A 288,358-nucleotide genomic window follows, 5' to 3' on the forward strand; every position below is an offset into this window, starting at 1 on the left:
AGCTCTGGGACCCACCCCTCATGCCCTGGAGAAGTTATGCCCTGTAACAGTATCCTAAAGAATTCCAGACTCGAAGGCTCAGGGATAGCGTGCTGTCTCATGAGGGTGAGTCATGCCAGTATGTGGCAGTTCATGTGAGTATGAACAAAAGAATTGTAGGTGTGTCCGTACCCTCCGGAAGATATCTCAAGCCTAGCTAATGAGCAGTCACACAGGTCACCTCATTGCTTGTACCCTCTTGGAAAATCATTGCTGTGTATTCAACGTAAGGGTGTCCTCTAGCTGGTGTTCGAGCACTCGGTTGTCCCCACACCCCTCACGTAGAGCTTGCATCAGCGGAATGCTTGGGACACTGCACTCAGTGAGCACTAATCCAGTTGTCACAGCTTATCTTGTCCAAACGCAAGTGTTAAAAATGTAGCTGTTAACTTAAGAGGCTTTTTTTGAAGCTTTTTGTGGGATGCCTTTAGTTGTTGCAGAGTTGTGTGGTGCTAAAGGGTGGCAATCTCTCTGACAGAGGTTGGTGCATTTTAGTAACTGGTAAGATGGTTGTCTTCTGTAAAGAACTTGAGAAATTTAAATAAGCTGCTTTATCTTTATTGGTTTTCCCAACCTTCTTTTGTTTGAACTGTATTTGAAAACTCTCAAACCTAACTCAAATATTATTGAAATATAGGGAGGGTTAACTAACCATCCTACTATCAAGAGAAGTGCTAAACAAAATCATCACTGGTTCAATTAGCAGCTCTATGATGCTCTTAATTGTTCAATGTGTCATTTTGCAATATCACTGTCGGGTGTGAGAAGTCTAATAATAAAAATCCCATGTAATTTACTGCTTTCTCAAGACTGCCGTACCCAACTTCAGTGAAAAAGATGGAACGGCATTGAAAGATTTGAAAACCTCTTGCAACTGTAATACTGCTAAATTGTTTTCCAATTCTAACTTTGGTTATATCAGAAACGGTTTCGCTGAAGTGAAACTGTCTTGTCTCCTAGCTTGTGTCCTTGTCTTGTGTCCTAGCTGTTCCTGTTACATATACTATTACTTTACTATTCTATTGTGAATAGGTGTACACTTGCTCTTTTATACTGTGTAGTTCTGGGCTTATGCTTGTGTTAAGCAACAGCTCCTGCATTAAAGGATATTAACTTCATGTATTACTTAAAAGAAAAAAGCATGACTGGGTAGGATACACGAATGGTGCTTTAAAAAAACCCAAAAAGCAGCACTGGGATGTGGGTACACAGAAGGATGAATTCCAGTAAGTGCAACGTTTCTGGAATGTTAGGCAATATGCCTTCTAACAGGTATCTCCCCAACAGGAGAAGGAAAACTACCACTATTGGCATTTATTGATGCTTTGAATGGCATCAATTTAAAGCAGCGTCCACTTTTGTTCACATCCACCAGTGAAGGAAAAAAACACTCAGTAATTGCAGTTGACAAAACACTGATACGTAGTCCTTTATTCCCCTCCCCCTGTTTTGATTTGCCCTCAAAAGGCATTTTAGAAGAACACCCTCTTCAGGAACACTAAAAAAAACAATGCCTTAACCGTGCAGCTTTTCAATTACATTAGCCTTTTGGGGTCAATCTTTTCCAGGTGCACTAGAGGCTTCAGTTGCTCAGCAAAGTTCCTCATGTCATCAGAAACAACGTCCTGTCCTGCTGGCGCTACCACGTTGAGCTCCACCAGGTAGGAGAGAGAAAGCGGCTCAATGCTCTCTGTGTTTCCCGGCATTAGGATGCGGAAGATCTTGTACACCACGATTTTCATGATGCCCTTGCGGAACACGTGCCCTTTGGCCACAAACTCGTGGTCCATGCGGAAGCCCATCTCCACCAGAAAGTCTGTCAGGTTGTCCGAAGTAGCGATGTCTACGCAGTTGCGCACCAGCGCGTGGCGGTTCTTATCGCCTATTTCTGGCTGGCCCAGGTAGCGCAAGTGCCAGGGCATCCCGCTTTTGTCCATGGACCGCCGCGCCCGCAGCACGAAGGGGCTGGCCTGCTGCCCCTTCAGGAGGAACACCATCTCGTGGTCCAGAAAGGTCTCCGGCTCCATGTTGTCGCACAGGCCGCGCAGGCGGTGCAGCAGGCTCTCCAGGCTCTGGTCCAAAACGCTTCCTGCGGCGGGCGGAGAGAGCGCTTCGGTTACTCCCTCCCCTCCCCTCCCGGGTGAGCGGGGCTTCCTCCGCAGCGTGGGCGATGGCAGCCCGCCTGTGCCCGGCTCCCTTCCCGAGCCCCCCTCAGACCCAGCTCCCCGGGGGCTGCCCCTCGGCCGAGGCGGCAGCGGCCTGGCGGCGGCAGCGGCCTGGCAGCGGCAGGCAGGCCCGCGGCCCGCCGGGCGCCCTCCTCGGCGGCGGGAGGGAGCTGCCTGCCGGCCGGCCCGCCCGCCGCTTACCTTGGAGCAGGTACTCCATCATGTTGATGGTGCCGCCCGTGACGGGCATCATGGTAACTGGGGGCGCCTCCATGGTGCGGGCCGCGCCGCGCGGACCCGGCCGGCGGGCTGAGGGCAGGCGGCGGAGGGAGCGGCGCGAAGGCGGCGGGGGCGGCAGCGCCACCTCGCGGCCCGGCGGTGCCGCTCGGGCCCGGCGCGCTGAGGCGGGGGGGGGTCACGGCCGGCCCTCCCGCCGGGGGCCGCCCCGGGTGGGCCGGGGGCCGGTGGGCTGCGCGGAGCGGCGGGCGGCGGGCCGCCCTGCGCGGCCCTGGGGGACGCCTCACCTCAGGGCGGGCGGCCTCGGCGGCGGGGCGGAGGGGAGCGGGCGGCCGACGGGCGGGACCGGCCGTGCGGGGTCACCGCTGCTTCAGCCGAGCTGTGGGCAGGGGCCGGTCTGCCGGGGCGGCGGGAGCAGCCCCCGCTTTAGTTGTACCCACAGCGCGGTGCCTCCCCTCCGGTTTCCTACGCAGTGGAAGGCGTACGCGTAAAATTCCCCCAAATAAATTACATCAATATTGGCACAAGCCAAACACCTGCAAATGAGAAATGGCAAATGAGAAATGGCGTAAGCATGCTCTCCCAGCGCAGTAATAATTTGTTTCAGGCCTGAATCATCGGAGCTCGCTTGGAGCACAGCCGTGCAGTTGAACTGGGGTGACTTCAGGGGCACAGTGCAATCCAGGAGGGACCTGGCTGTCGCTGAAGCTGGAACCACACCCCAGGTGGCTGCCACAGTGCGTACGCATTGTACGTACTTCCCCGATCACCGATAAGAGGCCTATGTTGAAATAAAGGAAGAAAATAGTCAACAGAAGGTTTGGGTAGCAGTTTAAAAGCTTCCTTATGCTTCCAAGAGTAAAAAATAGGTTTTCTCTTGTCTACAGGTCAGCTTTAGTTAATGTGCTCATCATACAGTTAGAATGAAAGACTATATACTGAGAAAGATAGCTAGGAAAATAAAAAATGAGTCAAAAATGCACTTCAGTGTTCTGCAAGGGGTAGTTTCTGAGGTTCACTTCCTTGTGTGGTGATATAGATTATCTCTTCTGCCTAGCTGAGGTGCATGGTAACGTTACTACAGATGCCTAAAAAAAACCTAAGAGGATGTCTACCTTTTCTGGTTTGAAATGCAAATTCTTTTAAATTCCCCAGCTGCAGCTGCCTCCCATTGTTCTGCCCTGTAGCCTGAGGAGCTACGCAATAGTGCAATGCAGAAAACAAATGTTACCCCAAACTGTATCCCAGTCCTGTAGGACTGGACAAAATAGGTGAGCAAAAGCGGCTTACACACACACACAGAGAACACCTCCAAATCCCCTCACCAGTCATGTAAAAGACAGCGACAACAGAGTCCTGCAGCTGCTGAGCTGCTTGTCACCTTGGGCTTGGAGGCTCTATAGTGCACCTCCATGCCTTAAAGGTATCTTAGAAAAAGAACCTTTTTCTGCACTTGTTGAAGATAAGACGCAGCAGACACAAAAGACAGTTGGTCAGACAAATGGAGGAGGTGGAGAGAAACAGAGATAGAAACGGAGGCTACACATGTTCTTCCCAGCCACCTACCTAAGTTCTGCTCAACTCCCTTTAAAACCCTTCTTATACACCTGGCTGTGTCAGGGAAACAGGATGCCCGTGCAGGGCCAGGCCTTTATCTCAGCTCTGTGTCACAACACTTCAAGTGCACAGAGCAGAGCCCTCCCTGCAGAGCTCCTGCAGGGAAACATCTGGTGAAACGTGCGACCAGCCATGTTCACACATTGAAATGACACGAACAGTAGGGAGGGTCAGTTAGATATAAACTGGATGTAAGATTTTTTCTTCCTTGTTACTAAAACTTGGATTTTTTTCTCATTTATCTCACAGGCTTTGGGTCCGAATCCCCGTTTTGTCACCTTTATCAATCAAAATTGCTTTTAGACTAAGCGTACAGCACTCTCCATTCACTGGTGGTGAATTAATAGCAAAAAGCCTTCCACCCCACAAATCTATGTGCGAGCTTGTTGAAATTAATTACTCCAGTTATGTAATAGGCATATTATACATATAGGCATTATACAATGAGTTCATTGCATAATTTACATTTTTAAAAGTTGTTGACAGAATTTCAAGGCTAGGATTACTCATTAAGTGATTTTTCTGTCTTAACAGGTAACTCAAGGATGCTGGGTTGTTCTTGGACATTTCACCACAGGTAAAGATGTGTCAATAGCTCAGCGACTATCTTAAATAAAGGGACTACATAAGCTTACAGCACAAAGATAGAGAAGACAACAAACATCAGGTAATTGATGACTTATTACCAGCCTCAGTATAATACACACTATGATTTATTCCTCTCTACCTTGCAAAGCAGGAAAATTTTTCAAGTGAGATAGTTCAATGAGCCGGACGGCCTGGTGGCTTCCAGACTTGGCCCTGTTCCTAAACTTGTGTTATCAAAGCAAGAACTACAGTTGCATGTAGTTTTCTATGCTATGTGACTGGGTCCCCTGGATTTTAAACGACCAGTTTAGGGCGCTTTGTTAAATATTAAAAGAAGCTGCTGTGAGAACATTTCCTTAGTGAGTGTCCAACTCTTCAGACTTACTTACCCAGAAACATTTTTCACATGGGAAAGCCAAGATTATTCCTGAAAAAGTGCAATTCTGTTTAGCCAGAAACTCTGCCAACTGTGGTGTCCCTCCGTGTGCCTGATAGACCTGCCCATTTTTTTCACTAGTGAAGCGTTCTTTTAGAGCCAACGTTCCCAAAAGTTGAACTAATTTTAACTGGTTTAGTGTTGTTAAACCGGGCCAGCTCACACAGAGCTATGCCGGCTCTCACATACAAAAGAAGGGGAATGAGCTGGACTGCCGTACATACTGTTGTTACACTAGTGCTTGGCTTGTTTTGAGTACCTTTTAAAAAAGTTTTACCCTTGGCAGCATGGTTGTACCCGTGACAGTGTATAAAAGCAGGCTTGATTGGGTGTGGGCTAAGGGCGAAACACTGATCGAGCAATCAGTGCTGGGCAAAAGAAGGCAGCAACATTGGCCACTTGTTCTGAGGGTGAAGTAAGGTTTTCAAGGCAACTTTACACAGTGGCTGCCTCCTTAGGAGACCACTTGTCTGAGATTGCGGATGGATGATGATGCAGCCTATGGCATACACGTACTGTAGGATTGCCTTCTGTTTGTTCTTGGAGACCAGTGTTTCGTTACAGGGGAAGTGGGAAGCAATTTGGCAAACCGTGTTGTGGTACCAGGTGGAAAGCTAGAAGCTACAGACTTATGTGACTAGTCTTGCCCTGAGCTTGATAGACTTGCCCAAGTCTGGTCTTTCACCCAGCGGTCCTAGGGGATACTGGTCATTGGCCTAATTTTTATGGCATGGTTATTTCATCCTGGTGTTCTAGCTTATGAAAATGGACTGACCTTGTACAATTCTTCTCCAGAAGAATGAAGTAGGTAAGGACGAAATTCTTCACTATGAGGGTGGTGAGGCACTGGAACAGGTTGCCCAGAGAAGCTGTGGATGCCCCATGATTGGAAGTGTTCTAGGCCAGGTTGGACGGGGCTCTGAGCAACCTGACCTTGTGGAAGGCGTCCCTGCCCATGGCAGGGGGGTTGGACTAGATGACCTTTAAAGGTCCCATCCAACCCAAACCATTCTGTGATTCTAAGAGCTGGTCTTTATTTGGCTGTTGTGGATCTCGGCAGATACCGGTGCCAAGAGCTAGATTTTCTTCTATGTACAGGCTCTGGCTGGGATGGAATTAATTGTTTTCATAGCAGCCTGTATGGGGCCGTGTTTTGGATTTGTGACTAGCGGTGTTGATAACGCACCCGTGTTTTGGCTATTGCTGAGCAGGGTTTTCTTTTTGTGCTTCTTTCTCGCCTGTACTCCCCGCAAGTGAGTCGGCTGGGGGTGGCGAGAGGTTGGGAGGGGACACAGCCGGGACAGCTGACCCCGACTGGCCAAAGGGATGTTCCATACCATATGGCGTTATGCCCACCAATAAAAGCTCAGGGAAAGAATGAGAAAGGGGGAATGTTTGCGGTTATGGCATTTGTCTTCCCAAGTAACCGTTAGTGTGCCGAGGCTCTGCCTGCCAATGGGAAGTAGTGAATAAGTACCTTATTTTGCTTTGCGTGTGCAGCTTCATTTTACCTGTTATAACGGTCTTTTATCTTGATCCGTGAGTTTTCTCACTTTTACCCTACCGATTCTCCTCCCCATCCTGCTGGGGTGGGGGTGAGCGAGCAGCTGTGTCAACCCACCATGTTTTTCTAGATAGCCTGAGTACTAGTGGGAATGCTGCTGGCTTCTGTAATTGGGAAGAACCTATGAAAGCTGGGGCTAAAGCCCCTCGTGTCCCCCTGGGGAGATTAAGAAGCGAACTGAACATAAACCAGTGCTGAAGATGGGACACTAGGTAATTTTGCATTGTGTAATGGACCGCAAAAGCCCTCGAGCGCTGTAGAGATAAGGTTAGCTTCAGAGGCAGGCCTCCTCCCAGAGGCTGGTACACCAAGGTGAGCCTGGGGCCAGCAGTGATCTCTCGGCGGGAAGACAAGGTGCAGAACTGTCAGCGCTAGGAGTTTCACTGGATGCACAGCACCGTAATTGCCTTGCACGTAAGGCAAGATGCCTCTGCCAGGAATACGAGCTTCCCCCGAGGCAAGAGAGAGGATCTGTGGAGCAGGGAAACACTTGCTGAAACGCGGACACCGCCTGGAGCCCAAAGCATCGTCTCCTTCTTTCAGCAGGCGTCATCCTGCAGTGTAAACCTTCCCTAACCAAAGCCGAAGGGGAGAGAGGGGAACCGAAGAAGCCCAAGGGCGGAGAGGGGCACTAAAGAAGCCGAAGGGAGAGAGGGACGAGGACACAACCTCAGAAACGGCAAGCCACGTCCCGAAAGAGGTGGGGGTGGTAACGTCCCTTAAAAGCACTGGGAGTAGCAAGAGCTCTCACTCCACCCCAAAAGGCAGCTGAACGGAGCGGGAGGACGGAGCACCCGCGGGAGGCGGAAGGAGCCGACCTCCCAAACCTGGCGGCACAGCCGGCCGCGCCGGGCAGGGCCGGGCAGGGCCGGGCAGGGCGGGGCAGGGGCGGGCCGGAGGGCGGGGCAGGGGCGGCGGAGGGCGGGCCGCAGGGTGGGCAGTTCCGCGTGCTGGCAGGCCGGGCAGGACGACGCACCGGCTACGGCCAGAGGTCACAGGCAGCGCCTGTGAGGAAGGGGCTCGCGACCACCCCCAGGGTGGCGCCTGCGCAGGAGATCAGGAGTTACGTAACTCCCCGAGGGGCGTGACCGGCGCGGCCGAGAGGCGGGGACTGGGCTGTGAAAGTCAGCGCTGGCAGGGGGCGCGTGCGCGCCCGCCGCCGGAGGGTGGGGCCGTCGGCGTGGCGGGGGCCGAGGGGCGTGAAAGGGCGCGCTCTGTCTCGCTCCCTGCCCCCCGCCTCCCTCCTTGCCTTCCCGTAAATGCCGCAATAGAAGTCACGCCGTCTGCTGTTAGGCTTTCCAGGTTCAAGTTGGTTGTGCCATAAATAAAGCGATAAATAAATAAATTGATCCGCTGGTGTCGCTCCGCCCAAGGGAATCACGAAGCCGCTACGAGCCGGTGAGTCGCCCTGTCTGGGTGGCGACACCATCCGCCGCGGCTTTCCTCAGAGCTGCGTTCGCCCTACGAGCGGGGCTCACGCCGAGGACGACGCTTGTCCGAACAGCGCTGTGCATAGGCGCCCCCGGAGCCCGGAGATACTCGAAGGCTCCCGCGAGGAAGCAAGCGGGCTCTCAGGCGTGCCCTTCCCTGGGAACCGGTCTGCCTGCCCGGCAGCGCCTCTGCTGGGGCCCGTGCTGCACGCCCCCGTCCCATCGCCAAGGCAGCGCCCGCTACCGGCTCCTGGCATCGGAGCTGCGTTTGGCAGGAACGTGGTTTGCATCCCTGCGCCGCGTGAGCAGAAGCGCCTCGTCCCGCCAGGAAGGTTAGGTAAGGCACACTGCACTGGTAACGTCTTACGCTGGCTGAGCGAAACCAAAGCGGGCAGCGGTTGTGTAATGAGGGACAGCTGGAGCTGCAGAGCTTCCAAGCCATACAGCTCTGACACTTCATGTCAGGCAGCAGGAAGGGGACTGGTGGGTAGATTCGGGGCACAGAGAAGAAACCTGGTAATCCAGGTAAAGAGAGAAGCAAACCAGTTAGCAGAGTCAAATACGGCATTTTTACTTTTCCTAGGGTTTTAAAATACTTGGAAAACTCTATCAATTGTAGTAGTACAGCATTTAAGTTGTGGCAGCTTTAGAAACTTGATTACAGACAGCTGGTTTGGTTTTGCCCAGGACTGGAAGAGTACAAGACTGTTTCTTGCACTGAAGCAGTCTTGCTACGCAGAGTTGTCAGCGTGTACGCAGGGAAACAAGAACCCTTCAGTTCCCTAAACGTCCTAACACCGCCTGCTTCTGGTACAAAACCTGCAGTCCTGAGGAGACTGAAGAAGAATGCAGACTGCAGTGTATGGCCGATTATGGACTGACGGGACGTTACCGAGACCAAACACGGGAGCTGGACTGCAACTGAGGAAAAGAGGGGGGGAGGGGGAAATTTTTTGGTACGTTTCCAGGATTTGTAGTGGGGTACTGACTAAAAGCTTAACCACGTTGCTGTTGACACGCACTATGATATTAAAAGCTCTGATAAGAATTTCAAATGGTTCTTGATGTGGTACGGAAGGGTTCTTTTACTCTTCCAGCTTAACCTGTCTTGCAAGAATATACAGTACGATGTATTTTGATAAAATTACATTTTCCTGGTGGAAGCAGTGTTTAAAATTCAGGTAGCGAGTTAACAGATTAAAAAGCACCTTTGAAACTTTGGTTTTGGTGGACGCGTGAGAAACTGCCGCAAGCGTAATTCAGCAGTTTTCTGGGAGATGGGACAAATGCCCAAATAGGCCCCAGGGGAAGGTATCGCTAATGCCGCAGTGAATTGGTTCTCCCACTTGGGCAAACTGTGTAATCCAGCTTCGAGGAGAATAAATGAGTACGGGCTTCTGCGAACGAGGCTGAGAAGCTCTGGTGCCATAGCCCCGCCGTGTTAAGTACTGTACGCCAGTCACGTTTTCCTTAACCCTCTTACTTTATGTTGTCTACTAAGGTATGTCACTGAGTCACGAAGGAAGCTTAAAATATCACCATTAAGCCAATACGTTTTCCATTGTTTTACTGAAACTGAAAAAGTCGTTCTGTACCAAAACGTACACAGTTTAGTAATAATACAAAATGTTAATTCTGCAAGACAGAATGTCAGTTAAATCCACCAAAATGAACACTGAACCACCATTTATTGCCAGAACAGTGTTACTTTAAATAAGATCACTGAATGAACATAGAAACAAAGTAGTTCCAACTTTCCTTAAATAAAATGGTAGATATTAGCAACAGTACTGCAGGAAGATAAACATTCATGGTATGTACATGCTACCATAACATATCTAGCATGTAGTAGGTCTTCATGCTTGCACATTAACTTTATGAGCTCATTACAATGATATTAATGTGTTGATGTACTACAAAACAACCCATCATGATCTGTATCAAATTTGCACATTAGAAGAGCACCCCTGCTAGTCACCCCTTTAGGAATGCCGCTGCATTCCTGCGAGAAACCCAGTCCAATCCACTGATTTCCTCCCAAAAAACAACCAAACAAAAAAAACCCAAACCAAACAAAAAAACACCATCATCAAGCATATTAACAATTTCCTCCTGTGATTAACTAGGCAAGGCAATGCATTTAGCAATAATCCCAAAGGTGAATCAAGCCGGCATACACCTGGGTTTTCTGTATTACATAAGAACACCTGAGACTGCTTCACTGGTCCGAGTACAGTATTTTAATACAAAACCTGCTTGTTGCATTAACAGGTCATTTCACTGGATTCCCTTAATTAGTACTGTTCATTGAAAAAAGGGTAAGATTTCTTCTTAAAATAAATACTCCCCGCTCAAAAAGAAAGTTTAAAAGGAATTAAACCGTAACACAACCCACCCCACCCCCCCCATGTTAAAGAACAGTGTGATTTTCTGGCTTCATTTTCTCTCAGCTTAAGCAGTGGATGCACACCTATTCCTGGGGAATAAGTGTCAAACACTTAAAAAAAAAAAAATTAGGAATATACAAACACACTGTACCTTAAGAGACATCTTTTAAAAGAAGTGTAAACATCTGTTCTTGACTCCTGTTGTTTGAATGCACTCCTATCAAAAGAAGTTTGAGAAACTGCATTTGCTTAAATTACTAACCTGTCTGACACGCAACTGGTTTTGGAGTTACAAGTTTCAAAATCTATTTTTTCTACCTGAACAAAATAACAAAATAGTTGAAGACACTTTTTCCCTACTTCAGTACAGATTATATTTAACAGTTCAGAACTTTATAGGTCACAAGTTTTCTGTAAAGGAATAACCTAAATTGTGGAGTTAAAAACACCAAATGCTGCTTAGCTGAAGCAGCAAGCAAATTAAGTACTATATATAGACAGAGGTTTCTATAAAACTAACATGATTCAATAAAATTGTCTTATATCCTAAGTTTTACATGTGAACAAAAATAAAATTGGGAGTTCATTGAAAGTGATTAGACTTGCCATCACTTTAAAAAACATGCTTGTCTAACCAGAAAATAAAGATGGCAAGGACCAGTGCATTCAAGCCAAGTTTAGACCAACTATTTCTTTTTTTTTTTTTAATGTACAAAGTACATTCTATCACTTTTCAGCTTGGTAGCTACCAGGAGCTTACTAGTCAAAATAATCTCAACCTGTAAAAACATAAGACTGAACCTTTAGAAAATGATGTGTAAGAGTAAAAATTCCAAAGCCGTGTTAAAGACATCTGACAGGACTTCTTTCATGAAGTCGTCTCTAACCACTGAGGAAGGCCAAAGGCGTAAGTAGTCTCACACAAGTCCGTTGATCTCTCAGTTTATCTTGCACAGACATCACTCAGTTGAAGGTGATTTTCATTCTAAACTTCACAGATTTTTTTTTTTTTCCCCCTGTGCACCTGGTCAGTTGCTAGAACAATTCTTCATTTCAAAACCATTTTAGTATTCAAGCCGCCTTCTTAGTGCAGGTTCCTTGAAGATCTTGTAGATTTATTTTTGACCTAATAAAAACAGTAAGATAGCTACATTAGATACTTAAAATGTTACACTGCTATTGTATGTTGCAATTACTCATGTAATTATTATTTAATCTTGTGTACTTGGAAGAAGGGCGAAACAGTGGAGAAAGATAAGAATTTTTCCATTTCTTACCTGTTGTGGATCATGTGGCTTTTGACTAGATGCCCAGCTGCAAGAGCTGCCAGTAGTGATAATTCCCCTGCCATCACTGTAGCACAAACAATTTTAGCAAGCTGACGGGCATTTTCACCAGGGTTATCTTGGCTTGCACCCTGAACCCCTAACATCTGGAGAGAAAAATATGCAATATTATGCTATGAAATCTAAGTAAATTTATGCTAAATTTAGTATTAAAGTAAGTCTTTCCAAATTATATCCAATCAACTAGCTTTAGGTCTCTTTAATATTAAACATCTTAAGCTTTATAAACTAGATACATGAAAATGATTCATTAGATAATTCTAAAATTTCCATGTCAAATCCACCAAGTTTCAAGAGGCCCCATTCCCACAACACTACTTGGACACAATATACACAACATGAAAGCGAGCTTCGATTTAAGGAGCTAAGTTGCTTTAAACTTTCTGATTTATACCTGCAAACAGGCCTGCTGTGGGAGCAAGTTGGTGCCTCCACCAACAGTTCCTATTTCTATAGAAGGCATTGTGCAGCTGATGTACAGGTCTTCGTTGGTGGAACCAGTTCGCTCCATCAAAGTGATGCAATTAGAACTGCCCACGTTCTGCGCAGCATCCTTCTCATCAGGAAGGAGAAACAAAACAAAAACAAAACACTCAACTAAGTGTTTGGTTAAGAATTACTGAACTAAAGAAAATCTGAATTGGTGTAAAACAAACCTACCTGACCACAGGCAATGTAGATAGCTGTCACAATGTTTGCTGCATGTGCATTGTAGCCACCTATGCTACCAGCCATCGCAGAACCCACCAAATTCTTGTTTATATTGACTTCAACTATATCTTCTGTAGTTGTCTTCAATACCTAGACAAAGTGGTACACTTTTACTACACCACTCCTTAGGCAGGAGTAGAAATGCTCTGTTTATGGTTAATAAGCCCTCGCCCCTTGTTTGCTTCCATATGGAATTTGACTCAACCATTGTCCTAGATACCTACTTCTATTTTTGTTCAAAAGGAGCCCTTTCAAATGCAGGCTGCATTGTCCAAGTAACAATGGAAAAGTCAGTGCAAAGGGTTTGGACTTGCACAGGCCTTTAAGAAAAACTCACCAGCTACCTTCTCCGTTTCAAATTCTCATTTATCTTCAGAATGAAACAAACAAGATCAACTTGGCAGAAATATCCCATTAATTCACCTTGACATGATAGCAACATTCCTCCCAAGTTGCTCCAGACACTACACCCTCCCCAGTTTTGCTCTGAGTAAGAATACGGGGCTAAACTGAAGAGTTCAAACACAAACCACTGTGCTACGTTGGTAATAAACACTGTGCACAATAATATCAAATTAAGTGGCACATTTATACTATACCGACTGTATTTTCAAACCTTCAGATAAGAGATTTACATTGAATTTAGTATAAAAATGATGAAAGAGAACCAAAAAAGATAGTGCTTTGTGAGCAACGTTTACGATATTCCAGTGTAGCAGGAATAGCAACTGATGACAGAGATCTGCACGAAGTCTACAACACTGACAAAAATAGAAAGTTTATGTGTTGGGAGTTCAGTGTAAGTAAATGTAGTGATGTACATGGCTGGGAGTTGGGGAAAAACATCCCAAATTTACCTAAAAACTATCCATGCCCGTTACCAAAGGATTGGCTCACCATTACTACTCTGGAATGAAATACTGGGGTTATAGTAGATATTGCCACTGCATCAGCTGTAAAAATGCAAACAATTTGAAATTTAGGAAACTACTAGAAAGCAAACCCAAAAGACATAAATTATGTCAATGTATAAATCCAGCCTGCACACACACTTTGAATATTGTGTCCAACTCTGTACCCACAATTTTAGAAATTGTAGAAGATCTTGAGATACGGATGTTCACAGACATGCTAGAATAGTCTTTTTACTCATTCCTCATAGACAAACTAGTACTTTCCAGTCTGAAAATGAGAATAGCTGGGAAGGTGGAAGGGCTGTGTTAGAGCGATAAAATCTTGAACAGTAGAGTGAAGATAAGTCTTAAGTATCTCTTCCGGTACAAAACTAGGGCATCATCAGATGGAATCAACAACAGAAGGAGGTAGTTCTCACACAAGGTGTAGCTGCACTGTGGAATTCCACCCGGAATACTAGTGCTAAAAATTTACAAAGTTTCACAAAAGGGACTGCACAAATTACTGGGGGAAAACAAACAAACAAAAAAAATCCATCAAATCCAAAAGCACCAATTCAGAAAATCTTGAACAAGTTGATGGAAGACTATGCCGAGTATGGTGTAGTAAACTCCTCCCTGGATGTTGTCTCTCATGGCCAGTGCTGGCAACCAGGTAACGGGCAATGGATTTGGTCTGACACATACAGCCGGTCTTCTGAGCTCAGGCGGAAGAGAATCTAAGATAGCTCTTAAGATGTAGGACAAGTTTGCCAGGGGCTAGGACTGGCACTGGTTATAAAGGTTACCCTTCGTCATGCAAGATGCTAAGGCCGCTTTGGAATTAAGGGAAGCACCTGATAATCTGTTTTCATTGCAGTAGGAGGCATATAAACTTTGAAGAGAATGCCAGGTTTGTGTGGAAGACAACGAATGAGTGAAATAATCATTAAAATCACTGGGTTTAATGACAGGAAAAACCCCATGTGTAAAAATCTGTCAAACTGTGGCATAATTTTTCAAAGGTAAAAAGTGAAAATCCTAATGCCTTCAACTAGATGTGCATCATTAAATACATGCATATTATGTCAGAAGAGACAATGATAGGAAAAAATAACTACTGTCTCAGGAAAACTGGCGTATCCTACAGCACTATCTGAAAATACATGTAGGAATTATACTTACCTGGAAAACAACTTACAGTTAATATTTATGATGTAAGATAGGTATCGGTTTTGTAAAATGTATGCATTTTTCTAAACAAGAAAGCAGACACTTACTTCTCTAACAACCGTGGCTGGAATGACTGCTTCGCAGACAACAGACTTCCCTCTTCCTTCTATCCAGTTTATAGCAGCAGGTTTTTTGTCTGTACAATAGTTACCACTAATAGCTATAACCTGGAGATCAGGAAATTCTTCATTCAATCTTGCCAGTGCTTTTTCAGTACCCTGTTAGAAGACAAACAGATAAAAGGCTAGTATATCATTATGGTTGCAAAACAAGCTACTCAAGGACAGTGGAACAGCAAGATTAAATCAAGTCTAATCAGATGATCAGTTACAGCTGAAGAAAAGAACGTAATTTCAGGAATGAACCTGAAATAGGGAAAAAAAAAAGACAATTATCACTATCTTTTTTTTTCTAACCACTTTGGAAATTATATGGAGAATAACTGGTTCTTCCCCATACATATGGACTCTCTGGATACATTCTAGGTGAATGGGCATATGCTTACCATACTGAAGATAAAACATGAACCAAGTCAAACACTACAGGCATGAAATGAATTCATTCTGATGTAGTGGAAAGAGCTTCTCTACACTAGGAAATCAGACAAAAGGTCTGCTATATTTAGTACCTGTCTATGACCAGACCCATTTATGTAATGGTTCTGATAGACTTAAGTTTTATATAGAATAGGCAATCAGTATTAATCTCAAACAGCAGAAGGCATCCCCCCAGTCTGTGGGTCATGTCTCAGGTTCTTCCACACGTTTGCATAAAAACAAAACCAAACAAAACTAGAGAACACCCCTCTGCTGCCATTCACCAGATTCTTAATCCTTTATTTACAAGTCAGTGATAAACACAGTAACAGATTAATTACTGCTGGATAAAATCTTTGGCCCAAAGCAACAGAGCAACCAGCTTAACTTCCATATTATCAAGAATACTTTCTTTAAATAATAGTAATTGAAAAAAAAATTTACAAAGTTACTTTTTTCTTTCATCATTGTTATCCTATTCTTGTTTACACTTGACAAGGTCAAACACTTTTACTATTTTATAGCACTGCAAACAGCACTATGTCTTATCTTTCTGTCTTCACATGCCACGTAGTCACAGATTGGTAGGCTATAATTTTTTATTTTTAAAAGAAATACACATTTATTAAAAAGACTTAAGGGGACTGGTCCTTACTTTTGAGATCATATTCATTCCCATTGCATCCCCTGTTCCAGACTGAAAACGGATATAAAGGTTACGACCAGCCAAACTGATGAGAAGTTTTTGTAGGCGGGCAAACCTGCAGGAAAATTTAACTGTTACTTACAATCCTAAAGGAAAAGATTAAATTAGTTTTAAGTGGCAAAATAACAGTGTATCATTGCAGATAGCACTGTTAACTACACTGTATTCCTCCTCCCTCAGCGCAGGAAAAAACTGTCAGCTGCCACGCACGTAGTTCTCTTGAGTAAATACTTTAAAAATGTTCACTGTAAAAGTGTTTACTGCCTTTTTATGTTTTCTATCCCTGGACTTCATGAAATAAAATATCCTGAACTGCTAACATAAATTTAATTCATTCGTACTCCTTAAAAGATCTGACAAGCAGGTATAAACTAAAAATGAGGCCTTTGGAAATTCTTACATCAGTTTTCCAGCAAGGCAAAACCCTTGCTATCTTCAACAACAGTGCAAGCTCCACAAGTCAAACAAAAACCGGGAAATACTGCATTTAAAGAGCAGCATGAGTTGATTCTGGCTGAAATACACATACATCCTTGGCTGACACTTGTAAGATTGGTAAGAAACAAAACTCATGAGGAAATCTCTCTCTCAGTTTTCCTAAAGAAAACAGGTAATCATAAGTCCTAGAAAAAAATCTAGGGCTTGAAATAGACTTATTCTTAATACTGTTTTACATTTTTTAGCGTTTCAGTTCTAGCATTAGTTTATCCTGATTCTCTGGAACCTCACAAATTAGTTGTTAACATTAGTAATATCATCTGAAAGGCTAGATTCCGAACTTTGAATTACTTTTTGCATAGTAACTACTAAAAATCCCAAGAAGCTTTTATCTTTATTTTTAAATGCTTAGACAAAATAAATGATGTATTAAGTATTACGCAATGCGAATGTGTTTGTTGTGAAGATACAGTTGTTTACCACTTATCGTTGGAAAATGTTTATTACTAGCCTTGGTACATAGCCAGAGTGACTTTTGTTCTCTTAGATTCACACTACATGGGATAGCCAGAATGAAGATGTAATTTCCTGTATTGCAGTACGCCAAAAAAACCAAACAATTAGGAGCTTTCTAAGTCTTAGGTCAGGAAATAAGGCTGGAATAGCCATTGTGCTAACCTGCTTGTGCTGTCAAAAGCTTCCTTCATTATTTTAAAGCCTTCAGGGCTTTCAAGCCAAACTTTCACTTCTGCAGCCTGGCAAGCAGTGGGCAGCCTTACAACAGGTCCTCGAGTCATCCCATCTGCCAGAATGCGGCTACTTGCTCCTCCACCAAGCTAAAAATCAAAGCAGAAGGGAAACAAATTAAGATTACTGAAAGTGAATTTTAGTTTTTAGGAAGTCAGAAACATGCCTTATATCACCCCAAATATGTTTTATAATATAGAAAGTTTTTCAAGCTAGTCGAACAATACTTACGCATATTGCTCTACATCCCCTGTTTGTGCTTGCTACAAGACATCCTTCTGTTGTTGCCATTGGCACCTGAAACTCTTTGTTATCCAAAAACAGTGGTCCTGCTACGCCTACAGGAATAGGCATATATCCAATCACGTTTTCACAGCAAGCTCCCATAACCTTACAAAAATAATACAGAAGACATCATTAAGGTTACACTACAGTGGTATGGTACAGCATGTTACATACTATGCCTGTGACTACAAGGTATCTAGCAAAAACCCCACAACCCTACCCATTAAGCAACCAATTCCCATCTCAAAAAGTTAACAGCTACAGCTATCAACAGCTAATACTGTTCCAAGTCTAGTATTTGGCAGACATATTGAATCTTTTTAAGTCTTAAGCACTATTAAAAAACCCGTAATACTGTCAAATTAATTTTAAATAAACTTCCATTTTAACTTGAGCTGAAGGCAGTATTATCATTCAGCTGAACTCAGGCTCAGTATTAGTAGAATTCTGCATTTCTGAGATAACGCAGCTGCATACTTCATTAGGAAGTATTTTTTGGGTAAGCTACAAAACTTAACCACCTCCCTAGGTTTAAAAACATCAAGAGCAATAAAAGGTAGTGCCTTATGTTTGCCTTTGTTTTTTCCTTCTACATCAGTTTTGACCAAGCTCGTCGTTAATTCATACACGTCACTTTGAGCATGTATTTCATGTATTTGGAAAATACATGTGTTTACAGCTGGCTTTGCTTGTCTGCCTTTTACTTACCAGAGAATAATTATAATTCCTATAAGGAAGATATTGCAAAGATGAAGGTTCAGGGAGTTTCTTAGATAACATCTGTCTGCGAATGGACACACCTCGCTCCTGAGTTTCCATCAGGGTTTCCAGTTTGTATGCAGGAATATGCTTAGCATTAACTAAGCTGATAACCTCAGCATCAGTGAGGAATTTTGCTCCTTTCTAGAAATGTAAAGGGTGTGGAGAGAAAGTACAGATTTTCTTGGTGAAAATCCTTTTAAATGTTTCCAAATGAAAAAGGGTAACAACTTCACTTTGACATTATCAGAGTACATCTAAAGGAACCAACTGCCAATTTCAGGTTTTATAGTACGCCAGGATATGATCAAAAACTTTTTACTCGGACACCCACTTATACGCATACATGACGGAGCTTCAATGACTTGGTACGTCATGAATGATGAAGCTGCTACCCCCTCCCGCCCACCCCAACTGACTGGAGGAGAAGTGACTTATGAAAGGGTTTTGTTTTAGTCGTGACCCCCCACCCAAGTTATTAAAGCCATATAATTTTCTGAAGAATGACATTACAATCAATAGGATCATTTAAAAGCTGGAAAATGAACTGTAAGAGTTCTTAAATCAGATGTTGCAGTAGAGGTTAAACCCACCCCCCTAAACTCCAGGTTATTTTTCCATACCTCTGCATTTCCAAGTATACGAACACATTCCTCAATAGAACGTGGTTCTTTAGGTAACTCAATTTCTTCCTCTTTTCCATTAAGAAATGAAGAAGTTTCCACAGGGTTGCAACTGCCAACTACAAACGTAGCCTTGGTTGATGTCTCTGCTAATACTGGTTTTATGACTTCGGCTACATAAAGACAATTAAAATAAACTTTGGTTTACAAAATTCTTAAGTTTTGATTCCAAATACAACACACTAACACAGATTACGCTATTTGTTCCAAATATTCAGGAATAGGTTCAGACTTTAAAATGCTAAAAATTACCACTTCCATCTTTGGGATCTAAAGCTTCTTCTACTGTGTTAGATTTCTGATTGTTTTTCGGAAGTCCAGATTGCTTCCTGCAACAATTCTCAGGGACCTTTTTCTGGACCATCACTGGAGATGTTATGGGATTCTTCAGTGAGAGTGTGGATTCAGTCTCTGCTTGCTCAAAGAAAATATATTTGACAGCAAGGAGAAGGGCTAATCCAAGAGTGATTACTTGTTCAATATCCATACTGGCCATTCTAAAACAGACAAATCAAAAAGTAAATACACGGTATATACAATCTGTTGTTTGTAACAGCATTCTGACATCCCTTTGCTTTAGAAAGGGTAACAGTTTCATCATAATTTATACAGCTACAGAAATTCCAGTCAAAAGACATTTTCCACCAGGACATTCACATATGCTAGGTTAGGGTAGAGAAATCATTCTTTGTATTATTAACAACGTTAAGAATTTTCAGATGTCATTAGTTACTAATTCTTAGCTAAAAAGCAGTCCCAGTAAGAGAAATGACTATAAAATACTCACTGTCTAACAGCTACACCAAATTGATTTAACACCTATCTCCCAATGATAAAGTATAAAGTTTCAATTATCATCCTCTACCAATAATGACTACTATGATGCAAGCTGAACTGCTAAGAGGGGGGGGAAAAAAACCCTAAAACAGACAGTTCTGAGTTTTCAGAAGTAATATGGAACCACAGGTGCCACTAACTTCAGTTGAGCTGAAGGAAAAGCAATAGTGACATGGCTTTTGCACTTTTTGCACTTATGTGTGAATGGTCAGAAGCTCTGCATAAATAATTACTCTAGCGCAGTCAGAAAATGTATTTTCCAGTGTGCTCTGAAAGATGTCAGTGCTAGTGGGAAAAGAGAGTGTTTTGATGCATACAGGACAGCTGACTCCTGATCATGTTCTTCATTATTTCAAGGAGATTGGACAAATGGCATAATATTGAAATATTTCTTATGAAATGTCATCTCTGGTTCCAAGAAATCCTCCAGTGGTCAGATCTGCAAGTTTACAAATGTTGAATCCTAGGACCATAGCTTGGCAGCACTGGAGAATACACCCTAATCACTTAACACACTTCTCTCCTGTGAAGTCGCCTACCGAGAAAGGTAGAACTGCCATAATGAAACATTAGGTTCAATTCTCTTCGGTGCATTCTCATCCAGTCCCACTGAATTTTCTACAGTAGTGTTTTGAGCAGCTGGTTCCGCTATCCAACGACTGTGGGCGTGAACAAGAACCAAACCCAGCGACTGTATTAAAAACACAAAACAACAAAAGAAGTATTAATTTTTCAACTGTAACTAGGTATCTAACCTACTAAGATTAAACATCTTTGTTTGGTTGGTTGGTTTTTTGTTTCCCATGCCTCAAAAGTCTAAAGCTAAAGGGTGATTTTCCACACCTTTCATCAACACCCTTTTTGGCCTATTGTAACACTCATAGCTTTGAACCTGTCCCACCACATCCTTCGTCTTGCTCAAGTAATAAGCAAAGGAAGCTGAGGATACTGTAGGGGTAAGAAGGAGGGAATTAGTACACATGCAAAAGCCCTGAGTGTTAGGCACAGAAAGGGCATACACAGGAAGACTTTTGGTGTAGATACAGGGGAAGTTATTAAAAATTGCCATGGTAAACTAGACTAATGGGATGCAGAATACAAGTCTATAGAAAACAAAAGCTTGATTCATTGCACCAGGACACCTTACTGATTGCATAACCACAGGTGAAAGAGAGCCACAAACCATAATCATTTTGACCCTCTGTGTTACAGGATTTGGTTTATTTTCTTCTTCTTCCAGAACACGAGCAAAATGGCTAAGCTGCCATATCGGGCGCCCTTCACGACTCTCTCGAGAAAGCTGCAAAAATAACAAAATTTAAAAATAGGTCCTATTTAGTACATATTAGAAGAACCAACAAGTGAGCTTCAACATTGTATTTTTGTTTGATCATTAAGAAATTACCAACAAAAGAGTTAGCCTACAATCTACTGTTTAGCCTACATTAGACTTTAAATAGTGAAAAATCCTGGACAGCCAATAATTTACAATATAATTCGTTTGCTTTAGATCTATTGAGTGTGACTCATTTCCAGTGGCATTAACAAGTTACGGTTTTCAGCTGAGCCACCGTAACTCTTCTTGCACATTCCCTCTGTTCACTTCGAAAGGAAGACAAACATGCTGGCATATAACTCCGTGAAGAAATGTATAGCCTACAAGAAGCACAGGGTCTGAATACTAAGCTCGATGTTGTCTTGAAGTTGATCTTACCTCTAACACCAAGGACACGCAAGCTGGAAAGAAGGTCATGAAGACAAAGTAGTTGGCAAGAACAGACATACAGCCAAAGCAGCACATAATTTCAAGTTGTCTTACACCTACATAAAAAAAGAAGACATTTTTTATATTTCACTATGCAATGTGCTTTCTATATACTTGAAGTGTTGCAGAAGAAAGAAAGAAACCATTAAACTGACACTGCAGATTATAGAGGGAGCTATCTAGATTAATGAAAAACATGCATGGTAAGCCCTAGTCGTGTATTAGCTTATTCTAAGCACAATACGTATTTCTGGTATGGTATTTACAGAAAACTTTTAAAGTGTAATTCTAAATACATACCAATAATTACAGTTCACCACGATTTTAAAGCTTCACACTGAAAGCTTGAAACTCCTCACTTATCTAAGCAAAGAACAATTAGCCGACATTATGTATTGAAATACCTTCTGAAAGATGGCCAATTAAGTGTTCAGGCAGTAAGAAACAGTATGTACCCCACCTACTCTTTCACAAGCCTGGCATCCAGAAAAAGTCAATTAGCCGTGTTGCACATGCATTACAAAAGTGCCTTAGTAAAGATGAGAGACCTAACAGTATAAATCATTTAAAAAAAACCCAACTGTATCTACGCTGAGGGTTTTTTTTCCTCGATGTAAACAGGAAAACAGCTGTATTAACACAATACCCTGAAAAGGTCCAAAACAATTTGAAAAGCAAGTGCTTTGAGGGATGCCTTTAAGGTATGCAAGATAGTTTAAAAAAACCCCACACATAAAAACCAGCACACAAAAACAAACATGCAAACAAAAACCCACTTTAGACCTAACTATGGAACTTTGATTTATTTTATAAAGAAATTAGTTATTTACACATAAAAATCCTTTGCTCATTACATTTAACTGTTCTCTTTTTAAGGAAGGACAACTGCTACTGCACACAGAACTGACGAAGATCAAAAGATGGGGTAGGGGAAAAAAAACAGTAAAAGATTGGTTATTTTTAATTGAACTAGAGTAGCTTTCTTCACTTGGGAGTAATTTTTAGAAATACTCGGTTTTTTGCAAGAATATGAAATAGGTGTGCATGTACTGAAAGCGTAACTCATTTTTAAGAATGTCCAAGAGAAAAGTTTAGCAGCTACTTTAAGATGTTAACAGAAATTATGGGAATGATAGAAGGTCTTAATTTTATAAAAACAGCTGCACAGAAGTCCATTCCTACTGCACAATGCTCAAGGAAAGCTGTTACCTGTATTTCAAACTTCTCTTCAACACATACATATTATTCGTATCTGCAGGAAACTAGTAATATAGGCTAATTAGGAAGGTAAATAAATAGCTAAATAAATAGATTAAGTCACTCCACTCTCATGAGTAACACCTATAATTTGAAACTCTCAATATCCCAACGCCTTTCAAATACTCTTTTTTTAATTGGAAAGATTTAGACCCTTAGACTGTATTGCTCACCTGACATAGTACCAACACCAATCACAAGACACTCCACAAGTGCATCCAGTGTAAACGTAGGGCCTAAAATTGCCATTCCACGTGAAATATTTTCTCTTACTTCATCCTAAAAATAAAAATTTCTGTACATTAACATAAATACAAAAACCAAATTAAGGGAGTACACATAACATGATTAGTACATGACTAGTAAATTGAGTAGTATTATGGTGATAAGGCCTTATAAAACATATATTGAAAACTAACTATTATGAGAGAATACATTCTTTAAGTGCTTTATTTCCCATAAGTTATTATACTTTGACAGTCTTTATTTACACTAGATTATTTATTTTTGATTAATTTCTCTACCTTTAGCTCATCAGTATTCTAAGCTCCTACAACACTGACAGGCACGGATTTTAATTACAGTACATTCAGAAGAACAGGACTTCTCCGCTTTAAGACATATAATAGAAGCCACTTACGTCATGGCATTTCAAAAGTTCTTGCAACCATGTATCTGTACCCTAACTTTTACTATTTTATTCTTTAACTCTCTAGACTCAGCTGACAGAAAAGAGGACATAAAAGACACTAAAACTTTCCCCTGGGAGAAAAGGGATTTCCTCCAGAAGCCAGGCATGGCAAACTCTAGAGGGTCTGCTGCTGGTTTTTTGGTAGTGGTGGTTTTCGGGGGAGGGGGGGAGAAGCTGTAGGGAAAACCTATTTGTGAAATACTTTCTTGAAAATGAATAAAAAACTCTGTACTCACAATTATTACAAAATAATATACAACACTATAATAATATTGCATATATAGAGAATGCGCAATTTACTCAAATAGACAGTATATTAAAATATAATATACAATATTTTTGTCACAATTAGTATGCTCAACTACCATGTACAGTATTTTGAAGGTATAAATTAATGTCACTAAATATACTTTTATTTCAGAACTTAGAATATTAGGAAAAAAACATTACAATGTATGACAAGCAAGATATCCTGTCAGTCCTTCCTGTTGTGCTGTGTTAATCGCATTAGGGCATGAATGTTTCTGTCTACATATATGCTATGTTTGTTCTGCTAAGATTTTGTCTAGAAATATGCTTTTTCCAGTATCAGCATTGTAACATTAGATGTCTCTTTATATACTGTTCCTGAGCCCTAGAAATTAACTTTTTTCTATTAGTAACTGTTCTAGGGAAGACTTCGGTCTAGGAGCTCTAGCCTCCGTAATAGAGCTATAAGCATTGCTGGTTTAAAGTTCTGAACCTATGAAGTACTCATACGTACAATTAACTTAGCTCACGTGATTATGCACGCTAATTTTACAGTGTTATTATTCACTTGAACACTGATCTGGATTGAAGACAAGAGAACACAGAATCTGGGTAAAATCTGATCCTTTTTATATATCACAGATACAGTATTTAACTGTATGTCTCTCCATCTGGATTAGTCATAGAATCATAGAATGGTTTGGCTTGGAAGGGACCTTAAAGATCACCTAGTTTGAACCCCCCTGCCATGGGATAATGCTTATCTTTGAACATTAAATTCAAAAGCTCCACTGCAAAAAAACCAAACAAACCACAAAAACAAAAAAACAATCAACGAACCAAAAAAACTCAAACCCCCTGACCTGTGAGTTGGAGCTGAGTGCAAATTTGGCTAATGCACTTGCTCTTGACAGATCAATCAGAAGCAGGAAAAAAGGTAAAGCTTCACTGAAAACAAAGAGGCATATGTTAAAATTCAAGGTTTATTATACAGGAAAAAAAATTCAAGCAAGAAATCCAGAATAACAATTCATTACTTACTTTAAACCTGTCAGTTCTTTATCCAAGAAGTGAATTACCACTGTACTAAAAACAAAACTTGAGAAGATTGTGAAGAGGCCAGCAATACCTTTAAAAAAAGGAGAATTGGAAATTTTTGTTCAATATATAGGGAGAAAAAAGAAAAAAAAAAAGGAGAAAAGAAGAACTATACCTTTAGATCAGTCCTGAAGCAAACAAATGACAATTCTCATCTCTCAGAGTGCATTAACAGCAGTTAACAAGCATCACAAAACAAGTGATGCACAGCACAATTGCTCACCACCCGCTGACCGATGCCCAGCCAGTCCCCGAGCAGCGGCCCCCCCGGCCAGCTTTTCCCAGTTTATGTACTGAGCATGACGTCACATGGTATGGAATGTCCCTTTGGCCAGTTTGGCTGTGCCCCCTCCCAGCTTCTTGTGCACCTCCAGCCTCCTCAGTCAGTAGAGCATGGGAAGCTGAAAAGTCCTTGGCTAGTGTAAGCATTACCTAGCAACAACTAAAACACCGGTGTGTTATCAACTTTGTTCTCATCCTAAATCCAAAACACTGTACCAGCTACTAGAAAGGAAATTAACTCTATCCCTGCCGAAACCAGGACACACTGTTATATAATCCTACACAATCTCTCTTAAAAAAAAAAATTGCACTTTGATCTATGCAGAACATTTACTCTGCTAATATTTATTACCAATTTATATAAAAAAAAAAATTAAAATGCACACAGCAAATACAAAAATCAGATACAGTACCTAAAATGTATTTTGACCCAAGCTGCCTTAGGTTCTGAAACTGGAAATATATATAAAGGATTGCTATACAGCGCGTGATTGTCAGGATGATGATGTCACTGCTCAGAACATCCTGTTTGAAATACAAAGCAATTTAGTTAGCTTTTACATTAAGTAATAACTTGTTGTTAAGTTTCAGTAATAAAATTCTGTTGTGAAGCTGCACTAAAAATGAAGTTTCAGAATAAAATAAGTATCACTGCTAGTCTGTCTTAAAAAATTAAAGTATTGCAAACAGTATAAAATCCTTGTTCACTAGATACTATGCAACTGAAAGTTATATTTAATGAAAACCTTCTGTAGTGCATCACTGCTTGCATACAGCTTTAATATCCGCAATGGGAGAAGAAGGCAATAAAGAAGTTTCTGCATAGCTACTTTCCTCCTAATACATCACAACCTGATCTTATTCTACAGAAAACCCTGGTTCTACTGATTAACAGTAAGTATTGTAACATGAATCTAAATCCTTACTTCTTCAAGTTTGGGGCACTCGTAATTCCAGCCACAAATCTTATCATTCCCAGTGAACATCTTCATGGACATCATACAGATGGTGAGAGTCACTGTTCCCACAATGACTTCCCATGGATGAGAGGCTACAAAAAGGCCATGCATTCGAAAAAGTCTGGACAACATTTTCAAGACTGTTTTACTTAGTGAACCTGCAACAAAAGAGTATTTCATATAAGCAAGTATGAGATTCAGGGGGAAAAAAAGATAGAGCTCTATAAATTTCTGCACGTCATCCCTCAGGAAAAAAACCCGAAACCAGTGAAGTAACAGATGAATAAGGAAACTAATCTTCACCGTTCAACTTTCCATGTAAAACACATTTATTTCTAATCTTCTGAAATATAATATGATCTGCTCCTGCCTTCTCAATCTTTTTTTTTTTTTTTTAATACACATCTCCTTTGTCTCTTCAGGGTCTTACTAGTAAGTCTCCAGCACTCTCACAGCATTTCTTAGTATCTTCCCGTCACACAATTTTGATACCACTTTGACTCCAACTTCCTGTTTTTACCACCTATGTAAGCACTCACTAAATTCCGTTACTGCTTTCTACTCACTCTTCCTATCAAAAATATTAACTTTATTTTGACTATATAAATTACCAACTAACCGCTGTTGGTAATGCTCAACTTCAACAGCAGGAATTGCAATGTTATCTTCCTCTGACTGTGTCTTCTTTACTTTCTGCTCAATATTCTTCAGTGATTCAAGTTAATCACATTCAGAACAGTTCCTTCTTCATGTCAAGCACGAGTCCTTCTCACATACAGTATTCTGTGACAGTTCTCTTGTACCCATAACTAATTCCCAGGTTACTGATGCATTTCATCATCCCCTTTGCTTTCAACAGATAACAAACATTTGCCAGAAACTCTCACACCCCTCTTTCACATAACTGAGAACATGGATGTTCTGTACATCCTTCAGTTACAAAAAATGCATCCTAATCTATTTACTCTGTGTTGTACCGTTAGGCAAGTTCATCAAGGATGTTTGCTTATGTTTTATAGCATACAAACAAAGTGCCATAAAATTCTCTCTTAAATACATTAGTACCAGGACTTCGCTTTTCTCATTGCACAAAATCAACAGCTTATAAAACTCTGATGAAAAGATGCTTAAATAGTAGCCTGGCTAACAGAGACAATCTATAATTCAGTATTTACGTGTACAAACCTAGCACTGTAAAGATTTCCATTGAGGATTGAGGGCTTTACACATCGTCACTTCAAAGTGGATAAAAAAAATCCCTTCGTGTTGCCTTAAAAGTAATAATCCATCCATCAGGCTTCTGCAAAGACAGTCTTTCCAGTATTATTTCTTTTGCTTGGACATCAAAAATGAAGCTGTCATTGAATGGAGAAAATAACAGACAGGGCAAGTCTAACTGCTGAAGTGTTCCTGAAGATACGAGAATCATCTTGGTTTCCTACCAATGCCAATCTCAATCATATGAGCACCAACAGCACCATCTATTTTTCTTTATCCTTCCACAGTGGAGGTGTGGCACGTGGCTCATGGAACCAAATGGGGAAACTCACTGAGAGGACTGCCTTCCTTATGAACAAATTCTTTCATTTCCTGACAGAAAGTTTTTAAAGAAAAAACAAAATACAACAAAACCACTCCTTTTAAAGTCAACATTATCCTTTGTTTTTCCCTGTGTAATATAATCTATATACTGCTTTATAAATTTATGTTCTTGCAAAACTGTTTCAAAGTGGTATTATAGTTTTTACTCAGCAGAATGGAATGTATCTTTAAATTAGGAAAACTAAAATAAGACATAGCCAGAGGGTATCTTACTGCCAAAGATTTTGAAACAATGCAAAAGATAGAAAAGGCATAGCAATGTCCTATGAAAATACAAGTACTTTTGAATACCACACTGTTTCAGGAAAATCAGAAATAATACTTACTATATAGAGTCCTACCAGTCCCGAAACTAGTAATACAACTCCTAAATTCTGACAGTTGGAATTATTATCTAGGCAATTACCAAACTGCAGAGCTAGAAAGATTTCAAAAATCTTTCTTCAGATACGATTTTTCACATTTCTGAGCAAAACTAGTAAGTGTAAAATGCCTTCACATAAATCAATTAGGGAAAAACGCATTAATTTATGAAAATAATTATCCATAGTATCTATTATCAGACAATGTTTTATCATTAAGTGCTGCTATGAAATACAGGATGCCTCAGTGCTGATCTTGGGGTTAACTGAATGGCAGTAACTTCTAACCTAAAAGGTTTCTTTAAAGCCTTCTTGTTTATTTAACCTGGCTGAAGTGCATGGGGTTTTGTGCTATGCAGTTGACCTTTCTAGAAAATATTGATGAAGATTTCTTACACTGATTCTGCATTACTGAGTGCTGTAAAAAAAATTTCAATGCATATGATCAGCTTGTATTTCTAATGCTGTTTAAAATATTTGTATACTTACACTGACTCGTAGCTTGACATTAGCAAGACGTAACGTTAAATATAAAGCTGAAGTTTATCATTAATATCATTTTGTTAAATTTCAAAATGGTGGTTCAAAAGGGATGCTTTATAAATCCTATCCATTTCGTGCTTGCCTTTGCTTTCAGTCAAAAATTTCCAGGAGACTATAAAGTAAAGCAATCCATTCTGGGAATCAAAATAAAATACAAGCAAAAAACAACTGCAACGCCTTCAAAAACTTAACCAGAATGTAAAAAGCACACTAGACTGGTTGTATGTAATGCTTTAGAGCATTAACCTGCCACGTAACTGTATGACTATTCGCTTAAATACCTAAGGTTTGTCACACAGCTCTCACTAACCTCAGAGCAGTCATCTGCAACACCATCTACTAGATCAGCACAAATTTCCCATCTCTTGCTGGCTGACTCAGCAATAGCTACAGTATGGTAAAGGAACGGAGTGGCAAAAATAGCTGAGCGAAAGCGTGTGCAGAGCTCACCTGAAAAGCATATGACACCTGTCAAACTGCCAGGTAGCGTTTTTTGTTTTCAAAAAGGGAAACCACCCTCTCGCAGGCCCACCACCGCAGGCCCTCAAACCCCGTGCGAAAGGCAGGGGGGCACAGCCCGCTGGCGTGACCTAGGCTGGGCCGCCCCTCAGCCCGCTGGAAGCCGGCACGGGGAAGGCCGAGTTTCTCCCTGCAGCCGCAGAGGCCCCGCGCGTTGCCGGGCGGAGCTGGCGAGCTCCGCGCAACGGCAGCGCGCCCAGCAGCGCAACGCGCTGCGGACGGCAGGTGCGGCGGACGGCCTTCCGCGGCCCACCCCGCGGTGCGGCGCCCTCAGACGCCAAGGCGGCACCGGGACAGCGGCTCTGACCTCCCCCGCCCGCCACCCAGGGCGGCGGGTAAGGCGGGCAGGGACGCGTGGAGGCGGCCGCCGCTCCCTAGGGGCAGCGATGGCGACGGTGCCCTGCCCCGCGCCGCCGTTACTCGGCCGATCTCCGAGGACCCGCTGGGGGCCCGGAGCCACAGCCCGTCCCCCGGCCATGGAGGACCCGTGTCGCAACAGCGGGCTGCCCGCACCGCGCCTGACCGAAACGCGGCCCCCCCGCCCTCCCCTGCCCCGCCGGCCACCGCTCACCGCCCCGGCGCCGCACCGCCGCACACAGGGGACACCCTCCTCCTTCCCGCCGCGCTGCGGACTGGGTCGGCCGCTCTGCTCCGAGCAAGGACACCCGGGACACGACACGCCAGCCGCCGCCATCGCCCGATCGCGCAGCCAATGGCGAGGGCCCGGCACGCCCAGCCCGCGGCGCGTCACTCGCTGCGTCGCCGCGGCAACCGCCCAGCGAACGCCGTACAGCTCCAGACTCGATCAGGAGCGGGGAACACGCCATCTCGCCATGGGCTGCCCGCCAATGGGCCATCGCGCTCCCCTCCCCGTATTTCCCGATTGGGCGGCAGGATGCGGCTCATTTACATATGTTGATCGGCCGACAGCCGCCCCGAGCCGCGCAGCCACAGCCCCGCTGCCCACGGGAGGCCCGGCCCTGCGCTGCCTCCCCGCCTGTCGGCGGGCTGCGCCGGGCAAGGCGCCCCTGGAAAGCTCTTACTGTCGTGGTGCCTCTGGGGTTCATGCTGATGCTGACCCGCTGCCTGGGTGCGCTTTATCTACGCGTTAATAAATAAGAGTAATAATTCACAGCTCTGCTGCTTGTGGAAAGCAGTGGTGCCCCCGACATTAAAAAAAAAGCAATATATTTGTATTTGTGGCTTTCAGCCAAAGAGGAAACACTATTTTTTGCTCATGAAGCACGGGAGGCTCCTTATTCTCTTTGGGTGCTGAGTCTGCTGCGACACTCTATTCCTGGTTGCAATACATCACTCCAGTTTTGCATGGCCATTTTGTGTTTCTGGGTCTGCGCTTCCGGGCTAACATGTTTAAATACAAACAAAATATAATCTGCAAGGATTTTGCTGCGGATGATCTACACTCCGGCTTTCCCAAAACTGCTTCTTAAATGTGCCATTTCAATTAGAAAAATTTCTAGTAGCTCCATGTGGTACTGTGCTGTGAAGCTTTAATGTGATTCTCAAAAAAGGATATGCTGATGAAAAGGTTTCCTAAGAACTCCACCCAAAGTAGTTGTTGTCAATGACAAACTCATTCATGCCAGCCCAGTCTTTTAACATGCAAATACACTTTTCATTCTCATCTCCAATGTGATGCTTATAAATCCTACTAACTTACTACTGTGTATCCATCTTCCCTGCCAGCTTAACACTCGCGTTTTCTTGAGAATCTCACCTTTATTACCTGAAAAGAGTAAAACATTAGCAGCGAGATTCCTGGAGTCATTTGATAATATGCACAGCAATTGCTTTAATTGCATACACATATGACTAAGTCAAAGCAAAATAGCAATTTGTACACAGTTGCAACAATTATGTATAATTGACACACAATTTAAGATGACCTTTAGTATCTTGGTCTGTTTTCCACACTTTTTTCCATAGCAGTGGGTGATGAATATGATTTGGCAAGTACGAAAAATGCTAATTTTATCAAGTTCCCTGGGAGCAGGAGTCACTATCATGATCTGGAATTTGCAGCCTGTGCAAGTGTATGACATCACACTTTCTGCCATCAAGTTTTTGTGTCTGTAGCTCTCACGGTGGCCTGCCCGCAGCCCAGCTTCACACTGAGAGGGGCCACGGGAGCAGCTCTGTCCCCGCTGCTGCAGAGACGGAAGGCAAAGCTGAGGCAGAACGGGCCTGCCTGAGGAAAACGTTGCTGTGATTACAGACGATTGCCAGGCTATGTACCAGAGTGCTACTGCAAATACTGTGAAAATATTGGCAACTAATAATTTGGTTATCTCAATCACGTTCCTACTCTTGAACACATGAACCATTCTTTGTGCTCAGGACAGCAAATGAATTTAGCTGCTTAAACGTGGCCATTTCCATGGCCACGTTTAAGCAGCTAAATTCATTTGCTGTACACAAATTAGGAAAAGGCAACCATTTTAGAATGGTTTGGTTAGACACAGGTCGGTATGTTAAGTGCATGGTGGCTCTGCTGAATGATGCGCGTGACAAGGCCAGAACCAGGCAGCCAATGCTAGTGAGGAGGCACAAACCCCTGCCAAAGGTGTGGGGATGGCATCGCTGCCCCAAGCAGGCCAAGGCTGGGCATGCTGAGGGAGACTCATCCCAATGGCGCTGAAGGGAGAGCTACTTTTAACTTCTACCTCCAGCCACTCCAATCTTACCCGCGCTCGAGGGGCTGCGCTTGTCGAGGACGGACTCTCCCCTCCCGCTCTGCCTCTCCCTAACCCCCGCCACAGCTGGCCGGTGCCACCCGCGGCGGAACGAGCCGCCGCTGGGCTCAGGCCTCCACAAAATGGCCGCCACCGCCTCTGCTGAGGGCAGCCGCGCGGCACGCTCGGGGGAGGGGCGGCCGCCGGCGGCGCCCGGGGGAGGGGAGGGGAGGGAAACGGAGCGGAGCGGAGCGGAGCGGCGGCGCCATGGGGGAGCGGGGCGGCGGCGACAGCGACAGCGACGAAACCGTCGTGGAGGGCTCTGTGACGGAGAGTGATGTGGAGGAAGAGGAGTTCCGTAGGAGGAGGTGGTAACGCGGTGTTGCTCTGAGCTGCGCGTACCTGTGCGAGCGCAGCGGCAGGTGTGGCGCAGGGAGAAGCGAGGCGCCCGCGGCGGCGGGCTGAGGGGCCCGCTCCCGGGTCTCCCTGGGAAGAGGCGGGCCGCTGTCCCCGGCCTCCTCAGCTCTGGGTTTGATCTCAGGAAAACACCAGCCACACACGAGAACCATCCCTTCCTACATCTGACATCCCGGAGGGCAAAACAGCTCTTCTCGATTATTTAATAAATGTGTATTTTTAGGATTTTTGTCTTTTTATCACCCTCCCCCCCCCCGCCCCCTCCTTCAGACCAGTTTTGTATGCCCTTAGACTCAATAGTTCTCAACTCTGCAAATGGCCCTATTTATTTTACACACACCTTGTGGGCCTCCAAGTTTCTGCCCCCAGACCCTCCTGAATAACATTTTAGTCAGTGGAACTGAAACGTACCAGAACCCAATTCAGATAAAATAAAACACTATTAAATACGATTGCTGATGATGTTATTTCTCCACAAGTTTAACTTGGCACCATTTTCATGACATCTCTTGTATCCTTTAAGACATGGCAAAGAATTGAAACTACAAAGCAGCTGCACTTCTTTGTACTGGCTTTGTGGCCCAGTATTGCTTGGAAATACGTAAAGTGGTGATGCACCTTCCTACCTAAAGTTTTCTATGCAAAGTATCAGGTATATCCTCACAGTTTGGGGGTCCTTTACCGTTGGTGCTGGCGTTAGAGGCGTCTACACCCAGCGTGCGGTTAGCAGTGTCCTGACAGCGGAGGCTGAGATGGGTGCCCTCAGCTGCCCTCAACTGCCCTTTGAGGACTGAAAGGCAGAGCATACAACTGTTTAACGGCCTTTTTTTTTTTAATTTTGCAAAGGTTGCTTTTTCTTGATAAGGACATGGCTTTAACAACTGAAATAAGAATTAATGAAGGTAGGACAGATTCTCGTTTCAGTCTGTGTTGTTTTTTTCTATGAACTGTTGTGGATGTTGCCTGAGTCCATGTTATTTAAACTTAAGTATTGCATGAAGTTCATTCTTATGAACTGTATGTGGTCTCTTATATCCATAGTTTTAGCTTGTATTTTAGAAGAATGTTCAGCACATTTTTAATATTTGAAAAATAGGTTTGCTCTTAATTTCTCCTTTCTTCCTATGTACTATAACTGAGAATGCCTGGCTTGGGAAGTGTTTGAACTATATATAGGGATATCCTTTTTATTTAGGTATGTGTATCGTGTTTGAGTAGAATAAAATAAATGGTACCTAAACATTTAATAGTCATATAAATAGAATCTATACATATAATAGTCATATGTAACTATAGTTACATTTATTATTTTAAAAAAGGTAAATATTGTTACTATATCCATTCTTTTTAAATTTAACACACAAAATTTGCGTAGGGATATTTAAGTGCATTATTTTAAGTGTATTATTAAGTTACTTTAAACATAAATGCATGCATGCTCATTTAAAGCCTTAAAATCTAGCCTAATAACTCCCTTAGAGCAGGTTGCGTGAGCAAGCATGTTGTAGTTACATAGTACTTTTACTGATATCTCCTTGGCATTTTTATATAATCCATTTGACTTGCATCCTGTATGTTTTATTCTAGCAATACAGAGACGCCTATTCTTTAAGTGACACAAGGTGTTCTTAGTGTTATTCCAGAGTTTTGTTTGTTTGTATTTTTGCCAATTTGAAGACCTGAGTGGGCTATCATTTTTTTAATCAACCTGGTCTGAGTTAATAGAAATCTTATCTACAGCCCATTGAAATCTGCAGAAACTTTTCCTATGGCTGTGATTTCCTGATGCTGAGCCTTTCATAGTTGCTCAATAGTTTTGTCTGAGGAAGGAAGCATCATCCCATTTTGGACTTACCTGTGGTTATCCACTGGAATTAAAACCTGGCAACATTAAACATACATGGTTTAAGGCATGTTTATTTAACTCATTGTTCAGGTTGTGGAGTAGGGATTTGTCTCAGGGTTGGGTGGGGTTTTTTTGTCTCTGTAAATGTAATAGATTATTATGTTTTTAGCATTCTGCCTGCGGCATTTTATATTCAGTAAGTTCAAATTAGTATTTCATTATTCATGTATTTGTGCATACTTGTATGGTAGCAATTTGGTGATGAGATACATAACATAAACATTAATTTGATGGGTGTTTTATTAATGTCAGTAACAACATTTCAGTTTTGAAACCTAAGGGTCCAACCTTACAGGTTTCTCTTTTTTTTCCGGAGAGAAGTTCTTCCTTTGCATAGTCATTAAAGAAAGTATGCCATATAGGAGTACAAATATTTTTAGTCAAATGGATCAGGCAGCTTACCAAAATTGCAGTTGTTAGTTTAAAAAATAAGAGGAAAGAGTTAATCTCCAATACGAACTCAGGGAGGGTTCCAGAACACTAAGTGAAATAAATTTTCCCCCTAGCTGGTTTTCTTCATTTCTGACCTCTCCTATATTGTAGTTTCAAAATCTAGTTAGGTAGACTGTTTAACCATTTAAGTCTGTTGCATATCAGCAGTTTTGATACATAGACTTCAATTACTGAGTTATGTAGAAATTTATGTAGAAATTTATGTAGTTATGGAAAGTTATGTAGAAATTAAGGCAATCAAAACTTCCTTTAATTACTGTATTTTTCTTCTGTTGTTTTTTTTTTTTTCCCTAGGAGCTCCCTCTCCAGAAATCTGTTTTATACAGAAATTATATGATCATACATATAGTAAGAAGGAAGAACAGAAATATCCAGTAGGTATAGAAATGATATGTTTCCTGCTACACATATTTAACTATTAATTATCAATGAACTCACTGGGCTTCCCATTCTTTATGTGCAAAAGAGCCTGGTGGCTTGCAGCTGAAATGAATTTTATGGCAAGACAGTTGTCACGTGTATAGCACATTGTCTCCAGGAATGTATCAAAGTCTCTTCCCTAGTATTTCATGAGGGTATAACCTTTCAAATTTGAGAAGCAAGCCCATGACAAAGATGAAGAAGTTGTAGAGCACAGTCTTCCTGGTGTGTTCCCTTCAGGAGCTGAAAGATAACCATCTGGGTTAACCATGCCAGAACACACTCTCGGTTACTTATTATGAGATTAGCTGTGATTCAACAATTGGACAATTGTTTCTTTCAAAAAGAAAAGAGATAATAATCTGAAATGCAGAGTAAAATGTCTGCTTGCATGATGATGGAGTAATTATGCTACTCTATGGATAATTCTGCATTACCTAATCTACTAATTAGCCTACCTTTTAATATATTTGCCACAGTTGGTAGCTAGCCCCTAAACTTCTGATTGATCAATTGAGCAATCAGCTTTCCACCTGCATATGACATGCTCATGAAACTATTAGAAACAAATAGGTTTCTACTCTTTAGCTGAGACTGTTTTAAAACCTGTGACTGTTACACTGTCTTTGGCGCTGTGGATTCACCACTCCAAAGAACACTATGTATCCTTACTCCAGTATAAGTGGGTTTTTTAAAAGAACTAAACTGCTTCCTAGATGACAAAAACTACATTGAAAAAAGACACTCCAACTACTGAAGTGAATGTTTTTACAGAGCATTACAGAACTGCAAATACATTTGTCTCAACTGACAGTGTGGGAAACAGTGAACAAAATCGAAAAGATGCTGTTATTTCAAAGGCTTTTCTCCATAAGTTTATTTTGCTACTTATGTGTCCCAGGGTTGTATTGACTGAAGTTTATCACAGTTTTCTAAGGATAGAGGGAATGAGGGAAGTGCCCATGTACTCTCTCCCTTTCTCCTCTGGGAGCTGATCTGACTATGCTGCCTAACCAAAGTCTTGGGCTTCATGACTCTCACCAGAGTAGCCAGTAGGGATTCTTCCAAGTCTAAGGACAAATCCCCTGTCCACAAAAGGAAAAGTCAGAAAAGCGAAGAAACCTAGTACTTTTCACCAAATAGTTCGGGTAACTCTCACTATTATTTTTTTTGTGAGACCTATATAGCATGCCACTGGCAGCTCGGTCATGCACAGCACGGGGAGAGTATAAAATTTAAATCTTTACTGAATGCTGTAAGGAACAGTATTGCCCTGTCATCCTTGATACTTGCATGTGTAGATTGCACCAGTATGGCTCTTCAACCACTCTGAGAGCCAACATGGAATGTGGTTACACAGAAGCTGTCCTTCTACTGTGTCCTCAGAAATGATATTATATGAATACAGCATCTTGATGCAATGTGATACGAGGGTTGTGCAGCCTGGAGTGGCTGTGATTTTTTTCAGAAAATGTAACACCTGTTCCAGTTGTTCAAAAGAGTCTTGGCTTTCTCTGTACTTCAGGTGGGTTCAGGGAGGCTTGGGATATGCAGTTCTATCTTTGATTCTACCGCATAAGAGATTGTAAGAAAGACTTTTCTTCCACCAGAGATGCAGTAGATATACAGACGGATTTTGTAGGATTTGAGTTCTTTCCAACTGACAAGTCGAGTTGCTTCCATTATCTATTAACACCCTGTTCCATGGCTTGTTCAGGCAGTCCTCGTGATTGTAAGTTAGTGCTTTCACCTTTTCCAGGCTTTTTTTTCTTGCCTAGTTTGGTGAACTGCACCTAAAGTTGTTAGGAGGCACTTAACAGCTTTTAAGCATTAGACTTCTTTTGGAACGCATCCAGAGTCCCCTCAGATAGTTGGCTGTATAAATAAGTGCTCAAATGAGAAAAATTAGTTGAGTTTTGCAGGAATTTCCTTAAAAAAGCAAGAGAGCAGGACAAAAGGCTGTTCCCAGTGCTTGCAGTCAGTGGCCACAAATACTATTTGTGTAACTCATATGATTTGAGAAGACTTCTCAACCAATCAGCAATACACTGATTTTGCTTGGAACCTAATTTTTTAGCAGGCAGAATAGCTCCTCCTTCTTCTGAGATGTAACGGTAGTTCATTGAGCTTTAAGCGTCTGTCTGAGCAATGTTAGCCAAAGAGGTTTAGTAGTTGTTCTGCTATCCTCCTGACCTCGCTTGGTCTCTGGATAACGTTCTGTGTAAATACCCAGGCTGATTCATACAAAGGGTGTATTTAGCAAAGTCAATAACTTTCTGCCAACTATCCCATTGCCATATTTTGGAACTACATCAGTCAATAATTGTTGCACAAACTGTTTCTAAAGAATCTGTTCTGTTCCAGGGAGCCTTTTAGCAGTCCTTCCTACTGGGCAGTCTCCACCCGTTGCTCTTCAGGTCATTGCTAAAATGGTTGTTCTTACTGTGTTGCTAATACCTTGTGCAAGCCAAATAAGTCATCACTTGGTGTCCACACCAAGATGTTCTTTCCCAGAGTTTCACTAGTGCTGTGAATATTCTCCACTGTATGTCAATGATTTATTTAAAATTTCAGCCAGTATGCCGATAATCTACTAGTAATCCCCAGTTTTCAGCTCATCTGGAAGAGAACCATTCTGCAGTTCACTTGCTTATCTTAATCATTCCTAGGTTGCCTTAGACTTTAAATAAAGGCTCCTTTTTCCATACTAGAGGAGATCTCTCCCTTATGTACAGTCAGAGGCACAAAAAGCAGATCCAAGCTCCTTTTACTAAAGAGTTTGAATTCGGCTCCTGCTCTGACATTAGCTCTTTCCTTACCCACATGCCCTTTCCTGTGTCTGCATGTGGGAGCCTTGCCACTCAGAGCTTGCTGATGTGCATGTCTTGTGCTAAGTTCCTTAATTCTGCCTTTTCCAGAAATGTTGAGAATTGTATACTAAACTCCACAGTCTCTGGAAAAGCACCCTGTCTTATTTAATGAAAAGAGGGAATTGTCACAAAAAAAGATTAAAACTGGGAGTTGAAATAAAAATACCTCGTGTTTTGGTCTTTTGATGTATAAAACACCTGAAGTATAAAACAATCATATCTTACTTGCCTAGGTATGTTTTCCTTCTGGGTGAGTATTGTCTTTCATAGTTTTGGTTTATTTTTCAACATTTTTCTCAAATAGCACAAATGAAAAAGATTTAAGTGGAATGGCTTTTATATCTTATTAGTAATGTATGTAAAGATCAGATCTAAAAATTCTGTTTCCCAACTCAGTTACAGAAGGAAGAAGATAAGCATGTAATAAAGCTGAGAAAATAAATAATGAGGTACTTCATTAACTAACTTGTTAATTTTTTTTTTTCCATTCAGATACCTCGAGAGCCGTATGCATCTGACCAGTCTCAGTCTCTACTGCAGTGAGTATAATACATCACACAGGAATTCCAGTCAGGCATACTGTAATTAAACAATTCTGTTATACCTCCATTTGTATGTTATTTTATTGTCAGTGTTCTATTGTGAAGCAGTTTTCTTGTTTGCTTAGTGAAGGATCTATATTTATGTCAGCAGTAATTCTGTGTCCACTATGGGTCAAACTACCTGTATTTGTTTTTATTGATGATATTACCTTTCATGGTATAAGGGCATAAGCTACAGGAATGACAGTAAACTACTCAGGGAAAACCATTAGACAGATAAACAAAAATTTGTAATAAATAATATTAGACCTTTTGTTCTTAGAAGCTATGGAAGGATTTCAGTAGAAGATGGATTTATAATAGAAATACAAAAAGAAGTAATAAAAAATAGGAAAGACCATTTTTCCACTTAGGGAATGAATGTACAAACATAGCTATCTCCACTTAGGAAATCTGGAAGTCTTAGTTACTGCATGTCCTTGTAAAGAGAAGTATGCCTCTAAAATAGCTGCAGTTGTTTCCATAAATGTAAGTACAAAACTGCATAAATAAACTAAAAGTACTGTAGAAATTTTCTTAAGCTGAGCAGATTACAATTCTTTCTGAATAAGAACTTTTTATTGTATTATTTAATTCTAGGGGTTGGATTCAGTGTCCATCACTTACTGAAAATATTTCTAAGCCTGTTTTTTCACTAAATGCTGCAGTAGAGGGACAGCAAAATAATTCTGTAGGTATGTTGTATTTTGTACAAAACTGAAAGTTGCTCTAGCTGTGGCAAAATCATTTGAGAAGCTGAAGATGAGTATCCATGTAGGTTTCTTTAGAATCTGACTATATGTGGCCTTTACAACAGTTTAGTTTTCATAGTTGTCTTGGATTACAAGTTATGTTTTTGTAAGTATTCTGTTAGGATTGTTTGAAGAAATAACTGTTTTCCCAAGCCAGTGGTATATTTCCAGCTTAAAATTATTTCATTGCTGTGGAATTTTCTGACAAAAGTTACAGGTTACTTGGTACTCAAGTGCTATATGGGTGTGTAAGGTAAGCATGGATGTAACAGTCATTGAGGGTTCTTACATGCTTCTTACTAACATATCCAAGAATCAAAGGCATCTTTAAGAAAGGAGAAACAAAAATGCTACTGGGCATTCCCCAGATCTGTCTGTCACATGCTGCTACTTCAGTAGTACTTCCATTCCTCTGTCCTCACAGCAGTGCAGGACTGCCCCATCTGTTTTGCTGTCTCCCTGTTTGAACTAATTTTGCTAACCCAGTAGAAAACCATTCACTTTATTTCTGATTAGGAAATTCCCAGGGAGTCACGTGAATGTCAAAACACGGTAATGGGAGTAGGGGGGTTGGGACCAGCCCTTTTCAGAGGCAGTAAATTATTGGATTGTTTTAGCTGTATTGTCTAATTGCATTGTAATTACAGAGGGCAGGGGATAGGTCTCATCCTGTGGAATGGGCAGCAATTCGTCTGCTGGTAGTCTTTGGAAACACAGGCCTCTGAACCACAGTGAAGAAATGTGACAAAATAGCCCTGGAATATAATTTGGTGACTAACAGAGCCTTACTAGAAACCTCAGTGTCAGTTCCACTTAAGGAACATGACTATAGTAATTTTTAATGTTTGAAACTTCAGCCTTAATCAGGAAGTGAGGCCATTTTATTAGAGATGATGAGAACTTTTAGAAGTGGAAAGTATAACTGAAATGTTTGTTTACTCTCCTGAATTTAGATATCAAATTGAATGGATTTCAGAAAGATTCAGAAGAAAAGGTTAGTGTATTTTTACAACTGAATGTATATAAAATATAATTTAATTTAATTAGCATTGGAGAATATTTTACTGAAAAATACCTGGTTCTTTAATTTTAAAAAGCAGACACATAGTTGTTGAAACTGGCACTGAGCACATTAGGTGAAAACAGCTTAAGAGCTAACCTTTATCTTCTGCTTTTTGGGTAGGAACTACAGTTATTAAGCTTGCAGGGCACAGGGCTAGAAGCATAGCAGTAACAGTGAAGTAGGAAAGACATCACCATGGCAGAGAATCTATAAGGGCTGTTACTTAAGCTAAAGTAATGAAGACTTTTAGTAGCTTAAAACATGTTTTCCACCAATGAAAGTTGTGGGAGAGGCATTAGGAAGGTCTTTGGGGAGGAACAGAGTATCTGTAACTGTCCTTCTGTTTGGGAGTAATGACTGACTTGTGGACAAAAATAGGTAGTACCAGTCTCTTTGATACATCTCTTTGGTAATCCTAAAGCTGCTCGTGAGTGACAGGTTTCACTGCTGATGAGGTAAAAGTGAGGGAATAGCTTTGGAGCTACCTTTTCCCCCATTTGTCATCTCCTTTCTCAGCGATACTGAATCGAGGATGATTCCACTCCAGTGTGAGCCTACCTACTTGGGTGTTGCAAAGTACTGCCCATTTTCTTTGCCATGCGTTTCTGCTGCTTCCTTTGGGCCGACACTAGTGCTTGTTTGACCCCCAGCATGAAGCAAGTTTTGGGGAACAACTGTCAGATGCTGTTCAATTTTTTTTAGTTGGCTTAGTTTTCAGCCAGGTTATCTTTTCAATCCAGCTCCCCAGAAGATTAGATAAGTGCCAGTGCAGCACAAGAGAGGATGTGGAAATGCACAGCTGAAGGCAAGTGGAAGGATGGGGACTGTGCCAACACTAATTTAGATAAGCTTAATGCAATCTGAATGTTACAAGTGTAGCTCACAATAATACTGATTTTTTTAGTAGTTACCTGCTTGCAAGCACTGCTTTTGCACGTAAAAGAAAGAAAACCCTGGAGGGAAGAAGGAATTCCCTGACGGTTTCCAGAAAACACAGTAGCAAAAATTCAACAATATATCCATGAGAGCCATCCAACCCAGAAATGTCTTGAGCAAGAATTGAAGGTTCTGCAACCACCGACATAAACATCCAGTGATCAAACGTTCCCTTGATTCCTCTCCACTTCCCCTCTCCCCTTTTCCCTTCCAGCACTCCCTCCATTCTTGGTTTGCAGCCAGTGAAGTCCAAGCAGCAGTGAAGGACTTGAGCAGATTTCTCTCCAGTTAGCAGAGGAAGTGCTAGCAGCATTTCATGAAGGGGTTCTTGACCTTTGCCTCTGTATCATCTATCTGTATGCTATTGTCTGCAACCGCGATGTTACTTAGGTCTGCTCTGCTACCTCTGTATTGTTATCTCCTTCTGTTACTCCTCTGAGGCACAATGCCTTCTTTGTGCTTTTTGATTTCTAGTCTCAGTTCATCCCTGACCGGTTCATTGCTTTCAGGTCTACGTATGCTGGACAAAGAAACTGTCATTGAAATTTGCTCTGTTGCTGTTTCTGCAGCAAAAAGTAACTGCTATTACCAACTCCTATTGCAATGCCATGGACAGTTTTGAGGATTTCTGCAGCACTAGTGACATCAACTCCATGGGTCTTAGAGAAATGAGAGGATCTTATTGGGTACATGTAATGCTTGCTGTCATCTGCAGCTTTTTAGGAAACCTCACATTAACTTACAGCAGGATACCAGTTCCAGTATTTCTTCTCTGACATTCCAGTGTGGAGCAATTTACAGCAATAGGCAGTGTAGTTATCTGCTGAAATAACCTGCTTAATGCAGAGACCATAGCATTATGACTGTTCCATCTAGTCCCATAGATTTGTACCTATAAATAAAAAGCTAGAATTCTATATAAATCAATTTTACTTTCCTTTTTTCAGGGAGCTTGATTAAGGTAAATGTTGGGGAAAAAACAGTACTTGCTAAAATTCACCAAAGACAAATTTGAGACCAGTATGGCAAATTGTTCATGTCTTGTAGCAAATATGATTGATTACATGGTCAGGTATCCCTTGTCACAGAACAAAGGAAAAAAATGAAATCCCCTAAGCTATTCCTTTTTGAAAAATATACAACTACCAATATACAACTATAATACCAAGTTTATTAAATGAAATATTCTCATTGTACAGAATTAGTTAAATAGAACAAAATTGAATTCCCTTGAAACAAAGATTACCTATGATTAATAGCCTCTGAAGAATAGGCAGATTGAGTGCATTGGAATATCTCCAGAGAGGATATTTTAGGGGCCTGGAGTAAGAAGGTTGGGATTAATCATTGCAGTGAATTATATTTTTTGCATATTGGGTGATGTTGGCACTGGCAAGATCTGAGTGCTGCAGGAAGACCTCTTGTGAGAGGAACCAATGGCCATCACAGGCTTCTGTGTACTGATTTGAAGAAAGGGCAGGACAGACACCTTGACAACCAGCAGTGAGTCACTGGGCATGTTAGTTTTGTGTATCTATTCCTGAAAATACAAGAGAAATTAGTTAATTAACATAATCTCTGCATAGAAGGCCTGACAGCATAAAATGAGTCTTGCTGGGTTTTCTTGATTTTGATGATGTAGCAGCTCTGATTTCTGTTGTGGTTAGTCTGTTAATAGTGGGGCCAATACTGTTCAACATCTTCATTAATGGCCTGGAAAATGGAACAGAATGCACCCTCAGCAAGTTCAGGGATGGTACTGGAAGGAGTGACTGATGCACCAGATAGTTGTGTTGCCATTCAGAGGGACCTGGACAAGTTGGAGAACTGGGCAGAGAGGAATCTCATGAAGTTCAGCAAGAGGAAATGCAAAGTCCTGCATCGGGGGAGGAGTAACCTCAGGCACCAGTACTTGCTGGGGACCAACTGGCTGGAAAGTAGCTCTGCAGAGGAGGACCTGGGGATCCTGGTGGACAATAAGCTGGCCACAAGCTGGCAGTACACCCTTGAGGCAAAAAAGGCAAACAATATCCCGGGCTGCATTAGGAAGAGTGTTGCCAGCAAGTCGAGGGAGGTGATCCTCTACTCAGAACTGATAAAGCCACCTCTAGAATACTGTGTCCAGTTCTGGGTCCTCAGTACACGAAAGAGTCCAGCACAGGGCCACACAGATGATTAAAGGACTGGTGCATCTGGTTCTGTAAGGCCTTTGACATGGTCCCCCACAACATCCTTCTCTCTAAACTGGAGAGGTACGGATTTGATGGATGGACTGTTCGGTGGATGAGGAATTGGTTGGATGGTTGCATCCAGAGGGTAGTGGTCAATGGCTCAATGTCCAGATGGAGACTGGTGACGAATGGTGTCCCGCAGGGGTCCGTATTGGGACCGGTACTGTTTAGTATCTTCATCAATGACATAGGCAGTCAAGTTTGCAGCAAGTTTGCAGATGACACCAAGCTGAGTGGTGCGGTCAACATGCCAGAGGGACAGGATGCCATCCAGAGGGACCTGGACAAGCTCGAGAAGTGGGTCCATGTGAACCTCATGAGGTTCAACAAGACCAAGTGCAAGGTCCTGCACCTGGGTCGGGGCAACCCCCAGTATCAACACAGGCTGGGGGGTGAAGGGATTGAGAGCAGCCCTGCCGAGAAGGACTTGGGGGTACTGGTGGATGAAAAGCTGGACATGAGCCAGCAATGTGCGCTCACAGCTCAGAAGGCCAACCGTGTCCTGGGCTGCATCCAAAGAAGCGTGGCCAGCAGGTCGAGGGAGGTGATTCTGCCCCTCTACTCTGCTCTGGTGGGACCCCACCTGCAGTACTGCGTCCAGCTCTGGAGTCCTCAGTACAGGAAAGATGTGGACCTGTTGGAGCGGGTCCAGAGGAGGGCCACAGAAATGGTCAGAGGGATGGAACACCTCTCCTATGGGGAAAGGCTGAGAGAGTTGGGGTTGTTCAGCCTGGAGAAGAGAAGGCTCCGGGGAGACCTTATTGTGGCCTTTCAATACTTAAAGGGGGCTTATAAGAAAGACAGGGACAGACTTTTTAGTAGGGCCTGTTGCGATAGGACAAGGGGGAATGGTTTTAAACTAAAAGAGGGTAGATTCAGACTAGATATAAGGAAGGAATTTTTTATGCTGAGGGTGGTGAAACACTGGCACAGGTTGCCCAGAGAGGTGGTAGATGTCCCATCCCTGGAAACATTCAAGGTCATGTTGGATGGGGCTTTGCGCAACCTGACCTGGTTGAAGATGTCCCTGCCCATGGCAGGGGGGGCTTGGACTAGATGACCTTTAAAGGTCCCTTCTGACCTAGACTGTTCTGTGGTTCTATGATCTTTCGTATCAGGACAGGCTGAGAGAGCTAAGACTATTCAACCTGGAGAAGAGAAGGCTTGGGGGGATCTTACCAATGTGTATGAACACCCGACAGGAAGGAATAAAGATGAGGGAGCCAGACTTCTCAGTAGTGCCCACTGATAGGATAAGAGGCAATGAACACAAATTAAAAAGAAAGAAATGCCATCTAAACACAAAACCCCCACTTTTTAACTGTCAGGGTGGTCAGTCACTGGAACAGGTTGCCCAGAGAGGTTGTGTATTCTCTACCTGTGGAGCTACTCAGAACCTGACTGGACATGGTCCTGGGCAACCTGCTGCAGCTGACATCGCTTCAGCAGCAAGGTTGGACTAGATGGTCTCAAGAGGTCCCTTCCAACCTCAACTGTTCTGTGATTCTCTGTGCATCCCTTATGTCCCAGTATATTGCAGTAATGTTCAGCTCAGCTTTCTCACAAAAGCTGGTAATGTTGATCCTTCTGAAGCCTTAACTCTTTCATAGTGATTCTCTTGCATGTATGTATTGAAAGGCTGAACTCTGCTGTTGTTTGACTCAGAGCTACCAGATGTACGAGTCCACTTAACATTTCCACTCCACCCTTATTATTTATGCTTCAGTATTAGTCAGTCCAGTTTTATCTTGTAACATTTGCAAGCCACAGTCTGTGACACCAAATAGCCACCAATTTCTTAATAACTTTTTAATTGTTCTCAAACACATGGAAAAAAATTCCTTGCATGTCAAGATTCACCGAGGTGATGTGAATGCACTGCCATCTGCTGGAACTGACAGGCCAGATTTAAGCTTGCCCATGTAGTGCACAGGGAGAGGTAGATGTCTAAGGCTTGGCTAAGCCTGGCTTGCTCACTGGCCTTTGGTGCAGTGAGTTTATTAACACATGGTTTTTATACCCACGGCCAAGTAAGTTGTTTTTTTTAGATGAAACCTCTGCTTGACTTCCCTGTCCACCTGCTTCGTCTGGTGCGAGGTTCTAAATCAGCTGAGGCTGGAGTTGACTGTAGCCATGCTCAGCTGTTACCCAGTGTGTGCTTACTGGGTAAGATGGGGAGACGAGATTCTGGGCTGATGCTAGACGGTCAGCAGGATTTGCACCTGGATTAAGGAGCACTTTGATTTGGATTTGTACTGGGAATAATTGAGACATGAGGATAGTGAGATTTAAATCAAGGCTTTCAAAGCAGTGTGCTCATGCTCAGTGGAAGGGATTCACAGATGCCGTGAGATGGTTGGCATTCAAACCCTAAAAAGAATTAACAGCCTTATGCCAAAGAGATACCTTTTTCTCTTTGGCATTCTTACATAGGAACCCATTTTTTAAATGAGTTGCTTGAAGCATGGCTGTTCTGGTGGAGGATGGACCTGAACCTGCCTTTACTGCAATGTTGATATTTTACGGCTGAGCTACTGGCTGAGGGAGAATCCTGCTCCTCCTTTGAATGAAACTTATGTGTATTCAGACCGTATTTACCAGACTGGGGTCCACAGGAGAGGGAACTCCCTGTTTTGGTTCAGTACCCAGCTGGCTCAGCCTTGCTCCTTCAGTAGCTCCTCTGTTCCTTTTCAACAGACAATTGAAGGTACAGGGACCTTAGGCACTGGGGCTTTAAGCGTATGGATAAGTGGCAGCTGAGGATGGGTTTTAGGGAGGGAAACTTTTGACTTTAATTGTGTTTTGCAGGTTTTAATTACTTGTAGAGGAAGTCCCACAGGATTTTGCCAACAGAAATGAGTACTTACGAAATTTAGGCACCTGTAGTTGGATGGGGGTTTTGTGAACACCAGCCACATTTAAGTGTTGGATTTCAGTTGGCATTTGGGATTTTAGGATCTTGCAAAATTAATCACTTATGCCTGCCTGATCCTTCTCCATGAATACAAATGTAAGTTTCACCTGCCCTTCAACAAGTGCCCCAAGCCTTTTTCTTAGGAAATTTGTAATATGCATACATGCTGTTTATACCACAGCTCTTCAAGTACAGAAAGTTATGCCAGTGGGTTTTTTATCCCAGTTGTTTAAAGACTGCACAAATTAGAGAAGTGGTCTAAAAAGAAACTGTAATTCAATACAGCAAAGTAAGAAGTAGTCAGTACTTAAAAAGGAACAATTAGCTGCACAGGTACAAGATAGGAAAGAGCAGACTGGGGAATAATTTTTCAACAAAGACTCAGGGATTTATAATGGCTTACAAACTGAATGTGAGTCAATGCTGTAAGATTTCTGCCCTTTTTATTTTATTGTGTGTGAGCTTTATCAAAATTATGTTACCAGCGGTTAAAGGATTCTTGCACTGCCCAGTGTTGCCACTTGCTGGCAGCAGGAGTCTAAAAACGTATTGAAAGAGATTTTCTTAAGATCCAGTATTACTAAGCAACAGCACTATTAGATGCAAATACTATATAGAAAAAATATGTTTTAGGTCTGCTGAGGCATCTGATCTCCTCCTGCAGAAGCATTTGAAACAGGGATAGGAAAAAAAATGAAAAAGCTATTAATTAATATAAAAATGGGTGCATCTGTTGAAAGCAGCTCAAAGTGATTAGAAAAACAGTAGCAGTATTACTTTTCCAAGAACAGTTATGGTTCTGTGGTTCTGTACTCAGTGTGGAAACTCAAACGTGCAGCCTCCAAACATACTCCTAAGGTTTTGAACTGAAGCTTGTGGGACACAAATGCTCCATACCTGTGTGGGATCCACATAAACACATAATCAAAACTCATATATTGTGTTTTACTAACTGTGCTTTTTATATTATTGTGAATATATTCACTTTCATTATTTCTGGGTGACAGAAATTTTGCCTTTTTTTTAAAGCCCTTTAACACCCTCAGGTCATTGGCAATGGCATAATATCTTTGACTTTATAACAGATTTAGTCTCTGTTACTCTGGATTTTCACTGCTGTGGAAGCCAACAGCTGAAGTGCTCTACTTTTGAAACTGAGACCTCAGTCTAACCCTTGTTAAGAAATTGTGTAAGTCCTTAGGGAAGGCTTTGAGTCTTGTAGTTTATGCAAAAATTGCAAATAAAATATAGGTATATATATGGATGACTTCTAAAGTGAATGTTAATGACATGCTTTTTAGAAAGAGTTGTTCCATTCCTTTATGTAACCAAATTTTTCTTTTAATGTTTAGATTTCACAGAAATTAAGTAATGAAGATCTCTCTCCAGAAATAAGCCTCTGTCTAGATGCCCTTCTGGAAGATATAATAATGGTTCCAAAGGAACAGACACCACAAGATATATTTCCACACATTTTAGAAGATTGCCAGAGAACCCGCATGACCATTATTGACACAGATAACAGAGTAAAAGAACATTCCCCTAATAATGGCACAGATCTTTCACTGACAGCCCCAGGGAAGATTTTCATGGAAGCATTCACTGAACAGAGTATAGAGACTGCTGAATTTGAAATCAGTGATTTGTTGAGATCCCTCAGTGATTCTGAGACTCTTAAAATGATAAACACTAACTTGCCTGACAAGTTAGAGTGTCAGGGTCATGCCTTTTCTGTTGATCCATCAGCAGATGAGAGCAGTGATGCCCTGCCAGTACAGCTTGTGACAGCTCTGAATGCCTCTGTAGTACAACCTGTCACTCTTGTAGTGCCAAATGAGAGACAGCTTAACACCGAGGGAGAGCAGTTAAATTCAGAACCCAGTATTCCCCAGTTAGATGATGACTGTACACAAATAACAAACATGATTAAGCCTCAACTTGCTACAATTCAGGTGGAAGAAATAAAAGCCTTAACGGGATCTAACTTGCAGAGGACAACAAATGAGCAAGTATATACACAGTTTAATTAATATTTGAAAATTTATGTTCATCATAAAATATTTTATAGAATAGCCAAATTACTTGGAGATGTGAATCTTAGTAAAGAATAAACTGGCATCAATATTTTACATGTTTAATACATTTCAATTGTTTTTGTTTTAAAAGTCCAGTAGTGTTTTTCTGTTTTGATATATCTGTGTTATGAAAATGGCTGAGCTTGCTGGGTTGGGAAATCCTAGTAAAGTTAATTCAGTGACTGACATGGAAATCTAGAAATAGCATGGGAGTTTCAAGAACTCCTGGTCCCCCTGTACATCTATGTCTCACGTTCTCTCCAAGGAAAGTTCCAACACACTATTCTGTTATTTCATTTTAGCACACTGACATATACCAGCCGATTCCAACTCTAGGTTCCTAGCCCATCCGGTTCTGTTTTTTCTCCAGACTATAGTATGCTGTTTTCCGTTATCATAGCTCTCACTGCTGTAGCATACAAATGCTTTGCAAGTATTACAGAAGAAATGATAGCTATGTCTTTCCTGTAGACTAGAAAGATTACTTACGGGGATTTTTTACATGTATATTTAGAAGTGCATTTATTTTGTTTAGTTCTGCCTCTGTGAGACTTACTGAAAAAATTGAGGCATGGTTTCATGTTCATGTCCTCCCCTGAAGAAGCCAGGACGTTTGGATATAGCATGTGATCCTTCTTTCTGTTTTCTTCTCTCACCCTGTGCTGTTCTCTCCACAATGTTATGTCCTGTGCTGTGAAGGTGATCTGGAATAGGTCATTTGGCTTCAACAACACGAATGCAAAAATCTGGAGAGGAACATGAAGGGAGAGCAATGCTATAGTCTCTTTCTGTTTAGGTTATAATAAGGGAAAAAGAAGGACACATAGGAAACCTATGTTTATGCTCTAAAGTGTAGTAGACATCCCTTGTAAACCTGGAATCAGATTCTCTGCTCTGTGTTGTCTTCGAATAATCTGGAGCTGCAAATCAATGATCAGCCACGTATAACTAGCTATTTAAGGTGGTTTTACAGCCACTTCACTTCCCCACAATGGCATAAAGCATCCAAAGTCTATGAGTTAATTCCGTCTTTTGCTGGTAGTTTAACTGAATATAACAGTACATAATAAAATGTGCCACAAAGGTAGCTAATTTCAAGGTGCCAAAAGGTCTCTAGGCTAATTGCCTCAGAACCATAGCAACTTACAAAGCTCTTTCAGTGAAGTGTTGATTTCTGAAATTTGTAGCACAGCTGTGTAAAGCTTAAAGTATAGATTTACTCAATCTTGCAGTTAAGATTGCGAAGCAGGGTCCTGTGGGAATGGGGATCTATAACCTCTTGCCAATTAATAATTGATTTTAGCTTTTTTTGTGCCTCCATCTGCTGTTCTTGAAGGCAGAAAGTGGGGACGCAGTTTAATGAGGAAAAAATCCCAGTTAATTTTTTAGTAACTGTTGTGTTCTAACAGTATATTGTTCACCTTGGTCTTTTCTCACCCTTGTTTCTTCAGAGTATCATTGTTGTGGTGAAACAAGTACCCAAAAGAGGAGAGCCTGTACTGTCCTGTAGATGCAATCAGGATGCTGGATAGCCCATTTATTTTAATATATGGTCCCTTATAAAGCAAATGGCTTTTTTTTCCTCTTTGAAATGTTTTCTTCTTCTTCTGTTGCCCTCCTCCTATAGCAGATGTGATGCCATGGAAAGTACTGCATTGATAGTTTTGTAAACTGAAATATTTGGTTTTCCCCAACTGCCATATTAACATGCATCATCTCTTGACCCAGAGGGACCACTTCCAGGAATGCAGTTCACCTCTTCAGAGGCCTCTCTGCTGAATATGTCAATTAAAAAAATTAATCAGCAAATCTTCCATTTCCATCTGTTTCCCAAGACTAACAAGACTAACTTGACTAACAAGTTCTCCCACATCACTGTGAAAGAGTTTGTATGCATGTGTGCTGAGGGTGTGTCCTAAGAGCTTTCAGCATTACTCAAGTGTGTAATAAGCTAATAAATACCCAGGTTTCAGCAACTTGAGTGATACTCAGCAGTACATCACACTTGACTAAAACAGTGAATAAACTCAAGTAACTCAAATTAACTGCCATGTGATGACATATCTTTAGGGTAGGATTTCTCTCCCTTACTGGTAGCCTCTGGTATACACGAATCATTTAGGTTCCCCTTTGATCAACTTAGGATGAGGTGAATCACCATCATCTCTGAAAGTAGCTCTTACTCTTCAGCAGTGGTAGGGGTAATGAGGATGCCTAGTGTCATCTAGATGCCTGGCTTTTAGAAGGCTGAAGGTAAGTGAAGTGAATCTCATCTGCAGTGGCTGTAGCTCAGGGATGGTATGTCTTTAGAAAGAACTTCTCAGCTGGGAGTTACTGAACCTCAGGTGAAAGTAATTCTTGATCTTGTGCACATTTCTAGGCTTGTGCAAGAGTGAGATAAGATGGGCTAGCTTAAGACATGTTAAGCATCACTTTATTTTTTAGGACAGGTGCTCATGTCCATAGGAAACTGAAATGAATCTGTTAAGTCATTTCAAATGTCCAACCAAACAACTTTCAGATAGTAGCAACTTTTTTTCGCTGTCAGCCAGCCTAGATTTATTATTTAAGTTGTGATTCTGAGCATCATAATTCCCTTGGCTAATTCTGCCAGGGGCACATGGTGTGGCATACTACTTCAGGAGTGCCTCTCCTATGGCAGCCTCTGTCTCTTGTATCTGTAGAATTCCAGTTATTCACTTAAGCAACCCCTCCATTGTCTGTGAGCACACATGTAATTTATAAGACAATGTTCTTGGAGCTCTTATATATGCAGCCCTTGTTTTAACTGCATGCTTACCAGTTGCTTGTAATATTTCTTTCTTGTCACAGCCTGTTGGTGATCAGCAGAGAGAGAAAGAAGTAATTTCAGATTACTGGGGTGCCACCTCTAGTGAAAACCAAACTGGTGAGGGAAGTTCACATTCAATGGAGGCTGCAGCATGTGCAGAAACAGCCCAAACAACATCAAGGAAAGCAATGCAGTTAAGAGAGACCTCCTCAAGAAAGTGCAGAGATCATGTTTCCAGTCATCGCCAAATACTAGAAGAGACTCAGCAGAGGATGTCTCACATTGGCAGTACAACAAGAAACAAAGATAAGGATTTTGAGTATGACAAAATATGCATAATATTCTTAAATTCTTTTTTTTAATTAATGTAACAAGTACATGTATACAGAGTACTAATTCCTTATGTGAATGACTCAACTAATCAAAAGGTAAAGGTTTTACCTTTTATTTAAAGATCGGGAAGTTAGTTTCTCTTCTGATTTACTCTTTATTCAGTACTACCTAAGTTAGCCTATGTAGTTGCATGCTATTACTGACTTCCTTTTAAAATCAAATATATTCACATTCTTACCTCTACTATAAACATCGATTTGTATAGAGAAGAGAATATTTGTGTTGATTCTAAGCAAATCTCTTGTCAGTAAAATTGAGAAATCTACTTCTAAAGACAAGCAGGATCTAGAAACCAACATATGCCAAGAAATAACTCTGAATGAGGATAGAAAAGCTAAGCAGAGAAGAAGAAGCAAGAGAATTGAAAACAAACTGAGTAAGATATTCTCTGATGTTTATCAGACAGATTTTTTTTTTTATTTGAACAACTATACTGAATCAAATATAATTCATAGCCTTTCCAATATATTGTGGCATGGATTTATTTTTAAAAGATGGTATAAACATTCATTTTAATAATTAAAATTCTTGGTAATTTCCCTCCCTTGTTTAAACTTGCGTATTAGCAACCTAACAGTTGACTTGTTTGCATAAACTCCTTAAGAATCATGAAAATTTTTTCAGGATGCAATTTTTATCACAGTGCTATATATGAAAAAATTATGGTGTATTCTGAAAAGCAGAAGAAAAATGTTTTTGTGCAGAGTGAAAATGTAGATCCCGATACATTTATATATCCTTCTATAATCTAGTATTCTGTGTGCAACATCATTCTTAGGGCAGTGCCATCCCCAGGAGTTGACCTGTACAAAACAGTTTATTCTATTTTGGATGCCTGCTGTTGTTATCCTGTCTGTTTTAAATACAGGATTATAGGGCCTTCACAGTCATGGAGCACTCTTTAAAGTATTTTTCCTTGCGATGTGCTTTGTCAGAGAGAAAGATTGCTATTTTTCATCCTTTGAAGATGCATGCAGAGAAATTCTTTGCCTCGCAGAGGAAGTGTGTAGGAGAATACAGAATTTCCTTACTTAAGTGCTCACTCCAGCACCTTTAAGATTAGGGTCTTAAAAGGTTTTTTTTTTTTTGTTTAAGCCCACTCAGTCTGGATTTATCTGTGCTCCTACAATCATTTAAACAGCTTACAAAGTTTGGAAGTATTTGAACTGTAACAGCTACATATAGCTACAATATATATACATATATTCATACAAAATATGAATAATTCTACTTCCAATTAATAAACCTCTTTTACAGGGTTTTAATTATTCCCAGTGGAAGCACTGTTTTTATGAGATTTAAAGTTGTATGACTAACTGCTCATCTATTTCAAATTGACTTACTTTGAGTTTCCACTCAAAAACCAAGCTGTTGGGTTTTTTAGCATGATTTCTGCAGAAAGAGTTGCACTGCCTATAGAGGTAGCTTTGTGTTAATCCAGTCTAGCAAGTTTACCTCCCTTTTTCATCAGACCTAGCAATCAAGAGTCTGTGAGTCATCTTAGTTTGGTAATTCACTGAAAAAACAGCCCCACAAAAAGTTTCTGTTTGCATCAGCAAGCATCACTTGTTTTGCACAAAGTCAGACACAAGGAAGGTGCTAGGTAGGTAGGTAAGTAAGGCAAGGTAGAAGTGATGGGAAATAGGTCCTCTTGAAGTAACAAGTTGAATTGAGTTAAGTGTAACATAAAACTGTGCATTGTTCCGTGTATGTCTGTGCGGTTTAATGCCTCCTGAACTGCTTGGCTAGTTTAGACCAGCTTTGACTAGGAACTGCAGTATCTTAAATGGTTAAGGTCTTGCAAGGCTGGACAGGTAGGGGAGAGGGACTGTCCATGTGCTCAGCTGAGGGAAGGTCCTGGGTAAACCCGTATCTATTAGATTCTAAAAATCTACACAGAGTCAAGGTTGGGAATTAATCTGAGTTCACAGTATATCACCATGCACAAAACAGCAGAGACATCAGGCTTTGTGAGTTACAGCTCTAGGAGAGCTACGTGTTTTAAGGTCATACTTAAAATGTCTAATACTCAGGTGGAGTTTTAGGGCCAGTGAGCCACATCTGCTACAGCTTGTGGAGAGGAGCAGTGTATATAGCCTGCTGTCTCAAGGTTTTTCATTAGTAGATCAAGTAATGGCCTAAGCCATGCATTGTGCTTTCCTGCAGGCGATCCTCCTGTCCTTTCCTTCCTCCCTTCTTTCTTCCCTCCCTGTTTTTCAGAAGAGGCAGTAGCCAGGATGCTCTTCTCCACAGTATGAAGGGATGCTGGGATGGCACTGCTGGTGAAGTACAGAACAGCTTATCTATGTATTGGAAATAATTTCACCCAAGCTGAAAACTGTAATCAGTGCATAATGGGAGATAGCATTTGTTTTGTAAAATAATAAACTAAAAATAATATCTTTTACATTTTATTTTTTACATTTAGGCCTCCTATTCCCAAGCAGCTGTTCACCTTTCGCTCATTGCAGAAATGGCTGAGCTGGTTGTGAAGTAATGGGGAGAAGTCATCTGAGGGAGCTAATCTTAATCACTATCCTAGTGTAAATACTCCTTGCTCACAAAGCGGAGGTTTTAAAACCTAAATGAGTACAAAAGAACTGCTGATAACTTGACTTTTAAGAAAAGAGAAATTATTGAATAACTGACTAGTTATTGAAATGCTCATCTTGTAATGAATTGTAACCTAGAAGAGCAGTTTTATCATCCAGTGGGAAACAATGCACTTTGCAAAAATGTCATTAAAAAGGAAAAAGTCTAAACTAACACACTTTTACAAAGTCATATTCCTGTGTGTTGAATTTCAGAGTTTTGTTACCGAATTCACTATGGCATCTTTTATTGAATGGTGTTATTATTTAATTGGTAATGTGTTTTTTGAGATACTCGTTTCTACTAGATTGAATGAGCATTTTTTCTTCAGAAAGCTTATTTACTAACTGTAATGCAAAGTGAAGCCAAAATAAGAGAGGAAAGATATTTTTCTGTTCAACAGATCTTTTACATTATTTTTCAGGACAAAAAGTCTTTGGTAGGAATTCTGTGAATCCTGTTTGCCCCATTTCACTTTCAACAATTAATAGGAGGAATATTTATGGTGAGACCTTGCTGCATAGAGCTGTTGCTCATCAAGATGTAGACCTTGTACGTAACATAATAAAAGCCGGTGGAAATGTAAATGTTCAGGATTATGCTGGTAAGTTGCAATTGTATTAAAATACTATTTTAAAAACAAGTATCTACCTATAACTAATAAAAGTGCATATTATGAGTTTGTGCAGTGGACAAGACTGTAGGTTTGTGACTAGTCAGTAGATTATTAAATTTTTATTGGCTTAACTTGGTTATTGTTCATGAGAAAATATATTGACCTGTGTATAAAAGTACATTAAAAAAGAAAATTTTGTGGAAAAAGTAAGCACTTAAAAAATTACAAAGTGATGCAGTTAAGATTGTTTAGCCTTAATTCAACAATCCTGTGCATGCTTATCACAAAACAGTCCCTTAATTAAATAATCATCATAATGTTTTTTAAAGATTTTTTTTTGGTCCATTTCAGTAGCCAACTTGAGACACCAACATTCAGATTTTCCAGTTTAATTTTTCAGGGACTCTGATTTTATCCCTTGCATCTTAAAGGAAGTTGTAGCTTCATAATTTAGCACTGCTTTGATTTTGTAAAGTTGTGAGTACTTGGTATTTTGCATTTTTACTTCATCTTGGGCACAAAAAAAAAAGAATGACAAATAGTGGCCAGCTGTGAACATTTTGATTGAAGCAATTCACCTTATTCAGCTTCATGTGTGATACTCTGTGTCAAAGACATTGCCACACCCTAAAGTATCAATTGGTTGTTTCAAATGTAAGACTGTTGTTTCTTACTTTGGGGTTCCCTGTCTCATCCATTAGGCTCTGATAAACTTCCATAACAAAAGAGAAGATGGTTTCACAGACAGCTGGCTCATTTGGTAGAAAACTTTGATTCATTCTTAGAGTGTTTCCATCTTGTGCAGTGGCTAGGATTTCACAACTGTTCTGTGGGAACAATAAAAAAAAAGTGTTCTGCAGTTAAAAGCTATTGTATAATGCAGGCCTGTAACAGACCAAAATTAAGGTAGAAATTCTATGTCTTCTGGAATATATTGAGAGAGAGATTGGGTCAGCAGCAAATTTCAGACTTTACAATATAGGACTCTGGCATTTGAGCTAGCAGAGTGACTTGTAACGTGTGTTGACTTGTGCTAGAGGTAGATGAGAAAATATTTTTTTGGTGGGCTTCAGCCATCTGCTGACAAGAGAAACGTTGATAGTGTGGGTTCAGCTGCATCCGCTGTGGGAAAGTGTACTAAAGTGCACTGGTTCCAGTTTTTGGCCTCACAGCTGCTTCCTTTTTCTGCCTTTGTACGTTTTGCCAGGCCACTGTTTCTTCATCCCCGAGACTCTGGCTGCTATTTTGGTGTGAAGTGAGCACAACTGCACAAAACGTGTTTTAGTTGAACTTCTTGAAGAGATGAGAGGCTGACCTGGCCCTACTTCTTTCTTTGTTAGTGAAGGAGGTATAATCAGAACGAAGTAGAGTTGCCAGACCTGTGCCATTTTGAAATGCACTTTCATCTCACTGTCTTTGGGAATCATGGTTCTGATGATTACATTCTGCCTCTTGCCTTTTCTCTTCCTTTAAAGCCCTCCACTAGTGATTATCCATATCTTAGCCAAGTATTTTTCCTTATTCCTGTGCTACAGTACTCTGCTTCAGTACCTTACTGAGTTCTTGGGTTCTTTTGGAGGTTTTTTTCTCCTTTTTATTTCCTGGACATCAGCACATAGGATATGGACAGCATGGTAGAGATGCTGTCTGTGCTCTCAGTTTGCGTCTTGATTCACAGTGCCTTGAGAGAGTTGAAAAAACATTGCAATGAAACTTGTGTTTCTCCTTGGTCTGGAGCATGCACAGTGTCCTTGGAGAATCATGTTGCTAAACTCTAATGATTATCAGTTGAACATGTTGCAGGTTCAATTTTTCAGGGGCTTATTAGTATATCAGATAGAGGATACTTTTTACTGAGAGAGAAATAGGTACTTTCCCCTAAGTGAACCTTGTTTATCCTCGCCTTAACAGATTTCAAGCTTTTGCTCCAGAATATGGAGTTACTAGAGTGTCTTAATGAAATAGGCTCTATAAAATGCCAGTAAAATGTTTTACAGATTATACTGTTAAAAACCATTCATCTTGAAGCACTGTCAACACTAGGCAATGTAGTTAAAACTTAGTTGAGTTTCCAGCATTTGGGAACAAAGCCTAATAGCACAAAACTTTTGGACAACCTGATGCAACATCATGTGCCTATAATAAACCCAGTTCTATACAAATATACAATATTCTGGGTTGAGTGGTGTATAAGAGAGCCTCAAGAGTTTCTCTTTCCAATGAATTAAGATGATTTTGCTTAATGGGAGCAGAACAGTCTTAATAAGCCTAATTCACATATTAATTCACATATTTAGTATGTGAATTAGGCCCAGACAACCTTCTGATAGTGGGAGATGCTTGAGGAGTAAGGCTGTCCATCAGAATGGTCTTCTGGAGGACATGCTGGTTTGAGAGCTGGAAGATAGGAAGTGGAAGATGCTCGGTCTTTTTCCCTTACTTTTCTCACCCTACAAAAAACTGTCACATAATGAATGTTTAAGGCTATGCTAAACCCAGTTCAAAGATTTACATTCCATCTTTTATTTTTCCTCAACACCTCCTTCATGGAGTAGAATTGTTCTGTGGGTCATGAAGCTCATATCTTGGTTTATTCCATATATCTGGGAATGGATATGGAATTTCAGTAAGGATTTTTCATTGCTTTCTTTGGAAACTCGAACCATTCTTGGATAGTCTTAAAAAACATCTTTGTTTGGCAAGGTCTTTATTTTGTCTCTTCTTTCTTACCCTCTTCAGCATGGCTATGTAAATAAAAGAGTGCCATGAAAAATTGTATTGTTCTTAAAATAGCATATACATTTTATTTGGGGAGAAATTACTAAGATACGGGTGGAGTAATTTTTATTCTCTTCTTTCATAACAGAACTATCAAATCTAAAACTAATATTGTTACAGCAGCACCTGGTTCTTCAGTAAGTGCAAATTTTGACAAAAGAATAAGATCTCCCAACCATTGTGACTTTTTCATAAACATTACTTGATAAAACTTATTGTAAAATGCATCCATTTTTACCTTTTCAGTATACTCTCTGAAATATTTATCAAATAGGCAACCTAAAGCTGGCATAAATTTTCATAAATTATTTCACCCAAATGTGAAATAAGATTTTTCTTTTTCATAGGCTGGACTGCACTACATAAAGCAAGTGTGGAAGGCTTTTATGGGATAGCAAATGAGCTTTTGAAAGCAGGAGCTGATGTTAATGCTAGAGGAAATGAACAAATAACACCATTGCAAGATGCAGTTAAAGAAGGCCATTATGAGGTATATTCAAAATTGAACACAAGTTATGGTTTAGGTATAGAAATGGTTGTTATTGGGTCCAGAAGATCACATAATCTTTTTAAATGTGGCTGGTCTTTTCAGATTATGGGTAAATTCAGGAGCTTGCAAGTCTTTTCTGCCCAATTTATGTTCAAACCATTCCATGCTTTACAAGATTTGTCCAAAAGCAGAAATTAATTGTTTTTCTGTTTGGGACAATGGCTGAAGTACTGAGGAATAGATTGCTACTGTTTAATACTACTTGTTTCACTTATTTTATAATCACCTTGCAGAATGATTTATGACCTGAGCAGTCTTCTGGAGTTTCAATTACTTTTTTTCATGATTTAGTAAACATGCAGGTATGGTGTGCAGCCACAGCCATGTACAGACATTTTTTGTGTATTAACACACAGCATGGAGACTTATGAAGACATGGCTTTATATTTTGTATGGTCTTAAACAGAAAGTCAATTGAATAGTCAATGTAAATTAATTATAAATTTTGTTGCCAAATGCTGTGGTTTCATAAGCCTCTGTCTGAATTGTGGATCCTCTTTCAGCCTGGCAGTGGTTGCCCCCGCTTGTCTGTTTGTGCGTGTTCCTAGGGTGGCCCAGATTTATGTAGGAGTTCTGCATGTCCCTTTTACCTGCTTGCTGTTTCTTTCTCTAGAAGTGCACATATGCTGCCTAATATTTATTGATTTCCAAGATTTTAAAATTTTTTTGTGGGGTGTAATAAGTTTTGTCCCTAAACATTTGCTCTCTTTCTGTTTCACAACTGAGATAAGACTTAACCTGTTTCTCCCCAAGTGTCCCTGGACCAAAGAGAAAGGGTGGACTTTTGGTTAATAATTTTCTCTGAGACTTGAGAGCCTCAAGCTTGGTTTTCAGCTTGTGGATCAGACTCTTGCAGGTTCATGAAATATTTCTGAGTTCTGTGAAAGTATCTAGGACACCATGTCCATGGTTACGCATGAAGGACTCTTCATCTATGCAAGTAATATTTAGGGGTCAGCAACTTGAATGATATTGGAAGAACACCGATCTCAGCTAGGTCACTTGGGGCACACCAGCATCATTCAACACAGAGCTGTGTTAGAGTTATGTGAGCTGGTATATCCGCAGGGAACGGTACTACATGGTGGCGCTGTATTTACTCAGAAGCAATATAGTCATATCACTGCAGTGGTCTGTCAGACTTAATTTTTGTTGCTTCTGTCTAGCAACAAACGAGTGATAGTGATTCAGTAATACGACTTTTGGTAACGTGGTATTTGGAGCTGTTTCTTTCAAAGCTACCTTCTCTGTGTGAAGTTATTATTGTAGATTGGAAACACCTTTTGACTGCTTTGTCCCTTTCTGCACCTGCAATATGGCAAAATTAATTTCTTATTTCAGAAAAATGGTAAGTATATGAAAGACTTTCTAATAGTACAGTTAAGGGGGAGAGCATACAAGTGTGATGTGTAGCTAAAGGTCTCATTAAGGAGCAAGAGTTCTCAACATTACCTGTTGAAAAAATCCATAGATTTGGGACAACTTGTGAAGCCCAAGAGGGTTTTTGCTCTGGATTGAACCCTTTTTTATTTGCTCTGTTTTTATGAGAATGTATGAATTGAGAAAACTTCACTAGCAATTTTCTCATTAGCAATCTGGTTAGAAGTAATTAGGGACTTTAAACGCCTGGGTGAAGGATGTGAGTCAAGCTCACTCTGAAATGATAACAGATGCTGAAGAGAGAAGGGCAGACGTACAAGTAAAACCACACTAGTGCTGGAATAAGATTGCGGGGTTACCCACAGAAAGGAAATAATCAGATTATAAATTTCCCATGTCTTAAAAAAGTATTCTGCAAAGGTAAATGGAACATTTTGCTAAAGTGATAATTTCTTGAATGACAACAGAATCAGGCTTTATATTTGTACAGAAATCGTAATGTTGGTAAGACCATCTGAGTGGGTTTCATTTGACCAGATGTATGTTGTACATCTGAAATAGCTGTCAAAGCTTCCCTTTGCAGTCACAGGAGTCACAGCAGACACACCTAGAGCACAATTTATTTTCTCCTAACGTAGATATCCTAAATAGATAAGATGACTCATACCGTAAAATCACCTGTTATTTTCCACCAATTAAGAGCTATGGGGGAATGAATCCTAGCCTATATTTTGGGAGACCTTGGCTTAATGGCATCAGGTTAAAAACTGAAATGAATTTATAAAAATGAAGATAATAAGACTATAGGATAATGATCCATCTGGGGGAATGCTTGGAGTATATTAACTAGAATAGAGAGGGATTATTTGTCATAAGCCTTAGATTGGGTTTTAGTTGCTCATGTTGTCGAGTACGAGAGAGAGAAGCCTGTATAAGGAAGGAGTATGGAAAGTACTGTCAGAAAAGAAACAATCTGAAAAACTTACTTTTCTAGATGGCAGAGTTATTACTTTGGTATGGAGCTGACCCCTTATTAAAAAATGAGATGGGAAGGTGTGCATTAGAAGAAGCTTCTAACTGGTCTATGAGGAAACTGCTTAAAAGATACGCAGTGAAATCCAGAAGAGATTCAGTACCAGGTAGGAGAGAATTACTCTGAAATACTATCACCACTAAATGGAGACATTCAGAACACCTATTGCACTATATTTCCTTAATTACTGCTAGTAATTCCATGGGCTTCACTGTCTGATGCCTGAGTACCCAGCACAGTTGCTGTACATGGGCAAAGTATAAAAGATAATGATGTCCAGCTTTTTCTTGGGCTGGAGCTACCTTTAAATTTTAAATGAAGATGTGAAGCACAATAGTTGTCGCCTATCTATATGTAAGATGGGGTGTGGCTGGACTTGCTGATGGGTGAGGTATGGCTTAGAGCTAGGGATAAAATTTGGTTCTAAACTGGCATAGAGGCTGCATTTTGAAGGATCCATAAGATAAAAAATGGAGGATCTAGGATTAGTTCTAGATCTTAGAGGTTGCCAAGCCTTAACTGCTTATCCTTAACTGCTAGTGTTAGGGCTGGGACTAGGGTAGTATTACTGCAGGTAATAGCTAGTGAGTTTGCAAGGGGTTGGTAGGTGAACATTTTGGCTAAGGCGAGAGTTGAATCTTGTACAGTCTTAGGAACTAAGTTGAGAAGAAGGTTCAGAAGAGGCTGCTTGGTCAGGGGCAGGTACAAAGAAGTGTGACAAGATAAGCCTTGATTAGAGTTAGAATTAGGACTATTGGACACCAGTGGGCCAGTGTGGGCAATGGCATGTTTAAGTCTGGAAGGAGTCTCCAGCCCTTGGACTATTATCCGTTATTGTTCTTCATGTGGGTGGTGATGAAGCCACAATGCATAGTTCAAGGGCAATCAAAAGAGACTTCAGGGCCTTGGGACAGTTGGTAAGGGAATCTGATGCACAGGTAATTTTTTCCTCTATCCTTCCAGTTGCAGGCAGTGACATTGGAAGAAACAGACAGACCCAGTCTATTAATACATGGCTCCGTGGCTGGTGTCACCACCATAATTTCAGGTTTTTCGATAATGGGATGGTCTACACGGCACCAGGCCTACTGGTGTTGCATGGGATTCACCTTCCTTAAAGGGGGAAGAGGGTCTTTGCTCACAAGCTAGTGGGGCTCATTGACAGAGCTTTAAATGAGACTTGAAGGGGAGGGGGAAAATATCAGGCTTGCATGTGACAAGCTGTGGGATGACACACCAAGGTTAGAGGGACGGGGTGCTAGCAAGGGCCTGTTGCTCTGAGATGTGCTGGGTACACTGGAGCACACTTGAAGTCTTACAGAGATGAGCCAGGGGCTCCTGAGGTAATAGGAGCCAACGGGGAAACACTGGAATTAAAGGAATTAAGGTGTGTTCCTCTAAAACGGTGACACGGCCAACAGCCCAGCTGAAGTGCCTCTACAGCAATGGAGGCAGCATGGGCAACAAACAGGAGGAGTTGGAAGCCACCATGCTGCTAGAAAACTATGACCTGGTTGCCATTATTGAAGCTTGGTGGGACAAATCTCATGACTGGAGTGCAGCTATTGATGGCTACAGGCTGTTCAGAAGGGACAGGTGAGGAGGGAGGGGCGGAAGGGTTGCCCTCTATGTCAAGAAATGGATGGATTGTGAAGAGCTGTCTCTGAAGAATAGCCACGAGCAGGTTGAAAGCTTATGGGTAAGAATTAGAGACCAAGGCAACAAAGGGAACCTTGTGGTTGGTGGTTGCTGCAGGCCGCCCAATCAAGGGGAGCCTATTGATGAAGCCTTCTTACTCCAGCTACAGGATGCATCGCGCTCGCAGGCTCTTGCCCTGCTGGGGGACTTCAACCATCCTGGCGTCTGCTGAAAAAGTAGCACGGTGAGCTGTAGGCAATCCAGGAGACTCCTGGAATGCATTGAGGATAACTTCTTAAGCCAGGTAATAGACAGTCCTACCAGAGGGGATGCGATACTGGACCTGATGGTCACCAACGCAAGTGAGCTAATCAGAGACATCAAGATCGGAGGCAGCCTCGGCTGCAGTGCTCATACACGGGTGGAGTTCGCAGTCCTGAGGGATACAGGTCAGGCGAAAAGTAAAGTCAGGACCCTGAATTTTAGGAAAGCAAAATTCCAGCTGTTCAAGGAGTTAGTCAATGGGACGCCCTGGGAAACTGCCCTCAGGGGCAAGGGAGCAGAAGAGAGCTGGCAGGTCTTTAAGGATGCTTTCCATAAAGCGCAAGAGCCCTTGATCCCCACGTGTAAGAAATCAGGAAAGGAAGGCAAGAGACTGGCATGGATGAGTCAAGACCTGCTGGTCAAACTAAAGGGCAAGAAGGAAATGCACAGGCAGTGGAAGCAGGGAGAGGTATGCTGGGAAGAGTATAGGGACGCTGCCCAGTTGTGTAGGGATGGGGTCAGGAAGGCCAAGGCGTGGCTGAGCTGAACTTGGCAAGGGATGCAAAGAGTAATAAGGAGAGCTTCTATAGGTATGTCAGCCAGAAAAGGAAGGTCAAAGAAAGTGTACCCTCCATATGAACACGACTGGCAAACTGGTAACAATGTATGAGGAGAAGGCTGAGGTACTCAACAACATTTTTGCCTCAGTCTTCACTGGCAATCTCTCTTCCCACAGCTCTCAAGTGGATGGACTGTAAGACAGGGTTTGGGGGAGCAAAGTCCCTCCCACTGTAAGGGAAGATCAGGTTTGTGACCACCTGAGGAACCTGAACATAGATAAGTCTATGGGACCTGATGAGATGCATCCCAGAGTCCTGAGGGAACTGGCTGATGTAGTTGCCAAGCCATTCTCTATGATACTTGAAAAATCATGGCAGTCAGGTGAAGTTCCTGGTGACTGGAAAAAGGGAAACATTGCACCCATTTTTAAAAAGAGTAGAAAGGAGGACCCTGGGAGCTACTGACCTGTCAGCCTCACCTCTATGCCTGGGAAGGTCATGGAACAGATCCTCCTAGAAGCTATGCTAAGGCACGTGGAGGACAAGGAGGTGATTCGAGACAGCCAGCATGGCTTCAACAAGGGCAAGTCTTGCCTGACCAACCTAGTGGCCTTCTATGGTGGAGTGACTACATCAGTGGACACGGGAAGAGCTACGGATGGCATCTAGCTGGACTTCTCTAAGGCCTTTGACATGGTCCCCCACAACATCCTTCTCTCTAAACTGGAGAGGTACGGATTTGATGGATGGACTGTTCGGTGGATGAGGAATTGGTTGGATGGTTGCATCCAGAGGGTAGTGGTCAATGGCTCAATGTCCAGATGGAGACTGGTGACGAATGGTGTCCCGCAGGGGTCCGTATTGGGACCGGTACTGTTTAGTATCTTCATCAATGACATAGGCAGTCAAGTTTGCAGCAAGTTTGCAGATGACACCAAGCTGAGTGGTGCGGTCAACATGCCAGAGGGACAGGATGCCATCCAGAGGGACCTGGACAAGCTCGAGAAGTGGGTCCATGTGAACCTCATGAGGTTCAACAAGACCAAGTGCAAGGTCCTGCACCTGGGTCGGGGCAACCCCCAGTATCAACACAGGCTGGGGGGTGAAGGGATTGAGAGCAGCCCTGCCGAGAAGGACTTGGGGGTACTGGTGGATGAAAAGCTGGACATGAGCCAGCAATGTGCGCTCACAGCTCAGAAGGCCAACCGTGTCCTGGGCTGCATCCAAAGAAGCGTGGCCAGCAGGTCGAGGGAGGTGATTCTGCCCCTCTACTCTGCTCTGGTGGGACCCCACCTGCAGTACTGCGTCCAGCTCTGGAGTCCTCAGTACAGGAAAGATGTGGACCTGTTGGAGCGGGTCCAGAGGAGGGCCACAGAAATGGTCAGAGGGATGGAACACCTCTCCTATGGGGAAAGGCTGAGAGAGTTGGGGTTGTTCAGCCTGGAGAAGAGAAGGCTCCGGGGAGACCTTATTGTGGCCTTTCAATACCTAAAGGGGGCTTATAAGAAAGACGGGGACAGACTTTTTAGTAGGGCCTGTTGCGATAGGACAAGGGGGAATGGTTTTAAACTAAAAGAGGGTAGATTCAGACTAGATATAAGGAAGGAATTTTTTATGCTGAGGGTGGTGAAACACTGGCACAGGTTGCCCAGAGAGGTGGTAGATGTCCCATCCCTGGAAACATTCAAGGTCATGTTGGATGGGGCTTTGCGCAACCTGACCTGGTTGAAGATGTCCCTGCCCATGGCAGGGGGGGCTTGGACTAGATGACCTTTAAAGGTCCCTTCCAACCCAAACCATTCTTTGATTCTGTGATTCTGTAAGTTTAGAATCAGGGCAGTAGGAGTAGGCAGGAGTTACTGGTTTCAGGTTAATGCTACAGTAAGAGATTAGCCTGACAGGGACTGTTGTATTTGGGAGATCCCATGATTAGAGGTTAGGGCTGCAGCCACCAAAGGTCATCTAGATATTCTGAGCCTTAACAAAGATTGGTGGGCTAAAAATATGTTCAAAATTATGGTTTGGGTTAGGGTTTGGCTTAATCAGTGTTCAATAGCTGGACCATTGGGCTTAATTTAGGACTAAGACTGGCAGGATCCAGTGGACTAACAGTGACCCTAAGGCTAGGGTTAACATCTGGCATGCCAGATTCCCTAAAGTGGTGGAGAAAGAGTTGCCATGCTGTGAAATGCCTATTAAATTTAAGGCTGCTTCCAGTGTGGGTTGTTGAGTGAATCTTAGGACTGGGGTTGGGGTTCATGTTGCAGTACAAAATAACAAAGGGTGATGAGCTAGATTTTTTTCAATAGGTGTGGCTAGTCTAGGTTTAAGAACATATTGACCAGAAGTAAATACATAGCGTTGCATGGATTAAGTAAGTATATTAATACCTAGAATAAGATCTTGATAGCTGCTATACTCTTTTTATGCCATTTTGTCAGCACAGGTATCTGGAAAGCTAAAGCAAACCACCAGCAAGGCGCTGAATTGGTGCTGGGGAACATCCTTGCCTATTTTTACACCAATGACTTGTCTTTAGCTACTCCATCCCTTTCCCTGCCCAAATATGCTATACAGGGAAAGATGTAAGCTAGGCTATCATCCCACCGTCGCTGGTTTCAGAAAAGTCTCTTGGGGATCAGGGAAGCCTGTTAGAAGTTAAGGAAATGTAGTAGCTCCTCTAAGTTTCAAAAAGAATTTCTCAGGTCACTAATCTTCAAAAAAATTTGGAAGCATAATGTCATACTTTACTCTCACCTGTCCTGCTTTCTACAAGATGCCACCTGCAGCAAAGATCAGATTCCCAAGATTTTAATATATATTTTATGTATTGATATGTTTTAGATTCTAATAAAACCCTTATGGCTTGGTAATTTTTCTGGATAGCTAAATGTGGTAAGTACTGTTACACACAAGATTGTGGACACAAGATGGTGTATATGTACAGTAAAGTATCATGGTCTCTTCAATTCTGGTTTCCTTCTGTCTTTCATTTTCATTTCAGGTGGAGATGATTTAAAGAATATGTTAAATACTCAAAGCATAGAAGATACAAATCTGCACCAGGTACATCTTTACAAAGAATCCTGATGTTAATTTGATGCTGAACTGTTAAGGGCTTGCTAGCAGTCTTCAGTAAACTAAAGCAGACGACTATTTCAGAAATGTGTTTCAAAACCAGCACATAATGTACTAGATGCTTCATACCCAGCAGGGACTGAAACAGAGTGATATTTAATGTTATGCCAATTCTTTGGCAAGCAGTTGCTGATCCTTACTGGTACATGGGATAAGCTGCAGCCTCGTGAAGATGCAAGACAGAGGCAATCAGCTGTCTCTCATGGACAGTGGTTCTCGCTGAGGTTTTGCAGTTGCTGCAGAGGTAACTTAAAAAAAGCATGGTACATCAGTGTCCCTTTGTACTTGCAGAAACCTGACTGAAATGGCAAGATGATGTCTGGCTTGTAGCAGTAGGGTAGCTGCTTCTTGCCTCTGTGTAGTAGGCTGTGTTGTGTTTTGATAGGAAAGGGTTAGGGAGCCACTGTCTTGCACAGGGGTTGCACAGTTATGCTGTGAGATGTCAGTAAGATGTGGGAGCTAGTGCCTCACATGAAGACAAGACACCATAATCAGTCACTTGGGTCATAGTTTGTTTGCGTATAGCACAACAGCTTTTGGCATTAAAAGCTGTACTCACCTCGTTTTCTCCCCTTTGAACAATGATAACTGGTAATATCTGAAACATATAATGCAGTGTGCACAGACACTTTATTCTTGCTTCCTAAAGTTTTATGTGGTTATGATAACTGTCCTTGTTACTCACAGTAGTCCAGTCAATGGTGTCCTTAGAAATGTTATGCTATAACAGCATCCATGGTGTATAGTCTTAGATTACACTTTAAAACATTAGTTGATTGACGAAGGATATTCTCCCAGTAGAAGGTGTTGTAAACATTCAATTGAGAAAACCTATTACTGTGGCTGTGTAACTGATGATTTCAACAGTTGTGTGAGTTGTTGCAGTGTTTGTGATCTGGGTCTATCTCCAGATATGAAGTAATCAACAGGATAATTCTAGTTAGTCATTGGCCTTTGGAGCAGTTTTGATGCAAGATTGTCATGAGTTAATTCTGCGTGTTTTTGCTGTGTTATTTCCCTTTCTTTATAATTTCCTAGAATCATTGCAGACAGGTTTGCCAGAAATGTGAAACTGTAGCTCTGGTATATGACCACAGAAGCAGTGTAGTTTTAATTCTTTAAAGGCAGAGCATTCATTCGAAAACAATTCAATTTTCAGAAATAAATAAAAGTGTAAAGCACTTCAGTAATATTTATCATTGGATTTCACCCATTAATTTTTACACTTTCATACACATATTTCTTAGTTCCTTAATTTGTTTGTCCTGCTGTCTTAAAAATCTGTTCAGGCAGAGGAAATCAGTTAATTTTATAATAGCACAGTTTTCTTTTAGTATATAATAAAGCAATTTATCAGAAAATGAAATTAAGTATATGGCCTGTTTTGCAGATAGAATTAAATGCAGATGGCACAGTTCAACATGATAATACTAAAGCATCAAAGGAAATGTTGCTGAAAATGAGCAAAGCAGAAAAACAAATTTGGTGAAATACAAATAATAAAGTTCTTCAGGATTCTAAAGGCAGAAAAAGGAATGAAAAAAAATACAAGTTCAAAAAAGACAAATAAATCTGCTATTCTTATATTAGAGGCTACAGCCAAGAGTAAAACTATTCAGAAATAATGTCTCATGTTAGATGGACCTCATGTTTAGGTCCACTTACAAACCAAGCAATAGTTAAATTACAGAAAATGTATTTCCCTGATGGTGAACCTAATGAAATGGGCCACACTGTTGCTGTTTCTAATCATAATTGTTGCATCCCAGTTGATGTAGGAAAACTGAGGTAAGTCAGACAGAATTGCAACAGGAACATGAATTCAACAGTGGTAGCAGTGAAAATGCATTTACAGAGGAAAAGGGCAGAACTGGTGGAAGCTCAGCAACTTCTGTTGTAACGGGAGGAGATCACCAGTTTGCATTGCCCCCCATCATGGTTTCTGGAGAAAAAGTGTCTGCACAGCATTCTCAGAGTACTGATTTAACAGAACTTGATTCTCAGTCAATACTTACTTGCTTTGACTTCCTCTCACAATGTATCTGTTTTAAAGTTACAACAGGAAGTCAAGAGTTATGACAGTGATCAACATAGTCTCAGAGTTACAGCAGTAGTTTGAGTGACAGGAATCTAAATACCGGTACGATAATACCTTCAGAGCTAATTACTTCTTTGCAAAAGTTGACAAATCAAGTTAAATTTGATGTTGATGGAAACAAAATTAATGGATCGGCTCTAAGTTTAAAACTCTCTTTGCCTTTTTTTGAACAGATTTCCTTACAGACAGATCAGTCAGAACCACTGTGTGCAAATCTTACGGATTCAGGCAGCACAGACATACCGCAACAGACTATTGTAAATGAGGTGCAAAACATTTATACTAATATATCTGAAGATGGAAGCAGCCGCACTGAACAGACACTTCAAGCAAATGCAGAAACACTGTTAGCACATGAGCTTTTAGCAGGTACTAATGGAGAAAGTGTTTCTGGAAGTCCTTATAATTCTACCAGTGGTGTACTAAGCACCATTGAACAAAAGGCTCCACAACTGGAGAAAGGAGGGAGGATCCTGCTTAATGCAGAAGAGAGTGTTGAAGGATGTCACATTGAAACTGAAAATGCTAGTAGTTTAGAGATCGAGCCTATAGCTCGATGAAAAGGACATGCTTCAAATTAGACTAAAGAGAGAGGAACTTCAGGAGACCAACTCAAAAGCAGATTTGCATTTTGGTGTTAATGCAGACAGCAAGTCTCCTTATTCATTTCAGATTGTGGAAAATATGCAGAAAGAAACCTCCCAGAAAACAGGTGCCATGTTTTGTTTGAAAATAATTATTTTATGAGTTTGTTGTAAGCATTCTGTGTATTTTATTAAAAAAACCCAACTGTTGGTCTCCAGAGAATGTATTTTGCTATAAATAAATAGCAGACATATGGAATGTGTTGTGGTACAGTCCACTATGCCAGATTAACTAGTTAGTAATTTTTGCTTTGTGTTTTTGGGGGCTGTTTCATATATCCAAGTCCCCATTGTATTTACCAAAATGTGACCGCAATGGTTATTACAATAATTAGAATGAAAGTCTTAAGTACCTTATTTTTTTTAATACCTAAGAATCAATAATGGTCATATCTTCACAAAGGAATCTTTGAATTGTTTTGGATTCAATTTCAGGACTTTAACATATGGTGAATAGTGGTTAAAGGATTTATTTTGTTAATGTATTTTCAAAAATCGAGTGAGTTACTGCAGGCATTTTTTAACCTAGACTAGGTGGTGATTTTGACATTCATTTTAATATCAGTTATAATTTCTGAAATTACTGAGTATTATGTCATAGATACTCTTAAGTTCTTTTGTTAAACTAACAGATGAAGAAGTGTTTGCTGGAGTAAGTGGAACAGAAGGCACTGAAAAAAAAGGAGAAGAAGGAAATGCAAAGACCAATGTGCTTTCACAGTTTACTGAAACAGAAGTCCAAACTAAAAGAGTAAGATTAGACCCTCAGGAAACAAGCCAAAAGGCAGCCTTGTATTCCAGTAGCAGCAAAAACAAGCTTTCATCTAATCAATCACAACTCAGTCAAGCATCAGAACAGCAAACGTCCAAGAAATCAGGTGAAAATTTAATAATATTTTATAAAAACAGTGGAGTTTTTTTCCAGACATACATGAAGAAGGCTTTTCGTAATACATGAGGGAAAGTTTGGGAAAATATATATAGCATGTTGAGCAAATACTTTAGTGAGTTCCAAATACTTGAAATATTTCCAGAACTTCTGTACTCCGTTTTATAGGATGCACACACTTACTCTGTTTTGTTTATGTTACATTCATCCGTCTTCCAGCATTGTGGTTGAGGGGATGCAGGATCATAACCGAGAGCTTAAAATAACATTAAATTGATCCTTAGTTAACTATGTTACATAAATAATAGTTTAAAATAACACTAAATTGGTCATTAGTTAACTATTTACATATCACAGATCAAAGAAGAAAACCTGGCTCTCTGTATATTTGGCACACATATATCCACTTATATTTTATAGACTATATCCTCATCAGGCACCAATCAGCATAGGCTCTGATTGTACTGGTACATTTGGTTTTAGCTGTAGTATAAAAACAAACCTACTTATATGAGGATAAGGATCTAGCATCCTCCGGTAGTTATATTCTCTTCTGCCTGCACATACAGCTTTCTGTTTAGCAGTTTCATCCCATGTCCAAGACTTGCATTTATCTTGTAGCCTTACCACCACAATAGAGCCCTGATCCAACTGATTACTCATCATAATCCCTGAGTATTTTTCACTTACTGCTTTTTTGGTAAAGCTGGCAGTCATCTTGTGTACTTTGGTTCTTTCTGGAACCAGAGAATCACAGCACTCAAGACTTGTTAAAACCAAAACCTGTAGTTCAGATGGGATCCCTCCTCTCTTAAAACTTTTAAATGTAATGTATCTGGGCCACTGATTTAAAAATGTTTATTCTCATATCATTTGGCATTCTCCTTAACTTGTGTTGAAATGAAAAGAACTATGTTGTTAGATGATAGGAATTTCTTGTGTAGCTTTGCCTTGATATGGAATAGAGTATTTGTCTTTTCTGATTATCTTAGACAATTCTGTCATTTCTCTCTAGTAATTAAGAGTTTGGGAATTATTTTTTCTGGTTCTGATAGATTTTAAAATACTGCCTTCTTAGGACCTTAGCTGTCTGTGACTATCTCCTTGTATTCTTTTGTTTTCCACAGCGGTTTTCTACAACTCCTTATTTATATTTGCTACCATTCACATCCCATTTTTTCATTTCTCATTTACTAATGAGAAGTAAAGGTTCCTAAGCCAGGTTAGTTTTTGAATTGGTGCAGCTTTTCACCTTGAGTGTGGGATATGTTGTGAAATACTTCCTAGCTATTATTCATATTTTTCTGCTGACATTTTTTTCTTCAAACTGTTTTTTATTTATAACTGTTTCCAGCTCTGTGAAAATTTCCCTTTCAAATAACTGTTGTGTCAATGTAAATGTATGCTTTGTATATACATACATAGGGACAGGTGGGTTTTATATATATAGGTTTATAGAAGTATGTGTGAATGCATGTGTATTCGTGTGTGGATATAACATTTGATTTATTTTTTCCAAGTGTGTGCAGCTAAAAATTTTCATTTCTTCCTTTGGCTGCAGTTATGTGTTGCTGGGGTCTGTTGGTCAAACTTTGGTTGCCTTTGAGTGGGTTGTAAATGAATGCATTAAGTATATTGTATATATTTTGAAAATCAGTGGGATTCATGCCCCTACATCCATTAAATGCTTTTAAAACCAGCGTACGTAACAGCGTGTATACTTAAAATAACACATATAAGAAATATACATGCCCATCCATACACACAAACACAATATGGACAAATACATCTGCACACATACTATCAAGATATTTATTTGTTTACCTCTTTTTGTTGTTTGCTTAGTACCCTCCTTCTCTTTGGGGACTTTGTCTGGATGCTCACTAGTCTCATAAGTTGAATTAAGGAGTCATCAGCCAATCTCTGCCATGTCCTGTAACACATGACAAAAAATATCCAGGAAACTATGTGAAGTTCCTGATGATACTTTTCTGTTTGATAGTCACAGTCGTCTTGTCCTCTGCTGCCTTCAGCTGTACAGAATAATGTTTCCTCTTCCGTCTCAGGTAGTTGCTAGTTTTCAACCCATCTTAAGTTCCTGCTCTCATGAGTTTCTGCACTGCAAGTTCGTGTTTTCTTTTGGAAGTTGAAGGGAGAAGGAAAAGAGTAGGTGTTTCTTGTTACTTACTGCTCTCCAGTATTTGGCAGTGTCAGTACTTAGCTTTCCTGTGTCCAAATTGGTTCCTCCTGTTGTAGGAATGCCTTTTCACTTCATTCTGGAAAAAAATCCATGGCATGTCTGATACATGTCATCATCTACTGCTAATTATTGGAAGAATAAACATTGAACATAGAAATGATTCCTTTCCCTACAGTTGTTCTTTTTTGTAGCTCCTATATTCCTGCCCAATTCTTATAATAAGGTTTATGTGCATTAATACATTTTTAGATTTTTTTCCGTTATATTTTTTTGCTTCCTATTACAATTATGGTTTAAAAAAAACTTTATTCCAAACACGTCTTACATTTTGGTCTCCTCTGGAATAGCATTTCACAGATTACTTTTTCCCCCAAAAGAGATTCTTCAGGTAATACTTCATTCAGCTAAAATTTAATTATTTCCTTCATCCCAGGAGAATGTTGCTGTTTGAGAGGTGATGCAAGAAAGTATAGCCCTTCATACAGTTGAAGGCATTAATAGCTTTGGAGACCAGGACAATGGCATTCAGATTGCAGAAGGAAAAAGTGGAGGATAGGATAATGTTTTCTGACTTGTGGGGTTTTCAGATTTTTTGCTGTCTCATGCCTTTTCTTCATTAACTGGCTTTTGTATCTCATCTAATTGTTCCTTTGTCCCAGTGGTCTTCCTTATATTATTCTGTTCTTGAATAAAAATCTTTTCTTCCTAAATGACACAATATCACTTTCATCTACAGTCAGGCACTTACTAGGGTCTCAACATTCCTATTCTGCTTATACAGAAGGAAGGTACAAACAGCTTGCTTCTTTTCTTATAGTTCAATCTGTGGAATGAATTACTCGTAGACCAATGCTGAAGTATTCAAATGTCTTTTTGAAGGAGGATATCCTTGAAGTTTTTGAGGTATGGCAGCCTAATCTAGTCTGATTGCTGGTTACTGTAGTCTCGCCATTTTATCTTTGTATGTGTGCTGACTGGATTTTGTATTTGCCAAGTTCTGGATCTTTCCTGCTCATGACCCACCTGGCAATGCGTTCCACGGAGAACCAGTATTTTGTGATTCACATACCGATGTCCCATTACGCTTTTGCAAATGATTCCTAACAACCATGACGAAAACTGTTGTGCATGACAACTTAACTGGAAAACTTTGCAATTACTTCTGTTCACTTGCAGCCGATATTGCTAAGGGTCATTAGCTTAATGGGCTGTTGTGCGCCTTTTTTTCCTCCTACGTCTCTAAAGAGTCCCTAGGACATTCTCCCATGAGTCAGAGGGGAAGAAAAGGAAGAACCAGAAAGCAGATGATTGCTTTGGGAGTTCAGACCCAGAAGCTTTTAGACAAAACACAATACATTATCTTACAGAAAAGCAGGTCTCAGCTTGGAGGAGTATTTCAATAACATGACCCCTCTGTGTGCTCTAGAATCTCAGTTTTCATTTAAAAAAGAAACTCTTTAGCTCTTCTGGTTGCCAATACCATGTGGGCCAAGCACCCCCAATGCAAAGAGGGCAGCCTGAATGCTTTCTGACAGGTTAGAATAATGTACAGTGAGCTCCATGCTGCCATAGTCTGGTTGCAGCGATGCCTGAACAAGCTAGTTTAAAATTAGTATGGATATATTCTTACTATATGTTTGTCTTTAATATAGTTGCAGTATGTCTTCATGTTCTTCCAAACATTCTTGGATGACAAGCTCAGTAGTTTACCTTAAAGGAAACCTTGGAAAAGCAGATTTTCCAGAAGGCAGGAGGAGCCTGAAGAAAGGCAGCTGTCAAATCATGGAAGATGTTTGATAGCAATGGATACTGATAACTGAAAATATTTGACAAGACAGCTTGTCTGATGAGAAGAGGAAATGCTCGGGATGCAGCAACTAATTGTTCATAGGAATAATTAAAAAACCATGGATAAGAGTTGCAAAATGCTTATTTTAAAAGTGCTTGTACTTTCCTTTTTTGGACAAATGACAGATTTTCAAGAAATCAGAGAAAGAACATGGTGAACTTTTAAAAAAATCTGATAGCATGGTATTATAACAGCAGGAACAGGAGTTAAAAAAAGCTATTGGTAGAGCTTTTGAAGATTTATACACCCTGTCTTTTTGGTAGCAGTTTGAGGGAGGGGCTTGTCCTTACTCTATACGCAGAGTCAGTACTTTTTTAATCTGTTTTTTTCTTTGTATCTCTTACAATTTGATATGTCTGTTACCTGGAGCCTCAGAATTAGGATCTCTCTGATTCTATGATAAAATTTAAAGTGGATGTTGTTTACTTTGTGAACCAATAAGAGAAGGATTAAATCAAGTTTATTTACAATTACGGGTCCAGTCCTGCACAGGTTTAATTAAAAGGCAGTTCAGCTGTGTCACTAGACATTAATCAAAGATTTGTAATCAGCCTACAGGACTTTTTCACATCACAGCTGTAAAAATACCTTATGTAGAAACCTACCTCTTCCCTGATACAGAATTAGGAACGGAAAAGAGGTGATGGTCAAGTCTTCATTTTTATATAGTTTCTTAAATATCTTTATGTGTGTACTTTATATATTTAGCAGGCATGCCTGGTAACTTGAAAGCATCCGTGGAGAAACGTAACGTACTCCCTACCGATATACAGTATAAAACTTCAACCTTGTTACCTTTTCCGTTGATCCCTAATACATTGTACCCATGTTAAGTCATCTAGATTTGAACTGTAAATGCTTTTGCATAGGGTCTGTTTGTTACCTGAGCTGTTACGCAGTACCTTCTAACCCTTTGATGTAGTCAATTAATGTTATTGAATAATTAAGGCAACAGTATTGCACACATTTACATTAATTCAAATGAGTTATGAAGCTTAATTCTTTGTTTATAAACATTTTTCATGGTTCCTAATGAACATCCAATATGTGTTTAGAATCATCCCTATCTACCAGAAAAGAAGCTGTAATTTTACATGGTACCTGTAATACAAGAGCCGGGAGAAAGACGAAAAAGAAGAGAAATGCGAAAGGGGAAACTCAGCTGCATATTGCTGCTAGGAGAGGAGATTTGTCTTTGGTGAAAGCTCTAATATCATCTGGAATTTGTGTCAATGAACAGGACTATGCAGGTTTGAAAATTACTCTCTTATGGGCTTGTATTATGATACTATTTTATATAATTTATAGTAGATACGGTTTTATATAATTTTAATATAATTACGGATTCTTGATTTATGATATAATTGTGAAGAGGAAAGGAAGTCATTCAACAAGTGCAAGCACAATCAGTGAATCCCTGGATTTTGTGTCTCAGCATGGAGCTAATGCAGCCTTTTTCTCAGTAGGTGTATTAATCAGGTCTTGCTCCTCTGCTGAAGAGCACATTTTCAGAGATATGTATGGAAAGTGGACTTGAAAGTTTGGCGGGAGAACTAATGCTTACACTCATGAATATATAAACGTGTGAAGCACATTCACACAAACCTTATTTCCTTAGGAAATGAGGACAAAAATCAGATAACGATTTTTTTTTTCTTTTTTCTATCTAAATGTATAGCACATTTCTGTTTTTATAATCTCAGAATGGATGGTATTCTGGATGCCTGGCAGACTTGATATTATAAAATGCCACTGGGATTAGAAATCAGACTATTAATATTATGCTTCTGAGTTTTTAGAGTCTTTCTACTCTATTGTTTTGTTTCTTTTATTATTTTTAGTAGTGTAGTAGAAAAGTAAACAATATTTTTCTGCTTAATATTGGATACATTTTTCTCTAAAGTAAACTGAATTACACATTTATTATACATTTCAAGGTGATTGTTTGTATAAGATTTATCTTAAAGAGAGTAGTCCGTTGCATATAGTACAGCAAATGCAGCAAAATGTATAATCACTGGTTGGTGATCTGTGTGGATCTTTCCAAATCAGATGCATGCTCTATGTGTCATCTTGCTTTTATTAGGCTGGACAGCAATTCATGAAGCTTCCAATGGGGGATTTACTGAAGTGATCTTAGAATTACTGAAAGCTGGTGCTAATGTTAACAGCAGAAGTCTGGATGGTATTTTGCCAATACATGATGCTGTTTCTGGCAATTATTTGGAGGTACGTTTTTCTTTTACATTAGATTTCCTGAGTCTAATTTCCAGCAGAGGGTCAGCAAGGCAAAATCCTGGTTTAAATAAGGAAAGTCAGTTACTAATACAATTTTAGTGTAGATTTGCATTTAGGAAATAAACAAATATTCTTTAAAGTGACCAAAATTAGAGAAAGAAATATTTTTCAATAGTGACAGTTGAAATTGTACAGTTAGTTGACTTTTTCAGTCCAGTGGACAAATCAGAAAAATTCAGAACCTCCCCATGGTTCTCTCCCATGTATTGGTCTTTTTAAAAATAGTACTGAAATTGAGCTTTCTCCGTTTGATCACCTAGTCAAATCCCCCTGCCATGGGCAGGACATCTTTCACTAGATCAGCTAGCCCAAAGCCCCATCCAACCTGACTTTGAACACTTCCAGTAATGGGACATCCACAAGTTCTCTGGGCAACCTGTTGCAGTGTCTCACCACCCTCATTGTAAAAAATTTCTTTTTTGTAAAGAAAAAATTGCTGTTTAAAAATCAACCATTTTTTTCATTAACTGGTCCTTTCTAGCCCAAACCATTCTATGGTTCTATAGAATAGAATAGACTATTTCAGTTGGAAGGAACCTACAACGATCATCTAGTCCATGCCTGACCACTTCAGGGCTGGGCAAAAGTTAAAAGCATGGTGTTAAGGGCATTGTCCGAATGCCTCTTAAACACTGACAGGCTTGGGGCATCGACCACCTCTCTAGGAAGCCTGTTCCAGTGTTTGAACACCCTCTCAGTAAAGAAATGCTTCCTAATGTCCAGCCTCAACCTCCCCTGGCGCAGCTTTGAACCATTCCCACACATCCTGTCACTGGATCCCAGGGAGAAGAGCTCAGCACCTCCCTCTCCATTTCCCCTCCTCAGGAAGCTGTAGAGAGCAATGAAGTCGCCCCTCAGCCTCCTTTTCTCCAAACTAGACAAACCCAAAGTCCTCAGCCGCTCCTCATAGGACATGCCTTCCAGCCCTTTCACCAGCTTTGTTGCCCTCGTCTGGACGCATTCAAGGACCTCAACATCCTTCTTAAATGGTGGGACCCAGAACTGCACACAAATAAATAAAATGTTGTTTTGGCACAGTGAGTTCCAGAGAACTGAGCATAAAAAGGTGATGCCAGATTGGCTGAAGCATACCACTTCTCTTCCTGTCAGAAGAGCTGATACCTCATGACATTTCTCTTTTCTGTGAGCAAAGATAAAATGAAGGGGATGATTTCACAGGCCTGGTGCCAAACTATCAGTCGGGTTCTTGAAAACGTGTAAGCTATTATTCAGTATTGTGGGGGAAAACTGATGGAGAAGATTCTGAACTTCTAAAGAGTATTCTTTTTCTGATACTTTCTGATACTTAACAGCACTCTGAATGTAAGAAAGAAGAAATGCTGAAGATGAGAAGTCATATGTATGAAAATTCTTTACCATCCAAGCTCTGACCTCGTCAACACTTCCGTGTGATCTGAATTTTAGGGGGTAGATGAGTCCACTGATGCCACTAATCTCATTTCCACATTTTACAATTAAGCAGACTTGCAAGTGATTTGGAATTAGGAAAAGAATCATCAGTGCATGTAACCAAAAACCAAAACCACTATTAAATACTTAAAGAAAAAAAATCCACTTCTTTTCTGCACTTCGGTCTTAATATAATACAGTTCCTTTAATTTAGAGATAGGGAGTTTTGTAATTGCTCTGTATAACGATACCGTAAAGATAGTAGGTTTAATGACAAGTTGTGAATTATTTGTGTATTTTAATGGAAAAATTAGAAGTGTATGATACAAGTCTGTGTTGATTATAGCCAAGTAAAGTTGTTTGTTTAATTGGGATTGCACGTGTAACAGGTTTTAGAGTGTCCTATTTGTACCTTTATTATGTGTGATTTATGATAGATACAACACATATAGTTGTATTATAAATCCACAGCAAGAATTATCACAATACAAATAATAATAATAATATATAATAGGCAGTCAGGATTCTACTACAGCATGGAGCGAATCCCTGTGAGAGGGATGGTTCAGGGAAAAGTGCTTTGGATGAAGCTTGTGATGATAAAATGAAAGAACTGCTGAAGTCTTACAGTGCTGTGGACTCTGTACTTCCTGTTGAAATTATTGAAGTTACAGGTATGTTGGTTTTGTAATGTAAATCATAGGATTACCTTGTAGTCTTAAGGAAAAACTGTACATTAGAATGCTGCTGATTTGTGGAGCTGCATGTTGCCCAGCACTGATGTTTTTAACTCTATTAACTACTGATTTTTTTTTTATTATTTATTTATTTATTTTCAGAAAATAGGATACGTGAGTTGTTTTTTTTTCTTGAGAGAATGAGGTATAAGGACATACTTGGCTCTTCAGATTTTTGTTATTATCCATATTTCCCTTCACAGGAACCTTGTGTTTTTGAAAGTGGTAGCTTTAAAGACTTATTTCCTTATGCTACCTAAATTTGATCTCATTTGCATGTACAAGATATTTTTTTACGATTTGATCTGCCATTGCATCTTTGTAACCTATATTAGCTGATCTAGCCTATTATGGTCCTGCAAATTCATTTTAAATTCTATTTATTTTTTCTTAATTGCGGAGAGAGGAAATATCCTTCTAGGTCAAGAAGATCAAAATGTCATTGTTACGACTACTGTAAAAATGATGATGCAGCTTTGGAGCCACAACATGAGAAATACAGTGTGGTAAGTATAGATTATAGAGTTTTGTTAAACTGCTTCATGGTGTAGTACTGCATAGTGTCATTTACTGACTGAAAAAAATATCATTTAAATAATTAACCCTTTTGAATGTATGTGAAAGACCAGTATCATGCAGAGGCTTACGGTATATAAGCTGTGGTTTACAGCATATAAGTGTGTATGTTATCACTTCTCTCTGTTCATGATTCCTGTGAACTTACATTTATTTGCAAACAGTAGTCAATACTTATATACATCTCTTATTGCCTATATGAATAGAAAAAAGGTCAGGAATCCTGAGGCTTTTCATCACATTTCCAAAATGGCTCTTTGAAAGAGTAATGATTTTTATTCATGATAACGAAGGTATTTAGAAATTGTTTAATCTTAATTTAAAACAACCAGGAAGATTTTTGTACAAGTTGTATGTCAGAAGAGCTCTTGCTGGTATCTGTAGGCTATGTCTACATTGTCTAGGTGATGCTGTCATGGTGAAATTCACTGTCTAATCCCTGCAGTGCACTCAGAGGTGGAACTCTGAGCATGGACTAGTTTGAATGCCTGGACAAAACCAGGCTGTGATAGCCCCTTGCAGAGCATACCCTTGGCACTATGTACGTCTATCCTACCAGTGCCCCCATTGCCTTTACACAGTAATTCCCTGCCTGGAGTGACTTGAGTCCACCAATACTTACACTGCAGGCCATGCATCATGGCCTGTGTTTTATATGGTGCATTCGGCTCTGCTTCTTACTATCATTTCTGTGTTTGTTAACAGGAGTCTGTCGCTGCCATACAAGATACAGAAGAGAAGCAAAAAGAACTGTTGCTATTTGAACTGAGAACTTCCAAAGATGCAGGTAAACATAAATTCAAGTTGTTTCACTTTTTTTGGGGGGATAAATATCTTTGGTAATATAATTGCTTTTAAAATAGTATTGCACATAATATATTTGAATATCTCCTCTGGAAAATACAACTTCAGAGAATAAGATTTTAATAACAGCTCCTAGGTAAATGCACTTTCTGAAGTACTTCCAGCTTACATAGGAATGAATATGATGACAAAAAAGGGAAGCATGCCACTTGGAGGCATGTGTTTCAAGTCAACCTAATCTTATAAAAAGGTATCATTAGATAAGAATGCACACTGTTGGCAACATTATTCAGTTACAAGTACATGAGCTCCTCCATGATCAAGAACAGCTATGTCTGTATGTAAAGTAACAGATGGCAGCATTTTCATTATAGTGCGGCTGGACTTTCAGGAGCCTAAAATAATTTATGAGGAAAAAAAGAGAAATCTTTGAGGCAGACACTGTGGATGATGAGCAGTTTCAGACATGCTGGTGCCCGGAGGTGTAGTTTGTCTTAGGCTATCAAATCTCAGTTCAGATTAATCTCAAGACCCTACTAAGTGACACTGACTTCCTAGGAGATCACAATGCTGGTGCTGTGTAGCAGTTTGAGCCTATTGTGTCTGTGCCATGACTGTTCAAGTGGCAAAGCTTGCTGTAGGAACGCCTTTGACCAAAGTCTCTCTCCCCAGCTGCCCTTGCCATCTAGGCAGGGCTGTTCACTTTGGAGCTGCTTATGCCCATGAAACAGTTTTGCTTCCTGACAGAAAAGAAGGGATTTTTTAAGATTTATTTTCCTGAGTATAGGGTGGAGCTTTCAAATTATATTTAAAATAGTCAATTTATCCCTTTAAAAATAAATGTGAAATACAGAGTTATACAGATTTATAGCTTCCAACTCAAATTTATGGCGTATGAACTGTTAATTAAAATTGATACGTTTTCTTGAAAAATGTTTGACAAACAAGTAAATGATACAATAGGCAGAAGCCTATAGACAGAGATCGGTGCAATTTCATAAATGAGCAAAATAAACCATCAAACTTTTCCTGTTTAGGGGTATCAGAGAAATTAACATGGTGATCTGTTACCACTACTGACAAAAGCATTAATAATCTAGCATCTCTTAAACGAAATCATAGTTATTACTTGTGAAGAGGCACAAGACTGAACAAGAACATAGAATTACATTGACAAACTTATAACGTATAATAAAATCCTCAAGGTCTTTGCATGCAATGCAACCTACTGTAAATAATAGATTCAAATTCCCTATTAAGCTGCCTTAATAAGAGCAATATTTTCATATTTTTCTATTTTAATAAGTAAGTACATAGTGGTAGATATTATGAAACAGATTTGGGGAAACATTTTATAAATGCCATTTTTAATCCTGTGATTTTCCATTTTTCATGATTGTGGAAAGCTCGTATTTCCTGTTTTAGAATTTCAGGAATTAGAATACATGTTTAGCATATTATCCCAGTGGTATCCGCTGGTCATGACTTCTGAGCTGTCCCTTATGTTATATGGCTAAGAGATAGGGCATATAAAGAAGAATTTATAATTGCTCTTCTTATTTTAGAAAAATACAGCTAACAAAAAGGGGCAATAATTTTATTTTATAATATGGATTTGAAACTATGTAAAACTACGATACATATGTTTTTACCATTATATATAACTTGGAACAGTCTAAGCTTATTGAACTATTTTATAATACTTCAAACATAAAGGTTTTAGCCAGCTTCTTAAGACTGTGTAACTTCTGCAGGTAGCCTCACATATAATTGTCATGTTATGTAGCTCCCTGCAACACAAAGAACTTCAAAAGTTTCAGTGCTTATCATCCATAGGACAGTTTTTTAATCTGTCCTGTTCTTTCAGCAATTTCTTAGACAAGGCACTTGCACTTCAAAATTTTCCAGTACTTGGGCTATTTCCTTTTTAGTTAAACCTGTATTTAATTCTTCTTTCATTACAAGTACTCTACTTGTAAAGAGCTATTAGTATGCATGACAGTAAAGGTACTGTAATATTACTGCTGTAATAATATTTTCATATTTTGTGTATTTGCTACATTAAAAATGTTATTTCTACAATTATTTTCTACTGCTTATTGCCATCATCGTTTTGATTATATCAAAATATTGTACAGATGTGTATATCCAAAGGCTGTCTCAGATACAAGATTCTTTGAATGAAATGCTTGCAAAACAGAAAACAGAAAGGGATACCCTTGCTAAAAAATACAGGTAAGTAGAATACAAGGACTGTATTTATAGGAAGCTATTCTTTATAGCAATAGTGATAGAGGTTGTTAGAAGGTTAGCATGCAGTAGCATGAAAGTAAAACCATGTGGTTTTCGTTCAGATTTTGTGGAAGTATGATCCATATTGGCTTCAGTTACCTCCAGTAAGAGTTTACATCAGGGAAGAACTTCAGGGTTTAGCTAACGCATACTAATCAGTTACTGCGCACACAGCGAGCATTGAAATTAGGTAGAATCATAGAATTGTTTAGGTTGGAAAAGACCTTTGAGATCATCAAGTCCAACCGTTAACCTAGCACTGCCAAGTCCGCCACTAAACCATGTCTCTAAGCACCACATCTACATGTCTTCTAAATACCTCCAGGGGTGGTGACTCAACCACTTCCCTGGGCAGCCTGTTCCAACACTTGACAACCCTTTCAGTGAAGAAAGTTTTCCTAATACCCAGTCTAAACCTCCCCTGGCGCAACTTGAGGCCATTTCCTCTTGTCCTATCGCTTGTTACTTGGGAGAAGAGACCGACACCCACCTTGCTACAACCTCCTTTCAGGTAGTTGTAGAGAGCAGTAAGGTCTCCCCTCAGCCTCCTTTTCTCCAGGCTAAACAGTCCCAGTTCCCTCAGCTGCTCCTCGCAAGACTTGTTCTCCAGACCCCTCACCAGCCTCGTTGCCCTTCTTTGGACGCACTCCAGCACCTCAATGTCTTTCCTGCAGTGAGGGGCCCAAAACTGAACACCGTATTCGAGGTGCGGCCTCACCAGTGCCGAGTACAGGGGCACGATCACTTCCCTACTCCTGCTGGCCACACTATTTCTGATACAGGCCAGGATGCCATTGGCCTTCTTGGCCACCTGGGCACACTGCCGGCTCATATTCAGCCGGCTGTCAGCCAGCACCCCCAGGTCCTTTTCCAACAGGCAGCTTTCCAGCCACTCTTCCCCAAGCCTGCAGTGTTGCGTGGGGTTGTTGTGACCCAAGTGCAGGACCCGACACTTGGCCTTGTTGAACCTCACACAACTGGCCTCGGCCCATCGATCCAGCCTGTCCAGGTCCCTCTGCAAAGCCTTCCTACCCTCAAGCATATCCACACTCCCACCCAACTTGGTGTCATCTGCAAACTTACTGAGGGTGCACTCGATCCCCTTGTCCAGATCATTGATAAAGATGCTAAACAGAACTGGCCCCAATACTGAGCCCTGAGGAACACCGCTTGTGACCAGCCGCCAACTGGGTTTAACTCCACTCACCACAACTCTTTGGGCCCAACCATCCAGCTGTTTTTTTACCCAGTGAAGAGTACGCTCATCCAAGCCATGAGTAGCCAGTTTCTCCAGGAGAATGCTGTGGGAAATGGTGTCAAAGGCTTTACTGAAGTCTAGGTAGACAACATCCACAGCCTTTCCCTCATCCACTAAGCAGGTCACCTTCTCATAGAAGATCAGGTTAGTCAAGCAGGACCTGCCTTTCATAAACCCATGCTGACTGGGCCTGATCGCCTGGTTGTCCTGTATGTGCCGTGTGATGGCACTCAAGATGATCTGCTCCATAACCTTCCCTGGCACCAAGGTCAGACTGACAGGCCTGTTCCTCGGATCCTCCTTCTGGCCCTTCTTGTAGATGGGTGTCACATGCTAACTTCCAGTCAACTGGGACCTCCCCAGTTAGCCAGGACTGTTGATAAATGATGGAAAGTGCCTTGGTGAGCACTTCTGCCAACTCCCTCAGTACCCTTGGGTGGATCCCATCTGGCACCATAGACTTGTGTAGTGAACTTACAGAACGTGTGAAAAAATACCTAAGCAGAAGTTAGGAAATGGAAGTACTGAGCAATTAGATTACTTCTGCAGCATCATGGAGGAAATCTGTAGCAACTCAGATGCTACTTTTAGTGTCCCTGCCTCCAGTTTTGTTTCTTTAGCACCCCTAGATTGGGAGTGTTCAACCAACAGCCCACAAGAGCCATTTTAGAGCAATAGCTTGAAGCATGCTTGCAGACATTCCTTTTTTGTGAGGACACCTCAGATGTGAGCTGGGAGTGCTCACCTCAGTGTGAACATGGGCTATGTGAATTGTCAGCTTCTTGCTGCTCGCTCTCACAAGGCCTCTTTTTACTTCCTTCTAAGAGGCACTACCTGAATGCTGGTCATGTGGTGAGTGCTCAGCTAACAATGTAGCATCATGTTTAATGGATGCTTCTAGACCATCTGATCAGGATGTCTACATATTGTTTCTGTGAGCAGTATTTGTTTGGTCATGTAAAAGCAACAGTGTACAGCTTTCAGGTAGTTCCATGGCAAAACGTATAGGCTGGTTGAGCAAAGAGACTGAAACATTTCTGTCATAGACCATTTTGCCAGCTATAAAATGTAAGATACATAGATTACACAAGTAATTAAAAAAAAGAGAGGGTTTTATGTGAAGAGAAGTTAGGGTTCCAAATCATCCTTATGAACAAACGAGTGACTGAATTAAGAATATGCCTTCTTAATACTGAGAGTGAAACTGTGTTCCAGAGAAAAGTGATAAATATTTCTGGGTATTGCAGACACCCTGCAGCTAATGCAACAGCTATCCATTAACAGTAATGGGCTACATGCCAAATTACATTAAATTTCCTTTTTATTATTTGTAACGTGAACATTTTATTTTTAACTAATTAGCATATAAGCTTTTGTCACATGATACATAAATGTACAGAAGATCAGGAGGCATCATCACATTTTCCATCTTTCTGTTGTTCAGTTAGTTGGCCCAGGGAGAGATACTGCTAACACTTTCCCATTTCTATCTGTTCCTTTGAAGATATTAAGATGTATCGCTCACCCTCACCTAAGAAAAATGAGCAAAAAAACCCATCATATTTGTTAGTGACTGTAAATTACTTTGCCTTTGACATTTTTGTCACGCTATCTTTGCCTCTTCAGTTGCAGCTTCTTCTGTACCTATATAGCAATAAAGCAACAGAACTTCCCTGAAGAAACACTGCTAGAAAAGTGTGTGGAGCCTCACTGGCCTGTGTAGTTAGGCCAGTAGCCTGCCATAGTTGTCAAGGTTTACTCATACCAGTGATCAACTGTATGCTGATATGTTGATTGTATCGTGGATTCTAAACATGTGATAGCAAGCAATATCACAGTACAGACACCAATACTGTCACAGTGTGGTTTGGCTGTCCTTGTTCTGCACCAACTGGTGTTGCTGTACCTCTGTCCTGATCCCCTCAACAGCCTCTCTCTTCTGAGACTGGGATGGTGTTACCTGCATGGCATCTCTGCTTTGGGTGGAGTTAAAAGCAAACCGTGGTGCTATTCCTTTTCCCACACCTTGTGGTACTCCCCTGTCTTCCCAGCATGGTGCCAGAGTGGTAGTGCAATCACTTGTCCCTTGAGGGGGAATTAGGAGAAAAGAGTATTATTCTGGGCTGGTGGTTCTTGTGCCAAAGGAAGCAGAGAAAATAAGGAATTCCCTTCCAGCAGGGAGGATGTAAAGTCCTCCAGGGAAGAAGTCTCACAGGGAGACCAGCTCAGCTCTAGGGAACAGGGTCTGATGAAGGGAGAGACATTCCCAAACTAACATACAACATCCTAAACTGCTCTGTCCTCTTTTCTTAATGGTCATGTAGTATTACTACATTTGTGGCTTCACAAAATGTTTTGTTGTGTATACTGTAAAAAATTTCTGATAGTATCATCCTTCAGTAGCTCATCCTGAGCTCATTTTAAAAGGCTCCAAATTAGAGCTGCAAAGGCATTGAATTCAATGACGTATTGTGATTTGTGGTGATAAAAGAGCAGCCAGTGATAATACAGACCCAGTTTTGATTCTGTGAATTAAGGGTGGTATAGAAGGACAAGGCTATTACTGAAGTTTCAATGCTTTGCATTCTACTTCTAGATGGGATTCTGCAGTTTGTTGTGCATAAGCCTGGGATTTGAACTATAAACTTTATACATGATAAAAAGATTGTTCAAATTTTAGGTGTTGGCAGAGTTCTTTGAAACATATTCCTGTTCTTAGAGGGTTACATCTATTAAACTGTTTTTATTTTGTGTTTACTGTAACTCTGGTGTCCTTATTACTCCTTTTTTTAATTTTCTATAGGGCTTCAGTGGAATCTTTTAAAAAAGGAGCACTGAGGAAACAATTAGTTAACCTTGCTTCTAGGCAAAAGAGCCTGTTGACTATTGCCCAAACCCAGGAAGAATTAGTCCAGAAAATACAAAATTACAGAAGAACAAAGCAAGTGTTCAGTGCATCATGTTCAGATAAGCAAATCTCAAACTTAGTTATTTCCTGTGGAAATGATAAAGGACAAAGTTTAACTGCTGGTGAAATCATGTGTCCTGATGTAGTTACATTTAGTATGGGGCTTGGTGCCAGCATGCCTAATGGAAACAGAGTAGAAGCACATCTCTCTTTAGAAAATAGATTTTCAGCTCAGGAATGCAGCCAACATCCACACATCTGCTTGGCTGAGACAGGAGCAAATAAAGAAGCAATTAGGAGCAAAGAGGCTTCTGATCATGCTTTGGCATCCGAAAACGGCATAAGAGAATATCCCTTCGACAACATGTCAAAGCTGACAAATGCTGTAGAAGTGGTGACATTGCCTTCAGAACCTACTGTTTCCACTGCTAAAACAAAGTGCTCACAGCAAAAAGACATTCATTGTGTAGCAATTGCAGAACAAGGAAACAAGTCTTTAAATCCCACTTCAGTGACCAATGCATTAAATATTGTAGAACCCCGAAGCGTTGTTGTCAATAACAATGTCTGTCAGCCAGGCAGTGACTGCCGGCAGGTTCTTACAGATGAGGATCTCCACAGATATGTAAATAAGAAAGAAGCTTTCCAGCGGCAGCAGCAGCAAGTAATTTTGTCAACATCTACAAAGAACTTCCCTAATACTCTGCAGCAAATGATCTTTCAGAGTAGTGAAAACTCATTTCATACCAGCTCGGTGCTTACAAATCTTACCTCAAATACAGATTATCCAGTAAACCTCAGTGAGAAATCTTCCCAGAGCTATAGTAATCAGGAATGTGAACAAAAACAAGTGAGGTATGGAAGAAAAAATAGGAAAAAGCTTCAGCTGATAGATCTACTTGAATTGGGAAGGATTAAGCCAGGAGAAAATGTTTTAGAATTCAAACTGCAGGTAATTGTTGAGATATAATAATGTTAATATTAGCATATAATGAAAAAACCCCACTGAAATGGGGAAACAGCAGTTCTCATGGTTTAGTCTGCATCTTCAGCACTTAGTCTTGATAATTTTTATTCATTGGTTACAGATAATCTTCTATGAGTTTTAAAGGAAAATGCTATGGATGATGACTTCTGTCAGCCCATAATTTTAACACCCAGAATAACGCATATGTAAAATTTGTGTTTAACTTTGCATTATCAGTTTGTTAACATTTCCTGTTGCTAGAACCAGAGTGGAATCATTGGTAGGTCTACATTGTGTAATACCTGATTTTCATATTGGAAGGAATGGGAACGTTAAGGTTTTTATGACAATGTGATTCTTGGAAGCAACTATCAAGTCCCTCAAATAAAGAAATGTGACATCAAGGATTTCATAGTGCTGTGATAGACATGAATATATGCAAAATTACTTGCTTACGTGCCAGCTGGTTCTATAGTTTATAGTCTGGTATGAACCATATTTGCAAAAAAAAAAGAAAAAGAAACCTCTTTTTTTAATACAAAAGCATGTCCCTGTGCCTCCAAATACAGAGCAGATTTGCAAGGCAGCTGCCAGGGGACTGGCTTGGTATTGAGCAAATAATGGAATTATTGACTGAATTCCCAGCTGTGAGCTAGTTAATTTCCAGGGCAACATGTTGATTAAAACATGAAAGGTTCTTTTCAGCCAACTCACCAGGTGTAGCTAATGTAGAAAAGACTCCTTTTTCTGCACCTACAATGCTCGGGAATGCTTTTCTGCTGAGAGTGACTATTTCGTGTGGTCCTGTGTTTTGTAACATAAGGCAGCATGAGTAAGTCACAAGCCTCTATGTTGGGCCATGCCATAGGTATATAGACATGCTTCTTTTCTTTAAAGAACATGTAATATTCCTCTGAACCTCAAGGTGACTAAATGGAAGGATGAAGAATTCAGTATGCTTACTGTCATTTCTCAAGACCGTTGTCTTTGATACCGGTTTGATGCATGTGGATCTTAAGGAATTATAACCCTGTATTGAAATGTTGATGTTTGGAGTGTAGAGAAGTCAGTGATTTTTACTAGAATGAAAATGATACTCATTTATGTCTTGGAAGACAGTGCTATAGAGATTGAAATTTAGAAGCCAGTGTCTATTGCATTGCAAAGAGGAGATGATCAGTAAAGTTTCCTTCTTTATCATTACAGAGATGTACTTGATAACAACATACAGCTAGTACATAGTCCTTACTTAAGGTTAGCTTTGGGCAGGCAGAATGCAGTAGACCTAAGCTATGAAACTGTGAACTGGATTGAGTGTTCATCAAAATATTTGGGTTAAACATCTTAATTTAGATTCTTATAGACACCCCAAGCCAGTGGATATGGTAGGAGGAGGTTCAATATTTGCTGGTGGATCATTCTCTTATTCTGATTGTTTAACCTCATGCACGCTAAGCTACCCTACTAAGTTCTAACATAGTTTACCAACAGCTAATTTTTGCATTATTTAGCTGTGTTAACCTAACTGAGATCAGTATAACAAAACCTTAATTTACTGAACTGTAAACAACTATAAGCTGTGCTTCTGGAGGTGCATATATGTTTGCAGAACTGGGCTGTATTAGCATTATCAAAGAGGCAGTAACAATAAATTCTTTTATACTTAATTTTGTATAAGATAAGGCTGCCATGTTCTTCCTAAAACATGAAAGTGATGTCCCTTGACGTAAGTGAAGTTTTTATGCAAATATGTTTCACCTTTGAATCATTGCTGGAATTTCACTGTGACATGCATTTGTTCCACATGTGTAAGACAGATTGTGTTTGAGTAACAGCTTCTTGGTGCACAGACTTGCCTCTTGTGAGTTTCTAGTTCACTGTTGCAAATTAATTTATTCACAGCTTTGTAATATCTAAGAGGAACCAAGATGCAAATACAGTTCTCATAAACACACATAGGGAGATTTGTCCTCTGACAGTGGTGTCTGTGTGGCCAAAACATCTTATTCTGGTGGAATAAATCCTCTTATTTTACATACCACAGTTTATGATAGTGGCATTAAATTCTTTAACTTTTTTCAGAGAAAAACAGAATTAGCTGCAACTTTTCAGCTATATTGTTCTTCAACACTTTTTCATGTTTTAAGGATTAATTCAGATTTGTTAATTTATGAATTGAAAAATATTTCTTAATTTATCTTTTTTAGGAATTTAGTCATAAAGCCACGCTCTTAAACAACGGCAAGATCAGAACCAGTAAGAGACAAATACTTCAGAATCCAGTTCAGTGGGTTAAAGACCTACTAGGAAGTGATATTTCTGTGACATGGAAGTATGTGTGGAATAAGGTAGGCCTCATTTTACTCCCAAAAATAGCAATAATAAATGGCAATAACAAATTTCATGAATCTGGATCTCCCTACTGTTCTTAAAGCAAAAGAGGGTACAAGCCTAAATTTTAAAAAGTCTTCTTACTCTTAATGAATAAGCAGCAAAGAAAGAGCTACACAGCTATAGCTGGACCGTGATGAACTAGTCACGAATGTTGAGGGAATGTGGAATGCCCACTCTGTAAGCTATCAGTACTTTGAAAGAGTAGTTTTAAAGATGATTAAGAGACTGAGAGAAAAAGCTGAAAGGTAGTTAGAATAAAAGAAGAGCAAGCTTATTGAAATGTCAGGGTGTCAAGGACAAATGTTGCAAAAATACTGGCAGAGTTTAGAGGGCTTTGCAGATGGGTTGTATTATGCTTTTTTTCATTTAGAATTCAAATTAGCAGAATTTCTGCTTGATCTTGACAGACACAGATTAGACTGTTAAGTGCATAAACTCAGTTTTGTAAGAAAAATGAAATTTTTACACTTATCAGAAAAAACACTAATTAAAATGACCAGTTATCCATTTAGATTTGTTTGTACAGGTTACATATCTTGGGACACAGTTGTCAAAATTTATTGTTGAAGAAGTGTCAGTTTCTAGTGACCTGGAATTACCATCACAAGAAAGAGAGCCTTTGGGTATGTACCACTTAAAATCACCATGACTGAAAGCAGCGGAAAGTGATTTCTAAAGAGCTTAAATTCCAAAATTCCTCTATTGCTTTCTGATTTTTTTCTGGGCTACATGCTTATCATGATCTTGGGCTTGAAAAATAGTGCCAGAACTTACACATGATCTCTAAAGAAGTACGTTTCTTTTCTTCCATAAATTGGTTGTGTGAAGAGAATAATTACTAATGACTTGGTTGTTATGTAAAAAATATTATGTAACATTTTACATTAAAAATATTTAATATATAAAGTGAAATTTTTAATAAGCTAATTTAATTCTTTTTTATTCTGTTGGCAACTCAGATACACTAGCGTAAGTTTTAATCACATGTACATCTTAAAATCACATTAAATAATCCGTGTTGGTGGAAATTGCATTATGCCCAAGCAACAGGAATAACTAGGAGGATATTTTATTCTCTAAAAATAAACAGTCACAAGAAATAGAGTGCATTGATGTGCCAGAATGACATTGAACAATTTTTTCAGAACTGCCTGGCAGACTTAAGAACTTCAGCCTAATTTTGATAAGTAATGTGTTCCTAGGGAAACCCAAGTCCCTTTGACAGCCAGTTGCACTTGGAGTCCAAAAAGCTTTCGGGCTTTTGTGATTGGTTCTGTTAATTTGATGAGACACTGCACCTCATGTGAACTGGGATACCAGGCTTGGTCTATTCTTAACATACTAAAAGTAAATTAAAAGATAATAATTTAAAATAACTAATTTGATATTCAGACTACCATGTTCTACTGGTATTTGCTTCAGGCTAAGAGCATCCAGATAATGCGTTTACATTGCCCTGCTTCAGTAACGTAAGTTTATACCAGGTGTAAGTGACTTAAAAATGGATTTAGTCTCCTAACTTTTTAATAGGCTTTTGAATATTTGCCTAGTTCTTGTAAATTATTCCTCTTATGGAAAACTTATGATAAACATTGTAACTTCTAACACAGAGAAATCCATTTATTCAAAAAATACTCTTGACAAACAGAAATCAGCCTAAAGATCAGTAAGTGTTTTTTTTCCCCTGTTTTTCACAAATAGCCCAGGGTAATCTGGGAAAGAGTATTTCAAGAAGTTTTTTTGTCAAGTGTAATTTAAGATCACAGTAATGCCTAACCATTAGCCCTAGGTGAGAAATTGAGGGAGGGAAAGCCAAAGTGTTCTCAGTTTCAGTTCCATTTCAGATATTATATGGCCAAATATTTAGTAGGAAATTAAACAGTGCCTTAATTTGTTCCAAAAGAGGATCAACCTGCACTGTTGTATTGTGAGAACAGTTGTGGGCATTGGGCAGCTCTGGAATGGTTTCCAGGCCCGGTTCAGGAGTTAGCTTGTTCCAAGGGCTGTTCCCAACAGGCACTTCACCTGCAGCAAGCCTGTGAAAGCACAGGAAAGTTTGCTGGTGTGGATGTGAGCTATTCTGTGCCGCTTGCCTGGGGACATTCCCAGGCACTCTTTTATCTTTCTAATATACTTACAGCCTGTGTGTCTTTTATATAGAAGTTTATCCTGCTTTTGTAAAGAATCAATCTTCTTTTTTTCTGTCTATATTAATGACTTGAATTTTTTTCTATGCATCCCAGAGCATCATTAAAAGAGAAGGCTGGGGCCTGATAATTTGAGTGTTTTTGGAGGAGAATGCTATTATTTTAAATACCCATCCCCCATACTCCTTCCAGCTTCTCATATCTTAGCTCAGTGTTCATTGAGCTACTGTATGAAGAGGGTGGGGAAGTGGGAAGAAAATGATGCAGGCAGTGGCTGTACCTAGTCATCTTTTAACAGAAAGAAGCAGCTACCACTGAACTTTGTATAAAGCCCAATTTAGGAAGCATGTCCTAAGAACCTTTACCAAACCAAGGTCCCTAGGCAATACAGGGGGGTATTATGCTGTTCTGTGGCTGCCAGCATAAGAAATGTCCTAGCTTTTCAGCTTGGTTGAGATTAAGGTGCTTCCAGGTTTGTATAGCAGCAGAATTTTAGGTACCTGAGGAATGTTAATGTAAAAAACTTGAAGAGCTCATGGAGTAAAGCAGTCCCAGACCAATGCAGGTATTTAACAGAAGCTTTAAAGATTGTAGTTTTGGAATTAGTCATCTAAATCCTAACTAAATTTCACTTTATGTCCCTTCTTTGAGTCTGAGCGTTTAGTCTCTTCTGCATCACGCTAGCAGAAAGCAGGAACTACTGTGTTCAAGTCTGAGTGAGAACTAAACATTAAGAAAATAAACAGTACTTTTAGACTATCTGTATGTAGGAAAGCAGAAGAAACAGTGATTATATGGCTTGGAATTTATTCCTCTGTGCTTTCTGATACATGTAATGATGACATAATGTTTACTAAAAATTACCAAGAATAACAAGGATTCAGAAGCAGATGTCAGCTGAAGAGCTGATGTCAGTTGCCGAGCAGATGTTGGTGTTAGATATTTCACATTGAAATTCCAGCAAAGTGGCTTAAAATAAAAGCATATCCAGTTGTTACAGTAAGCATGATATGTGCATTCATTTTGCAGATTGTTATTTCGGGAAGATGGTCTTTGGAAAATGTCATGACTAGTGCAATTCTTGTGCTCTGGCAATCCCTTACTGCCTTTAATAACCATTAGCGACCTGTAAGGATTAGAACTACTCTTGCTCACCTTTAGTTATGAAAGACCCCAAAGTTGTGTGGACTAAAGAGTGTTTTCAGGAGAATCCAGATGGTTTCTTAGTGGCTGAATCATGGGAGCTGTTTCAGAAGGTTTATGTTAGTGTTACTTCAGGTATCTAGCATAAAATGAGCAGCTGAGCTCAATAAGGTTGCATGAAAGCAAATGAGAATAGTTTTGTTGTGATCATATGCGATATTGTATGTTTCTGTTTTCATTGGGACAAGCAGTGAAACACACATATATTTAGTAGGCTACTTTTCAAGTTAAATCTGTGTGGCATCTAATGTAATTTTGCCAAGGAAGATACATTTTTAAAAAAGAAAATGCCTCAGTCATCTTAGAGCAGCTATGGCTGGGCTGGTAAAGGAGCAGAGGAAAGTCTGCCCTTACATGTGTTTCGTGGTGTAAGGCTAAGTGAAAATTTCAGCATTTACCTTTAAGAAAAAATAAAAGCGTAACTGCTCTGTGCATTAAACCATTAAACCACCAGTGTTAAAGGATACTGTTTGTTCTTAGAACAAAGTTATCTTGATCTTTTTATGCTCTCAGGAAAGAATTTTATCACGAGGGACCCCAGCAACCACAACCAGCACCATCGGAGTTCTGGTACTGTCTTCATTGCTCAGCCTCTTGGGAGCTTTGACCTGAGCAATATGCAGCCAATAACCCCATCCTTGCCACAAACAGAAGTTGTGAAAACATTGCTATGTGCTGAAAGAGAAGCAGCTGTTACCAGGGAATTTAAGAGTAAGATTTTTTTAACTGCCTAAAAAACCTAATGGTGGGTGCAAGGGCTATACAACAGGTACAAAAGGAAAAAGAAAGTAGGTGACATGGAATTGATTTGTGTGTGGGAGGGAAAGAGTGCTGGGGAAAAATGATGACTCTGCTGATGGGTTGATCTAAATGACCCAATAATGAAGTTTTTCAGAGCTCAGTATGTTTGACTCTCCTGTGTCCAAATTAGAAACATTTTGTTATTTTGATGTAGTTAACAAAATAACTCCATATCATTTGAAGTACTCAGTTAAATGTTTCCACAAAATAATAGCATAGACAAATGTTTTCTGGATTTAGATGGAGAAATACGATAAGAAAGCATTGCTAAATAATCTCATGTAATGTAATTTAAAGAGAAGAGTGTATATGTTCCTGAAGATGCTCTGATCTTTGTGGAGTTGACTGAGCTTGTCACTTTGTGTTTTCAGTATTACATTTTTATGTTAATTGCACATTAAACCCTATCCATAATATTCGTACAATTTGAACAGTGCTTGCTGCACTTTGACCTAGTATTTTTGCCTCTGCCACCTTTGATTACACCGCAGAGGGATGACCCTGATTGACCACAGTGCAAAGTCAGAGTGGTCAGCTCTAACCCCCACTGTGCCCAGTGTCAGGTAACACTTTGCACTGAAGTGGTTAACAGTGCTGAGTCAGGTCTGCTGTGGGAGACAGTAAGAAGTAAATCAGAGGTGAAGTGCCTAATCAGTGTCAGCCGTTGTAAACTGAAAGTGTATCCACACTATAAAGCAATTCTTTATGCTTCTGCAAGTCTATAGATAGGCCCTGCAGCTACAGTGCAAAGGATTAAATAAACCCCAGAGCTGAGAATCCTCTGCAGAAGATGCTTTGTTATCCCACTCCTTTTCTTTTTTTTTTTTTAATAGAAGCAAATAGACTTAGTATCTTAAATGCCAGGGCAGGATATTTGGAGGGAGGTGGTCTTTAAAGTTAAAAAATAGATTGTGTAGTAGATTGTAGTCACATTTATGTATCAAAAAACCCAGGTTGAACTGCCCTTTGATATGATTTGAAAAGTTACACAGGTTATGGCTTGTAGGAGTTCTGTTTCTCTGCTGAACAGATGAATAGCCACGTTCATGTTTTCTCAAATACAGTTACTAGTTATAGTTCTGCTTACCAAGATAATGGTGTTGTAGCATGTATGGTCCTTGCCACCCTATTACCTGAGCGCTCAATCCTGTCTGGAAACTGTTAGAGCAAGAGTGTAGAGTCATTTTGTAGCCAAAGGTAACCGCTAACAGACATGTGGGGATTATGCAAAATTAAACATTCATAATACAATAAAAATCAGTAAGTTGGAAATTTACAGAAATGTTGTTCCATATATACATTTTTGTTTATATCTACTATGATTACCCTGTTAATTGAAGAAAGAAACTGCTTAACATGCAGTATAACCTTTAAAAAATTTAACCACCAGCCCAGTTTCCACATGTCTAGCTTATAGAACCCAAACCTTTTGCATCCAGTTCTGAGGAGAAGCTTTTCAGGTTTCATAGTCTGACCAAAAATATTTTTGAAAGCAAACTATGAAAATCAAACTCCTACTTAAGAAGGAAATCCCTTTAAAAACTGTCTCAGGGTGAGTATTTCACTGAGTCTCTCAAAGGAAGCTTTGGAAGAGCCATGAGAAACCCCATAGCCCATAGATGGATTTGCTGTATTTGTTTGCCCTCTACATTTGTTTCGAAAGATTCGGTCAGATACACAATGCCATTGCTGACATACTTCACGCTAAATGAATTCTGAATGTAAAGCTCAGCTGCATAAATTGGCTTTTAACTAGTTTACTTTCTGGACTTCGTTAGTCCTGGAAAATGATAGAAGAGTAATTTCTGTTTTCTTGCTAGTCAATCTTACCTTCTTGTCTTGTACACCAGTACAAAGTTGTGATGCTGAAACTGCTGACTTGGCAGGAGGATATTTAAATCCAAATGAATTGCTCCAGTAGAATGAAACCAAGATACTAAGTATTTCAATACCTCCTAGATAGGTGTAAAATTGGGCTACTAGTAAACATCGCGTGTGCCTATTTGCAAGAATCTTCCATTAGACTTTTAATTGTAAAATCCTCAGAAGAGGGATCTCATATGCATCTTTGAACTGGTTGAAGATATTACTTTGGTATTAGTCCAAATAACAAGTCTAGCCCATTGTAGTATATTTGTCCTGCAATATGTTTAAAGCTCCGTGTAATTATAATGCAAGGAAATGTTACCTGTTCTTGAAAGGTTGTAATGTATTTTGTGCTGCATAGTGCTCCAGTTCAGAGCCCCAGATTCTGCTTAGGCTCAGACAATTATGTCAGAAACTACTGGAAAACTCTACTATTCTTATCTTCATGTTTTTGGAGGAAAGCTGGAAAAGATGATGAATGTCGTTTAGTGATTCAAAAGTCAAGATGAACTGAGAACCCCAAGTTTAATTGTTTTTTTTTTTTTAACAAAATGGCATGCCTTAAAGGAGCTTGATTCTTTATATCTGAATTTTTTGGGTTGGGTGTTACTGAACTAGTGGCTCATCATGACCATCAATAATGGCGATAATAATATGGAAGAGGAGAAGTACTTGGAAGTGCTTAAAAAAAAGCCCAACGAACAAACCACAAAAAAACCCAAAAAAACAAAAACCCCGCAAAAACAAAACCCTAGCATCTAATGTATGTGTTTTCCTTTGTTACGTATAGCAGAATATTCATCAGCTACACAGTGTCTCCATTTATGTGACTGTAAAAAACAGGGAGATGAACTATACATGCTTTGTATTTTGTACTTTGGAAGCAAAGTGAGATTGTAGACAAATACTTCTATCCATAATCTTTTTCCATCTCAGAGTTATCTCAAGGTGCAGCTATTATACTGTTTTCTCTTCTTTATGGCTTGCAGACAAAATATTTAAAAGTATTTTCCACTGCGTTAAAGTTCCAGGCATTTGCTTTAGGTAATTACATACTTTACAAAGGAGCACATAATTCTGTCAGCAGAATTTACAAAGTTGTACTTTCCAGTAACTTTGCATACCATAACTGAAGTATAGGCTTCCTCCATCTGCACACTATTCTTATCCAAAATCGTCTACCTGTTCTTATTGGATTATCAGCAAGGTAGAAGGTAGAATGTCACGTGACTGACTCAAAGTTGAGCTATGTGGCCAGCAAGAGCCAAACAAAATTCACTTTTTAGGAGGCCAAAAAGGAAAAAAAAAAAAAAAAGAAACAGCTCTCAAGGACTACATGCCATGGAAGCCAGTTCTAAGAATTTAATGCCTGTATTTCTTATCTGTCAGTCAGGTTTTTCTGAAACTGGCAAATCACTTCAGAACTAACTAGGTGACCGTGTGATTGCAGAGAACCATAGACTAATGTAGGTTAGATGGGGCCTCTGGAGGTCTCTGGTCCAACTTCCTGTTCAAGTAGGACTAACTTCCAAGTTAGATAAGGTTGCTCAGTGCCTTGTCCAGTCAAATTCTGAATATCTTCAAGGATGGACACTCCACAACATCCTGTACAACATATTCGTGTGCTTAACCATGCTCATGGTGAATTTTTTTCCTCATATATCTAGTTGGAATCTTGCTTGTTAAAACTTGTGACCATTGCCTCTTTTTGTTGCGTACAGAAACGTCGTTTCCTTAAGAAGCCTGGCTAAAAGTAAGTAAACTGACTCCTAGTCAAGAGCTTTAAACACTGGCTTTCTGGCCTTTTTGCTTCGTGAAACAAGTTGTAAAAGAAATCCTTTGATAACTGACCCATCTTCTTAATTCATCAGGTGCACTATAACGTTTTCATCTGCTTTGGTCGTCCCGTGGAGACTGAAAGAAGACTAAGACAAACAGAACTGTTGTAGATAATCTTCCTAGAACACATCTATCTTTTCTTATCTTACTTATGAAAGCAATAAATGAAAGGCAGTGTGATAAACAGCAAGCTTCAAGAGGCAGTGGCTTCAGCTACTGCGTTGCTTGAAACAGAGAGAAGACAGACTTTTTTGACACCACACTGTGGTAATGTCAAATGAAAGCATTTAGGAGACTACCTGATGATTTTACCTTCATTCATACTATATCACGCTTCTATGTTATTTTTTTTCAGGAGTGACTTTTAACAAAGTTGGGACAAAGCTTCTAAACAAAACAATTCAGTCTTTAAATCACCACGTGATTAATAGCCTAGGAGAAGGCTCTAGAAGTTGTTCTGAGGCTGTACATAAAACCCACCAAATGAGTCACAGCTCCTGTAGATTTTGCCAGTGCATGAAAAACATGAGCTACTGGGTTTTCTATCAAATAGCTCTTCTGACTTGAGCTGAAACTTGATATATACTTTCTCTTCTGTTTCTTCCAATGTGCATCTGTGTGCACATTCAAGAATTTTAAAGTGTTCGGTTTTTAATTATCCAAGGTTGGCCCTGGAACTGCTTCTTATCCACTATATTGGCACATTAAATTCACGTTTTCTAAAATGGTTAGAAATAATTTTAGAGAACCATGTATTTTCCTTCCAAATGAGTATATAAGTGAATCATTAATAACTCAAAATAATGAGAAAGAAACGTATGGTGGGAACCTGCACCCTGCTCGTCATACCAAGAAATGGTACCCTATGAATCATTTTAAAGCAATCTTAGTGCCTTTTAATAAAGGATACTAGTGAATGCATTTGTTGTTGTTGAACTCAGTAATTTGATATTTAGAGTGATTGACTTAATCCAGAAACTGAAGGGCCATCTGGACAGCTGTCTAAAAATATATGTGTGAGAAAAATGGGATCATCCATTATGTTTTATTTTAAAAGTACTTCTTTTATTATGTTTTATTTCTTCATAAATTCAATCTTGAATATAGATTCCTTTATGGGAGGCTGTATACATTTCCCAATTGGTATTTACATGTATGTCAATCATACCTCTCTCACCTTTTGAGGGGAAAAATCATGTTACAGCTATTACTAAAGAAGGTAAGAGCCACTGAGATCTAAATTGTTCTCTTGTTTCCCTGACATTGATGGATTTCTGTAATAGATTGGAGGTTTTGAGTTCCCCACATTGCTAAATAAAAAACTTATAATATCTTAATACACCAATCCAAGGACCCTGAAGAATAGTATTTCAGAATGTATCATATCCTATAAAGTATTTGTTCCTGGCTAACAGGCATATACCCAGCGTATCTAGGAGAAGAGAAGAAACAGTTACTGTGTAAGATTATGATGTAGGCAAAAGTTTTAATGGGGAATAATATATTGTATTTATATCACTTATCTAGGCAACACTTGCAAGAAAGCTATAAAGTATTATTAATATTGTACATTTTTCAAACATTTAGAAAGATTTACTACTAACTGTATCTCTCGAAAAAGTATAACATCTTCAGGTCCGTGTTGTGGGAACGATACTTCCTGCCACATGAAACATGAAATAATTAAAGAGATTTCAGCATAAACCTTGAAACTGATGTTTTAGAAGAAAAGACATGAATTCTTGATCTTTAATCATGCCTGCAAGTCCTTTTTCCATGCAGATACAGAGTGTAACAAGAAAGGCCACTGTTACAAAATACTTTCAAAGAAGAATGATTCTAGATACCTAATCTTTTTTTCTGCTTTATGACATTGCTTTTGCCAATCTCACTGGGGGGACAAAAAGAAAGACTGAACTTCTGAGGAATACTATTCTTTATTGAGTGGAGGAAGAAATGGTACTTTCTCAAATCTAGCATTTTATCTAGAAGCAACAGAATAGAGTAATTATTTGTGAAAGTATGAATTAAGTTCCACATTATTGCTATACAAATTCTAGTTATAGGCAAATGATGAACTGAACCTACAGATGGTGAGTCGTGTCTGATACGTGAAGGAAAGAACTGTAGGCTAAGGGACTATTAGAAGGCGCTCAAAGTCCTTCTGGCACTGTTACAGCTGTGCTTGAAGTATCAGGTCATTATAGTCCACTAGGTAGCTTCCAAACTGAAATGATTTATTTATTTCGTAAGATGTAATGAATACCCTTCGATTTTTTCCAAAGGGTCGTAACTACCAGTGCAAAAATAATGCATGCGTAATTTAGGATCACTTGATAAATTAATTCTTGGGGAAAAAGTACTTTCAAAATAGGGATGGGGGTGGACACAGAGGATCACAAAGCAATTAGCCAGAATCCCTGCTGACCTGTATCTTTTAGGGGATGGACACCTTAACTTCAGGTGCTTGACTGGCATGGTATGTCTGATTGTTAGAAAAAGATCACTCCTTACTGACTGGTTTGTAAGGGCAGAGACCTTGGACCCCAGCATTCGCAGGAGAAAAAATTAATTAAGATCCGTATCACATGAAGTGAGTCAAGAACTGTGGAGAGACCTGGAGAAAAGCAAAGGCATTTGGCGGGGGACGGAGGCGGCGGGGCGGGGGGCAGAATTAACAGGGATGTGTCGTATTTTGTCAGAGAAAGATCTAGTCTTACAATGACAATCTATCTACAGACATCTCTTTTTCCAAGATACCAGGTCTTGATTAGCTGAAAGAAAAGTTATTTTTGAAATTGCCACTAGCGTGGGCAGAATTCATGTGCCTCAATCCAGTAGCAGCCTTTTAAAGGGTCAGAGGATCCAAAAATGTTGTTTATGGGAGGTGCTGGCTGTCATGTCTAAGACCTTACTTGGTCTGAATGGACAATGCCTTCTGGGACTCCTGGATTGTGACTGGTCTTCTCTGTTTCTAAGTTCTTGAGAGGAGCGTGGATAAGGCCCAAGAAACTTGAAAGCTCTTAAGACAGATTTTTTGTTCTAGATACTCCCTTGTGGCACTCTAGATCAAATGCTGTCACCTTTAAGTGTGTTGTTCTTAGATCTTCTCTTTGCTTACACATTTGTAGCCCGTGGCTAGACTAGCTGCACTGAACCAGATCCATTTGAGTCAGAAGAATAACATCTCCTGTGACTTTGCCACAGATACTGTAAATCAGTTCGGCTTTGCCTCAGATCTGATAATAATCTTTACGTGTTTTATAGACGTATTGAAACTGGATTTACTGATACCTGTAAATTGACTCAAATATGTTGCTTAAACTGCAAGAGCATTTTAATTCCTTTTACAAATAATTTACACAAGTAAAATAGTTATAAAATGCTTAACCATATCTCTGGATAGTTCCAGCACTTTCTTGCTTGGAAAAAATAAGGGGGATGCTGGTGGGATAGCCATTTTTAAAAACTGATCTTTCAGGGGCTATTTTAAAGATCAGAGAATGGTGACTGCACAGAAGTGGCAATCTTCAGTGACTAACCTTTATGCAACCGGAGGTTCTGGTCTGACATTTATATAGTTGCACCGCTAATGGGAATTCTCCTTAAATACAATTTTCAGGTTCTTAGCTGCCACAGAGACAAGTTTTTGTAAAGCTGTAACAAAATGGAAACACAAGTTGAAACGCATTTAGAATGGTTTCAAAACTATAAGGCTAGAACAGATGCCAACAAAGACAGAAAAGCTATTGGCAAGCAGGATGGAAAAAGTACAAAGAGATGACAAGTGTTTTCCCCAGATTTATGGGGAAAAAAGTTCATTCTGATATTGTTACTGATTGATACTTTACTGTGTAGTTCATGAAGATGGCAGAAAACTGAGAGCACCTAACAGGACAGCAAGGGTGGGAAAGCAGAGAAAGACCCTGCCTGTGTGTTTCTTACCTCGCTAAGCTTTCTTCTGTACCCAAGGCACTAAGAATGAGTTTTGGATAGCAGTATGGGAGCCTTTCTCCGCTGCTTGCAGCCTGTAAGCTGCTGGTCTTTTGTAAGGGAATGAGACTTAAACAGACAGCAAAAGGGAGAAAGGAAACATCAAAGTGGGTATTAAAAGATTAAAAATAACACTAAGCAAAGGGAGAGAGAAAAGGGAAAAAGAATTGAGAATGAAAAATGGAAATGGGGAGGACATTAATTGGCTGTGTCAGAATATGGAGGAAGAAACACAGGGACTAAATGTTCAAATACTGATCCATCCCTGCTGGCAAAAAAAATGATTGTCTATGGCTGTAGAAACTTTGATATCAAACACTGATGTCAGAACTGAGGAGGACAGCTTTGGGATGTATAAATTACTGTGCTTTTGCTAACTGTTGACTGTTATCTAAAATTACTGAAAAGTATAGATGAGAAAAAGTAGAGATTTTAATCAGTCACTCAGGTAAAGTTGTGTTGATGGTAGAATGCTGGCATTTAATCTACAAAATCTTAATCCAAAACATTAATTTGACCCAAAGGAATCAACAAAGACAACTGTCAAATGCTGAAAAAAGTTATTTCAATAGATTTAATTGGTCATATCTTTATTACACTTTCAAATTTGAGTTGAGAATTTTTAGTAAATAAGTTAGAATATTGCAGTGAGAGTGCTGAGAGGAGCATTTCCAAAGTAAGAAAGGAATGTCTCTTCTCCGATTATGGTCTCTCAAAACGGGATGTTAAATGAACTTCAGACTTTGCCAAGAAATTTTCCTATACTTACATACAAAATGTGGACATTTCAGGATGAAAAAGCTTTTTTCAACAAATCAAAACAGGTTGAAGTCATAGCTGTCATGTCACTATAGACTCAGTATTAATGACAATGTTTCAGCTCAGTTTCTGTCAGTTTATTTTATAAAGAAATTCCCAGACTTACTTTTAAGATCATTTTTACCTGAAGGTGTCCTTGAAACTATTTTGTGACTTCCCATCCAAGCATTCCTGTTTATGCCCTTTGAAACATCACTTCTAGTTGAGTGTGTGAGTTGACTTGAGTGTGACTGACCGCTGCTTCATAAGCGATGAAGACTCTGTGAGGTGTGTTGTGATATAACTTCTCAGGTGGGACTTGTATTCAGCCTGCCCATCTTTGTTACAGTCCAGATACTTAAATATACCCTAGACATCAGGTCATGCTTTTTGTTCCATTATGTACTGTGTTATGGCACGAGCATACTGAAGATGCACTGAGGGTGTTTGCATTCGGTATCTTACACCCTCAGTGCATCTTCAGTATGCTGTTGTCACCGGCGTCAGAAGTTTTGCTGTGGATGTCATGGGTGTGGAACAACATACATCCTCACGCACAAGACTCTGTATTTGCATTTCTGAACACAGGCCTCTCGCTTCTAATAGCAATTTGCCACTTCGCTGCTTTGGGTGGTGAGCTCCTGGAAATCGGGAAATGGCAGGGAAATCCTCACCAAGACATGGAGTTGAAAGGTCTAATACCTATAAGATACACTAATTGTTTTAGCATTGGGACCTACCGATGATGTCAGTTCAGTGAATATATTTTGCATTTTGGAATTGATGTAGGTGACACAATGGGAAAACTGTGGTAACAGAGAAAGACAAGCTCCTGGGATGGCACATGGTAGCCCAGAAATAAGTGCAAGCTAAATGACCAACTGGTGTCACTTCAAACATGTTTTCTCTGCATTTTGACAAGGATTTATCTTGACTGATCTAATAATCCTGAAATACCTCTTCAGTTTTGCTTCTCAAGTCACTTGAATGGTGTCTGAACACTGTTTTTTGTTTTTGTTTTGTTTTGTTTTGTTTTGTTTTGTTTTTTAAAACAGAGGCCGTCCCTACTTTCATGACAGCCCTCCCCCTCTTGCTAATATCTGCTACATGTGACAGTTCTGCCCTCGCTGGCAGTTCCTGTGTTGGGCTGGTTGTGGCAGCTCAGCAGCTCTGGTATTTTTTGCAAGGGTACCAAAGGGAGAAAGTGTGGATGAGAGATGAACAAAAACAAGTAACTCTGAAAACTACAGTTCCAAGTGCCTTTTGCAGTCTGTGCTGTTATGGAGAAACTGTCTTGTAACGTCTTTTACTGCTGGATCTCCACAGTGTTACTTTGTTACTGGAAGTTCAGCTTCTCCTGCACTGACACAAGTGCCTTAAGTTTATGCATTGCAATAGTTGCTTCAGTCCAGCAGATATTTAGATATTGCAAATATGCATTGTTCAGTCCTGCAATTTCTTGTATACAGGTCTATGCCTTCCTTTTTATATAGTCCTTTCAGGACTGTAGGAAGGGCATTCCCTGTGAGAGGGATTACTTGATTTTGGGGAAGTACACTAAACTTACCCCTTCGTGGACATAATATGTGAAATTCAAACAATGCTGAAGAACAATTGCATTTTCCTGTTATATAATTGGTAGTGGCTGGGACGGTTGATTTCTCACCCTGAGCACCACGAAGTGTAGTATTGCCCTTGTCTCACTGAATTCTGGGTGCTAGTGAGAGATACCGGTAAGATGGCCAGGGTCTTATGCTACAAGATTCCTAAGACACATTACAGATTCCTAGGGATCTCTAACCCTTACCTGGTTCTAATGAGCTGTTAACACCTCTTTAGATAATAGCGCCAGTGGTTGCTTTCCATTACTCTAATATACACTCTGTAATCGTTTGCATTCATTTTCAACAGGCTCTTCTGTCCAATTCAACTCAGTTGGAAGTCTGACACATTTTCTTCAATTCAGTGAGATAGTAATGGTATGTAAAGAGGAGTTTCTACCATGCCCTGTAATGGAAAAGCACTGGAGTTTCTACAAAGGATGTGAAGGTTTTGGATTCTAAAGACTTCTTGAGTGCTAACATTTTTTTCTTCATCGTTACTTAAAAGTAAACATTTGAGCTTTTAGAACTAAGTGCTTTGTTACTGTCATTTTGATAAACCATTTGCCCAGCACTTGGAATGGACTGCAAGATTGTTTGGGTAAACGAGGAACTGGGGAGTACTTTGTGGCCGGTGAGGATAACTGTCAATATTGAATTTTGTGCTGTAAGATTAAGAAATGGGGAAGTAGATGAGGACTGTTACACACTAGAGCTCGTTGTGAATTATATTCCAGGTTGATAACTTTGTATGAAATTCCACTTATTTCAGTGGCTGCCCATGCTCGATGGGGCTGCACAGAACCACATAGGGTGTGGTATCAACACTGATAGTCACTTCCTACACCTAAACCTGCCTGAGCACGTGCTATGTGCATGGCTGCACATGTTTGTGTAATAACAGAAGCTGTTAGGTTAGGCTAAAAAACAAGATGGGCAGCTTTGAAAATCACCAGCAGCTTTGCTTTATGTGGCATGGATATATACAAACATTTGAGAAGGGGGCAGGTGCTGGGAGAGGTTAAAAGAGGAATCTTTGCCATTGGAAATGCTCAGGGAAATTCCATTCATGTTGCAGCCAAGTCTTTCTGGTAGGCAGAAAATGTGCTGGCATATGGCAAGAAATGCAGTTAGCCTGTTTGTGGAACACGAATTTTTCAATCTAACAACATCTTAGATATTCACCCCCATCTCTGGAGGATTTCTATTTGTTTTAATTTTACAATGTGTGAATCTGCCTCAGTAGCATATTTATAACACATTTGACAGTCATGAGAGTTATCTGCATTCAAATGGCATTCTTGCGCTTTCGTTCTCTGGATTATAAGAAGAGATGAAATAATAACACCTGCTACTCCTAACTCCAGTGAATGGGATGAGAAATATCTCCTGTCAATACATAGCAACCTCAGCTAGCTATTTGGAGTGCGAAGAGCTGTTCTGCAGAGATTTGATTAGTGTCTTAAACAGAAGGTGGTTTAGGGAAGAGAGAGGGGTCTGATGTGCAGAGAGCTAATACGGTGCCCTAGGATGCATGAGCAGTCGTAGCCTGATGGGCTGTAAGGATAAAGAAATGCAAACTGCCTGGAAGTCAAAAAAGTTAAAGGCTGCTGAGTGACAGGTATTTAGTAAAGGTCACTTTCCACACAGAAAGAAAATGGAGTGGTCTCCATTTGCTGCTACAGCAAAACAAACCTGAAGGCATATTGGTTTAAAGGAAATGTTTGTTCAAATACTACTTTCACTTTCACTGAAAAGTGAAAGACTTTTGACTGTTAAAATAGCTACTGGATTACTTACATGTTTGACATTTTTTCTTGTTACAAGATGACTAATAAAATTAATGTATAAAAACTGGGAGGACTTGCCAGTAATACTTTTAATCCATTATATTAATGTGATTACATGACCTAAGGCAATCCTAAGATACAGTGACAAAATATCTGATTGATTCAAGCTGGGCAAAGAGGTAAAAATGTAAAGTGTACATGAAAACCACTGTCTCTTACTGACGCTATATGTAAAAGTAAGCTACCAGGGTTTTTTTCAATATTTCTATTGTATAGAAGCATCTTGAGAAAGGTGTTAGCTTGACAACTTACGTTTTAATATGACTAACAGATGTAGGATTCTGCTTCCCAAATCTTCTTACAACTGTGAATTTTCCCTATTTTCCCTACGGGAATCTTTTTCTTAATGTAAAGATCAATTAAGAGATGGCAAAAAGTCATACCATCATGAATAGAGTGTTTTGTTTTCTCTGTTTAAATTTATGCTTTCTAAGTGTACTTTTGCATAAAAATACAAGCTGTTACCACAGGTCAAAGACAGGCAGCTACTAGCGGTCCTAACTACAGCAGAGTAATAAAGCTTCTGCTCACAAGTGGCAAACAGCAACGGTTAGTCCTCCCAGCCCCTCCTGCTCCTTTCGTGATTCAGTTCCTTTAATTAGTAAACCCCTTCTCCACTCCTAGGCTGTGAGTTAGCACATATTTTGTGTGGTGCAGGCTAAAGTAAAAAGGACATAAAATGCAAAGAATACAAACCCCCTGGCGTTCTCCCTGCTCTTAATATTCAGATGGGGAATAAGAGGAGAAAGAGATGATGCAGTGAACAAAAGCCACGAATTCAGACTCATGTTTCCACAGATTGATTTATTTATTTATTGCCGAGATGGAGTTAAAAAAATCAGTGGGAAGATTAATACCAGTGAGGAAGAATGCAAGGCACAAAACAAAAGAATGAGAGTGAGAAGGGAAGATAAGCAGCTGGGAGGCAGACAATACAACAGAAGATTCATAGATTTTAAGGCCAGCAGGGACCAATGGGATAAGCTGACCTCCTGAATAACACAGGCCAGAGGTTATGAAAAGGCATAAGCAGGGGAGACACGGGGAACAGAGGAAAGAAATAAAGACAAGGATGTGGATAGAGCTAAATTCACTGTAGGCAGAGGATCAGCACAAAACATTGCACCTTCTTTCCAGGCAAAGCTGAACTATAACCAGCAAGAGCTGGTTAGGTAAGAGAAACATGGGAATGAAGGCCAGCTTTGGAAAGGTATTTAAAGTACTGTAAGGCGCAAATACACCTTGGGTTTTTGATGGTGGAAATGCAGCTAAGAAGGGGGGGAGGCAAAGGGGATACCAGAATAATGTTGCCATAGGAATTTGAATAAATTCTTGGAGCAGTTGCAGTTGGCAAGTGTTTCGTCATTATGACACGCAGGCAAAGACTTTTTTTTTCTGGTTTTCAAACCTTAACGTTAACTGGAGAAAAACACCTGTTTAAATGACGGAGAGAATGAACAACTGCATATATGGAGATTCGGGCACTTTTTCTGGTCACCAGTAGTCAAGTAACCAGTCGGGTAGGAGATCATATAGATGATCTTAATTTGAACGATTAAGTTTCTGGCCATATCAAGAAAAGAAGCTTAAATATGACACAGGAAGGGAGTAGAACATTTTGAAGATGGAACAGGATTCAAAGAACTCTATATGGTTTTTTGGGTTCGTTTTTTTGTTGTTGTTCGTTGGGCACGGGGGGGGGGGTGTTGTTGCTAAGGCTTTGGCTTTGTTTCTGGGAGAAATTTTACCACTTACACCAATATTATTACAGCAGAGTAACCCACAGGTGAGTTGTCCAGCAGCTGTGTCCTTTTGATTTCACTTAGGCTTCTGTGGAAGGAGCTCAGGCATACCGTTACGTAGAAGTCGGTTACAGTAGTTTAAGCAATTAGCAACCTTGAGCCGAGCTGTCACAGCCGCGCTCAGCTGCACGGTCTGCGCTACGGGAGCGGACAGACGCTCCCCGCTCTGGCGGCATCTTCCAAATTTCCCACCGAACCCGTGCACCGGGCGTGCAGGCCCTCGGAGAGCAGAGCCTAGCAGCTCAGCCCGACCTTAAAACACTGGCCTCTGCCTGGGAGTCGTTGGGGAACCGCAGTATTTCAGTGCAAGGGCAGGTTATTTCACTGTTAGCAGAGGTTTAAAGCCAGACCGCAGCTTACTAGTTCAAAACAGCAGCCACCGCCGCCCCCCGCGCCCAGCCGCCGCTCGCCCCGGGGCCGCTGCAGACCGGCCCTTTGCACGTCTTTGCTTTCCCAGGGCAGCCGAGCAGAGGCCACCGCCGCCGCCCCGAGGGGGAGGGCGAGGAGCCCGGGCCGCCCCCGGGGCGGCCGCGCGGGGCCCCGTTCCCGGAGGCGGATGCGCCCCGGCCGCGCCCGCACCCGGGCCGGCGGCAGCGGGGCCCTGCCCAGCCCCGTCTTGTCGCCCCCCCCCCCCCCCCCCCCCCGAGCGGGCTCCCTCCCGGCCGCAGCGTTTGCAAAGCCGCAGCGTAGACCTGCGCTTCCCCCTCGGCCGCCCCGCCTCCTCGGGGGCAGCAGCGGGGCAGGTCCGCGCCGCGTTCGCAGGAGGGGCAGCGGGCAGGCGACGGGCTCCTCCCGAGCCCTGGTGCCGGCTCCCGGGAAGGGGTGGCCGCGCCCGCTCCGCTCCCGGCGACCTCGCCGCTGCTGCCTCCTCCTCCTGCCGGCCAGGTTGCGGGGCGGGCGGCGGCCCCTCCTTTTTCCTCCACGTCATGGGGTGCCGTGTCGCACACATGTCCGTGCACACACATCCTATATACACACACGCGCGCGCCTCGGAGCAGAGGAGCGCGCCCTGCCCGCAGCGGCCGGCCCGGGACGGCCGCGCTCCGCTCCGGTGAGTGCGCTGCCGGCGGGCGCGTCCCGGGACGGCGGCAGCGGGGGAGCCCGGCCCGGCCCGGCTCGGCTCGGCTCGGCTCCGCCCGGCCCAGCGGAGCAGGGCCCTAACTTTTTGCGCGGAGCGGCGCGCTGGGGCCGCAGCAGCTCCCGCCTCCTCCCGGCGGCTCCGCCATAGGCGCAAACTTGGAGGCTCAGCCGCGGCGGTGGAGTTTGGGGGGTGGGAGGAGGAGGAGGAGGAGGAAGGGACGGCAGCTGCGTGGCTCCGCGGGGGCGCGGCGGGAGGGCCGGGCCGGGCCGGGCGGGGCGCGGCGCTGGTGGCGGCCGGCGGAGGAGGAGGAGAAGGAGGGTCGGTGCCGGCGGGTGCTGCCGGGGAGCTCCGGTAAGAAGGCGCCGTGCTTCTTAAAAGTTAATTACGGGGGGATTTTACGTCTCGGGAACAGAAGGAGGCAGCGGTTAACAGGCTGCAGGCGTTTGAAGTCGGGGCACACACCTGCCCGCAGCCCGGCTCGCAGTAGGTGTGCCCAGCTGCTGCAGCCACATAAGCTTTTTTTGAGGAGCAACAGTTATACCAACTTAATGTGTGGTTTGGTAACAGGAACCGGGTTTGTTGTGATGTTGGGTGAAGTCTCTCGTGGTTTTTTTTTTTGTCTCTCAGTAAATTGCTAAAAACGTACGCGTTAGTCTGTAGCTGTGTTTAATTTGCCAAGTGCACTTACTCATTTCTTTAGTATGGAAAGAGGCTCTTTTTCCTTGTGAGGAAACAAAAAGTAACAGAACAGCAAGGATCTGTCAGAAAAAAATGTTTTTTTCCCCAAGGAGAGACGGTAGCAGCTTTTCTCTCATAATGGGGTGAACAGACTTACTAATATCAGACAAAGGCTTGTGGAAGGAGACCTTAAGGGGAACATCCCTTGAGGTTAACTCGTCCACTGTGTCCCACCCGAGGATCTGCTCCATTGAACATCCTCTGACTTGTTCCAAAGGTCTAGTCCATAAACCAGCCTGTTTCATTTTGCGTTAGGCACAAATTTCCTTAATAGTAACCTTTTAAAATAAATAAACTTCCGTAATAATAATCTTTTTGCATTTGATAGCCTGAGAGAGAAACAGCTAAGGGGTAGATACAGTAGATAAACTTGCGACTGGAGTGGAGGCGGTGAACAGGAAAGAGCTGTTTGCTCTCTTTCAGACCAAGAACTTCAACAGTCAAGTGACGCTGGAAGGCAAAAGATTGAAAACAAGTAAGAGAAAGCAGGTTTTTACACAATACTCAGGTCAGCTGTAGAGTGTTTTGTCCCTGCCCCAGTCTACTGGATGTCAGAAAATTTTTGTGGGTTCAAAAGCAACTGGATGGAAGAAATCAAAATTTCATGAGAAGTAGAAAGTTGTAACTCCTGGCTTTGGAAACTGCTGAGCTGTAAGGGAACAGAAGGCAAAAGAACATGTGGAGAAGGTGGTGGAGAGTACTTGTTCTTCTGCTCTCTCTCTCCTCTTTCCAGGCATTTGCTTTTGCGTCTCTGAGACAACATCCTGGGCTGGATGGGCCCTGTGGATGTGATGTGATGTGCCTGTTCTTCCATGCATGTAGCTTTTCTGAGATGGCCACAGAAAGAGAAGTGAAATGCTACTGTATTTGTGCACCTTATCTATCTGATACTGATGAGTTTTAGTCCAGTTCTTGTGTATTTTTCTGTACGTTGCCCAGCTGTAAAGGCATTTAAAGATCTCTAACAGCCCTGGCTAATGCTTTTTGACACATGATTCATATAAATGAGCAATTCTTAAGGACTGCAACTTTTTTAAAAGCGGTAACAGTGATAAGGGATACACTCAGGTTTGAATTGCTTGTGTTGGCAGAACCCTTGTGCTGGGATTACGCTGGGGATGCAGGAAAGGGGACCAGACACTGAAAACTGCTTGTGTACCGGGTTCTATAGATTTTGTGGATGATAACCTATACTGTGCATGCTATTTTCTGGCCTAATATGTGCAAATTATTCTAGTCAGTCAACAGACTGTCTGTGATCATCTTAAAAATGCCTTGGTGGCTGAGACTAGGTCTCTGAAATTCTTTAGAAGTAGTCCACGTGAGCTGGGAAGAATTAACCAAAGGTAAAATTAAAAAAGCACAAAGGGTCAAAGCCGTGTGCTATCATTAGGTGTAAAGAAACCGGTGAGTGCTGATGTATAGGATTCAGGGAAGCCCGGAAAATGTTGAAACATTGGTTGAGAACAAACAGGTAAGTCCAGAGATTGTTGATCACACAGATCTTGTCAGCCTGGCAGCTGTTTAGCCCAGCCAGACATGGCTGAGGGCCTCAGCAGGTGTCCACAATGTACATTATGATTTTGAGAAGCTTTCTGTCCACTAACAAGTCAGAAACAGAGCATTTTCAGACTTGAGCAGAAAGATTTTGGGAAAGGGCGATGCAGGGATTTTTTTGAAACACATTAGCTGTTGGTCAGAGCTAGGAGTGGAGCACCGGAGAGGTGCTGATGTACCTGCTTGGCCGTTAGTCTTGGTGGTTACTGTGTACCTACACGACAAAGTGACTTCAGGTAGGAAGTGGGTAAGGAGCGTGGGCTGTCCTGATGGGTGCTGATGAAGCGAGTTTGGTCTCACTAACAGATGATGCTTAAGAGGACTCTAGCAGGAGCTTACAGCGTGTGCGTAGCTGTTACAGCTATGGAAAGGCGTCAGGAGTCATACGGTGACTGGCTTTTGAGGTCTCCCAGGAAATATTGATAAAGGAACTAAGATACACAGCAGATGAGTCACAAAAAGCTCATTTCTGCAACATAAACTGCAGGGTGCTGAATCCAGCAATGGAGGGTTGTCTGTCAACAAGTCAAGCCTCATCAGACCCCTCACTGAAAAACTTAAAAATGAAAAAGGCTTCACCAGGATTTGCAACGTGACCATGTGCGACGCACAGGCCCCTCTGCTTTGAGTACAAGAGGGACAACTGTGAAGAAAGAGGAGTTCTCTAATCGCATGATGCCCAGACAGACGCGTCATTGAGCAGATGACAGGGTACATACCAGACCCACACATCCTCGTGCTCTGTCGTATTGTCTAACTGCAATGTGACTTGCATGGTGCATCAGGAAGCTAGCCACTGGCCCGGGCAGGATTCCCTGGTGCTAATCAAAGGCCTTTTCCTTTTGGATTGACGTTGTGAAGCGCAGTTGGCCTGTGTGCATTTTTGTGGTGCATCGTTGTTTGATGGGGGGGGTGTCTTTCTGCATGCTTGTTTTTTGGGCAAGGACAAGTCAGCACCCTAAATCTTACGCAAAAGATGCGCAGCTGTCTGCAGACCTTTTCCAATTTAGCATGTGCTGGGAGCTTTTGTCTCACAAGAAATTCCCATAATCTCTATATTTCTATGTTCTTAATTCTTTTATCAATTAATAACATTTGATACCATTGCCCACCGTACCCCTCCGATCACACTGAAAAGGGGTAAATTTGACACAGCTACTGTTGTGACACATTGCATCTTATGCATACAGGGAGTGCCAAATATTAAGTGGGGAATTCGGAAACTGTTCTCGCTGTATGAATTTGCTGTGCTAGGCCCATCGAGCTAAGGCAGGACTGCAGGATCCCATGGATCTGCGGCACCCAGACCTCTCTTTGGAGCTTATTCAGATTCAGCCTGCTCCTGCCACGCTGGAGAACGGAGTACAAATAATAAGCTCCATAGTGCAGAGATGTGTGGTTTATAAATCTGTAAGAGCTGGAAGGCTGATGATGAAGAGGAGGCTGGTGTGCACAATACTTTGGTCAAAATGTGGATGGAGAGGAGGAGAATGCTACATATGCCTTAGGAGTACTGCTACTGTGCTTTCCTCCAGGGAAAGTACTCTGGTATTGTTTGTGGTACATACAAATAGTACAATGTTTAGTTCCTCAAATTTCTTTGTAACCATTACACACACAAAGCTTAGGTGTAATAGCACAAAAATGTATTTCTTGTCATATAAGAGCCATTGTATACAATATGAGGTACTTACGTTTAGGTGAACTTGCAATGCAGATCATCATGTCTAAACAGTTTCAGAAAGTATCACCAGGACTGTGGGGGTCATACCGGTAGCTCAAATTTCTGGCCTTTGCTTGGTGGTGGAGCTGTTTTATCTGTGAAGAGACCAAGGCCTCTGAGACCTGAAGTCTTGGTACCTGAAGTACCGTGCGAGTCTTGAACTTGGTGAGGCTTTTGGCAGAGACTTGTCACATCTGGGCGCTTTCCTGCCTCTCCCCAAGTCCTTTTCACCCTGCCATAGAAGGAAATTAGGTTGCTTTGATATGATCTGTTCTTTTTACAGTGTTTTTTTTCCCATCTTCTTGGCACTTAGAAATGCTATGCAAGTAAACAAAAATATATGCTTATTATATAGATAATGGCTTTTACAGCTTATCACACAAAGCCTCCATACTCACTATTTTTCAGCTAACATTTTACACTTTTCTTTTGTAATCTGTGCAAGCAATAATGTCATCCCTGCTACTTCTGTACATCCGACTTCATACGCGCTTGAAACACCGATAAAGCTGAAGGCTGCAGGCACCGGCAGGATGGAGCAGACACCAGGACTTTGTTCAACCACCGAGCTGGCCGTGCCCGTGTCAATCTTCTGGGACAGAGCATCCTAAAGAGCTCCGCAAGGGGAAGAGACCACAGCAAAATCCAGGAGGTAGGTCTGCAGCTGTCCTTGAAATGATCTTGCTGATGTGACAAGCTGTGACTTTGGTGGTGAAGGCTTTGACATGGGAGGAATTGACTCAAAGGGGGCGATTTGCAGCGCGGGCTCGCAGACGACAGTCTGCAGGCAGCTTGGTGGAGAGGTGAAGGAAATGGAGACATATTTTGAGCTGTTAATGGGAGCTTTTCTGTGGTGCGGTGCAGTTGCTCCTGCATCCCTGTCTAACAGGAAACTTCCACCCTCTTTTACAGTGCTACTCCTTGCCAATGTACACAAGTTCTGGCCCTTTGGGCCCAATTTTTATGTTATGTTATGTGGTAGTTTGGAGGTAAAAGTTAACCCTGTCTCCACCGTAGTAGTAGTGGTATTTTAAACTCTCATATGAGTTGGAACAAAGATGTTAAACTCTAGATTGCCCCAAATTAGAAGTGAGTAAACTCTATTTACCAGGGTTTGTGGGGTTTTTTAAATAATTAATTATTTCTTTTATTTTTATCTTGACTTCTGCCTTTATGGTGCATTAAGTCCTTGGCAAACATGGATACTCCCATCTCTTGAAGTCCAAGAATTTAAATACTCAACGTATGAGCAGTCAGGCTTGAGAATTTCCATGGCCAACTATCCCTGGGCTTTCTAAACACTTCCTTGCTTTAGCAGGGCTGCAAATCCTCTGACTGGCAGGACAGAACAGTTTGGGACGTACCAAGGGATTTGCCAAGAGATTTTTCTTTTCAGGCCTCCACCAGAACAGCTTCCATTCAAAAGTTATTGTAAAGCATTTCAGATTAGTTGGGGATGCAGAGGGGCCGGGTTCAGTTCTCTCTTGTGCTGCTGTCTTCTTGCATGACCCTGCGGAAGTCGCTTGCCTCTTTTCCTGGCCAGAGAGCAGAGACACAGACTTCCTTTACCTCGACATATCTCTGGGACGTGGATATGCAGGAATTAATGTTACATATTTTACTGTAATTATGGGGATCACCGATGTACTGGAGGCAACTAAAAAAGAGCATCCAGCCTTTTCTAAAGAACATATAGAGAGTTGGGACTAGTGGCAGACAGACAAGCAAAACAACTTACTGTCAGGACAGCAGGTTCTGTTAGGAAACACAGATCTAAGTATCCCGTGCAATGAAGAGTCCTCATGTTTAGCGCTGGGACAAAATTGTATGTGATACCCATAATTGCCAAATCTTTGCTGAACCGGTGTTTCCCATGTATGTGGTAAGAAGCTGTCTTTCCTCTTCCAGAAGCACAAAACAGGCTGTGGTAAACTGTAGATTTTTGTTGTTATTTTTCCTTGGGGTACTGTGTTGTTTTAAGTCTTCAGGGTCTTAAAATTGGCTTATCATTTAACTAGTCTTGGGTCTAAAAGTAATGGCGTATTTTTCCACATCTCGCAATTAGAGGTCCATAAGGCAGCATATAAGTAATTATAGTTAGTTAGCTCTTTAGTTGTCCATCATTTAGAGGAAATCTAAGTATTACATCAGGCAAGCCAAAACAAAGGGGTGAGCTGTGTGGAACGAGGCTGGTAGTGGGCACTGCTATGTTACAGGGGCATAGGCTGAGGCTCCAGTGCGGGGAAAGTGAGTGGAAAACCAGACAAACTCAATAGAATCAACTGATCTAGATTTAATGACAATAAAAAGTACTCATACAGAAGCTCTGTGATCCTTATCAATAGATAATTTTGCAATGGAAATAACCAGTTAGAAGCAGTAAACACTACTGCATTAATAAGTTAACTTTCCCAGCTAGCAGCATTGAATAATCAAGTAGTTAAAAGTTTAATTTGGACAGTTTACTGAAAAAAAAAAAAATATAAAAAATCGCTTAGCAAAGCACATCATTACTTTTCTGCTTCCTCAGCTTCCTAGGAACATCGTCCCCTCTGCCTTCCCCAGAGACCCATCAAGTGACTTGATTTGTACAGAGTAGAGGGAAAACCAGAAGGAACTAACTGTGTCTTTCTCCAGAGTTGGTCATGCAAACAACTTGACCAAATTTGCATTGCTGTGTAAGCGGGGGTGTATTAAGCAAACAGAGATATTTTATCAGGGAGAACTTTTCCCAAAGTGTTTTTGCCTGGAGGAGAGGGAATTGTTCCTGTAGTTCCTGCTACTATATGGTAATGGTGTTGGTTGCTGAAATATGCTGTGACCTGGTTTCCACGGGAAGTTGTAGACACTGGTTTTGCCTCAGATGCCCTTGAGGGATGGGGGAGTAGCAAGTCGGAGAAAGCACCTGTTCTGCTGCTCTGATTTGGTGTTGTTGTTAATGCTACCTACATGAAAGCACTTGCCCTCATTGATCCCTCTCTCAATTCTCCTCTTTCATCATTTCCCAACCTCTATTCTGCTGCTCCTTCTCAGCACCCATTCCCCCTTTTTTTTTTTTTAACCTAAGTGGTAAGCAAGGAGCCTGGTTTGTGCTGTGTGTCGGCAGAAGGGCTCCTGCATGGGAGAGAGAACAACATGGTAGGGTAGGAGTACTGCTCCCCTGCATTCGTGCTCTCTGTTTCCTCTCCTTCCACAGACTTGCATTCAGACGACCTTTTCACTTAACTCTTGCTCTGTGTCAAGCACAAAAGCAGGTTGCCCCACGATAGCATTCATTGTGAGTGCTATGTATTTCACATCCAGCGAGGAGAGAGCACTGCCTCTCACAGCCTGAATTTTCCAAGAATCCCCATTCTGGTAGCAGCCAACGTGTTATACCACTCCACGCCCCGGGTTAACCACTCCCAAGCTAATATGACTACCGCTAAAGAGATGGTTCCCACCAGCTGGCCGTCTGGCAAGACACCAAAAATTGTTTGTGGCATCTGTAGCCAACTGTAGAGAGTCACAGACCTCTTTGATGGGTAATGCAAAAGTAGAAAAGAAGTAGTATAAATTCAATAGGGCTACATGTTAAGGGAGATCATGGCTTTTGTTTTTCTGTAGCTTAATGTAGTTGGTGGTTGAGCTTTACAAGCTTCCTCAGGTAGCCCTGCCTGCGTGTTCTGCTGCTGCACCTGTTGCTTTCAGCGCTGTCTGGAGTGCCTTTCCCTCTCCGTGGGGCCAGCCCGCTCTGAGCAGAGATCCCTCCAGCCTCCCTGGACAAACCCCAACCTTCAAAGCAGGATTTTCATCCTTCTGCCTGCGGGGAGGTCTCCAGTGCATTTTGGCCCCACCAGGCTCTGGGCTTCCTGTGATGGACCCGAGTGGTTCATGACAGCTCCATCCTGCGAGCAGCATCCAGGGAGCTTGTGGGCTCTGTAGATCCACCTGGTAGCTGCTACCTTTAATCACTGAAGCACTTGTGTTTAGTGGAGTATAAGCTATATCAGAAAAGACACAACGACAAAAGGGAATGAAGTGCTGGGGAGCTGCAAAATTCCTTGTAGTCTCAAACAAAGTGGTTGATGAGCTGTTAATAAATTGGTGTGATCTGAATACAGACAAACTGGGAGCACCTCTGCAGTGCATAGGAAAGGTTGGAAGAAGACCACAGATTTTGATGAGGGAAATGACACATTTGCCCTTTTTGCACCAGTTAAAGCAAACTCTTAATTGGGTACTTTTTAGTTATAAATGGTCTCTATCAAAAGTAGCTTGTCTGAACCTTCACTGTTTTTCATGGTTGAGTTTGTTCCAAAAATGGGAGTTTTTGCTAAATGGGGAGAAGGAGAAAAGAGTAGATGTTAAAATGTAAATACCCACAGGTCTTTGACTTTTCCGTTAAAGAAAAATTACCTTGAATAATGCAGCTGTTACTTTAAAGGAACAGCTTTTTGGAAACGACTTTATTCCCAAGAAGGCTTTTTCCAATAGCCATAGGTGAGTCATTTGCGAAATAGGAACAGAAGCTTCTGGAGGGGCAGGGACTGCTTCTTCAGTGCCAGGGCGGGTCTGCTATCTTTTTTGCCGCAAGGCAGCCAGTTTTCATATTTTCTGACTTGTACTGCCGATACAGGGATGCAAGAGGCGGTTGACTAGTGAGACTTGCTGTGCAGTGCAAGAGGAATGTGAGAGTTGGTAATTTGTTCCTGTTCAGGGTGAAGGGAGCTGCAGACTACTCCTGTGCAAGAATGACATTGGCATCACTGAGCTGCACAGACTGGGAGTTGCTGTTACTCCAGATACATAGGGTTTATGGAAACAGCAGAAATAATATTGTGAGGAGCAGCAGTAAAGCCCTGGGCTCTCTCAGGAGCCAGGGCTCTCCATATGTAAATCATTAAGGTCTTAGTAAAGTGGAAACAAGCCTTCAGAGAGGCAGCATGAGCCCAAAGCCTGGCAGTTTCTCTGTGCTGCTGAAGGGAACCTGTCTGCTTCTCTGCGTTGCTTGAATTCCTCCTTAACCCTTTATAGAGGGGTGGCCTCAAAGAGGGCTGAAGCTGCTGTAACCCTGGTGGATACGAGCCGTTGGAGGCCAGCCAGAGTGGGAGTTTGGTTCTCTGGGCCGGCTCAGGCTTGTGCTGACCAGAACAGCTTCCAGGCTGGCTTTTCTCCATTGCTCCTGAGCACCGCTCTGGGGCAAAGGAGTTGCTGGGGTGTTACTGGCAGAGGATCAGGGTTGCGTGCAATGCTGCTACACCCAGAATGCTTCACACCAGAGATGCACCAAGGCTGCGCCATTGCAAGCAGAGCTGGCAGAGCTCGTAGTGCTGGTGCAAAAGCTGCGCTTTTATCCTGACTCCTGTTTGTTGGGGCAGTGACTTTCCTAGGGATGCCTCATCCAGCCTGTCTTGCAGCCCGTGTTCTGGGATGAATTGATGGTCCTTTGCAGGTCCTTATGTCTTTCCACCAGCTGTGGAGGGACCTCAGATGCTTAGTTTGACAAACATTGGGCAAGGTGGGTGTCACATGCGTGGTACAGCAACCAGGATACAGAAGAGGTTCTCTCCTAGTTTTCTTCAAGGCCAAATCCAGAAGCACTCTGGGTAATTTAACCACATTATTTTATGCCAGGGAGCAGAACTCATTCCTAGATGTTGTGGGACAACCTCAAGCAGTCCAGTGGAAATGTCCCTGCCCATGGCAGGGGGGTTGGACTAGATGACCTTTAAAGGTCCCTTCCAACTCAAACCAGTGTATGATTCTATGAAATAATGCATGATGGTGTGGTTATATGGTTTCTCAGTACGAGTGGTGCTTTAAACTTGCTTTTACTCTGAAGGAATGGATGTACACCTTGTAAAAAATGTTATTCCCAATAAATTAATTTGTGTGCTCACAGGAGACTCTTCAGAGCAGAAATTTGGACCACCACATCTCATAGTGTAGAGACTCAGCCGGTTAATATCTGACTGTCCTGTTCCTCTTCCAACACACAGCATCAGCAGCTCCTATTTTTCTTTCAAGGGCCATGGGCTCACAAGGAGGTGGGCACGACTTCTCCCCAGTCCTCTTTGTGTATGTGTGGTCTGCTTCCCTCCAGGGAAGAGATGTTGGGCCGGTAGAAGGTATCCTATGCTACCCTGGATATGCAGTTCACCAGCTGCACCATGACGATTTATTTGTCTGTATAGGACTGAGAAGATGCAACAGTTGAAAAGGTCTGCTTTTGCAGTGATTTGGTAAACACAGTGAAACTTCAGATAGGCACACTCAAACCTAATTTAAATCTAGCTTACACTGATTGGTGGTGTTTCTGCAGCATCTTAGATGTTTGATGTTATGGAACTATAAATAATACAAATTAAGTAATATAGGAGAGTTACAAGCTTCATTTGCAATGACCTCGCTACCTCTGTGATAGGGCTCAGTGGCCTTAGCCAGTGTGTTTAGATCAGAATGCAACAAAAATGGCACAGTATTCAGGTGAAACTGCAGAATAGCTTTTTGGTCAGGCAGATCATCACTCCCTCTTAGGCTTTGCTGTGGAGGCCAGGATTGCCACTGCTACTTTTTACAAATATTATGGAAGGGAACATGTTTTTTGTTATGAGAAATGCAAATGAAGAAGCAAACGTTGCTCTAATCCAGCTTAATTTTGACAAAACAAAAAGGCTAAACTGCAAACCAAGCCAAAATGTGGATTGTTGCCATCTGTGATACTTTGTTCCTATTCAAAATTGGATTTCTTTTAGAACTTTTTTCAGTTCAGTTTAAATAAAAAAATCCTGAAATAGGAAATGCTTCTTTTGAGTTTGAAAGAAATATATTGACTTGAGGCAATGCACATGTTTTTCAGGAGTGCCAGTGAAATGCAAAAGCACCTGGTTGTTCACATGGCTTACAGAGTGGGTTGTTCAGGGTTTTTCAACCAGGTTGCACCTGGTGTTAGCAGCACACCTGACCCTTGCTTAACTCTTCTCAGGGATCGCCTTTTGAATTTCAGTATCACAGAAGGCACACTAGAGCCTTGCTGTCAATCAGAAGAGTTGTAATTAATGCCTGCGGTTCATGAGTGAAAGCTTTTAGCTGGACTGCTCCCCAGCCACAACCCTGTGCTCCCACCTGAAGCCCAAGCACATAGGGAGAGGACTTCCTCCTCTTCCCAACAACTTGACCTGTTTTCATTTTGTGATTGAATCCTGAGCAGTGTGCGTGGCTTTATGAATAAAGAAATCTTCAACACAGCAATCTTTGCAGCTGAGGGCATGATCTTTGAGAGGCTAAGACCTGTAGTCCATGCTTGGGGGATGGATGCTTTGCCTTCGTCCATCTTCTCTGAATGCGAGCAGCAGTTGTGAAGGGAGAGCCACTTCCCAGATTTTAGTAAAATTTCTTTTGTCTTGTGTTACGGTGCTAGCAACAAGGGAAATGCAGATTTCTCCAATGGAAATCTTCAGATGAATTGCCATGGATTAAAGTTTGATGTAACAAATTGATAATGGGTCTGTTAATCAAACTGATACAAATGCGGGTGTTTGTTCTTTGCCAACACGGAGAGGGTAAAATATGGGAGGTCTAGCAAAAGTGTGGTGCAAAGAGAGGAGAGGAGGATTTCCCTGGGAGCCAGGGTTTGTGAAAGTGCTATATAACTTGGGGAGGATCTGGACAGAAGTCCTATGCCCAGTGAAGACCCAGGGCCCCTGCCCTCCTTGAGTGCCTGGCCATGCAAACTCGCCCCCATTCCTGTTCATGAGAGTCAGGGTGACTCCTGGAGGGATGGGACGGCAAAGGGCAGGTATGGGAGAAAGTCACCAGCAGGCGGCTGTGTTCTCGTGCTGAATGCTGTCTTGTCACCCTCTCAGCACCCAAGAGCAGAGTCCGGGAGCCCAGGCTGCATCAGGGTTGGTGGGGGAAGGAGAGGGGGAGGAGTGGGGTGCTGTGGGTGTTGCTTCCCTCCAATAGAAAGGCGTTCAGATACATGCATGATGTGCTGTGGTCTTTGCTCACGACAGATCCGGAGTAGCCACACCCCAAAGGCATGCTTAGGGAAGTCCACAGGGTAAGTGCCTGATGGCGTGTAGGAATGTTATGAGCCAGCGGAGCTAGAATTAGAATTGGTTTAATACTTTTTTTTTTCCTCTCCCAAAAGAATCCTAAAAGCAGGCTTTAATTTACCTTTAATTAGACTTTCCTTTGGTTTCACCTTGCAAGCAGTTAACGTTTCAAGCAATTATGGTCTCTCAGTAGAAATTCAACATTTTTGTGTTGTTATAGTAATCTGTATTGTAAAAACCAAGAGAAATAGCCACTGGTTCAATATGCTTCCCTGGCCTTATAGGTTACACTGTGATAGTGTTCCAGTACGAGCTTGGGTATTGAGCATGGTATGTGATTTACCCAAGCAAATTGCCTATGGATAGTGTATGAGTGCAAACACTGCTTTTGACATTTGTGATGTGCCCACTGTAGGGGTTTGCACACTCTTGGGTAATCTGCAGCTTCACTAGCTGTTAATTTATGTTTACAGATTGCCGGAATAAGATTCAGTAGTTCGCAAGCAGGAGCAACAATTTTTTGCAGGAAGGTGAACTTCTGCACATCTGGCTGATAGCAGCTGGAAGTGACTATTGAGGCAACAGGTCTTCCACAGATATTCCCCTGTGATCAGGCCATACTTCACTTCACTTGTCCAAACCTTTGCGGTGTTACCCGAAATACATATATGAGTGTCTATAGACACATATGCATTATTTCCTCTGTTCTTATTTCCATGTTTTCCCTCTCTCCCCCAGTTGCTGCAGGTCAGTAGAAACCAAGGTCTAATTCTAGTGTAAGTCCTATACACATTTTCTAGCATGCTTTTGCCTTCAGCTTGGCCTTCCTTCCCAGCACTTCCTTTAGCTGGCCATAGCTTGGTTCATAACTTTCAACACTTTCAGTACGCAGGGGAAAAAGCCTATCCTCCGGTTTTATGGGTTTTGTAGGGTTTTATGAGTGTTGTGTGAGCCACAGGAGAGCTGCAGAATTCTTCTGCAGCCTCCCAAAAACCGAGACGTGCTCACTGGATTGAAGCACGTAGGAGGGAGTGGAGCTCCACTGCCTGCTTGAAGAGTGCCATGTATTTTCTGGTCCTTCTGCAAGCCCAGCATCATTGCCTTAGGCAGACACAGACAGCTGAGCCTAGCTGGAGAGCACCTTGGAGGGGAGAACCGACAGTTTCAATTTGAAAGCAACAAGGCTCAGCCTTTGCTCAGTCCCCTTGGGAGGGTTTATTCTGCTGACTAAGGCCAACACAGTGTTCAGCGAGTGGAAGGACTTGATCGGCAGCTGAACTTTTTCAGGAGGGTGTGAAATTCTCCCAGCACCCTCTTTGTTCCTCCTTTTTTGTCAATGTGCAGCTTGCGCAGTTGCAGAAAGCGAATGATTTGAAGTGTTTGAAGGTGTAAAGCTGCCCAAAATGGCTTCTTGCAGGGAGGAAAATAAAAAAAAAAAAAAAGCAGCAAAATACACCAGTGGAAAATCTGGCCACTCTCTGTGTGGGATACAAATATTGCCGTCACAGATCTAACTAGCAATCCTTCTTCTGGTCCAGCAGTAGATAAAAGCAGATTCAGAGAACGGAGTGATGGTCACAAGAAACATTTTTATTGGTAAGAATTTCCAGTCACAAGTCTTGGCAGCTGGTAATTGCCTGATGTCGTGGTTCCAGGGAATTTAGCTTTCCGTTTGTATTTATGTATCGGCAAAGGTAACTCTGGAAACTCTCAATAGCCAGCTGATTGCCTAATTCCTTCTTGAATCCTGCTGAGCTCATGGTCTTTAAGGTACCTTATGACAGGCTATAATTATGTGTTGTGTAAGAACCTGTGTTTTGTTACACAACACAAAGGTGTTTCCCTTGTATTTATTGCATGTTTGGTTTTTTTGACCATCTCTTGTTCTTGCATTACAGATGCAAAGGATAAATAAACCCACCCATTTAACTTCTCTGAACCATTTAGTACTTTGCATCCTGGCTAGTAAGTGCCCTGGCCAGATTAGACACTGTATATATGTGTATATAGACCAGCTGTGCAATATGTGTTTGTCGCAAGATGAGATCAGTCTCCATTAATTTCCTCAGGACTCTTCTCGCATATAGAAGAGAAAGTGCAAGCGTTTTACGAAACAAGGCAAGATGGCAGTGCCAAGCACCCTTCCTAGTAGAAAATCTTTGTGCAAAAGAGAGAAAGTTGGTCCTGCATATAGCATGGAAGCACCCAAGAAAAAAATACTCATGAGCAAGATAACCGGAGGTAGCATCTGGTCAATGCTACCCCAGGTAGATGCTTCAGGTAGCTCTAGGTGCCTGTTCCCGTCTGCCGCGTGTCATTCATTCGTTCCTCCTCCAGAGAGGACTGCGTGTACGGTACACTGCTATGTCTGGGTGGGGCTTCGAGTGATGCATGTGGTAAGAAATAGGAGTTTTGCACTTGAATCAAAACTTGATGAAATTAGTGGTGGCCCTTCTGTCCCGAGGGATGTAATTCCCTGGTCTCGCACTGTTCCTCAAGATATCCTGGTCTTTTGCAGAAACTGACTTCATCCTGGTTAGAGATAAATGATTTGTTCCTAAAGAGCAAAGCTGTTGCCCTAGTACTGATATACTGATATATATAGTACTGATATACCGAGCCTGGCTGTGGAGTGCCTCGGAGGTAACAACAAGAGACTATGAATTTAATGTGATAAGGATGGAGCAGGAGGGACAGCATGATATTGGTAGTGGTGAACTGCACTGGTGGCGGGATGAGTGCTTAAGAGTGGTTGGGGTCACACATGGCCTGATTCTGTCTGGACCACTGCGGTGATGGTGATATAGGGTGTGTTGTAAAAGAAAAAAAAAAACAAACCCAAAAAAAGACAAAAAACCAACAAACAGATGGGGCTGTTGATGTAATCACTGGCTCAGGATAGCCAGATGCTGGCCAGGATCAGGGGGAGATCCTCCATAAACAAGGGATTCGGTGGAGGAGCTGAGACTTCTCACCAGTGCTCCTTAATTCCTTCCTTCACAAGGAATTTGAACCATGTCACCACAGTCTTCTGGATTTCTGTGACCTCTTTATATGGCACAATAGTGTCTTGTGGTTGGCAGTGCCGAAAACCGTAGGAATATTCAGGGAGCCGAGTGTGGATCCTTTGCTCATCAGCTGCAAAGAGGGAGTCCTCAGTGCTATCCAGGTGATTTCTTGCACGTTCTGGTCTAACTCCGGACCACAATGGGCTCCAGTATTCTAGATTGGTAGTTTCAGGCAGGGAAGTGTGGCGCGATGGTTTTTTTGTTGGTTTGCCTAGAAACAGAATGTTTGGCACTGGGTGGAAGCTGGCCAGGGCTACCATAGATAGAGGGGTTTTGGAACAGTGGAAGATATGCTTTTTTTTCACCCTCCTTTTTCTTTGTCCAGGCTCTCTTTTGCCTTTTTGAAGGGGGTAGAGAGGAAAGGAAGATTCACTCCCTGGATGAGGCGATCCCTGTTCAGCGAGGAGTGGTAGGGCTTGTCCTTGGTAGCCAGGGAGACCACTGGGCAGAGGCACAGGGCGGGCTTCACAGAGAGATCACACCACACAGGTCTTCTCCCTCGAAATTAAAAATGTGGGCAGGTTAGCTGTGTTCCCCTCCGCAGTGCTTCTGTCACGTGGCTGGAAACCTGGCTTTGGTTAGGAGCAGCTTTTGAGAGCGACTTTTCTCCAGGAACATAGGTACAGGAAGGAAGTAGGTAAATGGGACACCTGCATTAGACGTTGAGCTAGATTAGCTTGGAGAAGAAGTGAAGGAAAGCATCTGCTGGCTAAGGGGGAAGGTGGGATTTTTGGGTTCGTGGGGAGGTAGATCTGTTTTTTCTCTTTCTTTGTTAGCGTACCTGGAGGCTGTTTGTAAAACCTGCAGAGAGCTGCTGAGGTCTGGCTTCTACAAAATAGGTACGTGTTGGCTCACCCTGCTCCCTTCCCTGGTCTATACCTGGCACCCCCAGGTGAAACAAGGCGGTGGCATTTCCTTCTCCTTTCTGTTGCCCCCAGACGAGAAATATCAAGGAGAAAGACGCACAGGGAAATGCAAAGTTAGGGAGGTCAGACTAATGAAGCAGCTTTGTCTTGGCAGGCTGCATTTTAACTGAAGCTACGGCTTGCAAGACCTGACACTGGTGGGAATGCTAAAGATGCCTAAGTTAGTCTTGCAGTAAGTGTTGCACGCACGCCTCAATACTTGATTTTACATGCATACGTGAGATCTGCAGACATCTGAGCCACTGCTGATGGCCCCACCATTTTACTCACTCTGAAGCGTTCTGGAACAGCTTCTTCTCAAAAGAAAATATTGGGAGCTGTTCAATTTAGAGACAAAGTAGAGTTTAGTTTAAGCTAAGTAGAGCTAAGTTTAATGCTGCATCTGGATGTAGACTCTGGTCTAATTTGAATTCAGGGACAGCAACAATGCTGCTTGCACTCAGCTGGTAAAGCGAAGCTATATGGAAAGAGTATCACTGTATTTAGCTTTTATTGTGGTAAAACCTCAGTTGTTAAGTTGCTACACAGGAATGTTATTAAATACCCTGCTGCATAAAAAGGGGCCATGTGTGTGTTTTTGCAGTTGCATCCGAGGTTGTGTCACAGGCAGAGAACAGGATAGATACGCTATTGCTCACTACTACCCCTCCTGCCTTCAAAAGGTTACATGATATACTTATTCTAGTGGATGGAAGTGCTATGTCTTCATCCGTCTCTTTCTTCAGGGCAGGTTAGCAGTATTTTCCAGAAGAAATCTGGACACAGGGAGGACTTTGGGCTTGTCAGCCTCTGTTGGAGGAGGACGGGAAGGAAATTCATTTCCCCGTGGACATCTTCATGGGCCAGCCCCAGTGTTAGAGATAATGAGAATGCTCTGACTGAATTCTAAAGCTTTTAGTTTAACATTTTATTTCTTTTAAATACTAATATCTATCATTAAGCACACATTCTTTGCAGACTCACAAGAGATCCCCTTGCTGCTCCCATTGAATCCCCTGGAGTTACTCAGGGAAAATAAACAATCCTTCCTACTCACTTAGAGGACAATCATGTTTCTGCCAGTGCAGGGGTTGCTGTACTTCAGTTTGTGACTCATAAGAAATTAAAAAAAGGTTTGGAAAATAAACAGTGGGAGTCTTGTTCCAACACTCCTATTCAGCTGGAAATCATCTGAAATATGAGTTGGTTTATTGCCTTCAGTTGGCTAATTCAGGGGAATGAAATCTTTGCCTATTATTGTGGTAAAATCTGTGTCTGAATTAACATGATGATTAAGAAGAAACTGCAGATTTCCAGTGCCCTGTCCTGCTAAGGTGGTGTTTATGCTGTAGGCAGACCGGTGTGCACATGTCTTTGTTAGAAGCTGGAATTGTCTCTGATGCTTTGTTCCTGATTTAAAATACATAAATAAAACATGTTTTTTTATAATGTATTGTATGTATTGTATGTATAATAAAATACATAAAATAAAACATGTCTCTGTTCTCTTGCAGAATGAAGAGACGCAAGTGTCCCTACAAATGTCCCGCACGAAGGAAGATGCTGATCCTGTGTGTTACAGGGTGGCTGATTGCACTGCTGAAGCTCCTCCATGTTGAAAGACACTTTTTTCCCTCTAAGGGCATTTATTTGGTTGAGCACTTCTTGAGCACTTCTTACATTAGAAACAGGTATTCCTACCTTAGAAATGAGTTCCAGTATGAAATTAATTGTTCATCTATATATGAACAAGATCCCCATGAAATTGGAAAGAGTTTAGAGATAAGAAGAAAAGAGATAATTGATTTAGCTGATGAAGATGTCGTAGCAATGATGAGTGATTGCCACATGTATCATTCACTTAGGAAATACCACCTAAAACCTGTTTCTCCAGAGGAGGAGAGTTTTCCAATCGCCTATTCTTTGGTTGTTCACAAAGATGCGGTAATGGTAGAAAGGCTCATACATTCACTGTACAGTCATCAAAATATTTACTGCATCCATTATGACCAAAAAGCAGCAAAAAGTTTCAAATCTGCTATGAACAATCTAGCTAAATGTTTCCCCAATATTTTTATTGCATCAAAATTGGAGACAGTGGACTATGCACATATTTCACGGCTGCAAGCAGATTTCAATTGCTTGTCTGATTTGATCGACTCTTCAGTTCCCTGGAAGTATGTTATTAATTTGTGTGGCCAAGATTTCCCTTTGAGGTCAAATTTTGAGTTGGTCGCTGAACTGAAGAAACTTGGTGGAGGAAACATGCTGGAAACTATAAAGCCAAGCAGTAGCAAAAGAGAACGATTTACTTATCACTATGAACTTATGAAAGTGCCTTACGAATACATGCAGATGCCTGTAAAAACCAACATTTCCAAGAATCCGCCACCTCATAATATTGAGGTATTTGTAGGCAGTGCCTATTTTGTTTTAAGCCGAGCATTTATTCAATATACCCTTGAAAGTTCTCTAGCAAAAGATTTTTTTGAGTGGTCAAGGGATACATACTCTCCAGATGAACACTTCTGGGCCACTCTTGTACGTGTTCCCGGGGTCCCTGGGGAAGTTCCAAGGTCGGCCCAGGACATAACAGACCTACAAAGCAAAACTCGTCTGGTGAAATGGAATTATCTTGAAGACCATTTGTATCCTCCCTGCACTGGTACCCATCTTCGCAGTGTCTGCATCTATGGGGCTGCAGAATTAAGATGGCTTCTGAATTACGGGCACTGGTTTGCCAACAAGTTTGACTCCAAAGTGGACCCTGTCCTGATAAAATGCTTGGCAGAAAAACTGGCAGAACAACAGAAAGAGTGGGTGTATTTGTCCTCTGATAAATACTTTCTGCACATAAATTCTATGAATGCCTCGCTATAGCAGCACTGTCTTCTCTGCTGTCAGTACTGTGTACTGTTATGTGCACAGCACCTGCAGTTCCTCTGCCTTGACCTGCTGCAGGATATTAGTGAGCAAAACGTCCATTCTGCATGAAGTTCAGGGCCCTGGAGAGCCAGGTGCCTGGCCATTTATTTATGAAAAGTCATGCCTCTCTAACTGTTTTGTAACTTGCCACAATAATTCTGTAATTGTTCTTCAGGGTGATTCTGAGAGGGTGAGGTTTGCTTTTGGAGGCTCTGGCACTGTCTGTCCCAATGGAGTATTTCAGAAACGTGTTTTACATCAAGTGTGTTTGCGTCTTTCCTAAGAAACTCCATCACGTCTGTCTGCCTGTCCCCTTTCCCTTCACTTTTGTTTTTCTTAAAAGATATGAAACAAAGACCTCTGTATCTGCTACCTCAGGAAAACTGGAAGTGCCCAGCTCATGGACAAAACCAAGAGATCAGCATGACACCAAATGAGCCGTGTGGCGTCACCTGAAGTCCCAATCTTCCCGTCTGTGGGAGCTAACAAAGATCTTCGCAATGTGAATATGACTGGATAATATAAGGGAAAGAAGATCCTTAGATACCGCAATGTCCATAGCATCGTTCTCTTCTCCCAGCTCATCTGTGATCATACTTTTCCTTCTGTGAAGTGTGTACTCGAGTGCCATGCCATGCCTATGAAATCGGTGGTGGTTGATTGAAACAGAATTATGCGCCATTATTCTTCAAAGGCAGTATATGAGTGTGCCCTAAGGGCAGTCTCTGCAGCCCCTTAGAGTAGATACCTATGCCAAAAGAGGTCGATCTTCTTTTCTATCTCTGCCCATAGAAATATCCTCCTGTGAAATCCCAGTCCTCTTGAGACAGTATGTCTACACACAGTGGATAACAAGTGCTATTTCTAATTTGGTAATCATAAGAAGAGCCATACTGCAGAAATGAAGACCCTGTGTAGAAGTGTCTTTCTGTGCAAGTCTCATGGCCTTGTGCCACCACAGTCCCACACTGACAGGTGCCTGAGCAAGCCCTGGTTCAGCTGTAGAGCAAGTGTTCTCCAACAGCCTCTGTTTCCCACGGCCCTGCCAGGCCTCCCGGTAGCGAAGCGGCCTGGAAGCCTCCTCGCAGCTGGGCTCCCCACGCTACAGCATGAGGGAAGTGTTTGTTAGTGCAGGGGTCTCTGCAGAAACCCTTGCAACTCAGAAATGCCTCTTGGCATTTTGGGGTTTCCTCTGCAACGTTGCTCTTCCACAAGTTCAGTTTCAGTGGTTCCAGTGGACCCTGGGGTCTAGCTTGCTCCATATCCTCTTTCTACCCATCTGGCTTTTATTAAGGGACCTATTCCCATGAGTGACTTTGGGATATCTGGTCTTATCGATCCACACATTGCTGCAATAATGACCATGTCTTGTACCCATAAGAAACCTTTGTTTATTATTTGAGTTGAAAGAACCAAGTCATTTTTTGGTCTCAGTTTTTCTTTACAAATTTAGTCATGGTCAAGTCATGTATGGCTTAAGATTGGGTTTGAGAGTCAGGAGTCACGGGCCTTTTTCCCCATTCGTGACACTGATTTCCTATAAGACCTCAGACAAGTCATCTGAATTTTCTTTTTCAGCTGTTCCAGCTGTAAAATGGGAACACCGATGTTCTATTATCTTGCTAAGCACTTCAAAACCTATGGTGTTGTGGGTTGGTTGCACAGTACTCATTGCTTATCAAACTATTTATGGAGTCTGTGGACGCACAGGTCAGGTATTTCGTTGATGTACTGTTTCTGAAATAAATGAGAATTATTTTTAAAGTGTGCGTTGCTTACTTCAGTGGCTTGTCGTGTCTGCCCAGGGCTGTCCTGACTTCATGTGATTTATAGACACTTTGTAGAAAATGAAATATTGACAGTATTAACAGATTCATACATCAGTACTCGTATATAAAGTAGAGAGTTCCCACGTGGAAAAAGGTTAATAAAAGAGGATGTTAGGATCCCAGAGGGCTAAGCCACAGCCTTCTGTACACACAAATTGATGTTTAATGATACATTTAAATTTTTTTATTTAGTTAAACTGGCTTTATGTATGTATATACACACATCCCCATTTGTGTTTGAGTGGTTTGCTCTACCATAAATTTATAAAAATAATCCACCAGCACATTAAACTTAGCTGAAGTAAATAATTTTAATCAACATGCAACTTTGTGCTACTTTAACTGAATTGGGTTGAATGATACCTGTAATTTCACTAGTTTGAAATAAGGCAGCTCATGCTTCCTAGATAGTGAAGAAGTGCATGCGGAGATGGCATTTTTTCCTAAATGATCTTCATTTTCAAAATGTACTAACTCAAGTCTAGTTTACCTCAATCAGAGATGGCAGCAGTAACCATGCTATATGCAAGCATTTCCACTTAAGCAAATCTCTGCCAAGACGCATACGTGGCAGGTCTGTAGCAAGAAAATGTATTGTCCCTGTCTCCCTTTACAATATACCATCTGGCTCCTTCCTGTCTCACTTGAGAAAATGCCTTGTTCAAAGTTTCATGGCTTTTGCTTTCTCCCTTTTCTAAGAAGGATTGGTACTATAAATATTAGTATACTTTAGCCATAGAAAAATCAAAGAGCCCAGTAGTTCTGAAAAAACAGGACCAGGATAGAGTGTTCAACTATCAGCTTGAAATACCAAACAGCGCTGGGATACTTTCAGTACAGATCTACTGCATCTTGCTAACAGATCACGTTGTTCTGAAGTATCATGTCTATGTGAGTGGAAATTATCACCACCAAGAAAACCACAAGTTCTGTAAAAACACCAAATAGAAACAGATATTATACCTGAACTAAAAATCAAGGTCACATTGTAAACACGCGCTAGTGTGCCACATATGATCCACATTTGCTGCCCAAATACTGGTTTTCCCATGTTTATACATTCTGATTCAAATGCCACAGTAATGACATAGCAGCCATAGAAATGCTCAACAGGCCAAGTCTGTTTTAATTGCAATTACAGATTAGGTGTCTAATTTCTAGTCTTTCCTTTCACATCCTTTTATTCCAATGTCAAAGAAAATAGGTAGTGAGGCATTTATGTTTGTGTATACTATCATCCTGACTCCATGTCCAGCCTAATAAATTCATTAGCGAGACAAGTTGTACAAACGTCTCTGCGACTCTTTTGTTAAAGCTCATTATTTCCTTTTCTTCCTCACTTAACTGTTCCATGTTAGAACACATTCAGCATTTTTGCTGTTTTCAGCCACTAACAAAACGGTGGGCTGGACCCATACACCAGTGCTGACAGCCAGGAGCAGCACTAGTGCCCTGCCCACGCATCCTTCCTGAATGGGAAAATCAGGTTAACTGATAGTCCAGCTGCTCCATGCGGCCAGCATGGGGCAGGGTGGGTGGAAGAAAGCCAGCATGGGGCTTCTTCAGCAGAGCAAAGACAGAGGGGACCATCTAATATGTGCAAATGTACATGCATTTCAAATTTGTGAAATAACTTACAAGAGGAATCTTTTTCAGGAGACATGAGTAAGGGGAAGAAAGGAAGAGGAAAGGGATATCTGAGCTTTACTAAGGCAAAAAAAAAAAAAATCCTTGTGAAAGCAGAATGGCAGATAACTGCCTATAATCTAAGTTCCAGCCCAAATAAAACTTCTATTTGCTTTGCCATTAACTAGGTTCAGACACTTTTCTCACAGAGAGAAAAGTGTTTGTGGATCGTGCCTCAGGTCCACTTTCAGCAAACACAGACCTACCTGTATAAAGAACAAAGACGATGAAGTCAAAGGTGAATAACGAAGTTGTTACCCACCCCTGTAGTCTAATCACTTAACTATGATACAGGCATTGGTATGGCATCTACATTGCTGAATGCAAAGTCAAAAAACAGAAAATTATTCAAAGGTTAAGAAACTTATATTTTGGCTGTTCTTTTTCCTGGAAACATTGGGAAATGTTGCCCCAGAAGGCTGCAGAATCTTCCTTAGAGATCTGCAAGACTTCCTGGGACAAAGCCCAAGAAACCCAGCCCAAATTTAGTGTCAATCCTGTCATGAGCTGGAGGCTGGGCTAGATGATCTTCCAGCCTGAGTGATCCTATCAGTTTCTCTTCTTGTAAAAAATAGGTGCGACGAAAAATCTTGAAAATTTACTGCAGCTTGACTGGGAGGTTACAGAAAGACTCAGGAGACTGCTAGTTGCATCAGAGAGGGCAGAAGAAGGAGCCTCTGATTTTTTTGCTCAAGGCAGGTCAATGGTTTTTAATGATGCTGTGTTATTTGTAGAAACCAATTTAAAGATGTGCTAATTTGAAAAAACAGTGACTGACTTCCACCTTGCATCTTAAGTGTTTGCTATAACACATATGAGTTTATTTAAAAGACTCTTCCCTGGGCTACAGTTAGAGACTTTATTGTGATTTAATTAAAGGCAGCAGCTTTTCTATTGCTGAGCCTCTTTTCTCTGCCTGAGTTTGTTCTCTGAGACGGAAAGGATGGCAAGTCTAAGCTTTACCTGGGGCGATGAGAAGATTAGAGAGTATACAGAGATGCTGAAGGTGGCATTATTACCACCATAGCATAACAGCTGGGAAATAAGAATAATTGCATCTTATACTGTAGAGTTTCAAGTCACCATTTATTCATAAACGTAATAGGAATTGGAAATCATACAGTTGGAAATAACTACATGCAAATATTTTAGCGCTAAATTGCTAGGTGCTATAGGAAGTAGGATGAAAATACAGGTGGTATTTGCATTTTAACCTGACACATGGAAAAATTAGCTGTAGATGAATTGCAAGACATTTCAGTTAGCAGAAAAGTGGAAGTCCTCCTCCTACAGAGGTTTGAAATGGCAGAATTGAAGGCATCAGCTTACTTTCTCCAAGAAATGTTATGCTTGCTTTTGTTTCCTACTGTTGTTTCTTACCTTTTAATACAGCAGTCACAGCTCCTTTATGGCCTTAAGATATCCATATAAATTAAATTTTACCACTTACCTCTCATTTACTTTAAGCTGCTTTGAAGTCCAGAACTTGCTTTCTGTCCTGTAGCAGGTCCAGGGGCTCTTAATACAATCAGCATGTGGCATGGCTGAATTTCTATTTAATTGGCTTTAGTGGGACATGTGCATGTGCTCAGCTACCCTGGGCCTGAACTGGTACAACAGTTATGAGCTTCCATCACTAGGAGATAACTCATATTTTACTCCGCTTGTATTGCAAGGAAAAATTGTCAAAGGTATCCTTTGTTCCTATGCTAACCTTAATTTCTTCCTCTTGTCTTGAATTCTGCTTGGTACAGGCTATATATAAAAAAGCTGTGTCAAGAAGATACATCCAAAGAAGTAAAATTATGTACATCACCAAAAAAGCAACAAAAAGTTGTTGGGTTGGAAAAATCATTTCAAGTAATTGAAAAAACAGATGATGCTGGGACTGAACAGGGATAAAATACATGCAGCTGTTATCGCAGCCGGCTGGGGAGTCACTTCTCTGACTTTTGTATTGCTAATAGAGTTCTTAAAAATGCACTCTTATTTCCAAGCTTTTGCTCAACTGGGATGTGAGTGCCTGCAATTGGTAAAGCTTCATCCCTCTTCTTTGCAGAACAGAGTTGTACCCTGTGAAACCATGAGCAGGTTTAGATGGTTTATTTCTTTGCCAGGCCTCAAATTCCAGCCTTGCTATAAGGTAGAGGAGAACCAGAAAAGCATCTGGCCGTTGGCATGCAAGTGATTGGAAAACACAGCCTCCTGAGGATGGAGCTGCCTCCAGAAACCGAGCTGGAGCAGGACTCCGTCCACTCAGCTGGCAGAGCAAACACTGCCTCTGTTTCATTAGAGCACACCAGCATTATAATTTTCAAGACCAGCCAGCTAATTGTATTATCTGTGTTGTTTTCATTGGCTGAAGTGTCTTGGAATTCTCTCTTATGGCTTTCTTAAATGAAGATTTATTTAAAATCTCTGTACATATATTTTGGGAACAGACACAGTATGTCTTCTTGCACTGCATGCCTTGTCCTCATTTGAAACCAAGGCAGCCAAATCAGATTCTGAAGTCATAAAGCCATAAAAAGCCGAAGATATGAAGAACTGAGTCATCCTAAAATTAAGTAGCCATAGCATTTTGCTTCTCTATGGTCATTAAGTGGGTAGTTTTATTTCAGTTTCAGAAACCTGAGGCATTTCATAAATCGAACTAGTGAGAAGTGGAGATACTAAAGAAAAAATTACCCGGAGCACTTACCTGGAAGTTTTTGTTTCAGTCTACATGAAGTGAGCTGCTTTAATTTCAGTTGCTGGACAGATGCGCACACCACAGAGCTGCTGCTGGCACCGTGGCACCGTTGCCACCTTCCCCAGTGCCTTGGAGGCTGCACTCTCCCCCTGGTGAGGCACTGCTCACTGCAGTCACCAGGCAAGGGGGCAGAAGAGGTGGCCTCTGTCCCACCACTCTAGAGATAACCCTTTGGGCAGTGATCCTACCCAGCAGCATTTAAAGGCTGTTGGAGTAGATAAACATGACAGACGATGAGCTTCAATATTGCAGCCTTGGGAAAGAGTGGAGACAAGGGCTGGGCTGCAGTGGATCCCAACAAGAAAAAACACAGACTTAGGCATGCAGAGATGTTCCCTTCAGATGACCAGATGCAGAAAGTGGAGGTTTGGGTTGCGTTAAGGAAATGTGTTGCACTCTGCAAGCTAGTTTAACCTGCAGCAGGAACTCACTTGTTTAGTCCAAGAGTATTTGGCTACCATTTCATCAAAACAGAGTTTTCTCTGCTGTCATAATTCTACTATTTTTGTTTGGTTGGGTTTTTTTGACAGATTTTTTCGAAATCTACTTCAAATTTCTTAACAACAGAACTGCTGAGTTCTGCATGGTGTTCAAGTCTATCTGAGGGGTAGAGTGACATGAACTTGATTTGACAAGGGTTTCAGCTGCCTTAGAGGCTTTCCACAATTGCCAGGTTAGCTGATGGTAGCGTGAAATTTGGGTATTGCTTACAGACAGTTTCAAATTAAACTGAAATGTTTTGTGTTAAACACGTGACACTTTGCATAGTGTCTGAGAGAGATGGCTCTGAATGTCTGTTCTCCTGGTGGCTGGTGCCTTCTTTTCTGACGGAGGCATGATGAGGCAGTGAACCTTTGCACTCCAGGAAGCAGCGTGACTACTGAGCTATGAGGGGAGAGGATTCGCATCCTCTTTTGGTGCTGTTAATTGAGCTGAATGTCCAAGGTTGGGTTAGCTGGCAAGACTGGTGAGAAGATCATGTTTGTCCACCCAGTCAAGGCATATGGATAAGGGAATTGCCTGCTCAGACAGTTCAGTTAAGATTTGGCTGGTTTTGCACAGAGTCAGAAAGTGATGCAGCCCTGGAGTGCTATCAGTTGAAGGCTAGGGCAGCCAGCAGCTTCTTTTGTCTCCAAGGCTGGGATGGGAGTGTGTTTGAAGACTGGAATGCCAAACCTGGGGGAGTTGTGTAGCTGCTGAATCCAACCCTAGGTGATTACATTGCTTCACAACAAACTGGTCCTGAAGTCTTTCCAAGAGTGGATTCATTCTCCTTTCCTCTGGCTGCTGGGTAAACGCTCCTGCAAAATCCTTCTATTTCTGTTTTCTATTGAGTCTATTGTTGTGATCAACCATTTGATCATGTTCTTCATTTTTGTGATATGTACTGAAAAGCAAATCTATATGTATCTCCTTGCTGAGGAGTCCTGAAAGCACAACCGGGCCATTGTTCATCGCTGCAGCTGACCCCGCTGATGCGAATGAACCATGTGCTGAATGTTTAATGGAAACTGAGTTATGGATGAGTGACTTGACCAGATAAAAGTAAAATAACACCCAGAGGGAAGGGAAAGCAGCCAAAAAGAAGTTATGTCAGTGCTTCTGATAAATGGAGATACCTGCCTTTTTTTACCCCCAAGCAAAAAAGCAACTTGATCTTGGGCCATAAATGCAGCAAATTAACAAATCAGCTACTATGGTATTGCTTAATCTAGCAGACAGAAATGTAATGAAGGTCTAGTGGCTGGAACATGATGCCAGACATTAGCAATAAAATTCAAATTATAACTCTTTTTCAGCAAAGGAATTTGCCTTTGGAACAAATTGACACGGAGTATGTTTGATTGTGTGTCATTTGAAGATATTGGTAGTTTAGCTGTAACTTCAAGGCTTGATGTGGGAATTACTCTGATTATTCATGGTCTGTACTATGCAGAAGGCAGGCTACATTTGATCAAGGCTGCAGACAAAATCATAGAATGAACTTAGGAAAAAATACAGCTAAATTCAAATGGGAGTGGGAGTTGCTCACATTGACCATTACAAACATGAAAGGCCCTTGCATTCATTAGCACCATTGACAGTGGTCTACACGTAAAAGTTGCTAGCTTTAATTTTTTGCTCTTGTTGGAACAGCTGAAGCCCTATTAGTAGGAGCAGTTACACCTGTTTAACAGTGCTTATCCTTATGCAGTTGTCCTGGTTTCGGCAGGAATAGAGTTAACTTCCTTCCTAGTAGCTGGTACAGTGCTGTGTTTTGGATTTGGTACAAGAACAATGTTGATAACACACCGATGTTTTAGTTGTTGCTAGGTAGTGCTTACGCTAGTCAAGGACTTTTCAGCTTCCCGTGCTCTACCGACTGAGAAGGCTGGGGGTGCACAAGAAGCTGGGAGGGGGCACAGCCAGGACAGCTGACCCAAACTGGCCACAGGGACATTCCATACCATGTGACGTCATGCTCAGTACATGAACTGGGGAAAGCTGGCCGGGGGGGCCGCTGCTCGGGGACTGGCTGGGCATCGGTCGGCGGGTGGTGAGCAATTGCACTGTGCATCACTTGCTCTGTGTATTATTATTATTATTATTATTATTATTATTATTATTATTATTATTATTATTATTATTATTACTATTACTACTACTACTATTTTATTTTATTTCAATTATTGAACTGTTTTTATCTCAACGAACGAGTATTTCTCACTTCTACTCTTCCAATTCTCTCCCCCATCCCACCGGGGGTGGGGGGAGAAGTGAGCAAGCAGCTGTGTGGTACTCGGTTGCCGACTGAGGTTAAACCATGACAGTCCTTTTTGGTGCCCAACGTGGGGCTCGAAGGGTTTGAGATAATAACAGATTAACTGGAGTGTATTAAGGAATTCATATCTGTTAACAGTTGTGGGTCACAATGTCGGTTCCTCTGTTCTTGATATTGATTTATCTAATCTGCATCGTGCTCGTTTTTTTGCTGTACATGTTAGAGATTAGCGTTGGGTTTTGCAGTTTGCTGTGGTCTGCAGTGATTGGTGATGTTCTGCTTGGGAGGTTTATTTTTAACACACTGACCTTGAGCTTAATTTGGTATCTGAGTGTCATACTGAAGCCATTACTGTACTTCCGATACCACTTTGTGGAGACAACTAGCAATTACAGTTCTTCCTCTGAGAGTTTTTTTACAGAGGAAATACAGAATGGCAGTGTCGCTACCTTCTTCTAGGATGTTTCCTCCTTCATTACAGTAACTTTTCAGTATTTTGAACATCCTTGGGTAGTTAAGATACTTCTGTTGGTATTTCTTTGAAATATTGTTTTGGTTTTGTCTAAAGTTGGTAAGCAATTTAAGAATATCATCCAGAGATCTGCCCCAAGGCTGGATAGTTACGAGTGGCAGGGTGTGTGGGACAAGATGGGCAAGTACCTAGGCCAATGGGCACCCCCAGTGTTTTGGAACTTCACCCCTGAGCAAGTGCAGAATCCTGAAAAGTTAGTAGAATATTTGGACAAAGTATGATGTCACCCTGGCGACTCCAGAGAGACCCAGATCACTACAACGTGCTGGGGCCTGGCCCATGCCTACCGAGCCCTGTTCAACACCATTCAGTACCCTCAAAGGGAAGAGAAGGTCTCTGGCTCTGACAGTAAAACGACAGGCCCTGTGGCCACTCTGACCCTGGCAACTGGCCCTGCGGCCACTCAGACCCCGGCAACAGGCCCTGTGGCTGAACCAAAGAGCCAACCTGTGCCGGTATCAGTCGCCCCTGTACACAAGAAGAAATCTTGGAAGCGGAAGTCAGCTCGTTTAGTAAGGGAGGAAGAAGCTTCTTCTAAAAGGGGGCTGGAGGAAGAAGTGTACGAGGCAGAGTACCCTAGAGAAGGGCCATCACAAGAACAGGAGGAGGAGAGCCGGCAACTGCTCGGGGAGGAAGAAGAGGAAGAACTCATAAACGAGGCAGTGACCACCCGATCTCTATCCCTGAGTGAGCTGTGAGATATACGAAAGGATTTCAGCCGTCGTCCAGGTGAGCACATTGTCACCTGGCTGCTCCGCTGCTGGGATAATGGGGCCAGTAGCCTGGAATTAGAGGGTAGGGAAGCCAAGCAGCTGGGATCCCTTTCTAGGGAAGGGGGCATTGACAAAGCAATTGGAAAAGGGACGCGAGTCCTCAGCCTTTGGAGGTGACTCTTGTCAGGCGTGAAGGAAAGGTATTCCTTCAAGGAAGATGTCATATCTTGCCCAGGCAAGTGGATCACCATGGAGAAGGGTATCCAGTTCCTGAGAGAATTAGCTGTGCTGGAGGTGATTTATGGTGACCTGAGCAATGAAGAGCTATCCAAAGATCCAGATGAAGTCAAGTGCGCACGACGCATGTGGCGGAAATTTGTAAGGAGCTCACCATTGTCATATGCCAATTCATTGGCAGTGATGACCTGGAAAGATGGAAAGGAACAAACGGTGGATGAATTGGCTGGTCAACTCCAGCAATACGAAGAAAGTCTCTCATCTTCCCTTATCTCGGCTGTGGAGAAACTGTCCTGGGAGGTCCAGCAACTCAGACAGGATAGGTCCTACTCCCCACCTGTACGGACCAGTATCTCGGCTGTTAGGAGTCAGCGTTCTTTTGCTCAAGAGAGAGGATATAAAGGGTACACACCACGGGGCACCCTGTGGTTTTACCTGCGTGACCATGGAAAGGACATGAGGAAATGGGATGGAAAACCTACCTCAGCCCTAGGGGCACGGGTATGTGAGTTGCAAGGGAAAACAATCACAGAAGGGGGCTCTTCCAGGAAAATTGCTGCTCCAGTTTCCAGCGGGCAGTTCCCCAGACAGGGTAGAAGGGCCAATCTTACTTCTGATCTTAATGAAGAGACTTCTGACTTGTATGTACAAGAAATGAGAAACGAGTACTGTGATGAGGATTAGAGGGGCCCTGCCTCCAGCCAGGGGGAGGAAAGGGACAACCGGGTTTCCTGGACTGTGTGGATTCGGTGGCCTGGCATATGGGACCCACAGGAATATAAGGCTCTGGTAGACACCGGTGCACAGTGTACCCTAATGCCATCAAGCTATATAGGGGCAGAACCCATCTGTATTTCTGGGGTGACGGGGGGATCCCAATAGCTAACTGTATTGGAAGCTGAAGTAAGTCTAACTGGGAATGAGTGGCTAAAGCACCCCCCTGTGCCTGGCCCAGAGGCTCCGTGCATCCTTGGCATAGACTACCTCAGGAGAGGGTATTTCAAGGACCCAAAAGGGTACGGGTGGGCTTTTGGTATAGCTGCCTTGGAGACAGAGGAAATTAAACAGCTGTCCACCTTGCCTGGTCTCTCGGAGGACCCCTCTGTTGTGGGGTTGCTGAAGGTCAAAGACCAACAGGTGCCAATCGCTACCACCACGGTGCACCGGCGGCAATATTGCACCAACTGAGACTCCCTGATTCCCATCCATAAGCTGATTCGTCGACTGGAGAGCCAAGGAGTGATCAGCAAGACTCGCTCACCCTTTAACAGTCCCATATGGCCAGTGCGGAAGTCTAATGGAGAGTGGAGACTAACAGTAGACTATTGTGGCCTAAATGAAGTCACGCCACCGCTGAGTGCTGCTGTGCCAGACGTGTTAGAACTTCAGTACGAACTGGAGTCAAAGGCAGCCAAGTGGTATGCCACAGTTGATATTGCTAATGCGTTTTTCTCAATCCCATTGGCAGCAGAGTGCAGGCCACAGTTTGCTTTCATTTGTGTGGGCATCCAGTACACCTGGAACCGACTGCCCCAGGGGTGGAAACACAGCCCCACCATTTGCCATGGACTGATCCAGACTGCACTAGAACAGGGTGGAGCTCCAGAGCACCTGCAATACATTGAGGACATCATCATGTGGGGCAACACAGCAGGAGAAGTTTTTGAAAAAGGGAAGGAAATAGTCCAAATCCTGCTGAAGGCTGGTTCTGCCATAAAACAAAGTAAGGTCAAGGGTCCTGCACAGGAGATCCAGTTTTTAGGAATAAAATGGCAAGACGGACGTCGTCAGATCCCAATGGATGTGATCAACAAAATAACAGCCATGTCCCCACCAACTAGCAAAAAGGAAACACAAGCTTTCTTAGGCGTCGTGGGTTTTTGGAGAATGCATATTCCAAATTACAGTCTGATCGTAAACCCTCTCTATCAAGTGACCCGAAAGAAGAATGATTTCAAATGGGGCCCTGAGCAACGACAAGCTTTTGAACAAATTAAACAGGAGACAGTTCATGCAGTAGCCCTGGGGCCAGTCCGGGCAGGACAAGATGTAAAAAATGTGCTCTACACCGCAGCTCGGGGAGAACGGCCCTACCTGGAGCCTCTGGCAGAAAGCACCAGGGGAGGCTCGAGGTTGACCCCTAGGGTTTTGAAGTCGGGGATACAGAGGATCTGAGGCCCACTATACTCCAACTGAAAAAGAGATATTGGCAGCATATGAAGGGGTTCGAGCTGCTTTGGAAGTGATCAGCACTGAAGCTGACCACAGCTCCTCCTGGCACCCCGACTGCCGGTGCTGGGCTGGATGTTCAGAGGGAGGGTCCCCTGTACACATCATGCAACTGATGCTACATGGAGTAAGTGGGTCGCACTGATCACACAACGGGCTCAAATAGGAAACCCCAGTCACCCAGGAATCTTGGAAGTGATCATGGATTGGCCAGAAGGCAAAGATTTTGGAATATCGCCAGAGGAGGAGGTGACGCGTGCTGAGGAGGCCCCACTGTGTAATAAGCTACCAGAAAATGAGAAGCAATATGCTTTGTTCACTGATGGGTCCTGTCGTCTTGTGGGAAAGCATCGGAGGTGGAAGGCTGCTGTATGGAGTCCTATGCGACAAGTTGTAGAAACTACTGAAGGAGAAGGTGAATCGAGCCAATTTGCAGAAGTAAAGGCCATCCAGCTGGCTTTAGGCATTGCTGACCGAGAAAAGTGGCCAGTGCTCTCTCTCTATACTGACTCATGGATGGTGGCAAATGCCCTGTGGGGGTGGTTGCAGCAATGGAAGCGGAGCCAGTACTGGCAGCGCAGAGGCAAACCCATCTGGGCTGCCGCATTGTGGCAAGATATTGCTGCCCGGGTGGAGAACCTGGTTGTAAAAGTCCGTCACGTAGATGCTCACATACCCGTATAAGAGTTGGGCCACTGAAGAACATCAAAACAACCAGCAAGTAGATCAGGCTGCTAAGATTGAAGCGGCTCAGGTGGATCTGGACTGGCAACATAAGGGTGAATTATTTATAGCTCAATGGGCCCACGACACTCCAGGTCACCAAGGAAGAGATGCAACATACAGATGGGCTCGTGATCAAGGGGTGGACTTGACCATGGACACTATTGCACAGGTTATCCATGAATGCGAAACATGCGCTGCGATCAAGCAAGCCAAGCGGTTAAAGCCCCTCTGGTATGGAGGACGATGGTTGAAATATAAATATGGGGAGGCCTGGCAGATTGTATCACACTCCTACAAATCCATCAAGGCAAGCGCCATGTGCTTACAATGGTGGAGGCAACCACCAGATGGCTGGAAACATATCCCGTGCCCCATGCCACCGCCCGGAACACTATCCTGGGCCTTGAAAAGCAAGTCCTGTGGCGACATGGCACCCCAGAAAGAATTGAGTCAGACAACGGGACTCATTTCCGAAACAACCTCACAGACACCTGGGCCAAAGAGCACGGCATTGAGTGGGTGTATCACATCCCCTGTCATGCACCAGCCTCTGGGAAAATCGAACGGTACAATGGACTGCTAAAGACTGCACTGAGAGCAATGGGTGGTGGGATGTTCAAACATTGGGATATGCATTTAGCAAAGGCCACCTGGTTAGTGAACACGAGGGGATCTGCCAATCGAGCAGGCCCTGCCCAGTCAGAACTTTTACGTGCTGTAGATGGGAATAAAGTCCCTGTAGTGCACATAAAAAATATGCTGGGGAAAACAGTTTGGGTTATTCCTGCCTCGGGCAGAGGCAAACCCATCCGTGGGATTGCTTTTGCTCAAGGACCTGGGTGCACTTGGTGGATAATGTGGAAGGATGGGGAAGTCCGATGTGTGCCTCAAGGGGATTTGATTTTGCGTGAGGATAACCAATGATCTGAATTATGTGGTGTTAAGTGCTACATAATATTATATGCCATACTAATGATATTACAGTAAGAATCACCCAGATTAATGAAGACTAAACTTCGATGAAACCAAGCAAAGCACAGTGATGATGGTACCAGAACTGACTTCAACATGAAACAATCCAACACCACACACCATTTCCATCTTTCCTGCCCTGAAAGATTATTACAACAGACGGAACCCGAAGTCATGGACTAAATGAACTCACCGAACATTTTAGAGGGATGGCCCATAGACTAAGGGAATGATATCTGTGTGTATATATATACATACAAAAAAACCAGGAAAAGGGGTGGTGATTAATGGAAACGTATTGGAAGGTGTGGGACTTGGGCATGACATAGGTGGTATAGAATAAGGGGTGGATACCTGTCCTGGTTTCAGCAGGGATGGAGTTAATTTCCTTCCTAGTAGCTGGTACAGTGCTGTGTTTTGGATTTGGTACAAGAACAATGTTGATAACACACCGATGTTTCAGTTGTTGCTGAGCAGTGCTTACGCTAGCCAAGGACTTTTCAGATTCCCATGCTCTACCGACTGAGAAGGCTGGGGGTGCACAAGAAGCTGGGAGGGGGCACAGCCAGGACAGCTGACCCAAACTGGCCACAGGGACATTCCATACCATGTGACGTCATGCTCAGTACATGAACTGGGGAAAGCTGGCCGGGGGGGGCCGCTGCTCGGGGACTGGCTGGGCATCGGTCGGCGGGTGGTGAGCAATTGCACTGTGCATCACTTGCTTTGTGTATTACTATTATAATTATTACATTATTATTATCATTATTGTTATTATTATTATTTTATTTCAATTATTGAACCGTTTTTATCTCAACGAACGAGTGTTTCTCACTTCTACTCTTCCAATTCTCTCCCCCATCCCACCGGGGCAAGGGAGGGGAGCGAGCGAGCGGCTGTGTGGTGCTTAGTTGCCGACTGAGGTTAAACCACAACACTAGTTTATTCTTGTTAGGAAGGAGAATAAGCAGTGGAGGGGAAGATCATATACAAGCAGCTACATCAGTAAAAAGTCATAAGCCTAATCAAAGACATTAGACCAGTACAGACACTTCAACGTAAAGGTCTGAAGACCTGAGATCAGGGAGCCTGGTGTGGACCCAGTGATCCAAACCACTAACCGTGGGCCTTGGGACTTGAAGTATCAGGGCTCAGGTGTCAGCCACAGCTAACGATGCTCCTGGCTCGGGTATGTGGGAAAAGTCTGCAGCTGTCACTTGTGATTGCCAGTTCTGCAGCAATAGCATGGTGTACGTAAGCTTTCATGCTACAGCCTTCTGTACCAATACACCTACTCAGAGTCTTGGTTTACAAGCTAAAGGAAAGTTAACAGCCAGTGATGCAAACTCGGTCTAAAAGCCAAGCTGAAGTTTTTAGTGGGCCATACACTACTGAAAAGCAACATCTGCAAGTTAATGAATAGGTGCCACTGCTGCACAGTCACACCTTGAATGCTCCTTGGTGTAAGGTAACCTTTTTCTCTCCCAGCACAATCCCACTTCAGACTTTGCTGTTCATTGCCTCCACAGGAATCCTGTTCCTGCCACCAGGTTGCTTTAAAAATTATAGACGGGGCTTACTCAAAGGTTTTCTGAGAAGCCTAATTCTTGACAGTTGCAAAGCAACTTTTCCTGTTCCAGAAATTTTTTTTTCCATTTCCTGAAACAGAGTTTTAAACTCCAGTTTGCCAGGCTCTGTGGGGGCCCCCTCAGAGAAAGATTAATTAAATATTAGGAGGAAAGAGTTGTTGAACTCTTTTCATGTTGAAGCATGAATGAGCCATGGAAGCAAAATGTAATTTCTGCTCGTAATTCTGTTGCCTCAGGGGCATGCGCCTGTGCTCTCGGTGTCGAGGGACTGATCCCTTTCTGCTGTGGCTGCAGCAACTCAGCTTGGTTTTCTGCTTGTTTTCCAAGGTCAGAAATGGCCTCTATGGCAAATCAGTTTTACACTTCTGCTGGCAAATATCTTAAATATTTAATGACTCAAATGGGTTTTGATGTGCTAGCGCAACAGGAGTATTAGTAAGTGGACTGTGGTCCTGCAGCTGCATTGGACTGGTCAACTAAGCATTACCCTACATTTATGAAATGTTTGCTTCATAATTAAATTGGCTAAAAAAAAATTCTGTTTGTAGGTACTGCTCTGGGAGCAGGACTGCTTTATGAAGACAACAGTGTCTTCTGGGGCCGGTGGCAGAGCTGGAGGACCTGCTGCTGCAGGAGGTTTGTGGGAAGGAGGCAGGGAGGGATGTTCCCCCAGGTACCGCTGTGCCAGGCCCAAGCAGGAGGAGCGGGGAGGTCCGCAGCCCTCCCTTACTGCTGGGAGGGGAGGGAGGTTTGTGAGGCCAGCTGGGGAGGCTGGGGGTTGCAAGGGATGTGCGGGATCACTGATGCCGTGGCAGGAAAGCGAGGGCTGGGGAGAGGCAGAGAAGGGAGTGTCTGCATAAAGGTGGTGGGGAGCTCCTTGCAGAGTGTATATAAGAACTAGATGGCTTGAAGGATTTGGGGGTTTTTTGCCAGTATGTATTTTGTTGGTTTAGCTTTTGTCAGTATTTTTCCATTATTACTTTTATTGCTTTGAAAAATGCAGGTTATCTAAGATGACCTCCAATTTAAGATCCAGGCCAATGCCTTAATCACATGCCTAGGGCCTTACCTTCTTCCTGGATCCGTATGTAAAGAAGTAGGAATTTCTGAGGGCCTGAATATAGCTAAAATAGCACCAATGTGTGTCTGCTGGCTTTATTGTGCTCAGGTGACCCATCGTTCAAGTGGTATTGCTTTTGTCTCTGTCCCCTCCCATCTCTGTACAAAGGTGTAAATTCAGGCAGCCCCTGAATTTAGTGGTTTTGATATTGTAAGTAACGAGGTGTGAGAGCAAAGCATGAGTGATACTATGAGGAAGAAGAGACAAGACATCACAGGTGCAGAATATCTCTGGAAAGAATATTTAAAAGTATGAAGAAATTAGTTTTGCTTGGGTTCTGCTATGACAAAGCCATTTAAATAATGTCAGTTGGATGCTAATTATATTTTGATTTGAAGCAAAGCTCTGAGCTTGATATTGAATTACTATGAGGCTTTGAGGAAGTTACCAGTAAACTTGTCAGAAAATATCTGCTGAAACTGCTGTTCTACAGAATACTGGACTTTTGATTAAGTTATTTCTTCTGCGACCATATTGACTTTCCTTTGAAAAAAGTTAAGTTTTAAAGATTCCCCTTGCTTTTGTTGTCACTTGAATATGAAAAACTCAGGTTTTCAGGTGAAATATTTTCCCAGTTTCTCAGTGAAAATATGTCTAGTCACTGTGAGGTTGTAATAGGTAGCATGCTATTGGAAGTGAATAGTTGCAAAATGTGTTGAAGAACAGAAGTGCTAATGAAAGTTAAGCAAACAAATCTCAAGGAGGGTTTGACCAAATATTAATAACTTGATAGCATGTATATACTCTTTAAATCCTCTCCAAAATATATTTATGCTTCTGTTGGCTCCTTTTCTCATCTTTCCCTTCTGGCTTGTCCTATGTGGCACTCTTTTCTGCATTTGTGGCGGGGTAAATTCAACTCTGCGGCCTGTCTGCGATACCACTTGTCCTGATAAACTGAAGAAGAATGAATTACCAAGGTGTATACTGCCTTTGACTGGGAGAAAGGAAAACTTCGTTATTGTATTCGTCAAACCTATGGTCTAAAATAAGCAAGAAAGCAATATGAACAGGAGCTAAGACTTCGGATTTGGCCACCCACCCAGCACACACAGAACTGGAGCGTTCAGAATGAGAAATTCTGAGACTTGATATCACCTTTAGTATTAAAAGTGTAAATGATTCTTGCAAAGCAAGCTAGCAGCAAAGAATAAACAAGCGTGGTACCTCTGTTAGGAAGTAAGCCTCCTGCAAACACACTGTAGCTCTGTGTATGTGTATGTATGTCCTTGTTACCTCTGCCATGAATAAACATTTGACTCAGTGCTTGGCACATAGACTTTCAATCAGCCCATGTATGGTGAATAATGCAACAGTTACCAATGTGATATTATTTCTAGATGCTGAAGGTTGTTTTTGGTTCAATAATTTATGAAAATTAATCATGCTGTCTCCCTCAGCTTTGGGAATGTCTGCAGCATACATCATCCCAGAAGGTCACTCTGAGGATTCTTTTCTGATTGCTTTATACTGGCTTCCTCCCACAGTATTAAAGAAAAAAACCTCTGCTCAGTGCATCCTGCCAGTTAACACAGGCAGGTATAAATAGATGAATGTGTGTATGTATGTGTGTGTTTTCACTGTGATCTCATAGATACTGACTAAGGGCTTCATGTCCTTATTTGACCTGTCCATTGTTTGTTTTGTGCTTCTTTCCTTGCTAGCCTACATAATTGTCTTGCAATGACCACAGTTCTTGTGCTGCTTGTGAGGACAGAGCAGCTGAGCAGCAGACTTTAATAAGGCTGAGCTTGGCTAGAATAAACATGATTTTATGCTTCAGAATCTGGGGCCAGCAGAGCTCGGGAGCATGAGGTCTGTTGGGAAATCCAAGTAAGAGCAAAATGTATTAAATCCTGCTACAACTGCACTGCACAGGCAGATCCTAGAGACTGTCTTTAGAGAACTAACGAAGTTATGGCCAAAGCAATTTCCTAATGGTGATTTGCTCATTATCTTTCTATATTAGCTTATTTTCAGCTTACTCATATGCACATCTTATAAAAGTTATCTGTGGTTTTATAGGCTAGAAGGTACAACTCCTTCTCTTCTCCCCAAGGACGTGCTCATTGCTTGAGGAACCCATTCTGTTCCCCCGCATTGTGTGTTGCCATGACAGGGGGCTGTCACCCTTCTGCTTATAACCCAGGTGCGCCTTATGTTTCTTTAGACTTTCCTTCCTTTGGGGGCTAGTAGTAAGAATGAAACTTACGTATTACAAAAAGGAAGAGGGAGGAGACCTATGAAATTCCTACATTTGTCCAACACACTTGGAGGAGCAGGAGCATCATTATGTTTCCTAAGGGTTGTAATGGACAGTGGTTGCAACTGGAACGCCCTCTTTTTCCAGAGTAGAGGAGGAGGGTTGCTTTATAGTCCATTGGAACAATGAGGAGCAATTTAGGATAGATAATAGAGAAATAACAAGGCTGTGGTTTAGAATTTATTGAAAAAAGGAGTGCCTGAAGAAACACAATGCTGGTATCGTAGCACCAGAAAAGTAATGAGCTTTTTACAGAACAAGGGGTTCTGAGCCATCCTGATTTGCAATGCTAAAGCAATCCCTTTGGACTAAAGCTATCTCTTCCTTTCCAGTACAGGTTATGTGTCTATTTGGTAACAGTGTCAGAACTCCCCATTTTGGGAACACCATGACCGTGGGGCTCCAGGGTAAGAGCTATCATTTAAGCCCAGAACTTTTATGAGGCCTAGACATAGTAGTTGCCATAAGACAATATAGAGATTAATATATGCTAACGATTAGAGGTAGAACAGCAGAGTAGTTTAGCACATATGAATAAACATTACAGGAAGCCTAGATCAATTTACTGTTAGGCTAACAAATGACACCAGAAAATGTCAGAGATGAATGATAGACCTGAGCCTGGGCTTTTCACAAGTGGCAGGAAGCAGCAGCTTGAGTAGCAGGTTCCCAGCAAACATAATTTTTATCTTACTAAGATGATGTGATCATATACAGTTACCTGATATAAAGTAATATATGTTATTAGTTAAGATAATAAATAACTGGTCTGACACCATGATTGTATTCCTATGTCTTTGAATGTAAAAGTTCATATCTGCACATAACCAAACCCTTGTTGAAGCTTAGATAAATTCAGTAAAATTTCCATCCTAAAAGGGGATTTTCCTAGTGTTCATTATAATCTTTCCTCTTGATTTTAAAGATTTGTTTTCTTTCTTTTTACGTTTGTTGGTATTTTCATTCCATTTTGACATAGCTATCATTTGCATATATTTCCTACCCCTGTAGCAAATTGATTTGTCATGTTATATCCATGTTAGGGTAGGTTCCTCAAGCCCTTGTGATTTCCCAGCTAACGTCTGTGGGCAGTAAGAAATGTAAGAAATGTATCATGTAAGAAATAAAGTGCCTAGAAATCTTGAACAGGAATATAGTGCTCTCTTTCAAGTTAATAGAACGTATCTTATTGAGGGGATTTTTTACTGTTTAATAAAATGTGTGTTTTGTATTTGCTGATAACAAGGGGTCTGTCATGCTGCAAAGTTACCTGCTGCAAAGTATGCAGCCATGTAGTTCAGGCAGTGACAGTGGTTGCTGGGCCAGGAAGCAGTACAACTAGGCTGAAAACGAATCTTGGAAAAATTACTGTGCCGAATGCAGGCAAAGTGACATGGATAAACAGTAAGGAGAAGTGAAAAATATCAGAAAGTTTTAATTCCTGAAAATTGCTGACTTGAGTTTTGTGTATAATGCTCCTGCGAATTTCACGTGAGGGGGTAGCTGTGACACACAGCATTCAAGGCAGTTTGCATAACCACAAGCTGCAAACAGTAGAATTTGCAGTACGGAAAAAAAATTATATAACTTGGTTAGTTTGCTGGCTTCTGTAGCAGCAGTAGGACAAATGCATCATGGTGCAGTTTACTGACTTACCAAGCCTAATGCTCCATTTCACTTTTCATCTTAGACAGCCCTGATATGAAAAGAACAGAACCGCTTGAGGAAAAGGTACTTACCACACCTTCCTGAAGCACATGGTAAAGATCTGACAGAGCCGCTGAAAGATTGTTTTAGGCTTGGCCTTATTGCAAAGAAGACAAATAGTGAAGGTCACTTACGTACTCTGTGTTGTACGGATGATTTTATTCTTTGTTGATGGTTGGTGAGAGCTCTGGGAGGAGCTTTGATACCTAAATCTCGTCTAGTCATCTCTTCAGACAGTGACCTTCAAAACAGTGAGTCAGCCAGTGACAGAAGCAATGCAGAAACACAGCCTTCCTTCTAAAAAAATCATTGCCTTTGCTTTTGTGAGTGGCAGTGCTTCATAAAGGATGAAAAACCATAGGACTGGACACCCAAGGCACCGCTTCTGAGCAGTGAGTGTGCAACCTGCACAAAGCACCCATGTGGTTTTCACAACAATTCATGAAGAAGGTTTGTAACTGCAAAGTTCATGGTAAAGGGGAAAGAAGTTCTTGTAGCAGCTTCCCTGCAAGATGGGGGGGGCGGCGGTAAAGGTAGCCATGTGCATGTCAGTCACCTTGTTGATTTATATGGGGTTGTCCTTCTGGTGGTTTTTTTTTAAGCAAAATTGAAATTCTGCCATTTGGGCTGTAGTTTCCTTGTGCAGCACATGACCTAGCCACTCTGATTGGTCATCAGGGCTGCTTTGAGGAAAACTTTATGGATCACCTGAAATACCAATGTATATATCCACCATTCATCCAGCTACTCAGAGCTGCATTTATGGGTGTTGTCAAATGGAGGAAAAGGGTGGCTGTGCTTGGCTGGGCTGCTCAAGAGACTTGTTGTGCCAGGTCCTGTGCCGTGCTGCCATGGGTCTGGCTCACTGCAGCTTTGCCCTGGCTGGGCCAGGCTCTGGGAGAGTTCAGTCTGCTGCCCTGGCAGATCTCCTCAGCTCTGGTGAAAAGCTTCTTCCCTTTTCTGCCTCCATGGACTTGAGCCTTTGCACTTTCGCTAATTACAGTTCAGAGTAACCCACTCACCCCACAGCAGATCTCCTCAACCACAATAATAATGTGACATCCCCTAAGCAAAGCATAAAAATTATAACCACAGGGACAAAACTATAATTCATATGAAGTTTGTTTTCTCCCTTTCCACCACAGTTAGAGCATTGAGCTCAACCTCTCATAATTTTCTCGTCTCTGGGGTTTACATTAGGGCTTACCACATGCTCCCATGTGAAAAAGATATGGGATCCTTAATGAGCACCAGTGCTAATGTCTTTGGTTTTCTCACCTGAACAGCTTTGCTGCATCTTTTTTAGTAGGAGAGATGTGAAACATCTCACGGGAAAGAGGTGCAACCGACTCAGGTCCCAACCACTATTGTTGTGGTATTTGGTTATTCCTAGGACACGTTTGGTTCAAATAGTGATACAGTATGCCACTCACAGTCCAGGGTGCAACGGTTTCAGGAGAGTGAGTCTTGTGCAGTCTGCCTTAGTCAGTGGGAAAATCACTGTGATAGTGGACGTTTTGTGTAGGCAAGCCCTGCAAGCTGGGAGGAAGATGTGATCCCATCTGCATTAAGTGTTGCACAAACATTAAGCTCCAGCTTTTAATATTCATTTATTTCATACAAAAGCTATTAAGATATTGCATAGAGTGTTTTCAGGACACTTCTATTTGGAGAGATAACTAGTGACCTAGGAATATCTTCCCATTCTGCGTAATACAATCCATGTTAATTAGGATTTCTAACAAATGAACCAGAAGGATATGATTAATTTCATGAAAAATTACGTTAAAATTAGAACAGGGTGTTGTAATATGGGCCAGCTAGTCATACACATTTATAATCACTAAGAAGATTTATGTCAAATGGCATGAGAATTTAATTCCGTACATTTGCAACAACTCCCCTCCTCTTTCCCAACACAGAAACCCGTTCACTGGTTGAAGATGAATGATACTTCACGTTTTTCACGGAGATAGCTCTTAAAAGCAAACCGGTGTCCTGTTGCCAGTGATTGTCTGGTAGTGACAGTAAGTGACATGCTGTGTGATGCACCAAATAGAAAGTGTGATCACTGGTGACAGTCAAAACGCCAGGAAGGTGCTGCCTGGATCAGCTAACCATGACCCATTAACACTGGCCCATTAAAAGCAACTCAAATGATGGGAAATAAGGCTGTGCTTAACTGGATAAGCAGGGGAATATGAAGAATAATTTATAGCTAGGAGAGATGAGTGAGATTCAAGCAAGCCACTATCTGCAAGAAAATGTCCAGAAGCTCAGAACGGAGTTGTTCTGGGAAGGACCAGGACAGTCAAAGGTAGCAAAGTAATAGCAAAACTGTTAATGGAAATGGGTAGGTGTAGGATAAAGCTGAAGAAAAGAGCAGTGCTATCTGGGTTGCATGCACACGAGGAACTTGTCAGAGATTGACTGATGCCTCTGTAGAAATTGAGGAAGCGCAATTTTCCACTATACAGTTAAGTTAATCTGGATTTTCATAAACAAATTAGTATCCAGCAGCCTGTGGTTTTTTCTCTTGTAAGCCTTAGCAATGAGTCATGCTACCCAGAAACCTGATTTGCTGGCAAGGGTTTCCTCCCTTGTACTGAAGACTGCTGTGTTTGCTTCTGGAAAGTGGAACAGAAGATCATGTCTCAATGGACTCTCATTCATTGCTCCCTGGCGAAAGTGGCTTGGGCTCTGCAAGGCGCCTGAGCACATCATGAGACCAGACCTCTACGGGCAACTCCGTATAGAAAAATCCTTGAGGGTTTGGCAGAAAGCAGTCTTTCTGATGGGTGGCTGAAAAAATGCTATAGAATCAGTAGCAGACTATCCTACTCTGAAACTTAAAGGCAGTTTTTTTCTAATGTCCACAGAAATGTTACCATTGTCTGGGACAGAGCATTGGCTCTGGCAAAAAAAAGCTCAATGTGTTTGTTTTGTCAGTGATCAAAGCACTTCTTTTTGGGTATGTTTTATAACTCCTTCCCCTGTCAAATTTGGCTCTAAATAGAGGTAATGTTCTGCAGAAGCCATAGCAGGGAAGACAGGCAGGGTGATGTTAATGTTAAGGATGCTGTCCTCTGGAGGGATGTATCTGCTTCTAGCAGTGGATCCTTGAGCAAATGCCATTGTAGGGCTGTTCCTCTGAGGAGGACGGGGGGATGGCTTAGACATTGCAAACCTGCAGAGTGAAGGGGATGCTTCTGCATATTCCCTGTGAGACTTCAGGTTGCTCAGCTCTAATATGTTGCTGATTGCTTACAGCTTCAAATGCTGACCTTTCGGTTCTCTAAATAGATGAAGGTGCTCAAAAGCACATCAGCAGTAGCTGCAGTATTGCAGGGCACAGTCTTCTGTGCTTGGCTAGTGTTTGTCCTTCCAGATGAGTGTGGTTTTTGCTTGCAGCTCACAGCAGCGCTGGGCAAGGGACTAAACTGTTTTACAGGATGAAGAGTGCTCTTTTAGACAGTAGAAAAAATAGAAAAGAGGAAGCAAAAGGGCTTTGATTTGAACTTGGTGAGTTAATTTTATTGCAGGCATGTAAGTGTTATGCACATGAGAAGGTGATAAAAAAAACTTAGAAGCTGGGCAGCAAAATCACAGAAAATCCTGAGCCTGTGTTGCTAGGAGTGCTCTCTCCTCTCAGCTGTGTGCATAGCACAAAAGAGACTTAAGGGTGGTGAAGAGGCACTGTCTTGACAGGCAAAAATGTTTTGTTTTGAAGCCACGTTCAGGTGGATGCACATGATTGAAAACTGTATCCTTTGGGCTGTGAAGGCAGCAGAGTTGCTCCTGAGCTGTGAATGACAGGGTCACAGGCTGCACGCTGAGAAGTGGAAGGCTGCTCAAACCCCTGGACGAGCCCCAGGGATGCTGCAAGCTCAAAGGCTAACATCTGAGGAAAGAGATAAGGACAGGAGTTTGCGATGCAGGCTGAGGAGGAAGAATTACTATAAATGTCAGGTACATTTTCAAAGAAATCCCCCAACGGAAAACCCCCTTGCGCTTTCAGAATTAACAGTCTTCAGGGAAAAAAAGGAAGTTTGCAAAGGCTGGCTTTTTTGCAGGATCTCCCTCTAACAATGGAGCAAGGCTGATACACTCTGGGTGGAGAAAATGAGGGAGGCTGCAAGGACTGACCTCTGTGACCAGCTGCCTCTCCTATTTCCTTCCAGTGATTTCTTTTAATAGTATTGCTTCTGTATTGCAGAGAATGCTCTCTGAGGAAGCCTACTAGGAAGGGAGCTCTAACAGTTTTGGGGAAAACAAGAAACTTTCTTTCAGCAAGCAAGATTTTTGCACAGCAGAAAGTTCTGCTGCTTCCCTTGGCTCGGTGGGCTCTGCCACTTGGCAAGCTGTCACCAGTGCGCAGTGAGCAGGGCATCAGAGGCTCTTCTGTGCCAACTACTGTGCCCTGGTTTCGGCAGGGATAGAGTTAATTTCCTTTCTAGTAGCTGGTACAGTGCTGTGTTTTGGATTTGGTACAAGAACAATGTTGATAACACACCGATGTTTTAGTTGTTGCTAGGTAGTGCTTACACTAGCCAAGGACTTTTCAGCTTCCCGTGCTCTACCGACTGAGAAGGCTGGGGGTGCACAAGAAGCTGGGAGGGGGCACAGCCAGGACAGCTGACCCAAACTGGCCACAGGGACATTCCATACCATGTGACGTCATGCTCAGTACATGAACTGGGGAAAGCTGGCTGGGGGCGGGCCGCTGCTTGGGGACTGGCTGGGCATCGGTCGGCGGTGGTGAGCAATTGCACTGTGCATCACTTGCTTTGTATATTATTATTATTATTATTATTATTATTATTATTATTATTATTATTACTACTACTACTATTTTATTTTATTTCAATTATTGAACTGTTTTTATCTCAACGAACGAGTATTTCTCACTTCTACTCTTCCAATTCTCTCCCCCATCCCACCGGGGGTGGGGGGAGAAGTGAGCAAGCAGCTGTGTGGTACTCAGTTGCCGACTGAGGTTAAACCATGACAGTCCTTTTTGGTGCCCAACGTGGGGCTCGAAGGGTTTGAGATAATAACAGATTAACTGGAGTGTATTAAGGAATTCATATCTGTTAACAGTTGTGGGTCACAATGTCGGTTCCTCTGTTCTTGATATTGATTTATCTAATCTGCATCGTGCTCGTTTTTTTGCTGTACATGTTAGAGATTAGCGTTGGGTTTTGCAGTTTGCTGTGGTCTGCAGTGATTGGTGATGTTCTGCTTGGGAGGTTTATTTTTAACACACTGACCTTGAGCTTAATTTGGTATCTGAGTGTCATACTGAAGCCATTACTGTACTTCCGATACCACTTTGTGGAGACAACTAGCAATTACAGTTCTTCCTCTGAGAGTTTTTTTACAGAGGAAATACAGAATGGCAGTGTCGCTACCTTCTTCTAGGATGTTTCCTCCTTCATTACAGTAACTTTTCAGTATTTTGAACATCCTTGGGTAGTTAAGATACTTCTGTTGGTATTTCTTTGAAATATTGTTTTGGTTTTGTCTAAAGTTGGTAAGCAATTTAAGAATATCATCCAGAGATCTGCCCCAAGGCTGGATAGTTACGAGTGGCAGGGTGTGTGGGACAAGATGGGCAAGTACCTAGGCCAATGGGCACCCCCAGTGTTTTGGAACTTCACCCCTGAGCAAGTGCAGAATCCTGAAAAGTTAGTAGAATATTTGGACAAAGTATGATGTCACCCTGGCGACTCCAGAGAGACCCAGATCACTGCAACGTGCTGGGGCCTGGCCCATGCCTACCGAGCCCTGTTCAACACCATTCAGTACCCTCAAAGGGAAGAGAAGGTCTCTGGCTCTGACAGTAAAACGACAGGCCCTGTGGCCACTCTGACCCTGGCAACTGGCCCTGCGGCCACTCAGACCCCGGCAACAGGCCCTGTGGCTGAACCAAAGAGCCAACCTGTGCTGGTATCAGTCGCCCCTGTACACAAGAAGAAATCTTGGAAGCGGAAGTCAGCTCGTTTAGTAAGGGAGGAAGAAGCTTCTTCTAAAAGGGGGCTGGAGGAAGAAGTGTACGAGGCAGAGTACCCTGGAGAAGGGCCATCACAAGAACAGGAGGAGGAGAGCCGGCAACTGCTCGGGGAGGAAGAAGAGGAAGAACTCATAAACGAGGCAGTGACCACCCGATCTCTATCCCTGAGTGAGCTGTGAGATATACGAAAGGATTTCAGCCGTCGTCCAGGTGAGCACATTGTCACCTGGCTGCTCCGATGCTGGGATAATGGGGCCAGTAGCCTGGAATTAGAGGGTAGGGAAGCCAAGCAGCTGGGATCCCTTTCTAGGGAAGGGGGCATTGACAAAGCAATTGGAAAAGGACGCGAGTCCTCAGCCTTTGGAGGTGACTCTTGTCAGGCGTGAAGGAAAGGTATTCCTTCAAGGAAGATGTCATATCTTGCCCAGGCAAGTGGATCACCATGGAGAAGGGTATCCAGTTCCTGAGAGAATTAGCTGTGCTGGAGGTGATTTATGGTGACCTGAGCAATGAAGAGCTATCCAAAGATCCAGATGAAGTCAAGTGCGCACAACCCATGTGGCGGAAGTTTGTAAGGAGCTCACCATTGTCATATGCCAATTCATTGGCAGTGATGACCTGGAAAGATGGAAAGGAACAAACGGTGGATGAATTGGCTGGTCAACTCCAGCAATACGAAGAAAGTCTCTCATCTTCCCTTATCTCGGCTGTGGAGAAACTGTCCTGGGAGGTCCAGCAACTCAGACAGGATAGGTCCTACTCCCCACCTGTACGGACCAGTATCTCGGCTATTAGAAGTAAGCGTTCTTTTGCTCAAGAGAGAGGATATAAAGGGTACACACCACGGGACACCCTATGGTTTTACCTGCGTGACCATGGAAAGGACATGAGGAAATGGGATGGAAAACCTACCTCAGCCCTAGGGGCATGGGTATGTGAGTTGCAAGGGAAAACAATCACAGAAGGGGGCTCTTCCAGGAAAATTGCTGCTCCAGTTTCCAGCGGGCAGTTCCCCAGACAGGGTAGAAGGGCCAATCTTACTTCTGATCTTAATGAAGAGACTTCTGACTTGTACGTACAAGAAATGAGAAACGAGTACTGTGATGAGGATTAGAGGGGCCCTGCCTCCAGCCAGGGGGAGGAAAGGGACAACCGGGTTTCCTGGACTGTGTGGATTTGGTGGCCTGGCATATGGGACCCACAGGAATATAAGGCTCTGGTAGACACCGGTGCACAGTGTACCCTAATGCCATCAAGCTATATAGGGGCAGAACCCATCTGTATTTCTGGGGTGACGGGGGGATCCCAATAGCTAACTGTATTGGAAGCTGAAGTAAGTCTAACTGGGAATGAGTGGCTAAAGCACCCCCCTGTGCCTGGCCCAGAGGCTCCGTGCATCCTTGGCATAGACTACCTCAGGAGAGGGTATTTCAAGGACCCAAAAGGGTACGGGTGGGCTTTTGGTATAGCTGCCTTGGAGACAGAGGAAATTAAACAGCTGTCCACCTTGCCTGGTCTCTCGGAGGACCCCTCTGTTGTGGGGTTGCTGAAGGTCAAAGACCAACAGGTGCCAATCGCTACCACCACGGTGCACCGGCGGCAATATTGCACCAACTGAGACTCCCTGATTCCCATCCATAAGCTGATTCGTCGACTGGAGAGCCAAGGAGTGATCAGTAAGACTCGCTCACCCTTTAACAGTCCCATATGGCCAGTGCGGAAGTCTAATGGAGAGTGGAGACTAACAGTAGACTATCGTGGCCTGAGCGAAGTCACGCCACCGCTGAGTGCTGCTGTGCCAGACGTGTTAGAACTTCAGTACGAACTGGAGTCAAAGGCAGCCAAGTGGTATGCCACAGTTGATATTGCTAATGCGTTTTTCTCAATCCCATTGGCAGCAGAGTGCAGGCCACAGTTTGCTTTCATTTGTGTGGGCATCCAGTACACCTGGAACCGACTGCCCCAGGGGTGGAAACACAGCCCCACCATTTGCCATGGACTGATCCAGACTGCACTAGAACAGGGTGGAGCTCCAGAGCACCTGCAATACATTGAGGACATCATCATGTGGGGCAACACAGCAGGAGAAGTTTTTGAAAAAGGGAAGGAAATAGTCCAAATCCTGCTGAAGGCTGGTTTTGCCATAAAACAAAGTAAGGTCAAGGGTCCTGCACAGGAGATCCAGTTTTTAGGAATAAAATGGCAAGACGGACGTCGTCAGATCCCAATGGATGTGATCAACAAAATAACAGCCATGTCCCCACCAACTAGCAAAAAGGAAACACAAGCTTTCTTAGGCGTCGTGGGTTTTTGGAGAATGCATATTCCAAATTACAGTCTGATCGTAAACCCTCTCTATCAAGTGACCCGAAAGAAGAATGATTTCAAATGGGGCCCTGAGCAACGACAAGCTTTTGAACAAATTAAACAGGAGACAGTTCATGCAGTAGCCCTGGGGCCAGTCCGGGCAGGACAAGATGTAAAAAATGTGCTCTACACCGCAGCTCGGGGAGAACGGCCCTACCTGGAGCCTCTGGCAGAAAGCACCAGGGGAGGCTCGAGGTTGACCCCTAGCGTTTTGAAGTTGGGGATACAGAGGATCTGAGGCCCACTATACTCCAACTGAAAAAGAGATATTGGCAGCATATGAAGGGGTTCGAGCTGCTTTGGAAGTGATCAGCACTGAAGCTGACCACAGCTCCTCCTGGCACCCCGACTGCCGGTGCTGGGCTGGATGTTCAGAGGGAGGGTCCCCTGTACACATCATGCAACTGATGCTACATGGAGTAAGTGGGTCGCACTGATCACACAACGGGCTCAAATAGGAAACCCCAGTCACCCAGGAATCTTGGAAGTGATCATGGATTGGCCAGAAGGCAAAGATTTTGGAATATCGCCAGAGGAGGAGGTGACGCGTGCTGAGGAGGCCCCACTGTGTAATAAGCTACCAGAAAATGAGAAGCAATATGCTCTGTTCACTGATGGGTCCTGTCGTCTTGTGGGAAAGCATCGGAGGTGGAAGGCTGCTGTATGGAGTCCTATGCGACAAGTTGTAGAAACTACTGAAGGAGAAGGTGAATCGAGCCAATTTGCAGAAGTAAAGGCCATCCAGCTGGCTTTAGGCATTGCTGACCGAGAAAAGTGGCCAGTGCTCTCTCTCTCTACTGACTCATGGATGGTGGCAAATGCCCTGTGGGGGTGGTTGCAGCAATGGAAGCGGAGCCAGTACTGGCAGCGCAGAGGCAAACCCATCTGGGCTGCCGCATTGTGGCAAGATATTGCTGCCCGGGTGGAGAACCTGGTTGTAAAAGTCCGTCACGTAGATGCTCACATACCCGTATAAGAGTTGGGCCACTGAAGAACATCAAAACAACCAGCAAGTAGATCAGGCTGCTAAGATTGAAGCGGCTCAGGTGGATCTGGACTGGCAACATAAGGGTGAATTATTTATAGCTCAATGGGCCCACGACACTCCAGGTCACCAAGGAAGAGATGCAACATACAGATGGGCTCGTGATCAAGGGGTGGACTTGACCATGGACACTATTGCACAGGTTATCCATGAATGCGAAACATGCGCTGCGATCAAGCAAGCCAAGCGGTTAAAGCCCCTCTGGTATGGAGGACGATGGTTGAAATATAAATATGGGGAGGCCTGGCAGATTGTATCACACTCCTACAAATCCATCAAGGCAAGCGCCATGTGCTTACAATGGTGGAGGCAACCACCAGATGGCTGGAAACATATCCCGTGCCCCATGCCACCGCCCGGAACACTATCCTGGGCCTTGAAAAGCAAGTCCTGTGGCGACATGGCACCCCAGAAAGAATTGAGTCAGACAACGGGACTCATTTCCGAAACAACCTCACAGACACCTGGGCCAAAGAGCACGGCATTGAGTGGGTGTATCACATCCCCTGTCATGCACCAGCCTCTGGGAAAATCGAACGGTACAATGGACTGCTAAAGACTGCACTGAGAGCAATGGGTGGTGGGACGTTCAAACATTGGGATACGCATTTAGCAAAGGCCACCTGGTTAGTGAACACGAGGGGATCTGCCAATCGAGCAGGCCCTGCCCAGTCAGAACTTTTACGTGCTGTAGATGGGAATAAAGTCCCTGTAGTGCACATAAAAAATATGCTGGGGAAAACAGTTTGGGTTATTCCTGCCTCGGGCAGAGGCAAACCCATCCGTGGGATTGCTTTTGCTCAAGGACCTGGGTGCACTTGGTGGATAATGCGGAAGGATGGGGAAGTCCGATGTGTGCCTCAAGGGGATTTGATTTTGCGTGAGGATAACCAATGATCTGAATTATGTGGTGTTAAGTGCTACATAATATTATATGCCATACTAATGATATTACAGTAAGAATCACCCAGATTAATGAAGACTAAACTTCGATGAAACCAAGCAAAGCACAGTGATGATGGTACCAGAACTGACTTCAACATGAAACAATCCAACACCACACACCATTTCCATCTTTCCTGCCCTGAAAGATTATTACAACAGACGGAACCCGAAGTCATGGACTAAATGAACTCACCGAACATTTTAGAGGGATGGCCCATAGACTAAGGGAATGATATCTGTGTGTATATATATACATACAAAAAAAACAGGAAAAGGGGTGGTGATTAATGGAAACGTATTGGAAGGTGTGGGACTTGGGCATGACATAGGTGGTATAGAATAAGGGGTGGATACCTGTCCTGGTTTCAGCAGGGATGGAGTTAATTTCCTTCCTAGTAGCTGGTACAGTGCTGTGTTTTGGATTTGGTACAAGAACAATGTTGATAACACACCGATGTTTCAGTTGTTGCTGAGCAGTGCTTACGCTAGCCAAGGACTTTTCAGATTCCCATGCTCTACCGACTGAGAAGGCTGGGGGTGCACAAGAAGCTGGGAGGGGGCACAGCCAAACTGGCCACAGGGACGTCATGCTCAGTACATGAACTGGGGAAAGCTGGCCGGGGCAGGCCGCTGCTTGGGGACTGGCTGGGCATCAGTCGGCGGGTGGTGAGCAATTGCACTGTGCATCACTTGCTCTGTGTATTATTATTATTTTATTATTATTATTATCATTATTGTTATTGTTATTATTTTATTTCAATTATTGAACTGTTTTTATCTCAACGAATGAGTGTTTCTCACTTCTACTCTTCCAATTCTCTCCCCCATCCGACGGGGGGAGCGGAGTGAGTGAGTGGCTGTGTGGTACTCGGTTGCCAACTGAGGTTAAACCACAACATACTGTAAGGACATCTTCAGGTTTCTGTTGGCTCCAGCCGACACTGGGTTCAAAGCAAGTTACATTTCTGCAGCAGGACTTTTTGTATCCGGTCACTCACTGGAGGTGGAATATAGTGGGGCTGCCTCTGGTCACTCACTGTGCCAGAGACAGCACTTGCGGCATCCCTGTACAAGCATGTGTATGTGCATAAATACACACATACATATATTTCTGTGTGTATTTTTGTAGGTGTACATGTATAAAGACACACCTTTATGCAAATACAGACATAAAATACATATTCTAAATGAAAGGCTTTGTATTTGCTTTCCTGATTCACAGGTAATTATGTTGTTGTACCTTTCAAAAAGAAAATACTGCAAATAGCACGTACAATTTGTGTCTTTCTCTTTGGCTTCTGCTTAAGGCCCATCTTGTTGCTTTCTGTACTTACGTAGATGCTTTAATGAGTATAAAGTGCTTATTAATGACTTCGTCTGGCCAATTTCTTCCCATTTTATTGGTGTGGCACATTTATTTAAATGTGACCATTTAAATGGTGTACCATTTTATGGTAGTTTGCTCAGATATGAATGAACTTTTCCACTTTTCCCTTACTCCTACTGGCTTTATTAGGACATTGCTTAGATTTGATCTTTGGGATCTCCCTTTGATGCTTCCCAGAGCTTTCCCTGGGAATTCTGAAAGCATGTGTTAAAAGCAGAAGAACAGGGGATGTGAATTTGGTCACATTACCCTGACTGTAACAGCAGTATTTGGCCCAATCACTAGGCAGAGCATATCATTTCATGTCCTTCTGGGTTGTTCCAGTCCAGCACAGCCTGGACCAGCAGGGAGAGCTCAGGACTTTTGCTGTTCTCCCATCCATCCTTTCAAGATTCAAAAATATCCCTGTGCCAGGGCTAGGACATGGAAATAACATAGGCTGCATAAAATGTGAGGAGGCTTTCTGGCAGCTAGGAGATCAGCATTCAGAATCTGCTCCTTTGTGCTTTTGCTGGTCCCGCACAACCCATATCCACAGTGCTTTACCCCTGCTCTTTTTTGCTTTGCTCTGCTCTAGTGTGTCAAAAACACTCAATTATTTCTTCCCCTTCTTTCTTCACATCTGCTTTCTCTGTGTCCCAGATAGCAGAGACGTCCTTCCTTGTGTCTTTAAAATAAAACATTTCTTTGATGAAGTCCTGATCATCTTCTCAGATGATAAAAGTAAGTCTTCCAGAACCTTCAAAAGGTTGTCATTACCTGGCACAACAGCTGTAAGTTCTTGTTGCTGACTATATCCTCTTTTCCTAGGAAATTATTTCCTGCCACAGTGTTTGTTCCTGCCACTCATCCAATAATGGTTTAATGTAAAGTCTTGTGGGTCTTGTGGATGTGAGCAGGCTTTATGTGTGAATTAGCTGAAGAGAAATTGGTGATTCAGATTGTTTTTTACAGCAAAGAAATCCACAGTAGCTCTTTTCACTCTATTGGATCTGCTGTTTTCATAGTGCTGGAGAGAAGAACCTGGCCAAAAGACGTTAATTCTTCAGAAAAGGATTGGAGGAGCACAAAATGCAGCCATTGGATTGTAAGTTCATTGATACATAAATACCTACAAAATACCTTGGAAAATTCGTCATCTCCTTGTGTGTACCAGAAGGTGAAAGATCACAAAACATTCTTTTCAGTACTTTGAACAGATTTGTTGTTTGGAGCGTGTGCGTGTGTGTATATGGGTAGTAGTAATACTAGGAGCTAAGCAGAATCAAGAAGAAACTATCTGATTATAATGCTACTACATATGAGAAAATGTAGAAAGGGAAAATCAATAGATTAGATTATCACTGAGGCATTTGTAGCTTGTTTCCTATTAAAAGCCCAGGCCTTCTATTTGGCAGAACATGAACCTTAAGCCTCTGTATGAATGTGAGCAGTTCTGTCCATGGAGATGTAACTACAGGTTGCAATTGATCCGCTGTGAGTAGGGCAGACAAATGTTTTTCCAGGCAAATGTTTCACAGACCTAGGAAACAATTTTTCCATAGTCCTTTTGGATCTCTACAGAAAAGAATCACCAGCTATATCAAGGGTTTGGAGCCCCAGTCCTGGTGCATTGTTTGATGTCAGAGTTTATGTCAGCTGTTTGCAAGACCCAAGAGAGTACTGGAACAAGGCATGGAAGTAGAAAATTAGGATATATAAATTTTCAGTGTCCAGAACTTGCATATCTGTCTGATTGCAGACTTCTGAAATACATTTTGAGTCTTTATCAGGAATAAAGTTCATTATCATACTCACTCTCAGGCAATTGTCAATGGGGAAAATACTAATTACTTGCAATGATTGAATATACTGAGTTTATTATTAAGGGCTGCAGTTGCAGTGAGATCATGCTCAAAGGAGTTCTGCATTTAGCTGCCTCCCTGAGGTCCTGTCTGACTTCTCCTGAAAGCTGTCATACTAAGATTAATTGGTGAAAGGAACAAGTACAACAAAATCTGTCTCACTCATGACTGTATTCAGTGGGAGGCCATTAAAATGAGCAGACTGCGTCTGCTGGATGTGACCCTTTGCTGGCAGACCTCTCCATTTAGTATCACCCTGATTCATATTTATCATGGTTTCATAGGAAGCACACAGCAGGTGGAAATCAGACACATGCAATGACAAAATCAGTCAGACGAAGAAGCACTGCAACACTGGAACCTCATACTGTATAGTACCACCTGCATTCCCGACCTGGGCGTATGAGAAAACAGGGCTAGCTGCAGTTAAGTCAAAGAAAGAAATGTCTCAGGGCAGCAAAATGGCAATGGCCTCATTTTAGCCTTTGCCAGATAGTTAGGAATCTGGGCTGGGTGTGCTGCTTCTGCCAAGATAAGGGGTTGAGGTGTGCAGAGCTTGGCACACCTCTTCCCAAAATCTCTCATAGCAGAGAGCTATGGTAAAGGAGCATCAAGATGAACTCTCTACAACCCCTTTTCCACTACTTTTTCCTTTCCTGGGTGCTCAGCTGCATGACCTTGGTCCAGCCCTGGCCCTTGTTGCTGATGTGGCCAGACAAGCCTTGAGGCAGCTCTGTGGCAAAAATGCGCAGCTGAACCTGCAGCTCTGATTCTCCCAGGCATGGGCCGGGGTAAGTTTGTGTTCTCTGAAGGAAAATAAAAAGTGAAATACAGCTCTGTTGTGCTCGGACACAACATGGAGTAATTTTGAGACTCTTCTCTCTATCCATGTAACTGCTGGTCACAGGCACAGAGAAATCTTCACAGTTCCTAGGCCATTGAGTTAATGAGAAAGGTTGAATCTGCCTATTATTATGAATATTTCATGTTGCTGAAGTGTCCAAAGCACTTGGCAATGCCTTCTGCAATCCAACTCCACTGGCACAGCAGGCTCAAAGCAAGTCTGTAGCCAAGGAGATGGCTGTATCCAGGAAAAGAGGGCCATGTTTGCTTTCAAACTGTTTAGAGATAGCCTATATTACATTGCGGTGCAAAACAGGGCAACCAGCTCTACCACTGCCAACAAATAAAGCCCACCCACTAAATCGGGACCCATTTGGCTCAGTGGCCAAATAAGCCAGACAAAAACACTTGGGATTACTGGATCCTGTTCAGACAGCTAGTCTCGGGCAGGCTGGTCTGTCCCTGTATCTTGTCACCCTCTCTACAGGGAAAATAGGCATTCACTTTAGGAAGATGGCTTTCCTACATACCTGGAATTAAGGTATGGCTTAAGTGTTTCAGTCAAGCAGACTAAAGCCTACCCTGGGATCCAACAGATCTGGCCAGATTAAATCAAAATGTGTTTGATGGAGCTTTGGTACTGACTTGAGAAGATGGTGCTTGCTACCAACCAGGAACAAAAGGGAATGAGGAGAGACAGCAGTTTGGAATGGTTTGTTTTTGTTAACAGAAATGTCCTGGATGCAAATCAGGTTCCTTCTCAAATCATTTACAAGTAACCTTATTTCACCTGCTCTTAGGTGAGAATTGCAAGCTCTGCAACACGCTGTGGACTGATATCATCACAACTTGCTTTGTGATCTACAAATACCTGTGGTCCCTTCTCATCAGATTATGCATCAGTTTTGTTATGTCTAACCCTAATACTCAGTAGGTCTCGAGGGGGTTTCCCCACCTCTAATGCTTTGCCCTTCTCTCATTGCTGCTTTTCTTACAGTAGTGAAAGACATAGAAACATCTGGCTTGGCCTGATTCTCAGTGTTTTCTGCACTGATACCAATGAAGCGATACCATTATATGGTGATCTCCGGTGAGCAGGGCAGCATCTCCTGTTACGAGTGTTATCACATAGATTCTGGTGAGAAGAATTATGTTAGGGTGATATTTCTTTGTTTTTTGGTTTTTTTAATTTTCTGCTCACTGCTGATTGAAGCGATAACATATCATGTAACCAAGGTGAGGGCAAACTGGTTCAGAAGAGGTGGGACAAAAAGCAGTTAGAACATGTGCAGGGTAAAAATTGCAGTTGTTTTTTCTCAGTAATTAGGGAAGCATATTTCTGTGACTCTAGCTACCAAAGCCAGAAAGTTAGATTACATTATATTACATCTAGATTACATTAGATTACGTCTGTCAGAGAAAGGGAAGAGCATCTTCCCTTGGCTTGCCAAGGCTTGCCAAGCTGGTGAAGAGGGCTTTAAACTAGAGATGCTGGGGGAGGGGAACCTCAATCCATGCCACTCCTACCAGTTTGATGCCAGGGCCAGCGATAGATGCCCAGAGCCTGGAGAAGGATCACAGGTCAGCAGGAGAGCGCCTGAAGAGCAGCCCAAAGGAACTCCAGCCAGTAAGACAGCTTCATCAGGGGCCCAACTTGAATGCCTCTATGCAAACGCACGTAGCATGGGGAATAAACAAGAGGAGTTAGAGACGTGCGCACGCCCGCAGGGCTACGACCTTACTGGCATCACGGAGACGTGGTGGGATGGCTCCTATGGCTGCAGTGTTGGGATGGAGGGATACAGGCTCTTTAGGAAGGACAGGCAGGGGAGACGAGGAGGGGGTGTCGCCCTCTATGTCAATGACCAGCTGGAGTGCATGGAGCTCTGCCTGGGGATGGATGAGGAGCCAACCGAGAGCTTGTGGGTCAGAATTAAAGGGAAGGCAGAGACAGGTGACATTACGGTGGGGGTCTGCTACAGGCCAGCCGACCAGGAAGACCGAGTGGATGAGGTCTTCTATAGACAGATAGGAGCAGCCTCATGTTCACAAGCCCTGGTCCTCATGGGGGACTTCAACTACCCCGACATCTGTTGGAGGGACAACATGGCAGGGCATAAGCAGTCCAGGAGGTTCCTGGAATGCATTGATGATAACTTCCTTCTCCAAGTGGTAGAGGAGCCAACGAGGAGAGATGCTATGCTGGACTTTGTTCTCACCAACAAGGAGGGGCTGGTGGGGAATGTGAAGCTCAAGGGCAGCCTGGGCTGCAGTGACCACAAAATGGTGGAGTTCAAGATCCTTAGGGCACTGAGGAGGGCGCACAGCAAGCTCACTACCCTGGACTTCAGGAGAGCAGACTGTGGCCTCTTTTCTTCACCAGACTGCCACGACTTCTCAAATGCGATGGATAGTGGCTTAGCAACTTCATCTGCCAATTCCTTCAGGACCCACAGATGGATCTCATCAGGTCCCATGGACTTGTGCACCTTCAGGTGCCTTAGATGGTCTCGAACCTGAAGATGGTCTCGAACCTGAGATGGTCTCAAACCTGAAGGAAGATTTCCTCTCCTCAGAAGTTGGTTGCTCAGGTCTCTGCTTCCCCCAGGTCTTTCCCAGCCCTGGAGGAAAGGTTGCCCTATAAGCTTGTGGGTTTTACGTGGAGTGCTTTGGGATTGACTAACAAAGCACATTAACCCTGCTGTAATCTATAAATCCCAGGCAGCTCAGCAGAACAGAACAAAGCTCAGGACTCTCCTGGACTGGCATTTTTGGCAGACAAACAGGGCAGCCGACACCAAGCCTGTTTGGGGTTTTTGTCTCTTACTGTCTTGGTCCGCTGGGTCTGACAATCTGATCAGACAATCATTTTCATTAACTATTGCTAAAAGAAAAAACAGAAGTCAAGCTTAATATGGTGAGGAGCCACTGTAGTTTGTTAAGCAGCAGCTCATTTGGTAGATGAAAGCTTTTCCAGCAGTATTTTTTTCCTAAGGGGAAAATACTCAAAGATATTCACACTTAATTGATCTTCACCTCTTCTAAAAAGACAGCAAGACTTTACCCACATTTTATCAGCTCTCTTCTTTTTCTCTCCTGTGTCTGTCTCCCTCATCACCAGGAGATGGGTGCAGAATTTTCCCAGTGCTGAGTATCTCTGCAAATCCTGCTTTTCATCTCCTATCTCTGGGTAGGGATCTGGGAACCAGATCTTGAACTTTAATTACTGTTACCTGATCTCTCTGTGCCTCTAGTCTAACTATCTCTATGGCTAAATGAAATTAAAAAAATAGTTCTCATAAAATACAGGTCCCCACCTGCTTCTCTAACTAACTTCTTGCCTACAGTAAAGCACAGCAGCTGTGGGAAAAGATCAGCTTGAAAAGGCAGACATCTATCACTTGAACTGAAAAGGGGACCCACTAGCTGTGAGTAGCAGGGTGCTATAGCTGCTAAGATCAGGCAAGACAGGGACACAAGATCAAATACAAAGCCAGGATACAGCACTTTGCAATCAGAAATTTAGTGGTGGTTGTGAGGATTGTGAAGTGGACCTGTTTAGTGATGAGGGTTTCATTGAACTTGATGGAAACAAGATCTAGACAACAAGGGCAAGAAGTAAGCAAGAGTACAAAAGTGGTTAAAATCAGCTTTAAAGTATACATGAAATTGATGAAATAAAAATTTCCTCTGAAATATTTGCTCCTTGATGACAGGACTGTGAGATTTTGGGGCCCCACCACAGCTGAGAAGAGCAGCTGTTTGCTCTGCAGCACCAGCCAGCAGTCCCACTCCTGCATAGGCAGCGCCCATGGGTGCCTTGCCCTGACTTGCGGTCAGCGTGGGCAGCCACAGGACTGGCACTGCAGGATGCACCACGGCCAAAGCTTGCAAGGCACTCCAGGTACCTGGCTGCAAAGCTCCTCTATCCCCTACCTCATTTCAGGGATAGAAATTTACAAAGAGCAGACAGAGGGACACTCTGTCCCCCCATTACAAAGGGACAGAACTGGGGGAATTCCCTCTGCGTGTGGACATTTAGAGACTCTTCCCTCAGCTCTTCACTGTGTGAGTTTGTGAAGGGGACACTGCTGATGCCAGGCAAGCCAGGGCTTGAGGCAGAAAAATAGGCTAAGGCCGTGCCTCTTGTAGGGTGCAGCGCAGAGTACAGCTGGACAAAGCCATAGGTATTTATTGTTTGTGTATAAGGAGTCACCTCTGAGTCCTAGTAAAGAAATGATCTTTGATTTCAACAGGGTATTGTCAGTGTTGCCTTTGCAAGCAATGTTTATGTTGGGCTGGGACTTTGTCAAAGCATGCTTTAAGCTCCAGTGGAAAATTCTGCTTTGCTAAGTTGCCATCAATATGCACAAGTTATTTTAGTATTAGAGCTTAAATGTACTTCTCTTTGAAAGGCATATTTATATTCAGGTGCTGCAGCTCATCGTAATTGGTTGGAATATTCTCTCTAGTCTAGATGAAACACCTTTCTACTTTTTCAGTTCATCTGATATTCACCTGGCATTTCTCAGAGCTCCAGGCTGGGAATTTTTAATTTCACATTCCAAATATGAAACCTCAAATGCACATTTTAGGAGGTCAAAGTCAACTGGCTTTTTTTTTTTAAGCCAAGCCATCAGAAACAAGAAGGGATAAGTTACCATTTAGTTACGTTGGTGGAACACTAGTGGCTGGATAACCCTCTGGGAGAGATTGGGTAAAGAGAAAGGTGAAGCCAGTGTCTGGAAGGCAGTATTAATTTTAGGAGGGGGCTAGCAAAGGAAACGAGAGAAGGGTTGATACAAAGTCATAATGGAAGATACAGATAAAGCTTTGTGGTCTACATGTAATGCCTTTTGCTCTTATCTTAGAAACATGGATGGAAGATGTCAGCATGCCTGCTTTTTAGTGTAAATGAAAGTAGACAAAGATAGTGCTTGTGATTCTTGAACTGTGAATTGCCTCACTTCCTAATTGCAGGGATTTTTAAATAACTCCAACTGTGCAGTGCGCTGTGCTTCATATTACCAGACTTTTTTAAAATTACGTTAGCTATATCTTTTTTGGTCTGGGACCCACCATTTTTCCATTTGTTGGAATGCCATTTTTCTTTATACACAAACTCTATGTTTTCTTTACTCATATATTCTATGTTCCACTGAAATGAAGAAAAACTTCACATGCTTGAAAACTACTCCTGCCGGTGGTAATGAAGGATGTCCATACAGACTAAGCACTCACTTGTAGCTCTGCTTTCTGTTCTGTGTCTCTTATGTTATACAGGTCTACTCTCCGTCCCAAAGCACGCACGCAACATTTCTCTGTGCTATTGAAAGCTGCTGCGTTCTACCCCAGAGGAGACTGCTTGTGACTGCCATTTTCCCTCTATGGGGAAGATTATGTGAGGTTATTCAGCTGGATTTTTTTTCCTTTAATTTCTGTCTCCTGTGTCATGTGCCTGACATGACCAGAAGTAGACGAGAGGAATTACTTTACAATTATATAGCATGTTATGAAAGAAATGCATATGGTCCTCTCAAGGGGTTTGCTCTCTTATATAACACTGTGCTATGTACTGTCAAGACATAGATGCTTTTGACCTTATTAGTAGCTTACCTTTGTGTTCAGCCAAATCAAATCCTCCTTAAGCATCTGCAGAGGAGATGCATAAATTGTTAAATATTTGGGTTTCCAAGCATCTTTCCAAATGTACTGAATATTTCAGCTGTCTTGTCATGTTATTGCTATTTTGCCTTTCATTGGGCTCAGCAGAATGTATCTGGTCCAGATTTACAGCAGCTTAATATTAAAGCATCTCTGTGCCAACACTGTGATTTGCTGACTTTATAAATTATTAAAGTATCTGGGTGCAGGAATATACTTCAGAGAAAGCTTTGCAGGCCTTTGGCATTAGCAATACTATGACAAGATAATCTGGGAGCTTTGGTACCTTGAGGAACGCAGCTTGCTTGGGGAACCCAAATGTGTCTGTTATCTGAACTGCTGTGAGCAGAAGCCCTGAAGGATATACAAGAATGGGGTATGGAAACAACATGAGGTTTCCAGATTCGTGTACCAATTCTTGCAGAGTGCTGATGGACAGGAGTCCATGAAACCTTCAGGAGAGAGAGAGTTGCTACTTCCAGCCCCTCGGCCCTGGCGGTGACAGGCTCACCAGAGCCTGCTGCCAAGCCCAGCTGCCTCAGGGCTGTGCGGTCACTGTCTGTAGAGCAGGCAGGGTTAAGGGGAGCCGAGAGCCTCTGGATCCTGATGAGATGTGTGAGTGCTCCCAAAGTGTGGAGATGTCAGAGGTAAGGAAGGAGACACAGCAGCATCCAGGGGAGGGGACACAAAGGGCAGCTCCCTAGCTGAGAGTCACTGTGCTTCTAGCACTTCTTGGGGTGGTATAAGGTCTTCTGTTATTTAATCTGCTGTTTGCAGCAGACATCTGTGGAAGAACGAGTCATTGCCAGCATCCAAGCAAAGAGTAAGACCCCTCAACAGAGCACAGCTGTTCTGGGGAGATTTGGATTTAAATCAGCATGGAGCAGCTCACGCTAGGCAGCAACCTGCTGATGGCCTGGCAGCAGTTTTGCTTTTGCAGTGTCTCTCTAGCCAATTTTCAGCCAGTGGGGTCCTGTGCCAGGTGTTGTAAATGCCAAAAGAGACCCAGCAGTAGATCTTCAGCTGGGCTGTGGCCAAGCCTTCCTGTAATTTAAAACTGTTTTGTCTGGTAAGGTGTATGAAGGTAATTATAGGCACCTAAGCAAAAATTGGTACAGATCCTAAGAGTCAGACTCCAGGGTAGAAAATATTGAACGTCCTATTTTCTGTTTCATATTTTGAAACATGATCCCATTAGTATACTGATTAAATGCCACATTAGATATTTAATTTCAATATTAAAATTTTAATTTAATCTAGATTAACTATGGAAGCGATTTAATTTCTATATTTAGTATCCCTTCCCTGCCACATAACCTAGAAGGGGTTGTAGATGTGATGTGCAATTTGAATTTCCATCTTGCTCTTGTAAAATTGGACTATGTTTTTGAATGATGCATGTAGTCAAGAAATAAATTAGTGCAATGGAAAAGGAATAGATTTTTCCCTTTTATATTTAAAAAATAATGAAGTTAGATGAGATTTTAATAGATGGGGCTGAATACCAGGAGGCCTGGAAAAGGGATATGAGAGGGAGAGCGTGTCTGTTCACTGCAAGGTTATGAAAAAGGAGGAGGGAATGCAAGTGAGGGATAATGTGCAATCAGACCAAAAAAAACGGAAAGCCAGCCAACTGCAGAGAGGATGTCTTTGTACTTTGGAGAGAAAGATCTCAGTTCAAGCACTACCCAAAGAGTTATGGAAATCCCTCTGAATCCCTCTGAACCGTATACTGCGGCAGGCTTGCCATCCTGTGCCTTTTCATAGTAAGCCTATTTTAGTACATCCTTTTTGTTGCTCATTTCCTCAAAAGTGATACTGGAAGGCACTTCACTACTCAGCTGTTCAAACAATGAGCTCTACTTGTCCTGTGTCCAGAAGGCAACTACTGGCTCAGTGTAGACCGCCACAATAAAGTTGAGAGGTGCATTTGGTGGCTAATGCTAAAAGGCAAGGTTCCTGGGTATATTCTCAACTTCTTTGCGACTTAAACTAAAGCCTGTTGAAGTCACCGAGGGCCTATGATGTCACTAGGAATAGAAACTACAGGCCAGGCAGCCTCCCCTTGATTCCTGGGAAAGCGATGGAACAAGTAGTCCTGGAAACCATTCCCAGGCACATGAAGGACAAGAAAGTCATCAGGAGTAGTCAGCATGGGTTCACCAAGGGAGTATTCACAAACTGAAACACAGGAGCTTCTCTCTGAATGTTAGGAAACACATTTTTACTGTGAGGGTGACTGAGCACTGGCACAGGTTGCCCGGAAAGGTTGTGGAGTCTCCATCCTTGGAGATACTCAAAAGCCATCTGGACATGGTCCTGGGGGGTGGACAAGATGACCTCAAGAGGTCCCTTCCAACCCCAGCCATGCTGTGATTCTGCGATTCTGTGAATCGTGGTATGATCCATCACTTAGCATGTCAGTGTCTCAACATATTTATTTTCAAAATAAACATATTACCCACTTTGCCAAAGTACTGTATTGGTGCACTGGTGAAGTGTTGTGAAACTAGGAGTACAAAGTTGCTGATAATCATTTCTGTGCAGCTTTATTAGCATTAAACCAAGATCTCAGTGTGAGATTAAACCCTGCTGACTTTTACACTCCTATGCTTCTGTTCCTTGTGGGTCATCTTTGAGTAGTGTTAGGCAGTGTTTGGGACTTTCTGGGAATGGGTATAGTGGATGTCTGGTAGGTGTAGTCCTTCTGAATGAATTGCCTCATAAATTTGCCCAAGCTTGTGGGGGACTGTCTTGATGGCCCTGACAGTCTCCTCCTGTCTTACGTTCTTCTGTGGTCTCCCTGAGGAGAGAGGAGTGCCCTTGCACCGCTCCCTCCTGATGCATTCATATCTCAGGTCAATGTCCTCTATTGACAGAGGTGACATGCCCCTTCTGGGAAGCACATCCATAGATGTGATGGCCAGGCAGAATAAACTAGGGGACAGATATTTTTAGAATCCAGTATTTCAATGTTCTTCCATAGGATGAGAGGAAGTGCTGGACAGCCAGCATTCAAAGACAAGTCAGCGACAAGAGGCTGGGTATCAGGAGCTGGGAACTACATACTTAAATATGTTTGGGGCCTCACTGTTGACCTGACTTTTTCTGATGTCAACACTGTTCTGGAGTAAGTGCATTGGTTCACTATTTCGGACGTGGAGAAACTGCGTGGTGGGAGACTTCCAGAAGCATTTGGAGGATTTATGATCAGAACATAAGGTCTTCTGGAAGTCAGTAGGACTTCTGTCCCTAAATCTTTCAGCTGGCTTTTAAACTCACTCCTGTAAACTGTAAATGGCCAGTGTAAAAGGAATTAGCTTCTTGCCAGTTGTGTTAGAAGGTCAGTGACCGTGCCACTGAGACGGAGAAGCTACATCAATTGGTTGCATGCAGAAGCCTCTGAATACTTTGAGGCCTTTGCAGCTGCATTACTGCAAATTGCATCTCAGGAATTCATTCAGTGCTGACCCACTGACCCTGTTAATTATTCAAGAAGTTACATGACTGGCAAGGACAATATTTCTTTGATTGCTGTTACATGTGAATTCCCCAAACTCTGCCTCTCTTGAGACAGAAAAGAAAAAGTTACCTGTCTCTTCCCTATGAGTACATGTGCTATGGTCAGGTCAACACACATTGTGAGTAGAGCTCAGAGTGGCTATTGACTATCCTGTTAGATGGAGGAATACAACTTCTTGGCTTAGAATTTATCTCCTGGCACTCTCAGATGACTGGCTGATTGCAGGTAAGATAATCACACACAACTGCTGGCAACATTGAGGAGCTTGTGTCAGAACAGCTGACCCAAAATTATTGTGTCTGATGTAGCAAAGACAAAAGTTGCCTGGCCCAAACCACTTGCCATCAGTTTAAAGCTGCATGGAGCTTTGATTTGATTTGGAACTACATTTTTCTCTCTGTTTGTTTTCTAAATTATTTTCATTAATTCAATTTCTCTTCATCAAAAGTATGTCCAGAAGTGATTCTTGAACAGAGCCAGTAACTAGCTGTGCTTCCTGAGCCTGGATAAATCCAGTGCAATCACAATGACCTTTTGGTCAAGGATAGAGATCGGGTGGTCACTGCCTCGTTTATGAGTTCTTCCTCTTCCTCCTCCCCAATCAGCAGCCGGCTCTCCTCCTCCTGTTCTTGTGATGGCCCTTCTCCAGGGTAGTCTGCCTCGTACACTTCTTCCTCTGGTTCCCTTTTAGAAGAAGCTTCTTCCTCCCTTACTAAACGAGCCGACTTCCGCTTCCAAAATTTCTTCTTGTGTACAGGGGCGACTGATACCGGCACAGGTTGGCTCTTTGGTTCAGCCACAGGGCGTGTCGCCGGGGTCTGAGTGGCCGCAGGGCCTGTCGCCAGGGTTGGAGTGGCTGCAGTGCATGTCACCAGGGTCTGAGTGGCTGCAGAGCCTGTCGCCGGGGTTGGGGTGGCTGCAGTGCGTGTTGCCCGGGTCTGAGTGGCTGCAGGGTCTGTTGCTGGCGTCTGAGTAGCTGCAGTGCATGTTGCTGGGGTCGGAGTGGCTGCAGGGCCTGTCGCCGGGGTCTGAGTGGCTGCACGGCCTGTCGCTGGGGTCGGAGTGGCCACAGGGCCTGTCGTTTTACTGTCAGAGCCAGAGACCTTCTCTTCCCTTTGAGGGTACTGAATGGTGTTGAACAGGGCTCGGTAGGCATGGGCCAGGCCCCAGCACGTTGCAATGATCTGCATCTCTCTGGAGTTGCCAGGGTGACAGCATGCTTTTTCCAAATATTCTACTAACTTTTCAGGATTCTGCACTTGCTCAGGGGTGAAGTTCCAAAACACTGGGGGTGCCCATTGGCCTAGGTACTTGCCCATCTTGTCCCACACACCCTGCCACTCGTAACTATCCAGCCTTGGGGCAGATCTCTGGATGATATTCTTAAATTGCTTACCAACTTTAGACAAAACCAAAACAATATTCCCAAGAAGTATTAATAGAAGTATCTTAGCTACCCAAGGATGTTCAAAATACTGAAAAGTTACTGTAATGAAGGAGGAAACATCCTAGAAGAAGGTAGTGACACTGCCATTCTGTATTTCCTCCGTAAAAAAACTCTCAGAAAAGTCACTGCAATTGCTAGCTGTCTCCACGAAATGGTCTCCGTGGTACAGTAACGGCTTCATTGCGAAGTTTACATACCACAGAAACGTCAAGGTCAATGTTCTAAAAACAAACCTCACAAGCGAGACATCACTATTCACTGCAGACCACAGCAAACTGCAAAACCCAACACCAATCTTTAACATGTACAGCAGGAAAAAGAGCGCGATGCAGATCATACAAATCAGTATCGAGAACAGAGACACCAACATTGTGACCCACAACTATTAACAGATATAAGTTCCTTAATACACTCCGGTTAATCTGTTATTATCTCAAACCCTTCGAGCCCCATGTTGGGCGCCAAAAAGGACTGTCGTGGTTTAACCTCAGTCGGCAACTAAGCACCACGCAGCCGCTCGCTCACTCCCCCCCACCCGGTGGGATGGGGGAGAGAATTGGAAGAGCACAAGTGAGAAAAAAGTCATGGGTTGAGATAAAAACAGTTCAATAATTGAAATAAAATGATAATAATAATAATAATAATATGATAATAATAATAATACACAAAACAAGTGATGCACAGTACAATTGCTCACCACCCGCCGACCGATGCCCAGGCAGTCCCCGAGCAGCGGCCCCCCCGGCCAGCTTTCCCCAGTTCATGTACTGAGCATGACGTCACATGGTATGGAATGTCCCTGTGGCCAGTTTGGCTGTGCCCCCTCCCAGCTTCTTGTGCACCCCCAGCCTTCGCAGTCAGTAGAGCATGGAAAACTAAAAAGTCCTTGGCTAGTGTAAGCATTACCTAGCAACAACTAAAACATCAGTGCGTTATCAACTTTGTTCTCATCCTAAATCCAAAACACTGTACCAGCTACTAGAAAGGAAATTAACTCCATCCCTGCCGAAACCAGGACACCTTTTGACCACAATTCAATTGAATAAGTTTCATAATGGGGTAAGTCATAATAAAACTTCAGGTCCATTTGAAATAGAAATAATACTCAATTACTACAAAATATTTAACAGAGACCTTCCTTTCTTAGTCCTTAGAAATGAACAATTTTCACTATTTCACAAGAACTATTGTTTAGACACTGGGACAGACTGACCTCTGTTGAGTAATGACTCATGTTTTGAGGACATAAAAAATTAATTTTGAAACTGCAGAGGCAGAATATGAGTTACAAGTCTTTAAAGATCCCATGACAGGTTCTAGGGAAATGAACTCTCTCTTCATAAGGAGGATTCTGTCTGTTGTTTAGTAAAAAACCACAGTAAAGCCCTGTAATACAAGTCACGTGATAGAAAATAGATTGGCATAATCAAATTTGTCTAACAGTAAGATCAGGGTAAGGGTTTAACAGCCAAGTCATAACAAGGGCTGAAAGTGGGGGGCAAAGAAATTCTAGGTGTGGGGGGAGAAGGGAGGGCTGCTGGCTTGCTCTTACCAGTGAGAACAATTAACTATTCGAATAACTCAATGTAATCTTTTTCTCTCCTGGAGGAATTTTTTATCCCCATTTGTGGGCTTCACACTGAGATGGGAGATGTTTTGAAAAAATATGCTATAAATGAGCAAGGAATTTTTGGTTTGCTAGCTACTTGTGGAATCTTGTATTGTAGAAGAGATCATATCATAGTAATTTTTGAATTTGTGAATTTGATCAAAGTTTCTGCTAAGAGTTTAAAAATGAGAGATTAAAAGCAGCCTCCTTTTTCTTGGGTCTTGCACAAAATTTTCTCTGGTATGGTCACCTGACATAAGTTTTGCCATGAAGGTAAAAGACAAAGACAAATTTGTTTAAAGAATTGGTCTGTTGCGAGTTTGGATGGCTTGCAGGCATTAGAAGAGAAGGCAGGAAATTTGGAATAAGGTTTTGGAAGCAGATGCTGAAGAAAATATAGGAAGAGTTAGGAATGCATGAACCATTGTGATATGGCTGACTGTATCTCATAGGTTGTGCCATAGTGCATAGGAGAGATTTTCTGTCTGTTTATTTCCTTCTGTGTAAGTCAAATCAAAACCTAAAGGAAAGCATATCTGGGCTTTACACTTTCTTTAATGCTAAAATCTCTTGAGATATCCCACTTAATAATTTAAGTATTTTTCTAATACTTTAAATACTTTTCTAGTATCATTCATACTATATTTCCTATAAAGAAATAGTTGATAAATGAAATAGGTAACCCCAATGTTAACTTGAAAGAAAGTTGAGATTTCACATTAGCTCAAAATAGGATGAACTTTATTTGTACAATTATTATATTTAAGATTGGGGCTTTTACCACAATAAAGGTCATTCTCCTCATTGATACTTTAAGACAATGGCTTAATGGTTGACTCACAGCATATATAGTAAAGTCTTAAGCACCGTAACAAAAGAATGATGCTTCGTTGCTCAAATGAGACTGGTTGCTAGGAACTATTTAGAGCATCTTAAATATAGATCATGATGTTCACAGCTGAAGGTAAATTAATTCTGAGCAGTTCAAAATTCAGTAGCGTTCAGGTGCCAAGTGATAGTCAAGCATTAGAGATTTCTTCTAGGCTCTGTATTCTTGGCATTTTCTTCTTGTCTTAGAGGAAAAGCTCTCAGCATAAATACCTGAAAAAACATGAAGAATGCTGGCACTGTCCCAACACATTCATCATTGTCTTAATTTGGCAGGGTAGTCTAGGATAGCCTGAGGTCCCATGTTCTATAAGAGGAGCACAGCCAGGATTTCCTCATGCCCCTGATGCCCTTTTCATCCCACTGCCTCCATTCCTCCTCCCCCATATATAACCCTTGCCTCCCAATATAATGCATATATAGTCCCCTCACTTCCTTTATATGTCTCTGGTACTCTTCTTGTATCCCCCTCCCATGTATATATAACGTATCCAGTTGCTGACTGTGTCTTTAGGGTTAGATAGTGTGGAACAAGAGAAGAACTTGTTGTGTTGGTGCTTTTCTTGCAGCCTGCACGTCTGAATTCCTGTTGTCTCTTCCAAATACAGTGAAACACAGCTGCCTAATATTCTCAGAGCTAGGGAATCTTCTTCCTGTGCTTATTTTCTGGAGTGTCAGGAAGCTCATTTCAGATCTCTTCTCATGGCATCTGATATTGCTGCATATTGTAGCAGCTGTATAGAAATACTGAGAGGACTGCAGAAAGTACAAAACCAAGAAATAACATTCACTTCCATCAATCTGCATCTATGTGGCAAAAACAACGGTAAATTCTGTGGCCTTTGTAGGGATGAAATGAAATAACTTAAAAATGGTATAGGCATTATTTTTGTGTAGTTGAATTTAATGTATTTGTATCTCCACGTGTCCAAATCTCTCTGAGAGTCCTAGAAAGGTAGTTAGTCTCTCTAAGGATGGCCTAACAACTTTTCAAATAGTTGTATTTGTATAAAATGATTCCATGAGCAGAGGAATTAGAGAGGACTGGTTTCCTCCAGATTTCTGTCCCTTTCCAGCTTTCCTCACGTCCTTGGGACCCTACCCCCAGGGCAGTGTTAGGTCCTTCCCATGCTCCCAGAACTTCTCACCACCCCCAGCACCTTCAGTTCCTCCCAGAGCAGCTTCAGCTTCTTCCCCTCTTCCCACTGCACCCTGCTGTAACTCCTTCATTTTCTTCTCATGTGCCTTTCTGATTTGCCTATGGCTAGTTTGAAAACTGCTGCACAAATAGGCAGCACCCACATACATGACTGATTGGCCAGTGGTTTTTTCAATTCTGTTAATTTTGGGGAAATGTGTAAGAACTTTATAGAACTATGAACATAGAACTAAAATAGAGTTAGAAGAGGACGTTTAGGGGACACTGAGGCAAACAGGCTATATGAAGTGGAGGTTTTCAAAAGCACAAGGGAATTTAGGAACATTCTCTGTTTGTGGGAGAATACATAAATACATAAAAAGTCCAGACTTTTACCAGGTTAAAATGTTGGCTAGGGGGATTATTTTACTTTATATTTAGATGTGTTTATTCCAGTGAAAGCAAGCTGCATGGATGCTCCTGAGGCAATGAAAGTCTTGCTAGTACAATTTCTTTTATTCAGAAACAATATTGACCCAGCAATCTTTTATACTTTGCCATATAAATTTTCTACGTTAGGACAGCCTACCAGTATCTCTACACTAGCAAACCTTACCTGGTGTATGGCTGTGCTCCTAAATGTTTTCAGTATTTCTAGACCATTCCCTGCTCCTGTTTTTAGTATCACCTTGGTCCTCTGTGAAAGCATCAAAGATCAATTGCTGTGGCACCTAAGTTTCATTTTCAAGATCAACCATTTCACTGAGATAAGCCTTGTATCATAAGTAATGATGAGTTTTCAGCAGCAGCAGCTCTCAGACAGGTGTGGGGGATTTACAGAGAACAAATTGCTGGGGGGCTGCTGGGGCTGGAGCAAGGGAGGTGCCCAGGAAAATATCTGAGCTGCATTTCTTGCACCTGCCAATTCCCTGCCTTCAAAAACGTCCTCAGTATCACAGTGTCATATGGGGATTCCAGGAGAGATTCCCTGCTCATTAGCATCTGTCTCGTAAGGTTAAGCTCATACCATACAACTACAGTTATAAGAACAAGTAATCTTTTTTTTAACATACTCCATGTACAATTGAAGATTTCATTTAGATTACATATCAGCATGCACTCTGCACAAAAAGGCACCTTAGGATTTTCAAAGAATTTTTGCAGTGTCATTAATTTACAGTTAAACTGATGGCAAAAGTGAGCATTCGGTGCTGTCCTTAAAGCCCCAGATGCGGCAGCCGTGTGGAACCTCCTCACTTGTGGGGGACTACTTGAAGGCTGAAGGCCCCCAGACCAGAAAGCAGGCATAAATATTCCTTTTTGTTGTTGTTTTATATCACAATTTTTTTAAGCCATTCTTCTTGTGACTAGGAGGGCCCAGATAGGCTTTTACTCTTGAACCCGTCAGTGGGCAATAGTGCTTTGTGTTTATTCACTCTGTCTCACTGACGTGTTTGAATGCTGCCTGGCAGGCGTCCACCACGGTGCCGTTCATCAAGAGCCCCCCGGTCAGAACAGCCGGTTAAGCTTCCTTGGTGCAAGAGAAGCTGTCTAGACCAGACCATCCCTGTTCCTTCGTTTTGCACAGTATCTCTTTCCTGGGGACTAAATGAATGGCTAGCAAGTCTAATGGGAAACCGTAAAAGCTATTAGGTTGTAAGCCAATATCTGGTAACGGGAGCAGCAATATATTATTTATCATCTGTTGGTTTCAGACTATGTTTGTGGTAGTGTCTTGGCATTGATCTTAGTATGCAGTGGCAAAATGCATTAGCAAAGGCTCCATTGTTTAAACACCCATTACAGAGCAATGAAATGTTTCACCAATTAATGCAAACCTTGGTCAAAGTATGTCTTTGGAAAGAGCCTTGAACAGCCCCAGACCAATTTCTTCATGGAGGAAGGGATCTGTGCAGCAAAGGGCAGGCAGGTTTGTATTAGCTGGAGAATGAGAGCTCGGAGCATAGCACCGCCCACCAACAGCACTTGTGTCGCATCTCTTTGAGCTGCATTTGTCAACATGTGTGATCTTTTCAGGTTTTCTGCTCTGACGGAGAAAAATACATCTCAATTTTGAACACAGAATCATTTGAACTTGCCAGAAATTTTTATCAGGAAATTATTACCTCCTGTGTATTCCACTAACAACAGCATGAGACTTAACTGAATAGTTTAGAAGAATGATTCTTCTAAAAGCCCTTTTGTCCACAAACATCTTCAGACTATTCTGTTTAAAGCTATTCAAAATTTTCAGTCTCTCTGGATACTGTTAATTTATTTTCAGCAAATCCAACCCTAGCTCCCACGTCCAAGGATTTACACACCAGACTAATTTGTCTCCGTTTGTTGAGGTGGTATGGAAGGAAGGATTTTGCCTCTGATAAAATTAAGCACAGGACTGCAAGTTATTTTTGTAAAGATTTGTAACATTCATTATTGCATTTTTATTGCAATATCTTAAACAACTCTTAGTTATACCACCTAACTAAATTTGATCGGCTACTCCCTAGTGAAAACCGAGATACATCTTAGTCCAGGCAGGTATCATAATAGTAGGATTTCTGCTGTCCCCTAGTGGCTAGTTCATTTTCTGAGTTCAGTAGGTCCATTACTATTTCTGTCATCCTATCAGAAATTATAAACTGGCTTGCAGTTTGATTTACAACGCACACAAACTTAAAAAACTCAGTTAAAATATTTTCCAGCATAAAAGCTGACCACCTGATAAAAGCCTTATGAAATAACCAGCAATTGTATCTATGTAGCTTTAACTTTCCAGAAACATGCCAGAGACCGTGTGGTGCCCTTTCACACAAGCTTATGGTGAAAGATAAAAGCAATAAAACCTGGAAACAGCTAGAGAAAGCAGATTTAGTTTTTTATTGAAGCAATTAGTGATGTTTTGGCACTGTGCTGAATTTGCTTAACTATCTTGTTGATAGAGTGAGATACACCAATGTTTTAAGAGGGCAGGAGTGGCACAGAGCAACTCCCTCTCCTCTGCATCCTGATGTCAAACTGAGCTTGTGCACCCAGACCCTATCACCTGCTGGTTTAAAACCATTTTTGCACCAGCAGAGCTGAACAGATGGCAGCATTGCCTGACGTGCAGCATGAAGACTGCAATAACTTCATGAGATGAGATTAAAAGGAGCTTTATGAGCGAGCCTCGTGTCATGTTACTGGTCCCAATCTGTATGACTAGTCCCCCTGCCACCGCAGTGAGAGCAAGGCTCTGCACAGCTTCAGCAGACTAAAGAAGGGGATAATGTGTGAAGTGTGTAAAGTGACTGCAGAACAGAAATGGTTGTTGAAATTTAGTTCATGCATTAAAATTCATTTCAAACTGCTCAGGTAGAATGACCAAGTCTTCCTATAAGACTCTCTAGAGTGAATCCAAGAGGAGCATAGCATGGCTCTCCTGTCTCAGCATGTTTTATCTCCATCAGTTAATTATAAGAATAAAGAATACTCCACCGCTTAAAGACTTTTTTGTTACTTCTACCATGCATAAGCATGCTTTGAGGGTCCTCAAATGCATAGCAGGTGTTCTGACCTCTAGAGAGAGTCCATAATGCTCTGCTACACTTCTTCCAGTCAGGGAATAGTTTACACTATTGCTATGTTGGAGCTTCAGCTGATGGGAGGAATAATCTGTTAGGGCAGCTTTTTGTATTAAGTGTTTGGAGCAGAGCTTGGAGCCAGCAGTATGGATCTCTCATGAGCTCTGATCTGAGAAGCTTCAAGAACAGTCAGTACTGCCAAACCTCAGCATTTCAATGCAAGCCTGACAATATTTGGTGTTTTTCATGAAGCCTTCGCCTCCTGGCATCACATTGCATTCAAGTGCTGGCCAGCACAGGAGAGCGCTGGTGTCCGTGCCTATGGAGCAGGGGGATTTGGGGTGGGGGTGGCTCCACCTTGGTGAGGACTGACCTATGCTGAGGAAGACTGATTGGGCTTAGAGTCCCTTGGGAGTGTACCTCCTTCCAGGCCGTGAAAGGACTCAGCGCTGGACTCACGCTGGTCCCACATGTTAGCATGGTGGTGCTACATCAGGTATATTAGCCTGTGTCCAAAATTTGGAACAGAAAGAGGAGGGTGTGCTTGTTTTTCTCCTTAACTGCTTTGATTAGAGTAAGCTGTGCTTTGGGGAATGTGAGAGTGTGTAGGTGGAAAGGCAGAAAGGTGTTTGGTATGCAAAGGCGTGTGAAGGATCTGACCGGCAGCACAGCAGAGGGAGCAAACAGAGCAAAGATGGAAAGTGGAAACAGTTTTGCAGTTTTCACCTATTTGTGTGGTGCTGGAGCACGTGGCATATGAGGAGGGAGGTGAGACATTTAGATCTGTTCAGCCTGAAGAAGAGCAGGCAAAGAGGACACCTTTTTCCTCTGTTCAGCTACCCAACGGGACACTATGGAGAAGACAGATTTTTTCTTGGAAGTGCACAGTGACAGGACAAGAGGCAATGGACACAAGTTAGGTACAGGAAATTCTTCTTAGGTATAACGAAAAAATTCTCACCGCGAGGGTGGTCAAGTGCAGTAACAGGTTGCCGAAAGAGGTTTTAGTCTCCATTCTGGGAGATATTCAAAACTTAACAAGGCCTTGCACAGCATGATCTGCTTGGGCATGCTTTGATCAGGGGCTGGAGTAGATGACTCTTAGTGGTCCCTTCCAACCAAAATTTTTCTGTTTCTATTATATTTTGCTGTTATTTAGCTAGTCAGCATTTCTGGGTCTGGCTTTGAGTCTTTAGGTGCAAACCCTGACATAAGGAGCTAATAAGCAGGATGCTGTCAGGACACAATAATGATTAACCATTAAAAATACAGATTTTTTGAAAGGACTGGGCTGGCCCTGGATTCATTCAGATGCACAAGTATTCAGATTACAGTAGGGTTAAGGGAGTAGTGGTGATAGTATAGTCGGATTCTTTGAATGGAGCCTATACAAAGTATATGCTTATGCAAAGTATAGCTTGCAAATAGGTTTGTCATACACACGTTATTTTTTCTTGTATGTAAATCTGCAGCTCATCAAACTATTTCCACTGTTAGTGGAAAAGTCTTAGCTGGAATTTTCAAAAGAACTTAATTATATTCAAGTTCAATGGAAATTGCACCTGGATCTTTATGAAGATTCACTGAAAACAGGGCCAGTTTTGCAAAGAGGTTCTAGCCCAAAGGCTAGTACCTGGCATAAAAGAGATGTCTCAAGATTTCCCACATCAGTGGAAGTCCTGTTTATTTTAATGGAAGTCCTATTTACTTATTAGACCAATATGTAAATTCGTGTAAATTGGCATAAAATGCCCAGTCAGGAGGGGAGAGGTGGGGGCCATAATGTGGGCAGGCACCGTGTCTTTCCAGTACCTCCACGCTGTCTGGGTGCAGAGGGTCCCGAGAAGTTTCTGCAGGTGTAGTCATTCCCTTTAGTGTTGTGCATTGCAATACTGGAGCGGTAGTGCTTGCATGTGAATGTTACATATAATATTTAACAGATGTCTGCTGCAAATGGTTTTTTTTTCATAAAATTCCCATTTTTGCAGTAGGTTCTTTCATAGTGACACTAGTTAATTTTTTTTTGTTACTTCTTAGTACCAAAAATAAACTTCATGCAGGGTGGCTATAATGTTTTCCATCTGCTAGCCACATCAATAATAAACAACAAACTCATTTGTTCTTTAATTTCCCCATAATGGCACAGAAAAAAACCCAAAAGCTTTGCTCATTTATCCACTGCTCTGCTGTTGATACAGAGCCAAATGCAGTCCTTATTTTTAAGTCAATGGAGTGACTACCTGGATGAATTTAAGCATATTGAACAAATTACACAAAACAATCTCTTACTTTGTTTGCACATCCGCACATGGCGCAAGGAGCAATAGAACAGAATAACAGATGCTTCTGTACACTTTTTTTCAGTAAAATGATCTTCAACCAAGCAGTGAAACTATTTTTTTACAACACTAAAACCCAATGCAACTAATATATTCATAATGCATTTTTATGATCCACTCTTGTATCCCCAATGGCTCATTTGCAGAGTTTAATGCAATTTTCCAAAAGCTGAAAAATGCAATTCAGAGCAGCTTCCTGGTCTAAAATCACATTGATTCACTAATTCACTGTTTATAGCTTCTTGTTGCAGACAAGGCAGTTTTTTGCGGTCAAGACCTTTCTCAGTAAGTAAAATACAAACCAACTAAAGACCCCAATTCTTTAGCTGAAATCATCAGGGAAGTGTTTAACCACAACTGCAACAGGCCTCAAGTACATTTTAAAAATGAAACGTATGCTTAAATATTCTCCCAGAGTAAAGAGGCTTTTCTAAACTAGTGCCAAAAACAGTCGAGAAGGGCTAGTCTACCAAGAAACCAAAGAAGACAAATTACAACGCACCTAAATTAAAACATGTTTAACACTTCAGTGTGTTTTTTTAATTAGGACAACAGAAGCCAAGAATCTCTGTTACACATACAAAACAAACAGCAGCAAAAAATGTAATGAATATAACAAAGAAGTGACCATGAGAACACCAGACTATCCATTTGTTTATCTCCTCCAAAAATGCTCAGCCATGAGGCACTAAACATCCATGAACTACATGTGTGTATTGCAAAAGTTTGTTCTAACACTTGGGCCCGGTGAAATCTCCTTGGCCAAACATGATGATTTAACCTGTTTTAAAGGTGATCATGAATTAAACTTCTCTGAATTTTTGTAAAAAAAAGCTGTTGGTGTTTGATAGTTGTGCAGTTAAAAATTTTAGTTTTCTTTAAACAAAACTAAGTCTTGTGACTTTTCATCTTTAGGTGAAACTACATACAGCCCATCCTTCAGAGTCTGAATATTGCTGGCAAAAGAAAGTCCTGGGGCTCTGTTCCCCACCAAACCCAGAATTTGGATCCGATCCTGCCACCTCATTTACTTGAGCAGTCCAGTGACTTTGGTAGGATTGGTACATTATTCAAGCATGTCTTGCAACACCCTAAGATAAACATTACTTTCCTTTTTACAGCTGAAAGACTAAGTCTCAGAGAGATCAGAAGGTCTAGGCAGTGCCATCCAAAGTCTAGCTGCCCCCTTATCTGCTGTCTGAGCCTGCCAGCACCTGAGATTTTGACATTCAAGTTCCTCTGATGCCTGAAGGACTTCTTCTGGGCACATCTAGAGGCTCTCGGTTCCTGCTGCTGGACGGATCAGCTTGCACCTCAAGCCTAAGCCTGTTGGGATTCACAAACCCGCTGTTTCCTCACTCAGCCTTTTTAAGGACCATTTCTCATGTGTGCCCAGAGACACCTGCTGCATTGGCTTCCACGTAAAATGCAGGTTCTTCCTGGTGGAGCAACGGGTGAGGCAACACCTTTGTCTTCTTCATGGCTTGAGGTGGGAGGTTTGGTCTCAGTTCCCACATGTGCCTGGCAGCTTTGCTCTAACCACCAAGCCACAGGTTCTTTGGCTTGAAGCACAGATTGGGGAAAATGACCTAGCTCTCTACATGAAGCCATGCTGCTGGCAAAAAAAAAAAAAAAAGATGGAGTGTGATGTAGGCTGAAAGCAGGAGCAGGACTACAGCCCAGTGGTTTGGGATCTTCTCTGGGAATGGGCATCCATGCTCCAAAGCCTACCTGTGCAGTTTTAATAACTGAGTCTCTAATTTCTAGCTGCTTTCCCTAACCATTAGTTTTAGCCTTTTTCACAACTGTTACTCGATTTAAAATGGAATACAAAACCAGCTTCTTTCCTGAAAAACAGCCTGTAGTAGGTGTCTAAGACGCTTTTTGGAGGGACGTGTGGTTTAGTATCCTCAGGCAAAAGCGAGAATAGGAGCTGAGTCCTCTGCAGCCTGTAACTCATCTGAGCAGTAGCCATTTGGCATTAAAGGGAAGGGCATCCCAGTCCCAGGAGCTGTGTTGGAGGCAGAGGAGTGACCCATAGCGCAGCATAGGCAGTGAAGGCTTAGTGCGGGCAAGGTTTTGAGACGCATTCTTTTGGATGGCACCACCTTTTCAGGCTATTTTCAGTGGCTCCCTGCCCAGCACACTGCCTGTTGTGCTTTCCAGTCAGCAGCCGTCAATTCCCACAGGCATTTATTTGGGAACTGAACTGGGAACTGAGGATTTGTCTGCAGAGGTGAGTGGCTACAGCTTTGGTGCTGAGAGACTGAATGTCCCACTCCCATTATGGATCTGGGCTTAAATTTCTTGTTTAGAATAAGGCACAAAGGTTTGATTCTAGAGAAGAAAGGCAAAGAACAAAACCCCTGAGGCTCATTCCCTTAAGTCTCCCTTTCTGGTGGAGACTTGGAAGTGATTCCCTCCACGTGGGTGCAGGAGGTCTCCTCCATCCCAAGGAGGCACCTCTGCAGGCTGATGGCACAGGGCCTCTCTTCAGGGGCATTCGGCAGTGCGGGCCTTTCAACAGGCAGTCTTGCAATTCAGGAACCCAATCAAATCGGTGGTTATTTTAATTATAAATGATGCAAACCTGGAACTTAGCAGGGAAAGGCAGGCAATCCTCTGAGGCTGTTCCCCAAGAAGCTGCAAAAGGCTTGAGAATAGCACCATCTCCTGGAAATGCATCATATAGCTTTGCTTTTCTAAGTTGGCTGAATGCACTTTTTCTCCTAAAACTACCGTCATTCAAACCGATAGTTTGATTAACGCATGCCCTGCTGCTACCACATAGTAGTTTGGCTAAGGTATTCTCATGCTTCGGCAATAATTGAACACCACCCATGCATGTTTTTTCCAGTATACCCCATGTTAATGGTGAACCAAATGTGACACATGCATAGGGCAGTTTTGTCAGTGTAAAAGTTGAGGACACATGGTATTTGCCACAGGGGCATGCCAGGGTGCCTCAGAAGGCTAACTGAAACCCTTTGGGATAGCAACCTGCAATGCAAGCTAAACTAATTTTTATGTTTTCTCTAAAGCCTTCATCTGAAAGCTGATTTTTCTCAAAGTAACAAAGAAAAGAAAAATCAAAGTGTATTGGGTTTGCGTGGCAAGGTTTTGGTTGCAGGGGGCTGCAGGGGTGGCTTCTGTGAGAAGATGCCAGAAGCTTCCCCAATGTCCGATAGAGCCAATGCCAGCTGGCTCCAAGTGGATTTGCTGCTGGCCAAGGCCGAGCCAATCAGCGATGGTGGTAGCGCCTCTGTGATAACATACTTAAGAAGGGGGAAAAAAACTGCTGCCCAACAGCAGCCGGAAGAGAGGATTGAGAATATGTAAGAGAAACAACTCCACAGGCAGCAAGGTAAGGGAAGAAGGAGGGGGAGGAGGTGCTCCAGGTGCTGGAGCAGAGGTTCCCCTGCAGCCCGTGGTGAAGACCATGGTGAGGCAAGCTGTCCCCCTGCAGCCCATGGAGGTTAACGGTGGAGCAGATATCCACCTGCAGCCCATGGAGGACCCCACGCCAGAGCAGGTGGATGTGCCCGAAGGAGGCTGTGACCCTGTGGAGAGCCTGCGCTGGAGCAGGCTCCTGGCAGGACCTGTCGTCCCATGGAGAGGAGTGCAAGCTGGAGCAGGTCTTCTGTCAGGACATGTGGCCCCACAGGGAACGCACACTGGAGCAGCCTGTTCCTGAAGGACTGCGGCCCATGGGAAAGGACCCATGTTTGAGAAATTCATAGAGGACTCTCTCCTGTGGGTGGGACCCCACACTGGAGCAGGGGAAGAATGTGAGGAGGAAGGAGCATCAGAGACAATGCACGATAGACTGACTACAACCCGCATTCCCCGTCCCCTTGAACTGCTCAGGGGGAGGAGGTAGAGAAATTGGGAGTGAAGTTGAGCCCAGGAAGAAGGGAGGGGTGGGGAAAGGTATTTTAAGTTTTGTTCTTATTTCTCATTATCCTACTCCAATTTGATTGGTAATAAATTAAATTAATTTCCCCAAGATGACTCTGTTTTGCCTTGACAGTAGTTGGTGAGTGATCTCCCTGACCTTATCTCCACCCACGAGCCTTTCATCATATTTTCTCCCTCTGTCCAGTTGAGGAGGGGGAGCGATAGAGCGGCTTGGTAGGCACCTGGTGGCTAGCCAAGGTCAAACCACCACAGTAACAGCTGTTGTCACCCCACAGAGATCTCCCAGGATTGTCCCAGTATAGCAGAATACTTATCAATCCCTTATTGCTTCCTTGTATGTGCTGCTCACGTCGCAGCCTAGCACAGTCCCATAGTCAATGCATTGCACTGCTGAACCACCCAACATACAGAGGCACATTTCTTCTCTTGGCAGCTTTCTATTACACCTACAACAGGTTCAATCTAAGCTAAAACTTTAGAGTATTAATCACATCAAATGGCAAAATTACCTAAAAAGAAACAAGAGCTTATAATTTTAGGTAGTTTGGAGTGTTAGCTGAAGGTAAGCTGGAAACTATATGTTTCCTGTTAGGAACAGATTTAGGAGGTTAACAAAGTATTTCTTGCCATAAATACAGCCATAATGTGTTTTTGCTATTTACTCAAACTGCTGCATGAACATGCCCATCTTGTATCACAAGAAGAGTTTTTTCTTAAGGAACATCAGTATTATCTCACTTGAACAGACATGAAAGTAGATAACATCTAGATAGTCACATGTTTTAGATAAAGCCTCTGGCAAACTTTGCCACACAAGTGCTTTATCAGATATATTTTATCATACAAACACATACAAACCTCTTGAAAATTAGCTGATAGCCAGTTAATTATTAAACGTGTGGGGATAATTTGAGTAATGCAATTGGAAATGTTATATTTGGCAATATGGAGAATTTTACTATTGAAATCTAGAGTTGCCTATATTGCTCCTGTCGTGTTGCATTCTGCCTTTCATATTTATACCACCTTAATTGAGGGCTAGCTAAATGCACACTTTGCTCACTACTAAAGAGTAATTTTCCTGGTAGTAAACTGATTTGCTACAGCCTTTTCTTTTGCAGTTATTTTAATCTTTTAATTTAACATCTTTGCCCACTCTCTGAATCAAAGACCATTCTTTGTATTACCCACTAGACTTTTTAATGCTTGAGACATGGCTGAATCTTTTTCCCGCCGGAAGAAACCTAGCCTGAAGATGAAGCAGCTGGTTGCAGCGATAGCACAAAATGCTCTGCTTTGTAAGCTTTAACGCCTCAACTAGGCTGTGTTTCAGGTATTAAGTCACACAGATCTGCATGTGGGCTTTGCATGGCCTTAAATAGTACCTTGAAAAAACAGAAAAACCTTCTGTATCTTAAGGCCTATTATTAAATACTGTCAGCTCTTTGCTTCTTCTAAAACAGGTGAGGGAAGAGCACGTAATTCCCAATGTAACTTTTTTTCCATGAGTCATTATTGGTAAGTGGGTACTACGTCATTTGGGATCTCAGCTTATAACTTTAACTTTCAAGTCCATACTTCGATACTGCATCTTCTTTCTGTCTCTCATTCTTCTGATTCAGTAAATTCCCCTGCTTTCATGTCAGGTTATTACACTCCAGGCATTGCTGTATCCTGAAGCTCTGGCAATTTCTTGGGAGCTCAACTGAAGTCAGGAATGATCAGCAAAGTACTGAAATCAGCAAAAACTATGTGCAGGCATTATGTCGAATTTACTTATAAGATCGGTTTAGATCTCAGTTTGTAGTGTTAAAGACAACTTTACTATTATGTTCAATCCATAAATATCAATTAAGATAATAGTGACCTATTTTAAAAGATCATGTTTGGACATGGAGTTAAGCAAGAGTAATATTTTGTATTAATACCTTTCATTTTTTGAATTTGAGGATTAGTTTTGGTCAACATTGAACTTTCCAAGTTAAATTTAAGCATATCGCAGAGCTTATCAGGTTGTAGAGATCTGTTTTGTAACATACTTTATTGTAGTTAAGAAAACGATTATTTTCTTTAATCAGTCTCTTTAGACAGCCCACTGTGACTTTCAGATGAGCTCTAGATGCAGAATTAAATGGTAAACTAAAATTTGTAACTACTGTGTTTTACACCTGCATTCATTTTAAAATCTGTGCAGTACCTCAGAAATCTGAAATGTCCTTGGAAAAATGTAAAATCTACAAGCAGAAGCAAAGTTCAACTTTTTTTGGCAATCTTTACAAAAGCTTTTTAGAAGTCTCCAGATCTTCCCTGGGAAAAAAATGGCTGTTTTTTTCTTCCTGGTCCACCCTGATACCAATTTGGATGGCTGAATTCTGTCTATCTAAATTCTGCCCTACAATTCCAGCTGTATAGGACGTTAGACACTTCTTGGCCTAATCTGCTGCTTGTGTTCATGGTGGCCTGATCCTCCAGCTCCTGCAGCAGCAGGAGGATATTGGGCATCCCACTATGTATCGGTTCCCACTCAACAGAAATACAGTATCAGAGCGGTCTGCTCCTCATTTATTATAGTACACAAGGGGTGTTGTAGGAGGAGAAATTTTCACTGGGACTAATGAGCAGAGTCTTAATTGCAGTGGAACTAGGACAACAGCATTTCAATTGCAGCATAACTGATTGAGGTAAAATGAGGATATTCTCCTCAGGTCATCCTGGGCTTTTTGAAATGACCAGATATATGGATGCCAGTACCTCATAACTGTACCGTGAGGTTGTTTGTGCAGTTCAATCTACAGCAATTCTTTTTGATTTCAAGTATAATCTAACAAGCATATACAAATGCAAAATTTCTAGTAATTTGTTTACCCTTTCTGGAATTGCCAGAGCCTCTCAGAGATACAAGTGATGAGGAATTATTTTTCCCTATTAAAAATTCCATATTTGGGATTCTTGTTCTTCTGAATTGGAATGAGAAGCCAAACTCTCTCCCAGTCAAAGCAGTTTGAGACAGGTAAGATTTTATTATTATAAACAAACTAAAAACTCTTTGGTTGCAATGAGATTAAAACAGCGTTCATATGATGTCAAAACCTTGTAATAGAGAGGACACATATGGTAGTCCAACAGAGGTGAAGCCATTGCAGCTCCACACTCCCAGGTCCAACCAGGAGCAAGGCTGACCATGTAGTCCCAAGAGGCACACACACAGACACATGTATACAATACACATATACATATACACATAGCTGGCCACACTGATGAACACAGACAGAAAACGCACCACTCACACAAACAGAAGCCGCAAAAATGGCCTCATCCTGTTCCCTTCTCTGGCTCATCAGGATGAAGGTCAGTTGGTGGGAAACATACGTATAAACAAAATATGGATTGCAGCAGTAACTGACTGAGACCCTCACTAACTGGTCCTGGATCCTCAGTTTCCACAGTTGCTAGCACCTGTGCACACAACCCCCAGTGCTTGCAGCCCCACTCACAGACATAAGCACACTATGGATCTCCCAGTAAGTGTCACCTGAATCCTCTTGTCTCCAGTTGCCTCATGGAGACACACACACATATAGATGCAAACGGGTCTCTCAGTCAACCCCAGCCCCCATGGTTTGGCCTGGACCCCCAATCCCTCCAGTAGCCAGCTCCTTTTGTGGGCTCACTCAGAGATGCACACACCCCCAGCTCCCATGCCACCCCTGCTTGCCGCCTAGTCCAGCATGATCTTTGCTAGTGCTCACATACTTGCTCACACACCTGCACTTGTGCCAGTCGCTGGCACCATGGATGGATGGGCCCCTGTGAGGCATGGTCCCTGCTCCAGTTGCTGGCACTCAGACACCCACGCCCACACAGGCACGCAGAGTAGAGAGTCCCTCACCCAGGAAATTGCTTAGAAACAGATTTTAGTGAGAAGACAGGACAGACTGTGGTGGCCAGGCACAGGGCATGGCCAGATAAGCGTGCTGAGCAGCAACATGTTTACATGTCACTACCCCTTTTATCCCCTTATGCCTCTACCTCCCACACTCGTTCTTCCGCAAACCACCTTGATCCCTTGCTTTCCCCACCCTTGGTTTCTCCCCTAAACATCCTTCAATAAGTCTTAAACAATCCCCAAATGCTCTTCCTGGTATCCATGTTGTGAGTTAGCCCCGGCAGGCAGCTGAGCCCCACACAGCCGCTCATTCACTCCCCCCCCCGGTGGGATGGGGTAGAGAATTGGAAGAGTAAAAGTGAGAAAACTTGTGGGTTGAGATAAAGACAGTTTAATAGGGAAAGCAAAAGCTGCGCACACAAGCAAGGCAAAACAAGGAATTCATTCACCCCTTCCCATCGGCAGGCAGGTGTTCAGCTGTCTCCAGGAAAGCAGGGCTCCATCATGGATAATGATGACTTGGGAAGACAAATGCTGTCACTCCAAACATCCTCCACTTCCTTCTTCTTTCCCCAGTTTTATATGCTGAGCATGACATCATATGGTATGGAATATCCCTGTGGTCAGTTGGGGTCAGCTGTCCCAGCTGTGTCCCCTCCCAGCTTCTTGTGCACCCCCAGCCGACTCGCTGGTGGGGTGGTGTGAGAAGCAGAAAAGGCCTTGACTCTGCGTAAGCACTGCTCAGCAGTAACTAAAACATCCCTGTGTTATCAACACTGTTTCCAGCACAAATCCAAAACACAGCCCCATACTAGCTACTGTGAAGAAATTCAGCAGCATCTCCTTCTTGCTTTGGATCATGTTTGGAATTTATCTGGGTAATATCTTTCACTGAAGTATTTTGCCTATTTTGTAATTGATAGTATGAATTAAAGTCAAATTGAGAAATACGCAAAAAATAACTTTTCTCAGCAAAAATAAAATCTTGCTGAAGAACCATTATTTTTCTATCTGGATAATATAACTGTTATTTGTACAAAGAGTATAACATAAAAAATTAAAACAAATATAGCTCCTGGTCCTGCAGGAACGTACACAAGTACTTAATTAATTAATATTATTCACTCTGAAAAGTAGAATGCTAAACACAGGTAGTAAATCTCTACTTGCTCCTAGTAATCAAGAAAGAAGTTGATTTTGTTTGGCTGGCCATGAATATTGACCACAGAACAAATATCCCTAAAGATTATCCTCATTTCAAGGAAAAAACCTTGGGAAGGTTGTAGGAAAAAAACCTACAAATTCCTTTGTCTGTAGACAAATTGAGGTTTAGGGTTCTTGATCACAAATGCTCCAAAGCAGAATGGTTTCTCTCAGATCAGTGCTCTCTGAAAGCTGAAAAATTCTCCTTGGCAGGTGGTGAGATCTGCCTTTTCCCAGGTGAGGAGGTTCTATTCAAAGCTTCCTTAAGAGTTTGTCCTTAAAAAATGAAGACCTGAATTAAAGTTCCAGGTGTTACAGCATTTTAAGGTAAGGCATGTTCAGAGTCACTTACCCAGCAGTTTAATTTCATTCTATGTTTACATTTGCTCATCCTCTTGAATGTTTGATTTTGTGGGGTAAAAATCTCAGACTGGTATTTGGAAATGTCAAAGGATGTGTGTAATTTGAAGATAATGGAACATGAAGATGAATTTGAGACTGGAATTCAAGTTGTCGCCTTCAAGACTGGATCACTGAGCCCACAGCCCCTACCTACCTGTGAAGATATTACTGCTTCTCAGGAAACTCCACAGGGCATCCCAGGCTGAAGTATCCCTCCATCGTTGTGCTTCAGACCCTTCCAGACCCACTAAACTGACTTAGCAAAAGGCTTGCAAGTAACGTGGCTTGCATGTCACAAGTAACATGGTGCCAAAAGCAGTTGCTCTGCAGTATGGGAGAAAGCTCTTAAAAACTGGTGGGTGATTCTTGCAAGGAAAAGATGTAGTAGCAACAGAATGATCAGTGGACCTCAGAAAAAGCAAACATCAGCAAACTTAGGAAATGGCAGAGAGGACCTCTTTGGGAGCAATGGTAAGAGGAACAGGCACTGCATTTGGAAAGGGGACATCAAATGCACACCTATAACACAGGGACTAATAGGGCAGGTAGCAGTCTTTAGAAAAGGACCTGAGTATTATAGTATATCGCAAACTGAATATGGGTCAGCAACGGTACATTACTGACAGGGAAGCAATTCTTTTCACAGGACCATAAGGTAATTCAGGTTGGACCTCAGGAGGTCTCTAGTTCAACTTCCTGCTCGAAGCATGGTCACCTAGGAGGTCAGACCAGGTTGCTCTGGGCCTTACCCAGTTTCACCGTGAAAACCTCCATGCATGGAGACTGCACAGCCTCTCTGGTCAACCTGTTCCAAAGCTTGACTGTCTTCATCATTAAAAAAGTCTTTACTTCTATCCTGTCAAAATCTCTCGTTTCAATTTTCCAGGATGCATTAACAGAGGTAAAGATGACTATGGTAATTATTTTGGTCTATTTGTGCTGGTGGAGTCTCAGTTTTACAGTTTGTAGTTTTTGTATTTTTTTCCAGTTTGGTGTACTGCACTTAAAAGTATACTGACAAGTTGCAGTGTTGAGAGAAGAACAATAAACAAGGACAATGTGGATTCTTCTTCACTAGAGGTTAAAAGAGCAAGTTTAGACAAGTATCTGCCAGAGTTGTGCCTAGGCTCAGCCCTCCCTCAGTACAAAAGGATGGACTGGGGGTCCTTCTAGTCCCATGTTTCTGAGAGAGGGCTTGCTGCTGTTAGATGGAGAAGAAAAAAAAGATGAAAAAAACCCCAAACCCTAGGTTGTCAGACAGCCTCTCTGTCCCTCTTACACCCCCTCAAAAGACTTCAATGCTTATCTCTGTGACCTTACCACTCCCTGCCCATTATTAGAGCTGTGGTGGGTTTCTTCATGCCCATTGGTGATTTTCTGGCCTTTATTGGGACTTTCCTTTCTGCAAAACAGTCTTCCCTACCTGTTGTCATCTAAGTGCTTTCACTTCAGAGAGCTGCTGAGGGAGATTCCCCAGGTTTCCAGACACAACTTTAGAAGTTCTTCCTACCATCTCCCCAGCAAGTCCTCCCTCTTCTTCCTCACACAGAATGCTATGCGATAGTGACTGCAAGAAATGAAGACTTAAAATTTGTATTCATTCACTTCAGAAACACTGCGGCAGCTGCTCTCCTCACATGGACACTTCCTCTGGAGTGGGGAGAGCATAGGCACGGTCACACAGCAGTGAATGCCGATGCCACCGCTGTCCTGTGCATCAGGATGTACAGACACACCGTCCCCAGCCACAGGGGAATCAGCATGTGGAAACAAGTGGTACATAGGGAGAGCTGCAAGTGAATTTTAAAAGCAATTTTTGCTGTGAATTTAGGGAGTAAAAAAGCAGAAGAGAATTTCTTTCTGAAAATGTGACTGTCCAGTAGGTGAGGTCACTGCTTTTCAGGCGAAAAAACACCTGAACAAATAAAGTTCTAAGAACTAATCAGAACAATTACCAAATTTGTGTTTTGTAGTAATACACATGGATATCTGAGGATGAAAGAAAGAATTTGTTGTTTGATGTTTTGATGTTTGATGTTAAAAATGTGTTCAGGTAGAGCAATTGTTTTCACTCTTTCCCACATTGCAGACCTCTGCTTTGCAATGTTCACTTCTATATAGTAAAATTAAGTCTAAGGACAGCAAACTTTCTTTTTTTTTTAGTTATCCTTCAGAAATCCTCTAAAAGTTGTCACAAGCCCACAAGGATACACATCCATGTTAAAAATCACTGTATTAGACAAGTGAAAAGACAAGGCTGTGAGATACTTTTACCTGCAAAAGCACAGTATAGGCAACATTTCTGTCACATGCACAACAACCTATGGTTGTTTTGGATGTGTTGAAGCTATGGGATGAAATCCTGGCTTCAGGATTACCCTTTGTCTGTGGTAATTCGTGTGTGGTATTTTAGGACAAAGGCTGTCCTTCCATTTTCTCCCCTGCCATAAAATGTTAATCCTGCCATAGCCAAGGAATGGTCTTATCTATGACTGGAAGATGGTTCCTGCTCAGAGAATTGACAGTCTCATGGTAAGAAAGGAAACATGAGGGTTTATGGGCTGACAGAAGAAGCACGAGGTAACAGGGACACAATCGTGACCAGCCTGACAAGGAATGGTTCAAGCCCATCAGTGGTCTGCATCTACCCATCTGCTATGAAGTGTTTGTAGCTATCACAGACAAAAAACGTATTAAGAAAGGATTTGGAGGGAGCCATGGAGAGCTGCTTTGGTATTTATTGAAAAAATCTCTAAAGTGCAAGGGAAGTGTGTGTATTTCTGCCAGAATTTAGGGTAAAATGCACAGTAGAAATTTGTTTTGTTTTAAAAAAATGAAAGGGGTAACCCGCTTGCAATTACTTTATACTCATCATTGGGTAAAGGCATTCTCATGGGTAGTTACTATAGATGTTAAACCCACAGCAAGAATTGCTTCACACTAACTTGTTCTTGTCACTACACATTGAGATAAGATAAATTGAGCTTGCTTACCTTAACTCTTTCTGCTCTTCACCATTTAAGTAATATCTTGTAAATCTGATTTAAGTTTTTCAGTGCAATTTAACTGCAAATTTTTCCATCTGTGTCTTTTCCCTCTTTCTTCCCATGTATGCCCTGCACAGGGCCTCTCTAACTCCCGAAGACTGCGACTAGTGAATGCCTGGTTGACTTTTTGCTGCACAGAGCAGATGGGACTGCTGCAGTATTTCATTTTGCACCAGGAAAGCTGCGAGGGGCCATAAGCCTTGGGGACAGAAGGAGCAGTAAGTCATGGGGCCAGCAAGAGGACAGGGGCCACGAGGCCAGGTTTCAAATTAACTGCATAATAAGAGCATTGTACAGGGAGATGGGGGTGTAGGGGATATGCATCCTGCAGAGGCCAGACTACTGACTGCAGGCAGTCCTAATAGTGGAAGATGTGGAGGGTGAAACAATAAAGAATCTACACATTTGAGCAAATTTGGGCAGTCTTAGAATGCTAAAGCTGTTTTTCAGCCTTTCCAAAGTGTCTTCTCTCGGGTTGCTCTGTGATGGTAGAGCCCTCCTAGAGCACTTTCTACATCTACAGTTCCACGTGGCATCTTCTTCGAACACACTTACAGGTCTCTGCATTACTAATGCCCTTTTGCTATGAATAGCAGAGCTGATGCAGTTAAAGGCCTGCACACTGTATGCACATTAATATGTCTGCCTGTGTGGCAATCACACATCTGACTGCAATATCAACACGGTGCAAGAGGAGGTCTATGTTGGTGGTTTACAATGCAGTTCCACTTGCATGAGGTCAGAAGATCTCCATATATATGGTATGACTCCTCAAAACAACGTAAAGAGGAATTATCCAGATTTTATTCTCACCTTCCCATTTTTTTACAAGAAAAAGCTTTCTATTTGGCTCATTTACAGCACCTTTGGTTTATTTATAAATGCCCATTCTATACTTGGGGAGTAAGAGGATTTTATCAAGAAATGGAAGATGAAATGAAAGAAGCTTATGAAATAATCCCAAAATGCTCCAAAAATCTTCACCTCCTGCTAAAACTTACTATAACCACACAAAAATTTCTTCATACCAGAAGACAGAACATGGAGTCTTTGAGAGAGTAGGGGCTAGGCAATATAAGTTCAGAGTGGGAAAGCAAAACTCGTACAGTACTTGGAGGGAAAAGGGAGATTTCAGGCTATGAAATTGGAAATTGAAAAGGAGGTGTTAACTCAGGAACTGTTATTTCTGTTACATGCTGTTCGATAATGAAACTTCTGATGACACAGAAAAATCCTTTCACATGTGGAATAAGCTGCCCAGAAAGGGAGATGTTTCTAGCTTTACTACAGGAATATAAGAAGAGAGAAACAAACTTCGTTATGCAATTGTGGATGTATTGGGTTTGCGTGGCAAGGTTTTGGTAGCAGGGGGGCTGCAGGGGTGGCTTCTGTGAGAAGACGCCAGAAGCTTCCCCTATGTCTGACAGAGACAGTTCTAGTAGACCCACCGATGGCCAAAGCTGAGCTAAACAGCGATGATGGTAGCGCCTCTGTGATAACATAGTTCAGAAAGAGCAAGAACTGCTGCGCAACAGCAGCGGGGAGAGCGGAGCGAGAAAATATGAGAGACTATGCAGACACCAAGGTAAGTGAAGAAGGAGGTGGAGGAGGTGCTCCAGGTGCTGGAGCAGAGATTCCCTTGCAGCCCATGCTGAAGACCTGAAGGTTGTCCCCCTGCAGCCCATGGAGGTCCATGGTGGAGCACATGTCTACGCTGCGGCCCATGGAGGACCCCACGCTGGAGCATACTGGAGCAGTTGGTGAAGAACTGCAGCCTGTGGGAAGGACCCATGTTGGAGAAGTTTGTGGAGGACTGTCTCCCATTAGTGGGACCCCACGCTGGAGCAAGGGAAGAGTGTGAGGAGGCAGGAGAAGCAGAGACAATGCATGATGGGCTGACTGCAACCCCCATTCCCTGTCTCCCTGCGCCACTCAGGAGGAGGAGGTAGAGAAGTCAGGAGTGAAGCTGAGCCCAGGAAGAAGGGAGGGGTGGGGGGAAGGTGTTTTAAGATTTGTTCTTATTTCTCATTATCCTACTCTGATTTGATTGGCAATAAATTAAATTAACTTCCCTGAGTTGGGTCTGTTTTGCCTGTGATGGTAACTAGTGAATGACTCCCTGTCCTTATCTTGATCCACGAGCCTTTCATCATATTTTCTCTCCCCTGTCCAGTTGAGGAGGGGGAGCGATAGAGCAGCTTGGTGGGCACCTGGCATCCAGCCAAGGTCAATCCATCACAGTGGAACACAGACTTTTGCTGTGTCACATGGATGGACCAAATATCTCATCAATAGAGATGATAAGATGACATCACTTCTACTGGAGCAAACACAGCTCTGCAAAGGATGCCAAGGCTGTATTTGCCCATGCTGTGGAAAGTGGTGGGAGAAGTTAAAAAGGAGAAAGCTGGAGGATAGATGTACCTGATATAGCTGCTTGATGTGCTCTAAAAGAACCTGTCAGTAAAAGGACCTGCAAGATGCACTTTTCTTTCTTTATACCCTTCTTTCTTTACACCTAATTTAATAACACCCCTAAGATTGCCCTTTTCTAGGAGCGAAAGGAAAGAAATACAGCGAGATGGTCAGTGGCTGTGATTTTGCATGTTTTGTATGCTTGGTTTGTTATGCTTTGGACTGTTACGTAAATCTTGCAAAGAGCAGGTTGTCCCTTTTTCTAGATGGGTTAGGCACTCCTGAGTCATTAGCAATAAACAACTAATTCCTTCTTGGCTACCAAATCTTGCTGGCCCTACCTGTGCATTTCAACAGGTGTGCAGCCACCAGAGCTCCCCCAGCAATGTCTGCCACCAGTTCTTTACTTGTCTCCCAATGGTAAACCCCAGTATTTTGTCTGTTAAATTCTTGATTTTCTCTAGCGGTAAGTCCCAGGATCACTAGCTGTAACATCTGCTAACGAGTATATTTCAGTGAAATTTTTTATGATGAGGGTGGTTAGACACTGGAACAGGTTGCCCAGAGAAGTTGTGGATGCCCCATCTTCGGAAACATTCAAGGTCAAGTTGGACAGGGCTTTGAGCAACCTCATCTACTGAGAGATGTCCCTGCTTCTGGCAGGGGCGTTGAACTAGCTGATCTTTAAAGGTCCCTTCCAACCCAAACCATTCTATGATTCTATGTCTCTAAGTACATCAGATGTCACTGGAACGTATGTTTGGAGTACAATTCACAGAAGCTGTGCCGAATGCATGGTCAGATGCGTATCTTGTAGCTACATAGCACGCTTGTATTTAGCATGCTACATAGCGTGCTTGTCATTTAGCATACAATATTACGACAATGACACCACGAGAACTTGCTACCTTTCCTTTTACTCCTTCTTTACTGGAAAAACCTTTAATCTAGAAGTGCACCTAGGCAGGCTGTGGGCATCTCCCTCACTAGAGATTTAAGAAAAATCAGCTTAGACAAACATCTCCCAGTCTTGGTCTTGCCTCACTGCAATTTGTTGAGGTCCCTTCCAATCTGACGTTTCCTGGAAAGTATCAATTGCTCTAAGGTACCAGAGACAGAAGGTGTGAAAATACAGGGTAAGATGCTAGATCTTCCACTTCTACATTCTTTCTTTAATGCAAAGGTTTTACAAAATTATTTAGTTGTGGGAGCATCTCCTTTTCCTGTACACTACAGGAAACTGCAAACTACGTTGCGACGGGGTATGGTCTTTACTGTAAAAATTATCATGGCAATCCAAAATGCCGAAGGAGACCTAAAGGTCCCTTGTGGCAGGTGGGAATGGGTGTGTGTGTGTGCCTGTGTGTATGTGTATAATCTATTGCACGTATATTCAGGGGATCATCCCAGTTCTATGTAATGTAATCTATAAGATCCCCCGCTGCAGATATTTAATGTTATTGGTGTGAGTAGTCATCTTAGTAAGGTTGAACATACTTTTAAAAATTTGCGATGTAAACATGATATAGGAAAGAAGGAATGGATACACGAACTCACAGTGAGATTAATATGATTACCTGAAAAAGCACTAGTCATGACCAAGCACCTTTTGTCAAGATTTCTGTAAGCCTCACAACCGAAGTTAAAGAGAAAGCAGAAAGTGTGTATTTATTTGCGGGTTTTGCATGGAGGTTCTTCCCGACATAAAAGATGGCATGAAAGAAGCAATAACAGTAAAAAAAAAAGAAAATGAAATGCAAATCTATTTCTAAACAATATTGGAGGTGACCTGTGAAGGCAATAATTTATTGGAGGATTTCTGTCTGAATATATTTTTCTGCCTGGAGATCATATCTGTCTTTATATTTGTTCTCCTAAAAGACTTTATGACCAGGATTTTAATAGCACATCCATATCCTAGAATAGCAACTAAGAAGGGAAATATTTTTATTAAATTACATTGTGTATGTTAAAAGTCTCCTTATCTCCTTTAAAATATCTAGTAAATAACCATGACAAAAAATGGATGAAAAATTTTTCACCAAAAAAGGCCCAAAGGTTCTTGGTCCTTCCACGAAACTGTCAGCAAAAATGAAGGTAGAAACCCACAACCAATTTCTAGGTTCTTTCCTTCATTTGTTGTGAAAGCAAAAAATACAGGAAGTGGAGTTACTAATTTTAAGAACTTCCTGACAGGGTTAAATTCTAATCTTACTCCATTAACATGTCTTGCTTTCTACTATGATATATTGCTGAACAATTTTCACTATGTAACACTGTGTAAAAAAAAATTTCTGTCTTTCTTTGAAATGCAAGTGCAAAATATAATCACTATTACTCTAATTAGGAGAAAAAAACCTAAGGTATCAGAAACCTTGGTCATACTACATAGAGCTATATGAGTTGATCTTTGAGCTCACAAGGCTTCTTGATGGAATAAGTGCATTTTAGTATGACCTGAAGGATATTCCCATATTAATCCCTTTTTCTGTAGCCAATAGACCTTTGTCAAAGCTTGGTCATAAACGGATTCTTAAGATAATCACTGAATTTAAAAAGTTCTGTTCATGCTGTCCCCCAAAACCCCTCTTGTAATCTGATAGTTTCAGCAAAGTTACATTATTTTGGACATGCACATAATCATTATTAATGCACTGAATCTCTGCTTCTCTGGCCCCTGGAGCGACAAACTTATCTTTGGCAGATAGCACTGAGAAGTCCATGGAACGACCGTTGTCCCCCACATTGGGCAGAGACCCCATTTTGTGCCCAGCCTCCTCTGTCCCACTGATGTCAACCACAGCTGTGCACCTAGTACTTCTCCAACTCAGAGCAAAGGATCATACGCTATAAAGCAAGGGTTCGTTGCATAGCCCGAGTCAAGGGCAAGTGCTGTCCTCTCGCAAGAACGCTTGTTTGATTTTGTTGTTCTTCAGCTCCCTGGCACGCAGGTCTTCTTGGGGGTGGATGCTCAGGTGCTGTGGCCAGTGGTGGTCAGTGCTGGGGAACAGGGCCGGCCTTTTTCCTTTGGAAAACACACTCCTGTCAGTAATTCAGTTCAGTCAGCCCCCCCAGTCTGGTGAACAGGAGCAGCAGTGAGGTCTTGGGCTGGCCCGTGGTGTGGGTGTCTGTCGGAGATGGGGAGGCAGCCCTTACTGGCTGCGGCCGTGAGGCCACCTTTCTTGCAGAGGGGATATTTCACCCCTAGCCTCATGGTGAGCTGCCCGGCCCTAGGAGACGACGCGTGGCCTTGCTCCTTCCTCCCTGTGGGTACCATCGATCTCCAAGGCAGCCCCAAGCTCCCTCTGTGTGCCAGGGCCACAGAGCAGGTACCACCACCCCCACTATGGTAAGCAATGGCGCGGGTACCACCACAGGCACCGAGGCTGACCATGGAACAGGTAGCAGGCCTGCCGCCGTAGTGAGCGATGGCACAGGTACCACACTAGCTGCCATGGCGGGGGGCGGCAGAGCTGATACCACCACACTAACCGCCACGGCGGTAAGCAATGGCGCAGGTACCACATTAACCGCCGTGGCGGGCGGCGATGGGGCAGGTACCACACTACCTGCCATGCCGGGGGCGCGACGGCGCAGGGTCCCAGCAGCCGCCATGGCGGGCTGCGCGGGGCGAGCGGCGGCGGCGGCTCGAGGCGTAGCAGCGGGAGTGCGTCAGCGGCGAGGGGCGGGGAGGCCGCCGGGGGAGATGATATCAGGCGCCGGGCAGCAGGACCGGGCGAAGCCGGAGGTGAGCGCCGTGGACGCTGCTAGGGAGCTCGGCCGCCGCCGCCGCCTCCTCTCATCCCCGCGCCGCCTGCGTCCTCGCCCGCCGCCGCCGCGGGAGGCTGCCCGGCCGGCTGAGGTGAGGCGCGGCAGGGTGTGAGGGGTAACCTGCTGAGGCGTCCCGCTTCTCCGCGCAGCCCAGCCGGGCCTGACCGCGCGGGTGAGAGGATCGGCGGCCGCCTGCAGAGGCCGGGGGAAGGGAGGCAGGTCCGGCCCGCCGCGCCGATGGGCGCGGGGCGTGCTGCCCAGCGGGAGGCAGGTGGGCGGGCCGGAGCGGCCGCTGCCCCGCGGCCCCTCGTCCGCGCCCGCGGCAGGCCGCGGCGCCAGGTGTCCGCCGGCATCCCCGCCGCCAGCCCCCGCGGGCGCCTCGCTCCCTCCCCGGGGCAGCGCCCGGCCCCCGCCGCCCTCGGCGGCCATCGCAGCGCCGGGGAGGCCGCCGCGGCCGCGCCGAGCCCGCCGCCGTGGGGGCCGCGGGACGGGGGCGGAGGCGGCTGTGTCAGGCGGTGGGGTTGGCCAGGCCCTCCCGCGGCGGGGGGCCGCCCGGCGCGGCCTCCCCTCGGCCGGGCCCGCCACCCCTCGCCCCGCCAGGCCTCTGCGAGATGCGGGCCGGGGCTTGCGTGGTGGCAAGTTTGGTGTGAGTTTTGGCCCAGGCCACTCCGTGTTGGCTAGGGCCAGCCATCTTTTGTGGGGGCATCTATTGTAGCTTTGCGATTTATGTATTATAGCCACACACATATATAACATCCATTATACCTACGTATATGTATATTGCACATATATAGGAATATAATTATTGCAATGCTACAATAGATGCCTCCCACAAAAGATGGCTCTGTGTGTGTGTATATATGCAAATACATGTGGACACACACAGTCACACACGCACACACTCCTCTGTTTTCCTATATGTGATGTGTGAGTTTTTTTGAGTTTTACTTTGAGGTAGGGTTGATTCTTCCCTCTTAAAACAGGGGGAAGCATCTTGCCTAAGATATCCGTTGACGTAGCATTGCTATCCGGCTTATGGAGTGTTAAATCCAGCCTGAGAAAGTGGGTTGCTCTGGGAGCTAGAGCAAAAGGTTTTACTAGCATTAATGGAGAACAAAATATGCTAACTCACTGATTTTATAGACATATTAATGTCATATTTAGAGGAAACTATTAAAGGGTGAACTTAAGCTCTTCTGGGCTGTGGTGTTTTCAGTATTAATAATGAAAAATTTGGAAAATTACCCTGTGGTGTGGAGATACTGTCCAGCTGATACTTGGTTTTTTGTGTGTGTGCAGGAGAGAGGAGGGAACTTTTTCTTCTTTCTGCTTAAGTGCAGAAACACTCATTTTGTGTGTTGGGCTGCACCATTGGTCATAGTCTGGTATATAACCCACCAGTTTTTAAGGGGAATAAGTATTGTGGCAGAGTGGTCAGTGTAATAAAATCAGTGCTGCCTCACTGGAGGACCTATAAAGGATTGCTGCAGCTCAAGAGTGATCGTGGTCTCACTTCAAACTCTTCCTATAGGAACTGAGTGCATCTCCTCTCTGTTTCCTTAACCACAGCCGCACCTTTCTTGTTTAATTGACCTCTGATTTAGATATTGAAGAACTTCTCACTTCTTGTCTTAATGGTGGCTAGTAAGAAAACATTTTAGCACCTGTTTCACAGAGGGAAAACATCAGGGCAGAGGGTGATTTATACTGTAAATGTTTAAATTCAGCTGCTGTTAACCTCAATGATCATCTCAATTTCAACACTGTTTTATGAATGAAAAGCTGCTGGGGACTCTGATATAGCAGGCAGGTGTTTAAGTTGCTTCCCCATTCCCCTTCCCCCAGTCTGATCTTGCTTAGTATCTGCTCTGTATGGAAGCAAATGTTTTACAGAGCCTTTCTTTACTGTTGTGGAAGATGAGTAATTAAAATGGGATTCTACTGTACTTTTCCAATATACTCTCTCCAGCAATGCATGATCAAGACACACAGTACCAAGTCTTTCTGGAGTGTTTCATAACTAGCTCCTTTACAAAGAGGCATTACTCTGAGATATGACTTGGAAATCTCCTGTATGCATATTAAGGTAGATAATGTCTCTTCACTTTAATAATTAAAAACAGGGGGTTTGTGTGGGGGTTTTTTTAATGCCTATTAGTATTGTAAAGATAACACAATTCAGAATGAACTTAAAACTCTCCTTACTTATCCAAACATCCGTCTGTGCAGGTTGGTTTAAATAGTTGTAATCGCATACCTATTAGAGTGCAGAATCTTTTGGCAGTGAAAGATGGAGGAAGTTCACATCAGTGTTAAGGCTGACACTTATTAATGCTCTTTTTTTCATTTTTAAATGTGAAAACTGGAAATGTTTGATACAAAATCACTAAAAGAAGAACATGGAATTTGATTGTATTAGAGAAATTCATCAGAGTAGGAGACCCCTTTACTTGCTTACATTCTTAGGTATAATAAGGGTTGGTATCAGTCTCTATCTCATACCAATCAATGAATATCAAGTAGTAGTAATCATTTAAAGGTGTTACCAATTATGTTTCTAAACTTTAAATACAAATAGTAATATTGGAGCTGAAGTAATGTGTACTTATGCTTATTTTCACGTTGCTATTCCTTAAATGTTTCTCTATTCAAGTTACTAGCTTCTCATTTCCTCACAAATAAATACCTTCCTTCAGACTCACAAGGTTGTAACCTAGTCATCAAATTGTATCAGCTATACACTCCAGAAAGCCATAGTCATCCTTTGATCTGTGAAATGTAAAGTTTGGGGCAGCTATGGTAGAGGTGCATGCTTTTGTTCGCAACTGCTTTCATCAATTAATGTCTCTTGGGTAATCATTTCGTAAACTGTTTAAAACAAAAAACCTTTTTCATACAATAGAAGTGGGTTTAAAAAAAAAAATCAATCAAACAAAATTCAACCCTCCTCTCAAAGTTTTGCTTCCAGCTGTTACAGTATGGATTAAACAATCCTGAGTGGAAAAGCCTGCTTTAATGTGTTTACTGCATTGTTTCAAATATGACTGAAATGGCATATGCAGTGTCTTAATAGCTCTTCTCTGGCATTTGTGCAGTTTTATCTGCTATTGCTGACTTTTTCTTTTTTTTTTTTAACAATGGGATGTGACAGCATATATTTGTTTAATCATTATAAATTTAGTTGGTGTTCTTCAGTGAGCCTGAGATTTCAGAGAGGCTTTTAAATATCTCCCTAAAATATGTAAAAGAATACTGTCCCAAAAGAGGGACGAGCTTTCACATCTTTCCTAAAATCTCACTGAAATTAGTGAGAATTGTCAGGACTAACATATCTCTTTCTTTGTTTTCAAAGTTGACTGGAAAACCTACTAGTGTTTTAAATGATACATCTATATGTACTAAATGGTTCCTTGAATTGAAAATCTAGGAAGATGCATTTGTCTGAATTTTGTACTGAACTGTGTGTTGTACAGCCATTCAAAATAGCATTTTAGATTTTTGATTTGTTTTCAAATCTCGGTTGTTCCTCTCTTGGTCCTGTACTTTGTTTTGTAGTAAAATAACACCTCACAACCTGATTATTACTGTAGAACAGGGGACCTGCATACTCACAGTGCCAGTGTCTCTCCCTTCTGCTTATGGTTAGAAATTATTTATGGTCCAGGATGAATTGAATTCACTGTTACTCTTTCTTCTAGGCTTCATCAAAACATGTAAAGTAAGGGTGGTTAAATAGATTTCTTTAATCCTGTGGGTCACTGAAGAGGAATAATAATTGGTAAAGGTGTGGTCTCTGGTGAATCAGTAGCCCCTGAGGTGGTGCTAGAAGAATACACCCTGTTCAGAAGTTCGAGCACAGCAGTGGTTGTGAGCCTGCTGCTGCACCGGCCTTTCCCAAGCACTGTGTCGACAAACTTAGAATGGTATGGAATGCTGCATTAACCCTAACTGACTTTATACTTCTAATACACCAGGTGTAAAAATGTGAAATGTGTTTAGGTTAGCAAATGTATTGCTACAAGACCAATCTTTCATCTAGCTCTTTTGCAGGTAGCAAATCCTGCAAATAGAAAGGCTTTCTAGCTTGAATAGCATTTCTCACAGCTGTTGTAGAATTAGCCAGCAATAATTATAACTTTGGGGAATTTGAATGATTTGTGAGTTGATAACGGTAAAATAGTTGGGAATGTTAACAATAACAATGTAAATGTTATGCCAGTGCAGCACAGACAACTTAAAAGGATTTTAAAATGTTGGAGTATTTTATTTCTTTTGATACTGCAGCATGGAGAGTTTGTTGTCAACATTTACTCTGAGCTGCAGAAAGGAGTTATCTGAAGAAGCAGGAGGTAACAACCTGATTCCTGCAACTGAGGCCTAAAGCTGAATGCTAGTTTAGGGTTAATATCTTGAGTTAGCAGTGCTAATACTGTTCCAGTTTCTTATACAGTACAGTATGGTGATATGTTCAGAGGTATGATTAACTTGCTTATCTTTGTTCTAAACTCACCCCTAATAAGAAAGTAATGTCTGTTTTTCTAGAGAAGATCAGTTATTGAAGCTTTTAAGGCATTTTTTCAAAAAATCAAGTACATCCGTAACAAGATGGCCTAGGTACTAGGAGGTGTAGCTTAGAAGTTTGAGCCTTACAAACGGGTATTACAGTGAGAAGCAGGGGAAATGCAGTATATTCACAGAAATGTGTGAGTTCTTGGAAGGATATCAGGATGGTTGATGGTGGAGATAAGGACAGGATGACACCAGGAAGGAGGTTGTGTGTGAATTCCTTTCCACTATTAGAGACATCTCGCTAACATTCACAGACATAGAACTTCAGTCTTGTGGTAACATGTTTACTGACAGCTAGTGAATGCATGTTAATGAATGGTTTTTTTTTTATAATGCAGCTGTGATAGGTTGAACTAAAACAGCAGTGGCTATACCCAGATAATTGTGGAAACAAAAATGAACTATCTGCAAGTATGAGACTGCTGAAAGCAAAGGCAAACGCAGAGCTGCTCAGGAATGTGCTCTGTCTGCTAAGGAGTTTGCTAAATATTGGTTCTGCTGGCAGTAGGTATGGTTAGTGGGGGGAAGCGATTCATTTTGAGGAAGATGGTGTGCTCTGAGCTACTGCTCATTTGTGTGGTCCCATGGAAAGCTTTGAGAAGAGGGATGTAAGTCAGTTGATGTCTGAACAGATTCTTGAGGGCTCTGAGCAATGAAATACTCTTTTGATGTTTTATTCTTCCTTTGTTTTGGGAACAGGACTTCTACATAAACAAGAAATACTAGACCTTGCTACTGACTTTTTTCTTCTAGGTGGACAACCTACAAGATGCCTGACTCCTTCTAGCTTCTTAGTCATATTGATGCTAGGTTTGAATTTGTGTTTCTTGAATGCTTGTTTTTCAGAGGATGGAGTTTACTTATAGTTTTATAGTTTTAGTTCATATGTGCCTTTTTTCCATCCTTCTGAAGACGGGATGAGGAAGACAAACATATTCACTGCTGAGTCCAGCTGTGAGCTAGACTGGGGTAGTCTGTCTGTGTGGCCTTTGTAAAGGTGAGGAAGTATTGGTGCTGTTTTGCATGGACATATGGAAATGCTTACACCTACCACTGTATTTGTGAGAATGGTGTCTGTCACCTGGGATGGTAGCTTGAAATATCTCTTCACAAAATGACTGGACTTAGACTGACACTCAGTAATGACTACTTCATCATGTCTGTGGCCCAAGCATGGTGTCTGAAAGCCCTGATTACTTCCTTTGAACATTGTTCTTGATGTCCGTGGTATTCTTGTCATCTGACTTTCACCCTATCTTTCCCTTGAGAAAGGCGAGGTAAAGTTCATTCTAGTTATCTGCGTCCCTAGCTCTTCTGATGTTCTTTGATCCCACCCTGTTTTGCTAAGTCCACAAACTGCATTGCTTGTGAAATTCATCATTTTGTGTATATTGTCAAGCCTTCAGCTGTGTGCAGCTGAAAGAATTTGCTACTGTAGAACACTGAGCGCAAATATCGGGTAAAATTCAGAATTCGCTTTTATTAAACACCATATTTTTAACCGTCTGTCATCTTCTGATGATAATTGTAATAACAGTTGGAGATAGCTGCCTATTCCCTTTCTGGAAAAAGTGCAATTCTTAATCTGCAGTAAGGTTTAAATTCTTACTGCTCCAGATACATTATACTTACTGTAGTGCTGATTTCAGGATTCTGATCCTCAAGCTATTGTAAATGGGCTGTAGGGCCATATAGTCAGACTCCAAAACTTCTCAATTCTGTGTGCTTGCTGGTCTGCAAGAAAGTTTTAGGGTTAACTGACAGGGATCTGTTGTTGCAGTCTTGTTTATTTGCTTTCCCTGCTTCACTTCTGTGACTTACTCCTACTCTTGGGAAGATCCCATGTTAATTTCTACTGCCCTTTCTGCATTTTCATTTGAATCACCCACAAAACCAAGGCAATTGCTGCTTTCTTAGTTATAGGTGTCCTGCTGCAAATGGCTTTAAAAACAAAACAAAAACACCTACAGAAAACTTTAAAAAGGCCCAAAGAGCTTGAATACTACTTAACCCTTGAGTTTCCTACAGCTCCTCTGCTGAAAGCCATGACATTCACAGACTTCATGTGGCATAGCTGTAGCTCAGGCAACTGTTTTAGTAACTCCTTGGGTATGGAGGGTATGATTGCAAGGCTTAATGACCTGCTGCTTACCATTAGTAACCATGGTCACCATCACATTTGAATTTGCATGTGGAATATTCTCAAAGTGGCCATCAAGAGAGTTGCTGTTGTTTGGCTGATGAGTAGTAACTCATTTGACTGTGCTAACATGTGTCTGCAGTTGGCTGACTTTATCTGTGCAGCTTTGAAGGCCACCTCAGTTGTGGGGATTGGGCAGAGGACAGCACAACCAGGCATTTTAAAAATAGATGTAAATGCATACATAGGGTTACTGCAACACTAGTCTCACTGAGGTGTTAGGTTAGTTATGTTAGGCTTGATAGTCCACCAGCTGTCTAACCAGATTCAGTGGTTTTTTGTAAGTATGGTCAAGAGAAGAGCTTTCTTTATTGTTCTTATCTCTGAAATCACTACATGTGTTTATGAGGTGGCCCTTCCAAACCTGAGGGATAATGTTAGAGGAAGGTATGAAGGTTTGACAACTGAGCAAGTTGCCAAGAAACATGGGCACCAAGTGGGAGTAGGAGATGGTCTTCTGATAGCAAGTGGCAAATAAAGCTGTAGAAAATCAGAGAGGAGGCATATCTTATCGCCTTGTTGAAGAGGTGCCTGGAGAAGCAGGAGGCGAACCTAGGGATGCAGAGTTGTGGAAGATGAGCAGGGGCAAGAGCAGCATGGCTGGGTGTGTCCCAGGTGGCTGGCTGCCCAGCCACCTGAGGAGGCAGGCTGAGTGTGGGCTACAAGTGCTGAGCTATAGAAAGGCCTTTAAGATCTTTAAGAGCAGATGCTGTGGGGTATAAAGTGCAGGAGCAAAATGGGAGGGAACTGAGGGTGGAGCTGGAGAACTGCAAAAAAGCTGTTCTAAACTGCTGAGGCATGGAAGGGACAAAGAGCAGTGACCAGAGAGGAAAGGTGGGTCATTGGGGGTATCTGTGTGGGGTTTGGTGTTATTTTTTAAGACCCTGAGCAGGTTTGTCTTGTGTTGTGAAGGGGAGATAGAGGAAGTGGGAGATTAGAAAGAAGAATGAGTGCTGAGCACAGGGGAGGTCAGATATATGTCAGAGAGGTGGATCCAGGAAGTAATAATCCCACTTAGTCCTATCTTTCTGTCTCTTAGATGTTGATTATTTTCAAACACAACTGGAACGGATTTCATTTTGTGTATGGATATATTCACCTTGAATCTGAGAAGCTGAAAGGGAAGGCATGAAAGGTTTATTTAAGAAAAAAATCATTTTTCAGATTTATTAATTGTGGCTATTTTGAGTAGTCTCAAACACAGAATTTTAATTTAGTAAATCTCTGGCATGCTTTCCTTGTAGGAAACACTTGTGCATATTAATTTCCCAAAACTCTCTACTGAAGAAAGTGCTCTTCAAGAAATCAGACGATAATCTCATTAAAATGTGAGACTGTAGAAAAACGTAGGTAACAGGTTACCTATGTTTGTATACCTAAGAACTTAGTCTTTGATTAAATAGGCTACCTAATCAAATACCTGATTTTAATCACTTGAGCAAAATGCCAGTGGTGTTACACAGGTGTTTAATCAGGCATACACTTAAGAACCTTACTTACCTAAGGTGGGTTTAAGAGTGGAGTTGCATAACATATTCTCCTAATACTACTCTGTCACCTTGGTTTTGATAACTGGTAAGTTTTCTGTCCTGTTTTCATTGAAGGTATATGATTTTGTAGTTGTTAACAGAGTTCATGTTTTCTGCAAATCTAACCACCAATTGATTAAAAGCACTCTTTAATGTTGTTGCTTATACTTTCATTAAGAGTATCTAGTTTTATGTTAGTACATTTTGGATGTGGTTTAGTCTTTTAGAACTACCAAATTATATTTTATTACATGTTATAACATCTTGGATATATTTAATTGTAGAATGAACTTTTAAATACTTTAAGGCTGTTTTGTTTTAATGAAATTAATATACTTTTTCAAACTTTAATTCATGTTTTTTAACTGAAAAGAAATCACGTGCAAATACTTCTTCTTTTTTAATGTGGAAGACTGTCTTTTTCATTCCTTGTTCATGTTTTGTTCGACAAGAAACTGTTTGAACCCAGTCACATAGACCTTTTGACCATAATTCTTGCTGATCTCCACTGTAGTTGTGTTTTATACCACAACTGGGGAGTTGGATCCTTTATGCAGATTTCATAATTCTGTGTTACACAAGTAAATTAAAGTTAAATTGTGGTGGCTAATTAATGAATGGAAAGGATTGATTATTTTTGTTTGTTTATTTGTATTCAAATCAACAGCTTTGATTTGTGTCTCCCGTAGAAAACTAGAGCTGTGTAAGCTGCTTCAAGCAGATTACAGATAATGTTGCTGACATATTAATCCAGAGCTCCTGGTGGATGTTGACAACAATTTCTAGACCATGGCCCTGTGTTTCCTTAAAAACTTTCTATTTGGGATTTTATAGGGTATGAGTAGATGTTATCTGGGGTTTTTTATTCCTTTTTTTAAAAAAAAAAAAAAGACTTTTTCCTTTTAGGGAAAAAAAAAAACCCTAAACCAGAGCAAATTTATGAGTTGGCAAGAACTTGTATTTAGGATTGACGTGTCTATGTTCTCTAAAAATGTGAACAGAAGCCACACTGCAGGGAAATAGTATTTATATGCCTTAGTGCTATGGTGCAGATAACCGTTTGAAGACCACTTAGGAATACACAAAACCAAGCTTTTTGAATTAAAACCCAAGAGAACCTACTTTTAAATATGTAGTTATTCAAGTGAGGAGGGTTTGAGTTGTCTATTCAATGTGGCAAATAGTGTATTATTGTTGCTTCCTCAAACCTGTATGTTTTTCAAGAAATCCTAATATATACTCTATTGTTTAAAATACAACTTCCCTTTTCTAAAATACCTTCCGCTTCCTGCAGTTGATGTACATTACATTACAAATTAAAATGAATAGAGTTTTAAGAGATGGGGATATTTATAAAACATAAAAGCTTTGTTACAATAGTGATCTAAATTGTTAATTATGGGACAGGTTTTCTCTATGTATTTCAAACTACAAGACTCATTATAAACCAGATCGGTACTCTCTCTATGTATTTAAATGATTATCTCAGCATAGGTTTAAAATTTACTTATTTTTATATTAGAAAAGGACGAACAACCTTTTTACTTATTTAAAAGTTTCAGACTGTATTTGGATAGAAACAAGAAAAAACAACATTTAAAAACAACCCCTCCCAATTTAAGATATTTCAGGTTGAATAAAGAAGAAACAAAAGCAATGAAAGTGTTTTGTGTATGGGACAGCTGGTAGTCTAAGCAAAGAAACATGTAATTTGTTTGTTAATAGAATTAGTGTTAGTAGAACTTAACAATTTTAGAAATGGCAGATGTGATGATTTTTTTTTTGTAGTTGAAGCTATAAGACTGAAAATACTACTTTTTAAAAATTTTTATTTTTCTTCCAACTTTTATGTAGTTTTACAGCTTCCACCAAACCAGCAATTGGACATTGCGAGGTGGGAAACTAACACAGCAAAACGGAAATTATATTCCTGCAGCTCTGAGATGATGATTGCTGGTTTGGTGCATCATCAGATGTAGTTCTGGAGCATGGCTTGGGACTTCTGTGGTCCTGGCTTGATTTTTCTCTGGAACATCAGCAGCTAATATATATATGGAAATATATATTTAGTTTGATATTTATGTCTCTTCTCATGATGAGAGTATAAGTATAAGCTACCCCAGGTGTAGCTTATAGCTAGTCTGGGAGATCATGGTAGGATTATATTTTTAAGATAGAACTTGGTTCAAGGTGTGTGATGATTCATAAGAAATGCATGGCAGTCCTTGAGGAGTTCTGTGATCCAATACTTCCGCACTTGTTTAAATAGGTTAAAGCTTAGGTCAGGCACTATAGTGGTTTACTTCTTGTCCGAGCAGGCCAATACTTTATCATAGGGCTGGACCTGATGTGTGTCCTGCAGGCTGGATTAGTTGTCCTGGTTTAGCAGAAAAGTTCTGCAGGTCATAGCTTGAGCATGCTGGGGTCTGTTCTCTAAACTTCAAATTTTAATTTAAAAAAACCCAAAACCCTAATTAAATTAGAATTATTTATTGTTAAACACGAATTTAAATCTGAAGATTGTTCACCTGCTATGTAGCTGTTGATTTAGTTTTGCACATATTTGTTACACCAGGCATATTTACGTGTCCCAGTTATTTTATGTTGAAAAGTCCTTGGTGGATTGTTTGTGGTTTTGTTTTGGTTTTTTTTAAAGAAAAATGAGCTGTGCGGTTAAGTTGTGCTGTCTAAGTAATTGTCTACTTCCGGTACTTGTCAAGTTTTGATACAATTTGTGTTCAAGTATCTCATGATCTCGGTAAAGTATTTCTCATACTGGTCTCTTTGAGGTAATGATTATTTGCATTTTGTAGATGAGGAGTTAATGCAGATAAAGTAACATGTCTGTGTTAGAGCTGGAAATTCATCCTGATTCCTCTAAATCCTTGGCTGGCAGCCTAACCGCTTAGACTTCAGTTCCCCTAAGATAAAGGTACCCAAACCCAGTTTAATCTCTATTTAAGCCCCCTGACATGCTGTAAGAAACAATATAGCTTTTGGCTTCGTATCTTTCTGCTATTTTGTGGCACTCTAGTATTGAGGGTCTGCAAGGGGATGAACAGATCTCTCCGTTCTTGCTGAAATCCATGTGTGAGCTGGAAGCTGCATGTACGGTCTATCTCTCCTTCATGCACTCCTAAGATGAAATAGGGGTTGCAGCTATAATTTATAATTAAATCAATTTGCAATGTTGCCCACTTGTTCTACATTTTTTTTAACCTTAATGCTTGTAGTAATAAAGATTTTTGTGAATAAGGAACTGCTTCAGTTGCACAGGAATGTGTTCATTCATCCTGTTAAATGTAATTTTTGTCGTTGTTCCTTGAATTGATCTCTGTTACCCTCTGGTGCTGCAGCTGTTCCTAAAAAAAGGACGTGCCATTTTTCGCGTAGTAGCTTGCATAATGTTGACAAGGGGGAAAGTCATACAATTCCGCATTAAAGCAAATGTTGCTCATGTGAGTTTATGACATGCAATCTTTAATACTATTATGTTAAATGATATGGTTATGAAGACCGTAAGATTTATTTTCTTTCACTTGAAACATGAAAAGCATAATTTGCCTCATTAAAAAAACTAAAATGAATTTTATTCCCCCCTTCCAAACACACACTTCTAATATGCCTTTTGTACAAACGGTTGTGATGAGTTTGGTTGCTTAAGGCTACATCGCATGTGCTCAGTCAACCTGACTGTTAGCTAACCAATTGGAGCGGTACCCCATGAGCAGAGCACAGTCCCACAATGTGTGACAAGGATTTGACCTGACAGTTTTACAGTCATGCAACACGTGGGAGGCTTAGAGCAACAAAAAGGGGCATGAGGGACTGTGTGGCAGAGACGTGTGCTGTTCCTGCTGCCTCTGCGGAGAAAATGTGTAATGCTTTTGTCAAGGAAAACTGAAAAGCTATTTTCTCTTTCCCTTTTTCTCTCTCCTGCATTACTTGAGACTGGCTAGATGTGGAGCCATCTGTATTTTTACTTTGTTAGACACTGACAAACCAACTGTGTTTGTGAGGGAAATGTATTAATTTATTACTACTGGAAGCTGTTTGGTTTGTCTTTGGTAGGTTATTTTGCCTTTCAAAATGAAGATGCTTTCATTTTGGACTGTTGAACTACTTCCTTATGCTCTGCTGTAGATTGGCATGGGACATTCTCCTTTCATCACCTGTTTAATGCTTTTAATGTAATTTGATAACTTTCTATGTATAGTTACTTCAGGGATCTAGTGAACTTGTATGTTGTGAAATATTTCTGATCTCCTCAACACTGAGATGAATTACATCACACAAGTGTTTGAGAGCTTGTCACTTTACATGTCTAATCTGCTGCACAGTACAATTGATAGATATTTATTTAGCAGGGATGCTGAGTAGGTTTTCTTTGGTTCAATCTTGAAGATTGCTCTGTATTGGTTTTTTTTCTGCATAACCTGTTCTCTGTAAATGATAAAAGATGAAAAGTCAAAATTGACTAACATAAGTGGGTTGGGAGTGGATAAAGTCAAAGTATGCTATATGAAAGTGTTAAGTAACCCAAACAGCTAAACAGAAAGGAGGTCTTTGAATGATTTCAAATGTTATTGAATGGTTATTCAATGAATTCATTAATTAGCAGAAAAGAGTTTTTTGTCTTTTTTGCTTATAAGCAAAGATATGGTTGTTGCTTTTATTTTCATAGTGGTGTAGTGGTTGGAACTCAGATAATCTACTGAATTTCTTATTGCATATTTTCTGCTTTGGTCCTGCATTATTTTATTCTAAAAAAATGCCAGGAATTATGACCTAGAGGCTTTCAGTTATAGCTTGTGGCTTGCTGGTCTGTTTGTCATGTAATAACAAAAGCTCAGCTCAATTTGTCTGTTATTCTCAGAGTTATCCCAGCACTTAGGTATTTCTTTAATAGTGAAGGGGGGTTTCCCCTTTCTGCCAGCATACAGAAAATAAAATCTTGTGTTTTTCATGTGTCTGTATTCCCTTAAAGCAGAATTTACCTGGCCTGTTGCAGCTAACTGGGTGCTAAAGCCTCATCCTCTTGTAGAAGCAGTGACATGTAATCTCACACTTCACCTTTCTTCCTGTTCTCTTGCAACATACTTATATCAGGCTAGTCCATTTACATGTTCTACGGTATTGCCGGTGTGTTTCAGAACTGTAATATGGGTGGTTAAACCATATCTGTTAGAGGTGAGGAGACCAGCGGTGGATGAATTGCTTCTCTGGCAGCAGCTCCTCTGGCTGCGGTGCATTGCTGCTGCATTCAAAGGCATGCATGCCTCGCCTCTGGCTCTTGAAGTCCCTTTGCTTGCAAACAGGAGGAGCAAATGGAGTTGGCTAGTGTCAGGTGTCTCTTGCCTGCTTCTGCCCTGTTAACAAGGGCAGCACCTGGAAGGTGGGAAGAAACAGGTGGAGAATTAAGAGATGCAGCTAAGCATCTGAAAGGCGCAGTGAGCAATAGCAGGAGGAATGTGAGAGACTGGAAGAGAAGGCAAGAGGAAATCCAAATAACAGGTAAGGGGAAGGAATGAGCAGAATTTTAAAGGAAATGGCTGTGGAGAATGTGCGTGTATATCTAAACAATAGCATTCGTGGAAAGCATCAGTGTGTTCATCAGCAAAAGCATTAAAGCTAGCAGTTGTAAATGCCAATGAAGTCATGTCCCAAGTTTGTTTTGCAATTTTAACAGGAAAAAAAGAAGTCTCTTTTGTAGAAGCAGAAGCCTCATCTATTCAAGCAACTTAATAGTAGTACATTATTGCTGTTAAAAAGCTTTTAAAATGCAGACTTTTTAATTGCTACTGGGTGGGTTGAAATAAAAAGCTCTCTTGCATTTGATTTACCTGTGTCAGTAGAGCACTGAATGGTGGATTAAAGGGAGGGGACTGGAGATAAAGGAAAAAAAATCATTAAAACAAAATTTAAAAAAAAGACATCTTGGATATATTTAATTGTAGAATGAACTTTTAAATACTTTAAGGCTGTTTTGTTTTAATGAAATTAATATACTTTTTCAAACTTTAATTCATGTTTTTTAACTGAAAAGAAATCACGTGCAAATACTTCTTCTTTTTTAATGTGGAAGACTGTCTTTTTCATTCCTTGTTCATGTTTTGTTCGACAAGAAACTGTTTGAACCCAGTCACATAGACCTTTTGACCATAATTCTTGCTGATCTCCACTGTAGTTGTGTTTTATACCACAACTGGGGAGTTGGATCCTTTATGCAGATTTCATAATTCTGTGTTACACAAGTAAATTAAAGTTAAATTGTGGTGGCTAATTAATGAATGGAAAGGATTGATTATTTTTGTTTGTTTATTTGTATTCAAATCAACAGCTTTGATTTGTGTCTCCCGTAGAAAACTAGAGCTGTGTAAGCTGCTTCAAGCAGATTACAGATAATGTTGCTGACATATTAATCCAGAGCTCCTGGTGGATGTTGACAACAATTTCTAGACCATGGCCCTGTGTTTCCTTAAAAACTTTCTATTTGGGATTTTATAGGGTATGAGTAGATGTTATCTGGGGTTTTTTATTCCTTTTTTTAAAAAAAAAAAAAAGACTTTTTCCTTTTAGGGAAAAAAAAAAACCCTAAACCAGAGCAAATTTATGAGTTGGCAAGAACTTGTATTTAGGATTGACGTGTCTATGTTCTCTAAAAATGTGAACAGAAGCCACACTGCAGGGAAATAGTATTTATATGCCTTAGTGCTATGGTGCAGATAACCGTTTGAAGACCACTTAGGAATACACAAAACCAAGCTTTTTGAATTAAAACCCAAGAGAACCTACTTTTAAATATGTAGTTATTCAAGTGAGGAGGGTTTGAGTTGTCTATTCAATGTGGCAAATAGTGTATTATTGTTGCTTCCTCAAACCTGTATGTTTTTCAAGAAATCCTAATATATACTCTATTGTTTAAAATACAACTTCCCTTTTCTAAAATACCTTCCGCTTCCTGCAGTTGATGTACATTACATTACAAATTAAAATGAATAGAGTTTTAAGAGATGGGGATATTTATAAAACATAAAAGCTTTGTTACAATAGTGATCTAAATTGTTAATTATGGGACAGGTTTTCTCTATGTATTTCAAACTACAAGACTCATTATAAACCAGATCGGTACTCTCTCTATGTATTTAAATGATTATCTCAGCATAGGTTTAAAATTTACTTATTTTTATATTAGAAAAGGACGAACAACCTTTTTACTTATTTAAAAGTTTCAGACTGTATTTGGATAGAAACAAGAAAAAACAACATTTAAAAACAACCCCTCCCAATTTAAGATATTTCAGGTTGAATAAAGAAGAAACAAAAGCAATGAAAGTGTTTTGTGTATGGGACAGCTGGTAGTCTAAGCAAAGAAACATGTAATTTGTTTGTTAATAGAATTAGTGTTAGTAGAACTTAACAATTTTAGAAATGGCAGATGTGATGATTTTTTTTTTGTAGTTGAAGCTATAAGACTGAAAATACTACTTTTTAAAAATTTTTATTTTTCTTCCAACTTTTATGTAGTTTTACAGCTTCCACCAAACCAGCAATTGGACATTGCGAGGTGGGAAACTAACACAGCAAAACGGAAATTATATTCCTGCAGCTCTGAGATGATGATTGCTGGTTTGGTGCATCATCAGATGTAGTTCTGGAGCATGGCTTGGGACTTCTGTGGTCCTGGCTTGATTTTTCTCTGGAACATCAGCAGCTAATATATATATGGAAATATATATTTAGTTTGATATTTATGTCTCTTCTCATGATGAGAGTATAAGTATAAGCTACCCCAGGTGTAGCTTATAGCTAGTCTGGGAGATCATGGTAGGATTATATTTTTAAGATAGAACTTGGTTCAAGGTGTGTGATGATTCATAAGAAATGCATGGCAGTCCTTGAGGAGTTCTGTGATCCAATACTTCCGCACTTGTTTAAATAGGTTAAAGCTTAGGTCAGGCACTATAGTGGTTTACTTCTTGTCCGAGCAGGCCAATACTTTATCATAGGGCTGGACCTGATGTGTGTCCTGCAGGCTGGATTAGTTGTCCTGGTTTAGCAGAAAAGTTCTGCAGGTCATAGCTTGAGCATGCTGGGGTCTGTTCTCTAAACTTCAAATTTTAATTTAAAAAAACCCAAAACCCTAATTAAATTAGAATTATTTATTGTTAAACACGAATTTAAATCTGAAGATTGTTCACCTGCTATGTAGCTGTTGATTTAGTTTTGCACATATTTGTTACACCAGGCATATTTACGTGTCCCAGTTATTTTATGTTGAAAAGTCCTTGGTGGATTGTTTGTGGTTTTGTTTTGGTTTTTTTTAAAGAAAAATGAGCTGTGCGGTTAAGTTGTGCTGTCTAAGTAATTGTCTACTTCCGGTACTTGTCAAGTTTTGATACAATTTGTGTTCAAGTATCTCATGATCTCGGTAAAGTATTTCTCATACTGGTCTCTTTGAGGTAATGATTATTTGCATTTTGTAGATGAGGAGTTAATGCAGATAAAGTAACATGTCTGTGTTAGAGCTGGAAATTCATCCTGATTCCTCTAAATCCTTGGCTGGCAGCCTAACCGCTTAGACTTCAGTTCCCCTAAGATAAAGGTACCCAAACCCAGTTTAATCTCTATTTAAGCCCCCTGACATGCTGTAAGAAACAATATAGCTTTTGGCTTCGTATCTTTCTGCTATTTTGTGGCACTCTAGTATTGAGGGTCTGCAAGGGGATGAACAGATCTCTCCGTTCTTGCTGAAATCCATGTGTGAGCTGGAAGCTGCATGTACGGTCTATCTCTCCTTCATGCACTCCTAAGATGAAATAGGGGTTGCAGCTATAATTTATAATTAAATCAATTTGCAATGTTGCCCACTTGTTCTACATTTTTTTTAACCTTAATGCTTGTAGTAATAAAGATTTTTGTGAATAAGGAACTGCTTCAGTTGCACAGGAATGTGTTCATTCATCCTGTTAAATGTAATTTTTGTCGTTGTTCCTTGAATTGATCTCTGTTACCCTCTGGTGCTGCAGCTGTTCCTAAAAAAAGGACGTGCCATTTTTCGCGTAGTAGCTTGCATAATGTTGACAAGGGGGAAAGTCATACAATTCCGCATTAAAGCAAATGTTGCTCATGTGAGTTTATGACATGCAATCTTTAATACTATTATGTTAAATGATATGGTTATGAAGACCGTAAGATTTATTTTCTTTCACTTGAAACATGAAAAGCATAATTTGCCTCATTAAAAAAACTAAAATGAATTTTATTCCCCCCTTCCAAACACACACTTCTAATATGCCTTTTGTACAAACGGTTGTGATGAGTTTGGTTGCTTAAGGCTACATCGCATGTGCTCAGTCAACCTGACTGTTAGCTAACCAATTGGAGCGGTACCCCATGAGCAGAGCACAGTCCCACAATGTGTGACAAGGATTTGACCTGACAGTTTTACAGTCATGCAACACGTGGGAGGCTTAGAGCAACAAAAAGGGGCATGAGGGACTGTGTGGCAGAGACGTGTGCTGTTCCTGCTGCCTCTGCGGAGAAAATGTGTAATGCTTTTGTCAAGGAAAACTGAAAAGCTATTTTCTCTTTCCCTTTTTCTCTCTCCTGCATTACTTGAGACTGGCTAGATGTGGAGCCATCTGTATTTTTACTTTGTTAGACACTGACAAACCAACTGTGTTTGTGAGGGAAATGTATTAATTTATTACTACTGGAAGCTGTTTGGTTTGTCTTTGGTAGGTTATTTTGCCTTTCAAAATGAAGATGCTTTCATTTTGGACTGTTGAACTACTTCCTTATGCTCTGCTGTAGATTGGCATGGGACATTCTCCTTTCATCACCTGTTTAATGCTTTTAATGTAATTTGATAACTTTCTATGTATAGTTACTTCAGGGATCTAGTGAACTTGTATGTTGTGAAATATTTCTGATCTCCTCAACACTGAGATGAATTACATCACACAAGTGTTTGAGAGCTTGTCACTTTACATGTCTAATCTGCTGCACAGTACAATTGATAGATATTTATTTAGCAGGGATGCTGAGTAGGTTTTCTTTGGTTCAATCTTGAAGATTGCTCTGTATTGGTTTTTTTTCTGCATAACCTGTTCTCTGTAAATGATAAAAGATGAAAAGTCAAAATTGACTAACATAAGTGGGTTGGGAGTGGATAAAGTCAAAGTATGCTATATGAAAGTGTTAAGTAACCCAAACAGCTAAACAGAAAGGAGGTCTTTGAATGATTTCAAATGTTATTGAATGGTTATTCAATGAATTCATTAATTAGCAGAAAAGAGTTTTTTGTCTTTTTTGCTTATAAGCAAAGATATGGTTGTTGCTTTTATTTTCATAGTGGTGTAGTGGTTGGAACTCAGATAATCTACTGAATTTCTTATTGCATATTTTCTGCTTTGGTCCTGCATTATTTTATTCTAAAAAAATGCCAGGAATTATGACCTAGAGGCTTTCAGTTATAGCTTGTGGCTTGCTGGTCTGTTTGTCATGTAATAACAAAAGCTCAGCTCAATTTGTCTGTTATTCTCAGAGTTATCCCAGCACTTAGGTATTTCTTTAATAGTGAAGGGGGGTTTCCCCTTTCTGCCAGCATACAGAAAATAAAATCTTGTGTTTTTCATGTGTCTGTATTCCCTTAAAGCAGAATTTACCTGGCCTGTTGCAGCTAACTGGGTGCTAAAGCCTCATCCTCTTGTAGAAGCAGTGACATGTAATCTCACACTTCACCTTTCTTCCTGTTCTCTTGCAACATACTTATATCAGGCTAGTCCATTTACATGTTCTACGGTATTGCCGGTGTGTTTCAGAACTGTAATATGGGTGGTTAAACCATATCTGTTAGAGGTGAGGAGACCAGCGGTGGATGAATTGCTTCTCTGGCAGCAGCTCCTCTGGCTGCGGTGCATTGCTGCTGCATTCAAAGGCATGCATGCCTCGCCTCTGGCTCTTGAAGTCCCTTTGCTTGCAAACAGGAGGAGCAAATGGAGTTGGCTAGTGTCAGGTGTCTCTTGCCTGCTTCTGCCCTGTTAACAAGGGCAGCACCTGGAAGGTGGGAAGAAACAGGTGGAGAATTAAGAGATGCAGCTAAGCATCTGAAAGGCGCAGTGAGCAATAGCAGGAGGAATGTGAGAGACTGGAAGAGAAGGCAAGAGGAAATCCAAATAACAGGTAAGGGGAAGGAATGAGCAGAATTTTAAAGGAAATGGCTGTGGAGAATGTGCGTGTATATCTAAACAATAGCATTCGTGGAAAGCATCAGTGTGTTCATCAGCAAAAGCATTAAAGCTAGCAGTTGTAAATGCCAATGAAGTCATGTCCCAAGTTTGTTTTGCAATTTTAACAGGAAAAAAAGAAGTCTCTTTTGTAGAAGCAGAAGCCTCATCTATTCAAGCAACTTAATAGTAGTACATTATTGCTGTTAAAAAGCTTTTAAAATGCAGACTTTTTAATTGCTACTGGGTGGGTTGAAATAAAAAGCTCTCTTGCATTTGATTTACCTGTGTCAGTAGAGCACTGAATGGTGGATTAAAGGGAGGGGACTGGAGATAAAGGAAAAAAAATCATTAAAACAAAATTTAAAAAAAAGACTCCATAGTGGAGACTAGGAATCATAAATCCCCTGTGAAAAGCTTTGTGTTTTTGAGAGTTGAGTGATGAGTTCCTGGGAGCTGAGCGAGACAGAAGGACATCCCTGTGTTCCTCCAGAACAGGTTCTCATGATCTTGTGGTAGCTCATGCTTGTGAGAGTTTGGGCCATAACTTGAAAGGAGCTGAGGGGTCTGTTGCTGTGTATAGTTTCATAGACCCGGAAGAGCCTTAGCTGAAGAGCACACAGTAGATTCCAGGAGCTCTTGTTCATCTTAATTTGACACCACTTTGACAAGGAAGGTTTGAATCTAAGAGCTTTCAAGGAGCTATTGCCACTATGGTTGGTCGTCAGTGCTTTAGTTTTTGTCTTGTCACCTCCTTAAAGTGTCTCTTTAGTCTGTTGTGGGCTCTTGTTTTTGGCGAGCTTGTAGCATCTCCTGTTCACAGTTGAAATGCTTTTGGAAACAACCAGCTGGTAGGCACGCTAGCTGGCCACTTGTTGAGAGAAGTTGTGAACAATGCTTTGGTTTCTTCAGAGGTGGATTTAAATGCAAAGCCTCCAAAAATAAATGAACTCCTCTTTCTTCTTGTTATCTTTCAGGCTGTTTACTTTTTAGTTGACTGGCCGCTTATTGCTTAATCTGTGGCCTCAAAAACATCAGCTGGGAGGGACATAACTGAGCCTGCCACCTCAAGACAGCATGTGGTCTATTGTACATGTGCTGCAAACAGGGGGCTTGTATGCTGGAAATTTGCCACATTTGGGTCTAAAGGGATCTATGGGCTAAACCCACCCTTTTCTGCTTTATAAACACAGATTGGGTTCATGTATTGTTTTACAGACTGGGTGTTAATAGGCACCATCCTAATTAAATGCCTGGAGCATTTCTCCTTTCTGGCTTGGATATGGAGGGCTCTAGAGAGCAGCAGAGGGGGGGTGTTCAACAGTCTTAGTTAGGTGTTTAGCAGGAATATGTGATAAACTGTGCATTGTATCTCTGTACCTACCTACAGTAATAATGTTGCTTATTTCTTAAGAGGATGTCATTCCCTGTGGATATGTTGAACAGCTACAGTCATGAGGACTTGGAGAGCTCAGCAGAGGACTACTTGTCTGACCTTCGGTGTGGGAATCCAAACCATCCTGAATTCTTGTCTCTGCCAGACCACGGCAAAGTAAGAACCAGCAAATACCTTAGTCCCAGTTTTCTTGATATACTTGTAGATTTAAGATTTAAAATATCCAGTCCATAACTATTGAATTACATAATTATTTTAGCAAAGCTTTTGTATTTTCCAAATTCCTGTTTGTGTGTTAAGCTCTACTTTTTTTTTTTCATTCTGTAGTTGGGTTTAAATCTGGGCATCAGTGACTATTTGCTGCTTCTAGACAATGGATCTGTATGCATTAAGTAATTTAAAAAAAAAAAATCTTAAAATTTCAACTGATGAGTCAAACTCTTTCCTAAAAAGCACTAACTCACGCGGTCACAAGAATCTATCATCATAACTAAGGGGTTCATGATTTACAGAAGCTAACTGGCTCTTCTTGTATCTCAGTCCTTCAACGTTCCTCATGGTTGGGTTCAATTCTTGATCAGCAAGTTTCACTAATTTCAGAAGTGTTTCTTTTCTTTTTATCTGAAATATTCGCTGCTATTATTAGGAGTTCTGGTAGAGGCTGTCTGTGACACTTTGTTTTAAACATTTTGACCAACTTATGCAAGGGATGTGTTGGTTCTGTCTAGATGAACGTTTCTATTAGAACTAGTACCAATAAAAGCAATGGTGTATAGCTTTAATGTGTAAATGAGCTGAGAGGATTCTCTGTGGGAACAAAAGGTCAGTGCTGCAGATTCCTTGGCAGAAGCAGAGTCTTGAGTACTTTCCTGCATTTCTGCAGGTGCTGTATGCCTAAATATTTGTCTGTATTAGCATCCTCGTTTGTGGCATAGCATATCATAATCTTCTTAAACTGGGTAAGTAAGTATTTACCACACCATTAATGTCTGTCTAGTGTTTATGCATTAGTTAAATATTGAAAATATGAGTTTTAAATATCAAAATCCATTTCCACAAAGGTACTTAACTCCTGAAAGATGGATTGATTTGGCCCTTCTCATGTTGTTCCTGAGGGGAAATCAAGCAGACAACTTTGGAATTTCTAAAATGTGTGCAATTTAAGGGAAGAAAACTCTTTTGAATCCAGCCTTCCCACCTTAGCACATTAGGGCTCATGCTAACAAACAGCAATTTTGCTGTGCCAGTTTGTTTCTGAGTTTGACTGCCTGCTTGTTCTTCTGTTGGCTTTGACAGCTTGCATAGCTGGGACAGTTGAAGTGAACATACTGCTGGCTCTTTGCACAACTTACTTCAGTTGTGCACATAAATGCAAACTGCTGACAGCAGAGAGCTGTAACAGTATAAATTACTGTAGCTAAATCTGCCAGAGCTTGAGAGTCAGAGCTCTTTATAATGTAGTCTGTCTTTAGGAAGAAATGTCTAAAGTAACAGTGGGGGTCTGATGCTTGTCCTTTACAGTTAACTGTTAAGCACTTGGTTTTCAATGTTCATCTTGCTTACCCTGCTAAACGTTCTCTGTGTATTTTACTAATGTTGTTTTGCAAGAGTCTGTTGAATTGTACACTCTTGTTTCAGATTCCTATTAGCTTGTCAACTGTGGGCTTCGTTCCTCTTTATGGTGAAGAGCAGACACACAAAGTTCTTGCTTTGTTTGCACCAGGGGACTCACTCACAGGTTTCATTTTAAGATTTTAATCTCTGTGTTGCTGTTTCTTTTTCTGTGACAAATACATCTAACCAGGCCCTTGCTCATTCCATGCTAGTGTAGCTCAACTTTGCAACTTTTGCATTTGTTGTTCACTGCGTTCTTGTTCCCATACTATTATTTTTTGTTGTGGCATCATATACACAAGTGATAGAACTTTGCATGTTAATCAGAGTAGAACTGGATCCATTGAATTCAGAAGATACGTAGCAAAATAACATGGTGCTTGTCTGAATCAAAGTACAACATGCATCTTTTGACCTCTGTGTACACCTCACCTCTCCAAAAGGAATTTATTGAGCGTTCATAGAATCCATTAATTTGCCTATGAATTTAGATGCTCTTTATTAGCAGTGATTGATCCGCATCAAGTGTAAATTTGTCTTTAGCTTTAGGTCCTAACATAGCTCTGGCTAAGACGACATCTCACCGGTTTTTGGGTTTTTTTTTTCTCCTTTCCTCCTTTCCCTTCCGGTCCTCCATGTTTCCTTCTCTTTCCATTTAATGCCATGTATATGATTGCCAAGTTTGCCACAAATGCCCAAAGATCAAACTCTTCCTAATTGCTAATCCCATGGCCATCAGCCCTTTTACATTCATTTGACTCCCTAAAACTTGTACAGTTTCAATATCAATATCCATTAGCAACCCAAAACTAAAATACATGTATGAATGAGACTCCTCTTGGCAGGCCCCATTTTTAGTGGAAGGAGGTGCTAGAGCACAGTGATGAAGGATAGTGCTTATGTCTGAAAAATAGTTCCTGTATGTCATACTGCACAAAATCTGCATTTGGTTTTATTGTTCTCAGTTTTCGAACAAGTTTTGGACTCAGGAGCATTGTGTATGGGGGGGTATATAGCACCACATTTGTTCTGCTAGGGTAGTGAGAGCTGCATTAATATAGTGCCAACTAGAAGATGCTTAACTTGGTTACTACAGTGTTATTCCTAATTGTTTAGCAGCTTTAATGAGTTTGTTTCTTTTGGAATGGTAAGAATCACTAACTTTTTATTTCCCCTTGTTTCTTTCAAGCTGTAGCCCTGTATCTTGCTGACCAGTGGTGGTCAATTGATGACATTCTGAGAACATCTGTCCCTGCTAGACAGGGGCTTCATCAGGTAAAGCGCTCCAACATTCACCTAGCAATTATTCTTATCCTTCAAGATAATGGCAAGTAATGGCAAATAGCTAGTGTGTGAGATGTTACATGTTTTCATTTCAGTCAGAAATGAGTTGCTGTCTCAAGTTAAAAGCAAGGTCAGTGGGAATAGAGGAATAGGTACTAGGGGGAAGGAGACTTGGTTGTGAAGATAGTGTCTAGAGCAAGAGTGGCTCTCGTACAGTAGCTTCATATGTAAGCTATTTAGTTGTTAAGAATGTTAAGAGTTTTTCCTTTACTCTTTAGGACATCGTTAAGTCTGGTTGTATTGAAACGTCTTAGTAGAGTGGTGCATTGTACACAGCAGTACCTATTGGTCTTATCAGGAGACTAGTAAGCTAAAAATATTGTCGGGAACCTGTTTGATAGAGGTGAGTTGGAGCTGGTGGCTTGCACTGGCAATACATGAGGTCTGGGAAAGCAAGTTGCCTGGTATCTGCTTTATTGCTCATCACTGACCTTTGTTACCATTACTGACATCTATGTAGCATGGAGTTTTGTTTTTTTCCAAAACTGGAAATCCATATTTTTCCAGGAGTGTAATTTATATCCACTCACAGGATCTGGGCATTCATCTTTGATTTTTGTTTTTTTAATTTACTCTAGAGAATTTGGCATGTAGCCTTGTTTTCCATGTGCTTCTTAATAGTAGGATGGTGATTAAGTTAGGAAAGCTGAATCTTTTACAGGTAGGGTAGCTGAGACTCTGGGCATTGGGAAGAGAGCGTCGTTCCTCCATTCTTCCTTCACAGTGGGTAGGTTACTGGTGAATTTAAATGTCATGAGTAAAAGGAACCCTGCAGGACAGAGAAAAGGATATTGAGTTCCTTGTTTCATGCCACGGAAATGGTTTAACTAGTTCTTCCACTGCATCATGTCCTGTTGTCTGCCACTCTGTCAGCAGTGATTGAGTGTGCCAAGTCCTGCTACCTCATGAGGCTCATCATTTCTCCTTTGTAGGACTCCAACTATCTGCTATACTGCTATTGTGTTTCGTGAATGTTTCTTAAATCCAAAAATAGTTTTGAGCTAAAATAAAAGCATTCCCCCCACCGCCCCACTCCCAGCACTTCTCTCAGCTTTTACCCATTGGATTAGGAGTGACACTGAAGTTGTGAAATATCCTCTGACTATGGTAGTGCTTTATACTTAACCTATTGCTATGGCTTCTGAGCATCTCCTTGCCCTCAAACAAACCCCAGAGCTTCATCCTGCTTTAGCACTTACAGCTTCTCTTGACTCCGTCTGCAGCTGTGTTAACCGGCAATTTTGAAAAATAAGGTCCCTGATGTGTGAGCATTAACTAATCTGACCACTCTTCTGAAATGTTCTTCTGTGTTTCCTTAGGTGAAGTCTGTTGGAGAGAGGGTTGTTCTCTATGTTCTGAATCGAATTATCTATCGGACTCAAGAAATGGAAAGAAATGAGATTCCATTTCTCTGTCATGGTAGCAATGACTATGCTAAGATCATGTGGAAAAAAGGAGAGGCTATTGGGTTCTATTCTGTTAAACCTACAGGTAAAACACTTGAGTATTGTGGGATTTGGGGGGGTAGAGGGAGGGAGATAGGGAGCTTATTTGAAGAATATTGTATTTAGTAGACTTTACAAGCCTTGCAGGTCTAATGAGTTTGTGTTTTCCTGAAATCATAAGAGGTCAGATTGCTGTAAAATTTCTAGCTTAAATGCTTACGTGTTTTAGCAATCTAAGGAAGTTCTTAGATTTCTTTGTGTTCTACAAAATATATTTAAAACTGTAGAAATGAGGTATATCTGAAAGCTTTTTTCTTTTTTCTGTAGAACAATTGTTTATGGTTGGATTGGGCTGGGTTTGGCTTTTTGGTTTTTTGTTTGGTTTTTGGGGTTTGTTTTTTTTTTTACCTAGCTCCAGAATGCAGAGATCCTGTTTATCTGAAATGATTGTAGAATCATATGTCATTATCACTTAAACATTTTATAGCACGACAGCATAGAAACTTTGCTCACAGGCATGAGATTCAGCTACACCTGGTAATAACAAAAAGAGATTCCCTTTCCTTCCACATATGCATTTCCTCAGAGATTACAACTGAGTTGGCAGGTTTGTTATTAATGTTACAGACTTTCTGTTGTTTTTCTTTTTTTCTGAAACATTATAATTTCCCTTTAGTTATTCTGGAATTTTTTGTTTTTCATTTTTTGCTGAATAAAATTCAGTATTTGGGTAGGCTGTTCAGCACATTGATAGCACTTTGTATAATATCAATATTTGGATCAAGGAGAAACAGTCTGCATTTTTGTTTTATCTCTAGAGGGGGTTAACTAATTCAGGATTAATGATGGTAGTGAAGGCTCGCTGGAGATTTCCCCCATCTAACGTACATATATGCCTCTGCTAACTGTTAAAAATAAAATAGTAAACTGACTGGGTCACTGACCTATTCTGGTCTGGCAGTCAATATTGGAAAGCAACCAGCTAAGTTGTTGTGATTGTCACCTTTTTGTTTTTCTTTTTTTTCAAGAAATTATGCACTGCATAATTTGTATAAGTCTCAGTATTATTTTTAATGTAAAAATTGCTGTAGTGTGGTGGTCACAAAGTAGTATTTACATTGCAGTGGGTTTTGTTGTGGCCTTATAAAGCTGGAAATTAGAGTACTGATTCTATTTTTAGTCTAGAATGGGAACACTTCTTTATGTGGCACTGAAGTTTTGCTGTACTCATGCTCACTTGCTACATTTCTCATGATGCCCTCTCATTTACTTGTCCTGAGTTAGCAAACACTGAAGGCTAATCTTTCTAGGCATTATCAATATTTCACCCATGTTTGATTGTGTGCTGTATTCTCCAAATGAGTAGTCTACGTGGAGAAAAACAGCTCTGGAAACAGGTGGTTAGGAAAGAGTGGTGGAGCTTGACTGGCATCCCAGAGGATACCCAAGTAATGTAACCTCTCTGTCCTGGTTTTCCTTGCTCGAAAAATGAAGATAAGTGTGTTCATTGGTCTCAAAAGTACCAGGTTGCAAAGACTAACTAGGTTCTATAGACAGCTGTATGCTTCTCTTCGGCCTTTTTAGAGGAAAGGGCAACCTTTTGGCATAGTTCACACTGACTCACAAAATGAGGGCCTGAAAATGGGTTGGATAGTTGATGGGCTATCTTAATGCCATTATATGGCATCCCTTTGTCACCACTGAGTCCATAGCTATGCTTTCAATCCTCTGATACTGAAGTACCTGTGTGTTGTGACAGTCTGTTTCATCTTTGTTTAATTATGGATAATGTATTGTTTATGGGAGAATTCCAATGTAAAGTGTCCTAGGATTTTTTTGTGGTTTCATTTAAAAAAATCGGAATAATTGTTTCAGTCTTTAAACAAGAGCTGAATTGTAGTCTTGTCCTGGTTTCGGCAGGGATAGAGTTAATTTCCTTCCTAGTAGCTGGTACAGTGCTGTGTTTTGGATTTAGGATGAGAACAATGTTGATAACACACCGATGTTTTAGTTGTTGCTACGTAGTGCTTACACTAGTCAAGGACTTTTCAGATTCCCATGCTCTACTGACTGAGAAGGCTGGGGGTGCACAAGAAGCTGGGAGGGGGCACAGCCAAACTGGCCACAGGGACATTCCATACCATGTGACGTCATGCTCAGTACATGAACTGGGGAAAGCTGGCCGGGGGGGGGCTGCTGCTCGGGGACTGGCTGGGCATCGGTCGGCGGGTGGTGAGCAATTGCACTGTGCATCACTTGCTTTGTGTATTATTATTATTACATCATTATTATTATTATTATTATTGTTATTATTTTATTTCAATTATTGAACTGTTTTTATCTCAACGCACGAGTTTTTCTCACTTTTACTCTTCCAATTCTCTCCCCCATCCCATGGGGGAGGGAGGGGAGTGAGTGAGCAGCTGTGTGGTACTCGGTTGCTGGCTGAGGTTAAACCACAACAAGTCTTCATATTTGTCCTGAGGAGTGATGTGATTACATAAAAGTGCAATTCAAGAATTTTATTGTCTCCTTTTCCCTCCTCTCTCTTTCAACTTTGTTTTTAGTATAGTTTTCCTATGGAATTGTATAGCGAGATTTCAAAGTGAGCCTTTCCTCTCTATCTCTGCTATTCTTTTCTGGTACTACAGACTTTTTCTAACATATTAATCTATTGATATATCTTAGCAACATTATGAAGCTTGCCCAAAGAGCCAATAAATGGCTGATAGCAATTATTCACTTTTAATGAACGTTATAAATTATTTTTAAAATTTTTAATACAATTTTATATGACTTACAACTTTATAGTTTGGTATAATTTTTACAAATTATAAAAGTCTTTGTTTGAATATGCTAAAATCCATGCTGCAGCATGTCAATGCTGAAGTACTGATGGATATCTTTTCCCCTCCGATTATTTCAGGACGTGTTTGTAGCTCTTACCGTGGTCAGAGTTATCAGCTGCCAGTGCTAGACACAATGTTTGTAAGAAAGAAACATCGTGGGAAAGACTCTGGGCTAATCATGTTGGAAGACTTTGTGGATTCCTTTGCTGAAGACTCTCTTGGCCTACGATACCCGATGTCGTCCTTCACGTACACAGGCAGGCTCTTTAATTTATTCTTCTGATCCTCTTTGTGCTTTCTTTACATGTCCAAATGAGTGCTGTCATTCAAGCTCCATGTTTGTGGCTGTATCCTCAGTTTCTGTATTAAATGTTCTGCTCTTCAGTGAAGGCTGAAAATCCTGATTTGTTTAAGATGGTAAAGTAGTTCCTGATAAGATTTTTAATCCTCTACATGGGGTTAGATTATTAGATCGCCATTGGCTTTCTGGTACTGTGACGTTTACCACTGTGTCCCCCCCAGCCTCCAGAATGGGCTGGGGTGTTTCTGTGTGTGATCTGATGTATATCTTCTTTGTAGCACCTTTTTCTTGCTCACAGAATCATTTAATTCATGCTTTCTCAGAACTTCTGGTCAAATGGACATACTAGCCTGTGTTTTAACTTGAGTATAAGAAGGCACAGTTCTAATGTACAAGGAGAACGCTTAGGCTCTTCCAGTAGCAACCCGAGAGGGTTATGTCATCTAGGAAATGATACATATTCTGGAAACAATGTTGCTTGGGACTGTGTTCAGGCACATCTCCTTTGCCCTGTTTCTCAAGGCTTGTCCTACTCTTAGGCCATCTGCCAGGCTTCCTTCTATGAAGGAACATTTTCATCTGGCTGCCTTAGCCACTGGAAATTTTCTGCTTTTCCAAGTACCGTTGTCTCTTGTTGCATCTGACTAGACCTCATTTGTTAGGCTTCAACCAGCAAACTGTTTTGAGTGGAATTTAATGACTAATCCATTTCCCTGGTCAAGGAATGATATGGCAGGGATCTTGTCCACTGAAATTATGCATCAATAGTGAATCAGGTGAAAAACGGTAGTTTTCCTGGTAGCTACTACTGAATAATGTCAAAGCATGCCTCTCCACATGGATGTTTAGTATGTGTATTGGGAGAAAAGAGGTGGAGGGACAGCGGAGAAGAAAATATTCCAGAAGTGAACAGTGAGTGGATGGTAAACTATGCAATGGTAACATGTTCGCATTCCCAAAGAGTGCTTTTCACGAGTGCCTGTAATAACATGGGGTGACAAAAGTCACTTGACTATATCCTCTGCATAAGAGCCTCTCCATCCTGGGTTGGGTCTTGTGATTGGCAGGGACAGTGACCAGTGAAGTTGTAAAACTCTCAAGTGGGTGCTTAGAGAAGAAGAAGAAAATCCCACCCATCTTTGTTTGCAGTTTAAGATAATAATGGAAAGTGTTTAAACCTGAAGAAAGGATTTATTGAGAAGGATGAGTAGGGTAAAGCAATATTAGGTTTATTTCAGACTCAACTGTTTTGTTGAACAGTTCTTTCTGTGGTGGTTTATGTGTATGATGGAAGATTGCAAATTAATTTGATTTCAGATAAACTTTAAAAACTGAGGTACAACTGAGTATGTAGTACATGTAGTGTTTTTTCTTATGTTTGTTCAGCTTGTAAGCAGTATCTTGAGAAGTACCCTGGGGATCATAACCTTTTGTGGGAAGTGGAGGGAGCAGGACATTGGTTCCAGAGAACATCTATTATGTCTATATTGCAAAGGGAAAAGCTCAAAATTGCAGGTATGGATGCTTTGCTTTGTTGTTTCCTGACACTTCATAAAAGTTGAACAAACACTCCACAACAGTGCCTTCTATGAACACTGCCCATGGAAACTAGCAGAAAGATTTTTATTTTTCCCGAGATCTGTGAGATCATATTTGGAATGGTTAATTGTTATAAAAAGGTACTATAATTTTCCATTTCCCTGTTTCCTCTTTTAAATCTTAACTGCAGAGGCCTCACAGAAAGAAAATAAGAGTTTCCAAGCAGAGGATCATTTTCAGCAGTCTGCAGCAGTATCTGAAGCAAGTGGACATAAGACTGAGCTAGAAACACAGCTAAGTGTAGGTACACAGACTGTTACCTCTTTTTTTTTTTTTGATTGCTTTGTTACTAAAAAACCAAAGTATGAGAAATGCTTTTTGTCCATCTCATTATAATTGAGTTGACTCAAGCCTACACTATATACAAAAGACAAATGCTTTTGTTACTTTCTGGGTGGATGTTATGCTTCCCACAGATGTAACACCGATGACTAAACTGAGGTTAAAAATACCTTTTTTTTGCCGGGGGTGGGGTGTCCCCATGAATGTAGAGGGTCTGTGCCACAGCTGTCAGGGTCTGTAATTTGAGCTGTTTGTTAGCAGATTAGAGCAGGGAGAGTATTTCAACTGGCTCTGAGATTAAACTGTCTAGAAAGGCTGTTGAACAGTAGAGTCATCGTAAGAGTGGGGAGAATGAGGAAAAGTGTTTATAGAAGTGCACATTCACATCACAGTTCAATACAATGGAAAGTGTTTAGTTTGCATTCAGTTATACATTCTCCATATAGAAGGACTGCAGCTTTCTTGTACGTATTTGAAATATCTACCACATTTCAGCTGCATATGGATATGTGGTCAATGAATATATTTGTGCCTTTGAATATTATGAAGCTGTTCCTCTATCTTATTTGTGTTCTGAGGCCACACAGAATGTGCTTGAGAATAACGTGTAGCTCCAAATACAGTGAGCATGGATTTGCGTGCTTCAGGACCATCTGTGGTATTGACATGACCGTGCTCTCATAGAAGTCAATGCTTTAATTAAAAATAGGAAATAATGGCTGAATTGATACTCAGCTATTAATATCTAAACTTCAGATTTGAAATGTAAGTCAAATGTCCCTTTTCCCAGTTGAGAAAATTAGCATCTCCTTAAACAAAACTGACAGCTAAGTAGTGATGTTTTTAGTCTCTAAATGACCAGAAGCAACAACTCTTAGTTGTCTTTCATTTGTAACAGTGTCCTGAGCATCATTGCCAAGTTCTAGATTCAGATTTCAATAATGATCATATCAGCAAAATGATCTAAAAAATGCATGTTTGGTTGTAGAGCTATAGGGATATACTTGGAGAAAATAGCAGAGGGATAGTAGTTCTTACAATTTTTGTTGCTGTGAATTAAGAACTCAAGCCCTGTCTCTTGCCGTCTTCTAGAAGAGGAAGACTGTAGATACCAAAGTGCTCTAACTCCTCATAGCTTGGTAGAACTGCTGGCAGCTCTCTTCCTGGCACCTGCACTATCTATAAGCAGCTCTGCAATGCTTTGAAAACTGTTGGACCACCAAACAAAGTAAAATACCCCACCTTCCCCCAAACCAGGAAAAAAACATTCCCCAACTTTTCATTTTCACCTTTCACTTAGTGCTCCATATTTTGTCTTTTGATGCTAGAAAATTTGTCAGGCTACAAATTTTTATGTATTTAAAACTCACTTATTTCAAGCAGCAGAATGTAGATATGGCCACTTTTTGCTGGCCTTCTTGGGTAGTACTGGAAGTGAGGCTGGAAGGGCAGCACAACACCTGGATGCTGGTTATTGCCAGTTCTAGATTACTTCCAGCAGCTAAGAAAGAACAATGTGCATAACTTTATTTTAATGTGTACCATTTGTACCCATTTCAGAGTATCGAGTGCTGACCACTGAGTCCTTGGCTAACTTGCAGAAAAAATGGAAGTATTGGGATGGTGGGGAAGAACAAGAGGCAAAAGAGCTCTAGGGAGAGGGAACTCTGACATAAGCAGCCTCTTGTGCTGACTGTGCATGTAACCTGCATTACTGTTGAATAACTAAGTTCTGTTTTTTCTTGACTGATCTCTTTTTTTTACATGGGCTGCCATATTCTGTTGCATGCCATGTTAAAAATAAGACTACAAAATAGAATACAAAGATAAAAATAAAACTTTCCTGTTAAATTTTGTCAGCTACTATAGTGTAGTCCCTTGGGCTTATACAGAAAGGGGAAACAAAAAAAAGACTTCTAGCATTTAATTGTGTGGACACCTGTTATAAATGGAATGGTTAGGAAAAAAACTTGGTAGTATTGTTTATAATGACAGGTTACTTTCAAGTCTTATCTTCTATGTTGAGACCAGAAGTAAAATGCAGAAGAAAATAGTCATCCTTGTAATACAGATAATTTAAAAAAAAAAAAAATCTGAGAGATAAGATACATACATGTAAGTACCTTTAATTAGGAATGATTATAGCTGCTCTTCCATAGGGTCATTACTATCAAATAGTGCTTTAGAAAGATGCAACCACAGACAGGAAGATTAAGGTATTTTAATAAATTCAGAAATTTTTGGAATAACATTAGCTTTGCTTTTGCTTCACAGGCTGACTCTCAAAAACGTAAAGAATCAATAGATGTCCATGCAAGCACATCTGAAGGTAAAAATAACCTTGATTATCAGTATTGTGATTACTGTGGATTAATAGGTTAGCAGGCTCTTTTACTGCTTTCAATCTTAGCATATTCATCTGCAAAGTGTATAAAAACATGCCTTCCTCTAAGGTGCTGAGGCTCAACTCGTAAATCTTTTAGAGGACTTTGGATAAAATTGTTATGAGTCTTGGTAAAGATATTATGCATGTGTATGCAGAAAAAAAGTACTACAATGAAATGCTGTTTTACTTGTACTCCAGTTTCTTTAATGAACTATTAGTGGCAAAAACTATATGTGGATCTTAAACTGCATTTGTTCACTTCCATTTATTTTGTTGTTTTGTTTTTTTTTCCTAAGACCCTAATATAGCTCCTGTTTCCATTCGGACACGAAGCAGTCATTTAAAACGTCCCAGGATAGGAAAAAATAGCCAGGAATCTGAACCCGAAACTTCCCAAGGAGATGAGGAAAATGCTCTTCATGTGTCAGAAAGCAGGTAGAGGAGCCCATATTTTACCGATTTCTTATTTTGTTGCTTGGGCAGTCACAAACTACATCAGTGTCCCACAGTGTGCTACTTGGTATTTCTTCTCCTTTTGTTCCTACTTTACTTGCTTGATTTTAAAATTACTAAAAATAAAGCCTGATGTGAGAAAGAAAATTGAGACATCACCTGAAGAGTGATTGCACCAAAATGTAGTGTCTCTGAAAGCTCGGCAGATGCTGGAAATAACAGTAAGAAAACAGTGAGGGCTTGAGGGTGTTCTGTTATAACTGAGTCTGCATGAAGGTAGAAACATCTGTATTCATACAGGATAGTTTCTTGCGATAATATAACTGGACATGTATCCGCAGTGCTATGTGTGATCTTTGGAGAGGTGTCCCTTCCTGACCTCTTGTTATGGTGGCATATTGCAGTAAAATAAAGTCTATTTAGTTTGGGAGCTGGTTACTGCTTGTCACTTAATAACAAAAGAGTTACAGGGAGCCACCCATCTTCAAAGTAAAGCCCTTTGTTTAGACAAATTCTGACTTAAAATCATCATATCCAAACTTAAACTTGCATCCTGGGGGGGGGGGGGGAAGTCGTCTCCAGTTTGAAGGATGTTATGCTGTGTAATAATTGTCAAATGGGGATGTGAAGAATTGTACCACTTGCGTGCCATAACAATTCATACAAGACAGGGCCTGAAGTACTAATTTGCACTGGATTCCATCCAGAAAGCAGAACTGTGGCTATTTTAAATAAATAAATTGCTCCTTCCTCCCCCTTCCTGTGTGTAAGTATATGTACGCTCATAGACACACACTACCCCACTCCACCCTGTGTCTCTCTCTCCCTCTCTCATTCTCTTCCAAAAAAACCTACTGCAACCCCAAAAACCTCTTTTGAAGAACTGAAGATAACCTGATTATTTTCTAGGAAATCCCTGAAAATTGTTCCATGAGGTTTCTTTAAACAAAGTTAGTTGTGTTGTTTGTTTTTTTTTTTTTCATGTGAAGATGAGGTCTTCAGCTAGATACAGCCTAATTTTTATGTTTAAATTGCTCTGTGGAACTACAGAGATATAGCACTGCTGTCCTGCACTGTCAGTGTGCTGCCCTAAGCTGGTTCAGATAGGCCAAATGGCATGGTTTGACACTGCCACAGGTTGAGAAATTCTTTGCCCTGTTACTACTAATAATTGGCTAGTTCGTATGTGAGAGGACTAGCCTGTTACTGAATGTCAGTATTTTGGGCCTTGCAAAAATGAAGTCAATGAGGTGCCACTGCTCCTTTGAGCAGTGTGTAACATGGTGTTTGTGAGCAGAGCTAAGGGGAAGCCTGATGGCAACAGGGCAGGATATCAGCTTGATTCTCTCCTTCCATGCACATTAGCAAATGCGGCAGGGTCTTCTGTCAGGGACTTTCTCCTATGGAGTCCCTTCATCTCAAGATTGGCACCTGGGATAAAACCCTCCAATACTGCCTTTACTATAAGATCGTGAAGCAGCCTCCTGCAAATCTATTGCATGTACTTTTTTCTTTGCTTGTATCTAATATTTCCAGTTCATCTAAGTTTTATCTCAAAAATGAGAACGGAATGTTTGAGATAGTGTTACCACCCATCAGGTGCATCAGAGCTTCATCTTTAGCTATTTGCTAATTTAATCTCTAGCTGATTGAATCTTCTTCAGCCATGATATGTTTATTGCCTTGAATTCTTTTCCAGTTGTGGTCTCTGTAATATATGTATAATCAACGATTATACAAACATATTTGCTTTTATAACTCCATAATTTTAAACTGTTTCTACAGTGGGGGTGGGAGAAGTTGCTTCCTTTTCACCCCTTTGTGGCTTCCAAATATGTGATGGATTACTGCTTTCTAAATTTAAAATAACAAACAAATTTCTGACTTTTATTCCCATAAAATGGAAGTGAGATAGATGTCTTAATTTTATAATTGCCAAAGCAATTTTTCCTAGTTGATGTTTTTTTCCTAATGAGGAGTTAGCTATTTTTGCATGTATTTTGTTTTCTGGATTCTTATTTCCTATGGCAAGCATGTGATACAGCACTTTATAATTGGTCATGAAAGAATTGCCCTGCTGAGATCACCAAAATTATGTATTAATCTAAAAGATTAAAGGATGTATCTTAATACCTGCTGCAGGCTGGAACTGCATGCCCACACATCTGAAAGCTCTGGAGACTTAGTAGAAGTACCTGAGGAAAGTACTCTTGAGATGGATGAGGAAACAATTGTTGAAAATAAGGGCCAGTCTGTATCAGAAGCGGAGCTACATGTATCACCCCCTGAGAAATGGAGTGAGAAGGAGGTGAGCTGGCTGTGATAGCGATAGCAGATAAGCTTGGAATACAACTACAGTTTCTGTTAAATATGGTCCTTGCTACCTTGATCCTTGTGACTATCAACCCTTTGATTTTCGTACCAATGCTTCATTGAGAGTATATCTGAGAAGCTAAGGCTAGTATAAAATTAGTTTCAGGGAATATTCCATTATACTTACTTTGAACAATAGAGTTCATAGGATCTTCAGTAAGGTGAATTTCTACTTTGTCTACCAACCTAATTTTCTTAATTGATTTCTCCTACTCAAATATTCTGGAGAACTGGAGTAAGGTCAAGACCTGATGCAGTATCTCTAATTTAAAAAAAAAAAAGTTTCTTTGAAGAAGCTAATAGCTAATATGCTTCAGTGACTACTGTAGGCTCTTTTTCCTTCTCCACTTAAAGCTTGCCTGCTTTGATGTTTAAATCCAACTTTTATCTACAACTTGTTAACAGCTTGAATTTAAGTCTGTGCATACCCTTTGTGCCTAGCGATACCTCCAGGGTTTTGTGTTCTTACTGATCGGTGAGAAAGTGGATTTTACACTATGTTGGGTTCAAGGAATGACTGCAGCATGTATGCTTGTGAGATGCATAAAAACTGCTTGGCTTGGCTCCTAACAGTCTAAGGTATGGTCAGAAATTTAGTGCAGGTGACAACACCAAGCTAATACGCTGGTTAAGTTAGCTACTCTGCACTAAGCTCTGCCTTCTTAGTACACATTTCTAGGTACCTGAGCTACCTGCTTCTCACATTAAGCTGCATATTTAGATCACAGATACACCCACTAGTGTTGGGAACAATGGCTGGGCATAATCTTGAGTTAGAAGTGTGAATTTTTTTTTTTAAGGAAACTCCATCAGAACCTCTTAATGGTGAGGTAACAGAAGAAACTGGTAAGACTTCACTTACAGCTGAAGAGGAAACAGCAAATGAAGTTCTAAGTGGTGAATCAAAATTGCAGTCTGAGAGTCAAGAAGAACCCTTAACGCTGTTTGTTCCGTTAATCCTTGAGTCTCCAGCAAAACCTTCAGAAGTCACTGTATCAGAGAAGGTGAGAGAATTGCAACAAAATGTGAAGTCATCTTTCCTTCAGAGTGTACATATCTTGCTGGTTTTTCTTTTGTTAAGTAACAGATAAACAGTAGTCCCTACCATCATATGAAATTCTTGGGAGAAGCAATTATTAGACCAGATGATGTAAATTCATAAACAGAATATACTAACATTTCTGTTTTAATGTGCAGAAGTGGGGCATATATGCATGTGATACCAAAAAGAAAGATACGTTGCTCCAGTTTGCCTTGGCAGAAATGAAACAGCTCTTTCTCACTAAAATATTAGTTGGATATGAGTGAAGAGCCACATCCTTATTTTGTCTAGTAATTCTGCCCTGATGAAGTGTACAAGCAATTAATTACTGGTACAATACCCTTCTAGAACACAGATTTTACTGGTTTTTGTTTGTAGTGCAAAAGCAGATTGTTATATGCTAGCAAAATGATAATTGCATATGTTGAGAATAAAAAACTTTTTTTTCCCTGGGATTAATTTCAGAATGTTTTTACTGCACCTGAATAATCCTTTGAATAATTTGAATTTGAAAATAGGAGAGCAACTCTGGATATCAAATGCAGTTCACAACATAGTCTCATGCAAAAAGGAGGAAAGGACTCGTTTATTGATGGTACATGTAGTATTAAAAACTGCTGAATGCCAAAATATCCTCCGAGGTTGCTAGCTAGGGGCAGTAGTTGTTCAGCCTCTTGTATCTTTAATTAATTGTCCTTTTGGTTGTTTTGGCACCCTTCCCCTCCCCTCACAGGTTTTAAATGCAAATGATTCAGAAGTGCTGACTGAAGAAAGTACATCAGTAGAGAAGGAGGGCACTGAAGAACAGCAAGAATCTGAAAAGACCACCACTGAAAATGCAACTGCTTCAGCATCGAAGGAAGAGCCCTCTGACAATGGCCTGCCCAACTCTATGGTAACTGAAGCAGCAGAAGAATCTGTTTCTGAAAATGTATCACCCAAAACAGCTTCCTCATTGGAAGATCAAAATGAGGAAGCAGGGCACAACTCACAGGAGGCCCCTGTTGCCTTGAGTCAGAGCTCTTTGATAGTGGTTGAACTCGAGGGTGTTTCTTTTCAGCAGCCTTCTGGACAGGAAGGACAGAAGAACCAGCTGGAAGAGCACTCAGAAGAGTCTGCTGAGCAGACGGATCAGTACACGCAGACAGCAGTGGAGCGAGCTGCGGACAGCAGCTCTGAGGAAGCAGAAATTGAGGTACCCATTGTAGATCGGAGAAACTTGCGAAGAAAGGCCAAAGGCTACAAAGGTCCACCCAAGAAAAAAGGAAAGCCAGCTTAAAAATGAAATATTGATTGTTAATTCATCTATTTATAAGAAAGTTATTTTGTGTAAAACACTAGGGTTTAATTAAACCATATGGGACACAGGACACACGTGTTTAAAATTCTGGGTTGGACTTCCTCTTGGGATTCATCACTTTTCCTCAAGTTTCTTGAATTTTTAACCACTAGACATTGAGCTTCATCAGAGTATGAAAGTAAACAGCCAGTCTCCTCCTTTTATAAAGGATACATGCTGAATAAATACAGTTGTGCTAGCAAAGGGAACAGTTTGCATATTTGAGGTGGCAGAAGTGGAAGTCGTGGAAGAAAAATGCAGCGTGAAATCCTGGCCCTATCAAGGTCCCTTAAATTCCCATAGACTTCCATGAGGCCAGACATCACTCTAGCATTTTTTTTTTTAATAACTTTGTGTTCTTTACTGTGGAGAGAAGCAGAACAAGAAAAATTGTTCCTTGCTTCTTGTTCCCTCCCCATAGATTTTCTCAGATGAGATTAGAAGAATTCTAGGTTTCTAAGATTCTGTAATTCTAGGTCTCAAAATACACAAGAAGGTATAACTCAGTAGATCAAAACAACTTAAGCAGCATCTGTCTTTCAGGAGAATCACTTGAAACAGCTGAGTCAGTAGAAACATGGTCAGCGCAGTATCTGCCATAGTGCACTCTGATAATGAAGTTCTTTATGTGAAGATTACGAGATGCCTACACAGTAAACTATTTGTAGCTTCCAAAGTGAGCATCTTGGTAAGCCTAAGTTTTTTTTTCCAGAGCGTATGAAGTGTAGACTCCAGTACATACATGGAATTGTTTGAACTGCCTTCCTAACTACTTGCATGTGTTGAGTGGATACTTGATTACTTGTTACATTACAGGAAAATGATATGACAACTTTTGATCTCGTTTTGGTCTGAATGGAGGTGGTGCTTTGTGTTTTCCAAATACTTGGCTGGTGCTGTGGGGTAACTATTAAAATGTTGTGTCTGCCAGGTGTGTGACTCCTGTGAGCACTGGCATTTCAGGTGGTTGTGACATTCATTAGTGTGAGTATTAGTGGGTGTTTCAGCAAATGTTTGTTTGCCAAACTTCTATGCCTTTAGGAGTTAGCAGGTGATTGCTTGCAAATACTTCTGATTCCCACTTTCTTTTTCGAACTTGGGTGTAATCCCTGGAATGATAGCTTCCCATTTCGCAGCTTTTCTTAAAAGCAACAACCAAACTTTGCTGTATGCAAACAGAAATAAAAACAGGCTTTTCATGCATGTTTCCCTTCAGAGGTTCTCCTGGCAAACCATATATTTAACTTAATTTGTCACACGTACAGTAAGTTACTCCTTAGTTTGCTATGTTTCTTTCAATAAATGAAGCTCCTCTCATAATGGGTTAAAAACTCAGGAATAAGAACAATGGTTCTAAGAACAGGAAATCACACCACTATTTGTCCTGCTATATGCCTTGTCTAAGATGAGTGAACTAGTCTCCCACAGTGTCTCAAAAATAGAGGTATCTAGAAATTGCTGTTCAGGACTTCTAAGTACAAGGTTCACTTGAATAGTTGCAATGCTGTCTTAACTTTTATCCCTCTATGAAGCTAACGTAAGAATCCGGGTTTGGATTTTATGCTTATACAGTTTAACTGTATTTATAAGATATTTTAACTGTGTAAGATACATTCATACTATTTCTTTCAGCTGATGAAGTACCATTCTCCTTTTTTAATTGTGAAGAGCAGGTTATAGGAGAAAAAAAAAAAAGCGGTTTTTAAGAAACATGTATTACCTAAACTTTAGATTCAGGGTGCATGGGATTACTGAGTTAAATCTGGGTTTCTTGAATTATTGCACGTAGCTGTAACTTCCTATTCATGTACATACAGGTACTCTTTATGAAACCCATGACTGATAAAAAGATCTTTCATGATTGTTAGTAAACATATTCAAGTGAACCTTAGGCATTTCTAAAACTAATCAAGCATTTTCTGTAAAGCACGAGACAAAACTTCTGTTACCTTCTGTATGGCTTCTCTTTTACTGCTAAGATTTATTGTGTTTAAAAAAAAAGTGGCTAGAAAACATCTATTGCATTGCTAAGAATTTGGGATTTGTGAGGGCTGGTGGCTTAAAAAAGGGTGGTTGTATACAGTATATTGTGACTCATCTTCCATTTTTAGAGCAAGCTTTACTAAAGATTAATCTGCTGAATACTTCAATTGATACAAATGTATTAAATTTCAAAAACTTCAGGATTCTTTTGCTTATGAAAAGTGAGTCCTAGTTACTTCAATTACTTCTAGGTGGATTTTTGATACCTATGTTTATTGCTTGTATTCCCTGTGAGGTCGGAAGACCGTTTGTGAGAAGGTAATGTCACTCATCTGGCTTTTACTTTTCATGGTTAAGTTGGAACAGATTTAGATTAGTATCTGTCTTTTAAGACATTTGCATATTGCGTACATAAATATTACAAGATTATTAGATTAGGTCAGTCTTGGTTTCTACTGAGAACAATCGGATTTCTGATCTCATTTCAGTGAGTCAGTTTTAAATACTGAACTTAAATTCACATCTTTAAGTATACTCATGAGTAGATAACCTCTGTAAATCTGGGGCATGTGAGATAGCTGATGGCCAGCCTGTTACAGAATGTGGGCAGTTGGGGTGCAATTAGCAATTCTGATAACCAGTAGAGTCTTGAAAACTGGACATTGTTCTAACTGTGATCAAAGCAGTACTTTGAACTGAAGGGTGCAGTTTATTTCTATAACAACTTCTTTGGCATCAATCATCTTGCAGTAAATATGGAGTAGCAAAATCAAAATACTGACTTTAAATAATAGGTTTTTATTGCTGTACTGATCGTCCCATTGGAACAGTAGTTTAATAGTCTATACCTTCTGTTACCTTAATGCAAGGGAACATATCTGACAACTGTATTGACTGAAGTGTTTTACCTTGGGAAAACCAGCATTTTTTTAGGCTTGGATTTTTTTTTTTTGGTCTATTAACTGTCTGTCTTATTACCATCAAACTCTTAAAGAATTTTTAAGATCTTATTGCACCAGCAACCAATGATTAAAACACCCAACTTTATACGAGTTTGTACCAAATGCTATTACAACATGCTGTGGAACTGCATGTATACAATGAAAGCAAGCAGTATTATTTTGGAGCTTTATTTAGTCTAGGAATAGAGTTTAAAGAACATTAATTTGTGACTTCAGTCTTGCACTTAAATGGTAAATGGTTTTGTATTTGAATCCACCATTTGTTCAAATGTCTCTCTTGTACTGCTTGTTAATTTTTAACAGGGTTTGCTTTGCTTCTCCCACATTCTCTTTGGGTCTATTTTCATTTCATGCAGAATTCTTGTTTGCTGTTTTCATGTTTCATAGCCCTTTACATGAAAATGTATAGGTGTCTTATTTCAAAAGTGCTTTAACTTATTTTGAAATTATGTCTGACCTTGGTCTGTTGCTTTTTTAATACCATTTCATTTGTTGATGTCAGTAATCAAATTGATCATTTACAATGTCATCAACACTACTAAGTTAAACATAGCAACAAATAGGCCTGTTTCGGCTTCTCTGCTTTAAGCGACCATTCTAAAATTTTATTTCCAAGAGAATACACTTCTAAATTTATTTTCACAAATGTGGTGTTAGATGTTTTCTAAACTAGTGATACCCAGTTTATAAATCTTATGAAATATGTGTTGCTATTCTAGAGTATTGTACTTTAAGTCTTGTTACAGTGTTAGTTTTTCCTTTTTTTTTTTTAGTACTGTCTTGGCTGCTTTTGAAATGTTTTGAAGTAGTAATTAAACTTATATTTTGTGGTTATTTTTTAATTGTTTTTTTAGTATTTGAGTCCTTTCTGCTATACAGGAGGCATGTTTTAAAGTGGTTCATTTCACTAGAACTAGCGTCATTTTACAATCTGTCTGCTACCAAGGAGCTTCAAAAGCTCAAAGATTATTAACTGAAAAATCTTTTATTGATTAAAACAATTTCCTGTACTTAATTAGCTTATGCATCAGACTTTTATAAAAAAACCTGTAGAATAGGCTGAACGTTACAGCATGCATTCTGCTTTTTGTACCAACTATGCAAGATGATGTAAACTTAGCAGTTATTAATGTAGTTTGCTATAGACAAGCCAACTAGACATGCTGTAACACACTCCCTACAGTGTGGTACATTAAAATGTCTTAAGTGCAACAATTGTGTTACTAAGCCAAGAAGTCATGTATTTATAGCACAAAATGTAGTAATGTAATTTTCTACAGCTCTCTCAAGAAAAGTATTCTGTTCATGTTATTTGTTAATGTGCAGTAAAGGGTAAAGCAACAAGAACTTAAATGGAGGCTTATCTGTTTTGACAAAATGCCCTCTCTCAAAGCAAATGACTTACTGGCTTGTGACCCTCTCTTTGTTTCAAATCACTTGTCACTACACAAAGAAGTAAAAATCATAATAAGTTATTAAGTCTAGACTAAGGCAATGTGTTAAACTAACAAAATAGCCTGTAAGAGGAGAAGACTTAAACTTTTGTTAAAGCAAAAAACCCCAACGCAAACCTATTCATATTCTAGCTGCTGAAATACATTAGTTTTTTGTTTGAAAGTTTCCTTCTTACAATGTTGAGGGGTAAGAGTGCCCTCATAAACTGGAGAAAGCTTGTAAGGATTTGACTTGGAATTTGTGTTAAAAGCTTCTTGGCTTGAAATGAAGTAGTGTTTAAGAGTAGGAATATAAAATGGTGAGTATGTGTATCTGTAGTGATAGATTGTGCCAAGTTTGTTTACCACCAAATTCTTGACTGGAATATTACTAATGCAGTTACATACAGCATTGCTGAAAGCTTCTAGTTTAGAAGCAGCTTTTGTTTCTTCTATTTTGAGGGTGCAAGCTAAATCTATATTGATCAGTTGATGCTTGTGACCTTTAGTTTTTCTTGAATGTTTCTTAAAGCCACCAAAATGGCTACAAGTAGTTGTAGTATCAGGGTTGTCACGCCATTCTCAAATTTCAGATCTTAAAACCCCTACAACGTTATACATTTAAACTTCTGAAACTGTTCTCTTGCCTGAAACTACAGTGCTACACTCTCCAGCCCTTACTCTTTCCATTAACGCAGTCATGGAGGCAAAGGAGAGAAAGACATGAGGTAATGGGGCAGGGGGGGAACAGCAGCCCTCCTAGTTATCTCCCCCCCGCCCCCCCATCCCCATGCTGGTAATGTGTTCTCAAGCCCATGCTTCTGTAGGGACAAGTATCAGACTGTGTTTAATTTCTGATGTCAGTCTGCAGTAAGATTCTAGCTGCATTCTTCCAGCTCTTCTGCTTTCCCAGAAGCAGAATACAAGTTAGTATGTTCTTCTGTACTCTTAGCTATTACAGTAGGCCATCATGGGAGACAGTGGCTGTATTTCCCATCACTAGGAATAATGTAAGCTGAATTAAGTATTTATACAATGTATCTAAGCCAGGAAACTGCTACTGTAAAAACACCAAGAAGGTTTAGATCAAATCCATACCGCATTAGCAAAACATGAAAATTGAATCACTTTATTTGGACAGTGTTCAGCTGAGCAAACATAATAAATACAAAAACCCAAGCAGTCGTTTCTGGCATGTTTAAATTCCTCACCAGCTTGTAGGGTCAATGTTCTTGAATGGTTGAAGGTTCCAGAAATCTTGCAAACTTGTTGAAACTTCACTGATTTTGCAGGAGCCCATGTCCAATGCTTAATATCAAACACAACTTAAACAAGTAGAACTGCATTAATACAGCCATCATTTTCTGGATTGTTTGTTACTTGTGCGTATTTCCCTAAAGAGAAAAGGGAATTAAACGTCTACAAAAGCTTGAAGCAGTTCATATAATAAATTAGATTTTTCTATGTTTGCAAGTTCAATCCACAAGTCTCTTTAAAGTGTAGGGAATTCCTGTTCCAAAACTGAGATGCATTTTGAAATCTAAATCTACCTTCTGCTAAGCTGCAAACTGAGGTTCTCAAAATATTTTGTTCAGGCTGTTTTTTATAAATGGATCATTTAGAGTTCTGGGTAGATTTAAAACAAAAAAAAATTCATAGGTTCTGCTATTGTCCAAGTCAACCCCTCTGTTAAAAGAAGTCAGCCTGATCCTATGAAGATACTTCTAAACAGAACTTCCACTGAAAACATAATACAATTGTTCATAGTTCACATGGTTAGGTCTTTACAGACCTGTAGCATTGCTTAATGTGAGACACAGGCAAGCAAGTTGAGTATTTGTTCTGAACTTCACCTAATTTGATTTTGAAAATGTGAATGAAATGCCTAAGATTAAAACTTAAAGCTTGCATTTTTACAGTTGCCTAGTAGTTGCTTCTGCTACAGCCCAAACCTAACATTTAACAATGGATCAATTATGACTATAGGATGTGGTCTTAACAATACGTCAGGCAATGAAGACAAACTTTTAAAAGTAGTTCTGCAATATAGCTAGTTTAACTACTTACCCCAGATAACTTTGCCCCCTTGTGTCACGAGGCCAAGCTCACTCACATTCACCTCAATGACGGTACCCTTGGTAATTACACCCAGTGTTGTATACAAAGGAGAAGAAGGATTCTTTTTTACACCAAGGATAGGTAGGCAAAAAGTAGCTTTAAGTTCAGGATGTGTCACATGTGCCTTCTTGAAACGTAAGCCCTGTTGCATAAGGAGTTAATAGAGTCATAGAATGAGTTAATATTTAAGCCCTCGTGACTAATCTAGTTTAACACTTTCAGTATTATGTCCTAAGCTTTATATGTTTTGAGAGACTGGGAAGAATGAATACAGAATGCTATCTACCTAGTACAGAATTCTACATTTGTTTAAAAACCTGATTAATGACAAGATAAAGCTTTCCATATATGTATTTTCAGGATGTCAATTTTTAATAGTAGTACAAGAATAATACTTGTTACCTCAGATGGCTTCTGTTCCATGAAGAAATGAGGCATTTATGGTAATGCATTTAACAGTGCTACTGTTTTTTAAGACTACAAATTTTTCCTTTTTTCTTGTAAAACTGAAAAATCCTTCATATATTGTAAAATACTAAACACCCATCTCTTATAGCACTTTCTATCAAGTGACCTGTGCTTTGTAAAGGGTGCTTTACCATTAAGTACCATAAACTTTTCAATGTCAATAAAAATCTATCCAAGGCTTCTGTGTAAGACGACCATCAAAATAGTAATGAAGTATGATCCAACAGGCAGCCTGCATAGGGATCCTGTTGATTCCTGTGACGAAACAGGAACAGGTATTTATAGGAAAAACTACACTGTCTTAGTGAATCTAGTTTTTCCTCCTGTGCACTGCCAGGCTGCTAGAAGCCCAGGCACTGTTCCTGCAGCTGTAAGAAAAGGTCAGGCTGGAGGCACAGTATTTCCCTTGCATACAGTCACGACTGTGCTTCAAGCTTACTTAACAAGCCAGAAGGAGTGAGTTCTGGAGTCCTAGAGCATGGTTGGCTTCTGCAGCTGACAGAATCACAGCAGCTTGAAAAAGAAGGCTCCAACTTTAAAAGCTATTCAAAGTGCCTTTGCAAAAGACCTTCCCATGCTAATTTGACAGCTCATAGCTTTAACTTACTGGCATCATCTGTGTTACCAGAGTAAGAGCAGAGATATTTCAACACAGACTGTGACTGCAGGGGCATCTCCCCACCCTCAGGCTATTCAAACTTTAGATTTCTGCGAGGAAACCAATAGGAATATTCTACAGCAGTAGTAATCAAATGCATTATCGTAGAAGAAAGTTTCCTCACCACAGGAACTCAAAGCAGTAAGTCAAAAGAATTACTACTTAAACATTCTTTAACGCTCAAGAACATTACCATTGGTCGAATGAATCGCTCGTATTTAGGAGGCTTCCTAGTAAAGCCGTCTCCAACAAAACAAACTTTTGTAACCATTCTCTTCCAGGCCTTCTTCTTTCTCTTTCCTGTACGAATCACTTTTAAAACTTCTGTTTCTCCTTGTGCACGGACCTTTGGCACAGGAACCTCCCATTTGCCCTGGAAAGGGGGAAAAAAAGTCAATAGTCTTACATGCCACATTGCTAAATGAAAGGGGACAACCAAAGCATAAAATAAAACTTCCCTAAAGCATAGTGGTAGACCATACTTTTTATGCAACTCATAGCTACTTACTTTAATTATCATTTAAAGTTATGAAAATCAAGATATTGCATATGCTTACTTTGTCCTAGATTGCTCAATTACTCAAGGTTTCAGTTTTTATTTAGACTTTGCTTGTAGGCTGTAAGTCACCTGAGCATCAGCAACACAAAGTGGTCATTGTCACAAGTAATTGTAAGTATCTGAATTTTAATACAGTTACTTACGGCTTTTTCTTTTCTTTTCTGCTTGATCATGTTAGAGAGAACCTTAGCCCGGGACTGGCCCTCTCTGTCCAGCAGGTATGCTGGTACAGCTCCTTTAGGTGTTTTTTCATCATTCTTTTTCTTTGTATTTCTCTTTTCATGCATTTTAATGCTGCAAGGAAAGAAAACCAGTACTAAGAGTAGAAAAAAAAACTCAGTTTTAGATATATCCTTTGAACTTAGCTTGTGCCTGCTCAAAATTTTTTTCTAAGAGGTATTTATAAACAAATACATATTTATATTTAAGGCATAATCCTAAATCATTTTCAAGGTAAACTAGTAATTTCACTTAATGTAACAACTGACAGACTGCACAGTGCATAAAAGCTTGTCAATTCCTGTCAAGACAGGAACACGACATGCATCTTATTAAGGAATTTCTGAATGACTTAAAACAAGCAGCCAAGCACTTTGAGAGATGCAGCCTTCCTCTCTGACAAAAAATAACATACTACTACTTTTCTGAGATTGATGGCAATGCTTACAAATCTGAGGAATGTGTGTGTGTAAAAGGGGTCATGTTTCATTAATTTTGAGGCCATTTAGGGGGAAAAAAGAAGCCACAAACTAGTTAACAAACCCAATACCTTTACAAGTAGCAGAGGAAAATAACTGTCTACACTTGGAAAACAAGAACATCACGGTGCATAGATATTAAGTTCATTAATAATAAAGAACATTGTTAACAACTTTGATTTCAATTTCTGAACAACATGAAAATTTTCAGAAAAATGCTTTTGTTTATCTATGCTTGATACTGTAATTTATCCTGGAAGACAAGCCTCATGTTCTGCTCAAACACTGTGTACCTTACTGTAGTTTTTCTATTACCACTGTTAAAAAAAAAAATGCCTGCTGCCTCTTGCTACACTAATACAGCAGTTGATGTAAAAACCCTAAGTAAATGCATTCATATTTTTGTCATCGTTACGTTAGCAATAGCAGTGACTAAGTAACACTTATCTTAAGGAATGCTTTTAGGAGCAGAATTGTTAACATCCATTGAAAAGGGAGGAAATCATAAATACTTTCACTGTGGTAAAACCCACTTTCCCCTACAACCTGAGCGCTATTTAAAAGTATAATGTATGATCTAAGTAGTAAGTAGTTCTTTGTAACGTCTCATCTCATCCTTCAAATGTCAGGATGCCTGGACGGCGTCCGAGAAGCGGCGGCTACTCACGTCTTCTTCATCTGTATCTTCTCGGCATGCCGCTGCTTGTGGTAGAGCTTGGCCTTCAGCCCGATCATCTTCTTGGCCTTCCGGGACCGGTCGTGAGCCTCGCGGCCCTCCTTCTTCCTCCTCCTCTCGTGGTAGTCCAGGCGGTACCCATAGCGCTTGCGGTGCAGCTCGATGTACTCGTTCTGCGGCTGTGGGCACAAGGCAGCGCGATGAGCGGGTATCGGCGGCCGAGGACCGGGCGGACGGGGCCAGCTCTGCACCCTCACCGAGGCCCAGTGCTGCTGGGACACGCGGCGGGGGCCCGAGCAGGCCGCGGCCCGACGGCGGCGCCCTCAGTGCGGGGCGGCGGGGCGCGCTCGGCGGCGTTCACCCCTTCCCCGTCCCGTCCCGTGCCCCATCGCCCCCATCCCGCCCCGGCTCCCACCATGGCGGCGGCCCCGCGGCGACTCCCCGCGTTCCGCCGAGCCCTCCGCCCAGCAGGCTGCTCCGCGGCGGAAAGGGCGGGCGGCCCGAGAAGCGGCCCCGGCTGGAAACGCTCCCTCGCGGCGCTTTGGTTCCTTCTGGCGGAGAGGCGGCGATCCGCGGCCCCGAGGGCTAGGCGCCCGACTTGGCGGGGCCGGAAAGAGGGGAAAAACGGAGCGGGAGAGGCCGGAGCGGCGCTTTTCGCCGCCTGGGTCTGTCAGGTCGGGGTGGGAACCGCGGGAGAGCGGTTAGGTGGCGGGGCGGGCGGGGAAGGGAAGAAGGAGCGCGCCTTCCGGCGGTATGGCGGCTCTCCTGGCAGGGTCTGGGCCCGGGCCCGCGGCGCAAGCCCAGGCTTGGCCTTGGTAAAGCTCTTCATCCGCAGGCAGAAGATAATGCGGGGGCCGGCGGACTAACGTCCCAGCGGTTCGTATACACGGCAGGTAGGGCAGCGTCGGTTCGCGGGGCGCCACCGGGCAGCGGCTGGCGGGGCTTGGCTCGGTGGGCTTGTCACGGGCAAGCGTGAAGGCACCGCTCCCGTCCTGCTCTCCCGGTCAGCAAGGTGCAGCGGCGGCGCTCGAAGACGGGTGTTTGGCTGGTAAGACGAGGGGGTGGAAGTGAGCCTGCACGCAAGCTTCTTTCCCTTTGTTGTGAAACTCCACCACGAAGCATAAAATGACTGGAGCTGGATATTGGTCTCCCCTTAAATAAGCAGCAGCCAGCTAGGAATGCTTTTGAAGCTTCTGCACTTGGGCTTTGTGTCGCGGTGGTTTTGGCCATGCTTAAAAGCTCGTAGTATTTAATATTTTATTTTATTTCTGTCCCAAATATGTGCTTTTCCCTGCTGCCCCTTCCTCCTTCAAGATCGGAAGAGCTATTTACGCTTCGCTGACCGGTAATCCGTACTCTAGAGCTTGTCTGAGCGTGAGTGTAAACTCTAATGTTAATATTTCTGCTTTACTGTTTGCAAATTGCGTTGAGAAATATGTTCGGTGTTTGTGGGCATGCACTTACGCTGCATTTTTAAGGCTTAATAACATTATTTTTACAGATCTGACACTGATTTAACGTGCAAAGCAGTAAGCTGAAAAACAGTAACCTGATCTAACTTGAAAAACAGTTAGGTTTCATGATTGATTTATGTGGAAGTAGTATAGTTACCTGTTTTCTGTCATAAACGTTTTGTACAATGTTGACTTGTCTTGGCAGGGAACAGCTTTAGAGACGAGAGCCAGAATGTTGAGAATTATGAGGAAATTTTTGGTGAACACATTGAAGTCATCAAGTTTGTGCAATGAGGTAAACTTTTTCCCAAATTTTGATACTTCCTCTGTGAGCAAAAGAAATACGTGGGTTACTCTCAGTAAACTTTTTTTTTTTCTTTCCTTTAAAAATTGGCATCCAAACAGAACGCATAATTTCATGTTGGAATTGCACTTCACATAAGCCAGAATGTGGAAGTTGAATTTGTAATTTTTCTGTAAACTTTTTTAGTTATCTGTGATTTTGATTGTCTAACATTTGTCATTGTTAAATTTATATTATTTACACAAATAACTAGATGTATTTAAAGTATTGTGGCTACCGACAACATGTTTTGATGCTATCATAGATTTTTACTGGACTTCCCAAATAATATTGGGATTGGACTTGGTTTAAACCTCGGTGCTACCATCTTTGTGCTTCTGCTTCCAAATATCTGGTATCTTGAGCTTACATAAATATCTAACAACAGCATCAGTTCGTGTAGATATTTTTTTGAGTTTAGTTTTCTACAACTGGCAAAAATGTACCTACAAAATAGTTATTTATAATGATAAATATTCTATATGATTTTTTTTTTCCTTTTAAGCATGTGTGTTTCAGGAAGACAAAAATGAGAGTCATAAGTGTGACACAGCAAAACTGCAGTCTAAGAAACTACAGTTCTCCACCAGGTATAAGTTTAAATTATTTTCTTAATAGTAGGGATTACTCAAAAAAATGAATAAGAATACTTTCTAAATTGTGTTTTATTGTATTCTTTTGGTCATTATTTATAGAACTTGGTGTATGAAGCACAAACAGAGTAGTTAAAAGGTTCAAGGACAGAAAAGATGTGTTTTGTATTGCTGCTCTTTTCTCAGTAGGTGTGTCGTATAAAGCCTTTAGAAAATAATAATAAGAAAAGATACAGATGTGTAAGAAGTCAGGTCAGTTGTGAAGCGTTCTGAAACCCCTGTCCAGTTGCCTGAAGTATTAATTGGTTATCAAGTAACTGATGATGGCCAGCATGTTGGACAGGGGGAGAAAGACAGGAATCTGATTAAGCAGAAGTTTTAAGTTATCACTAGTGCATTTTCTTTGCAGACTCAGGATAAAAGAGAGTAAAAATAAGATACTTGGAAAACAAAATTTCAATTAAAAGGAATTTTTACTGGGTTTTGAGTAGCTGCACTGAGATTGAATGGAAATCGATTGATGTAAGGTAGTGTTGGGAGTCAGGGCCACTTTTTCTACATCAGAATGGAGATGGGAAGAAAATATTGGTAACTGGTGGGTAACCAAATTCTTCAAAAAAACAAAAAAAAAGTTAATGGATTCAGCACTGTGTATCTTAGCAAACGTCTTTAACCTGCGGTCATGTACCTGAGAGGAAGACTTACTCTTCTCAGTTGCTAATGTCAACAGAGTCTCTGTTGCTACATATTGCTGTTTCTATGTAGTTGTCTATGCAGTGTCCTTGCTGGCTACCGTATTTATCCCCAGTTTTGCTGTGCTGAATACCTCAGTGTATCACATGGAGGCAGAGCTTCATTCCATACACAAGAAGATATCATGACTTAGACAAGCAAGAAATCTCAAACATACTAATGTGTTATTTTGTGGGTTATTTTAGAAACTGGAGGGAAAAAGGCAGTGTTAGTCGTTTACTGTGCTGATGATACTTTTCTCTGTTGGCTTTTTCCTATTGTTTCTAAATTACAAGTGTTTTGAAGAGTTTCTCTTTAAAGAGAGAGAGAGATTTATCAAAAATTAAGTGCATATCATTAGAAATTTGAGGTGGTAGAGATTACAAATTGTCATGAGTTGTGGCTCTGATTTTTTTTTTAATAAGCTCTTTAGGAATTTTCTTAAGTATGCTTAATTTTGTCTTGTTTATATTTAATTTTAATTTTTGTTTTAAGTATATTTAATTTTGACCCCATTTCTACATTGGGATCAGTCTTACAAATTGTTGTTTTGTTTTGTTTGTCTCCAGGAGATGTTAAGTCTCTGCGTTCTGTCATTAATCCTCATATATCCAGGTATGTCATGCTGGCTTATTTTTCGGTGTAACCGACAGGCAGAGCAACTGATGTGATAAAAAGTCATGCGTTCTTGCTATGCCCGTCACATGCATGGTTCGTGTGCATGTTCTAAATTAAAGTTAGTACTTCCTTACTTTTACCCTTCTGACATTTCAATATAGAACAGTTGTTGGTGTCAGAGAGGTCTTGGACTGTCTCTTGTTTACCTCATCAAAACAAAAACTGGCCTTTTAGAGAAGCTCCAAATCCGTGATGGTTGCTGGGAGCTGAACGAGGGGGAAGGGATGTCTTGGCAACTAGGCCACTGCTGTGGGCAGGACTGTATACTTTGTGTCCGTGGGAGTGCTCAGCTGTGTTAGACGAGGGCCTTAGTAACGAGGGCAAGGTAATTAGGGGCTGAGCTGCCAAAGGAATGGCTTGGGGGTGAAGTTCCCTTGCAAGACTACTTCTGTCCCAAGGGTGAATTCAGCTAGTTTTAATGGTGAATATGGGGGCTGATCGCAAGCCTGTGATGCACAGAGCTAGTGAAGCAGTTTTGGAAGCTACTGGTGAGGTACTTCAGAAAGGAAGACTTGGCTGAATGCAATCAAGGACAACTTCATGGGAACTTGGGTAGCTAGATTTGGGGCATAAAGGGTATATATGCAATGGATTGTTTCAGGCACCAGGGGTTAGGGATTGGGATGGATGAGAGGGTGGAGGGGCTGCTTCTGTCTATGGGGAGGGCAGATGGGTGAGGATGAGGCCAAGAAGTGGCTGTCCCCTGAAGTGAAGCGTGGAAACCTGTTCCAAAACTCTTGAGTACTACTGATCTGGAGAAAATCCACCATTTCAATACTAATGTCCTTCAGTATCGGAGTGTATACTGTATCAGATATGCAACAGAAGAAAAATGTTATTCATCTGGTGTGGTATTCTCAGTGAATATTAATTGTTTATGCAAATAACAATATCACTGAATAAAAAAATTACCGCAGTAAAAGCAATGTTTTCGCTTTATGCAGAATCCGAAACATTGGCATTATGGCCCACATTGATGCAGGGAAAACTACGACAACAGAGAGGATGCTCTATTATTCTGGATACATAAGAACACTTGGAGGTTAGAAATACTTTTTGTATTTCAGTAGTTTTGAGAGATTTAATAGTATACAATAACATGCAATGCAGTTAGAGGTTGCTGGTGGAATACTTGGCATAGAAGCCAGTTGTTCCAAAGTTGTGCTGCAATACAGTGAAATTTGAATGCACGTTCCATTATGTTATAAGGCAGTTGTACTTCGAGAGATCATAGGTTCATATTTTTCTTCTAGTGCGTTATGTTTTGTTTGACATTTAATTAGAGGTTCTCCTTAGAATCATAGAATCATTGAGGTTGGAAAAGACCTCTAAGATCATCGAGTCCAACCGTCGACCCAACACCACCATGCCCACTAAACCATGTCCCTAAGCGCCTCATCTACTCGTCTTTTAAATACTTCCAGGGATGGTGACTCAACCACTTCCCTGGGCAGCCTGTTCCAATGTTTAACCACTCTTTCAGTAAAGAAATTTCTCCTCACGCCCAATCTAAACCTTCCCCGGTGCAATTTGAAGCCGTTTTCTCTTGTCCTATCCTTGTTTTACTTGTTGCTCATTGGCCGTTCTGGTAAAGCTGTTTCTTCAGTTCTCTTTTGACCTGTTAAGAAACCAGATTAACAAAAAGTAGCCATTTCTTTTGAAAGCCATAGCACAGGAAGAATTCCTAGCTTCAGCAACTCTCACAGAATTCTTCAAGATTGAAAGGGTCACAGCAGCCTCTGTGCTACTTTTTGACCTTTTAAATTTAATTCCTCGTTCTCTACTGTGTATGAGAATGGTAGAAGATGTTAGGCTTGTGGAGGGGCTGAACTTGGTGGCCTGCTTGTTTAAAAATGTGGAACTGCTTCTCTTTTTATTAAAAATTAAAAAAACCACACAAGCAAAACCTAACCTCTTACTTGTTTGTTTCGGGTTTTGTTGGGCTTTTTTTGACTTTAGTTTTAACTTAATTACCTTTAATTACTAAATTTTAAAATGTCAGTCACATTCCATACAATGAGTGCAGCCAGGTTTTTTAAAACTGTAGTTTGCTCATGATTTTGGACTTTGCTTTAGTTTTTAAGTTTCTCATGGTGTTACTAGGATTGAGAACAACAAAAAGGTTGTTGGAACTGGTTGTCTTTGACTTACAGAGCATTTGTTCCCTGGAAAGGGAGCCTGGGTAAATTAGCTGACATTATCATTTTCTGAAAAAGGCTAGTTTTCATAGCTTGTACATATACAAAAGGAACAGTATTTCCAAATCTCTCTCGGCACCTGTATTCCAAGACAATTTCAGCTCTTGAATTACTTACCTACCCAACTGTAATCCTGCTTCCTGTTCACAGATGTTGATGATGGGGACACGGTGACAGATTTTATGGTACAAGAGCGAGAACGTGGTATTACCATTCAGTCTGCTGCTGTTACGTTTGACTGGAAGGACTACAGAATCAATCTGATTGACACCCCAGGTACTACACTTCAGCACTGCTCACATTATTAGGGGAGAGTAGATGAGGTGTAGTGTCATAGAATTTAAGTCTTAGTTTTAAATGTGGTGCAATATTTAATTGGTTTAATTGCATCAGTAAAAAGGCCTATACTGAGCTCTGTTCAGCTTTGGCTAATTATTGTTTGTGGGTGCCTAATCTAGCTTGTTTAAAGTGAGCTCAGACATTTCCACACTAAATTGCTCTCAGTTCTGGGATTGCAATGTGACAATCTCGTGTGTTTCAAGGACTGATGGGTGTATTTCTCTGCAACTGAAGGCAGGGTTGTTTTGACATGATTTTAAAAAAAGTTTTTAAAAAATTGTAATGACCTGTTGATGTTGCCTGTTTGAATTATGATGGTATAAAAGGAAGATTGTTTTTTAGGTCATGTGGACTTTACAGTGGAAGTTGAGCGTTGCTTGAGAGTCCTGGATGGAGCAGTAGCGGTGTTTGACGCTTCGGCTGGTGTTGAGGTAAAAATAACTGGTAGATATTTTTTTTGTCTAATGACTTAAATCAGACCGAAATAATAATAATGATAGTACAGAGATGTTGCTCTGTATTCTCTCTTTTGATGCTTTGATCAAAATTCAGCTTCAGGAAGCTGAGCATTTAATTTCAAGTCCTGTAGTATACAGTAATTTCCATGGTAATAAGGGGAAAATAAGTGGGATTCCCATTGAATTGGGGGGGGTTGTTGCTGTCCTTTACAAACGTTGATTGAGGTGAATGCTTCTGGCTAGCTTCACCACTGGAAAGAAATGAATATCTGTTAATTTCTCATTTTCAGATTTCAGGTAGAAAATGAGTAATTTTCAGCCAGAATTTCTCCCTCCCCTATGGCCTATTTAACATGCCCTTTGGGGCATAGTGCAGAAAAGGCGGAGGCAGGCTGGAATTTGACTTTATAGCATGAGATGTTTGAGTAGTTCAATCCTGTAGAAAAGTTACATGTTGTGAAATCAGTGTTCCATGGGACATCCGTTTTTCCTAGATGAGGGATGAGAGAACTCTTGATCAGTGTGAGTCACATTATTTAACTTGCTATTGGAAAGCATTTAGGTGCCATCATATTTGAACCTGAACTGAGTAACAGCCCCTACCCCCAACAACAAAACAATTAGATCTGTTTGTGTTTTTTCTAAAACTGTGTAGGAAATTCTTACATTATTTCCATGTATTGGTAAGAGACGATTTCTGAATCTGAACTGATTTTCATATATACCTGTTTTAACTTTCAAATAAAAATGAGCATCATAAATGGCTCAGCAGTACACAAATTACTAGCAAAACTACAGTAGTTTTTAGTATTGTGTGTGTAGCCACAGAAATGCTTGTCTGTGTGTGCTTAAGTAACTTGGCAATAAAGTCTTAAGTCTCTACATTACTGAGTTTTTTCCATATATATCCCCTGTAATACTTAATTTCTCTCCATGTTCCCTTGCCCGTATGCCTGTGTGCCCTTAGTGAAGGAGGGGGAATGACGATGGCTGAGAGACGAGATGAGACAAAGCTGCTTGTGGAGTTCCTCTGTGCTGCTAGATATGGGATTGTTGCAACACACTCAGCACAGTTCCCTTCTGTACTCTGAACTTGGTCCCTCAACGGTATTGGGGAATGTATAATTCAGCGGTTGGCACTAGTGTTTCCCTTTTGTCTTTTGCTTTAGGCCCAAACTCTGACAGTGTGGAGACAAGCAGACAAACATCAGATACCACGAATTTGCTTTTTGAACAAGATGGACAAAAACAGGGCAAGGTATTTAGACAGTTATTTTAATCATTGCTAAAAACCTTGTAAGAGAATGTATCAAATCAAGTTAGTTTTTCTGTTAAGCGTAGAGCAAGCCAATTATGTTAGTACTTACTACATACATCTTTGATCATGCAGATGCATATTTTTGTGTAATTGTAGGAGTAATTTTTGCAGTAAATAAGGAATGGTAAATCTATTTTACTATGTCATTAAGTTTTGTGTAACTCAGTATCTGGTTTTTTTAATATAGTTTTACATATGCTGTTGAGAGTATCAAACAAAAGTTGAAGACAAAACCTTTGCTTTTACAGGTAAGCTTAGAAATTAAATGTTTATTTGCTTTCTTTCGAATGGATCTCCTTTCTTAATTTTTTGCAGCTGTCTAAAATCTCCACTCTATTTGCAGTTGCCCATTGGGGAAGCCAAGACCTTCAGAGGACTGGTTGATATTGTGACTAAGGAACAAATAATTTGGAAACCTACTTCTGATTTGGACGATGGAAAAAGTTTTGAGCAAAAGCTGCTGCTGGAGGCTGATGATCCCAACCTGTTCCAAGAAGTCCAGGATGCCAGAAATACCTTAATAGAACAAGTAAAGTTCTAAAGTAAATACGTAATATATTTAAAACCATTATCTAGAACAGTAGAAGAAACAGGATGAAAGGGACCTCTGGAGGTGTCTGGTGCAGTGACCTGCTCAAAGCAGGGCTAACTTGAGCATTAGATCAGGTTGCTCAGGCCTTGTTCACATGAGTTTTCAATTCTCTAAGGATTGAGATTACAATCTGTCTAGGCAGCCTGTCCCAGTAGTTGATAATCCTTGTAGTGAAACGTTGCTTCTTTTTGTGCAATGGGAATTCAATGTGTTGCAACCTGTGACAGTGCTGCTTGTCCTTTCCTTGTGTAACTCTGAGAAGAAGCTGGCTCTCTTTTCCCTGAAGCAGGCCCACCACCACCATTTCAAGTAGTAAGAGCATTTGCATCCTCCCTTAACCTCTCCAAGTTAGACTAACCCATCTCCCTGGACCTCCAGCTGCCCTCCAACCACCTTAGTGTTTTCCACTAGACTTCCCACAGTTTGTCAGTCTCTTTTGTGCTGGGGAACCTAAAAGCAGACAGTGTTTTAGATGCAGCTTCACAAGTGCAGGGTAGAGGGTACTGACTGCTTGCCCTGATCTACTGGCTATGCTCTTGCTGATGCAACCTGGTATGCAGGTAGCCTTTGTCACTGGAAGGGGACGCTGCTGACGCATGCTCACTTGTCCAGCAGGACCCTCTGGTTGACTTCTGCAGAGCTGTTTCCTAGCTAGTTGATCCCCACTCTGTACCAGCACACAGATTTGTTCTGTCCCAGGTGCAAGATTCTGCATTTGTCCTTATTGAGCTAATTTCAAGTTTTCTTCACTTCCTTTCCATCTGTTGAAGACGCTTAAGGCACATTGGAAACATTAATACGTGATGGCAAAACATGCTGAATATAGAGAGCTGGACTCCCTGGCTGTACAATACGTGCGTAAAATGGAAAATACTCCCTGCTTTATAAATAGGGATCTGAAGAAAGCAGACACCAGGTTTAGCACTCAGTTGGCTAACATGGCGTCTTGTACTGTCTTAGGTGCCAAAAAGATACTTGGGACGTTCACACGAGGCCTGGCAGATGTGACCCAGAACCTACAGGCTATCCACACCCTTCTAGAGTGGTAGCTGGAAGCTGGGTGGGATGTTGCAGTCTGGTCAAAATGGCACTAAATACTGTGTTAGAGGCAGCTGAATCCCACCATAAATCTTGTTCCACAGCCATCCAAAATGTCCATGGGAGAGATGAGAAAAGAACAGTATAAATATTTCTTTAATGTAAATCATTATACTGTGAAGCTAAGAAAGACAATAGAAACTTGATCTACTTGATACCAGGTTTTGCACAAGTTGGCAGTTTAGAAGGGGTGAAGAATGGAAGAATTAATGGAAGTAACAGAATTATTTGCCTGTTAAGCAGTGCAGAATATTTGAAATAGTTTGTCCGGAGTGTTTTTCTTCTCCCCTCAGCTGGCATTTTAAGGTCCCACGTTATTTTATGTAATTTATATAACTATATTGGAAGAGTTGGTTGTACTTGAGAGACTCTAAGCAAGTCTTGTCTCCAAGTAAAAAGGTTTGGGTTTTTTTTTTTTTTTTGCACATTAGATTTGCTTTTATACAACTTAAAAGTGTAGTAGTGATTACATTTGAATGCATAGTTTTGTAAGCAAAAATATGGGAGGTTAACAGCTATGTTTATCTCAGATATCAATCCATTTTTCTGGACGGGCTGCCCTCCATACAACTTTGAATAACGTTGTGCAAGTGCATAAACAGATGATGTGAGGCTTTCAGTTTCCTTTGAAACATCAGAATCTGAGAGATCCATTTTATATTGCTTTGAATTCAGTAAAAGACATACACAATCTGGTTTTCAAAATTTCCAGGTTTTAAATGGGGATGTTATTACTCAGCCTCTTATCTTAAGAAATGTATTGTCAGATAGAAAGCTTTCTAAGAACAGCGTTGGTTGGTTTGTTTTTTTTTTCCCTTTGGTTTCTGGGACCTTCCTGAAGCAGGAAGGGGTGGACCAGTAGTGTGATAATTGAGATAGCCTTGTATTCGTTAATTATTTTTATATGCTTTTTATCATATTAATACTCCTTATCAGAAACACTGTAAAATTTAGTAGTTTGAATACCAGCCATCTTGCACACATTGCTTTCACTTAATTAAATTAATGTTTTCCTTTATCTCTCATGTTTTAACTATTAGCTTGATTATACTTCTGATTGCTTATCAATGATTCATTTCAGTATTTGGTCAATTGCTGTTGTAGCCATTAGAGGGGGCAAAGTGCCATCTTGCACTTAAGGTGTCCCGAGTCTGTGATAGTGCAAGGGTGTATGTGAGACGAGGTTTAAAGAGTAGTTAATTTATTTGTCAGGCTAAGTGGTACAGTTTGAAAACACAGATGAGCTCTTGGGCCTACAAGCCTTTGCCATGAAGAAAGTCAAAATGCCCTGAAGGCTTGTCTGTTTTTGCTGGCTGTATATCTGTTGGCTCGCAAAGGTTACTTGCTGCTTACTTCAGACTTTGCCTTGTTTGCAGATCTGAAATACATTCAGTCATACCCTTCACGGCTGTCACTGTACGGCTGCAGGCTTTTTCAGTTTCAGGGAGAAGTACAAGCATTCTCTCTCTCACTGATGTTTTGCCTGACAGCAGCTTTATGAGTTGATTTCCTGCCCCCCCCCCCCCCCCTTTCTTGAAACCTTCATTTCCATAATTTTCTGTGGCTTGAGTTTATGATCTCTGATGTCTTTAAAGGCTTTGTTCCTGCTCTGTTTAGCTATATTTCCTAAATAACTAAGATTTGTGACTTACCTGTGAAACTGCTATATGCCAAATAATAAAGAACTATTCTGTTGAAGATTGCAGATCTGGATGATGAATTTGCTGAACTGGTTCTAGGAGACTATAGTGAAAATTTTGACTTAATACCAGCTGACAAGGTAATTTTCACATTTCATTATTTATAAACAAGTTTTTACTAGCTGTTATTCTGAAGGGCTGGGTTTTTCTTCCTTTGGCACATGCAGATTATGATTTTGCAGATGTGCATTTTTTTATCAACAAAAACAATCACACTAGCTTTTGTAGTGAATTTACAGTACTGTGAATTTAGGACAAAGTATATTCAAGGTTAGTATGAATTTTATACGATTGCATGCACTAACTATGATTCTCAGACATGCTAGGCACAACTTTAAAAGTAGGGTACCTTTGTTCAGGAAGGGGTTTTTTTCTTTTTTTTGTTTGAAAGCTAGGCTGCCACAAAAGCATTTAGGGAAAGGTGAATGGAATTTCCAGGTAGAGTCAGTGCAGTTTGTGTCTGAGCTGCTGATGCTTACTAACAAAAGTAGCATCTCAACCGCTATGAATTGGTTGGATCTTCAGATACTGCATGTTGAAAGTGGTGAGGTGCAACATTCTGAATTAAAAGGACTGTTAGCAAAAAAACAAGAACAGCCGCAGAACTGCATGAAATGCTCAGAAATCTTAAAAGCAGTGTCTTCTGGTTTAGCATCTAAACATTTGGGTTTATGGTGTGGAGCTCATTAAAAGCAGTGAAAGGAGTTTGGATGAGTGATGTTATATTTGCAAACATACTTCTTAACTTTTGGGGATTTGTTAGCAATATCTGATCACTGAAATGCAATTTAAGGCTAAATTGTAGTTCACATGTTAACAGAAAATAATTCTTTTTTTGCAGTTACAGTCTGCTATCCGCAGAGTCACGCTAGCTCAGAAAGCAGTACCTGTAGTCTGTGGCAGTGCACTGAAGAACAAAGGAGTGCAGCCATTACTGGATGCTATTACTATGTACTTGCCTGCACCTAATGAGCGTTCATATGAGTTTCTGTAAGTACAAGGAGAAAAGGAAAAATAAATAGGAAAGCATTAAAGGAGAAAATGAAAAATGTTAACAAAGCATTCGTATCTTTACAAGTGTTTACTGGTTTTAGGTATTAAATAACAGTAAAGATGCGTAGACATAAAAATACACTTGAGTACTGAACCTGCTTTGGTCAGTGCAACTGGAATTGTATGCGTTTATCTCCAGTTGTCAAACTTGCACTTTAGAGTTCTAAACTTTGTTTTTAATCTGAGGATATTGCCATTTTACAAAACTGGGGTCTAGGGATCATCTCTAGTATACGCTGAGTCACACGACATCTTACATATCCTACTGGAGCTGGAACTGCTTAGGTTAACCTTTTTTTTAATATAAATTACGATTTTTAAAAATCTATTAATATCACAATAAGAAAAATATTGCTGCTTAAATGAGTGGAAATTTCGGTAAATGTGAGTTTGAGTGGATTAATCCTACAAGTATGCTTTTTGTTGTGCTTTTTATTTTGCAGGCAATGGTACAAGGATGACCTGTGTGCCCTAGCATTTAAAGTTCTCCATGATAAATGTCGTGGACCACTAGTTTTTGTTCGCGTTTACTCAGGTTCACTGAAACCTCAATCAGCTGTATATAATATTAACAGAAGTTGCACGTGAGTAAGATAGAGGTGTGGTTTAGTGGAGCATTGGAATGTCCATTAAAGTCCTGAGTAATTCAAGAATTTTATTTTCAGGGAGAGAATGAGCCGGCTGCTCCTGCCTTTCGCTGATCAGCAAATTGAAATACCATCACTAATGCCTGGCAATATTGCCATTACTGTTGGGTTAAAACAGGTAATGGAAAATACTGATTCTCTATACGGCAGCTTGTTTCACTAGTGTGCTTTCTACTTCTATGGTATTGTGTCTCAGACGTGTTCTTGATTGTTGTGATATATGTAAACTGGCTTTATTTGAAGTACATGTACATGTACTTCCTCCTAAAATGAAATACTACAATGTACAAATGTCAGTAGTTGACCTCGGAGATGCAGTGCTGATTGCATGGAAAGGACTGAAAACTGAAGGTGTATTTTAGTAGGGTTCTGAGCTTGTATTTGTATTGTAACTCTTACAATACAATATAATGACATGGAGAGACCTCCTATGGGGAAGAAGAGTGATGTTCCAAATAAGTTACCCAAAAGCAACAGTTTAACTTAAGTTCAAATAAGTTTGTTTCATGCTTGCTTCTATTAGTTTACTAATTCAGTGTTTATTGTCTGAACAGGCTGCATAGATCTCATTAGCACAGATTTTCTAAAGTGTAACCAACTTCGGCATGCATAAGCGAATTTTCATTTACCAATACTGTTCCTTGTGGCTTTATATCTTGACTGGTAAGTTAGATTTAAAATGCAGTGAACTGGACAAAGAAATGTCAGTCTAAATTTGAGCACAACTTTTCCTCTTCCAGATCATTTTAGTTATTTGAAGAGAGAACTTACGGTAATTGTTTATATATAAGTAAATAAGTGGAGTTTAGCACAAGTGGTTTTGAGGAAGAGAAGCGGTCAGGGTTTGTGGTTTTGGTTTTTGTTTTGTTTTTTTCAATATCCCCTCCTCTCCCCCTCTGTGTCTTGTGGGTCACTGATCTATAGAGTGCCACTGGAGATACCATAGTGTCATCAAAGGCTTCAGCAGTAGCTGCAGCACGCCAAGCTGGAAGGGATGCTGGGGGAGAGAAGAGGTCTACCAGTGACGTAGACAGCCTTCTGCTGGCAGGCGTTGAGATCCCTGATCCCGTCTTCTTCTGTACAATTGAACCTCCTTCAATAGCCAAACAACAAGGTACAACATAGCTACCTAAGAATATAAGAAGATATTCTACAAATGAGATATTCAAGCATAACCGTATTCTCCTATGTAAGGAACAGTGCTCGTCCCCAATCCATGCACACCTGGTTGACATGAGTGAGTTGCACAAATTTATCAATCAGTGATCTAATAAGGCCCTTTTTGGTGTTTTGCACAGATGATATATTTCAGATTGTGGTTGTCAGTATCCTTTGCTATTACTACATCAAGCAGTACTAGCAGTAGTTCTTTTCTAGTTTTTGTGTCTAGTTCTTCATTTTGAAAGAAGAGATGGAGGGACTTTCATTTCCTACTGTCACGCTTAGTTTTGTTGCAGTCATGCTGGTGTGCTGTACATAGTGTCCTCAGTACAAATAACCTTGAAATGTGCTTTTTTTGCAGTCAGAACTTGCAGTTTTACTCTATGGTGTAAAGTCTTCACCTACCAAGACTTCTGTGTGTCTAGTTAGGGTTCGCCCATGCAGTGTGACCTGTAATCTTACTGCCTTTCCCAAGAATCTGTACCAGAAAACTAGGTTCCATTTGACTCTTTTTGGAAATACATACTTTAAACTCTGTATCTTCATTCCAACAAAGCTGAGCTTGGTTGAGGGTGAAGGGGACCAAGGACAAGTAGCAGTGTAGTATGATGGAATCGAGCAAGGCAGAATGCAGATTTGGATCAATATGTCTGCAGGCTGAGCCACTGGGTTGTAAGGTATTCCTGTTTTTTTGGGGGTTTGGATGTTTTGTTTTGTGGAGGGTTTTTTGTTGGTTTGCTGGTGGTTTTTTTTTTTTCCCCCAAAGACTGTAAGGTAGGTAAATGCAGTCTCAGCTGTAAGTTTATCATTCTGTAGCTCCTTTCCTGTTGCTGCTTTCCTCAGCAGTTAAGATAATGGGGAATTAGAAAAAAATAATTTGCATTTGAACCTTTTCATGTTGAACTCATCTTGAAATATTTATGCAAATCATGTAAGAGCTAGTCGACAATTTTTCTTACCTGTAAAAAGGGAGCAGTACTTCTTACTGACTTGGTGAAGCACTTACAGGTTCTGTTCTCTCTTCATACAAGTACAAAATATCACTCTGAAAATAGTATTTTTAATAATTAAATTGAAGCACTCTATAGTGTGCAGTTAACTTGGAGAGAATCAGAAGTTGCAAGTTGCTTGTAATTTGAGTTGACTTTGTTTGCCAAAATCTGTGCTTCTCTAGGGTCCTTTTGATTCCTTCTGAGAATAAGATTTGACCTTATGAGGAAAGTGATGTTTAGATGTTCATAGTGATTCTCAAATTACTGAAGTCTCTTTATATATAATGTTTGATATTTATGTACAGACTTGGATAACGCATTGAGCTGCCTTCAGCGTGAAGATCCGAGTCTAAAAGTGAAGCTAGATCCTGACACAGGACAAGTAAGATGAATCTTCTATTGTTCACGTTATAACCAAGGCTTTATTTCAGAACTGCCAATACCACCCTTTAGTTAGTTAATTTGCATATTGAGATTTTCTTAAATAAAAAGGACTCTCTAAATGTTCATATCATGTATGTACAAAGTTCTGTGCATCAAACTAAAATGGAGACTTGTGCTTTACAGAGTAGAGGAAGTCATCCTGTGCTCTGCATGTTTTTGACAGTTCTATATTTAAAAAGGTTTGAATTAGTCTTTAAGATAATGTAAGATGACCTTTTTTATAGTGGTCACAGTAGTGGTAATTACCCTCTCACTTATACGGTGTTTATCTCAGATGACCTAAAGTAGTCCTGTTTTCTCTCTAGGCTCCTTAAAATTTGACTCGGGATAAAAAAGGAGAGTTTATGACCTTTGGAAGAAGGGGCAGGCAACTCAGGAGGACTACAAAGATGTCATGAGGTTATGCAGGGAGAAAATTAGAAGGGTCAAAGCCCAACTAGAACTTAATCTGGCGATCACTGTAAAAGACAATAAAAAATGTTTCTATAAATACATTAGCAACAAAAGGAGGGCTAAGGAGAATCTCCATCCTTTATTGGATGCTGGGGGAAACATTGGTGACAAAGGCTGAGGAAAAAGCTGAGGTACTTAATGCTTTCTTTGCCTCAGTCTTTAATAGTAAGACCAGTTGTTCTCCAGGTACGCAGCCCCCTGAGCTGGAAGACAGGGATGGGGAACAGAATGAAGCCCCCATAATCCAAGGGGAAATGGTTAGCGACGTGCTACACCACTTAGACACACACAAGTCTGTGGGGCCAGGCGGGATCCACCCAAGGGTACTGAGGGAGCTGGCAGAAGTGCTCACCAAGCCACTTTCCATCATTTATCAGCAGTCCTGGCTAGGACTCCCTGGCTAACTGGGAGGTCCCCGTTGACTGGAGGCTAGCAAATGTGACGCCCATCTACAAGAAGGGCCGGAAGGAGAATCCAGGGAACGACAGGCCTCTCAGACTGACCATGGTGCTGGGGAAGGTTATGGAGCAGATCATCTTGGGTGCCATCACATGGCACATACAGGACAACCAGGCGATCAGTCCCAGTGTTGTGGTTTAACCCGGCAGGCAGCTAAACACCACACAGCCATTTGCTCACTCCCTCCCCCCCCAGTGGGATGGGGGAGAGAATCGGAAAAAAAAAGTAAAATTCGTGGGTTGAGATAAAGACAGTTTAATAGGACAGAAAAGGAAGGGAAAAATAATAATGATAAAAGAATATACAAAATAAGTGACGCACAATGCAATTGCTCACAACCCACCAACCGATGCCCAGCCAGTTCCCGAGAAGCGGTCACTGCCCCCCGGCCAACTCCCCCCAGTTTATATACCGAGCATGACGTCACATGGTATGGAACAGCCCTTTGGCCAGTTTGGGTCAGCTGTCCTGGCTGTGCCCCCTCCCAGCTTCTCGCTGGCAGGGCATGAGAAGCTGAAAAGTCCTTGACTAGTGTAAGCACTACTTCACAACAACTAAAACATCAGTGTGTTATCAACATCATTCTTGTACTAAATCCAGAACACAGCACTGTACCAGCTACTAGGAAGAAAATTAACTCTATCCCAGCCAAAACCAGGACACCCAGCCAGCATGGGTTCATGAGAGGCAGGTCCTGCTTGACCAACCTGATCTCCTCCTATGACAAGGTGACCTGCTTAGTGGATGAGGGAAAGGCTGTGGATGTTGTCTACCTAGATTTCAGTAAAGTCTTTGACACCATTTCTCATAGCATTCTCCTGGAAAAAGTGGGTGCTCATGGCTTGGACGGACGTACTCTTCGCTGGGTAAAAAACCTGGCTGTATGGCGGGGCCCAAAGAGTTGTGGTGAATGGAGTTAAATCCAGTTGGCAGCCGGTCACAAGCGGTGTTCCCCAGGGCTCAGTATTGGGGCCAGTTCTGTTTAGTATCTTTATCAATGATCTAGACAAGGGGATCAAGTGCACCCCCAGTAAGTTTGCAGACGACACCAAGTTGGGCGGGAGTGTGGATTGAGGGTAGGAAGGCTCTAGAGAGGGATCTGGACAGGCTGGATCGATGGGCTGAGGCCAATTGTATGAGGTTCCACAAGGCCAAGTACCGGGTCCTGCACTTGGGTCACAACAACCCCATGCAGCGCTACAGGCTTGGGGGAGAGTGGCTGGAAAGCTGCCCGGCAGAAAAGGACCTGGGAGTATTGGTCGACAGCCAGCTGAACATGAGCCGGCAGTGTGCCCAGGCGGCCAAGAAGGCCAAAAACATCCTGGCTTGTATCAGAAATAGTGTGGCCAGCAGGAGTAGGGAAGTGATCGTGCCCCTGTACTCGGCACTGGTGAGGCCACACCTCGAATACTGTGTTCAGTTTTGGGCCCCTCACTATAAGAAGGACGTTGAGGTGCTGGAGCGCGTCCAAAGAAGAGCAATGAAGCTGGTGAAGGGTCTAGAGCACAAGTCTTATGAGGAGCGGCTGAGGGAACTGGGGTTGCTTAGCCTGGAGAAAAGGAGGCTGAGGGGGAGACCCTATCGCACTCTACAACTACCTGAAAGGAGGTTGTAGCGAGGTGGGTGTTGGTCTCTTCTCCCAAGCAACAAGTGATAGGACAAGAGGAAATGGCCTCAAGTTGCACCAGGGGAGATTTAGATTGGATATTAGGAAAAATTTCTTCACCGAAAGGGTTGTCAAGCTTTGGAACAGGCTGCCCAAGGAGGTGGTTGAGTCACCATCCCTGGAGGTATTGAAAAGACGTGTAGATGTGGCGATTAGGAACATGGTTTAGTGGTGGACTTGGCAGTGCTAGGTTTACGGTTGGACTGGATGATCTTAAAGGTCTTTTCCAATGATTCTATGATTCTGTGAAATATATCTAAGAGACTATTAAGAGCATGCAAGTCCTTGCTTAAACAGTTTGTATTAAAACCCGAGTTTTGCATATTTTTTCCTCTTCTCTCTTAATTCTCTTCTTACTAGACTATTCTTTGTGGTATGGGAGAACTACACATAGAGATCATTCATGACCGAATCAAACGTGAATATGGAATTGAGACTTATTTGGGACCTCTTCAAATAGCATACAGAGAAACCATCCTGAATGCTGCCCAAACTATAGGTAAAATGAGTGAATGGAAGGAACATCTTGTTTCTGGTTTTGTAGCTTGATTTACTTTAAATGACCTTATGAGTAACTTTCAGATGAATTTTATGTATTAGGTTTTTTCCCCCAAGTGGGTGGTTCGCCTTTTTTTTTTTTTCTGCAGATACGTTGGACAAAACAGTAGGAGATAAACGACACTTTGTAACTGCAGAGTTAGAGGTGAGGCCCAGGTTAGGGGAGAGAGCAACAACAAAACCTGTCATCACGTACGCTGCGAGTGTCATTGAAGTGCTACCCAAAGAACTCCAAGGAGCTATAGAAAATGGAATCATGAATTCATGCATTCAAGGTAAAGGAAGTGCTATGACAGCTATACTGGTTTAACGTTTTTGTAAGAAGCAATTTAGTATGTTTCTAGGAGGAAAAACTCCTTGGCAGCTTGACAACTAAAAGATAGTAGATATTAACATTAGATTGAAAGGAAAATTCTGAAATTTCCTTAACTACCAAAATTGCCAAACACTCCTTTCCCTATGCCAGGAATGGAAGTCAGCATGCCTTTGGTTTTAAGATTGATTTCTTCTCAGTCACTCAACAGTGAGCTTGGGGTTCTTTATCTAAGAGATGAGGCATTTACCTGATGAGATTATGTAAACCACAGTGATGTGACAGAAGTGGTTTTGGAGGCCAACATGTACATACCACACTTCTATTAGCGTTACTGGTGGGTTTTTTTGATTTTCGAATATGTTAAATCCATGAAAGGATACAGTAAAAAGCCTTATCTAATTGCAAAGTATAGGCTTTCTAAAGGACTAAAAGCGTCCTTTACGTTTGGTTAAAAATAGGAATTATTTAGTAACTTGTGGCCAAAGAACTCTCCCTTACAGTAAAATTAATAGGCAGTGGACTGATAAATGAGAATTACTCTAGAAGCAGCAGCATGAGGTGTTTTTTCCATGTTGCTTTGTTGAGTTGGAAAGCATCTCTCATCTCCGGCTGTGGAATGAGTCTTGATTGAGTGCTTTCTTCATGCTCCTTGAAGACACTTCAAAACTGTGCTGTCTCCAGCCTAAAATTCATGCCATTAAGTGCTTTAAAAAAAATAAATAAATTAAAAAAAAAAATAGATCTGGCCATGTTCTCTGTAAGAAAAAAGCTGTGTGTTTTTCCTCAAGATGTGGTTCAGGCCTCCCATCCAGTCTAATACAGTTTTTGGTCTGGTTGAGAGTCCTGGGTTGGAGGGAGATAACCTACCTAGGACACTAGATGTGGTTCATCCCTCATGGAATTGAGTGAACCCTGCAGTTTTGGTAGTGGGTTAGTATCAGGCTTTGCTGTGATCACATTGTGTTGAAAAGGAAAATACAGAAGATATTCTGGCTTCTGGTTAAACAAAAGGTTTCACTACTTTTTCAAATGAGGTCTTGTTTCAATAGACAAGTTTTAGACATTATAATGTATTAAAAAAACCCCTTCATTTTTGGGAATGATTGTATGGATGAGCATACTTGGGAACTTCTGGTTCTGAAAATTATATGTGCTTTTGGTAAAGAGAGTAAGAAAGTATGAGTCTGCATTCCTTTGGCTCTTTGGCAAAGCTAGGTAATGACAAAATCACAAAATGAGGAACAAGACCAGTAGTCATGCCCTTGGGGGGAGGAAGGGGAAGGAGAGGGGAAGAGGGGAAAGAGGAAAGAGAGAAGCTCCAAATTAATCCTGAAACTTTTTTGCGTGTGTCTTAATATTCTGAAAAACAAATGTGCTTTTTTCGCTTTATTTTTTTTTCCTAGGACCTTTACTTGGATTCCCAGTTCAGGATATAGATGTGACAGTGCAATCACTGACAGTGCATCCTGACACCTCCCACACGATGGTATCAGCCTGTGTCTCCCGTTGCATGCAAAAGGTACAGTGAAACTGTAGCTGCTGTAGAACACAGTAGCATGATATACTACTGGGAAAATATATGTGTATCAATACCTGGTAACCGTTCTTCTCTGACAATGTAATGCCCTCGCTGGGGACTTTATAGCTTTTGGAAGTAGAGAATTTGAGAGGCAGTGTTAGCTTGAGTTATGCAAGTACTTATTATGTCAATTTTCTAAAAAAAAAAAAAAAAAAAAAAAAAAAAAAGTCAACATAACTCTCCTTGCCTCCCAAGCAGGCTTTGAAAAAAGCTGGTATACAAATACTGGAGCCCCTGATGAACCTAGAAATCACAGTAAGTGACGATCATCTCAGTGCAGCACTCGCTGACCTTGCACAGCGGAGAGGTAGTGTTCAGGAAATCCAGACTCGTCAAGATAACAGAGTTGTGATTGCTGTTGTTCCACTAGCAGAAACGATGGTATGTGATTATCTTATTAATGGTAAAATGCAAATTTGATCTTTTTTTATATGCTTAAAAATAATTAGGCTTCTGTTCACTTTTCCTGTTGTTATGGATGAATAAGTTTGGAATGGATGTCTTTTATTGTATTTTAATTATTGATGGTCTGAAGCAAGTGCCCACAAATCTAGTAGTGTTTTTGTGCCTGATTCAGACTTGTTAAACCAGCATGTTTTCAACTGTAAGTCAGAGTAGTAGTAAATACTACTAAAACAGGTTTTACAGAGAATGGTTTTTCTGACAGTGTATTATTAGGTTGACTCATGCATGTATTGCACTTTTAATACAGTAATATTAAAAAATTAACTTGCTGGTATGTTGCAGCATACTTCTGACTCTCTCTCTCTCTCTCTCTCTCACCTAAGCAGCTTTCTGTGCTAACTTATCTTCCCTTTATCCTAAATTGAGTGACGTGTTCTCCATTTTGTCCAGGGCTACTCAACAGTTTTGCGTTCTCTAACATCAGGCTCAGCAACCTTCACTCTGGAGCTTGCCAGTTACCAAGCCCTGAACAGTCAAGAGCAAAGTGCACTTCTTCAGAGGAGGATGGGGTTGGTGTGATCGCTTTACTCCGTAGAACAATAAAGAGATTTTCTATCCTCCCTGTTAAATATTCTCAGGAGCCTATTTATGTAGACCGGTATGTTCTTCTGGGACCAAATGGTTGTGGAAAGTGATGAATTAGCAGGTGTATGAGCAGACTGTGCTTTTAACTGTCCAAGGGAAGGTTTAAGAGACTGCATTCTTCTGGCACAGCCTTGTAATTGCAAAGCAGCTGAACCAGAGATGCAACTACAATTTGCTGCTTTGCAGATTCTTAATCTTACAGCTATCTGCAATGAGAAGTGATGCAAATCCTCTTTGTAGAAATGAGCACTAAGTGCACCTTAATGTGCCATTAGGACTGTTTCTTACTTTAGTAAGTAAAGTCTGTGAAGCTTACATCTATAAATGAAATAACTTTACAGTTTTGGCAGTCTGTAGCTTGATTTGTTTTCAGCTGAATAAAAGAATATGGTTAATAAGCATTTAAAACTGTACAACTGTAAGTATTACTTCCTATATTGTTAGAAACCAGTTTGAACCAGAGTTCAGGACTAAGTGTAACTTCTACCTGAGTTTGCTTTAGCAAGTAAGTAAGTGGAATGGATGCTTCTGCAAATTGAGTAAGATCTGTGCAAAAAATACAGGAAAGGCAGAGTTATCCCAGGACCGTGACTCCTACCTACCACAATGGAGTATGTTGAGGGAGGATTTTTTTTTTACCTTTAGGAATGAGTGATTTAGGCTGTAATGGTTCTGATTTGCTATGTGTTACAAGTCAGTTCTGATTTGCAATTATCTGGTTACATAGAAGAGTGGCAAATAATAAGATACTTTGAAATAAAAAGATAGTTTGCTTTTTATTTAAATAGTATCTTAGCTTTATTTTCCCTCAACTTTAGAATGCAAGGGAACTGGAATTGGTAACTCTATGGTATCAAGTTTCGGGATTTCACAGGGAAGAACCCAGATTCCTAATGAAAGTTAAAAACCATCATTTTTACTCCAACAAGAATGTCAAATAACTTTATTTTAAAAGTGAAAAATGTAAGTCTTGGTTCAAATATCAAACTGCATGTACATATACTCATACCCCTGAGGCACTTCAGGTTGTTGACTAGAAGTCTTTGTAGCAGTTACTGCTCTCTTGCTTCATGGGTGCAGTATCCAACAAACACAGGTTCGGCTGCTATGCCACGGCTGTTAAAATAAAGTGGAATGTGTATGATTAGAATCAAACAACTGGCTGGTTGTGTGGACAGGAAGAGAGATACTGGCACTCTATTTTAATCTTTGTGTAAACAAAACTACCTCCAAGAAATAACAGATGGCCTGTTTAGGAAGTGAAAAAGGGCCCTATTCTACTGTTGATTGACACAGAGAACTGTACTTAACTGAATTACAATCAGATGTACTAGGGTATTGGAAAACAGGTTGAAAAGCTTAAATTCAGGGGCTAGTTGTCTCAGTGCTCTGCAAAATCTATTGCTTTTATTGAAGAGAAGTCATAAGAATGTGAAAATATGAATCAGTTGACATTTGCACACTCCCCTGGCTCCCAACCCCAATGTTTCCTTCATATGCAGCTTTAACTGTGTCATTTTCATTCATTTTTTTGGGGAGCCAGTTTTAGTAAACAGGATTTCTTCCAGCTACAGTATCATAAATTATTCTGTTCTCATGTGGCTTTAAAAACAAACAAAAAGCCCCCTGTAGCTTATGATGGTGCAGTAAGATAGTATAAAAAGATGTTTCAGAGCTGAAGTAGTTGTAGTCAAAATTCTGCTTCTTGGATATCTAAGAGTTAGATTGTACTGCTACAATGATTTGTATGATAATATACACTGGTGTTTAAATTGCACTTAAGAGCTGCAATGGAAGAAACTGAAAAATGAAATAGGTCAGCTGAACTATTGCTTGCCTCTCAAGCCAGACCTACTCTTAGAAAAAGACAGGGTTGTTGTCTAGGTCTCTGGAATATATGGCCACCTTTTTGTTTCCCCTCTCCCATCATCATTTTGCTGCAATTTGGGCTGCTGTATGTTATAGGAAGCTGAGTTTAGATCTGAACAGCAGCTACTGCTTTCATGGTACTATTTCAGCAGCAGTGGCCTTGGCCTTGGAGAGGCAGAGCTACTGTCCTTCCAGTGACTGTGATCTAGCTGTTAAAGTTCTACCTACCCATCCCCTCACTCCCTGGTACTCGGCTGCTGAGCAAGACGGAGCTGTTCGTTCTGCTTGGAAATGCTCTTTGGCCTGCTACAACTGCCATGGTCTGTATATACCATGTATAAAATGTTAGTAGGGACAGAGTCCTTTGCCCACGCTCTAAGACTTTACAACAGCCTGACTGATTACATCAGCTCTATGACTTTGCACACTGCTAAGGAAGCCCTGTATACGTGAAAGGCAACAGAACTGCAGCTCCAAGGAATGCTCATTTCATCAGTGGAAAGGAAGTGGTTTCTCTAGTGGGTTTTTGGTTCAAAGTCTATATAAAAGGAACCCTTTTCAGGAGGACATGTCCTTTTATTAAGGTAGTCTGCTTATAACAGGAATTGTTCACTGTAAGTTTATATGCCAGCAAAGCAGTGTTAGCACCAGAAAGTAGTTTAAGGAAAAAGTGTGCAACAAGTACAGGGAGTAGTCCTTAGTCTGCCCCTGCATTCTGCATCTCTCATGCTAGCACTGCCAGAGCAGCTGCAGTCATCTGGATCAGCTCCCTGTATAGCAATACAAGTGCCAGCATTAAGGAAGAAGCTGGAGATGCAGCAATAGTTAACCAGGTCCAGGAATGGCTTAGTTCACAGTAAAATCCTAATCCTAGAGGTACAGGCACTGTATACTTCACTGTTCAGTTCTATCAGTGTCTTCTCTGAACCCCATCAAGAGATGCACAGTCCTGTAAAGTGACAGGACACACATTTTTAAAGCCCTTTAATCTTGTTTTTAACATGTATTTGTTAACTCTCTCTTAATGTATCTATTTTTCTCATGACTGAGGGAGATAACACAATTTACATATAGCTATTCTCCTACAGCATTATTTTAAGCCAGCTTGAAATAAACCCAAGTGAAAAGTTATGAGTCTTTCAGTCACTCTTAACTTGATTAAAGAGCTAGTTTATACTGTAAGCTAAAAGTCAGCGATTCCAACAGATAATCAAGCTAAGACATGTACAGAGTCCTTAAGTGCTGACTGTAAGTGCCATTGTATCTTGTTCTCTAAAAAGCTGATTTGTATCATCTACTGTATTTGAAAATACTTCTTCACGCTGTTGGGATTTTCAATGACTTGTCATAAACTTTGAGAAATTAAATGGCATGTTGCATTCTTGCTGCAGTCCAACTTAGTAGCAGCATTTGGAAAAAGCTAAAAGGCTCTCTGACTGTATACTTTTAAAAGTGGAGTCAAACTTGGACTTAAGACCTAGAAATCACTCATTTCTACAACTGCAAATATACAAAGACAGCACTCGCAATAATTAACCGGTAATTTGTCTAGGTTCTTTTTAGGAAAGAACTGCAGAGAAGAATATGTTATGAACTGACTTTGTTTACAGTAGTCATAAATGAATTAAAATTTCAGGGACTCCTTATCCACCCCTTTCAGTCCCTACACTAAGGCAATACCTGAAAGAATAGCTTGCTCAAGCTCACCTCTCATGCAAACAGCTCCATTTGATTGCCTGCTGCAGGTCTTTAATTATTATTTATAATAAATAATTAACAACTTTTTTTAAAAGTCTACTTTTTCTCCTCTCTGTGTACTCCTCCCACATACCCTTTAATATCCTTTTTGTCTGAAACAAGTCAGTCACAGTGTCTGTTTTTCCTTTAGAGGAAAGAGACATAGATGAGTTCTAGTCTTTCACTGAAGAAAGTTAATGAGTTCTGAAAATGTTAGTTGCAAAACTGTCTAGAACTCCTGTCTTAGTGTATCTGTTGTTCCTCTTCTGTGGATACAGAAACACTGGGGATGACATTTACATAGTCAGATTAGACTGCTAGCTCCCCTCCCTTCATTTCCGGGCCAGCAGTTTAGGCCTGTACTTGAAATCCACTGGTTATAAGGCATGAGAACCAAGCTTTACTGTAGCTGTTAATCGTACCGGAGCATGCGGCACCGATGATTGGTCAGTCTTTTATAGGCATCCTGCAAGTTGGTCACATTCCTGCTGCTCCAGAGTCTTTCCCCTACAGCACTTGCTCGAGGCCTATAAAGATACACTGTTTTAGAGTAGGTATGGTCTATAACCAAGAATGGGTTAAAGTTTTTAACACCAGGTCTTATATATGCAGAAGCATCAATTTTTATAGCTGTTCAGGTTCAGCACAGAGCACTGTTACCACTAATATACAGTCCTGTTGGATTAATTAATGCACCTTGTAGCTGGCTTTCTAAAATCTAACAGTAAAGCCGTTCATACCATAATCTTGGTGTGAGGTTAGTTGCGTCCACAAATTCCCCCCACAGGCAGGCTTCTCCACCTATTAAAAGCTTTTTCTGTTTTTCAGATCCTGAATTCAAAGCAGAAAGTTAGAATTTCTATTTGCCCAGAAGATGGGCATATATCAACAATTTCATTTTCCAACATTGAGACAGGATTGATGTTCAGTTGTTTATCATATAAAATATCTATCCTGAGCACTAACTTGGTAGTCTTGTTACTGAATGTGAGAACCACCAAGCCATTTGCCCAGAGAACCCATTTCCCTTCTCTGTCAGAAAGGATTTTATCTTTTATCCTCTGAAGACATTCCTCAAGCCTTCTGACATTTTTCAGAGATTTCAGTCCTGATTGAAACTGTTTATTTTATCATACACAGAACATTACTTGAAAAAGCTATGAAGTCAGGTGTTCTCCCTAATCAGCTCTGAGAGCTACCTTGCACAAAGTGAAAGCCCCAGGGAAAATATAAGATGTTTGTATCAGCTTTAGCCAGAGGGAGAGAACGTCTTTTTCTAGAAGAGTCTAACGCTCCAGAAGCTTGCAAACATACAAATTCAATGTTTACCAACAGGCATTTTGCACAACTCTGCCCCTAGTTCATGATGCATCTGCCCACCTAGTCCAGCATCCTTTCTCACACAAGCCCCAGTGCCAGATGCTTGAGGAAGGTAACACTTTTCCCCGTAAGAAGTGGAAAGTTGCTTTTTTTTTTTATTTGAGTTTTCCAGATCCCTAGCTGACATTAAAGTCCTTTGATTACAGCGTATCTGATCATAGTGACTGCATGACCACTCTAAAGAGCCTTATTCTTTCCATTTACACCTTACTATGAACCAAAGACTTCATGCACAGAACATGCATATAAAAAAAAGTAACAAACCAGGGAAGTTAAGCGGTTCAACGCTGTAGTATTTCTTCCAGTCTTGCCCATAACTAATGTAGTCTAAGTACCAGGGAGCTGCCAGGATAGCAGTGAATCCAGCTCCAGTGACACTGCTCAGTTCATGAGCATAGTTGTTTTCCATCCACACTTGAACTACAGTCTCTGGTTTAAGCTAAAAGGGGGAAAAACAAAACAAAAAACCCACCCCAAAACATTAAAGACAATCCTAGGAAAAAGGATGATGGATTTCAAAACTGGGTATTTTGTTCTGAAGAAGAACATCATTCTGGAAGCTACCTTTTGTAATTCTGCCCGGCCCCCCCGCATCTAAAGCCGATTAGCTCTTTGCTGGTTTTAAACAGTTCACACTAGAGTGAAGCCTAGGTTATACTATAGACAGTTCATGCCCTAAGAGGGTTCCTACATTCACCAGTTACCTGACCAGCTCTGAAAAGCTGAGCACCTGGTGTTACCAGACCAGTTACGCACAGTTATGCAAGGAAAAAAAAATATATGGAAACACATAGAAACTTCCCTTTACTCTGATGCTCTAGAGCATATTATATGATCTGTGCACCCTTAGAATGCACTTCAATGCTGGTGTTCCTATTCCACCTATTTTACATGTTCAATAAATGATAATTTCAAGGCAGGCCCCACACCTGGGGAGACTTGCTAAAGTCAGCAGACTTGGTTTAACTCTTAAGAGACACAACCATAACTACTTAATAGTCTACTTTGGAAGCCTCCCACAATATTGTGCTGTTATGCAAGAGTATCTTTCTTACTTTCCCATCTTACCTGCACTTTGTTATCAAACACTTCTTGCCAGACCATGTATCCTTTGTCATAGGAGGAAACAATGTTCAAAATCCTAGAATTTAGAAATAAGATGTTTGTGAACTTCAATGAGGTCAGTACAAGCACACAAATTAGCGATGTTTTCTACCCTAAGGCACATCAGGCCTTTCCCAGCACTGCATAGGGAACCAAGAAAAAAACATTTTTTTCTGGTTTTGGCCTTCAGCGCTCTGCCTCAAAGAGGATGCTCTCCCACGTACAAGGATATGCATGTGCAGTAACACAAACTGATGTTCGGAACTACCAGCAACTCATACAGGGCTCTAAATACATGTTATTTAAGAATGAGACAAATAAATGACTGCAGAAACCTTAGGACTTTTCCCCCCCACCCCGTGTGCTGACATTACAGCAGACACCTCATTTAAGATACCCAATACATTCAGAGTGTGCGCAGAACTAGCCTACATGCCCTTGTTGTGTCCCACATTTTAAAGCTGTGAACTTTACATTCAGTGTATTAAAATAAAAATCTGGGTAGTCCCCAGTACATGGCAATTTTTGCAAACAATATAGGCTAACCTAAATCAGCTTCAGTATCTGCACCTCGACACCACCCTCAGATAGTGGCTGTGAAAAGCTGAGCAAGAATTAAAAAAAAAAACAACATACTTCTGAATATAGTAAGATTCCAGTTTAGCATAGTCAATGCCAAATCCTTGCTTCTTCATGAATTCTTTCACTGCAGGGTTAGATTTCCTTAAATAATAACAACAAAACAAGTAAAAAAAAAAAGTAATTTTGTTTTAAACCAGATTTCCCAACCATTTCCACCCATGCACAGCACACTAGCTGATGCCTTGGGCACACCGTAGCCTAGAATGCACAACAGAGCAGAAGCAGCAGGCTAACATGATTTAGGCATTTTGAAACGGTTTAATCCCAATTTGAAATAAAGCCAATAGTCCTACTTCTCTGGTAGAACTACTCAAGTCCCTGTTCTGAAGCAGTCTCTGGCAGGCTGCCTTGAGCTCCTAAGAGTTCTGGGGTTCCTGGCTTCCCTGCGACTTTGTGGGAAGGTCTGGAAACTGAGCAGCCATAGTACCAGGGGTTCTGCATGAGTGACATCAAGAATTTGGGAAATACCCCAAAAGCAAACAACACTTTTGAGATAAAGCGTTTGTCAGAAAATGTCTTTCTTTTTAAAAATTAAAGCAAGTCCTGAGTGTTCAGATTTGACGTTTCAAGAGCACACACAAATACTAACTAGATCAATTTGAATACTCATCCAACTAGATCTGCTCCAAATTCTGTATTACTAGTTACCCCAGCAGAGAGACTCCAAAATATTAAAAATCCACAATCAATTGAAAAACTTTATTAACACGCACCATACTTTTAATACAAGCACACAAGAGTCAGTACTGTAATACTTAATGTTAGCAGATTTTCTGGAAGGCAGAACTCCATGGAAAGAACTGCTCTTCCTTTAACACAAAGCATTTAAGTGTTAATTATCTTATAAAGTACTTTTCTACCATACCAGTTCTCCTTCCTGCCAGGTTAATTTTCATAAAGAAATCCTTTAGAGTACCTGAACATTTGTGAAACTACTAGTCAAAGCAAAATCTGCACAACATCACTTGCTTGTTGAGGATCACAAATGCTCTGCCTGTAAATAGTTAACAGAAGTAAGAGTGGAGATCTTTGGATTAAGCAGTGGAAACTGTCTCACACAACTGAGTTCCATAATTGATGGATTTAAGCAAGTTTAAGAGGCACTAGATATTTATTCTTTGAAGTGTCACCGTACCAACAATCGAAGTTCACTTCATCTCCTCCCAAATGAATGTACGCATCTGGAAATACACTGCTGATCTCTTTGAAGAATTTAGTCATGAAGTTATAAGTTGTATTCAAAATGGGATTTACAGGTCCAAAGGACCCAGTTGGCTGTTCTCCACTGTAACAAGGGGTGAGAAGACCTTTTTGACCTAATAGAAACAATTAATAGAGGATATTCAGTTCCATGTCTGTATGCTAACTTTGCTAGCAGGAAGAGGCAGTTACCCATATCAAAAAGGTTAATATTCATGACTTAAGTGCTTATCTATTCTGAGTATGATCAAATAGAGGCAGGATGAAATAAAACAACTTGCCCAACGTTGAAGAACCCTCTAACTGGAAATCAGGACTCTGACTTTTAGATTTGTGATTTAAACACACACTAATTTATGGAACATGTCACTATACCTGGAAAACAGCTTCTAGATGACTACTTGAATAAAAAAGCTTTAACGGATTTAGGAAGGAAGCCAATTAGAAGGAAGCCAAATATAATGAGTGTGCTCCAGAGGCCTCTTTTCTCTTTTCATTACTCTGCTTTGTTAACATCTAAGTAGGTGGGAGGCACATGGATCAAGGTAGATGTCCTACCTTAGTCTGCTAGGAATTTACCTCTACACGAGAAAGGAAGGCTAGACAGACATCAAAACTAAGCACTGGTTCTTGAGTCAAGATATCCGAAGCAACATGAGCCAGGATAACAAAATAGGAAAAAGTTACTATATGTAGGTTGGAGATTCCTAAGTCCAGTTTATTTGGTAAACTATGGTTGCAGCAGCAGCACCTCCCTGGCGCTGTGTTTCCTACTCTGAGCACATTTCCCCCAAACAGGGCCCTAGTGGTAGATTGATTCCACTACCCTCCTTGCATGCCTTAAGACTTCTCTCCAATATCTTGAATTTGAATGCAAACAAAGCATAGCTACCCAGGTTCATAGGCAAAGCCAGGACTGGCTCCTGTGCATCACATTAAAAAAAGCTATTATACAAGAAGCTATCGGGAACAATTGATTTTAGGCAAGGGAGCTGAACCTTGCTCTTAATATGAATGTAGACCACCTCACGTATCACCAGGCGAGCCACTGGCTTTTATTAGTGCTCCATAACAGCAAAGACCACGTGAGACGAAGGATTCAGAAAGACTGTTTAGCAAATTTAGTTTTTGCTTTGTTCTTTTCCTCCTCATTATAAATTAGTGAGAAAGAGCCTGAGGCATCTTCCAACATTATGGCCACATCCCCACAGGATGAGCACAAGACTTGCCCCATGGCTAAAGCTATGAAGCGCTAGAAAAATCTTTACTGTTTCCAGTTTGGCCAAAATTGTCTTATGTTAATTACAGTGAAATCGCAGCCAGCGCACCTTGAATTAAGGCATAAGGTTCCCTGGCCCCTGAGTACACGTAAACACCACCACTGTCAGGGTTCAAGCATTCTCTATTAAGAGAAGTATTGCTTTGAAACCCAGAAGATAGAGAGTGAAGAAGCATCCAATTTTGCTGTGTTTTGTACGCTGGCAGATTACCATTTTACTAATAGACAGAAACATCAACCACTTTGAAATAACCTTCCCAAAACAAAAATCTCTACTCTAGAGACAGCAACTCACTATTTCTAGCCACTGCCTTGTTACTCTAAACTCAAGACTACTGGATGGGGGGATAACAACAACATGAAGTCTAAGGCAGACAGAATATACCTGTGCCTTTGCACACACATCCAGCACAGGCAGTGTCAGCCTTCTCCGTTCACTTTAGTTCCTCTAAAATGTAAAGATCATGACCATCACTGAGTCTGCCCCTTGCTTACTTCTTATCAAGGGCCTTTCAAAGCACTTTACAGGCTGCTTTTTAACAAGTTCATTTGCTTGCTACACCCTACTTACCACAATCTTTTAACCATTAATACTTTCTTGGACGTACCTTTTCCCCAAGACTGCGTGTGTCCTGGGGTATCAAACTCTGGGATAACTCTGATGCCTCTTAACCGCGCATACTCAATCACCAGACGGACGTCAGTAGGAGTATAGATGTGGTTATAGGAGTATGCTCCCTGTAAAGTATTCACATTTAGAGACAGTTTACAAAATGTTCTACCAGCACCTCACAAAGTTTGGGTTAAAGTGTTATAATTTAGAATGGAGAGCAGTTTTATAAGTTGGCCTTTCCTGGTTTATCACATGTGCAACTGTACTGACAGAACTTTTCGGCTGACTAGTGGGGACTGGGTGGGGGAACCCAAAGCAACCCCACAAAAATTAACCCCTTTTGCCACAACAAGACAAATCTCCTGAGGAGACCGACCTTTCCTCCTTAGCTCACAGTTACTGAAGAAAACAGAAAAGCTAGTTTCTATTCCGTCAGGTTTTTGAAAGATACATTTTTCAATTCTTCTGTACAGAGGCAAGTTAGTTTTCCCCTCCACCTCTGCATCATTAGTTCTGAAACACAGGGACTTTGTTACATGACATGCAAGACTAATGGAAAAATTCTGCCAAGTCAGAAAGAATGGCATCTTCTTCCAACACCTCTTCTTGTCAGTTTTGATACAGTGCCCAATTTAGCATCAGGGCATGTTTGTTTTGTGATGCTGAATTTGAGCGTTATTCCACTCCCACACAGCCAACAAATGTGACAAATGACCCAGACTGCTACAGTTTGGTGAAACAGATGGTTGCCAAAGAGCCAAACTACGTAAGAAAAGCATCATGACTCCTCATGATTAATAGCACCTTAAGCTTCTATTTGTCTGGAAATGGTTTCCACAGCTGAGTTACTCAGAAGAGACAATGGTAAACAAGAAGCCTTTCAAAAAGGCAGCTATTGAGGCAAAGGCCATCTCCCTCTCTCCAGCTGTCAGTGGGGAATAGGACAGAACTCCACAGCCATTACTAGGAAAAACAATCTGACTGCACCATCCAACATCTGCAATTTTTGAATTATAAAATTCTTCACGGTATCTACTCAAGCACTGCCTATGACATAATTTTAATGAGGGTCAGATTCTAGCAAGCATTTTGTCCTGGTTTCAGCTGTGATGATAGAGTTAATTTTCTTCCCAGTAGCTGGTATAGTGCCGTGGTTTGGATTTAGTACAAGAACAATGTTGATAACACACGGATGTTTTAGTTGTTGCTAAGTAGTGCTTACACTAGTCAAGGACTCTTCAGCTTCTCATGCCCTGCCAGCGAGAAGCTGGGAGGGGGCACAGCCAGGACAGCTGACCCAAACTGGCCAAAGGGCTGTTCCATACCACGTGACATCGTGCTCGGTATATAAACTGGGGGGAGTTGGCCGGGGGGCGGTAGCCGCTGCTCGGGAACTGGCTGGGCATCGGTCAGTGGGTGGTGAGCAATTGCATTGTGCATCACTTGTTTTGTATATTCTTTTATCATTATTATTTTCCCTTCCTTTTCTGTCCTATTAAACTGTCTTTATCTCAACCCACAAATTTTAGTCTCTTTTCCCAATTCTCTCCCCCATCCCACTGTGGGGGTGGGGGGGAGTTAGCAAACGGTTATGTGGTGTTCAGCTGCCTGCTGGGTTAAACCACAACACATTTTAAAACAGAATCACAAATCTTATGCTTAGGCTCAGTCTACTTAATTATTCATGCTTGATTTGGCTACTACTGTACCGTGACTGAGCAAGAACCTCCTGATGACTTTCATTAATTAGCAAAATCTGCTGTGAATCAGGAAATAAAGAGATACATTGCACTGTATTTGTTTTAGAAAACAACCTCTCACATGTGGAACTCTTATAGACATGTTGTGTTTTGTAAAGTTAACTAGATCTCAGAAAGGGCAAAAGTACTACTGCAGTGGTTCCAAACCTAGAGCTGACAGGAAACTCTTACGTTTGTTTTAGTGGCAGAAAGTCTACCAGTTAAAACAAACAAACCAACAGAAATCCAAGCAGTGTTCACCACAACAGGTTATTTGCACACCATTACTGCTCGAAGGCCTGCAAACGCTGAGGATCACTGTCACCAGCAAATTTGCACAGAAGAGTTAGGAAGATCATTTACCATGCATCCACCAAGGAAGACTTGAACATGGTCTACACAGACACTCAGGTAGGATTCTAAATATGGACTTGCTGGTTACTGGTCCTCTGGTACTGTTTCACAATCAGCCAAGGCAGACATATTCAACCATTGGTAGCTCTGCATTTTATTTTGACGAAGAATGTGCCAGATTTCTGCCCTCCCACCCTGCTCCAATGATGTTTACTCACCTTGTCACTTAACTCAGGGAAATAAATACTCTGATAAGGGAATGACTGATCATCTACTATATGCCAGTGGAGAACATTGAACTTGTTAAAAGCCATGGCATCCTGTAACAAATAATGCAATACAGTTTAGTTAAGCACTTCACTCTCACAGAAAACCTATGCAAAAGAGGTGGTCTTGTCCCAGTACATCCTGCATGCTTAAAGCAACAACTTAAAAAAAAAAAACCCACCCAAAAAACAAAACACCAAAGAAAAAGCATACCATGTTTTACCAAATCCTAGAAGCACACACCAAAACGCACCAGCCTGTTTATACTATAGCTCCGTTCCTCTGCCATCTATTTGCACCACTCCTATCGACAAGCTCTTGATCTGATCATGCTACACTGGCTGGTAGAAGGGGAACTGCTATAAATGGTTATGAATTTCTTCCACTTCAGAACATATCTGGGTAATTCTCTATGCACCATCAGCTATTTCAGCTTACAGAGAAGCTTATACTTTGCCACCTAAATACTTTGGACTCAAAAACTGAACAGCATGAGTGAGTTTCCTACTATTTAGTATATCCCTTGCTAGTGACTTCTGCAGAATCCATTTCAAATGCATGTGAAATAAACCATGCATCTTCCCCGCAGAAGATAGTGTTCCCCTTATGTTTTCAGTCATTACAGTGTGAGTACTTCCCTTTTTTGAATTTGAAGATCAAGATAAGTGTTAACACACTTATTTTAGAATTATGACTCCAGATGGACAGTTACACACATACCCCGAGTTATGCAAGTTTTTTAGTCACTAGAAGTGTTGTGTGCTGTGAGCAGACAGAGTAAGTGTTCTCTACATTGTTTGGGACTGAGTAATTGCAACAAAATTGCTTCCAATCCCTTGCCACAATACAATTATTTCCACCCCTCCCCCTTTCTTTTTTCATCAAGCTTTAGTGGTGTGTTTAAAGAAGTGCCAAAATCTCTTCAGGAAGTCCCACCAAATCCAAAGGAAGATTTATACCTTGTCCATTCCCCCAAGTTATCTCATGTGCTTTATTAGGCAGCAAAGTTTTAATTACTGCATGTCTTCATGCATTTCTATCAAATACCATCTTTCCACATAGAATTTTCTATCTCCTGACATTCACCTCAGCCACTCCTTCCTCAAGGACAATGCCCTTCCTGGAAATACAGTACAGCAGCTGAACACAGACAAGAAATGTACTTGACCTGCTGCCTTAAGCATCTAATTACCACATGTCAGTGAAGGGATTACTGCTGCTTTTTATTAGGTTAGCCTGGATTCAAGAAGGCAGAGAGGTGGGAAGAAAAGCACGCTTGTTCTTAAACCAGCAAAATGTCCTAAAATGTAGCTCTGGGAAAGTATTAGAGCCACAGACATAATTTAAGGAAAGAAAACAGAATAGCAACAGTTACAGAAACACAAAAATGATTAGAAATGCAAGTCTCAGGAGTCAAGTTAGTCTTTGGACATTGTTGTCTCTTAGAAAAGACAACAAATATTGACATAAGTAACTACTTGAGACTTTGAAGCACCCTCAGTTGTAAATGAAACACCACACAAACACTACTTGCTGAACAGGGACTGATCTTAAAGGTAAATACAAGTGGTAAATACCCATGGAGGGGCAAGTTCTGAGCACAGTTCAAGGATGACCTCAGAAATGAAGACTGGTTTTACCTGCACAGTCTTCCTGCCCATCTTAAGCCTGCTCTGCAAAGTTCTGCAACATGGAAGGGAAATTTCTAACACTATTTCATCTTGGAAAAGCAAGACAGAGACAAGACAGGAAACTGCATGCTCCTGCACTCAAAGGCTTCTCCATTTAAACCCACCAAATAAGCCCTGCTACAAGGATCTCAACAGCAGAAAAGGGGAGTACGAAACAGAAAAACCCACAGCTTTGGCTGCTATGATTACACAAATTCACCACTTTCCCATCAAGGTGGGAGTATACAATTCCTAGTGTGCTTACTTAAGCTTTTTGGAGAAAGTTGTTTGGTTTGTTTGTGTGGTTCTTCTTTTTGAAGAGATGCGGCGAAAAAAATCAGTAGCTTCCAATGAACATTTACAATTTCCCCCGTTGCTCTGTACTACTTAATTACTGGCTTGCTCTTAGCAGCCTAAGAAAGGACTACTAAAGCCTGGTTATTGAAAAGACTGGAACTTTCCTACAACCACTGGCACTGAAGCCAGGACTTGCAAGGTCTCCCCTGTACTGCTTGGTGACAGTCAGATGTCGCAGAACATGCTTCCAAGAAATACCTGAGCTGGTTTAGGCAACAAAAAATACAGAAAACCCAAGGTACCACAAATTCCAGCCTCCTTTACAGATTCACTAATCATTGTGTCTGCCCACTCAATTCCTCTCCGGTGTATGTTCTGACCGTCACTTAGCAAAGTTCACTCTGTTCTTCTAGAAGTCAGCCGGAGGAGATGGGTTCTCCTTTCATACCAGCTCCAGTTGCTACCTACTTCAGGGAGCAAAACACAACAACAAAAAGCCTTCGTTATTAATGATACAAAACTGCCCACTTACCAGGTTTGTAAGAATAGATTTCAGTGGTAAATAATGCCTTGAAGTGTCTAGTAAGATTCCTCTATGAGCAAATCTTGGGAAGTCGTCAATTTCAGATTCATTGACAAGAAACTATAAGAAGGAGATTTAAAAATTAGAATTCCCATTTTATATTCATCATTTCAAACAGGAAATACTTACTTTTCAGTTTGTTAACAGCTTTCCACGATCATCTTCTGAAAAAATACTTAATGAAACTAGTAGATCTGCTGTTTCTAGAAGAGCACCTAATGAAGAACGTGGTTGTCTTGTTATCAGGACTGTGGTTTTAGTTAATAGCTATACTTACGCTTCCATAGTCATTTTCATGAACCAACTGGCTGAAGGTTTCCAAACCTGGGGGGGAAAAAAAAAAAAAAATCCAAGAAAGTGATCTGGAATACAACCCAGTCAGTACTTGTCCTTAAATTTTTAGTTAAAAACAGGACCGAAACTATTTACAGGCGTTCACATAGCTAGAAAGAATGCTTTGTAGCTGAGTTTCTTTCTCTTTAGCGCAGTTTCCTTAATTGCTCAAGCACCACAGTTAACGAAGTTCTGAAGAGAGAACCATTCAAGCTCTCCATTATACACAAGTACTGCATATTAGCACTACAGCTCAGCTGCACCATATTAATCCCTGAATAGTATGGGAGTTACTGAGAGTAAGGTAGGAATTTCTGGTGTTGTGATGCATCTGTTCCTGTCATTTCTGGAACTGGTGAGTTTCTAATTCAGCATGAAAAATCTGCTAATTTTGACTAACATTCCAGTAAGAACAGCAGACTGAAACTTCATTATCATCTTCTTGGTGATGTGTCCAGCATATTCAGTTATTAGAGGTAGTCAGAGAATAATCTGTTCACGCTTTAGATCAGAGAGCTTTTTAGCACCCAGGATTTGGTTGGCTTGGCTGATTTCAGGCACAGCAAAAATGCACTTATGATGTGCCACTGGATCTGAGATGCTGAGCATCCGGACTGAGGATCTGACCAACACACATCTGGGTATCCTTCTGGCCTCTATGCCCAAGCTTACTTCCTATGAAGGACTGAATGAGGGCAAGGCTCAGTGGTCAGCTGGTTCTTAGTCTGGCATGGAGTTTGTATAAGCCCAGAACAAATAGCTCTATAGGAAAAGTATCAGCTTACCTCTTAAAGCACCCCATACCTCATTTGCTTTCAGTACAGCCACAGGCTCAGTTACAGTTAAATGATCTAAAGAAAAGAAAAAAAAAAAGTTATTCCTCAAGGAAGCATGGATTGACAGGACGATGCTAACAGGCATTTAAAAGATTCTTCAAGTGCTGACTTTGGTTTTTAAATTCTAACCAATGCTGTTTTCAACAGTGATACCGTGCAGCTATTTTTCATTTATGTGCTCCTGAAATAATGCAAGCTACTAGTCAGAGAGTCTACAGGTGATCAGTAAGATGCTAAAACAAATACGGTGCTTAATAATGGCAATGTTAAATATTGCACATGGGCCAGAATTCCAGCCAAGTTTAACCCAACTGATTTAAAACATATCAGATGATATTTTTGCATTTAAGATATAGGTGATAAGGGTTGGGTAACTAAGCCAGACCTAACTGCAGAAGTTTACTTCTCCTTTTACCTTCCTTTTATATAGATTATGCTTACCTATTTTTTTAGGGATATAGCTTGTGAAGTAGTATTGTGAGGTGCTTACTATAAAGGTCTAATTACAAAGGAGAAAAAAAAAAAATCAGACCCCACCATCTAATGAGCACGTGTATGGGGGCAGTGAGATGAAGTGAGGTAAGTAAAATGAAGAATGGTATCTGAAGGTATCCACAACAATCCTCCCTTAAGTTTGAGTACTGAAGTACAGTACAAAGTACTGAAAAAAAAAAAAAGCTAAAATAATTTAGTTTTTCCATTTAAGGTGATTCAGTAAGTTTTAGTGAAGAAACAAGTATCCTTTAAATATGTTAATTTTTTTAAAAATCACATATATATGTATAAAAATACACTATATCTATAAATCTATATATTTATATTATTATTTAAACATCAAAGCAGTAATAAACTAACCAGAGTCACACATTTGAAGCAGCAGAGAAAAAATCAGAGGGGTAAATTGCTGTATAATGATTTATTGGATCTGCCTCAGCATGAAAGAACGGTTGGTTATAAGTTATACAGTTCAAACATTTGTCTAAACTACCAGAGAAAAGCCATTCAGGGACATGAAGAAAGTACCTCAAGTTCCATTTTAATCTAAACACAGATTGCATATACTGGAAGTTCTGGGTAAGAAACAGAAGACTACTGCAATCTCCACGGGTCTTTCTGTGGTAAATTGTGGTTCAGTCAGGGATTTACTTCCAAGACAGCAGGCTTTTTTCTGAACATACATCATACCTTAAATGAAGTCAGAACAGCAAGTTTTGTATGGCTATTGGAACCTTTTACACAAGCGGGCAAGAAGCCATGAGGGAGAAGGGTAGATAACTTGTACTTTACATATCCAATACTCTTGCTGTAGGATAGTCACTGACTGATCCATACCATCTGTATTAAGAAAAGGAGCCAGACTGCTCAATCCAGCAAATGACTAACAACTGCGTATTTCAGCATTTGTTCCCTGAACAAGCTATCCCAT

The 288,358-nt window shown here is 41.4% G+C and overlaps 8 protein-coding genes across 23 annotated transcripts in view; 4 read left to right on the forward strand and 4 right to left on the reverse strand.

Moving 5' to 3' along the window:
- Window positions 1-1,437: 1,437 nt before the first annotated feature.
- On the reverse strand, window positions 1,438-2,520 carry LOC143172439 (mediator of RNA polymerase II transcription subunit 18). The gene is made up of 2 exons (XM_076361907.1): window positions 2,406-2,520; window positions 1,438-2,128 (listed from the first exon to the last, which is right to left on the reverse strand). The coding sequence occupies exons 1-2, from the start codon at window positions 2,476-2,478 to the stop codon at window positions 1,575-1,577; spliced, it is 627 nt and encodes a 208-aa protein (XP_076218022.1). The 5' UTR covers window positions 2,479-2,520; the 3' UTR covers window positions 1,438-1,574.
- A 7,106-nt stretch (window positions 2,521-9,626) lies between these two features.
- On the reverse strand, window positions 9,627-29,648 carry HMGCR (3-hydroxy-3-methylglutaryl-CoA reductase). 4 transcript variants are annotated; one of them, XM_076363398.1, is made up of 21 exons: window positions 29,536-29,595; window positions 27,124-27,293; window positions 25,906-26,096; window positions 25,393-25,504; window positions 24,641-24,728; window positions 24,463-24,547; window positions 22,833-22,938; window positions 21,352-21,458; window positions 20,821-20,937; window positions 20,177-20,328; window positions 19,053-19,297; window positions 18,741-18,913; window positions 18,067-18,261; window positions 17,305-17,463; window positions 17,005-17,162; window positions 15,838-15,943; window positions 14,694-14,864; window positions 12,470-12,610; window positions 12,204-12,362; window positions 11,741-11,895; window positions 9,627-11,589 (listed from the first exon to the last, which is right to left on the reverse strand). In XM_076363398.1, exons 2-21 carry the CDS (start codon window positions 27,143-27,145, stop codon window positions 11,535-11,537), a joined length of 2,697 nt encoding a protein of 898 aa, XP_076219513.1. In that variant the 5' UTR covers window positions 27,146-27,293; window positions 29,536-29,595; the 3' UTR covers window positions 9,627-11,534. The 4 variants fall into 4 exon arrangements, with proteins under 4 accessions (XP_076219513.1, XP_076219515.1, XP_076219517.1 ...); XM_076363400.1 differs by having other exon boundaries at window positions 27,124-27,208; window positions 29,536-29,583; XM_076363402.1 differs by lacking the exon at window positions 27,124-27,293 and having other exon boundaries at window positions 29,536-29,648.
- Window positions 29,649-31,924: 2,276 nt separating this feature from the next.
- ANKRD31 (ankyrin repeat domain 31) lies at window positions 31,925-104,353 on the forward strand. The gene is given in 27 exon segments (XM_076362841.1): window positions 31,925-32,025; window positions 32,921-32,976; window positions 34,728-34,807; window positions 38,216-38,262; window positions 38,905-38,999; window positions 40,010-40,050; window positions 47,562-48,209; window positions 51,108-51,385; window positions 51,708-51,835; window positions 54,476-54,655; window positions 57,793-57,935; window positions 60,370-60,514; window positions 65,875-65,936; window positions 68,280-68,656; window positions 68,658-68,818; window positions 69,383-69,628; window positions 74,744-74,938; window positions 75,775-75,917; window positions 77,911-78,070; window positions 78,536-78,639; window positions 79,418-79,496; window positions 81,652-81,748; window positions 85,867-86,923; window positions 89,146-89,286; window positions 89,859-89,955; window positions 93,196-93,393; window positions 103,891-104,353. Coding segments are annotated over 27 exon segments (5,211 nt in total). The 3' UTR covers window positions 104,043-104,353.
- Window positions 104,354-108,242: 3,889 nt separating this feature from the next.
- On the forward strand, window positions 108,243-127,496 carry GCNT4 (glucosaminyl (N-acetyl) transferase 4). Of its 3 annotated transcripts, none has more exons than XM_076362947.1 (3): window positions 108,243-108,283; window positions 112,777-112,983; window positions 125,858-127,496. In XM_076362947.1, exon 3 carries the CDS (start codon window positions 125,859-125,861, stop codon window positions 127,221-127,223), a length of 1,365 nt encoding a protein of 454 aa, XP_076219062.1. In that variant the 5' UTR covers window positions 108,243-108,283; window positions 112,777-112,983; window position 125,858; the 3' UTR covers window positions 127,224-127,496. The 3 variants fall into 3 exon arrangements, with proteins under 3 accessions (XP_076219062.1, XP_076219061.1, XP_076219063.1); XM_076362946.1 differs by lacking the exon at window positions 108,243-108,283 and adding an exon at window positions 108,619-108,664; XM_076362948.1 differs by lacking the exon at window positions 108,243-108,283 and adding an exon at window positions 109,477-109,526.
- Window positions 127,497-201,483: 73,987 nt separating this feature from the next.
- FAM169A (family with sequence similarity 169 member A) lies at window positions 201,484-240,034 on the forward strand. Of its 2 annotated transcripts, none has more exons than XM_076363245.1 (13): window positions 201,484-201,618; window positions 222,585-222,722; window positions 224,205-224,304; window positions 225,370-225,455; window positions 226,844-227,015; window positions 229,896-230,075; window positions 231,506-231,634; window positions 231,849-231,958; window positions 234,275-234,329; window positions 234,683-234,821; window positions 236,982-237,147; window positions 238,013-238,216; window positions 238,988-240,034. In XM_076363245.1, exons 1-13 carry the CDS (start codon window positions 201,484-201,486, stop codon window positions 239,531-239,533), a joined length of 2,160 nt encoding a protein of 719 aa, XP_076219360.1. In that variant the 3' UTR covers window positions 239,534-240,034. The 2 variants fall into 2 exon arrangements, with proteins under 2 accessions (XP_076219360.1, XP_076219361.1); XM_076363246.1 differs by lacking the exon at window positions 201,484-201,618 and adding an exon at window positions 201,627-201,732 and having other exon boundaries at window positions 222,587-222,722.
- Window positions 240,035-245,084: 5,050 nt separating this feature from the next.
- Window positions 245,085-249,808, reverse strand: NSA2 (NSA2 ribosome biogenesis factor). Its single transcript, XM_076363259.1, has 6 exons — window positions 249,564-249,808; window positions 249,140-249,327; window positions 247,918-248,068; window positions 247,409-247,588; window positions 246,039-246,231; window positions 245,085-245,365 (listed from the first exon to the last, which is right to left on the reverse strand). Exons 1-6 carry the CDS (start codon window positions 249,564-249,566, stop codon window positions 245,298-245,300), a joined length of 783 nt encoding a protein of 260 aa, XP_076219374.1. The 5' UTR covers window positions 249,567-249,808; the 3' UTR covers window positions 245,085-245,297.
- Window positions 249,809-249,907: 99 nt separating this feature from the next.
- GFM2 (GTP dependent ribosome recycling factor mitochondrial 2) lies at window positions 249,908-271,013 on the forward strand. 9 transcript variants are annotated; one of them, XM_076363248.1, is made up of 23 exons: window positions 249,908-250,041; window positions 250,463-250,522; window positions 250,650-250,717; window positions 250,808-250,897; window positions 251,451-251,535; window positions 252,840-252,885; window positions 253,893-253,990; window positions 255,297-255,422; window positions 255,828-255,916; window positions 257,113-257,201; window positions 257,449-257,509; window positions 257,605-257,790; window positions 260,651-260,731; window positions 261,493-261,641; window positions 262,148-262,288; window positions 262,370-262,469; window positions 263,276-263,465; window positions 264,810-264,886; window positions 267,887-268,025; window positions 268,174-268,359; window positions 269,804-269,919; window positions 270,175-270,360; window positions 270,835-271,013. In XM_076363248.1, the coding sequence occupies exons 4-23, from the start codon at window positions 250,835-250,837 to the stop codon at window positions 270,961-270,963; spliced, it is 2,337 nt and encodes a 778-aa protein (XP_076219363.1). In that variant the 5' UTR covers window positions 249,908-250,041; window positions 250,463-250,522; window positions 250,650-250,717; window positions 250,808-250,834; the 3' UTR covers window positions 270,964-271,013. The 9 variants fall into 9 exon arrangements, with proteins under 9 accessions (XP_076219363.1, XP_076219362.1, XP_076219370.1 ...); XM_076363247.1 differs by lacking the exon at window positions 250,650-250,717; XM_076363255.1 differs by lacking the exon at window positions 250,650-250,717 and having other exon boundaries at window positions 270,178-270,360.
- Window positions 271,014-271,942: 929 nt separating this feature from the next.
- Window positions 271,943-288,358, reverse strand: part of HEXB (hexosaminidase subunit beta) — an 18,331-nt gene continuing 1,915 nt past the window's right edge. The window contains exons 3-14 of one of the 2 annotated variants that reach the window (XM_076363257.1): window positions 286,882-286,947; window positions 286,041-286,087; window positions 285,713-285,823; window positions 283,165-283,266; window positions 280,849-280,978; window positions 278,897-279,077; window positions 277,756-277,842; window positions 277,084-277,156; window positions 276,280-276,454; window positions 275,376-275,466; window positions 275,058-275,162; window positions 271,943-272,145 (exon numbers count right to left, since the gene is read on the reverse strand). In XM_076363257.1, coding sequence (XP_076219372.1) covers window positions 272,082-272,145; window positions 275,058-275,162; window positions 275,376-275,466; window positions 276,280-276,454; window positions 277,084-277,156; window positions 277,756-277,842; window positions 278,897-279,077; window positions 280,849-280,978; window positions 283,165-283,266; window positions 285,713-285,823; window positions 286,041-286,087; window positions 286,882-286,947 — 1,232 coding nt within the window. In that variant the 3' untranslated portion in view covers window positions 271,943-272,081. The remainder of the gene's footprint in view (window positions 272,146-275,057; window positions 275,163-275,375; window positions 275,467-276,279; window positions 276,455-277,083; window positions 277,157-277,755; window positions 277,843-278,896; window positions 279,078-280,848; window positions 280,979-283,164; window positions 283,267-285,712; window positions 285,824-286,040; window positions 286,088-286,881; window positions 286,948-288,358) is intronic. The other variant, XM_076363258.1, reaches the window with a different exon arrangement.

Source organism: Aptenodytes patagonicus, chromosome Z (genome assembly GCF_965638725.1).
Source record: "Aptenodytes patagonicus chromosome Z, bAptPat1.pri.cur, whole genome shotgun sequence".
Classification (NCBI taxonomy): domain Eukaryota; kingdom Metazoa; phylum Chordata; class Aves; order Sphenisciformes; family Spheniscidae; genus Aptenodytes; species Aptenodytes patagonicus.

Bases quoted from the DNA above. Each gene is read 5' to 3' on its own strand.
- LOC143172439 (XM_076361907.1), bottom strand. From the start codon at position 2,478: ATGGAGGCGCCCCCAGTTACCATGATGCCCGTCACGGGCGGCACCATC. The intron at 2,129-2,405 runs GTAAGCGGCGGG...CGCCCGCCGCAG, and splicing joins GATGGAGTACCTGCTCCAAG to GAAGCGTTTTGGACCAGAGC.
- HMGCR (XM_076363398.1), bottom strand. From the start codon at position 27,145: ATGGAAATCTTTACAGTGCTAG. The intron at 26,097-27,123 runs GTTTGTACACGT...CTTTTGTTGCAG, and splicing joins GGAAATCTTTACAGTGCTAG to GTTCACTAAGTAAAACAGTC. The intron at 18,914-19,052 runs GTAATTTTTAGC...GTCTTTATGTAG, and splicing joins AGATCCCAAAGATGGAAGTG to CCGAAGTCATAAAACCAGTA.
- GCNT4 (XM_076362947.1), top strand. From the start codon at position 125,859: ATGAAGAGACGCAAGTGTCCCTACAAATGTCCCGCACGAAGGAAGATG.
- FAM169A (XM_076363245.1), top strand. From the start codon at position 201,484: ATGGCGGGCTGCGCGGGGCGAGCGGCGGCGGCGGCTCGAGGCGTAGCA. The intron at 230,076-231,505 runs GCAGGCTCTTTA...ATGTTTGTTCAG, and splicing joins GTCGTCCTTCACGTACACAG to CTTGTAAGCAGTATCTTGAG. The intron at 234,330-234,682 runs GTAAAAATAACC...TTTTTTCCTAAG, and splicing joins CCATGCAAGCACATCTGAAG to ACCCTAATATAGCTCCTGTT.
- NSA2 (XM_076363259.1), bottom strand. The intron at 247,589-247,917 runs GTAAGTAACTGT...CCCCCTTTCCAG, and splicing joins AGAAAAGAAAAGAAAAAGCC to GGCAAATGGGAGGTTCCTGT. The intron at 246,232-247,408 runs GTAATGTTCTTG...CTTATGCAACAG, and splicing joins AGCGATTCATTCGACCAATG to GGCTTACGTTTCAAGAAGGC.
- GFM2 (XM_076363248.1), top strand. From the start codon at position 250,835: ATGTTGAGAATTATGAGGAAATTTTTGGTGAACACATTGAAGTCATCA. The intron at 257,202-257,448 runs GTATTTAGACAG...TTTTTAATATAG, and splicing joins ATGGACAAAAACAGGGCAAG to TTTTACATATGCTGTTGAGA. The intron at 262,470-263,275 runs GTAATGGAAAAT...ACTGATCTATAG, and splicing joins TTACTGTTGGGTTAAAACAG to AGTGCCACTGGAGATACCAT.